This window comes from Mauremys mutica, chromosome 23 (assembly GCF_020497125.1).
Source record: "Mauremys mutica isolate MM-2020 ecotype Southern chromosome 23, ASM2049712v1, whole genome shotgun sequence".
Taxonomy (NCBI): domain Eukaryota; kingdom Metazoa; phylum Chordata; order Testudines; family Geoemydidae; genus Mauremys; species Mauremys mutica.
This window is the reverse complement of record NC_059094.1, coordinates 18,338,175-18,624,946: the sequence shown is the minus strand read 5'-3', so window position 1 is coordinate 18,624,946 and position 286,772 is coordinate 18,338,175. Positions and strand designations below refer to the sequence as shown.

Sequence of the window (286,772 nt, the reverse complement as noted above, 5' to 3'; positions counted from 1 at the left end):
GACTGCACGGTTATTTCAGCGGAACGTAGTAAGGATCATCATGAACGGGAGATGGAAAAATAAATTCCACTCAAAAGGAGACCTCCCCGCTGCACTGGAGAAGAATGCAGAAGTCGGCCAATTTAGTTAATGTCATTGGAATATGTAACGATTACTCACTGGCTTTGTTTCTGGTGCACTCTGGAGGCTGTGCTAACAGGCAGTAGCTCTTGCTCAATAATACTGCACTAGCAACACACATCACCCCATTGGCAGTGAGCTTACTGTGCCACCGGGATGCCGCATAGCTTTCGGCGCGGGTTGGACTGTCTGTTATGGCCATGGAGACTGTGAGCAAAAATTCCAACTCTGGCTGCCCAACTGAGTCTCCTAAATCTGTATTTCGGCCCCTTATGTGGAAGTGGCCTGGTCTGGGGAAGTACCAAGCATCAATGAACCCTGCGGAAAATCAGGCCACGTTTATCGAGGCAGCCAGGCTTGAAACTTTGGCGTTAGGGTTTTGCAGTTATCTGGTTAATCCCAGCCCAGGTCCCACTTAAGCCTTCGTTGTGGTGTTGAGGCCTCGTGCTGACCTGCACAGGAGTGAATGGCATCCTGTGGCCAAGGCTGTCAGAAGGTAATAGTGATTTTTGGCACCCAATTTGAGACTCCGCAAAGGGGGCTGATTTTCAGCAGATGAGTACCCAGCACTTTCTGAAAAGCCAGGCCTGCTTATGAGATCTCAAAATCTCTGGTCACTTAAAGAATCTTGGCCTGTGTGTATAGTTTGTGCCATCACAACACTCCAGCTTGCCGGTGGGGGAAGCCACTGGCACGGTGTCTCGGGCAGCTGGACTCATCAGGGTTGGGTGAAGGTGACAAAGGAATTGCAAAGTTTAATTGAAACTAGTAGTAGTTTTGCTCCAGGCATGAGGCTCATGCTCAAAATCAGCATTGTTCTTAGGTGCAAACCAAGGACACTTCCCAGGTTTGTCACTAAATTGAGCCTTTTCTTCTTCTTCTTCTTCTTCAGGTTGAGGTTACTATTAATAGCGCAGATACAAAGCACTGGACAGCACTGATCTTGGAATGCAGATTCCCCTTGGGAGGAGGGTTTTCTTGTTGAATCATTTCTGGGCAGACGTGAAACCCGCAGGAAAACAGAGGTCAGACCAGCAGCTTCAGACAGAAAGATACTGCTCTGCTCTGTAAGGCAACGGGCGATCTTCCCACCGGGTCCTTGCTGCACTCCCACATCCTCATGCAAAGGGTGTTAGACACCTGGGAGGGTGAAGTGTCTATTGTGCTCTCCTATGGCCACGGTTTGAAGTCAGTCTGTAAAGCAGTTAACAAGGCTGTGGGCTGTCTCTGTAGTGGAGGTGTAACCTACTGACCATTGGATGTTACGAGTCCCTCCAGTGGGTTAGAGAGACTCAGGGCTTTAGTGCCTCAGTGTGAGTCTTAGACCTTGTCTACACACACACTTGCTCTGGTTTAGCTAAGCCAGCATAAACCCCATGTAGATACTCTTGTTTGGGTCTGTTTTAGTTTAGCTTCAACCTGTCCCTTATGATGATAGACCGGGCCTCAAAAAGCTGAACCAAAAGAAGCCTTATTTAAACTGAATTTCCAGGGCAAAAGTTATGAATTTTGCTCAGCTCTACCTCCAAGCTTCCCACTGGAAGAATATGAGGCTTGTTGAAATTCCCAGCAGTAAGAGGAGAAGGTGCTGTGACTGACAGGCAGATGTTTGCACAGTACAGGGTAGCAAGAGCAAAACCTCCCTTCCAAGACAAGCCAGCACTAAGAGAAAACAGCACCAGAAAACTCGATACAAACCTGATCTTCCTGCATCACTGACCTGAAGCAAGGCACAGCTGTGAAGGGGCAGGGTGAGAAAGAGCCATTCAGACTACATCAGCCTGGCGGGTTCATCAGAGGGGAAGGATGGGGTTGTGGTTAAGGCACTGGATTGGGACTTAGCAGATTTGGATTCAATTCTTAGCTCAGCTGCTTGACCTTTGGTGAGTCACTGAATCTCTTTTGGGCCCCAGCTCCATGTCTGTAAAATGAGGATTGTTCTACTTCCTGCCTCCCACCTTTTGTCTGTCTCCTTTATTTAGACCTTAAGCACCCCCGGACAGAGATTGTCTGTTGCTGTATCTCTGCACGGCTCTTGGTGTGATGGGACTGTGGTCTTGGCTGAATCCTCTAGGTGCCATCGTAACATGGGCTGGGATCTTCAGCACCTAGTTCTATGAGACCCCTTTGGAAATTCCAGACAGAATTAAGAATAGTCAATCTGACCCCTAGAGACGAAGCCAAACCAGCTACGTTAACGGCTGGACAAAGCGCCGTCCTCGAGTCACGCTGCTCCCCCATGTCCTTTGTGGTTTTACTCGGACTGCAGGCTGCAAAGCCAAGTATCTGTGTTAGTTCCGAGGCACCTCTGGGGAGGAGCTGGCATGCTTGGGTGCTGTGGGATGCAAACGCCCAGCTGCAGCACTCCAAGATCTTGTTGCTGAACTTCACTCGACGCCAGCGTGGGGACCGGGCAGCCTAGACTAGTGACTCAGGATGAACCGCATAGGGGGGGACTAGGTGACCTCTCGCGCTCCCTTCCAGTCCTACGAGTCTATGATTCTTTTAAAAAATATGTCAGTGGCTGAAGAAGCCACGGCCCATTTTCAGGGCAGTCCACTGAGAGCCCTTTGAAAATGGGCCTTCGATTCTTAGGTCTTGTAGACGTTTTTGAACATTTTGCCTGAAATCTTATTATGAATGTCCCAGGCTGTGGAATACCAGGGATTCCTATATCTCACAAAGAAAGGAGGCCATCCCTCCTTCCACGTGGCCCTAAGGATGCTGTACAGTGGTCTTTCCAATGGGAGAAAAGCAGCTCATCTGTTTTGAAGGTGCATGTAGATACTGTAATCTCACAGGAACGCATCTGCGTGGACGGATTTAAAGAAGTGAACGTAGATTCCCTGCAGTTGGAAGCCTTTATTCAGTGCTATCCCTCTGAAATCCAGGCCAGATGTCTGGGATTCGCTCCTCTGAAGAGCCCGTGGCTGTCTGCAAAGCAATGAAATGATGCTACAAGACCACTGGCCCAATCCAAAATCAAAGCAAAGTTCCTAAAGATTCAAACATGGCCACTGGAGATTTGCTGCTCAGACAAGACAAGGTCAGATCGATGTTGCCCACAAATCATAGAATCACAGAATATCAGGGTTGGAAGGGACCTCAGGAGGGATCTAGTCCAACCCCCTGCCAAAGTAGGACCAATCCCCAACTAAATCATCCAGCCGGGCCTGGTGATTCTGTCCTGTGAACTGAACACAGGGCTTTTCACTGGTAGTGGGCAGAGGCAGCAGGGGTACATGACAATGTAGGCATTCATGTCCTTGACTCAGGCTGTCTGGTGCCATTGACACCCCCCTTTTCTAGGACTCAACCCCGTATAGCATTGTGGTTGCTATTATTATTATTATTCCTATTAATGCCGCTATGCTTCCAGCACGCCCACCACCACTCCAGGGACAGACTGCTCCAGCTCCATCCATTCCCAGCACTCAACCGGGTCATAGCACCAAATGGGGCCCAACAGACCTGTCCTGCCCCTGGGGTTGGTGAACCAGACAACCATTCCTCCACTCGGAGTGTACCACGGCACAGCCCACTATTTCACCTACCCCAGTCCAAACTGGGAGGAACTGCCAAGGGAACAGCAGAGCAGACCTCAGAATAGGATACCAGACTTCTATGATTTAACCACTGCGCTGGACAATTACCTGTCGCTGGCCTGAAGAACTCAGCACAGAGTTACCTGAACTAAAATCGGTGCGGATCAATGCAAGAGCCGTCACCAGCAAACAATACACGGCCTCCTCAGTGATGAATCACCTGATACAGCCTGCATCACTGAGACCCATGAATCCAATCCATGCCCTTCCGGGCTGGTGAAAGAGCAACTGGTGCCACTCATGAGTGAGATAGCCACCACATACTTCAGGGAAGACATCGTCCCTTCTTCTTTCAGGCACGCAATAGTGAGACCAACACTGAAGAAACCCATCCTGGATACACTGGTTCTAGTCAACTACTGCCCAGTATCAAGCCCCCTGCTCTTGAGAAAGTGTCAAAGGCCAACTACAAGCTCATCTAATTCTATCAGGTCTAGGACGGGAACAGCTCTTGTGACACGGAAGAATGATCTCCTGCTGTCAATGGACGAAGGGCAGACGTCTCTCTTCTGCCTTGATCTCCCTGCAGATTTCGACACTGTTGACCAAGAAAGATGTGGAAGGCGTCCAAGAGAATTCACTAAAATGCATTAAATTCCTTCCTGGAGGGGTGCACCCAAAGATTAGGCATGGGGAACTGCATCTCCATCAGTCACCCCCTCACTAGAGATGACCTGGCCTTCATTATGAATGCCTTTGTCACCTCCCATCTGGACTATAACAGGCAGCATACCTAGAAATGAAGCCACCAGCCCTCAGCAAAGTGCAGCTTGTCTCTCAGCAATACAGGCTACCATGAGCACACCAGACCTGTCCTCTACACTCTACACTGGCTTTCCATAGAATATGGGGTCAAATTCAAGGTCTTGGTCTTTCTTGTCAAGGTGCTCAGTGGTCTGGGACCAGCATTTCTGCAAGAGCTTGAAGCTCCAGGATGAGGTCTGTGGTGGACAGCTGTGCTCTTCTGGGACAATGGAGTTTTCTAGCTAAGGGTAAAGCTTGTCTGTACAGGAGACTGAGCTTCCTTGGGGTGGTCCAAGACTGTAGAACGAACTCCCACAGGAACCAAGGACCATCGCAAATCTCCCCGCCTTCCATGCCAAGTGCCCGTCACACTTCTCTGACTTCCCTTCTCTAACAGCAGCATGGACATTTAACAAAATTAAACCTACCAAAACTATCCACTCCACCGCGCACACACTTCTGGGGGGAGGGACGGGGGATGAACCACATGTGACCGATGGTCACATTGCTTAATCCATGATGGAAGGTGCTTGGATACTGCAATGACGATGAGGGAGGGGTAAGAACCTACATAGAATAGAATAGAACTGCAAAAAATCAAGTTATTTATTCTTCAGCCAGCACTAGTGCCGCCTGTTTCAGCAAACCTCAGCAGGGAAGACCGTCTTTACCTGGGCTCGGTAACCAACCATGTGGTCTTTGGTTCACTTTGGGATAGTCTATAACCTAATTTTCTACAGTGAAAAAATCCAGCTGCTGGGGAGACCCAGCTCAGGGCAGAGGAGGACTCTGAGCTCTACTCTGGATGACCTTTTAAAGCAGTAACCCACAGTCGCTGGCGTATAAACTCGCCATGGTGCATATTTTTGGTTTTGCCTCTTCCTGAGCAGACGTGAGGCTGCAGGGAGTTGTGGTTCTCGGCTGTCATCTGGGGACAAAACAAAACTCCAAGTCCTTTCAGCTTTCGTGATTATCCAGGCCAATAACTGTGGTGAGGTGGTTGCTTTATATTCTGATGTTTGCTCTGAATGAAGTGTGGGGAACTCCTCCATAGATGCCCATAAACATGCCACCTGTCCCCACACATGCAGAAAAACACAACTTGCCCATGTACACCCACCCACAGAAATACTTTCCAGCTACACCCACCATAAATACACATCCTGGCTGCCCGTGCACACACAGACCCCCCCATATACTCTAGTTCAATCACAAGTTGTTGGCAGAATCACTGGGTGAAATCCTATGGCCACTCTTATGTAGATCAGACTAAATAGTCATAACGATCCCTTCTGGACTCAACAGCCGTGAATGAGATCTTCTGGGTACACACCCAGAGTACGCAAGGGGGATGCTACCAGAGTAAGGTTCTACGTCACACAAATAAAGACAGCAGGATCTCGGTTAGAAACTCCAGTGCAAGTTTTGCAGAGTCAGACCTGAATAACATACTTTCCTCACTTTGTGAGAATCTTAAAGAGGGACTTGGAACATTACACACATGTTTTATCACCTGCTGAAGGGAAAAGAACATTAGCATTACTAGCCAGAGGCTTCTTCAGAACAGCCACTGGAGACTCAAGAGATGTTTCAGTGGGTCAGAACTTTCCAAATTTTGATGGAACTTTGATAGAAAATGAAATAAGATAAATTTTTCACAAGTTTTTTTTGGGGGGGGAACAAAAGGGAGGATGAAAATTCATCTAATTTCTTGACCAGCTGTAGCGCAGCTCAGAGGATTTTGAAATTTAAAGTTTCAATGAAAATTTTTCATTATAAAAACAGAGATTAATTTTTCACAAAACTTGTTATGAAAAATGTTTCTCTTACTCAACCAACTCATAGACTCATAGACTTTAAGGTCAGAAGGGACCATTATGATCATCTAGTCTGACCTCCTGCACAATGCAGGCCATACAATCTCACCCATCCACTTCTATAACAAACCCCTAACCTATGTCTGAGTTATTGAAGTCCTCAAATTGTGGTTTGAAGACCTCAAGCTGCAGAGAATCCTCCAGCAAGTGACCCATGCCCCATGCTGCGGAGGAAGGCGAAAAACCTCCAGGGCCTCTGCCAATCTTCCCTGTAGGAAAATTCCTTCCCGACCTCAAATGTGGCGATCAGTTAAAACCCTGAGCATGTGAGCGAGACTCACCAGCCAGCACCCAGGAAAGAATTCTCTGTAGTAGCTCAGATCCCACCCCATCTAACATCCCATCACAGACCACTGGGCATACTTACCTGCTGATAATTTGGCAATTGATCTTTGATTAATTGCCAAAATTAGGCTATCCCATCATACCATCCCCTCCATAAACTTATCAAGCTTAGTCTTAAAGCCAGATATGTCTTTTGCCCCCACTACTCCCCTTGGAAGGCTGTTCCAGAACTTCACTCCTCTAATGGTTAGAAACCTTCATCTAATTTCAAGTCTAGAAAGCCTGTTTAGAAAGCAGGAGCATGCAGTGAATCCTGGCATCTGAGCTTCTGGTATAGGCGAAGAAGCACGTGCAGTGAATTACTACAGAAAGCATATGTGGCAAAGCCTCAAAGGATATTTGCTCAAGAAAAATCTATGTCTGTCTTGGAGTTCACCTGCACCCCATTGCTCTGCATCCTGGTGGGATTCCCTTTCTGTTGATCTAGCCAGCAGATCTCTAGTTTGTCATGTAGGTGACAGTAGCTGAGGCCGGGCCTTGTTAGGAAAAAATAGCTGCAGGCAATGCAGTGACAGTGGGGAGAAACATTGACTATGGTCAGTTTGTTCTAAAGGTCTGTTTTACCACACGCTGCAGAAAGGATGTCAGCGTGTTCCCATTAAATGAGGACTGGCCCTGCCTCTTCCCTGAGTCTGAGAAGACGCCAAGTGGGCGAAAGGTGAAACAAAGTCGTTTTGTCATCATCCTTGTGGTTTCATTGCTTGCAGTTTCTCATTATACTAGACACAACTAAATGCTGATTATTAAAAACACAACCTGGCAACACGAGATTTAGCATTCCTAGAGTTCCAGGCCAGAATGGATGTTAGATCAACTAGACTGACCTCCTGTAAACCCCACCCAGATAGCCCTGTACTGAACCCAGTGACTAATTTGATCATAGCATTTCAGCCCTCCAAGGACAGCACTAGTGTGTGCCAGAGGCAGAGAACAGGAGGGACTGAGGTGCTACCAGCGCCCAAAGCCCCTGCACTGGCAGGGAAGTCATTAGGTGAGCCATGCCCAGATAATCCAAGCGGGCGACCCAGGCTCCACGCTGCAGAGGAAGGTGAAAAACCCAACGTCCCTGCCGAGCTGACCTGGGGGAAGATTCCTTCCCAACCCCAAAGCTGCAGATCAGTAAGACCCTGAACATGTGAGCAAGACCCACCAGTCAGGAACAGAAAGGGGATTCTCTGTACCGCCTCAGAGCACTGGTCCTCACCCTGTCCTGCGTCCTGTCTCCAGCTGGGGATGAGGGAGCCTAGGGAAATGGTGCTACAGGGAATAGTGGCGTCTGCTGATGGTACTGCGTCGGCTCCAAGCGAATAACAGCATGATGTGCTGCTGGAGGCTCTACATTTGGATGAGACACAAAAGCAAGGTCCCGTGCACTTGTTTGTTGACGAGCTGAGGCTCTCTGTGCTGGTTGCTGGGACAGCCGGCTACTACTGCTATTTGGCAGGGTTACTCCTTTGGCTTGCGTGGTAGAGGGATGTGCTTGGGGGCTGAAGGACCAAGGGTCAAACCTGGCTGATGGATGGAGGATACAGCACTAGCCGTGGTGTTGTGACTCAAGTCTGCTTTAGGGATTGCGTTCTGCTGAAATTAAATCCCTCCTGCTGTTTCAGCTGGATACAATATTCTTTCCCCCTTCCTGTCCAAAAACAGTTGGGTAGCCTTGCTTTGGCTGTGATGTGGTTGCCTTCAGTGGAGGGTGAAGTGACTCCTGAACACCTACGCACACGTTTATCGGTACTGCCAGGGGTAGCCCAACTGGGTGACGGGATTAATCCTGGTGGGGAAGTGGAGTATGTGTAGAAGTGTTTGGAAGATCAAAGCCATCGCTTGTAAAGACCTTCTGGATGAAAGGAATGATACAAATGTCAGATGTTACTCATTAGTCAGTAGAATTGGAAGATCCTGAAAGGATCAAGGCAGTCATTACAATCCATTATTTCCTGCATAGTCTTATGCAGAGGGGGTGCAACTTCAAAGGCCATCTTTGCAAATGCAATAAGGACCCACAGAGCCAAAAAGTGAGGGAGTTGGGCTTTGGGGAAAAAATTCTGGTGGATGAGGAGCAATTTGGGAAGAGTTTAGAAAACAGCAATTTTGGGATGAGCGTGTGATAAGGCCGTTAGCCAATGGCTCCCTGCTGATGAGGCAGAAAAGAGACATTTCCATTAAAACTCTGGTTTGGTTTATTTATTTTTTAGCTGGAGGGAAATTCTGGAGCCATCTGGGTTTGACAATGAACATCAGTTTTAACTGCAGGAGGGAGGATGGTCTTGCGGTCAATGCGCTAGAATTCAGGGAGTTTGAGCTCAATTCCTGGCTCTGCCACAAAGTCACAGTGTGATTTTGGGTGAGTCCCATGACCTCTCTGTGCTTCAATTCCCCGTTCGGGAAATGGAGATAACGGCACTTCCTTTGCCTCTCTTGCCTATTTAGATGACAAGCACTTTGGGGCAAGGACTGTCCCTTGCTATGTGTATGTACAGCGCCTGGCACAATGGTAGGCAGTACTGGCATATTAATAATGTCTAAAGTCTATTTCTTGCTGGTATGGTTGGACCAGCAAATCCACCCGTCACCCCCACTAGGTTGCCCTGTGGTGGGCAGGAGTTGGCATTGACTGTACTACGCTCAAAACCCAGTGTCTGGATTTAATCATCCCCATCTATGCATTCATCAGGCTCCTGCATGTCTCTCTGCCACCCTCTCTCGTGTTGGTGGGCTACCCTCTTCCTCTTGGCTTATGAAACGTTTCTTCTCCTGTGACTATAACCACCAGCGTGTCTGGAAGAGGAACACAAGTGGCTAAAAATAGCAGGGCGCTTCCAGAAACCCTGCCCTGTTTATCAGCCTCATGGGCAGAAGCTCCCAAGTACCAGCACTGCAGCCTGCCTTTACTCTTTGATCTAGGCTTAATTAAACCTTGGGAAGAGGTCTGAGGCCTGAGAGACAATCTGATACCCTGGCTCCCTGGCTGTCCCCTCTGCTCCCCCAGCCCTTCCATTTGTTTCCATGGTAATTTCTCCAAATCCAAGTCATGTGACCTTCTCGGCTTCTTTTGTTGATTTCTTCTTTTCCTATTGTCATTAGTCTGTCCGTTAATCCAACCACCATCTGTCCCTGGCAAACAAGAGCCGAGCCCAGGCCCCTGCCAGCATGGAGCCTGAACACTGGCCAGCCTCAAAAGTATTTCTCACTGTTTGCTCTTTACATCTGGACAACAGCTGAAATAGTCTGCGGGGATGGGGGGCGGCGGGGAGAGACCGAGTGAGGCCATTGCTTGGCTCTGTGAAAGGAGCTCGGATTTGGCCACTTGGTCCTTCCTTCGGCTGGGGCGCAAAGAGTGAGTATCGTTGGGCCTTTGCATCTGTTGGACCCTGAGCCTGGAACAGGTGTGTGTGTGTGTGTGGGGGGGGGCTATTGAAAGTGCCCAGGGGGTTGGATGGCGCAGGTCTCGGGTGACAGAAGGTGCCTCTCGAGCAGTAGTTTGCAGAGAAGGAAGCCAGGGAATCAGCAATGCCCCCATCTGAAGTGCACAGGCTCTTCCAGCACCTGCCGTTGTCCATGTGGGAAGGCAGGGAGGGCATTCAGCTCACCGGGCCCCAGACAACAAAGAGAGATGGAGCGCCACCCACCTGAATGCTCATCCTCCAGCGATGCCTTGCAGGGCTCAGAGCTTCTAGCTAATTCTGCCCAGCTCGGCTGGCAAATCCAGGTGCTCCACTGGGGAGCAACTTGATACATTTGCCTAGGATCTGTCTGTACCGCACTTGGGGTGGGGGTGTGACTGCAGCTCTTGTGGTGTGGACACACCCAAGATAACATTAATCTGTCTATCGATAGCAGCGAAGCTGCAGCAGGAGGGACGTCAGTGCAGGCTAGCCTTGCAAGGAATCACCCAGGGTCCCAAGCAGGTTCGTGAAGCCCATGCTGCCATGACTTCACTGCGATCACAGCTAGCTAGATTAAAGCTGGCTCAGGCACATTGTGCCGTCATACATCTCAACTGCAGCGCTCCCTTGCAGCACTCTCCGATGGAAACCAGCAAATGAAGCACTCCTGGATTAGGAAGCTGTGCTCGCTGAGTTCGGACTCAGGTTTATTCACAGCTCTTTATAGCAGCAGGGCAGGGAAGCGGCAGCTAGGACTCCTGGGTTCTTTTTCCAGCTCTGTCACTGCCCTACAGTGTGATGTTGGCTGAGTTGTCTCAACTTTCCCATTTGTTAAACAGGATAATGCCACAATCACCCCCCCCCCCCGAGGGGTGGTCGTGGGGCTTCATTAATGTTTGTAAAGCATGTTGAGAACCGGACCGGGGTGGGCTGGTATGAGTGGGGCTGTTGGAAAAGTAGGAATTCTTTTTTCTGAAAAAAAACCCCCAACAACAAATAGTTTTGTTCAAAATTTTCCCAAAAATTTTGGGGGAAAAAAGTGAGGAAAAACCCAGCCTCCCACGTTTGTTCCCAGCCCAGGCCATGGAGCAGGGGAATGCTGTGCAGTACCAGTGCATCTGGTCCTGGGGGGCTGCTGTCACCCACTGCTGTCCCCCTCTGTGAACAGTCCAAAGAGAGTACGGGTTTGTTACAGCCCCAGCCAAGGCGAGGTGGCTCTTCGGCTCAAGCTGGAGCAGCTTATGCTCTGATCTCTGGATGTCCCTGCTTCAGTCCCCTGGTGTATCAGCCAAGATAGCTGTGGTCTCTGGAAACACCTGGAATGTCCCACTGCACAGAAGCAGGGAGTGCTCCTGTATCTCCCCCATTTCATTAGCGAGGAGCGGAGCAGAGCATGCATGGAGGCCTATGTTTGTCACTAGCAGCCTGACTTGAACCCTTGATGTCCCCCTTTAAATGTCCCCCCTCCTTCCATCCCACTCCCCATGCTACATCCCGTTGCAAATAGCAGTGTTCCCAGGGCAGCCCTCGGTCACAGTTAAGGACAGGGAGGCGAGCGGGCCGGATGACCCGCTCTTGCAGCAGAACCCAGGCCTGGGAGTGCTCCCCCATGGCCTCTGTGTGGCTGGGTTTGGCAAGAGCTTCCTGCCTGCTTACAAAAAACAAACCAGCTCTTCCTAGTTACTTAATGGCTCCAATGTGCTTGCCACGGTCCGGTGCTTAGACAGAACAGGCAGCGGGGCGGGGCGGGGCTGTCAGGAGCTTTAACTTTGCGTCAGGATGAATCTCGTCTCGGCACTGGGAACATGCTGTACCGTTTAGCACACAAGCTGGCAGCCTGGGCTTGCACGGTAACTTAGGCTGAGCGCTGTCCTGAGGGCCGAGAGGCCACATGGGGAGGAGCAGCACGTTGCACAGAGGGTGCATGTACGCCCCTTGCAGCAGTCCCTGGGAAGCAGTCAGGGGGGCGTGGACATCCGGGACGGGGGCTCAAGGGGGTAAGGGATGTGGGCAGGGCTGCTAACTCCCACGATTTTCTTGCGAGTCTCAGATTTTCTTAAAGCTCCAGCTCCTGGAGTCAGATGATTATGGGAGAATCTCAGCTTCCATTTTTTTCTAAACAAGTCCGTGTCTAGCTCTTTTGGTTGCAGAGAAAAGCTTGGGAATGCGACCCTGAAAGGCGCAGCACCCAGAAGGCCTATAAACAGCTCCCAAACTTCTAATTTTACATCTCTTGATTTTAAAATCCATCTCTTGGGTCTTGGGAGCCTGACTCGATCTTTGAATGTGGTGGGTGATAGTTCAGTGAAGGTGAGATGCCATGTTTGGCTTTAAAAGTGTCAGTATGGCACAGTGGGTGGTACACGGGGCTGGGAGCCAGGAACTGCTGAGTATCAAGGCTGGGTTTTCAAACAGGCCCATGTGACAAAGAACATGAGTCCCAGGGACTTTCCTGGGGCCTTGTGTGACCCAGTCATGTAAGGTATGTCACCATTGCAGTTAAAGACCCATGGCTGGCCTGGGTCAGCTGGCTCAGGTTCATGGGGTTCGACCTGCCGGGCTCTAGACATTCGGGCTTAGGCTGGAGCAAGGGAGCAGGGTCCCACATCTTGGGCTCCAGCCCAAGCCCTTGCGTCTTCACTGCAGATTTACTGACCCACAGCCCGAGCCCCTGGCACCTGAGTCAGCTGACCCTGGCCATCTGGCTGTGTCACAGTGGAGACATAGCTTTAGGGGCTTCTGAAAATCCCAAGCTCAGCTCTGGCACTGACTCACTGAGTGACCTTGGCAAGCAACGTGACTCTGATATAGACCCATCCATCCATCCATCCATCCACATAGTATTTAACAACCAAATGACGAGTCACATGATATTTGCCTGTAAAGGATGCTATTTTACGTTGCTCCTTTCATTCAGGTAATTGTCTCTCTCTCTGCTTTCCCTCTCCCCATCTTTTCCTTCTTCTCTCCTTCGCTGCCCTTCCACAAAAGACCATTAGAGCATCTACCTACCCCTCAGGGAGTAGAACTCTACAAAGACTACTAACGTTTTCCCCTGGATGAGGACTCCTCCCGCAGGGAGAAGTGATGTATATAGTGTGAATGAACTATTTACGCTAAGGAAATACCCACAGATTTCGCCTCTGACCTGCAGGGTTCCAACAGCCACTACCACTCCACACAGGGACAATGTTATCATTAAATGAAAATCCCTGAACACACAGGTACCAATTAAGGCATTACACACAATAGGCCTCAGCTCCAGGAGTCACATGATCACCTCTGAATCTTTGCTCTCATTGGGAAAAAAATGTTTTGAGCCCTCAGGGATGCAAAGAAAAGTTTGAAAGCACAACCCAAGCTCTGCCTGAATCTGCAGAGAGCCTGAAACAATAGTTCTGAAAGGTGTGAACCACCCTGTTCATCTTAACTCTGAAATGTGCTGCCACCCCAAAGAGAAGCAGGGCTATGGGGCGGTGGTGAGACCGCAGAGTGCCTTAATGGTCCATGTGAGAGAGAGAGAGAGAATGTGTGTGTGTGTGTGTGTGTGCACACGCACTAGTCAGACACTCATGCCTTGATTTGCAGTGACTGTTGGCAAATAGATGTGTTTCATGCCCGCAGCTCCAGCATCGCAGTCTCGGTGAGAACCCAGGAGCTATTTTACAAATGACTATTGCAGAAACCACTTTCTCGGGGCCGTGATTAGGGATATCTGTTCTGTAATTTACTTTCTGTCTGGGTTTGATACGAGGCTGGGTCCCACCGGTACTAAAGCCTTTTAAAGTAATAAGAGCGTGCATGTGGAGAGCTTGCGCTGAAGAAAGTTGTCAACTTGTTTGCTTGCAGGGACACCTGGCTTCTAGATTTTAGTGGCTGTCACTTCTGAAGCAATCGCCCCGTTGTGCGATGAGAAGAGGGATTCCAAACTCCAGGGGTTAGGTATGATGGGCAAGATCCTCAGCTGGTATAAATGAGCCTAACTCCCTTGACTTCACTCCCTGGATCTCCATTCATATTCACTAGCTCTGCATCTAGCCTGCTGCAGATTTCACGCAGTGGGAGTCCGAGGGCCAGGCCAAGGAGTCAGAAATAGTTCGAGTCTGCAGTGTGCATTGGATATTGGGAAGGACATTAAAGGTCTTGGCGTCCCCTCCCTACCATCTGCTGGGACTGAACTTACTCCCAACAGCCGCGGGGCTGTCATGCAAGTGCAGCTCCTCAGGGTGGATGCAGGGGAAAAACGAAGGCAGAGAAAACAAAAGAGGTAGGAAGTAGAAAGGGGGAGGGAGACATGAAAGAGAGAGAGAGGCACGAGAAAGATGAGCAGAAAGAGATGGATGCCTGTCTTGTGTGCGGGAGGGGGGACAATTTATGGAGTTTTTCAAGCTTTGTCCTTTTATTATTATTATTTGATGATTATTTTGAATAAAAATGTCACTACCCCAGCACTCACTTGCAGCTCTACAATAACAATCTAGTCTGTGCCACCTAGGGTCAGGGAGCGACCCTGCAAAGCTCAACTTTCAGGAGCCCACAGCAGTAACAAGCTGATGCTCACACCTCAGTGCTTCACAGCAACCTGACTCTAACCAGCCAAGCCGCACACCCCATCCAGCCCACAGTAACACACCCCGGTGCACAACTCAGGGCCAGTGAGCACCCCGACAATACTAAACCTACGTGTGCAGCTCAGTGTTCATCAGCAGCCCGACAGCAACAGGGGGTGCACATGTGAAAGCTATGAAGGAAAATTAATCTCTGTAAGGATCCCGGCTTATGTTTCCAAGTGGTTACATTTCTAGGATTGGAGAGACGAAAATGATTATTTAAAAAAGACCTTTTATCTAAAATCTGCCTCCCCACCACAGCATTTGTGTGCGTGCGTGCGCGGGAGGGGGGTGCGTCGAGGTGGTCAAAATATGGGAACATTTACATTTCTAGGGAAACTGTTCACAGAAAAGTCTCTTTCTAATGGCAAATGTTGAAATTTGAAAACTTGTTGACTAGCTCTAGTGTTGAGTTCTGCCTCAGGTCCCGATACAGGAAGACTCTCTGTCCAGGGGAGCCCAGGTAAGTCCCACCGCAATCAGTGCCACTTAAGCACATGAATAAAGTTCGGCATGTGTTTAAGTGCTGCCCTGAATCGGGGCCCGAGATAGCAGTCTGGGCTGTTCTCGTTTGGTAATAAATGGTTAGAGCTGGTTTGAGCTACGGGTCCCCTGAGCCCCGGTATTTTTAATGTCAGTTTCATATTTTAAGCATCTTCTCACTCAGGCTTTGGGTTTTAAGCTGAGGTTGTGCCTTTATTTCCCCGACCCACTTTGCTCTTAGCAGAGTGGCTGAAAGCCATTGCTGGGAAAGCTGTTGGGGGAGAGAAATCACAGACAAGCTCCAGCGCGGCCGCTGGGAGAGACCGTGCTGCACAGTGTCACTCCGCCCACGGCGTTCTGGGAGGGAAAGATATCGCCTGAAACCTGCCGGGCCCTTCAGCAGCTGATGGATCACAGCCACAGTCCAAACCACCAGGTGCTGTTTGTATGTCAGTAGCATGTTCTCAGCAGCACTGGCTACCGCCAGCACATCAGACCTGCCCTCTGCTCTACATCGGCGTCTCTCACAGATGAGAGCGCCCAGTTCAAGGTCGTCATCCTTATCTTCAAGGCCTGGGCCCTGTATCTCTACAGGGTCCCTGAGCTCCAGGCTGAGGACTGTGGTTGGCAGCTCTGCTCCTCGGACTCTGTGGATCTTTCTACCATCAGGATGAAGCTTGTGCATGTAGGTGATAGAACATGGAACCAGCTCCCCCATCAACAAAGGACCCTCCCAACCCTCTCCACCTTCCTCTCCAAATGGCAGGTGCACTTCTCTGGCTGGCCTTCCAGAGCAGTGTGCACCTTGGAAAACAAAACGCTGCCAGAACAAATGTGCACTTCTGGGAGGAGGGGGTGAGAGATGCTGGCCACACCGCTCAGTGCGTGACTGGAAGGTGCTCGGACGCTGCAGTGATGAGGATGGGCCAAGAACCTGAATGGAATAGCTGGACTCCTGGAGGGGTAGGCTCGGCATTCTCAGTTTACAGGTGGGGAACTGAAGTGACTCCCTCAAGATCACACAATGACTCAGAGAGAGAGAGTCGGGATTAGACTCCAGGAGTCCTGACTGCAAATCCTCTGCAACAGCCCCTAGACACCCACCTGGAAATTGCCTGAAGAGGCCATGGGACTCGGAAGGAGGCCCAGAAATGCTACACGATGACTGATGAGGAAATGGAGCAGGTATGCAGGGTTCTTCACCCCTGAACCTCTCAGCTAGCTTGAGGAGCACATAGCGGAGCGGCCTGTGCCGCAGGTCAAGAGAGCCGAGGGAGTCGTGCAGCGGCAGGAGCTGCAGCAGGTGGGCCTGATTGGGGCCTGCTGTGGTTTCCAAGGCCCCCCACAACCCACCCTCACCTCTGTAACTGAATAACTGATTTCAAGCCAGTGACTAAGAAGGGACTGATGTGGGGCCTAGGCCTTGTAGGTGTGAAGTGGTTCTCGAGGGGCCACTGCAATGATCCTCTGCACCCTGAGAGCGCAAATCATTCCTCACCCCCCATCCCCTTTCTACCCCCCTCATTTCACATTAAGGGCCATCCTCCCCTTGAGCTTCAGGAATGAGGGACCGGATCGGGGGAGAGAACTAAGAGGCCTCCTCAGTGCTGAGGAAACCAGACAGCACAGAGTTAAGTCAGGAAGCTAGAAATAATAATAATAATAATAATCGGAGCCTATGGAATGAGGAAGTTAAGGGCTGGGTACCTCGTCGTTTGTGAAGCTCTTGGCAAGCACTATGGAAAATGGAGGCCTAGAGAAATGTCACAGCAGGCTCAGCTTGTTCGGAGAACCACACAAGTGTATTTAAACCATCAAGCCTGCCATTGTTCTCCCCTAATTATTCCCACTCCCTGAGTCTTACACCCCATAATTCAGGGAAGCTGAGTAATGGAAGAAACAACAACAGTTTTAATCTCTCAGTACCGGTGGTCTCCACCAACAAAAATACTTTCAAGAGCTCTGCGGTTGCGGCTTCCTCAATTTGGTGGGCAGTAAAAGGAGGGGAAGAAAAAAAGCCATTCACCTATTTGGGAAGGTCTTTTTTAAAAAAAAAAAAAAGGGAGAGGAGGAGGAGGAATCTTCTTTCAGATGGAAGGAAAGAAGAGTTAGGAAGATGTGTTTGAAAGCCGGTCCAGGAGCCGCTGGATCCATACCGAATGTGGTAATGAGATGTTATATCACAGACTTGGTTAGGCCGTCGATGGGTGATTCGTGTTGTACCAGAAGCCATGATGCCTAGTAGTGATAGAAGAGGCCTGAGACTTCTGGGTTCTGTTTGCCAACTCACTGGGTGATGTCTGCAAGCTGCTGAGCATCTCCATGTCTCAGCTCATCCATGTGCAAAGCAGGACTAATAACCCCTGTCTCACAGGCCTGCTGCCAGGATTAACTGGTGCTTGCGAAGTGCTCAGCAAGTCACTGGCACCCAGCTACGTGCAAAGTGCGGTGACTGTGATGGCAGCTCACTGTCCAGGACAGCATGGCATCGGAGAGACGTTTGCAAGAGCAATGGCTCTTTGATGGCAAAGAATGCATCACCAGTGCGACCACCATTGGCCTCTAGTGGCTCCCTCTGACAGACAGAGAACAGAGCTGGGTGGAACTTCTTGGTCAAAACGTTTTTTGGTCTTTTCAACTGAAATGAAAATGTCCATTTCTGTAGAAATAAAACAAAACAACATGATTTTTTTTAACCAAAAAAATTCAGTTTTTCATCTACCCACCCCCCTCCCAAGTGGACATTTTTCAATGTTTTGGAGTCTACTGCTGCATTTGCCCTAATAAACCCAGTCCTTTTGGCTCAAGCAGCAGATGCTTGTGCTTTTAGATCCCCAGGTTCAATCCCCGCTGGTGACCCCAAGGACACTGTTACAGATATCACTTTGGGTATGTCTACACTGCAACAGAACATCCATGACTGGCCCAGGTCAGCTGGTTCAGGCTCACGGGGCTCAGGATGCAGGGCTATAAAATTGCAGTGTAGATATTTAGGCTCAGATTGGACCCCGGGCTCTGCGACCTTCCCATCTCATGGGGTCTCAGAGCTCAGACTCCAGCCTGAGCCCAAATGTCTCCACTTGGAGCTTAAATGAAAGCAAAATCTCCTCCCTCCCCTCTGGCTTTTGGAATCTAAGTCCCACTGCAGCCTGCACCGTTTTCTGCAGCAACTTTGTGAAGGCACCTTAAATCCTTCGGGCTTGGTTCAGCTAGTGAGCCCCATGTTCTCTAATGGGAAAGCACTGCGCAGTTCTGGTGATGGCTCCACGGGTCGTTTGTTTCCGGAGCCCTGGGCTGCCGGCTGGCGCAGAGCACAAGTACAATGAGTCGGTGGTTTCAAACGAGGCTCTAGTCTAATTTAGCAGAATTTGCTGTCTGTGGCCAGGAGAGGCCCGGGAGTGGACTAGCAGGGGGCAGGACTGAGGTGTATTGGCAGTGTGTGTTTGGGGCCCAGGGACTGGGATAGCAGCAGGGGCTGCAGGGCGGGACCGAGGGGCGTTTGCAGAGCTGTGTATTTGGAATCCAGGGCTGGAGTAGCAAGGACTGCCGGCTGGCGTGGAGGGCCCTGGCAGTGCTGGGTGTCTGAGCACGGACAGTATGTGCCCACTGAGGTCTGACACTAGCCACTGATGTCAGTCCCTGACTCTCTCACGCATTAAAAATTCACCCCCCAAAAGGAGAAAATTAAAGGAAACTATTTAACTCCCCGACCCCACTAACCTTTCAAACCCCTCTTCCTCACGCCGCACTCATGCCTCTGCTCTCTCCCCAACACAAATGCCCAAACTTCAGCTGTGCAGCTCAGGGCTTTACCAGCCAGCCAGGAAATGGCACGAGCAAGAAGAGGGATGGTTGTAGCGTGGCGCTGCCTCCCAGGGCTGCCGGGCGCGAGCTGAGCCGTGCTGCCCCGAGAAGCTGCTGTGGCACTGGAGTATCCTGGAGCTGCCCTCCTGGGATGTGACTGACGCAGAGGATCTGTGTATCCAAGGCGAGGAGCAGATTGGAAGGGGGTACGAAGGGCAGGCAGCGTGGTCTAGGGTTTAACACGGGATTGAGAGCCAGGCCTTTCTGTGCTGCAGTTTCCCTTCTGCGATGTGGGGCCATAACACTGATGTGTTCCACGTGGGCACCATAAGACCAGCTAACTAATGTGTGTGACGTGCCTGGAGAACCGCAGGTGATGCTGCCAGTGGGAGCAATTATTATTGCTGTCACCCTTGTGCTAACTTGGCTGGAATCTGGGCAGAGGAAGAGGAACTCTGGGGCCAAATCCATGCCAAAATATCCCCCCGTTGCTAATGCTGGCTCAGCTCCCCTGGTGTTAGCAATGCTGGAGCCCTGGTGCAGGTGGGGCGACTGGCTGCCACTGCCAGTTAGATCTGGCCTGGCCCAGGCCAGGTGAGGGGGTGAAAATGCCAGAGCTCTGCCCCACTAGAGATGTGCTGGGGGGAAATGACCCTAAATGGGCCCGATTCACCCCGGAGCGCCTAGGCCCCATGCTGGCCTGCTGCACATTGGCCTTCGCCGCGTCATATCCTTCATCTCTGCCTCCTCCAGCCATTCCTCCCCACTCCCTCTAAGCTCCTTTCTCTCCTGCTCTGGCCCCTCCCTGCTCTGTGCCGCTAACCATTTTGCCTGATCTGCCTTAGCTTGTTTTGTGTGTTCATTCATTCCACGGGGCTCCGCACTCCTGTCCCCCTGTAACTCCTTGCAGATTCCTTTGGCTGCGCTGCAGAGCGTCACAGGCGTATTTATTTGCTGTCGAGCTCTTTATTTATGTCCTTTCCCATTTTTTCCCATTTGAGACATGTAGCTAAGCTCCCCCACCCCGCAGCTCTGGAAAGTCACTTTGTGCCACTAGACTATTAAGATGTTATTGACAAGTCTCACAGCCTCTTTCTCTCTCTCTCTCTCTCTCTCTTTTCTTCCTTGGCTCTGCCTTTGCAATACATAAAACAAAATGAGTCCCACCGTATTCCTACTTGGCTTTCTGCAGATGCGGCCACTAACCTATAATAAATTTAAAATGACTGTTTTCCCTCCTGTTTGATGTTGCTGCTTTCCCAAACCCCTTGTAAAAATAATAATAATTATTATAAAAAATAATAATGCAGCAACTTGTCATACACAAAACCACATCGCAAAGGGCGGCAGGATTCGAGTCTGACACAGTCACACTTGAGGGAAGGAGCCAGACGAGAAGAGAGTCATTTGGATGCAGTATTTAGCATCAGTTCTGAGCAGCTGATTGATAGTTTATTCTAAAAGACTCAATGAGGTTTCCTAGTGGCTGGTAAAGCCTCTAGCAGGCTCCTTGTTCCAGTGGGATCTATTTACCTGTATGCAGATGTACTCATGTGAAGAAGGGGACTGATAGTGCTGGATAACACTGGGGTTTCTATCCACCAGCCAGAGAGAGCAGCGCAGACTCCTTCTGCCCTGCCCTGCCAACAGCTTTCTGGAATGACCACCTCTATGGCGAGAACCACCTCCGCCTTTCAGCTTTTGGCTGCGCTGCTAAGTCTGACAGCCTGGCTGTCTGATCCATCTAGCTCACTGTGATTGATCCCTGGAGCTTCAGGTCAGAAGCCAACCACCAAGCAATGGGAGTTCGGAAGAGGTGGGAAGTTTATTTATAACCGCTGACAAGGGTTAACACTCCCACTCCTGTGATAAGTTCCAAGTGATCAGCACCTGACCCCTGGGACCACTTGCAGCGGCAGGGAGCCTAACACCAGTCTGGGGTGGTGGTTCAGTCCTGCCTCAGAGGGGCGAGCATCCCTGCCTGAATCAACAATGCCTCTCACTGCACCAGTGTGTTCCTTAAAGGGCTCCTCCCCGCCCTGAAGGCGCATTCAGCCCTGCCTGCCTTTGAGCTGGCACGATTTAATGGGATCACCGCAAATGCTGGCATGGCTGCCGGCAGAGCGTCAACCCATGTGTGCGTGACTGTCTCTTCGTGGTCTGCAGACATATGGCCATGTTGAGAGCCTGGTTACAGCAATTGTTAAAAGATCAAAACTATTTAGGGCCACCTGGATTCTTCTTGCCTTCTTTGCATTTTTGAGGACTTCAGTCTGCAATCGGACAGTGAGGCAGGGCCGCTGTCTGGGCTGCTGAGGGAGGGTTTGGCACGGCCTCGCGGAAGCTCTGAGGGCCTTTGGCAAACTAGGGCAGGGGAGCTCTGCAAGGACTATTCTGACATTGGTACGCTGGCAGCATTGCAAAACCGCAGTGGGCCACCTGGAGAACAGCTCGAGGAAATGTTCTGCTCTATCGTTTGTTTGTATCTTGTGCGCAATCACCAGAATTGCGCCAGGCTCCGGGCCCGGAGATTTTCATTGCAATGGGCACAGAGCTGCAAGAACTGCAACAGGCAGGAAAATGCTGCAGCCACCTTCAGTCTATACTTGACACCCCTAGTGAAATATACATGAGGTGAGACGTTCCGCCAGTGGGCGAGGAGGCGGGAGAGCTGGGGGTCTCTGAAGGGGAGCTGAGGCGCTGACTCACGGTGTGACTTCTGGCACGCCACCCGCTCTCTGCTCCTCCGTCAATCCAGCTGTAAAACTGGGCAAAATGCAGAGACTTCATGCTGAAAATCTTCCTGGGGGAAGCGTGTCGCAAGAAACCAAAGAAATCCCTTTCTGCCTGAAATGGCAGCCGAGCCTAGTGCAATGCTTTGGAACCCAGAGCGGAAATCTGCATCACTCCCAAACCAAAATCAAAACACTCCAAAGAGATATGTGTGTAAATGCAATTCAGTGCCTCCTTATTTGGGTCACTGCTTAGTCTACAGGCAGGAAGGGAGCCAATGCCATGGTCCCACTAACTGTGGGGGACAGCAGCCGCCTCACACTCAATAGCCACTCGTCTCCCCACTAAAAGCAAACAGTTCAGCTGAGGGCAGCGGTTCTCCAGCCGTGGGATGGGGGCTGCAATCAGGTGGTGCATGGTGAGGTTTAAAGTCCGGTGTCGGAATAGAAACCCTTTCTAATGACACTGCTTAATAGGAAGCAGGTGGCACACCGGGTGCTTTTGCATTTTCGATGTGGTATGCTAGGCTTTAAAGTCAAAGCGTCCTAGGGCCTGGGCAGTGAGTACGGGCTTATGGAACAAGTTTATTCCTGGAGGAACGGGCACTACGCCCATGTCTGTACCTGGCCAAGCATCCATGTTGGAAACCAGCTTCAGCCCCGTTGGAGGACAGCCTCAGCGGGGCTGTGGCCTGTGCTGCGGATGGGCATTAGGAACCATGCTGGGCAGCTAACCCGGGGCACGATTGCTTAAAACAAATCCCCATCCACACGACTGTTGTTTATTGCCTGTGTTACCATAGCCCTGAAAGGCCTGGACTGAGACTGCACCCAGAGGGGGCGTCAGTCTCCACCCCAATAAGCTGACAGTCTTACTAGGCATGCTAGCATTATGCCCATTGTACAGACGGGGAGCCGAGCCGAGGTGCAGAGGGATTAACGGACTCACCCCAGGGCTCTGTAGCACAGCCAGGAACTGAACCCAACTAGCCCAAGGCCATAGCCAGCGCCTTAATCCCATGGCTGGTTTTTGAATGTTGCTGTCAGCAGCATGGGCTCGTTCTGAAGGTGGGCAGAGGCCAAGCACTAGGCGCTGAGTATGGAACGGTCTTCAGCAGGGAGTGCGGGTTTGAGCTCTCTGTGTGTTCTTGATGAATCGAGAGTTGGACATTCAGGATAGGGGCACTAGTTGGCTCCAGTGACTTGTGACTGGATGTGGATGGACCTGATCTGGCGGGGGTCTGTGTTTGCAATGGGATATTTATGAGACTTGCATTCTAGGTTCTAAATCACTCGGTTTAACTCTGGGTAGAATAATATTGCTGACAGTCATTCCCAGTCACCGCACGTTTGAGCACTCAGAGGCTACCGTGTCAGTGGCCAAACAAGTACTTACATAGCTAGATGGGAACTTGGGTGTTACCAGACTGGATCAGACCAGGCCATTTGATCCTGTCTCTGATAGTGGCCAGCGCCAGCTGCTTCAGAGGCAGGTGCAAGAAACTGAACCTCTGTATTATTGGGGTAACCTGCCCCCTGGGGAAGTTTCCCCTGTCCCCATCAGTTCAAGGTTGGTTGTGCCTTGATGCAGGAGGGCTGAGATCCCTGCCAAATTTCTTGTCGTTTTGTTCTTTGTCATTTTGCTCTGGAGATTCTTGTTATTATAGAAACGTCTAACCCTCTCCTGACTCCTGCTACGCTCTGTCTTAACACTTATCAGCCCCTCATTGCCTTAGACCCTCACAATCTGCCACTGTCTGTCCCCTCGCTCAGCCCTGCCTGCGCGGTAGGGCTGAGCTGTTACCTCCATTTTCAGAGGGGAGCTGAACTGCAACACACAGTGATTCAGGCAGTTGCTGAAGGCTGCACAGGGAGTCTGTGTCAGAGCAGCAGATAGAACTCAGCTCTCCCGAAGGGCAGGCTGGTGTCCTCAGGGTGGGCCCACCTGGCCCAGCCTGTCTCTCAACACTGAGTTCTTGCATTCAGCACTGTTCACGGGCTGTGAAAAGATCCTGCCATGCCAGTCACCACCCATATGCATGCTGGGAACCTGTGCTAATGGAGCGATGCAGGCAAACCGGAGCCTCCGAGCGCAGCACCCAGCAAAACACATTCCTGCGGTGCACGCAGCGGCGTGAAATGAGAACAGGATGTGTGCCCGATGTCTGGGCTCTTCCCCCACCCCCGGCTGTAGTTACATGCCTGCTGTCAGAACATGCCCCAGAGTGAAGGAAACCACATCAGAGACGGGAGGGGTCTTGTCTATACAGCACCCGCTGGCTTCGCTATTTCACACTGGAGCCTGTCCTGGGCTTCTTCCTTCTCTCTGAGGCTGCCCCTTCCCCACGGCCTTGGTGAGTTGCAGGAGCTGCCCCTTTGCCCCCTTTCAGGAGAACGCCGGCCTAATCTTAACTTCCCCCATCGGGGAAAGGCATTCAAGAGGAAAAGGGGTAAAATCCCCCCAATTCCAACCCCAGCTGATTTCAGGGCGGGGGGACCCCCTATTGTCTTTACTGCCCTCTAAAGTCTCACCTGCTTCCTGCTTGAGGCAGTTGAACTTTTCTGAAAGCTGCTGTGTATTTTTAGTTCTCCTTGTGCTGCTTTCCCGTCCTGAGCACTGTCCTGGGTTTCTTATTGGCTGGATGGGAGAAACTCCACCTTGTCCGGCCTCGCCTGGCAGCATCTCTGGGTCTTTATTAGCTACCTTCATACAGACAAGCACTTTTATAGCTGTTCCATTCTCAGTGCCAGGCCCAGCCTGCTGCCATAGCAAATAGCTCCTCTGATGCAGATTTTTGCAAACCAGAGAAAGCGTCTGTTTGAATATGCTGTGGGATCTACGATAGCCCCCTTCTAATCAACAGCACATGTCTCACCCCCGTACCCCCCATCAATCCATATCACCTCTTGGCAGCGCTAGCCTACGGTGGATGGTCTGGATTACAGATGGCAGATGTGTTTTGTGCCAGCCACACCTGTAAGGTTTTTCTTTTCAATTCCCTTTGAAGCACAGCGATAGGAAATATGTCAGAAAGACTAGTGCATCTCCATGGCTGGAGCGGGCTGGAACTAGGTTCTCAGCGCTTTGAAACAGAGCCCACTTCTGCGCTGATTTACTACTAGTTGTGAATAAAGATGGCCTAAGTCCAAAGTTGTGCATTTGGATTTCAAACACTCAAAGCCTCGGGTCCATTTGGATCAGATCATTATAAAAATTGTATCAGCTACCTGGGGCTAGGAACCCACTTCCCCAGGGCTGTGCCAGTGCAGAATTGTCTACAATGGGAGCTTTTCTCCATCTTCCTTTGAGGCAGCTGGCTTGGGCCCATCTGTGTTTCTAAGTTTTAGCATTTACTCAGCCCATCACAGACTGCAAGTGGCTCTAACACAGGGGTCTCGGCAAAGGAGAACCAAGACAAAGCAATACTCACAGGGACTCCGCCCCTTAACGCCCATGTTCCCTCTCTCTGTTTATAATGGCATGTTGATACAATGCATGGCCCCGATGCTGAGAGCTGGGAAGCCGTTGTTTCTGCTTGGCTCCTGCCGGTGTTTGCACAGAGAGGAGGAAATGGCACTGGGTTTAGTGTGCCCATTTCAAAAGGCCGCCTACATCTGTATAAACACAAGCTTGTTACGAAAGCCCCATTAATTGCTGAAGCCACATGCTCAGCGTTTAACTCGGACTCAGCTGAATGGCAACGTGCATCCTAATGTTGTAGCACCAGGCGACGGCAACCAGGGCAGGCCCATCAATCAAACCCTGGTTCACATGTGTGTGCTGCTCTTTAGAGTTCAAATCCAAACAAGCCAGCAGGATCTCAACTTTATTATTGTAACAGCAGATCAAGGGAAGGACCCTTCAACAGAGTTCCCCCTCCTGGCCCAAAGTGTCTGCAGAAAAGTCGCCGTGTTGATTTTGGGATGGGATAAAAGTCGAGCTATTCTGGTGGTGTAGCTATTCCACTCGCCTCCGATAATTCAAGAAGATTTGCAGGTTTTTCCTGTGTGTGGCTGGGGTTTATTAGGGTTCTGGAGGGAGGACAAGGGCAGCAGTTTGTTTCAGTGTCTGAGAGGTCTGGGGGATCTAGTCAGGTGTTATTTTTTTAGGCCCAGATTCAATGGGACTCAAGCGTGTCTCGAGCGCTTTGCTGAATAGAGTTGGACACAAGCACATGTTTAAAGTTAAGGCTTGGCTGAGTCAAGGCCTTCGTATCTGTACAGCATTCAGACACGGGCAGGAAGCTTTACAAATCACTAATAACTGTGAAATCTTTCGGGTACATGATGTAGGAAACAGATTCACCCCTGTGCAGGGAGCCAGCCCCAGGCCTAGGAACCACCTAAGTGTTGCAGCCCTAAGAGGCCCAGGAACTACTGAAACCCTCACCCACTTAAGGAAGAATTCACACTCCTTGGAGGCTCCAACCTCCACCCATTTGTCAAATGTTTTTCAGTCCCAACAGAGCAAAGTGTGTGACAAGCCCCCTTGCAGGAAGGCTCAGGCCTGACCCCGCAAGCCCCACCTGGGCATGTGTGTTCTCAAGGCTGTCAAAGCTCCCAGGGTGTAGAAGGCAGCATGGTTAACACATGAGGCCAGAAGTCAAGAGCCCTGAGTCTGCCAGATTCCCTCTGTGATTTGGGGCAAGTCACTACACCGCTGCACATTAGTGTCCTCATCTCTGACATGGGGATATAGTAACATAAGAACAGCCGTACCGGGTCAGACCAAAGGTCCATCTAGCCCAGTATCCTGTCTTCTGACACTGGCCAATACCAGGTGCTTCAGAGAGAATGAACAGAACAGGGAATCATCAAGTGATCCATCCCCTGTCGCCCATTCCCAGCTTCTGACAAATGGAGGCTATGGACACCATCCCTGCCCAGCCTGGCTAATAGCCATTGATGGACCTGTCCTCATGAATTTATCTAGTTCTTTATTGAACCTTGTTATAATCTTGGCCTTCACAACATCCTCTGGCAAAGAGTTCTACAGACTGACTGTGCGTTGTATGACAAGAAATAGTTCCTTGCGTTTGTTTTAAACCTGCTGCTTATTAATTTCATTTGGTGATCCCGAGTTATTGTGTTATGAGAATGAGTAAATAACACTTCCTGATTTACTTTCTCCACACCAGTCATGATTTTATAGACCTCTATTATATCCCCCGTTTTTTCCAAGTGGAAAAGTCCCAGTCTTATTAATCTCGCCTCATATGGAAGTTGTTCAATACCCATAATAATTTTTGTTGCCCTTTTCTATACGTTTTCCAATTCTAATAGATCTTTTTTGAAATGGGGTGACCAGATCTGCCCGCAGTATTCCAGATGTGGGCGTCCCATGGATTTATATAGAGGTAACATGATATTTTCTGTCTTATTATCTAGCCCTTTCCTAATGATTCCCAGCATCAGCCCTCTGACAATACCCGAAGCTGGGGAGGTCTGACTCACTGGTGTGTGCAAAGGGCTTTGCAATTGCACAGAAAGAAGGATCTATAAAAATGCAGATTATTCTCTATGAAGCCATTGCAGGGGCTAGTGCTGTCCGTGACCCTCTGGGTGCCAGTAATCTCCTTTTCAGTAAGCAGTGGTGTCCGAGCGCATGGGAGGGGCTGGGAATATGTGCAGGGAGCTCCTCTGCTTTCTGAAAAGCTTCACACGTGAAGCAAAGACCCCCCAAGCCCATCCCAGACCATTTTCTCTTTCTGCCTATGATTTAGTGACCTGTTACAAAAAATCCCTCTTTGCTGGTGCAGTTTAGAACCTGAGTTTCCACCAGGAGTGAGAGATTTTGGAGGATAAAGGAATATTTTTTATCAAGGAAGCATAAGATTTCAGAAAAATGGCTAGTTCTGGTGTCAAAAGAGTAAGTGGGGAAAGCACCTAACCATCAGTGTGTCACTTGCAAGCTTTGCCCAGCAGAATCCAAGCAGTGGATCAAACTCTTGGCCTCCACCCTCTGGACTTAACCAGATGTGGTCACGCAAAAGGCTGGTGCACTACTTTTCAGAGCGGCACTCAGCTGGTATTAACCCCTCAGTTCCAAGATTTTAAGCCCAGAAGGAACCATTTTGATGATCCCCTAGTGACTAGTCCGACCCCCTGTATAATAGGCCAGAGAATCCCGCAAGGGATTTATTCCTGCTGCGGCAGGAACTCCTCTTCTCTACTGTGTGAATGACACCGTTGAGCCTAATCTGCCTGTAAGTGCTTCACATGACGGTGAGCTGTTCCCCTGGTTCATGTTCCTGGCGTCTTATCTAACCTCAGCCTTCAGCCACTGGCCCTTGATCCCCCTTTGGCTGCTGGAGAGCTCCTCCCCAGGAAGGTGTTTACAGGCTCTGATCAAGACACCTTATTAAATAAGCTAACTAGACCCAGATCTGTAATACAGGGCCAGAACCTCAGCTAGCATGAATTGGCATAGCTTCTACTGGAGTCAATGGAGCTATGGAGAGCTTGCCTACACCAGCTGGGAATCTGGCTTATAATGGTTTTCTATAGACCGAAGCAAATGATTTGGATCCTTGGCTAATGGCTGAATGAGGCTGCTGCCAAAAGATCCCTCTTTTGATGTTAAAATGAATGGTCTCACCAAAGAGAGACTATTTCCCAGTTCTACAGGGACAGAAACATTCTGAATGCCGCTTCCCTCATGGGAAAGCCCTAGGATCCCACTCCTACTTTGGCCGACAGTGGTGAGTGATGGGTCTTTCTCCAGTGCATAAACAGGACATTAATTATGCGTTGTGAGTGAAACGTTATCCCTTGTATTTCTCTGCAAACTTTTTCAACCAGATCATATCTGACTTCAGGCGCTGGCAAAGAGGAAACCAAGAGAGAGGTTTTTAAAGAAGAAAAGAAAATGCACGACAAATGTTACCCTCTGTGCTTTTCAGTACAGTTGCGTGACTTTTGGAGAAAGGAATGTTTCACTAGGAAAATGAGGTAGTGTTACAAGCCCAAATGGAGTTCCCTCAAGGGCAGATGTGCATCTGTGTTTGAAGGATCAATGCTCTTGATCCCACATCCAGCCATGAAACTCCGCTGCCTTGTATTGTCACAAATACCCCTATGGTTACAAAGCCAAGCCCATTTAAAAGCCACCACTGCTGCCTGATGTTTAAGCGGAGGGCAACAAAAATGATTAGTCGGCTGGAGCACATGACTTATGAGGAGAGGCTGAGGGAACTGGGATTGTTTAGTCTGCAGAAGAGAAGAATGAGGGGGGATTTGATAGCTGCTTTCAACTACCTGAAAGGGGTTTCCAAAGAGGATGGATCTAGACTGTTCTCAGTGGTGGCAGATGACAGAAGAAGGAGTAATGGTCTCAAGTTGCAGTGGGGGAGGTTTAGGTTGGATATTAGGAAAAACTTTTTCACTAGGAGGGTGGTGAAGCAGTGGAATGTGTTCCCTAGGGAGGTGGTGGAATCTCCTTCCTTAGAGGTTTTTAAGGCCCGGCTTGACAAAGCCCTGGCTGGGATGATTTAGTTGGGGATTGGTCCTGCATTGAGCAGGGGGTTGGACTAGATACCTCCTGAGGTCCCTTCCAACCCGGATATTCTGTGATTCTATGAAAGCACTTTGCCCATGTGCTAACTGCTGTGTGGAGAGTGGCCTGAGGGCACCTGGGGAAACACGCAGAGAAAAATGGAACCTTAAGGGATTTCTACCAGTTGGGTGCTATAGATATGAAGAGACATGGAAAAATCTAGGCCTATGCCTGGGACAAGGTGTTCTTAGGAAGTGTTGAGATGGGAAGAGCTCTTGGAGCACTCTTTATATAGGGAGGTGCCTGAGACGGAGTTAGAGGCTGGACTCCACCCACATCACATCCGAGCCCACCCACAGCGGGAGAGAGTATAAAATGTGAGCTCCCGGGATGAGATCTTTTCCTTCTGCTCTGGGGTTTGGAGGAGGAAAGGTCTGTGATAGCTGCGAGGGCAACAATCAGGTTAGCTGTAGAAATGGGGATTAGGTAGGGGATCCCAGTTCCCCATCCCAGCTGGGATTGAAAGGAGGGTGTGGTCTTTGCCCCAGGTGAATGGCTGCACAGGCTGTGGGAAATGAGGCCTTGTGCATTCCCCCCTGCTCTCTCTAGCTTCTCTTTTCCTGTAACTGACCTTCCAAAACAGGTGGCTTGTTCTGTAACAGGCTGGGTGAACTGTCTCGTTCAGTGGTGTTCAACCTATGGCTCATGGGGATCCACAGACTAAGATTTCCAAAGGGGTCTGCAGCGCCATTGGAAATTTTTTAGGGGTCCACGAATGATGAAAAGGTTGAAAACCACTGGTTTAGCTAATGGCCACATGGGGTTGCTCCTCTTTGCTCTGCATCCCTCATCCAGCGAGAGTTGTGATCCAAGATGACTGGCAGTCAGACAGGTGGGTACCTTCCCCTTGCCACGGCAGGACCCCTATCTTATCTGGAACCTTCTTTTGATGAGACTCCCAGTAGCCTTATCCCCTGCTCTGATGTCACTAGGGGGCCGCCGGCTGTTGTTCTGATTTGTATTGCAGTGGGACCCAGAAGTCCCAAGCAAGCATCATGTCCCCATTACGCTAGGTGCTGTACGCCCATGTAACAAAAATAAAGTCTGGTTGGCTTCTTCCACATCCCGGGCCTTTAAGGGGCACTTCCTCCCAAATCTCCCTCCTCAAATTTAAGTCTAGCTCTCCATGAATGGGGGCAGCACTTCCAAAGACTGCCGCTCCCCCCCGATTAACTCTCCAGCCCTAACAAACGTCTCAGCCCGCCATCCCCTTCCAGGTTAAGTTAAGCTAAGAAGGTGAAATTCTCACCCTGTGCAGAGGGGCCAGTACATGGCCTGGGCACCACTGAAGTCCTGCTTCAGCCATCTGGGTGCCCAGGCCTTGTGGGGTTTCTGCGGTGATCACGCCTCATACTAGCCCCTCTGCCTGGAGGTAAGTTTCAAGCCCCCACGGGGAGAAATTTGGCGAGTGTTGCCTAGCAACTGTCGCTGCACAAATGACCTTCTCCTCTGAGGGTACGTCTACACTACGGGACTATTCCGAATTTGCATAAACCGGTTTTGTAAAACAGATTTTATAAAATCGAGTGTGCGCGGCCACACTAAACACATTAAATCGGTGGTGTGCGTCCATGGTCCGAGGCTAGCGTCGATTTCTGGAGCGTTGCACTGTGGGTAGCTATCCCGTAGCTATCCCATAGTTCCCGCAGCCTCCCCCGCCCCTTGGCATTTCCGGGTTGAGATCCCAGTGCCTGATGGGGCAAAAATCATTTTCGCGGGTGGTTCTGGGTACAGCCTCACCCCTCCCTCCCTCCCTGACAGCGGCAGACAACCGTTTCGCGCCTTTTTTGCTTGGTGAACCGTGCAGACGCCATAGCACAGCAAGCATGGACCCTGCTCAGCTCCATACCGCAATCGTGGATGTTTTAAACACCTCGCGCACTCTCGTGCAGTATATGCTGAACCAGGACCTTCGAACCGAGGCGAGTAAGAGGCGGATACGGCAGCGCGGCGATGACAGTGATGAGGACGTGGACACAGAATTATCTCAAACCGCGGGCCCCGGCGCTTTGGAGATCCTGATGGTAATGGGGCAGATTCTATCCATTGAACGCCGATTTTGGGCCCGGGAAACAAGCACTGACTGGTGGGACCGCATTGTGTTGCAGGTGTGGGACGATTCCCAGTGGCTGCGAAACTTTCGCATGCGTAAGGGCACTTTCATGGAACTTTGTGACTTGCTTGCCCCTGCCCTGAAACGCCATAATACCAAGATGAGAGCAGCCCTCACAGTAGAGAAGCGAGTGGCGATAGCCCTGTGGAAGCTTGCAACGCCAGACAGCTACCGGTCAGTCGGGAATCAATTTGGAGTTGGAAAATCTACTGTGGGGGCTGCTGTGATGCAAGTAGCCAAAGCAATCACTAAGCTGCTGCTACGAAAGGTTGTGACTCTGGGAAACGTGCAGGCCATAGTGGATGGCTTTGCTGCAATGGGATTCCCTAACTGTGGGGGGGCGATAGATGGAACCCATATCCCTATCTTGGCACCGCAGCACCAGGGCACCCAGTACGTAAACCGGAAGGGGTACTTTTCAATGGTGCTGCAAGCACTGGTGGATCACAAGGGACGTTTCACAAACATCCACGCGGGATGGCCAGGGAGGGTTCATGACGCTCGCGTATTCAGAAGCACTACTCTGTTTAAACGGCTGCAACAAGGGACTTACTTCCCAGACCAGAAAATAACAGTTGGGGATGTTGAAATGCCTGTCGTTATCCTGGGGGACCCAGCCTACCCCTTGATGCCATGGCTCATGAAGCCATACACAGGCAGCCTGGACAGTGGTCAGGATCTGTTCAATTACAGGCTGAGCAAGTGCAGAATGGTGGTGGAATGTGCATTTGGCCGTTTAAAGGCGCGCTGGCGCACATTACTGACTCGCTCAGACCTCAGCCAAACCAATGTCCCCTATGTTATTGCTGCTTGCTGTATTCTCCACAATCTCTGTGAGAGTAAGGGGGAGACCTTTATGGCGGGGTGGGAGGCTGAGGCAAATCACCTGGCCGCTGATTACGCGCAGCCAGACACCAGGGAGATTAGAAGAGCACACCAGGAAGCGGTGCGCATCAGAGAAGCTTTGAAAACGAGCTTCATCAATGGCCAGGGTACAGTGTGACTGCTGTGTTTGTTGATGAACACCCAACCCCCTTGATTGACTCAGTCCCTGTAAGCAACTCCCCCTCCCCCTTCGAGTACAGCTTACTTATGCAAATAAAGTCACTCATTTAAAAAGCATGAATTCTTTATTGATTCATTATAAAAAGAGGGAGAGAAGTAAGGGTGTGCTTTGGGAGGAGGAAAGGAGGGATGGAGAAGGCCATTAAAAAAATAAAATTCAGAGTAACGACATCCTTCTGGTTGGGCTGTCCACGGGGGTGGAGTGGGCGGGTGCACGGAGCCTCCCCCCACGCGTTCTTACACGTCTGGGTGAGGAGGCTAAGGAACATGGTGAGGGGGGAGGGTGGTTATACAGGGGCTGCAGCGGCACTCTGTGATCCTGCTGCCGTTCCTGAAGCTCCACAAGACGCCGGAGCATGTCAGTTTGATCACGCAGCAGCCCCAGAGTTGCATCCCGCCACCGCTGATCTTCCTGCCGCCACCGCTGATTTTCCTGCCGGTCTTCCTGCCGCCACCTCTCATCTCGGTTGTCCCTCCTGTCCTCACGTTCATCCCTCCTGTCCTCACGTTCACTGGCCTCTTTCCTGTAATTTGAAACCACGTCCTTCCACTCATTCAGATGAGCTCTTTCATTGCGTGTAACTTCCATAATATCCGAGAACATCTCATCTCGCGTCTTCTTTTTCCTCCGCCTTATCTGTGCTAGCCTTTGGGATGGAGGAGGGACGCTTGAAATATTTGCAGCTGCATGAGGGAGATAAATATTTAGAAAGATACATTTTACAGAACAATGGTTATACTCTTTCACAGTGAAAAGCACTATTCACCTTACATAGCACATGTGATTTCCCTACAAGGTCGCATTTTTCATCTTAATAGTGCCTGCTTGCAACTCTTGGGTTACAGATCTCAGACACAGGTCCAGGCATCAGGATTCAGCTTGCATGCGGCCATGGTAAGCCACTGTCTCAGTGATTTACCCCTCCCCCCCCAACGCATGGCTAATACCACGCTAGCTCCCTGCTAATCAACAACCTTCCCCCTCCCCCCCACCCACTGCTTGTCCGGTAGCTTGGGGAAGATCGCCTCGCCGGTGACCAAACAGAAAAGATCATCGGCATTTCACTCCTCCCCTCCCCCCGCTTCGCTACGTGCAGGAAAGTGTTTTTTTTAAGCTGCTGCATTCCACGAACCCAGTAGAAAAATGGCCACCCCCCCTTACTTAAATTCCTGATTTCTAACCAGGTTATCCTGAACGATATCACTTTGCTGAGGATAACAGAACAAGATAAAGAGCGCATGCTTCTTGAATGCCAGCAGTCACCGGGACCATACGCCGCTATGCTTTGCCACGCAATGATACCTGATTACTTGCTACATGCATGGCATGGTAAAGTGTCCTACCATGGTGGGCGGAACAAGGATGCTTTGCCCAGAAACCTTCTGCAAAGGCTTCTGGAGTACCTACAGGAGCGCTTCATCGAGATGTCCCTGGAGGATTTCCTCTCAATCCCCGGACATGTTAACAAACTTTTCTAAGTAACTATACTGTCTGCGAATGCGTCCCAAGTCCTCAGGGCAAATCAATCATTAAAAAAGGCTTGCTTAAAAAACACTGTTTGCTATTTGCAAAGGTACACTCACCAGAGCTCCCTTCCATGGCGTCATTCTCTGGAATAGTTGCTTGTGAGGGCTGGGAGCAGGGTAATTCCGTCAGGGTGATAAAAAGCTCCTGGCTGCTGGGGGTCACGGAGTGCTGTGTGCTCTCTGCGAGGTCTTCCTCCTCTTCTTCATCTTCATCTTCCCCGTCTGACATGGCAGAGATTACAACCCCCACCTCGGAATCCACGGTCAGGGGTGGGGTACTTGTGGCGCAGCCCCCTAAAATTGCATGCAGCTCAGCATAGAAGCGGCATGTTTTTCGACCTGCCCCGGACCTTCCGTTTGCTTCTTTGGTTTTCTGGTAGGCTTGTCTGAGCTCCTTAACTTTCACTCTGCACTGCACGGAGTCCCTGCTGTGGCCTTTATCCGTCATAGACTTAGAAATTCTTTCAAATACTTTTTCATTTCGTCTTTTGGAACGCAGTTCTGTTAGCACTGAATCCTCTCCCCATATAGCGATCAGATCCATTACCTCCCGAGCGGTCCATGCTGGGGCTCTTTTTCGATTCTCAGGAGACTGCATTGTTAACTGTGCTGATGAGCTGTGCGTGGTCACCTGTGATGATGAGCTCTCCACGCTGGGGAAGCAGGAAATGAATTTCAAAAGTTCGCGGGGCTTTTCCTGTCTACCTGGCCAGTGCATCCGAGTTGAGAATGCTGTCCAGAGCGGTCAGTGGTGCACTGTGGGATAGCTCCCGGAGGCCAATACCGTCGATTGCGGCCACACTAACCCTATTCCGATATGTTAATACCGATATTAGCGCTACTCCTCTCGTCGGGCAGGAGTACAGAAACCGATTTAAAGAGCCATTAAAATCGATATAAGGTGCCTCCTAGTGTGGACGGTTGTGGCGTTAAATCGGTTTTAGGCTCCTAAAACCGATTTAAACGCCTAGTGTAGACCAGGCCTGAGAAGCAACCCGGCTTAACCCCACATACAATCTGTTGCCTCTTCAAGAGCCGGGGTGGAGAGTGGGGCCTTTTGTCTCCCAGCACAGACATGGTTAAAAATCCACGTCTGAACCCCAGTGCCTCCCAGTACAGTAATATGGGGAAGGCGAAATCTAGAGAGGCCTGGAATGTGGGAGAATCAATACAGCCTTTGTTAGGGACCTGGTGGACCTGACAAAATGGCTCAGTCCTGCATGGGGTTTCCCTTCTCGGCACATTCTTAGTGCCAGGCCTCCTAGCAACTGGCAGTCTCCACAGCGCAAGGGTGGGGAGTGGATTTGGATGGGGCTTTTGTGCCTTACTGTATGGAGCGGAGGAGAGAGGTGGAGGGGAAGTGGAATGGTCTCAGTGACACCTCACCCTGCTCCCTGAAAATGCCATTGCTCATTCGCCTGGGGAAATCCCATTGGGATCCCAATACAGAGCCGTAGGCGGAGACTCCATGTTTTTCTTATCACACAATCTCTATGCCAGGAGCATCAAGAAACTTTATCCGAGATCAGTGCCTGGGCATTGTGCAAACGCATAGTAACAGACAGTCCTTGTCCCAAAGTGCTCAGAATCTAACGAGTCATGACAGACAAGCGGTGGGAGGGGAAACTGAGGCACAGAACGATGATGTGACTTGCCAAACGTCATGCTGCAGGCTAGTGGCCGAGCTGGGAATAGAATGCAGGTTTCCTGGCTCCCACTGCCTCCTCTGCTGCTGACCTTGTGCCCCGGGGGTCACCTGCTTGCTGTGCTTGTCTCCCTTTTCCAAAGCTTGGTGGCTTCAGGCAGGCAGAGGGAGGGATGGCGGAGTGGGAGATTAAGACCGATGCTGCCCTAGTCCGGGCTCACTGAGATGAAACCTCGGGGAGCGCTGCAGTTTGTGGCCCAAGCAGCTCCACATTCAGAGTCACGCCTGGCCCGGGGGCTCACGCTAAAGCAGCCCCGTGTCTGAGATGCAGAATTTGATATGGATCAGGAGCTTAACTGGTCCCAGCTCTTGGGCACTGTACTGTGGAAATAAAGAGGCCCCTTGGAACCCGGGACCCCCCAGGACACTCAGTGTGCTTCCAGAATGGCTGGTGATTCAGTAGGAGGCGCTCTGCTCTCCATGTCAGCACTGACCCCAGTTCCTGGACTCACCTCCCGCAGGTGCTATGCTGCAGGGAGCAGTGTAGGTATCTCAGTCACAGGGGTTCTCCTCTCTGAGACAGAGCTGTCACTGATACCCCAGTGCTAGGGGGCGCTGCGCAGCAGGGTGCAGGGTGGGTGACTCAGTCTGGGGTCTTCTGCCTCTGAGTTCCTGCTGTGCCCAACATCCCAGTGAAGTGATTTTCCCTCGGCTGAGAGCCATGTGCACCTGGACGTCACAGCCGCAGTGGGGATAGAGCTTAGAGCTACCTGCTGCAAAAGCACACAGTGCTGGCACTTGGGCTAATGGGGAATCTCTGTTAGCAGTATAGAAGCTATGACACTCAGTTGAGGAGTTTAATCCCAGCCACATGCACACTAGCCAGTTCACTGCAGATCCGTAAGAAATGGGTGAATTAGGATGTAAATAGTTTTGGCTGGGGCCAGTAAATGATATTTTTATCACCCATGGAGGTTAAGGCTTCAAAGCCGAATTTTGGCAATAGGATCCAGACATCCTGCATGAGAGGCACAAGACCCCAGTATGTGCCTCCCTCTGCCTGGGAGCGAGCTATCCCTTTGCAGACTGAGCGGAGAGGGCATGTCTCTAGGGCATGAATGATGATCCACTTTGGGTGCTTTAACACAGGTCCTCAGGCCTGGCTTGCTGGAGGAACGCAGAGGGTCTCTTTCCCCGATTACTTGGAGAGATCTAATTCTAGACAAGTAAATCTTGGCTGAATTTCTCACCTCCACTAGATGGTGTGATCCGTCCTTATCTGTAGCAGTCAGAGCAACAGCAAGTCTTATCTCCCTTGGCATGTGTGCCTGGGAACTGACCGGGTCTGCCCCCTCCCGAGGCTTCACACCTGGGGGCTGCTTTCCGAGGCCTGTTGTTCACTCACCTTTCCAGCAGATGTCACTGAGTATTGCGGTAGTGCCTAAAGGTGCCCCCTGAAATCGGGCCCCAATTTGCTACGCATGCACAGTGTGGGAGGCCTGGAGAGGCTGCAATCTCAACAGACAAAGGAAGGATTATTAGCATCCCCCATTTTACAGACGGTGAGTGGAGGAACCGCATGATGAAGTGACTTGCCCACGTTCCTGCAGGGGATCTGTGGCAGAGCTGGGAATTAAACCTCGATCTCGTGCGTCCCAACCTAGCGCCTTAACTACAAAACCAATTTTCCTCTCAGGCTAAGGTTTAGTCGGGGCTAAGCAAGCCTGTAATAACCTGCGGGAGCGTTGCTGTAACCAGGGCAGGGTTACAGTTCTGCAGCAATCTGAGCTTTTCTGGAGGATCCCACGTCTTTGTGGAGAACCTTGCTTAGCCCCACTTCATAAAGCACCCGTATCCCAGCCAGAGAGGAAGGACTGTAGTTGGAGAACTAACCTAGCGGAGACCTGAGTTCAAGTCCCTGCTCTGCCACAGACTAACTGTGGGACCTTGGGCAAGTCACACAGCCTCTCAATTCCCAGTCTGTACAATGCGGGTGATAGCACTGCTCTGCCTCCCAGGTGTGTAGCAGGATATGGGACCGGGAGGTGCTCAGATACATATTGCTGCGGGGGCTTTATACCTATCTCCAGAGATAGATAGAGCCCTTACCTTCTCTTGTGCAGAAACTGCTGCTTAGAGTGAACCGATGCGTGATAGGGCTTGGACTGTGCACAAACGTGAAATAGGATGGAAGCACCTACAAGACGTTCTCCATTGTGCCCTAAACCAGCTTCTGCACTTCACCCCCCTAGATTGAGCAAATACACCCCATGTATTTGGCCCATTGGAAGAGTTTACATGGACGAGGCAGAGAAGGCCTTGTGCCAATAAGCATCAGTGCAACTGGGGACAGGGTCACTAGAACTAAGTGTGTGCCTGGAGGAAGCCCTTGTTAGCATTCCCACTTCGGTTACACAACCGGCTTCTGTCAGGAGATCAGGGGAGGAACATGCTGAGACACATGTAACTCTATAGGTGTTGATGTTAACATCTTTTCTTTTCAAACATCCCAGCAGCTCACCTGATTTACTGGCACAACTGTGTGTTCCCTGGGAGAGCAGGCGTGTTGCCCTGACAAGCACACGGATGGAAGGGCTCATGCCTGGGCCCATGATGAGAGAGCGCTTGGACATGGTCCGTACTTTGCCTGGGGGCCTGGCTCAGAGAGTTCAGAAGATAAATTGCCTTATTCTGGCTTCAGACGCCTCCTGGCAGCCAGTGCATGTGCATGATGCATGGGCTGGGAGTGACTTGGGACAGGGTGTTTGCAGTGGGTTAGCAGCTGATTTAGAGGACTGTTAACTAACATGCACAGCACAGGCACCAGGCTGCTAAAATCACAGTAAGCTACAGCTGGGTGGACAATTCATTGTGAATTGTTTTTTTCGATCACCTTAGCAATTTCCTCTCTTGGTGGATGATTTGCAAAGAGGTGGCAGCTTCTACCAATCAGCACGACTCCCCACATGTTTGTGGGGGGCATTACAGTCCTGAGTCCACTGTATGCGTCTCTGATGCTCATCATGCATTTCCTGTACCAAGTAGCACTGTAATTAGAACTCCACGAGAAACTCATCCCCGGGCAAAACTTTAACCCCATTGCAGCCCTACAAGGACTATATACCAGATAAGTCCTGCTTCAGCTTGTGGGGCTGGAGTGGGACTCGTCCACTGCATAGGTCTTGTACTTGCCCTTCTGTCCAGGTGAAGGTCACCCTTTAGTGCAGATATTTAATTATACTGCCAGCTAGTTTAGGGTCAATCTTTAAGTTTTGTGGCCAAATAAAAACATCTCACAAAAGCTGATATTGGAATTTTCATGATTTTTATTCTAACTTTAATGGAAACAAGGTTTTTTTGCTTGTTTGGTTGGGTTAAAATGCCCTCACCCCTCACCATTTGCAGCACCAACTTTGCTTCTGGTACTAGCTTGCGGGAGCCAGAGAGAGCAAATGACTAGAACCAGCGGTGAAACTCTCTTTTCTCCGTTCACCCAGACCCAGAGTGAAATGAAACCATGAAAAGTGGGGGCTTAAAATCCTGAACGGTGCTTATCTGCTGCAATTCTCCTTGTCTCCAACGAGCACAGCAGGAGTCAGTGCACCTCACGAGCCGACCGCAGGCTAGATTTGAAAAATCCTTCCCTTTCGAAAAAAGGTAGGTCCAGATCCTCAGGTGGTGTAAATCAGCATACCACCTCTCGAGTCAATGGAGCAGCACCAATGTTTACTAGCTGTGGAACTAGTAACACAGGTCAGGAAGTGTGTGTGTGTGTGTACACATCTGGCTATGAATATTTAACCCCTACTGTCTCTCAATGTACTTTTATATTTACTTTGAAAAAAGCAAATAAAAATATTACTCTCAGCTATGCATACACAGACACAGAGAGACACAGACTATGCACACACACGCACAGAGACACACACGCTCACAGATACACCCATAGGTGCACTCTCAGCTGTGCACACAGAGACCTATGCGCACCCACAGGCACACAATACCACACCCAACCCTGCAAGATTTTTCAAGTTTCTATTGGCTCCCTGCACTTGAGCCGTTCAGAAAGCAAAGCATTCTGACAGTCCTAGTAATTAATAATTACTGTGTTCCTTATTAAAATGTCAGTTTTGATACCCTCCCCTCAGTGGATGCCGGGAAGCAGGAGTCGGAGAGGAAGGGAGGAATACTTTCCTTTGCCAGGCCTTGCCAACACTGACTGAATGGTTCAGTCATTAAAAGGAATGGGGCTCCTTGTGCTTTCCCCTTGCACGGAGGGCCTGTCTGGAAAGGGGCCACTTACTGTTTTACAACTAAAATAACAAATTATTTCATAGCGAAGGGAAGCTGCTGAGAGCACTCTTCTGGCCGCAGCAGAGCCCTGAAGTCTGAGCAGGGAGTGTGGCTTTGACTGAGCTGTTTGGTGGTTCTTTTTTCGCCCTGTCCCAGACGGAGTTGCTGTGTGCTGCAGCGAACTCGGTATAGCAGAGCAAGGCAGCCTGGCAGAGAAATGGACGGTGTCCTGCTCTCCTCTCCCAGCTGCGGGAACAGCTCTCCTGGCTGGGACTCTCAGCGCCTGTTTCATGTGGGAATCTCGGTGCCTGGCTCAAGCAGTGGGGCTGGCTCAGGGGCCAGGGGGCGGGTGTATTTTGAAAGCCCTTTCCTTGGGGCTAGGCGTGTTTGATGTCAAACGTTTCCTGGGTGAACGGCACACCTGGGCGAGCGCTGCTGGGGGAAGAGGGCTGCGGAGGGGTGTAGGCGCAGGGAGGGGCGCCCAAGAAGCAGCTGGGGGAGGCTTTTTTGAGGAAAAGGTGAGGAAGGGCAAGGCAGCGAGAGGCGACAGGCCTGCTTGCCCCCACGTGCTCTCAGCCAGCCTGGCTTGGCGGTGGCCCTCTAGGTGTCTGGCTGAGGGGTTTACAAGAGCTAGGAGAAAACCCTGGGGACGCTGCCCCTTTCCAAGGACAGGCGGTGATGCTACTTGACAGGTGACCCTGCCAGGAGAGAACACAGGCTGTGCAGCGGCCTAGGCTGCCGGCAGGAGCACCTCAGACTCACCCCACAGGGGCTTGTGGGGAATTTTGTTGTAGTTTCACGTGCAAACAACCCCCCAAACCACAGCGCCCATCTCGCTGAAACCACCAAGCACCACCGCCAGCCCCAAGGCAACAGCCTTTCCCCAACAGGGTCCCATAGCCCATCTCAGTCCATTCCCAGCTGTAGCATCTCCCACTCCCACCCCGAACGAGGCACATTTCCAGTGGATGGTGTGCATGGTTCTCGCCAGCCATCCCTCCAGCAGCCGGGGGCAGACCGTCCCCGCGTCTGCCTTTCTGCTGCCTTCCCTCGGCGAGCCGAGCGGAAACACGGACGTGGTTAGTGATGGACAATAAGGAGTTCTTGGTATGAGGGTGGGTTAGGAACTCCTTTGTCCAGGAAATGAGGCCTTGCATTGTCCGCTGACGTTCACTCCCCTGCATTCAGGCACCGACAGGCTCCATGTGTGAGGGTGACGGTTGTGCCCCGTATAAGGGCCTCTCTTATGAACAGCCGTTTACACTCTGGCTCCTGATGTCCCACTGCATCCAAAGATGGGGCTGGTTTCCTTTGCTCCCCAGGAAGCATCAGTCGCCATCAGGGAGTGCAGCATGGGGCAGCACCCAGAGGGGCCTCTGGGCCGGGCGATTCAATCTTCACAGTTCCCTGGCCTCTTTGCAACAGGACCAGCCAACCACAGGCCAGAACTCAGCCGGCGTGAACCAGCATCACTTCAGTGGAGCTGCCCCGGAGTCTGGCTGTGCATTGGAGAGCGGTGCTCAGCCCCAGGCTAGTGGCCACGAGCTGTAAGAACCAGCCCAGCATCTGAAAGGGCACATAGCAGCTAGGTTCGGCCCCAAATCTGCTGATTTTGTCCACTTTCTGAGGCAAAAAGTTGTCCCAATACACTCCGAGAACTTAATGGCAATTTTGTGTTTTGCTGTATGACGTCTCCCACAGCTGTCTGGGGAGTTAAACTCCCCCCTTACTGCCAGGTCTTGTGTTTTGGAGATTTCTGTTATTTGTTCTACAAATGCCTCATCCACTTCCTCCTCCTGGTTTGGTGGCCTGTAGCAGACCCCCGACCATGATATCACTCCTATTTTTTCCCCTTTCTTATTTACCCAGAGACTTTAAACTGGCCTGCCTTCTGCCTCCTTCTGGCCCTTGGACCAAGAGTCTCTATTTCCGATGTACCATAGAACCTCAGAGAGGGAATGGAGATTGTTCGTAGCTCTGAAATGTTCTCAACTCTGAACTAAACGTTATGAGTGTTAAGTCAACTGAACAGGGACTTAGCACAGCTTTGAAACTTTACTATGCAGCATTAAAACGCGGCTTTCCCTTTATTTTGTTGGTAGGTTATGTTTACCCAGCACCGTACTGGATTTGCTTTTTTTTAAATTTTTTGGTCTCTGCTGCTGCCTGATTGCAAACTTCCGATTCTAACTGAGGTGTGCGGTGGACTGGTCAGCTTGTAACTCTGGTGTTCGTTACTCTGAGGTTCTACTCTAGAGTACAACACTTCCTCCCGTTGTTTCCTGCCTCTCCTTCCTGAACAAGCTGCACCCCTCTGTACCAATATTCCCATCCCAGGTCTTCTCTGATGCAAATTTAGTCATAGTTTAGCGTAAGTGCTAATACTCCCAGTTCCTCCTGGTTATTCCCCATACTCCTTGTATTTGTATAGAGACATCTAAGATGCTGAGTGGAGTCCCTGATTTCCCTCTTGGTGCTCCTATGACCCTGTTGTAATCGTCCATGTCCCCACCAACATCTACTCCGCTGTTGAGGGAAGCCTTTTCTTGATTTCCTGCGGACCTTTGTCACTTGCCCCCTTTGAATCTAGTTTAAAGCCCCCTCCCCAAGTTGGTGTGTGAAGATGCTCTCTCCCCCTTCATGTTCAGGTGGACCCCATCCCTTCCTGGCAGTTCTCCTCCCCAGAACAGCACCCCCCATGGTCAAGAAAGCCAAAAACTCTCCTCTTGCCACCATCTGCACCACCACGCATTCCCTTGCAGGAAGAACATGCCCTTGCCTGGACCCTTACCCTCAACGGCGAGGATGGGCGAGACACAGGGTTTGTAGAACGCCTAGCGGTGTCTCACTTCTGACTGGGCAATACTGCAGTCATAATATTAAAGAACAACAATTACCCATCAGAATTAGTCAGAAAACAGACCTGTTCCAGCCCCCCAAATGTGCTCGCTTTTGTGACATTTTTGGCCCATTCTGGAGGTCTCCCCCCAAACACCACTTCCAAGGAGTTTACGGTTTTGTTATCGGTATTTCGCATCCACCTGCCCCTCCTGCAGACAAGGCCAGAATGATCCCACTCAATACTAACCCGACAGGAAATACCTATCAGCTGGCATCAAAGGGAAAAAGGTTTTGGGGTCCCTCTGGCACACAGCCAGAATATCCCTTCCAAGACAGATTTCTGCTTCCAGCTGCCAGCCCAGTGGAGAGAAGGGGCTCCACGCTGGCCAGGCTGGTTCTGTCTGTCATCGGTGGAGCAGACACTGTGCTGGGAAGTGTCATGGACTCACAGGTCGTGCCCACTCTTGGCCCTGTGTGGTCCCTGGGGGGAACCCCCTTCAGTGTGACAGCCCTTCTCGGGGTCCACTCTCTCCTGGGGGTCAGGCCCCTCCGCCTCCTGGAGCTGCACCTCTCTGAGCCTCAGCACGTCTGTCTCTGCCGTGGGCCCCCTCAGGGAATCCACTCACTCTGGACTCCTGGGGCCTCCACTCCCAGAAGGAATAATGCAACCCTGTTCTCTAGACCAGAGCGACTCTGTCAGCGTGAAACAGGAGGGTTTATTGAGCATCTGAACACAGCATAGAAAACTCTCAGGGCCCTCGGGCCTGGCCTCCCTCAGCACAGCACATCCAAATCTCCCTTGCATCCAGGTGGGCACTGCCTGCTCCCCTTCTCCAGCCCAGAGCCCCCCTGCTTCCCAGCTGGGCATCTGATATCACCGGCCCCAAGCCCCGCCTCTGTCCATTGTCTTCTCTCCAGGTAAACAGAGTCACCTGGGCCTCCTCTCCTCTCAGCCTCTCCTCTTCTGTGCTTTGTTCTCCTCTGGCTGGAACTGGCTGGTCAGGTCACTGGGGTCCTCTCTCCGCAGCCCATTGTCCTCTCACTGGCCAGAACCGTCTGTGACTCCCGAGCTGGTCACCAGGTCACGAGTCGCTGGGGTATCCATTCTCCAGGCCATTGGCTGTGGTCCCAAGTTCCGTCGCTAGTCCTCTGTAAAAACAAACTCCCTCTCCCATCACCCCATTAAACCAGTAACACCAGAGAAACTGAGTCCCGCCCCCTCGGCATGCAACCCTTGAAAAAACCAAGAAAACACAAGAAAATCCCCCACGTCATCACAGGAAGCTGGGCCATGGCCAGCTTTGGGTGAGAGGGTGGAGAAAAGTTGACTTTCCTAATGTCATCAGTGGCCCAGGCGATAATCAGAGCTTTATTCAGGCTGCAGGAGACAGCTGCTGATAACGGACAGAACCCAAACTGACGGGGCCTGGCTGGGATACAGCCATAAAAGGGCATGTGTTTGTGATCCTGGCATTGCAGCAGAGAAAGGGACAGTTCCTGAGCCACTGCCCCTTCCATGGCAGTCACTGGCCTAATAAGGCAGTGTGGTCAGGAGGGCTGAGCACAGCGCCAGGGTCAGGAGGGCCTGGGATCTGCCAGAGATGCACAGTATGGTCACTCTCCCTATATTTAAAATGGGGACATTAATTCTTAGCCTCCTGCTTCCAGGGTGCTGTGAGTATTAATTAACATCTGTATTGAGTTTGAACCTCAAAAAGCAAGAGCATCTTATATTCCTCTAGTGCCCTGCTCTCTGAGCGATAATAGTTTCAGTAATCACTGAAATGCAGCCACTTCTGGGGTGCAGTGTGGCAGCCATTTAGCAGCATGCAGTGACTGCATGAAGACAACCAGTAATAAAGAACACTGTGTCCAACTGAAGCGGGAAATGGGCCAGGACAGCGGTACGAGGAGCCGGATGATGCTTGTGAAAAATGCTACAGGGTCCACAAGAGGAGAGGATCTCTGAACTTTGCTTCTCGTTGATGGCTGCGCAGAAAGGATGGCTGTTTTACACACTGTGTTCTCCATCGATTGCCTGTCGCCCCATGATACGCTGGGGTCAGCAGAGGCACTCAAGGAACACAAGGGACCTGCTGGCAGGGCATTCTCCAGGTGGACTCCTCAATTCTGGAGCTCACTCGCCTCTCGGTCTGCCAGAGCCTGGAGCTCTTAGCCCGCCAGGCATGCTGCAGACCAGGGCTGCCCAGAGGGGGGGAAGTGGGGAGTTTTTCGGGGCCCCTGGAGCGGGGTCCTTCACTCGCTCCGGGAGCCCTGGAAAACTCTTGCGGGGCCCGGGCCCCCGGAGCATCTTCGGTGGCAATTCGGCAGCGGGGGGTCCTTCCGCTCCAGGAATTCTCTGGGCGGCCCTGCTGCAGACCCAATCTTCCTTCCCTCTTTGGCCTGGTCCTCATGAGGAAGAAAGGAGGGTGCATTTCACATATGCGAACCCTTGTGTGGACAGGGGAACTTGTCCAGGGGTTGGGAGTGTTTAGGGATTATCTCCCCCAGCAAACGTGTTCAGAACACCCCTCTCTGCCTCCTGCAGACGGGGCCCCCGAGGAGGCCGTGGGCTGGGATAAGTATCTGTATGGGCAGTGTGTTATGTTTGACGGATGGGACACTCACCTGGAGCACTGGCTGGCGCCTGTAAAAATGAAACAAATGGAGAAAGAAATAGAGGTGCAGCCAAGACCCATGGGTAGTTCGTGCTTATCAGTTCCACAGAGCCCTTGCCACAGTGAATCAGGCTCCCAGCACCTGTCTGTCACCAGCTGCCCGCTTGTACCCCTGAAGAAGTGTCTCCAGTGCTGTGGGTTCATTTCTAGCCCACGGAGCAGGAGCAGGCTTGTGTGGACACAGTGCCTCCTTCACAGGCCACTGACGGGAGTCAGATTTACTAGCTACTAGCCAGGGGTGTTTATGGTTGGGAGGAATGTGCACGCCAAGCATGTGATGAATTTACAGCGTGCCAGCAAGTGGCTTTATTTCCAGCCCCTCTGTCAATGAATTCTTCAAGACATGCAAAGAGACGTCTGCAGCCCTTGGAAGTGGGTTTTTGAGGCGCTTGTGTGTGTGTGTGTGTGTGGGGGGGGGCGGTTGTCAGAGCCAGCTGGAGGCATGTTAGCGTAAAAAGGACATTGCAAAAATCCTGCTTAAATGCCGTCTCTGCCGTTCCCAGGAGGGCCCAAGCTGTGCGGTTTTAAGTAACGCAAGGATTTCAGTCCAGCCCCTTCCCCTCGAATGGGCTTTTGGAGCTGGCATTTCTGGGAGCTGGTTTGAATTAGGTGAAATTCGCGAAGCAGGGCAAAGAACATGTGTTTCCAGCTTACTCCATATTCACTAACGTTCCCTTTGACAAGAACCTGGGATTTCCCCCTCCCCCTGAAGACCCTCCCCACCCAGAGGGAGACCTTTGGCCGAATTAGAAATCACACAAATCATGTTTTTGTTTTTGCTTTTTTGGGGTGAATTCCTCACTGCAGAGGCCTGCCTGCTTGTGGAGAGGAGAATGGGCACCACTCAAAACAGAACTGGTCCTTTAGCTAGAAAATCCATCTGCCTATGGGCCATAACATACGTCAAGCAAAGAAAATGCAACTATAAAGCTGTATGTAAGGCCTGATCCATAGCCCATTGAAGTCAAAGGAAAGACTTGAATCAGGTCCTTAAAGGAGGGACTGTCACCAGGTGAAACTGAGGCTCTGTGCTGTGATACGCCTGTGGGGGGTGGGGGGGGGAGCTGGGTAAGTTGCCTCAGGCCTGTGTAGGAATACAGGGGATAATGTTTGCTCTGTAACACTGGCACTCTGGAGAGGGCGGCTCCTGCGATTATCCCTTTAATGCGGCTGGCAAGGTTGGATTTGCTCTCCCTCCAGACAACACCCTCGTGCAGTGGAGCCCAGCACCTCTGCTCTGAGGCTCCACGGAATGGACCCTGCCCCAAGTGTCCCTGGGATGCGGGGAGCGGGGGGCAGGCAGCCTCTCTCACGGCTCGTCCAAGCTGGGCAGAGATCACATGCCGCGTCTGGAGCATGAACAGCACAGCCAGGCCGGCGTGCATGTGCAGCTGGCTTCCCGATGCCGAGGCAGATGTGAGCTTCTCAGGACTCCTCTCTGCTGGTCTCAGCCTAAACCCGTGGTTCTCTCCGGCACATCTCCCTCTCTTCCTGGCATCCCCGGCCCCAGAGGTGGGTCCCTGCTCTGACCAGGGCATCGCCGAACGGGCAGGACCGTGGCTTAATGTCGCAGCTGAATGGCACTTCCTCCAGCAGCGCAGCGCCCCCCAGGCCTGCGCTGGGGCATGGTCGGGACAGCCTCCAAGGGGAGAGTGTCCCCCAGGGAGCTCCGCCGCCCCTTTCCCCGGAGCACAGCACCCCCTAGCATTGCGCTGTGGCATGGGGTCAGCACCCCCATCCCACTCCCTGCAGCACAGCACCCCTTAGTCCCGCACTGCGGCATTGGTGATACTATGGCCTGAGGGGACAGTTCCCTCCCCACCCCAAGCCTACCCTGCTCCCTGCAGGGCAGTGCCGCCTAGTGCTGCAGTGGGTCATTTACTTCCCTCTGGGCTTTCACGCCTTCATTTTCTCTTTCCTTCATTTTCTTGTTGTACTTACCGTTATATTTCTCTCTCTCTCTCTCTCTGCACCTCCTTCTTTGTCTCGCTCACCTTCTTCCCTTTCCAGTTTCAGCGCTTCTCCTTTTGCATCGGTCTCCTCTCGGGCTGGTTGGTGTGCTGGAGCCCAGCCGCGGAGACGCCAGCCTGCTCTGACTGCCCGGCCTGCGTGCAAGGAGCACCGCTCGGCTCTGCAGCGGGATCTCTCCTATACATCTCCCTCCAGGAAGAAGCTGAAAATTAATATCCTGTCCTGGAAAAAGAGGATTAGGGATTATTAGCCATCGTGAAATTCCACTGCGGTGTGGAGCTGGGGATCAAAGGCAGGTAAACACCCAATGGGAAGTCACCCTGGATGAGCCTGGCCCGTCCCAGGTTACCCAGTGTCCACCGCTGACAAGGAGAACAAGCAGGTGTCTCCTTCCCACCTGATGCTCATGCCAAGGGGCCGGGTGCCCTCAATGGGCAGGACTTCACAGGGACCCCTCAGGGCAGGATTGGTGCTGTCACTGCACTGGCCTTGGAGAAGCCGGGCTGCCCTCCGCCCCGTGCCTCCTGGAAGACTATGAGACCTCTGCTTCCTTCAAGGAGTCCTTGGAGTGACGCTGAGAGAGGCAGGATGGAGCAGTGCTCAGACGTGGGTTCAATTCCTAGCTCTGCCAAAGACTCCCCCTGGGACCTTGGGATCCCTGGGCCTCAGTTCCCTGCCCACAGAATGGGGCTAAAAGAGCCCTGTCCTTCCTCACGGGGGGCTGCAAGGGTAAACACGACCAAGACTGTGTGATGCACAGAGGGGCCATTTGAGTAGCAAGGGGCGCAGCTGGCAGCTGGGTGCCCTGCTGTTCCCCGGCTGAGGGAGCCCTGGTGCTGCACAGGTGGCCTAAGCAAACGGGAGAGCCCCAGGCCCCGGGGAATCCTAGACTGAGGAGCACGGGCTGGGCAGACGATTGCTTTGCCAGCCCGCCCTGTGTAGGTGTGAAATTGCTCGCACATTGAGATCACTTCACCCATCAATGATTATGCAGCCACCTCTTGGGTGAGACTAGGAAGCTGTTTATCAGCAACACTAGGCAAAAATGAAGATCCGTCAAAGGAGGAGCTGAGAAAGGTGCAACAAACCTGCTGAAATAATAAACTCACCAGGTCCAGCAATCTGAAATGAAATAGAAACACATCCGAGGCGATAACAGACTCCAGGCACCAACTGTCCCCGGTGGGACCTTAACAGAATTTCCCACGCCGGCTGCATTTGGGCATGTCCCTGCCTGCACCCCAATCTGAGCTTCCAAATGCGAACGTCCGGTTGAGCCCCTGGTGTTTGAAGACTGGGCCCTGAATGAGACTGTTTGTGTGCACCCCGTCAACCCAGGCCTCCGAAAGCAGCAACGCTCCTTGGGATCGTCAGCGCAGAAGGAGACAGGCCGGTGACGGAATAGCGTGTTGGTGCAAGGAGGTGATCTGTCTGTCTAATGGTTCGCAGTGTTTGCACGATTTGGGGGGTGCTACGTAGCAGGTGGTGGGAGCTGCAACAGGCCCGTCCTTCGTCCCCATTGTTCTATCACATGTCCCACTCCAAAGGGAGCGATGGGGAGAGATTCAGGCTGGGTTCGTTTGTTGTTATGAATTAAGATATTTACGAACAGCTGCCTCTGTGTAGGCAGCTCCCACCTGGCTCCGTGCTGGAAAGGAGGCCTTGGAAACGTTAGGTGATTGCAGATTTTCCATTCGTACGTCTAGAGAAGGTGAGACAGCTGCCAAAATAAACACGACCCTTCCCTGTCCCAAAATGTCCTCCAGGAATTGTAAAGGAAGCTGGGGAAAGAACTCCAGCCAGGATCCCGTACGCTTTCTTTGGGAGGTGGTGGGGGAGAGGCATACAACCCCCCCCCCCCCCCCCGGCCAAGTGAAGCACGCCTTCTGAACGTGGTTTTCTGACGAGTGCCGAAGGAGCTGGGAGCCTGAGCTCTCCTTGTGCGGACCCGCCACAGCAAAACAACCACAGCAAAGAGCTTTCTAGCCACTGAGTAATGTGAACTGTCCCCCTGGCAGACCGACAGCTGCTCTGCTCCCTGCTGGGATTCGCTCTTTGCGGGGTGCAAGTCACCGTGGTTAGAGGCTCTGCTGCCCTGGGGGTGTGTTAGGATGGGGGACTGGGAAATCAAGCTCCTTTCAGGAGGGCCCAGGAGGGCCCAGGCTGCAGTCCTGAGGTCTGTGACAGACACATGGCTCTCCGGAGCTGGACAGAAGGGGGCCTTTCATCTCCTTAGTAAGAGGATGTGTTGTCTAGTGACTGGGCTGGGAGTCTGGACTCCTGGGTTGTATTCGCAGCTCCAGAAGGGAGTGGGGTCTAGTGGGTCGGATTGGGTTAGGCTGGGGGGGTGGGCAGCTGGGAGTCAGGACTCCTGGGTTCTGTTCCCAGCTCCGAGATGGTCTAGTGGCCAAGGCACTGAACTGGGACGCAGGAGACTTGCTGCCTGTCCTTAAGCAAGTTGTTTATTCTGTGCCTCAGTTCCCCTCTGGAAAATGGGGGTGATCCTTCCTGGCAGCAGTGGGGTTGGCAGGATAAAACCCACTAAGGATGGTGAGACACTCGGCTGCTGCAGTGATGAAGGGCAGGTGAGTGCTTACAGAGAGAGGAGCTCCACTAGTCTGGCAGCTCTCCAAGTGTCCCCTGTATGGACAGGCCAAGCTCTCTGGCCGACAGGCAGAATCCCCTCTGGACCTCACACCTTCCCTAGCACGTGCTATTTCACCTTCTCCCCATCGTGATGTGACACTCTTGATTTATTTCCCTTAATAAATGCAGAGAAAAATAACACTCTTGCTCTCAGGAATGCCAGATTTCAAGGCGCTCTGGTGTAAATACACCCCCTATCCCCACCATTGCTACAGCTTCCTGCTAGCCACTTCATACTGCAGCCAGAGACGAACTTCAGGCCTTGGTCCAGATGCTCAGCTGGTGTAAATTGGCACAGCTCCACTGCAATCAATGGAGAGAGCCCCACCAATTCCCAACAGCTGTGGAGCCAGGGCAGAGCTTTTAAAGCCAGAAGGAACCATAACACCCAGCTAGTCTGACCTCCTGCCTAGCCCAAGCCAGGGAACTCCACACAATTCCTGCCAGGGAGGGAATTACTCTTCCCTCCTGTGTGAGGGACGTGATGAGCCAGCTAACTTGCAGCTGAACCAGAGTGAATCTTCTAAGACGGTTCTCTGGGCTCAAGTCAGCAGCTCCAAGCGAAGGAGAATCCACCACAGCCCCGGTAAGCTGTTCCAGCCCCTTGCGGCTCCAAAAGTTCCCTCTTGTTTGGTGACAATGCGAGTGACTTGTGGTCACCATTTGCACCAGGGAGCCATTTCCAGTCACGAAGTATTAAGTTGTTCGCTAGCTGAGCAATGGGATTTTGGCTCCTAAATCACTGAGGCTTTTAAAAATGTTTCTCCCTCAGAACTTTCCGAGGTGCGTGTGATGTGAAGTGATTCTCTCCACACATGCCCAGCTCCATCCCTGCCAGTCCTCTGCCTGTGGCGGGCGATCGTCTGGGCTTCCTGGGGCTGGGATCCTGTGGTCTCGTTTCGGTTGTTGGAATCAGAGGATGGGTGCTGGCCTGCGCTACCCAGCGGTCAGCCTAGATGGCCTGGTCCCTTCTGGCCTTCAGCTCCATGACCCTTGGACAAAGTGGTTGCTTGATTCTGTTTAGTCAGCCATGGAAAGATCCCCCGAAGTGGATTGTTCACACTGGGCAGTGCCTTACTCTGGGCTGGACTGGGATGTCGCGCAGCATTCTCCTCTGGGTGGGGAGCGGGGCTGCACCTGTGCCCACATGCTGTGCTGGGTGGGGTCAGCAAGGCAGGGCTACGGAAAGCAGCATGTGAAGGAAGGCCAATCTCATGGGTTAAGCATTGGGCTGGCCTGGGACTGGGGCAGCCTGGACGTAAGCCCTGGTTCGGCCACTGACCTGCCTTGTGACCAGCCCCTGCCTCAGTTCCTTGTCTGTGAAGTGGGAATAATCTTCGGCATGGGAAGGAGCTGGTCAGAGCCATAGAGAGGTAGAAAGTGGCAGCCAGTGAGTGGTCTGAGCACTGAGCTGGGAGCCAGGAACTCCTGTGTTTTCATCCGAATGTTGCTTTGTGGTGTGGCCTTGGACAGGTCATGGGAGAAGCGCTCCATGCCTGAGTTTCCCCACTGGGAACATGGTTGTGGTGATGCTTGCCTGCCTGCCCGCCAGCGAGGCTAGGGGCTAATTGCATTAGTGTCTGTAATGTGCTTTGAAGATGAAAACATTTAAGTCTTATTATAACTGGCTGCTGCAGGCTGGGTGGGCTCAGCCCTGTGCTGGGGTTTCGCCTGAGATGCCGTGTGCCTTCCAGAGCTCCCACTGCACAGGGGACGGCACTAGGCTCCCGCCCTGCAAGGGGTGCAGCAGGTAAACCCACACCTCTGCCAGGGCTGCAATCCCAGCTGGCCTTAAGTTGTGGGGGGTCCTCTGGCTCCGTTCTCCCTCCTGACTCTGCTCCCAGGAGCTCGCACTTTATTCTTGCAGGGCTCCTGGGGAGGTCCCCTAAAAGGAATGGGTGTGGGTTGTTGGGGGAGGGCGGGAGGTATCAAGGATGCAAAACAAGATGCAGTAGTGGGCTAGGGGCTTCTGTCCCAGCCATCAAAGGTCCCTGCCCTGGTGGCAGGCCCAGCTCTGGCTGCAGAGTCTGATGTTATTCCAGAGCTGCTTTTTCAAACCGCAGGATCTCGTGTGTTAACTGAGGAAAAATGCTAGTGCTCTGCTCCGGACGCATCCGGTCAGGCCAGATCTCTCCTGCATTCCTGGGGAGGGACCCAGCCCGCTCACCTGCTGCTCGGGAGGGGCTCCCCACCCCAGGTGGGTATGGGCGGGAGGGCAAGGGGGGATGCTGAATCGAGCACTTTGTGCTTGCTGACAAGGCCAAGAATTCAGAATGAGCAGAAACATTTTCAGCTCTTGGCCGCCCGGCCAAAACTCACAGTCCCCTCCTACGCGGCCTTAAGTTTTTCCTGCTGAGCACTAATGGGCTTGTTTTCAGAGCCAAATTATCCCCCTTATAGAAACATGGAGCCGATGTTCCAAGCGCATACGTTCGATTACGTCCGTGACCCACGGAAATTAAGTGAATGTTTTTTCACCGCTAGATTTATTATTCAATTTCTTTTGTGAGCGGCAGGAATGGCTGGAACATGGGTCTGAGGGGGTGGCACATCAGTCCAGGACAGGTCCCTGGAAACTTCAACACCACCTTTGCTGGGCCAGCTCTGCTCTCCATGGTTGTCCCGTATGGTTGAGTGAGGCATAGGCACATAGGAGCTGCCAGCCCAGATCAGACCTGGGTCCATCTAGCCCAGTATTGATAGTGGCCAGTCCCTGAATGCTTGAGGGAGATCCCAGAACCCTGCCGTAGAAGATGTGGGATAATCTGCCCTGCAAATTCGGTCTCCTCCTGGTCTCTAATAACTGGAGACTGGCTTAAGCCTTGCACATGGTGGGGCCCGAGGGTCACTGTTCATTGCTTCCCTGTCCACAGCCAGTGCTGCATGGTGGGATGTACCACCGCAGTAAAGGCCTGGGAGGCGTCAGGAGTGCAGTGGGGTCTCGGGTCTGACGGCGGAGCTCAGCAGCTGGGGAGAAGGCTAAAGGAAGCAGGACGATGCAGGGGCAGAGCCTGGGGATGGGGAACAGGGGGGCAGCTTTGCAGAGAAGATGATGGCTGGTGTAGAAGAGCCTAGAAAAACTAGAGCAAAATCTGATCTCTGAGCTAAGCACAATTGAGCTTGGTAGTTAGGGGTGTGGGAGCATCTCGGGAACACTGAGGTCTGGCTTATTTGGGGAACAGCACACTGGAATATCCGGGGGCTGTGCGTCGGGACTGAGGGGCACTGGCAGAGCTGTTTGTGGGGAGAGCGTGCTGTGCTGCCGTGTTTATGGGTCCAGCCCACACTCTGTCTCTCAACAAATTCACTAGGTTTGTTAAACTAATCCCAGCCCATCCACGCTGAGCAGCAGGTTCCTCTGAGGAAAGCTCAGACCAACCCCAGGAACTGCACCATCACAGCAGCCTGGTCCAGGATGAGGTTCTCCGCTTCCCTGTGCAGCCGGCTGGGAGACACAGGGACCCAAAGGAGCTGTTCACAGCAAATCCCTGGAGGGAGCAGGGGTGTGTGTGTGGAGTGGGCTGTCCTTAGCAGTGTGTGCTGGGCCATGCCCCCCGTTGCTGCCAGACATCCCTGGCCTGCCAGCTGGGCAGTGGCCTGGGGTTCTCCAGCATCCCACAGGATCTGTGATGCAGAGGGCTCCTTATCCTCATGGGCCTGGACGAGCCCTTTGGCACCAGGTAATCCAGGGCAGCGAGCAGGATATTTAGTGTCTGGTCTGTTACAGGTGATATTGGACTCTGGCCATTTACCCTCTTCCCAAGGATGGACTGTCAGCTGTGGGGAGCCCAGCGCCTCTGTCTGGCACAGCCTCAGCACCATGCGATGTGTAAATAGCTAAAGGTGAGAGGCAAGGGGCCAGTAAATCCTGGGTTAAGCTCGGCTTCCATTTTCCAGTAGGGGACGGGAGCATTTCTCACACTCTTCTGCCACCCACCAGGCTGCTGGCATGTCCCGAGCTCGGCCACCCTGGGAGAAATGTGCAGCCCTGACAGGCGGATCCTGCTCTTCAGAGCGGGTCAAAGCTGAGATGCTCTGTGCGTCTAGGGAGAGCCGGGCGCTGCAGACTGGGGCCTGTGTGGAAACTGTTGTGGGAGGTACAGATGACTGTGCCATTACACAAGGGGCCACTGTGCACTCGTGCAGACTTGCATCACTCCCCGTGCACTCACATTGCTAGGTGCACACTGAACTCCACTGTGTTTCACCCCCCACCACCTATGCTCCTGCAGCTGTGCACACACAACACATCTATGCTGCACACCTTTGTGCATGCCACACGTGCTCCCAAACACCTAGCACACTCATCCCCACAGACTCATGTTGCACAACCACACTCGCACTACTGGTTCTCGTGTACTCTCACCATGGGTGTGCGCACACACGTCTGTGCACCGAGGGAGCTTACAGTGGCTGTGCAGTGGATTTCCTGCTGCTCTGCACCCTGTGCCAAGCTCCAGCTTTCAGAGACAGGCACACAAATGGTACTGGCAGCAGGCCGTGGCTGCATGGCCCTCGTTTACCTGAGAAACAAAGGGAGCAAACAGTGCTGCTGGGCCCAGCAGGGCACAGTTTGAGATCCCCCCTCCCAGGGTTGATGGCAATGCTGGAGCGTGCAGACAGCACAGGGAGCTCTCTCTGTGCCCCTTTGGGAGGGTTTGCTTGGGAGTATTTTAATGTTGGCTCCCCCCGCCCCCCGCATCTTGGGGGCTCAGGTCTTGGAACAAAGATACGACCCTGAGTGTAAAGTGCCACCATCCTGCTCTGGCAGTGGTTCACGGCCACTTCGCCCCGGTGTCAATGGCTGCACCAGGTGCTGAGCAATGGAGTCAGGCCGCGTCTCCCCCTGGCCGCACGGGCCGATCCCTCACCTGCCCAAAAGGTGCCTGGAGAGAGAGTTCTCTCCGGGAGAGCCTGACAAGGTGCCACGGACGGGGCTGGAGCAGTCGTTTGCCTCTCCTGGCAGGCAGCTGTTTGTGCAGTTAATGTGAGGGACTTCGGAAAGCGCAGCGCCTGCGAGCACGAATCCCACTGGGCTAAGCTACGCCGTCCGTGGGGAGCCTGAGGCCTGGCATGCCGCTGCTTTTAAAACCCAGAAGGCCCAGGGTAGAGCACACCCGGCGCTAGCTGGCCCGGCATCACGCACCCCGATGCTCTTCACTTGCACGACCTTTCCTGTGAGAGGCAATCTGCATTGCTGACCCCAAGTGTGCGAAATTATCACTCACTCCCCCGTCATGGGACTGCCTCATGTTAAGGAAATCTCCTGGCTTTGAAGCCAGCCTGGTTCCTTTTGTCTGCCTCTTGCTTTCTGAGCCATTGGGCATCACCTTTACCAGCTACTCTCCATAAGCACAAGGTTTACCACTTACTGCAAATGCAAGCTCAGATTCTCCCAGGGCCTCCTGCCTCCAGGAGCTGGCTGCTAAGAAACACAGCAAATATCACGATGTTCGGCCACAGTGGAGAATGGCGCAGGCAGCTGCTACGTGGCAGGCGTAAGGAGCCACGCTGCAGACACCATTTGTAGTGCACAGCAAGTTTCTACTGCTCCTAGAAAACCGAGGATCAGTGCTGCAGATTCTTGAGTGCCACCAAGTAGTGGCTTATCTATTCACTCACTCTGCATGTGTACGGGCACCTTGTACCAGTTACGGGTAGGGACTAGCTGAGCTGGCTCAATTCACCAGCCAGGGGGATAAGGGAGAAATTGCCCTTCTCTCCAGCGATGGTGCAGCAGAAGAGAGATGGGGCCAGAACTCCATACGCCACAGGCAACTCGTTGCATGCGGCTCCAACGTGCGTGCTTGTCTCCGGGCGCCGAAGAGCCAATGGCAGAGCGAACCGGCTCTGTGCACCAGCACAGGAAGGGAAAGGGATTTGTTTGGTGTTTCGGACCTTTTTAATTTAAAGGAAAATCAGTCTCAAAGCTGCCAGGCCTTCAGGAGAAGTGTTTGGAGAATTGTGCTCCTGATTAAAGACGTGCTGCTCCGAGCAGCTGTTTGCTGGCCTCGCTCCGCTGCATGCCAAGCTGGCTTTCCACAAACCAGCTCCTGAGCCTACAGAGGAAGCACAGCTGAAGGCACCTTCATTCGGCGGGGGGGCGGAAGGCTCCGTTTAATCAAAGGCTCCGTTTAATCAGCTACGCTTGTGCAAAGTGGAAAATTGTGTTGCTGAGTGAATGGAAAGTATTTCTTTGGATTGTTGTAACAAAAGGGGATGCAGGGTGCCCCAACTGACATCCAGCAGAACTGAACCCCCATCCCACTGCCCCGCTACCACCCCCAAGTGCTGATCTAACCCCCATCACACAGCTGCAACGTTCTTACTATTGCTTATGTGCATTGTGCTAGCGCTTAGGAGCCCAGCCATGGGTCAGGACCCCCAGGTGCCAGGCACGGTACGTGCTCAGAACAGCAAACAGTCCCTGCCCAAAGAGCTTGCAAGCAAAGTGTTTGCCCGAGGTCCCAGCCTGGGGCATGTGTATTAGACACTGAGCTGTCTGGGCCCAAGCTGGAGATTAAAATAAACATCCACACCGGTTTGCAGCAAGTGCTGCCCACCCGCCCTCTGGAAATCTGGCTCCATTCAGATGGCTGGAGACTGGCGCCAACAATCACTAGCCACTTCTTCCAACCTGGGAGCTGGCCTCAGCCTAAGGGGCGCCCGGAGCCGGGGCGTGAGCTGACGGCAAATGGAAGCAGACAGCCACGTGCGATGGAAAAGACCCAGAAGCAGGTCACAGCTGGGATGCTAATGAGGGAGGGGGATGATGGGAAAGGTCTCAGGGATTTGCCAAAGGCTCCAGCCCAGGCCATGGGGTGAAAGAGGGAGACACTGGAGCAGGGGTGCTGGAGCCATTTTGATAGTGTGGCTGCTGAAAGCAGGAGCCGTGGATTTGGGTGGTGTTACTACTTCACGCCAGGGGGTGCTGCTGCCCCCCCCAGCCCCCTGCACTGGAGTGAGACGGGATGACAGGCCTCACCTGGTGGTGGCTTCCTTTGGCTTCCTTCACAGGAGAGCAGACCAGGAGCCAAAGGAAGCCACCACCAGGCTGCAGCCGATGGTCAAATCTGTGGGCCTGAGGAACGTCTGTGCTCGCTAATAGCTCTGTTTGGAGAGGAAATGCCTTGCCAGTGAGAGCTTAGTTTAAATAAGGGCTGATCCACTTCAGAAGGCGCAGCCGGATTCTCTGAAGCCCTTTGACGGATCTGACTTGTAGCCAGGATTGGCAGGCGGATGGAACTGCACAGGGCATGGTCACCGGGGAGACTTCTCCTCGGTGTGAGTTGCTGCTTGCTGCGAGAGCCCCCCCAGGAAAACGGAGACTGGCCATGCCCCCGATCTGTCCCTGTGTTAGGAAACCAGCCTGGCGGCCAAGCTCTCCCCCCGGCCCTGCACTGATCGGGGGGCTTCCAGCACGGGAAAGTCCCCGGGGGCTGTTTCTGCCCCCTTTGCACAGCCAGGGCAGCACATGATTGGGAATCAAGGCCCCAAAGTCCCAATGCCGGGAAACGCTGCAATGCCGAGGTGGGACTGGCGGAGCTGCTGTTGCTTCAGGCAGCTGGCAGGTCCGTTTTGTTGGAGGACACGGTCCCTGTCTGAGGGGAGGCAGGCAGAGCGGCTCCCCAGCCTCGAGTGGAATCCCGCGTTCCGTTTCTCGGCTAGCCCCAAGTTGGTGCTGCTGGATCCGCTTCGGCTGCCCGTTGGCAAGAGGAGGGGAAGGTCTCGGCGCATGTTGCGGCTGATCTCCTAAACCCCGGCTAATCCCACTTCCCCTGTTAAGTGCTCCCACCAGGGCTCTTGCTGAGCCCGCACATTAATCTTCCTCTTTGATTTCCTCCCCAGCCGCAATGCGTGAAGGGGAAAGGCGGCTACGTTCTTGTTCCTGGGGCTCCTGAGGCCGGGAGGAGAGTCGCAAACTCCGAGCACACAAGCTCTTGTCGCCCAGCTCGGTTCCTGCGCGGCTCGCTGGATGGCGGCTGGCGCGTGGGAATGGGGTGTTGCTCTTGTTCTTTTCTCAAGCAGGAACATCGTCCCTTGGCTGCTTCAGCTCAGACTCTGCACAATGGCAAATTTGCAACCTTCCTTCCACGCACAAGCCCACCTACATGCCTGCCCATAAACCCGACAAAGGTGCGCCTGGCTCCACATGCATATCCCCAAGTATTTATTCCAGAGCCCCCAGCCGAGTTCAGAACCAGGCTCTGGTGGCTGCTGTACATACACGTAGCAACAGAGGGGCCCTGCCCCACCGAGCTTGCAGTTTACATGGGCTGGACAAAGAGAGGAAACATTATCACGTCTGCCTTTTAGGGCGGTGAAACAAGGAAGAAAATGAGTATGGGCAGATTTTGAGATGCCAAAATCCCATTGAAATAATGAGGCAGCTAAATACCTGTCAGCCCTTTATCCCTTGTCTAAGGACCCCAGTGAGTTCTTGGCACTGCCAGTAGTTGAACGTCCATCTCCTGGGTGCGAGGCTAACACCTTAATGGCAGGACTACCCTTCCTCTCTTGGGCCAAGCTTGCAGAGTTCCCCATTCTGTTTGTTTCTCTGCTAACCGTGGCCCATGCCCTACATCGAGTTACACTGTTGTCACTGGGGTTGCTCTGGAGTTGCACTGACATCACAGGAACAAATCCGGCCCGTGGTGATCAGGATGCTAGCGGTGTCCTCGGAGGTTCTCCGGGTCTGAGCAGGAGGCAGATGCACATCAGCATTCCTGGGAGGATGGGGTCGTCTCTGGGATGGCAGCTGTCTGGAGAGAGGCATTGACTGGGGGAGTCACTGTCTGACGCACCCGCCATCAGCACGCTTAATGCTAAAACCAAATCCTGGGGTGTGCCACTGTTAAAACTTCAAGCCAGACGTTCATCCTCTCTGTACCAGTTGCCTGGGCTGCCACCTTCATCTTCCTCCTCCAGCTTCCAGTTGTAAAACTAAACAAAACCGTCTGCATGGGGCTGCAGCTAGGAGTTCGGGTGCTGGGCCGGGGTTGCCTGAGTGTTTGCTAGGCCAGATTCTTAAACCTTTGTTTGGGACTTCGTCAGCCAGGATGCTGCAATAACCACGTGGGGCAGGCTGCCCATCCTGAGAGAGCCAGTCAAGGTGAAATAGCCAAGAGCGCCGCATTTAAAGGGGTGGGGTGGGGAATTGTCTGAGCCTGTGGTAGGGACACCATTAAGCTCTTTGAGGCAGTGACAGTCTTACTAGATCTTCAAGTCTCAGGGGGTAGCCGTGTTAGTCTGTAACCACAAAAACAATGAGGCGCCTGGTGGCTCCTTGAAGACTAACCGATTTGTTCTGGCATAAGCTTGGGTAAGAAGTAGGGTTTTTTACCCACAAAACCTTATGCCCAAATAAATCTGTTAGTCTTTAAGGTGCCACCAGACTCCTCGTTTTTACTAGATCTTCGTACAGCATCTGGCATAGTGGGTCCCAGATCTTGGTTTGGGGCTCCAGGCATTATCTTAATACACGGAACAAGTCAGCATCATCTGCAATTTCTAAACAGAACTGTCCTTTTCCCTCCCCTTTCTGCTTTGGGATCAGCAGGGGCAGATGCTGCACTAGCTTTCCCTGCACAGCTCGGCTGACACCCCTCAATCCTGCCCAACAGCCCCCTGCTAGTCCAGCTCCGAGTCCCCCTGCCCCCCACAAGTCTGCCAATAAACTTCAGTCCTGTCCTACAGCACCCCCTACTGCTCCATCCCTGAACCGACATTGGGTTGCTAGTTATGCCAGAAAGAGACAAATGTGTGACCCTATCGTGGCCCTGGGCAGGATTTGAATCAATGACCTAGAGGTTGAAACGCCCCATAGTCCATTCCCCAAAATTTCCTTAACCAGATACTTTCCATGGGTTTATTGTTTTGCCCGTTGGGAGCCGGGAGCCAAGCCAGCGCCTCCAAAGGACGCTTGATCTCTCTATTACCTTGTGTCATTTCTCAGTTGATCTAAGAAAATACAGTGCTTGGCTTGGTTTTTCCGTGCTCATTCAGAGGAGATAAAAGTTTCCAGATAAAGAACCCCGGGGTTCAGAGACTGTCATGGTAAACTTGGTGGAAAAAGCTTATGGTAGGTAGATAGATGTCTGGGGCTTGGCAGACTGGTAGACTAAAGAATTCTGGCAGAGGATGGGTTGTGACTGCAAAACCTTCTCTGGCAGAGGCCCAAACTTGAGGGACTGTGTGTAGAAGTGAAATGGGAATTCATTCTCCATGGCTGTGGGTGCTGTGCAGAGATTGCCAAGACCCACGGAAGGGGCAGACAGCGAAGGTCACCTGCATGGTGGGTTTTGTGACATGAGCACCTGTCTCGGAGGAGCTGGACAGAGACTCCTCAAACTCATTTCACAAAACAAAATGCTGCAGTCAGCTACGTTCTGAAATGCCCTAGGACATCTGAAATCTTGAGTCCTTGCTGGACTCCCTGCAATTCAGATGCGTGGCTCCTGCCCGCCTGCATTCACACTTACATCCAAAAGTGTCAGGCCCATCTAAACAACACAGCCACATGTTGCCCGAGCCGGTCCCCGGCTTGCTCCGAAGACCTCTAGTCCTGCACCCATCGATGCCCGACACCTGCCATGCTAAGCCACATGCCCGACACCAGGGCTTGGCGATGCACCGTGACACTGGCCAGAGATCTCGCCCTGTTCCAAGGAAACCAGGAGCTATTGCAGAACCGGAAGCGCTGCCCAGGAAAATGTGCTTTGTGATATGCCAGGCATGAGAGTGCCACCCTAGTGCAAGGCTGTGCACAATGACTCAAGCGGCAGACAACCGCAGCCCTTTGGCAGAGGTGACGGGACCTGCCCTGACCATTTTGGCCGTCTAAGGAAAAGGCAGGAGGAATGGAACATTCTCACCTGTGAGATGGGGGCAAGGCACAGAATGATGAAGGCCCAGATCCCATGGGAGTTAGGTGCCTAAATACCTATGAGGATCTGGGCCTTAGAGGAACATGCCCAGGGTCACACAGGGAGCCTGCAAGAGCTGGGAAGTGAGCCCAGCTTTCCAGAGTTCCCTCCCAGTCCAGTGCCGAAACTGTAAAATCCTCCTTCACCCCATTCCTTGCTCCTCTCCGGGGGCTGGATCCCTCGCTCCCTACGGATCCTCCCCTCACTCGTTTGGGGGAATTTAGCCCGAGGAAAAGATTTTTAAAGCCTGAGTGAGTGGGGGCCTGTGGATGAGACCCCTGGTGTTGCTAGAATTTCACCTTTTTGCAATTTCTTGGGAAACAAGTAGCAATAAAATGCTTTAGAAAACCCGAAAGCTTGCGTCCCTTTCAGCCCACCAAGGCAGATGCCTGGGGAAAACCAAACGATCGGGCAGCTTCTCAAGCCAGTGACAGGCGCTGTTCGAAGGTGGAGAGATGTGAGAACATCCCAAAGGGCCGGACGTGCCCATTTGTTTGTGGAAGATGTTTCCTCTCTGAGCTGGGTGCCAGGCAGCCTTGGTTTGGGTCCAATGGCCACATTCTCGTTTGGTGTAAACTGGCATCACTCCACTGATGTTGCCAGGGGCTACGCAGATTTACACCAGCTGAGAGTCCAGCCCCGCAGGGCCTGTTGCTATGGGATACGGAGAGGCATGTCAGAAGGGAGGATCTGCTGATGGAAGGGAGGAAGACGTGGCTGAGAGGAGACGACGCAATGGTTTTGTGCTCCTGGCATGTTCCTGAGCACATTATGCTGCTGTACCGAGCAGGAGATTAAACGAGCATTCACCTTGTTCAGCCCTCTGCCCCACTTGGGGAAGCTCCGTGGGGAGGCACTGTCTATGTGGCTCTAGGCACGTCTGCCATATAAATGGTTAAGAATCCAAGTAGACAAGGTGAGAGCACAGAGAGCGCGAGAAATGAATGGAGGGTGCAGCCGGGGCAGATCAGTGTGCATGGGGGGGAGACACCGGCAGAGGACTATGCAAAGGGATTAGGATTTGGAAGAGGTCTATGCCTGGAGAAGCTGAGCGGGTTTGCGTGGAGATGGCTGGGTGGAGGGTTACGCACGGGGAAGGGAGGACAAGACAAGCTGAAGGGCACATGTGTGGATAGCTGGATGAGCGCGTGGTGTATCTGGCAGGAGGAGAGCTCTGCAGCAACTCACCAGTGGGATATCTGGCACTGTCTTCCATTCAAATATGTTCAGCATGTAGCTTCCCCGAGCTCGTTCATGGCACTACTGCTTTGCTTGTCCTCAGGAGATGGCGTGCAGCAGCTCCATCCAACAGCAACAGGGCCCTGGATAGAGGGCTGAGACACGCAGCCAGCAACACCTGTCAATAAGAAGTTGTAACTAATTTGCCTCAACAAAGGGATAAAAGAATGGCCAACAAAAACAAAGGGCTGGGCCACTTGGGGCACTGAGCTGCTGAAGAGCAATGAGCCAAGCCCCAAGAAGGCAGTAAATAACTCTTCTCATAACACACGAACTCGGGATCACCTAATGAAATTAATAGGCAGCAGGTTTAAAACAAACAAAGGGAAGTATTTTTTTCACACAACACGCACCCAACCTGTGGAACTCCTTGCCAGAGGATGTTGTGAAGGCCAAGGCTATAACAGGGTTCAAAAAAGAACTAGATAAATTCATGGAGGATAAGTCCATCAATGGCTATTAGCCAGCAGCGAGAAGACTGGCCTAAGAAGAGGGACTGATCTCTGGATTGGACTGTTGCTTTCTTCCTCCTTCCTGTAGTTTAGGGCCCAGGTGTCACTAAGCGGAGAGGGTCCTTGTTGTATTTAACGCTTTGCTCTGATAAATACCGAAGGCTGGGAAGGGGAGGGGATGTTATACCGCAGGCTGCCTGGGATGCCCTCCCACACCGAGCAGCCCTGGCAGAAATTGATGTTGCCTTGTTTTGGGGTGAATATTTTTGAACCTAGGCCCTGATCCCACAAGCTGGTCTCTGCTGAGAGACTTTCACACCTACAGAGTCTCGCTGGAGTCAGTGGGGTGCAGCCTGTAGAACTGCAGCCTGGATCTGTCTGTCTTTAGTTCTGTCCCTGTGTTTGTACATAACCCTACCAGCAATCAGCTACAGAGACAGCGGCTGGCTAAGCTCGTTAGCGATTTCAATATGTGGCTCAAGCAATACAAGTCAATCACATCTTACATCCCCACCGTGCCTGTCTTTCTGAACCATCCCACAGCTATAACTCGCTACAGACAGCACCACTGAAATTCAGCCACTTCTGGGGCAGAGAGCAGCAATCAAACGTTGTGCAAAGTGATGTATGCCGTGTGGGCTGTCACAGTATGTGGAATCATAGCCCTAGGAGGTGTTTAAGGAAAACCGCTATTGTCACAAACAGCCTTGCACATAGCTTAAGTTCCAGCTTTCTCTCTTGTTTACCACCAACTATACCCTAAGGTACACAGGGCTATCTAGAGGATGAACAATAAATTGTAGTTCTCTTCTATTTATACCCACACCCATCACAGTGGTGTCTGTGCATCTTCCAGTAGTGCATTAAGTGATGTAATTTGCCTCTAATCATGTACCATTACAGGTGGGAGGGAAATTTTGACCAAGGGTTCTGGGGTAAATCCCTCCACTCTTACAAAACCAAATGGTGTGATAGCTTAAATCTCCCTGCAGGGCAGTGACATTTTTAAGGTCTTAATCTAAACAACCTCCATGCAGTCAAATGTGCGGAGCTCCCTTTATCCACCTCGGAAGGACGAAGGGCCAACATGACTCTTGTGCGAGTCACTGCAGGTTAAATCCTGACATTTCTACTCCAGCCAAACTCCTGTTGAGGTCCATGGAAGCATTTCTTGACTATAGAAGTATTGCTTTGAATGTGGCTTTACGTTAGGGGACAATGGCAGTCCTCCTTGGGAGGAACTGAAATATGATCAACCCAGGAAGCTGCCATCTCCCATGGGGCTGCTCTTGGGGAAGCTGAGTGAAATGTCTGTCCCTAGAGGGACTAATGGGATGAGTTACTCTCTGATGTGTACCCTCCTGTGGTGACCACAGATGCGATTCTCTAACTGAAGCTTTTCTTCAATCTAGGAGCCAGGCAGGGGAGCTACAGTAGATGAGAAGCAGAGGTGAGCCTAACCTGTGGGTCTGAAATTCCCCATTGCCTGGGGATGTCTGGACATGTTCTTACAGTTTGGCCCATTATACGGTTAGGAGGCTGGGGAAGGTTCAGACCCAGAGCTCAGAGTTTGGGGGGGGCTCAGTGGCTTTGGTTTGATGCTGGCTTTTTGTGGCACCTTAGGGAGGTTTTGTTTCCAGGTTCCTTGTCATTTAGTATTCTTGGAATTGGGGGGTTCATTCCCTGAGGACGGAAGCCCTATATTTCCCAGCGACAACCCCCGTCCCTGGACTTCAAGTGCTAGTACCCGGAGCCATCACCTCCCCGCCAAGCCAGGCTTTGTGACTGGCCCGAGCGAGGCAAAATGTTTCCTGGAGTCCTGGGAACATCAGGCACCCCCCCCCCGCCATGGCCCTGAGTCCAGTTCTACCACCCTGGAATCCCACTCGAATTCCTACACCCCTCCCTAGCCAGTCTGGCTTCTTGGTTACACTTTTGCCACTTCAGTGCTGAAAAGGGGTGCAGTTTGCTCAGCTGAATATGGGGATAATTGGTGCTGAAATTGTTTGTAGCTTTGAGGAGAGACTCTTCCCTGCACATCTAGGGTTGGTGTAGGGGGAGTGTGGGGCTTTTTGTTTTATAAAGATATTTCTTTCTCTGTCTGTGAAACGGAGAAACAATCCAGAGCTGGAACCCACTCAAAAAAAAAAAAAAAAAAAAAAAGTAACCAGCCAACCCAGTCCTGAGCTGTGTTAGCCCATCAAAGAGTCTGTGAAAAACCTTTCCTCCCTCCCTTGTGCACTCAGTTGCAGTGCTGCCCACCACAGCTCTGTCCTCTCTCTCTCTCTCTCTCCCCCTCTGCAAAGGTACCATCAGCGACTGCGGCACTTCCCATGGACTAGACTATTCTAACAGCAATAAAAGTTAGTTTATTCAGAGAACCTCCCCCCAATAAACCCCAAAACCAAACTCCCCTCTGCAAGCCTGAGGAGACTGTTTCAGCTAACAAGGTAAGGACTTTATTTCTCTTTCTTGACATATTCTCCCATTCCCCCTTTTTCTTATCATTCACCTAGATACCTATCACATGTTGCATTAAGCTCAGCCTAGAGAAAATCTCTTTAATTTCTCAGTCATGAGACCCTCTAATTCTGATTAGTTTTTCCCCAAGCAAAGAGGAATATTCTCTCTTTCCAGGAGAACTTTAGTCTGTGCGCTTTTCTTTATTTCTTCCGTCCCTTTTATCATCCCTTTATTTTCCCCCTGACCCATTTTTAATTCTGTTCCTTTTAAATAAATTGTGTCAAAAGAGGAGTATGTGATGTTCAAACAGGGTTAATGAGAAACCGGACCCAGGTTGGGGCAGAGATGGCTCCAAGGTCCAAACCCTACTTTCCTGTCTCAAATGTTTGTAAGAAAAATGTCTGAGAAGTTCTGTGCCCCCGAGTACCCTGATCCCTAGCAAATGGACTTTTAGTTCAATTCCATGATCTGCCCGGGAGCCTGTTCTCTTCCAATTCTAGATATCTGTACTCCTACTTTTCTTCAGTGCCGGTCAGAATTGGGGTATGTCACCTCAGCTAACTTCACATAGGTCCTGAGCTGGGAAGTAGAAGGTTCTTATTTTATTGTTTTTAAGGACATTTCTGTTCATTGAGCTCTCATCCGCCAGTTCCTAAACTTTGAACATTCTTAATAAGCCAAGAGAGTCGCCCCTGTACGTTTGCCCCAGGCTGACCTACTTGGAGATATTTCCTCATCTACGGGCAGCTTTGCTATAAGGAACATTTTTAATAAATCATAAGGCCAGCAAATTCCTGGGATTTTTATTGCATCTATAAAAATCCAATTTTGATCCATCAGCAAGGGACACTGGGAAACTATTCTTTTCCGCTGCCATGTCCCATGCATACTGGGATGCTAAAATGAGAGCAATGTCTGCATTGGTACGTTTTACCTTCTCGGACTGTGGTGTAACTCTGTGTAGTATAAGAGAATTTTCTCTCTCTCTCTCTGATGCTGCATCTATCCTGCACATCAAATAATCTTGTTGTAGGGGCAATGATAGGCCAACGTCTCCTTTAACTGAGTCTAACTAGCTATTGTGGTTTTAGATCCTCAGCCCCCTAAGAAGCTGAACATTAAAGACTATTTGGGAATCTAACTGTCCAGGGTTTCTGCCATTTTGCTACATTGTAGGACAGGTAACACCCACCCACCCCCCTTCTCCCTTTTTGGCATGCCCAAAGCTAAAAGAGTAAAAACCTCCATGTAGTTAAGTCAGCGAGGACACAGCAATTTGGTTCGATTGTGGGCTAGGTTTTTCATCCCATTTCTCTCAATCTATTGCTGTCAGGCATAAGAAGAAAAAAACCTGCTAGAAAATTGGTTCAATTCTATAATAAAGAACCATCAGTTTTCATTTATTCAGCACAGCTTCCAAGATTAGTTTCACTGAAACGTTTATCGTTGTTTTATTTTTCTTTCCTTGTCCACCTGGGTCAGAAAAGCCCCGATCCCTATTTGTATAACAGAACTCCACCAGTGAGTAGCTTCTTTTGATTCACCTGTTCCAATCTGCATCAATGTTTGCCCAAGAATCGGGGTTAGTGGGCTTAGCTGTAACTTTAGAAGCCACATTCATGTTTGAGTCTGAGAGCTGTCAGGATCTCATCACGTTTTTGGAAAATGTGTGATGCTCTCACTGTGGAATTCACTTACAATCATAAGTAGGTGGAGGAAGGAACCCAGCTGTGGGTCATAATAGCCCTGACTGGAAATGAACGTCTGATCTCCTCCGTGTAAGTGTAACAGCTGAGTTACCCTTTTAAAAAAAGAGAAAAATTGACTGTCTAGATGTATTTGTTTCCTGTTGCCTTTGTTTTAGGCTACAGAAAGCCAGATTGCAGTAAGCAGGGTGGAGAATTCAGCTTTTCTTTGTACTGGGTTGCACTGAAGTTCTTTGCAGTGATTCATATATTCCATTCATATGAAATACAGTATTGCTAAGGGTGAATGGGGACTGCGTGTTTTGTTTTGTTTTGTTTAAAGCCATAAACCCTAGAAGTGTCAAGTTATTCACACCTGGGTGAAATCTAGGATTTTTCTGTCTGTGGCTTTTGGCAGCGGCTCAGCATAGCTCTCCATGGCAGGTTTTTCTGTTTGCCCTTTTGATATCCTTTCATACTGTTGCAGGCAGACGGCCACAGCAGCTGTTTCTCTCTGACTTCCAAGTGTTTCTTGGTCTTTTGTCACTCTCTTGACCTGCCACCCTGAGGAACGGCATGCACAGCATTGTGTTGGGAGACCCCAGAACCACATGCAATCTGAATTCAGGGGCTTGCAGCGAGCGCCTGTTCTCTCTTCCTATTGTGAATTTTACCTGTGGGTTTCCCCAAGTGCAGGACTGGCTGCCTTCTGTCTGCATTGTGCTCCATAAGATACTAGAGAGACGAGGTGGGGGAGGTAATATCTTTTACTGGACTAGCTCAGGGGTCGGCAACCTTTCAGAAGTGCTGTGCCGAGTCTGCATTTATTCACTCTGATTTAAGGTTTCGCGTGCCAGTCATACATTTTAACACTTTTAGAAGGTCTCTTTCTATAAATCTATAATATATAACTATATATACTATAATGTATAACTTTACATATTGTTGTATGTAAAGTAAATAAGGTTTTTAAAATGTTTAAGAAGCTTCATTTAAAATTAAATTAAAATGCAGAGCCCCCCGGACCGATGGCCAGGACCCAGGCAGTGTGAGTGCCACTGAAAATCAGCTCGCGTGCCGCCTTCAGCACATGTGCCATAGGTTGCCTACCCCTGGACTAGCTTCTGCTGGTGAGAGAGACAAGAGTCTCTGGGTAAGATGCAGCATTTGAAAAGCAGCCACTAGCAGCAGCAGTGTTTCAGTAGTTTTGTGGCTTGGTTAAATGTTACCTCCAATGTTTCACTACTCATGAAAGAGTAACCAAGGCTACCAGAACTTCAACCAAATATACAACCAGACTTTTCCCATTGAGAGCAGAGCATTGTCCTATTTGCACTTCACCATGTGGGGCATATGTATGTGAGCCTACCCAGTGAAGAATGGACAATGGCTAGATTGCAAAGAAAGTCGTTGACTTACAGGAGTCAGAGGAACAACTTGGAGATCCAATCAAAGTGAGACGGGTCTCCAAGGCATCCTCCTAGTTAGATGCAGTCAAGATAGTTAAACAGGACTCTCATCCCTCTCACTCTACATGGAAAGGTTCAGGCTTAGGACCCATGAATGAGGCTTCCTCTTGCCCCCACCCCCCATTACCTGGTGTAGGAACATACTTTGGAGTAAATTCTTTCTGCAGAAATACAGTGGCAATGAGCCAAACACGAGAACATAAACTCCAGTGACATCAACTGAGTGACTCTGAAGATGACTTTGGTCTAGTGCATCTTTTTGGAAAGACCAATAGGTTACTTTAAAAGATTTGGGGCTAAATTCTGCCCTCAATTATGCCTACTGAAGTCCTACTGAAGTCAGTGGGTCCCACGGGCATAAACATAAACAGATGGTAGCCCTTATAGGATTGAATTAGGTGTTGTTCCTTTGGTGTGACTAGGGCACAGTAACGGGGTGGAAGAACATCTCCCTAGTGGTGAGATGAAAATTGCCCATTGGTTCCATTTAATAATTAGATTTTGGAACAGAGTAATGGGTCAGAGGATCCTGGGGCTACTGGTCCTCCAGCTCATATCAGAGACACTAAAAGACCAAGAGAAGGAATCTACTGGAATTTCCACCAGACCTTTCATGGTTGGGGACAGAAGGGCAGGGCACAACTTCCAGAGCTCCGCTAAAACACTAGGAATTGCCATGCTGAAGTAGCCCAGCCATACCCTACCTCTGGCAGTGGCCAATGTCTGATGCTACAAAGGAGGCTGAAAATTATTTAACATGGGACTTCACCATTTAGACCATCTGTCTGCTCACGATCAATGCGTTGTGCTGACCCCTGGGGGAACTGGACAGTAATTGTGCTCTGAGCAGGGCGACAGCCAGTTTATAGCACTTGAAAGCCCTCACTTCTATGGTGCCCCTGTTGGGAGGCAGCAGGGGGGACTGCATGGTCACTAGAGTTGCAGCCAGGACTTCTGGGTTCTGCTAATGACTCTAGGCAAGTCGCTTCCCCTATCTGTAAAATGGGCCTAATAATACGATCCACTGTAACATGATTTGAGAAGCATAGTTATGCTCAAGAGTGTGAGGAGCTTGCATACCACACCAATGGGGGAGGGGGCACTTAAGTATCTTAGATGGAGTGCACTCTAAGTGCTAAGCATCTTTGTTGCAGCATGAGTCTAGTCCAGCCTCTCCCCACCTGGTTCTGCTGGATGGCAGATTTCTGCTCTTGGGACCCTTCTTTTGCTCCGAGTTTGCCAAGACTGTAGCAGAGAGGCTGGTTGGGGAACCAGGCATGTAGGAATGCACCGATACTCCACCATACTGCTCTGTAGAGGGTTTATGGGATTTCTGCTGTTATAAATCCATTCCAAAGGAACTTAGGAGACAGTTTTTAGAGCTCCATAAGAAGAGCTATTAGTGGGGTGGCTGGGAGTTTAAGCTGATATATAAGGAGATCATTATATGATATAACAGAATATTTGTAGGTGCTTTTCCAGCCTGGGTTTTTTTTGCGGTTTATTTTCATATAGAACGTTTTCTTTGACTCGAAGAAAAATGGTGGGAGGAAAAATGCCCGTTTCAAATGCTCTCGTTATAAAGGTCTGTGTTCAAAGGCTACTAATAGACCAGTTGCCACGAAGGTTCCAATACATTACCTCCTGCCATCCCTCGCAACTACATGAAAAGTGACTCTATCCACGGCCCTGTAGCACGGGGAACGTTGTATCAACAGTATGTCAGGAAACGTCACCTGCAAAATACATTAGCCCTGGTCGAAAGGGCGCGAAGGGCTGTTCTCTCTCCCTTTCTCACACACACGGTCTGTCTTTCTCGCTCATATTTCAGCTTGTGCACAGCTAGGAAAGCAGCAGAGTTTCCATTCTCCTGTGCTGCAGACAGTGTCTGTAACAACACAACCTCATAGTTCTGCAGGGTGGGGCCATAAAACGATACTGAATTTCACTTGTCCTGAACGCCAGCTCCCTCCCACCCCCACCTCCTTTCCTTTCTTTAGACTGCTCCAAAAATATCTACCCTGGCAGAAAGGCATAGAACGTAGAGCCTCGTCTTTCTGTCTAACCCTTCCCTGACCTTTGCCAAACTTCACTTTTGATCCTGTGCTTTACAGGTGAGGAGAGCATCCATTAATGAGCACTTGCGGGCTGAAGGGATGGCAAATTGACTGATTGGAGAGGCAGAGGGGGTTCGGTTGGTGAACCGCTTCCTAGTCCCATTTAGAGGCACAGATCTGCATGTACATCCAACACTGGCTCAAGGGCCTGGGGAACTTTGTGCCTTTTTCCCTCCTCTGCCTATGTTTTGCTTCGCTGCATTCTGCGCGGGAATGTTAGTGAGGGAAAGAAAAAGGGAGATTGCAGAAGAAACCAACTCTTCCCCGTGGAATGTCGGAGACTTTAAAGTATCCAGTCAAAAAGGGGCGGGGAGCACACGCTCACACAGGTGTGTGTGTTTTCCATGGAATTGATACATTTTAACAAACTAATTAAAAGCAAAGAATTTTCCCACGCATGTGAATTTCCTCAATTCAGTTTGTAGCCAGGGCTGGCTTGGCCTCTGCTCTCTCTGCCTCAGGAAAAGTGCCCCCCTGAAATGAGACAGCCCGTAATAGTTTCCCACGTCGTGCTGGCTTTATCTTCAAGTGATTGTCCCGCTCGGGAGCAGTAATGCAGGGTACAGAAATGCTCCTTCCTGCCAGTGGTGCAGCACTGGGGGCTGGTCTTCGGGAAGCCCCAGCTCCCGTGTAGACACAACACTTTCAGAAGAGCTTCTGTGTGTTGAGGTGCTGAAGGCTTTGGGGAATCTGTCTGTTACTTTGGTGCCTCAGTGGAAGCTGAGCTCTTGTGAAAACCCAGCCCTGGTTGTGAATGTTACGTCCTGGAAAGTCTGGATCTGAGCTCCTGGGAGAATCTAACCAGTTCAGAGCAGTGCAGGGATGTACGGTCAAGTGTCTCCCCACTGAATAATCCTTTCACATTCAGTCATGCAGAACTATTGACTTGGAGGGGACTGCATGGATTTAAACAAAGGAGAATCTGCCCCCTGAATAATGACCTTCCTTGCTTTCTTTTTTCCACTCTCAAATTGTTTTCCCAATGGTACTTGGCAGGTGCCGAGTATATTACTTTCCTTTCTCTTCTCTCCAGTTGGTTTTTCATCATTTTCCCAGGTGCATCGCTTCTACCGAAGGATGTCAGGCTTCTCCAGGTGATCCAAAGCATACTATGTGAACTTGGAAGTGAGAAGATCCAATCAGACTGAGAAAAGCCCGTTATATTTGCTGGATTTCAGTAAAAAAACAACGGGGAGTCCGGTGGCACCTTAAAGACTTAGATTGATTTGGGCATAAGCTTTCGTCGGTAAAAAACCCACTTCTTCAGATTCATGGAGTGAAAATTGCAGATGCCGGCATTGTTCTACTGACACGTGAAGAGAAGGGAGTTACCTCCCAAGTGGAGAACCAGCGTTGGCAGGGCCAGTTCAATCAGGGTGGCTGTGGTCCACTCCCAATAACTGATGAGGAGGTGTCAATTCCAGGAGAGGCAAAGTTGCTTTTGTAGTGAGCCAGCCACTCCCAGTCCCTGTTGAAACCCAAATTAATGGTGTTAAATTTGCAAATGAATTGTAGCTCTGCAGTTTCTCTTTGAAGTCTGTTTTTGGAGTTTTTCTGTTGCAGGATGGCTACTTTGAAATCTGTTATTGAATGTCCAGGGAGATTGAAGCGTTCTCCTCCTGGCTTTTGTATGTTCCCATCCCTGATGTCTGATTTGTGTCCATTTATTCTTTTACGTCGCGACTGTCCGGTTTGGCCAATGTACGTGGCAGAGGGGCACTGCTGGCACACGACGGCATATATCACATTGGTAGACGTGCAGGTGAATGAGCCCTTGATGGTGTGGCTGATGTGGTTGGGTCTCTGATGGTGTCACTAGAGTAGATATGGGGACAGAGTAGGCAACGAGGTTTGTTACAGGGATTGGTTCCTGGGTTAGTGTTTCTGTGGTGTGGTGTGTAGTTGCTGGTGAGTATTTGCTTCAGGTTGGGGAATTGTCTGTAAGCGAGAACTGGCCTGTCTCCCAAGGTCTGTCAGAGTGAGGGATTGTTTGCCAGGATAGGCTGTAGATCGTTGATGATGTGCTGGAGAGGTTTTAGATGGCCAGTGGTGTTCTGTTATTTTCCTTGTTGGGCCTGTCCTGTAGTAGGTGACTTCTGGGTCCCTGTCTTGCTCTGTCAATCTGTTTCCTCACTTCCCCAGGTGGGTATTGTAGTTTTAAAAATGCTTGATAAAGATCTTGTAGGTGCCTGTCTCTATCTGAGGGATTGGAACAAATTCGGTTGTATCTTAGGGCTTGGCTGTAAACAATGGATCGTGTTGTGTCCTGGATGGAAGCTGAAGGCATGTAGGTAAATATAGCGGTCAGTAGGTTTCTGGTATAGGATGGTGCTGATGTGACCATCACTTATTTGCACAGGATTGCACTGGATTTCAGTGTACCAGACAAACATCTGGTCTAGGCCAGAAGAAGAGAATAGATGCTAGTTCAGGTGGACCATTGGTGCATTCCAGTTTGGTAACTCTCCACATTTCCATACATTCTTGTGGATGGAAGGTCAAAAATGTCATCTGTGCATCAGTAACCTTCTCAATAAAGCAAATTCTCCAAGAACAAACCTCTGGAGAATCTGCTGGCACACTTCTGACAGGTCTTCATTCATCTTCAGCTTCCAAGTCACAGCTCAAAGTTGCCTGCTAGTGATTTCCAGCCCCTGAGGAGATCTTCAGTGAGGTTCTGAATCTTTTTCCATACTGAGACTGCTTCCGTGGTGAATCTCTTCCCATCTAGCCAGAATCTAGCTGCCTCCTAGCCCCATTTAGCAATACAGGAAAGACAGGCCTTGAACCTCAGGTTGAGAACTGAGGGACCAAAAGAAGGCTCCAAAAACTCGGTCTTGAAGGATTTCCTGGCAAGAATTACCTCGTCTCGATGGGAGGCACAGTGGTGACAGTGTAAGAACCTAGAGAGAGAGAGAGAGAGAGAGAGAGAGGGTAAAATTTTCAAAAGTGCTTAAGAGACTTAAGAACCTAATTTCCTTGAAAGTCAATGGGATGCTAGCTTCTAAGTGACTTAGGCATGTTTGAAAATTTTCCCCAGTATCTTTGCAGCTTCATTTTAAAATCCCCCTGGCAAACGTCAAAGAATGAGCTCTCCTTGCATCTGCACATCTCACTCTGCTGTGCATCTTGTTCTCTTGATAATTGTTACCATCAAGGAGGCTTCATCCTCCTTTTTAGGTTCCTCCTTTTCAAAACACAAGACGACAGGATTCAGATCTGTGCTTCCAAGCTACTCAGTGGACGTTGACTGTCCACCACAGGTTGTCCTCTGCTTCTACCTACCCAATCCCTTGTATTGTTCATTGTCCATAGCACCACAAATCCACACACAGCCTCACAAACAGCGATGCAAAGTGACCTGCTCCCTGCCCCGGAGTGTGCACGCAGCCGCTGAGCACAAGATCCAGAACAATACTTCTGCTCCCTCCTCTGGAGTTATTGATGAGAAATGTTGGGGGAGGCAGGGATCAGTGAGGCCCTTGGAGAGGAAAGGAGGAAAGTTCAGTACAGATCCAGCAGCTTGATAAAGGCACAAAGGGGAGAAAGGGAGCAGGGAGGTGAGACCAGGAGGAAGAGTGAAGAGGGGAAGAAAGAGAAGAGTGAGGGGGGATTTGATAGTAGCCTTCAATTACCTGAAGGGGGGTTCCAAAGAGGATGGATCTCGGCTATTCTCAGTAGTGGCAGATGACAGAACAAGAAGCAGTGGTCTCAAGTTGCAGGGGAGGAGGTCTAGGTTGGATATTAGGAAACACTATTTCACTAGGAGGGTGGTGAAGCACTGGGATGGGTTACCTAGGGAGGTGGTGGAATCTCCTTCCTTAGAGGTTTTTAAGGTCAGGCTTGACAAAGCCCTGGCTGGGATGATTTAGTTGGGGATTGGGCCTGCTTTGAGCAGGCGATTGGACTAGATGACCTCCTGAGGTCCCTTCCAATCCTAATCTTCTATGATTCTGAGGTCAATAAAGCAGTAAATCGCAGGGAAGAAAACTAAACCCAAAGCTTTGTCGCCAGCAAGAGTCAATGTACCAGGACTGAAACCTTAGCTCTAGGTACTTCCTTTGAATGCCTCTCACTCTTCAGCCCACCTGGAAACCATCTCCCTTAGCTTAAAAGAACTGTCTCTGGATGTCTCTCCCCCTTGTGGTAAGAATGTGGCAAGAAGCCCGTGGCTGCTTTGGCATCCATGCATCTTCCAGCTCAAGTGTTTAATAACATGTAGCACTTTACAAAGTGCTGTGTGAGTAGGGTTGACAACCCTCCAGGATTGTCCTGGAGTCCCCAGGACCTAAAGATTAACGATCTATATAAAGAATATGTCATTTGATGAACCTTCAGGAATATGTCTAACCAACACTGGCAATCCTATGTATGAGCCTTCGCTAAGTGATCTTCCTGGCATCTGTGGGAGGGGAGGAAGGTTATCTATCCCCGTTTTCCACCCTGCCATCACCATGCTCTGTACAATGGAGATGCACAGAAGCAAAGGCCAGTGTTTTCAAACGTGGGTGTGAAGCTTGTAAAAACTATTCATAGGTGCAGAGCACACCCAGCTCCTGTAGGCTTCATTGGAGTTACCCCAGTGTAAACCCTATGTAACTGACAGCAAAATTTGGCCTCGGGAATCTCTTAAAACCTACAGAGTTCTGCCCATCTACTCAAAGGCTGATTGACCTAGAAATCCCAGATCTACTTATGCTCTATCCTTTTTCCTTGCGGATCACACTGGAAACAGCTGTGAACTTTCTCTGTTGTTCTTCCAGAGGGTTTTATTTCATTGCTGCTTTCCAAGTTGAGAGGGATCTAAAGTCTAAAGAAGAGGGTCTTACACAGAACTTCATCCAGATGAATGAGGTGATGTTGCTGGCTGTTGAGCCTAGATCTAACCTCTGTCTTTATCCGCAGACAATATGCCAGTGGGAGCACACAGAAATACAGACTTTCTTCTGAGGTGCATTAGTCAAATAAAAGCTTTTTCTTTGTCTTGGACAGAAAACCAAGACTCTGTGGCCAGGCCACCTTGTGATGCTGCAAACGTCTCGTAACTCCCCCGCTACTGCTGCAGGAAGTGGTGCTGACGATCCAATAGGTGGCGCTCATCTATCTGTCAGGTCCAGTGGTGCTCAGATCCTGAAGTGTGGATTGCCAGTATAAGAAGTTGGGTGGACAATGTTGTGCTAGGAGGGTACTGGGTTATTGAGAGGTGCCATCTTTTGCATGAAACATAAACCCAAGGTCTTGACCCTTGTGGACAGGTAACAATTCATAGCACTTTGCAAAATCTCTGGGGTCCCAGCCAAATTCCAGCATGGGGGCGGGGGAGTTGTATTCTCCCTACTCTAATTCCTGCACTTTTCACTTGGAGAATGTATGCTTCTCAGCTTCCTGTTTTAAACTGCCGTGTAGTGTTCCTGTGTGCCTTTGAACAGTTTGTGTTTCACTCCAGAAGTGGCTGCACTTCAGTGGTGAGGAAGGGGGACCCCTGTGTATAGCTGAAGTCTGTAAAGTCTGCTAGGGGCATTTTAGGAGCGAGGCCGTGGTGTCGTCATCACAGATGTTTAGCTTTTTGTCCAGATTCTGTTTTAAAGGCGCACTGGAGGTGTCATGATGCGACATAGCTCAGGATCAGGAACTTCCTGGAGCACCTGTGAATCCATTCTCTGTGAAATAGCTGCAATATTTAAAGCCGAGGGCAAATGCACCTGCTTTCAGGTTTTGGTACAAGTGCGAAAGCTCAGCCCAGTTTTGTTTTTAAAAAGTTACCTGAGGTTGATCAAGACTGGGACAGATTTTATGGCTTCCTATCGAAATCCTGTGGTTTTGCTGTGAAACTTGGCAGCTCTGACTGCTTTTGATTTGAGATGTTGGCTTTGCTCCATCCCCAAACTCAGAATAAAACTCCAGAAGGGGGCAGAGTGTGTGAATCCAGTGAGCATCGGAGCTTGCAACCCTCTTTGCAAAAGGCAACTGAGGAGGTTTGCATGGCTGGAATGGGAATGTCCTAGTTCTGGGCTCAAGCGATCACCCCTTTGGGGACAAGATGTGCTAATGCGAGGGCTAACCGCTGAGCAAACAATTCGGGGGAGAAATTCTGCAAAAATTCCTTGGAATTCAAAAGCAGATTTAAATTCTGAGGGGTTTGCAACACTTTTGTGTTCGTCTCCTGCAAACATTCGAGCCATTGGGCGTTAACAGCACCGATATACCCGGAGCAAAACTCCCCCCACGCATGGTGCAGAGAGCCAGGACCAGGCACCACCCACACCCCACCTACGTCCTATTTTGAGAACTTAGGTGGGACACAGTGCAGCGGCACCATGCCAGCCAGGGACGCAGGAGTGAATTTTTCCCAGAAAAGCCCATTTTTTAGCCCAAAAAAAAAAAAGTATAATGAGAATTTTGATGGTACATTCCACTGTGAAATCCAGGCTGTCTTGGGGAGCGATGTAAATCATCCATTCAGAGGAAAGGGACCATGCGACATTTATGATTTTTTTAAATTGGTATTGCCACCCCCCAGCATTCAAAGTTCATAAGTCAGGGCCCCAAAGATCATGAGATTTTTCTTTTGAGTTCTTTGCTGCCCAGTTCCTGAGCCTCCTGGTGCAGATCTTCTCTGCAACCACGAGGGCTTAGAAACTTCTTTTGTTGTTTGTAACGAAAGCTGAGCTATTTGGGCAACTTCTTGATTCAAGGAACTGGGAGATTAAGAAAACAACCCTTGCGATATTGCGTGTTTAACACTGGTGTAGCATTTCTGGGCCCCTACTGTGATCAGCGCCCCATTGTTCTAGGCACTTTACAGGCACAGAGTAAGAGACTCCGAAGAGCTCAGTCCCAAAAGACCGGATTTATGTAACCAACCCAACCTATTGTGACTGTCCAGCTGCAAACATACAAAGCATGAAGGTTCTGAAGACCAACAGGTCTTCATGGGAAAGTTCCTGAACAGTTTTGAATAACTTTGAAAATCTTGGCCACTGATTTGTTGACAATTCCTGAACACACACACACACACACACACGAAATCCACCCCATAAACAGAGCTGTGAATTATTTCCTCAGTTCTAGCCATGAAGCGTGAGCCATTTTGTCCTAAAATACTAGAGCTTGCACCCGAGCAGAGGAAAACTGGACAGCAGGAAGTTGCTGGAGGGTTTGGGAAACTTTTTAAATTTAGTTGCTTTTTAAAGTGAAGATGAAAAGAGGGAACCAGACAGTTTTGCATCAGCTCCTCCACTCTGGTGAAAGGCAGATTTCTTTCCTTACTGTCTTTTGAACTGGAAATGAGGAGTGGGGTGGAGGGAAGGGAAAGTGGCAGCATTAGCACCACGATCTCGCTGCCTGGTTCCGTAATCTCTTCATTCTTTCCCACCCGGCTTCACAAAACCTGCCCACGTTCAGGCCAAAGTAAATCCTGAGCCAGCTGGCTGGGAAACTGCAAGCTCCCGTGGCACGGCCTTCCTCAAGGAATCAGAGCCCTCAGCCTCCGCGTGGCCAACCCGTCTCCTTTTGTTCTTACTACACATTGTTGCTTGGCCCTCCCCTGAGTGCTTTCTCCATGAGGAGTTCTCTTATTTGCTCTTTAAAGATCACCTGCCGTGTTGTTGCTGAGCAGAAACTAAGTGCAAGGATGAAACCCCTTGAGACCCTGCAAAGGGTTATAAAATGTTCATTGTCCAGCTCATCTTATGCCACGGTCTTTGTTTTCACGTCCCCTCGTGCAAGTCTGACACATTGCACAGCAGCCGCCCCGTGCCAGACCATACCACGGTAGTGCTTTTAATGAAATGTCGGGTTCATAAGAATTAATTTCATTTAAAACATTCTTTTCATTTTTCATAAAGCACAGCAAATCCGTGGTACTTACTGCAGGAATGCACCAAGAATGCTGTTGGGCAGACAGCGTATTAGCTACGATATATGAAATAGGATGGTGGGGGGAGGGGGATTGGTGGCTGGTAATCTAGTACTGCCCTGATACCAGATCTAACTACCTTAGATTCTTCCAAGAAAAGTAGAAGCCTGGTAAGGCAGGTTCCTGGAGCATCTTCTCAAGTTCCTTCATACTGATGATCACAAGGTATTTCCAAAAGAGTGAATGGCTTTAACAAAGACTGGGGAGTCTTATGGAATTGCATGTGATGACACTTAAAAGGCAGGAAATTTCTCATCTAAGATTCGGGGATTGGTATCTCTGGAGAACCCTTCAATGGCTTCACAGGTTGTTACAGTCCCATAGACCTCTAGTAATGGCCTGGTTCTGAAGCCACAAAGTCAATGGGAGTTGTACTTGCACCAGCCAGTTTGGTTCTTAGTCAAGCTGTGTTCCGCTGGGACTTCTGCCTGGAGTGAAAACTTGCATGTGCAGCTGATGGAGCTTTTTCAGTGACTGGCCAACAAACCTACAACTCCTGGGAGACACCAAGCTGGCCATAGACCTCAGGGTTCTCAGAGCAAAATGCCAGGCCCTCAGATTCTGACCTCGCTTTCCCATGAAAACAGACAAATAAAAAACTTCAAAGTATGCAAATTCCAGTCTGTGAGTGGCCTTCAGGATCTCCCTGGACTCTCACTGCATGCTGCTTTACGCACTCAGAGCTCTTGCTGTCTTGATGAGGAGCAGAAAGAGAGTGCCAGGAGATAAACACCGTCTCTGCGTGGCTAACTGACCAGCGTCGCTACGGCGGTGCCTGCATTGCCCAGTGGCGAGGGAGCTGGCCTGGGAGGCAGGTGAGCTGCATTGTATTCCTGGCTCTGTTGCTGCATTGTATTCCTGGCTCCTTCCACGGCACCAGCAGACCCTCTGCAGGTAGGGCAGCCTGCCTGCTGCCCTCGTGGCGCCGGCAGAGCGCCCCCCGCGGCTTGCTGCCCCAAGCACGCGCTTGGCGTGCTGGGGCCTGGAGCCGCCCCTGTGCTGAGCACAAGTCACTTCCCTGGCTGTTTTGTCCACATAAATCATAAGCTGCAGGGAGCTGGAAATGTCTCTTACTGTGTTTACACAGTACCAAGCAAACAGGGCCTAGATCTTGGTTTGGGCACCAGGTGATCCTATAACACTTAATGGTAACTGTACTTTTGGGGATGGCACAGGAATGTCAAGACTCCATGTGGCCCATGACGTGGGGACTGAGCCATCGTGTCCCCGTTGAGGAAAGGAACTCTAGGATTCCTTTCCAGCACCCTTGATTTCATTAGTTACATCTCAGTGCGTGGGCAGCTGCCATCCTCCCTTCCCTGCCCCCCATCCCATGTTCTGGCAGCCAGAGGACTATGCCCCCCCCAGCCCGCAGCACCCACCGAACAGCATATGGATTACAAGTTTAATGGTCTTCGCTTTTCTATTTTTATATGAACTTGACTTTTGAGGACACGGCTCCTTAGCACGTACCTTTCTGATCATGTCACACTCCCTCCCCTAGCCCCCGTGGTGGTGGGCGGGGTACTTCCTTTTTGGTGAGCAAGCTTTGGGAGCTTGGCGGAACTGGCAGGTTATGCTGAGTCTCACCAAAGTCAAGACAAATGCCTTACCGTGCCAGTGAGTCCCTGGCTGCTTCTGGTGTCAGTAGTTTTACCTCTGACTTGAGCAGGAGCAGGACACAGCCCTGTCTGCAAGGCTCTGGATGCAGCATGAAGTAACCTGTCTCGCTGTTCTGCAGCGCTCCTCTGTGCTGCTAGTGAAACAGGCTTCTCAGCTGTTGGAAGATTCTCACTGGGCCCCATCCAAATCCCAGTAAAGTCAACGCGAAAACTCCCACTGACCCCGGTGAGAGTTCGATCAGGCCCCAGCGTGGCATGGGTGGAGTAGCAGCCTTCAGCACTGAGAGTCCAAAGTCTCTTTAGGACATAGGAGGAAGTCCAGGCTGGGATGTTCCTTTAGCAGCTGTGTTAACAACCTTATGACTGCCCTGCTGGGAGCGCATCAGCTCCCATAAGTTAAGCAGGTTGTCCCTGGTCAGGACTTGGCTAGGAGATGCCAAGGGAAACCCCAGTGCTGTATTTCATTTTGATTTAGTATTGAACCAATGAGGCAAGCTGGCACTGGGGAGCGCTGCGTTCCTGCTGGCTCTGTCTGATGGAGGAAAAGTAAATCCAAGGTCCGGACCACCCGTGGCCATTAGGCGAACTCAGGGCACTGTTTACCAAGGCTCATTTCCCCAGCCAAAATCCCCACTGCAGCTGTAACGGGGATACAAGATTCCTTGTGCTTCTGTCCTAACCTGCTGTGCGCTCTGAAACAGCGACTCTGTAATACCCTGGAGGTGGCTGCATTTCAGTGACGGGCAGGATGATTTCTGTGTGGGGAGTGGGGCGGGCATGGCGACCCAGACCCAGACCTTCAGTGCTAGAGATGTCACTGAGGGCAAAATTTGGCCTATCGTTTGCAGAAGGATTATGGGATGAAGGGCATTGTAGGAACTATTACCACAGAATCTATAGAAACTATATATTACAGCTGTGTAATGGCCCCTGCTTCTCCAGGTCCCTGCCCCATGTGCTGTCACTTACATCTGTGCCAAGTCCATTTAGAGTCTTAGAACAAGGAAAGGAAAAAGATGGAGTGGGTGAAACGCATCTCTGTGCAAACAGCCAGCATAAGGCCAGGCACCAATTCCATCCCATGTAAGCCCATCATTTCTCCAGGAAATGCTGCCATGCCAACCATAAAGCAGGCCCTGGAATCATCTTTACCGTAACTTGAAATCTTGCTGTCAGATCTTAACTTGCATGACCCTGATGTGCTTGGAAACAGCAAAACAAATAGAAAATCTTCCTTTTCCCAGCCCACCAACAAATCATCAAAGCAGCTCAGATGCTAATAATTAAGCTGTGAGCAATCAAAGAAAAAAGTTGATCCCATTAAATATTGCTGGGAAGCGAAAAATAAGTGTTCCTGGAGTGCCACTTGTTTTTCGCTCGAATCTCGGTCCAGGAGGATGCTAGCTTGGGTCCCTCTAGTGGCTGAATACCAGCCAAACATCTGCATTTCTTTTTTTCCTGTCAGACTCGTTTGTATCAACTAGCACTGATTTTTGTAGTTAAGCAGCATTTTGTCACCAATTGCATTACATGGCAGGAGGCTGGAATGTTGCTGGTTTCTCCTTATGCAGAGAAAGTAACGTGGTGAATTCCAGTGGTCACTTCTCCCGCCGTCTCCCTTCCCCCTTTGCAACTTGGGTATGGAAAATGTTGACTCAACCCAGGGGCTGCTAGAAACCTGAATGCTCAATTCTGCTGACCTCTGAAATTTGGAGCGATATCTGTGCCAGTTTTTGCACATTTTATGATGATTTAATCTCTCTATTTACAGCTGCTCTGCAACTGTCCCAAACAATCAGTCCAAACTCAGCGCTTCCAAGCTTGCTTTTGTGATCCTGGGGGCCAACTTTCTGTGCCATTTAGGAATGGGATGTGTGGCCTTGTTTGTTAGCAGCTGGGTGCAGGATTCTTAAGAGCTCCTCAGTTGCAATCTTTGCAGGCTGCAGAACGACTGGAGGGAAATGTCCGTGAAATACTGGAGAGGATATTTCAAAGGCACGGCCGTGATATAGATCGCAGCTAGTTGTTTATGGCCAACTGCTCAGCAGGTTGCAGCATCCTGCAAAGCTGAGAAGAGATGTAATAAATACCAAGTTTGTTTGGTTTTGGCTGGAAATGGCCCAACTCATTGGAAAGTGAAAACTGGTTTGAAATAGGAGCTGACTTATTCAGGTGATCTGTGATATTTCCAAGGGCTCATCTGAATTAATGATTTAAAAAAAACAATTAAAATTGGTTCACACCACAGAGCCACGTGACTCACCAGCAGAGGCTGGCTGGAGTGACTCTTCTGTGCCCTGCATATAGTGGCTGGGATCGTGGGTGCTCTACATCTGCTTTTATCTGCTCTCCACTGCTGCAAAATTTAGGGAAGAAGGGGAAACTTGCCATCTGCAGCTCCCTATCACCCATCACAGACATCTAGGGCCGAAGTCAGTCCTAATGGTATTGTGGGTTCACATTGCATTCGAGTATTTGGGCCAAATGTAAGTTCCTTGTTAGGTGAACATAGTCCCTGGGGCCGGCTGTCCTGAAACTGCCGCCTCTTACACCTTCCTCTGAAGCAGCTGGTGCTGGCTGAGATCAGACGCTGGGCTGCGGCTCTGATCCAGTCTGGCAATTCCTGCCTTCCTAGGAGTGGATCAGAAAATGAGTCGGGGCGGGGTGGGGAGCAGCAGCGATGGTCGGCGATGAGGACTGCTTCATTTTGCTGTCTTCTATCCCTGCCCTGCCCTGCCCTAGCCATGTAAGATGTTCACCCACTGACTGCCAGCGGGTGCAGATTACAATACATTGGCCTTTAACCTCGCCTCCAGCCCAGTGACCGCTAACGTGCTGCTTACGTCGCTGTGCTCATTGATGCTGCATTTGGCCCATAGCGTGGGGGATGTGACAGGGAAATTAATACCCACCATCCCTTTGACTCACCCTAAAGAGCTGATTCTGTGAGATGTTCAACAAGCCAGGGCTTCCAGGAGGCTCAACACCTGGCAAAATTATTCCCAGGAAGACCCTCTGCCAGTCGAGAAATTTGGGGCCCTGTACATCGTGTTTTCTGGGACCCCGCCCTCTACCATTTCACCCCAGTTACAGGTATTTGAGGGCGGGCTCTGGAGCTTGGGGCCCTGGTACAACTGTCCATCCTTCTTCCTCCCATCAACCCTGGCTGTCAGTAACAATTTGCCTGGCTGTGTTACTCAGACACATACTAACTCCTGGCAGGGCTTCCTGTTTGACTTCTTGTGTCTGCACCCTAGACCTCAAACTCCACGTCCCCTAACCCCAGCGAATGTGCCAGGGATTTATTCTGGGTAAAAACTGCTGAGCTGCTGTGCAAGCCAGACCTCAAAAATTCAATCTTCTCCACAGTGTTTTAGTTCCGCACGTTCATTTTGTTACATGATAGTAACACGGGTGCATAATGAAATCACAGAAACCCAGAGACTTTTCATTGCTGGTTGGCAGGCAGGTTGGTGCATCTGCACCTCAGGTACAGGTTAAAAAAAATAGAATCTGCTCTTAAGCTTTAAATCAGTTGATTTACGGAGCAGAACGTGGAGGATTGCTCTTCTTGTTCTGTCCAAATGGTGGCTTCTCTACCGTTTGGAAACAAAGCAAAGTGGTTGACTCCAGATTCAAACTGAATTATAGATACAAAGCTTTATTTATATAGTGAGAGGTTTGTATGTTGTTGCTCCTCATTAAAGGGCCTGTGTTCGGGTTCCAAAAGAGATTGCATCTCTTTAGGACACACAAAGAACTTTATTTAACGTGTTGATTTTTAAAGAGCAACTAGTGCTGTTCTTGGCTGCCGCCCAGCCACTCTTTTATGAGTTTCATAAAGGTCCTCCCCCACCCCCACCCCTTTTTTTTTGCTGCCGTTCTCTTAATTCAAACCAGAAAATTGACCGCTTAGCCTGGCAGAGGCAGGAGAAGTGATGCACTCCACCCACTGCCTGGCAGCAACCTTAAGAGCAAAGCAACATCTGCACGATTCGTGTCCATGGTCGGAGTCCTCCATAGTGGAACTGGCTGCTAGGCTGTGAACTGGAGAGAGACCAGGAAATAATGTTGACTGCGAGACATGAGAGAGGTCTGCTAACCTAGGGCCGTGCTACTCTGGGGTGGTGGTTGTTTGCTATGCAGCTGCTCCCCTTGACCATGGTTTGCCCCTCCAAACACTGTATAAATGCTCCCCTTTTCGTCACTTTGCAGGATGTGGTATAATCACAGAGAATGTTCTATATGCTGATGCAACTTTGCTCCTCTGCCCCTTGAATTTGTCTGAAATAACGCCCCTGGGTGGAGCCAGTGTCCAGAGAGCCAGCCTTGCTCCTCACGCCGCCTTGTGGTGATACCGTCCTGTATAAGGATGGCACCAGGACACTGATGACCTACAAAACAAATGTGATGACATCTCTAATATGAGGTATCCGCTTGTGCACCGCAGCCTTGTGAATGCTGATGGCTACAAATGCGGGTGGTACCGTGCAGCCCTCCATGCCGTCTTGTCAGTATTGTGCTGCGTTGCACTATTTTTGCAACTGTCTTGTTGCACTGACTCACTTTTTTTTGCAAAGTTCTGTGCATGCATCTCACTGTTTTGTTGTCATGTGTTAGGGCAGGGAAGCACTGAGTGATGTCTGCTGCGTTGGGTTTCCTTCATGCACCATTTTACAAGATAACACCATTGGGGTGGTGTACCATGATACTGTGTGTATAGTACTGTTAGTATTGCTTTGTATGCTGTCGACACATAACAACGCATGTGGTGTAGTGGTCATTGTGGTGTAGCGGTCGTTGTGCTGTACTGCGTTTATTTTAGTGCAACCTGGTACACAAAGAGTTTGGTGCCACATATTGTTGCATTGCTCCTTTGGATCTGATGAAGTTAATATTGAGAGGGGTCATTATGCCATTTCAAGCACTGTTTTCTGTACTGCGTCGCGTTGTGTTGCTGCCTAGCAGCACGTGTCATTAAGTTGTGTGGTTACAGTGCAAGATTGTATGAGGCGAGGGCAATGTTGTGTTACAGCCAGTTGTAGCTACTCTAGACTCTCCTTGTACAACAACCCTTCACACCCTGTCATGGTTGTCAAGTAATGGGAACCCGCAGTACCGAAATACCTTTTGAAGATCTGGGGCTTACCTTCCCTATCCAACATCCTACTCACCTTTCCAGCCCCTTCAGATCCAATTTCACAACCCTCCTGTTTCTAGCTGAGTTGCTGAAGAAAAAGAACTGGAGGCAGATGTGAATTTGGTAATAAGGCCTGATCCTGGAGGTGCTGAGCACCCTCTGCACCAGCTGGCCTAACCTTGGGCAAAGGCTTTGTGATAAGGCCTATGACTGGTACCCAGGAGATCAGGGTTCACTCCTGTTGGCTGATTGATTGTGTATCAATTATATTATTTCTCAAGAATTCCCAATGAACACTCTGAAATTTGGTAGGTCCTTGTCCCAAGATCAGGCTCAGGATTCTCAGGATCACTGTTCACTTGGGAGCCCCAATGAGCAGAGCAGTGATGACAACGCTCATGCTCCAGGAAGACCTTTTATAATTACAAAATTTTTAGTATTACTACGGCTAGTCTCTAAACCAGTAGGGGGAAATAAGACCATCCTGTAATAACGGCCCACACCATTCCATGTGTATACTCGCTCTATCCCTGGGGAGGATTCGAGGCACAGATCCTACTCGGACTCTGGCATGCCAGTGGAGAACTCAATGGCTTGACTCAAGGCCTTGATGTCCATCACATGTATGCATGAATGACTCCTCCCTCCTTTACCGTATCTTAGCTACCTCACCCTCATAATACTGGAGTGTCCTTATCCTATAGGTTAGTTATTTGGGGTCGGGAAGGAATTTTCCTCCAGGGTAGATTGGCAGTGGCCCTGGAGGTTTTTCGCCTTCCTCTGCAGCATGGGGCAGGGGTCGCTTGCTGGAGGATTATCTGCTACTTGAAGTCTTTAAATCAGGATTTGGGGACTTCAACAGCTGAGTCAAGGGAGAGAATTATTTCAGGAGTGGGTGGGTCAGCTTTTGTGGCCTGCATCTTGCGGGAGGTCAGACTAGATGATCATAATGGTCCCTTCTGATCTTAAGTTCTATGATTCTATATTAACTAGTTTAATCTTATTAGCGTATAAGTCAATTAGTCTCCATAGCTACCTGTGGTTAGGCGTCTGCTGCTGTTTTCTTCCAGAAATACTCTAAACTGGTACAAACTGTCTTCTTGAGCAGTTACTTGTCAGCAGTTTTATTCTTAATTTCAGCATTTGTGATTATTACAAAACCAAGTCTTGTGCCTTCAGGTCACTATTCCTTTACTTACCTATGTTAACTCTGTGAAGTAACTTACTCCTACTCAGGCTGTTAGGCCTTGCATCTTAACGTAAGCTCGGTGGCTGCACTGTCACTTGAACTCCCCGGTCCCCATCTGTCAAGTGGGGTTAATAGTCCTTCCCTTCACGGGAAGAGCGTCACTAATTTAAGTGCTCTGCGGCAGTATCTGCACACCTGCCCGAGCGGTATCGAGACAGGGCAGTCTTTTGGAGGGCATTCAGCCCCGGCCGAGGATCAGGCCCAGAGAGCGAGTGCAGGCAGAAAGTGATGGGAGCGAGATCCTGAGTTACAGGACTGGGGACGATGAGCCAGTCAGGTGACTTGTCCGGTGGAATATCATTCGCTCAGCTCTTACCCTAGTGCAGCTCCTTGCTGGATGTTCGCCTGGGTTCTGCAGCCTTCATGTCCCTCTTGATCCATCCTGCTTCTGCTGCAGTTTGCTGGCTTCCCAGCGCTGTAGCAGCTGAAGCTGGGATGGCCTCTGGGAGCATGTTACCCATGTCCTATCGCATCAGCAGCGAGTCGAGGGCCCTGTCCCCACTGTTCCAAACCCCTTTGTCCTGCCTCTGATCCACCTCCGACCACGCCGAGTTGTTCTCTGCGGGCAGAAAGGAACTCCCCCTTCCCCCCAACTCTGCAGTTAGAGATGCCAGTTTCTGCTTACAAGGTCTTTCAGGAGCCATGAGGATGGGCCTTTCCTTCTCACAGCCTCTTACGCGCCCATAAATAATTTTACTAGGTGTATGCGTGTGTGGAAAATTGACTGCAGAGGCCTCACGCCCCACTGTGCACAGTGTCCCGAGTAACTGAAAGAGATCCCAGCCTTGTAAACCCATCTCGCCACCAGACTGGCGGAAAACAGGATGGAGGGAGGAGGGAGGTGCAGGCTTTGCCAGGAGGTGGTGATGGATCTATTTCCATAGAAACAGGCTGTGACCATTTTCAACAGTTGCAAAGAAACCATTCCACATTTGCATCCTGGTTGCATGTTAAGGTTCATAACGTAGCTTGTGGGGGTGACTCCACCTTTCCATTCCATTCAGCTTTTCTCCTTTCAGCTACTTCACCCCTCCCACCAGTTCACTCTGCTTGCTCAGATCCGCTGGGTGACGTGAGAAGCCAGGCCCGGTGAGAAGGTAGGCCTCTCTGAAAGTGCGAATCAAAGCTCTGCTCAACTGGGGAGCAGCCCAGCCGGGAAGCTTTTAATTCCTCTCTCTTAAGCCTTTCCTCCCTGTCCCAGCCTATGAGCAGACAGAAGTGAAGTATCTAAATTGGCAGCTTTAGGCTGTGCCTGATATTTTTGCCTCTTATAATTCAATTCCACTTGATTACGTTTGGGAGACCCTGCTTCCGCTCAGGTGGCCAAAACCCGAGGGCCAGCTTGAGCTGGAAGTCAGTAGGAGTCAAAGCGGAATGAAGAACACATGAACGAGCCTCTGGAAGTTAAAAACTGAAACGGCTCTGTAGGTTCCAGCCAATTAATTCCCCTGTCAGGCAGGATTACTCCCTACCTTACATTTACCAGGGGTTCCCAAAGAGAGACTCTCTCTGTCTCATAAATCTTTCCCTTACACCTGGCGTATCTCCTCCGGGCCTGTTTGAAAGTGGTGATGACTCAGAGGAGGATTACAGGGTTTAAGACGTATCAAGAGAACATCTTTCATTCTGAGACGGGGATGCGCGTGTGGTGCTCTCGGCTGCACTTGCATAGATCCCACTTGGAAGTCAGGCCAGCAGCTGCTCTTCCACTAGCCACACAAGATTTGTTTTTGCCGTGGAGGTCCCATTCATTGCAAAGTGAAAGGGACTGAAACTGGGTTTAAAGGAGCGTGGAGAAAATTGGCAGAAACCAGGATGCCCATGAATACTGTCACGGCTGCGCCTGCCAGGCCTGTGGTGTAGCTGACGTGCGAGGCGCTAGGGCACAAGTAGAGAGAGGCGTGAACGTTGTCAGTATGTGTGCGTGTATCCAGATCTGTTTGTTTCCCAGTGGGTTGTGCTGCTCCATTAGGGTATTTCTACACTGACTTGTAAACCCGAGTTTACAATTGCTGGACTCGGGTCTCTCAGCCATGCGGCACTGTGCAGACTTTCTGACTTGGGTCTGTAGCTTGAGTTGCATCCACACTGACGGGGTTTGGACCTGAGTTGTAGAGGGACTCAGGCTCTGGAGTGGGACCCACTCCCCAAGAAGTGTCCTGGGATCCAGGTCTTGAGCGCTTGCTGACCTGAGTCAGACTGATTTGTGCGTGGAGAGAAGGGGGACTGGGGCTCAAACTGGAGTTGGAGACCAGGCTCCAGGCGCAGTGTAGACATACCCCAAGTGTCTGTCTTGAGCCCAGAGCCTCCTTTGCTTTCCTAGTGCCCATTCAGTCCCTGCTCATCGCCCCAGGCAGGCAGCCTGGGGGGGTCTTTCATTGGCATGAACCACTCGCTGCAGAGCATCAGGTTGAACCTGCTCGATGCATCCAAGGGCGTTCATCCTCCATGTGATGCTGCCTGTCAGGGCACTGGCAGAGCCAAAATGGGGGAGGGCTGCAGGCACTTACTATGCTGGGAGAATGGGGGAGGGGGGGCAGTGCCGGGAATGGGAGGGACGAGATAGCGGGAAGTGCTGGGGTGGGGGGGATGAGGATATTATTGTAGGGGGTGAAGAAGCAGAAATAAGATGCTTCTTTCTAACGCCTCTGCCATGTGCTGTGGTCCCAGTAGCCTCCTGGGGAAGTTACCTGCCCCACTCTGTCCTGCCACCGCACGCCCCAGCCAACATCTCAGAGCTGCTCTTCTGTCTCTCCCCTCCCTTGGCCGGAAGCTAAAGAGCAGCGAGGAACTCTGCCCTGGCACAGCCGTGGCTTTCGACTCTGTGATCCCCTTGTCGATGAGCCTGTGTCGAAGGCCGGCTCGAGGGCCCTGCTGATTTCAGCCCCCAAACCCCTGGAGAAGATCTGGCTGTCAAAGTACTTACATGGCCCCTGCCACCATCATCTGAGGGTCCATCTACGCTTCGGACAGGGGTGGAATTCCCAGCTGAGGGAGACATTCCCGTGCTAGCTTGAGCTTCTCCCGTCAGTGACTATAGGTGACCGTGTATATGCAAGGTCAGACCAATGCAAGAACTGCAGACAGTTACACGCGGCTCAGACAGGATCGTCCGTGACCATTGCGGGCTGCTACATCCTTGCCTTGCGCTCTTCACGTTTTTTACATTCGGTGGCGTTAGGCCTTGTTTCAAAGCGGTTAATGGCGACGTGACAAATCTGCTGCCACCTTGCTCTAGTGTGCCGCGGCTGCTGGGGCCAGCCTGAAATGCTTTCAGGGATGACTTCAGTGCGTCTTTATATTGTGTGTACTGGCCACTGTGAAAAAGGTGCCTGGCTTTAGCTGACCATAAAATATGGCCTTAGCTTTTCTCAAGGACTCTTATGACCAAGATGCCCAGACCAACACAGCTGAGCTTTTATGAGCATGCTTTGAATGCCAGACATCAGACAGCGATTAACAGTTTTGACTTTGGGAATCTCATCCCACCACTTGACTCTGCAAAGGGAGCAATGACTGTGCCTGCGTTGTCCGTGACTCCCGACCAGACAGAAGCGCTGGGAGCACCCCAGCCGTTTAGCATAGTGCTTCCTTTGACACCCCTGTCCTTCCCAAGGCAGCGTGCCGGCTTTCCAAACGAAGAGCTGGCCTCGACTACGCTATCACTCGGGGCATCGTGTGGCAGCTGCTCCCTAGAGAGCAAAGCTTCTCCGCGGATTTGAGCGGCGTGGTGTTGATCTGAACCGGGTCGATGTGCACATTCCCTGGCACAGATGGGTACACCCCTGTCTGAGACACCGGGCCCATGCTCGGGACAGCTCGCTCCTCCCACCACTGAGAGTACAAGGAAAGCTTGCACGGGCACGTCTCCTGGAGCTGGGATTCGCACCCCCAGCTCGAGGTTGGAGACATGCCCGGAGTCTCACCATCCTCCATTTATCCTCCCAGCGCCTGTGTGAGGCAGGGGAGCATTGCAGGGAACTCAGGAACAGGTGGTGACTTGCCAAAGGTTTGTGGCACAGCTGGTCATGGAGCCGACGTCCTCGGGGTCAATCCAGCACCTTGACCACAAAGCCACCATCCTCAGCCCCAAACCCAGATACAGCACAAACAGTGTGAGGCTACAGCTCAGCTAGCGAGGGCCCCATCCGAACATCAGTTGGGAGAGGAGGGAAGCAATGATGCCTTTCCCTGCTCAGGTCCCAGAAAGTTAAAAGGACTTGATTTGTTGTAAACATTGTTCCCCACCCCTGCCCCCATCTCTTCCTTTAAGTATCCAGGCATTTTCCAGACAAATGAAATCGCCTTCTCGTCAGACTTTCTCCCGCTAATCTGAAACCAGCAGTAACTAGCACAGGGACAAAATGGATTTTAAAAAGTTGGAAGAAAATGACTATTTTAGACAGCTGCTGAAGTAGTAATAGCCGAAAACTTTCGGCTGCAATGCTAAGTTCCAGGCATTTAGTGCTCACTTAGCCCCTGTACCTTCCAGCTCTCTGGAAGCTTTGGGTAATAAATTTTACTGGGTCGATCAAGCATTTGAAAATGAAATAGCAGCAGCTTTTTGCAAAGCCCCAGTCGAAACACGGACTGCTGGTCTTGGCTGATGGTTGCAAAAGGCTTCGTTTAGGAAGGAGATAGTCGGGGTAGCCATAATCCTGTGTCATTCCCTAATTGCACTCCGGATGGAAAAGGGGCTTTCTGAAATACATTTATAACTCAGTAATTTATTCCCAATTTAAAACCAGCCAAACAGCTTGTTTTATGGAGAGAGAGATGCAGAAGCACCGCGTCCGAGTCCTGCTGCATTTTACTTGCATCCTGCTGCCATGGCCGCATGTCGGATTTTCTCAAATAGGCCAGCTCAGCGCTCTAGGAGCGTGGTGATGGCCAGGGAGTTGGGGGTTCTGGGTGTAGGTGCATTTCTTGGCCGTTCTCTCCATGCTGCTAGCGGGTGGCTGCGCTGCAGTGGGGAGGCGTGGCTGCAGCGCGGGGAGATGTACCTGAGCTAGGGAGAGCAGAGCAATAACAGTGACGCCGTGGCCACTGGACGGGCTAACCCCACCTGCCCAGGACCCTGGGTACATACTCAAGCAGCCTGGGATGTGCCCCCATTTATTCTGCTAGGAACCAGTTTCCAAATGTCTGACTTGGTGTCTAGAAGGGGGCGAATCTGAAGCCAGTGGAAGCTTCCCATTGGCCGCAGGGGGCAGCTGGGGCCAGGCCCCGTGAAACAAAGCTTCCGAACACGGGGGCCTCCAGCCCGCTAAAGAAATGGGCTAACTCCCAGAAGCGCCCGATGTCCCACTGCTCCCACTGCCAGCCCACGGGGAGCTGTCGGGTCCGCAGCAGCAGCCTGGGCAAACAGGCCAGTTCTTTGCCTGCCTCCACAGGGCTGGGCTGTGGCCAGATGAGTGCGGAAATCCCGTACGCCAAGTGTAGCTACCCCGTCTCACCGCGTTGGCCTTAGCACCCTCGTATGTAGTTAGTTGTTATCCATGAGCATCTAAGGCTCCTCCTCCCCAGCCATGTCCCCCTCCTGCCCGAACAGGCCATTGTTTGGGGGCTGGACCTGGCTCCGAGTCTCAGCAGACAGGAAGGTGTTTCTCAACCCAGGGGTATTTAGATTTCAAAAGACAAGATTTTGTTAGAGTCCATTGTGTGCCCTGGAAACAAAGAATGAGCTTTTGTCAGCATCCCGGCCCTTCCTCCCTCCTGGGCCTTTACTTGAGCTCTGAGGAGTTACTGATTTGAGCCCGATCCCGCGCCCAGTGATCTGTGGCAGCAGGATCCGTCCCATAGCAAATGTTTGTGTGAGCACTAACACGGGGGCTGTAGTCACGTGTGTGCACTGGGGGGGTTCAGCTGCGTCCGTGTGAATGCCACGTCCAGACACGATTTGCACTGTACAATCCCAGTACAGCATAGAAGCTCTCCCAGCTTTCCTGGCATCCCAGCTCTGGGCCCATGTTTTAGAAATGTGGCTCCTCACGTGAGCATGGGGGGAAGTTCTATAGCCCCCTTCCAGCTGCTGCTGGGCTGGGCACGGACCTGCTCCAAGCGGTGCCTCTGCCCTGCTGCCCAGAGGGCAGAGAGCAAATGGCCCTGGTGCTCTGCTGGGCACAGGTATGTTCTGAGCACAGGCCGCATATTCAGCCAGACTGATGCCAAAACCTTGACTAGGCTAAGCAGCAAGATAGTTGGCAGCTGCACTTGTTTGGTTTGGCTGGGTGACGGTGCTCTCGGCGGGGCAGGGGCAGGGCGAGCGCGGGAGGCTGTCTGCACAGCGCTGATCATAGCCAGGTGATTGCACTGCTGTCCTTTTCCCTTTGCTACTCCTCTCACTCCACCGCGGGGGCTTTCTCCAGGGCACGCTGGTTCTCTTTGCCTTTCTCAGGCTGGTCCGTGCACCAGGAAGTCAGCAGCAGCCCTGGCCCCCCTCCCAGGGAAGAGAGTCACTGTCTGCACTGCAAGGGGCAGATCCTAAACCATAAGCGCTGTGGGCCTAGTGCAATGGGGCCCCCTATTCCTACCTGGGCTCTCTAGTGGTTACCACGGTGTGAATAAATAACAATGCAGGGACCCCGTGACTAATGAAACAAGGGGCTTCACACACACCCATAGGGCCCTGAAGCAAGGCCAGCAGGGCCATGCTTGGCAGTGGTGCACGGCCGTGCTCGGGAATGTGTACAAAGGTCGCTCAGCATTAGCTGGCACCAGAACAGTGAGCAAGCCTGTGTCGTGAGGCCTGTTTTGCACAGCCAGTGGTAGAGCTGGGGAGGGGGGCCTGCCCACAGCCCCTGCCATGATCTTGGTTTGCTTTCAATTAGTGTGTGTGGTGAGGGGGAGGGGAACAGCAGCCTCTGTGTGTATCCCCACTTGACTAACCTCATGGGGGGGTTCTTGTGCTGGGGGTTGGGGAGAGTATTCTGCGGGGGTGGGGAGGGTGGAAGGAGCAGTGTTGCCAACCTTGGCGATTTTGGGGGCTACTTTTCGCACACAATTGGTGAAAACTGGAGGTTTGAAGTAGACAGCCCTGGGGAGCAGCCTGCTTTCTCTCTCTCTGGTTTTGGTCACCGTGTGTGATTGTTGTGGAGTCTAAGACTAGAAGTATTGTTATGCTGCACCCTTCCAGCAAGAGTATTTGCTAGTTTTGATCTAACTTCTCTGGGTGTATGCTGTGAACATAACAAGAATCTGTAATGGCAGGTAAATCAAGGGGTCTGACCCAGTGGGTCGGCACAGCCCCATTGACTCTGGTCCAGCCATTTTATTTTAAACCAACAGGCTGTAAATAACTACCACATAGATCATCCTCTCCACTCAGCAATCTGCTGCTGGACAAGTACAGCCAGCTCCTGAACTTAACACCATCCTTCAGTCTGTTCCAGACATGGTGCTGACCCAGCAGCCATGTGTGCTTTGTCTACTAGGGATGCCCTGGCTCAAGACACCGTTTACCAGCCCAAGGTATCATGTGAAGCCCTGGCCCGTCTTCGGTCTGCGGCTGGGTGAGAGAGCAGGGCTGAGTGTGCTGTTCGCTTGTTAAATTGAATTTCCTGAGGGAGATCGGGAGGTGCTGGGGGCCTCCAGACAAACAGCCTTTGTGAGCAGGCGGCACAGCAGTTCCCTTTTGTGGTTTGGGGTTTTTTTTGGATGATACAATCTGTTATTCCAAGAACTACCCAGCAAACGGGCCTGGTTAAATGAATCCCTGAAGGTTACTGGGGCTGGAGCTCACTGCGCCTTTGAGCTCTCGTTGGAGCCAATCACCTCTGTCCCCAGACAAACATTGTAATTGAACTCGGGAAGGGGGGGGGGGAGCAGCACTGGCTCCCCTCAACAACTCCCCCCCACACACTGCAGGGGCAACTGGCTGGTGTCTGCGCTGACGGGGCATCGTCTGGGTTTAGTCTGAGTAGGGAAAGGCCATGTAACGGGGAGCAAGGGCAGGGTTTGCTTAGTTCTCAGGCACACCCCTGTCCCGGGCAAGATGCTGACAACAACCCAATGGTTGCAGCACAAACTGGAACAAGGAGAATCCTCCCAGCGTATCCCACCGGGAGCAGAGAGAGGAAGAGCCCTTTCCTGCGGCTGCAGGTCCGCTCTGGAGATTGGCCTGGTCCTGGAACAACCCCCCTGAGCTTTGCAGGCTCTGAGGCTGTGGTCACCATGAGCTGGACCCAAACCCCGGTCTGAACTGCAGGGCGTTAGGAGGCCTGGATCTAAGCCCACTGCAGAGCTGAGCTCCAGTCGAGATGCTGAAGAAGGAAGTGGCAGATGATGCTGTCCCCTCACTCTGCTCCCATAGTCCAATCCCCACAGTCTTCAGTGTATTTGTCCTCCCAACCCCCAGCGAAGCAGGGAAGTGCTGTTAATAACAATACCGCGGCTGACGTCCTTTGTAAAGCGTTCTGAGATCTGATGGCAAGCGCGCTAGGCTTGCTGTCATCCCCCTGTATAGATGAGGAGGCACAGAGACCGGGTGGCCCTAGGTAGAGAAGAACTAGGTGGAGGTATCACTCGTCATCCCTCTTTGCAAAGCAGGTCAGTTTCATCATCTCTGCTTTACAGATGGGGAAACTGAGGCATGGAGAAGGGAAATGACTTGCCCGAGGTCACCCAGCAGGTCTGTGAATAGAAACCAGGTCTCCTGAATCCCTGTCCTGGACACTGGACCCTACTGCCTCGTTAGTGGGTCGGTGGCTACATCTACACAACGAGCTAGGGGCATGATTCCCCTGCTCGTGGACACCTGCTCAGTTTCCTAGAACTAGCGTGAGTATAAAATAGCCATGCAACCACGGTAGCCTGGGTAGCGGCAGCTGAGATACAGCTGAGCCAGGCCGAGTACACACCAGCTCTGTGTGTGTGTGTGTGTGTGAGACTCTGACTGACTGACCCTAAAGCAAGTAGAGCTTGTTCCATCTGTATCGTGTTTGTAACGTCCCTCTTGTCCCAGGCAGAGCGCTGCCGATATAACTTCGCTGCCTCGTGCCTGGTTGCAATAGATGAACGTGTTGGCTTTGTTGCTGGAGCGCTATTGTGCTCTGGGTGGGACACTGCCAAGATCGCACTCCTGCCCCCAAAGAGCTTCCCATCCTAACAGAGTTCAGACAAGAAAAGTCCCCCCCATCTGCTTCAAGAGCTGCTCTGCGGCGGGCTCAGGGGCTGCGCTGCTGTCCCCGGGACGGCTGAAATCAGCCAAAAGACTCCCGTCGACGACATGTGAGCTGGGGCAGGCGTCCTTGGAGCGCTGCTGCTGGTCCTGCTCTGGGTGGATGTTTTTTGGGTGCTCTGTTCTTTCCTGAGCATTATGGGATAGTGGCCCAGTTTTTCCCACAATGCACCAGTAACAACAACGCATGGGTGCACAAACAGCTGCTCTTTTTTGTGCATGGACACAGCTTGGTCATGGTGCTTGCAGCTGGCTCACAGAACCTGTTTGCAAACTCATGGCTGTCTCTGTTGCACAGATAGGCCCTAGCTGGGTTTGAACCAGGGCTCTAGGGTTTATTGGCACCCCTTAGACCTGCTCGGCATTACCACCCACCTTGCAGGGATGCTGCCTACTCTGCTTTTATTCACTCACTTGGGGATTTTCCTGCCTGTCGTCGCTGGGCAAGAGCCAGTGAGTTTAAAAATAAAAGCTAGCGGCTGTGCTGGGAGGTTGAGCGAAGCATCGGACATCTCTCTGGGTGGTGCTAAATGTTCCAGAAATAGCCTCGTCTCGCAGCCAAAGCTCATATCACCAAAATGTTCCTAGAAGCAGCCTCAGTGCTGGGTGTGGAAGGAGGGGTTGCCCTACTGTTTCAAATCCCTCCCCCATTGCTGCTACCCAGCATGTGCATCCAGTGCTGGGGAGTACGGAGCAAAGGCATTGGTGTGTGCACGTGACCAGCCATGGGGGCCTCCTCAGAGAGAGCTATGTGCATGGTGCTGCCACCAGGGAGGTGTAGGGGTAGAGACAAGGGGGCCTTGAAACTCCTTCTCCTCTTCCAAGAGCTGGAGAAGAGACTGTAAGAGTTGCTTGAGGTACTGGATGAGTTGGGGGTGTCTAAGGGCACCTGCTTCCAAGGAACAATACTGGGACTTTGGGAGCAGTTCCACTGCAGGGGAAGCCATGGAACCAGAAGACACTCATGCACCAGGAACCCATCCCAAGAGCTAGCCGGCCAGAAGACGGCTTATGCCAAGATCCCACCACATGCAGCAATAACCCATCGAGCTCGGACGATGGCTCACTCTGGGAAGCCATCCTCTGTGTTGGCTCTGAAAAGGGACTAGCTACCTCGAGGACACGTTCTCAACAGACGGGAGGAAGGAACGCTGTGGGGAATGACGCCTATAGGAGAAAGGGGAGGTAGACGTTGGGCCCGGGGCCAAGATTTTTCAAAGGCACTTGTCGAAGTAGCTGCCCAAGTTCCTCTGAGTTTCAATAAGAGCTGTGTGCTCTGCTCTTTGAAATCCTTCAGCCTCCCAGAGCAGAGTATCCCACCCCAGCTGCAATGCACGTCGAGGGGCCGAAAACAAAGCCAGCTTGGGCACTCAATTTTTTTTTCTGAACATTAGATTCCTGCCTAGAGGGGGGAGAGAGTGTCTAATCTCCTGTGTGTGTGAATGAAATCCAGTCCAACTCCTGGCACCGCTGCAGAGGCACTATCTGCTGAAAGCAAAGGCCCTATCCAGAGAGCAGCGCTTGGAGGAAAGAATCCCATTTTATATCTTTATAAACCACCTCCCCATACTCCCAGAGCTCACTGGCAGGACATCTTATTTTCACCGCAGCTCTAGCCCAGCTTATTAAAGGGGGATGGGCTAGTACCATTGCTCAATGTTCAGCTTCTTTTCAGCCAAGCAGCTGCCAGGAAGCTACGGGTTCAATCCCCGGTGGAGCCATTAGCTTTCCTCACCGGCTCACAATCTCCAGACTGAGGCCAAGAAACAGAAGTGGGGTGGAGTCAATGAGTCATCCTGGTTGCTAAAAGGAGAGTCAGTACAAAGGGGGCTCGGGGATTGGGGGCCGATGAGAAGTGAGCTCAGAGAAGAATTAGTGTGAGAATTTTAAAAATATCCCCCTCCCCCCTTTAAGAAAAAAAGATGGTTCCAAACTAGTTTGTTACTGTAAGGACCATCCAGGATCTAGGGGCTTTGCATCCAGATTGTGATGGTCAATGTTGTGCTGGGCTGACAGCACTGGAGAGCGGGTCACAAAGGTCCCATTGGGCTGGGGAACTCATTGCCACCAAATGGCACCAAGGGCAGGACTCCGAACCAAGGTTAGGACCTTTTGGTGGTGAACACGGCTCCCGTTCGTTATAGCAAAACTGTTAGTAAATAATAACTTCTAGAAGGCAGCTAAATCCTCAAGTTTCAGGGCACAAGCCACCGGCTACCGAACTGGGGTCAGGAAGAAACTTCCCCCAGAGGCAGTTTCTCCCAAAACTGCAGGGTTCTTGCACCTTGCTCTGAAGCAGCTGGCGCTGGCCTCTGTTGGAGACTGGGCTAGATGGACCCAGCTCTGATCCAATAGGGAATTCCTACGTAATTCTTTTTTTACACTGTTGGCTACAGCACAAGCAGTGGACCGAGGCCTCTGAGCTCCTTGTGTGAGATGGCAGCCGCTCTCCCACCAGACTTAGGTTCCTGGTTCAAATCCCACCTAGAGGTGAAGGAATCTCTAGCGAAAACCCTACATCTCTTCAGCGTTCAATGACCAAGCCCCTGCCTCCTTCAGCACCCTGCAACCGAGGGCTTGGAAAGAGCAAGGGGTACAGGGTTTGGAGGGGTTTGGCCTGAGCCATCTGGCCAAAGCCCAAGGATCCTGCAGTTCTGCTGCCTTGCTTTGAGCTGCAGGCCTGGGCCCCTCTGCAGCAGGCAGCCATGGGAGAGACGGCCTGAGGACAGCCAGGAAGGGCTAGAATGCATCAGGAATCGGCTCTGCGGCGAAGCCAGCTCACTGGATGGGTGAGCACAACGATGGCTTCCCAGCGTGCTCTCCTGTAGCACCCCCCACCCTGCGCTAGTCTTCTCTATGAAGCAGGCGAGAAATCACAACAGGGACCTGGCCCCATCTCCTGCCATCATCTGCAGGGCAAAGAGCCTGGGCGTGGGCTCAGATTGTCAGTGAGCAGAGCCGGGCTGGGGGCATCCCCAGGGGACACGGGCCTTGAAAAACTGGCATTGGGAATGGAAAGGCTCAGACGGGGGAGGGGCCGGTTGCATGTCATGCCAACAAGAGAAGCTCGCTAATAAGAAAGACAGTGCCGGAGCCAAGAGCAGCAAGCGCAGGGGGATAAGTCATTCCACAATCTCCCTGTATCCAGACCCTTCAGTTTAAGGGCTTGACAAATTTGCTCTAATAACCAGGCTCATAAATTGTGGGAACGCATGATGCTGCACTTCGTGCTATTTTGCAGGCAAAAGCTTCATGCTGAGAAACGGGCGCCTCTTGTGTTTCCTTAGCAGGGCAGAATGGGAGGAAAGAGATCGGTTCTAAGCATGCACAGAGCCCAGTGCTATGTGCTGAGAGGCCTGGAGGGTCGGGGTTGGGGTGGTGGGGGTAGCAGCTTGGTCACGAGCTTGCAGGCCTGAGGCCCTGGTGTCGCACAGACTAGGTCTCTCCTCTAACCTGACCCCATCCTCCAGTCCCACTCACACTGCAATGCTCGAACGGTTCATTAGGGACTTGGAAATCCCGGGAGGGCATCGTCCAAGCTGCTCAGTGAATGCCAGCGGCGATGAGTTAATGTGGCCTCGCACCTTCTAGCAGATGCCCTGGTTCTCGGGTGTTTAGACCCCACCCATGAAATTCTCCTCAGGCCTGAAATCCGACCTGCTCCGTCTCCACCTCGGAGCATTTTGTGTCGGTGTAGGGGAGGTTTGCAGGAGTCAGTTGTGCTCTTGCCATTCGTGTTGTTCTTTGGAATCAATTCAAAACCAGTCATCGAAAGAGGAAAGGGAGTGAGACAGGTCAGAAATTTAAGCCTATTGCTGGATCTAAGGAGAGGCCTGAGTCTGGTTGGGGTTGGGGGTATCACCAGAGCTGTGGCTGTGAGGAGCCCAGCATTGGATTAGCCCAGGGGTAGGCAACCTATGGCACGTGTGCCAAAGGCGACACATGAACTGATTTTCAGCGGCACTCACACTGCCCAGGTCCTGGCCACCGGTGCGGGGGACTCTGAATTTTAATTTAATTTTAAATGAAGCTTCTTAAACATTTTAAAAACCTTATTTACTTTACATACAACAACAGACTTATAGAAAGAGACCTTCTAAAAACATTAAAATGTATGACTGGCACGCGAAACCTTAAATCAGAGTGAATAAATGAAGACTCGGCACAGCACTTCTGAAAGGTTGCCGACCCCTGGATTAGCCAGTGGGCTGCAGGTCAGGATTGAGGGGCATTGACAGAACTGTATTCAGGGAGTTTAACGCCTGCACTGCATGAACTTTCACATCAGTGAACTTGTTGACTGTCTATGAATATTGTAGTGAACACCGAGGCCACAGGAGCAGTCGATGGGAATTCACTGTTTCAATGGAGCAGCTGTGGAGGGACACGGTTATGAGGTATTCACCCAAATCTAGTAACACTCCCCTCTGCTCTGCTGTCCACGTCACTACTGGCTGATGGATATTCTTTTGCTATGGGACTGTGCGGTGCCAAGCGTGATGGAGCCCTGATCTCGGCCTCAGAAGGTCCATATTGCTGCGTTCAAGCCAGGCGTCTTGCGGAGGGGATGGCGCGAGAGGCTGCAGGGTTCTTATTCCCAGGAGACTGAGGATGCCACCTCCGCTGACCAACTATAAATGTGGGGGTTGGATCCTGGACCTCTTCCCTCCCTCCCCCCAATCTGCCAGACTTTTGTGCTGTCTCTAGCTTCCCAGCTTGGATGCCACTTGAAATATGTTAATGGGACACTTTTTTTTTTTTTTTTGGATCAATAACTGCATGGGCTCATCTGACTTTGTTTTTAACCAGGCCAAAACAAACCCAGCCAAATTCCATTGAGGGTTGGCATTTTCCTGTGCCCGGCCTTCCAGATCATAGCATTTCATGTGCTTGCTGTAAAGGAGGTGGGAAAAGCTTGTGGTCTGCAAAGAGATCCCTCCACAGCAGGCTCTGGGGCTCAGCGGGTGATGTGGTTAATGTGCTTGCCACACAAGGGCTTTTAATGCAGAGCAATCTCCCTCCCTTGCTTTAATTGCTCATCCTTTCTGATCAACCAGCGGGGATGGTCCAATGGGTTAGTCTTCAGGTTTGGAAGGCCAAGCCCTGCTGGATCTATCCTTGACATGCCAGGTCCAACCCTTTTGGTGAGTTCCCTGAAATTTGCAGGACTCTATTATTCATTTGTGTTACAATACTGAGATCAGGGCCCTGCTGTGCAAAACCTTGTACACACACACGAGAGACAGTCCCTGCCCCAGAGAGCTCAGTCTAAATAGGAACTATGATCCCCATTGTACAGATGGGGAGATGGATGTTCACACAAGGAGCGAGAGCTGGGAATAGATCATTGATTTTTCTCCATTCCAGTTCAGTGCCTTAAACACAAGATCACTTGCTTCAAAGCAGGGTCCTGTCTGCCTTGTACACACACTACAGGTGACTTTGAAAATCTGGCCCTTACTTTTATGCCAGTGCCTGCAATCAAGGGTGGGAACAATTGTTGGAATGTCTGACTCTCTGACCTGCAAGCATAAGAAACCTTTGCAGCTGCAAAGCAGATAGGCAGCTTATGATTTCCGTGGTCAAAACGGCGAGGGAAGCAACTGCAAAGCAGATAGGCATTCAAATGTTTATTTGCTGACACAGAATCAAACATGGACAATGAAAGGGCATTATGGAAAGTTTGCCTAAAGAGAACCCATAAGAGGGTGGGGGATTTTCCCCACTATTAATCATAGAATATCAGGGTTGGAAGAGACCTTAGGAGGTCATCTAGTCCAACCCCCTGCTCAAAGCAGGACTAATCCCCAGACAGATTTTTGCCCCAGATCCCTAAATGGACCCCTCAAGGATTGAACTCACAATCCTGGGTTTACCAAGCCAATGCTCAAACCACTGAGTTTCATTGGTCACAGTTTTCCTTTTCCTCTGATGTCATGTGTACAAGTTGTCTGCTGTGTTCTACCTCAGAGGTGGCTGCATTTCAGTGATACTATATATATATATATATATATATATATATATATATATATGTTAGTTTATTGAGGATTAAAAGCAGAACATTAACAAACCATCCTTCCTTGTCACATTAATTACTAAAATTGCACTCGACAATACTTCTTTTGTAGTATCTTTTTAATGTATAGTCCTCTAGAAAAATAAGATGAATTGATTGAATTTTTTCCCTCATCCCTCACTGCCACATATTAAGCCTCATAAATTTCAGTCAATGACAATGCAGCATCTACAGCCATAGCAGTGTGGTTTCAACCAAGTGAAGCAAGAACCAGTGGCTCCAAATATTTGCTGTTTCCTAGAACACAGAAGAGTGAGAGTGTGTCTGTCTGTCTCCCTGGCTGATTCTGCTTTCAATTACACTGGCGTAAATCAGGAGTAACAGTGGGGTCCCCCTGGTGAAAAACTAGCATGAGTAGGATCCGGATACTTGTGTGTCTCTGCTGCTCCTTACGTAAGTCCTGAAGTGCCTGTGGAGCAGCGTTCCCAATAACAAATAAATCATTTTCATACTTCCCAGTAAATTATTGCTTCCTCCCACCTGCGTGATTTTTCTCAAGTTTTAAAGATATTTTGGTTTTGCAACTTTGCCAGTTCCCATCAGCTCTTGAAATATATTTGTTTGTTGAGTTTTCTGGGCTGCTTACAAGAGGTTATATCATTCTGCCATTCTGCTCCCTGGCCAGCATTCCAGTAGGTTGCATAATTCCATCCTCAATGATAGATGCACGAGCCCTTTGCTCCCTGGGCAGAGATTCCAAACAGCTCTGAGCCTGTCATAAGTCAATGCAGGCGCCTTGTGCCTGACGACTTCTGATCCCTAAGAAGAGACTGCTTTACAGCCAGGAGTGGAGGAAAGCACTGAACCCACTCTGGTCCTGGTCCTGGTGCCGGTCCTGGGTCAGGAGCTGAGCCGGATGGGCGCTGAGTGCCTCCACCAAGGCAATCCCTCTGAAGTCAGTGGGGATTGAGACAGCAGAACACCTGGCCACATCAGGCCCTGCAGCCCCTTGCAGTCAATGGAAAGGCTCCTCTTGCCTGCATTTTGGCTTGGGCCCCCAGGGCGTTGAGCGCTGGCTGATGCTGCAAAGGCCAGAGCAGAGGTTTGGTTCCAAGTTTGCAGTGAATTGCAGGCTCCGCTGATGTGGGGCAAGGTGCAGAGTGGGTCATCTGCCCTCCGGTCCTGACCTAGCAGCCTCTTGCCCTGTTTATCCAGCCTGTGTCCTTTGTCCCTGAGCATTTGTTTCAGACAACCCTGTTTTAGAAATGATCTTGGCCTTTTGTTTCATTAACCCTGACCCCAAGGGTTTAAGCAATGGGCTTCGTTGTTTACAAATTGAATACGTTAAATAATTGACTGCTCTTCTCTGGCTGAAGTGGGGGATCCCACCCATGCACCCTTCAAACTGAGGAAGCTATTTCCCCTTCGCAAGCCCCACCCCTGGTCTATGACTGAGGACAAGGCTTTCTATAGCTCTTCAGCTTATGGCATCAGGCTGGGAGTCAGGAGATCTCCATTCAAATTTCAGCTCTGCCACTGACTCCCTGTGTGACCTTGGACAACTCACCTCCCCTTGCTGTGCCTCCACTCCACAGCTGCAATGCAAAGAGGGATTTGTGAGGGTGTGAGAGTGCCTGCGTAGACAGGATTGTGAACCCTGCAGTGCTGAGCTTTGTATTACAGTCACGAGAGCCCCTAGCTGAGATCAGGGCCTCTCTGCTCCAAGGAGCTTACCAGCATAACTAAACACAAGGAGATGAAATGACTTAGCCGGGTCATGCAGCTTTCTGGGGCAGAGTGAAGGGACAGAACCTGGGTCTCCTGGGTCCTAGCCACCAGCCCGCCTGGCCAGAGGGGGGAAGCATGATTGATTTCTGGACTATTTGTGAGTTCTCACAGAAGGGAGCGTGTCTCCCTCCTTGCACTTGGCCCAGCCTGGAGAAGAACGCTGTCTATCTGGAAAATGGGAGTGGAATAGTTTTCCAGCTTGAAGCCAAAACTAAAATGGTTTGTAATAAATGCATTTATTTGTCTTCAGCTCGGTAGTTCCCAGACAACAGCAGCTCAGACAGTCAAGGTGGCAGAAACTTCTGGGCCTTGCTAACAGGAGATGCTTGATGACTTCCTAGTCCCTCTGCGCATATTAACCCTGTGGCCTCCCCATCTGCATGCTTCAGGTTTCAGACAGCAGGCAGGTTGTCATCACTGCAAATGGTTCTGGCTTCACTGCCCCAAGGACAGCTCACCTCTCCCCCAACCCGGTACCGGGGAACCACTCCATGTTCTTCATGCTAATTTCATTTTGAGAAATCAATTTTTTGGTGAAAATGTCTGGTTTTGTTTGTTTGTTTTTTTAAATTCTGGCTTGTGGGGTGGGTGGGTGCAGGTTTGCATCTCTGGTTTTGTGCATCTGTGTTCTTTAAACTGCACCAGGAAAAAGCAGAGTGGGGGAAAGAGCCAAAGGGAAAACAAAAAGGGTCAACACTGAAAATTTGGTAAAAGTTGTTTTTTAAATTACAAATAAACCAAAAAAAAGTTGCTTTTTGGAATGTGCAGGGAAAAAATGAAATATTTTACAAAACACATTCTCCAGGGGCTCAGCTCCTTGGAGAGCAGGAGATTGTCCCACGACCAGTATGGTGTCCAAGCGGCCTTTTGTTTCCTAGATTAACTCCCTATTACTTTATTATCAAAGAATGACTAGTGGAGATGCCCAGCTGGCCAATGCCGGATTGTTTGGCATCTTGGTTTATCTCGTTTTTAAGATTTCTCTTTTGAAATGATCTAAGCCTCTGCCATTTGTCTGATGTTCCTTCGTTCTGGTAGGATATCGGGTGCGGGCGCCACTCGGAGAAGTGAGGAAAGACCCCCCAGTTCCGCACTGGTAGATAATGTTGCAAGCTGCAGTGATGGCTACATTGTAACAAGCCGTGGGTACCTGCTGGCCCGACATCCCGCTGACCAGTTAACTTCCCATGTGGACCCGTCCCTAGAGGGAGACAAACTCCACAGTCTCTCCTAGTGGGCACAGCCTGGGATGATGCTGACCTACTTGTAACGCGCTCAGCAGCGTGTGCTCCCCGTCCCTTGTCTGGATGTAGCCTGTCTTGTAAGAAATACACCCATCTGTACGCGTGTCCGTCTGTCCTCCCCCAGAAGGTGCCCGGCAGTGTGACCGTGTCCTGCACAAAATGGCAGAGCTCGAAATCCACTCCCTTGGGTGTGATTATTGCACTCTAGTGGCTGCAGCCTAAAGAGGCCGTCAGATGCATCATACGCCTTGTGGGCCAACTTCTAATCTGATGGCATCAAATAAAACTTAGAGCAGTTGCAGAATTTCAGCCCCTTCTTTCAGGGCTTATTCAAACCACGAGTCCAACGTGAGTTAACCAGAGAAGCTAGGTCCTGCTGCCTGTCCCTTTCTCCCTGACCCACCTGCTCCCGGCAGGTCTTTCTCCCCAGTGAGCTGCATTTGGCCTATAAGGACCAGATGACCTGCAGGCTCTCACCTGAGCCCTGGCCTCAAACCCAGCACCAGGAAGCAGCTAAATTAGTCACAGGTGGGACTCAGTCCAGCTCCCTTAAAGGAGCTCTTTTAAGTTAAGCCGTAGGGCCTGTGGGTGTGGGTCAGAGAACACTGGGCTGTATTCCCGCTTCCTCCCATGCACTCCATATGGCCGCAGCATGAGACGCAGAGGAGCGGGGAACCCTGTGCAGCCGCTGTACTGTAACCTTTGGCAATGACCGTGGTGTTGCCAGCAGATGGATGATCCTGGATAGGGGATGAGCAGTGGGAGGCGGGAGCCGACTGCAAATATCTGAGAGAGGCTTTGCAAACCTTTCCCAAGGGCCAACAGTGTCCCTGCAATGTCTCCCCTCCCAACCATAGACGTTTGTTCCTCTTTGCAGATTCTCCACCCCCCCACCTCTCTGCAATGGCTGCCCCACCAGCTTGCAACGGCAGGGTCAGCGAGGGGTGAATGAGGCGCGCCGGGCTGGTGCCAAGCCAGGTGGCTTTTCAGCTCTGCCTTTAAAGCGCAGAAGCAAGTTTTGAGTTAAAGTTCATCCACATAAAACTATCCCCAAATGGGACCTCTGAAAACCCTTAATTCCTCTGGATTGTTACTAATTGTTGAGGGTGGGAGCAGGGAACGCAGTTGGCAAGGGAGCCAAGTGAGACTTTAATTGCCTCTCTAGTGCCTTGCCAGGGACTTAATAGGAAAGAATGAGTTTGGGGGCTGAGTGAAACGCAGGCTCCCCGTGTTGGGGATAGCAGGCAAAGATTGCCTCTTGTGACACGTGCTGAGGACAGAAGAGAACTCTCTTGGTGGCTGAAATGGGGCAGGCAAGGCAGGTACCTAGCTTAGACCATCTGGCTTTGAACAGGGCCCCTAGCAATCCGGTCCTTGCTGGGATTTGGAAGGAGATTCTTCAGGCTGTGTCATTCCAGCAGATGCAGCAGTGGGGATATTAGAAAAAGAGAAGACAGCGCATGGGTATCATGTCAAAAAATTGTTGCAGGTAGATGCCTGGTTCTGTTGCTAGCTTTGGTGCATCTGCACATTCAGGTGCAACTCCCAGTCCCCCCGGCTTCTCTGGAGTTCCACTGGGGTGAAACTGACCTGTAGAATGCAAACAAGAAGGTGGCGTTAACGGCTGATAGAAAGAGCTGCAGAGAGGAAGCCATTTGTAGTGCACACGAGGTTGCATTGCTCCTATAAACTTTCAGGAACTCTGCAATGTATCTTCCTCTAGGTTACGCACAAGCTGCGCTCTTCACCTATAGTCGGAGAGAGTGAGAGAGCACCCCTGTAATCGGCAGCGAGAGAATGGATCAAGGGACAAAGCACCTCGTCCACCGCTGGCATTAGCAAGTGCAGGAAAGACTGAGCCCTGGCTGGAGGCATCCCTGTGAACTTGGCAGGTCGATCAGATGGGCCAGGCTTTGGCTTCCAGCTTATGGAGTGGAGCCAGGCCTGAGCAGTGCATGGTAGTGACCTCCCTTTTCTTTCTCTCTCCTTGGACTGAAGGCAAAATGGCTGCATAAAACCAGATGCTGCCAAATCTATTCCCATTCCAGCCATTGCCATCACTGGAGGAATATCCCAGCTCTCCGTCTCTCCGTGCATGCGCAAGACGTGGTTTCTAGTCTTTCATAAGAACTACACGGGTACGTCTACACTGCATAATAAAAATCCTGTGGCACGCAAGACTCAGAGCCTGGGTCAATTGACTGGGGATTCTGGGGCTCGGGCTGCAGGGCTAAAACTAGCAGTGTAGATGCTTGGGTAGGAACCCGGGTTTGGAGACCACCCCCTTTTGTGAGGTCTCAGAGTCCAGGCTCCAGCCGGAGCCCGAATGTCTACACTAGAATTGTATAGTCCCGCAAGCCCGAGCCACATGTTTTAGTGCAGTGTAGATGTACAGCTCCTGTTTGGGGACAGAGCTGGTTTTAGTCTGGTTCTTTGAAATGGGGAAGGGAGTCGCAGAAAGAAGTCCAGGCCTGGGCCTGTGGTGGGGATGTTGTTGTGCTGCTTCCAAGCTTTACCGCTGCCGGGTTATTTAGATTTCTGGGCTCGGTGCAGCAGGCGAGGAGCTGGGAGGCTTTGGGATCTGCTCTTTGTTTGAACTGAAGTCCAGTGCGTTGGCAACTCTGATCTGCCGTCGGTTCCTGGGAAAAGCCTGGTTTGAGCCAGGCCTTATTTTCCCCTAGTGTGGCAGGCTGACTCTCTGCCTGTGGCATCATTCCCCGCAAAATCATCTGTCTCCGGCTAACTCGGTGCGATGGCTGGGAGCAGAGGCTGCACTCAGACTCTCTGAGCAGGAAGGGCGGGCTTCAGAGATGACAGAACTGCTGGCCTTGGCATAAAGACCCCGTTTCCATTTACCAAAAAACAACGTGTATCTATCCCTGGCAGGGTCTCTTGCCATGTAGGTGGTTACTCCCGAAGTCTGTGGTCACGGCTACGCTGCTTGTGTTGGCTTAGCCCCGGTAGGGAGACGATGTAATTTCAGACCCAAATAGGACAGACTTCAAAGGGTCCATGTGCCTTATACGTAAGTCAAATGAGGGTGACCTAGCGAGTGTGGGCCGAGGCATCTCGCTAGCCGAAGGCACCCCAGGCTGGACTCGTCTCTGGAGTAACTGGTGACAGCAGTGGAGTTACACCAAGGGTGAACTTGGCCTACTCAGCTTGCTTTGCGCCAGTGCAGTGTCGATCCTGTACCAAAGTGTTACTGTACTGTAGAGACTTATGGTGGGTGTCACCCAATGGGGCTGTTAATCTAACAGATCCTTCTCTTAGCGTGCTGGGGCGGCGGCGGCTTTGAAGAAATGCCGGGGGGCTGTTAGTTTGGGGATGCACGTTCTGTTGGGGCAGAGCCGCAGCAAGCGCCAGCTGGAGAGATTCTTTGCTGTGTCTTGCTAACTAGCAGAGTTGCTTGCTGGGAGCCCAGCACAGGGTTTAGGCCTGACGTTTCTGAACGCCGGGATTGTCTGAGCGCCAGTCGTGACCACCTCCATCCCAAGGCTGGTGTATGTGGCACAGACAAGCTCCGCTAAGAATATACCTGGCTCCGCCTCACTGATTCCTGCTCCAGTGGGAAGCCAACATGCGGGGTTACAAATGCTGCTTAGCAGAGGGGAGCAATAGTAAGGACAAGCCAACAAGACGAGAAGAAACCGGTCTCGGCCTTGTCAATGAAGAGCTGGCCCTGGGCTCTGACATCCCCAGAAAACCATTCAGCTCCTGAAGATCTCTGGGCCTGTAAGGATCCAGCGCACTTGAAACGCCACATTCCTTTCATCCCCCCAAGCTACACAAGTTCCAGGTTTGTTTTTCCACCTGGCATGGTTGGAGGCATATGAAACCGTTTCTATTTTGCTGCTGTGCAGATGTCTCTGGCAGAAGCCCCAACAGGCAGCACATGAGCAGCCATGTAATGTGGTCTCTCGGGGCACAGAGCGCTGATCCACTCAGTAAGGAATTCTTACCGTGCCTCTCGTGGAGGCTAGGTTTCCGTGAGATAGGATCTCGACGAGGGGAAGAAAAGCAACCAAGAGATGTTATGGTTTTGGTTCAACTCTTGCATTTCAGTGCTGTGATCCAGCCAGTCATGGGAAAAGCGAGGGCTTTGGGAATCTGGAACCCTTTAAGAAAGATTAAACTAGATATTTGATTGCAGGGGAAAATAGGAGCATGATAATAAGATTGCGGCTTTGAATAGCTGGGGATTAGCATTACTGGGAGGGGGGTTAAGCTGTTTGCTTATGACAAATGCCCAAGATACTTGTGTTGGGGGGGGCGGAGGGGGAGTGTTTGCGCTGTATGTGACATCAGCCATGCACAGAGCAACTCGTGTGATGGCAGAGCTGGGACCCACAGCTCACTGGGCAGACCAAGAGAACAGGTCTGCAGCCCTTAACCACACCCAGAAGTACTTAACTTGCACAAGCTCCGGGCAGAATCAGTCTCTACGCTAGAGCATTGGCCATGAGGAGGAGGAGGAAGAGCCTAGGGCTAAGGAGGAAGAGGGACCGTGTGCTTAAGACACTCGACTGGGACTTTGGAGACGGGTACCCAGCTCGTGGCTCGGCCAGAGACTCCTTGTGTGACCCTGAGCAACTCATGTCATCTCCTTCCCCCTCACTTCCCCACCTGTAAGGGCTCTTGTCCCCGCATTGACCCAAGCAGTCTGGCTGTGCTGGATGTCCATTGTCAGGCGGAGGCCAGCCTCAGGCCACGTTGTGTAGCTCCACGGGATGCTCTTTTGGCCGGCTCTGCTGCTGCTGTTTCTTCCACCTTTCATTGGGCCCGATTCTGCTCCCGTCGACATCTCCCATTGAGCTTGCTGGCAGCGGGACCCAGCTTGCTATAACTGCGCTTTCCATGAGGAAGGTGGATGATACCTACAGCTGCCACTTGAGCTCTCGATTCCCCCACCACCGGACAGCTCTTGTGGGCTGCGATGCTGGGGCCTAGGAAACGAGCAGGGCAGGCATCAGGGGTGAGTCAGCAGCACAGGAAATGAATGCAGATGACATCCTGGCAAAAACAAACGTGCCTCCTTTGGGTTTAGACAGAAAGTTTTGTTTTATCTGGGAAGGTGACGGCTTATAACTGAGGGTTTTTCTGTGAGCAGATTTATTAGCAGCTTTACTCCTACCAAGTGGCATTGGGCAGGGATCGTGTGTGATGTTAACCTGCATTCCCAGCTTTCATTGCTTGGCGAGGCTTTCTTTCTCTCTAGAAACAGAGAGAGAGGGTGAGCCTGATTCTCCACTCACTCACCCCAGCACAAATCAGGAGTCACTCCACTGAGGTCCATGGAACTATGCTGGTGGAAACAAGAGATTCAGACCCAAATACTTGGCAGTGTAGTAACTAATTATATACCCAGTGTTGACCTGAGCCTGCTGCCTTATGGCAAAGCCTGGTGCTAGCCTTGGCTGTATTTTGGGTAGCATTGCAGGGAAACCATGATCTGCAGCATTAGGGGAATTTACTCTGCACTGAGTCAATTGGTGCCCTGCTGGCTCCAAATGGGTTATTGCAAGCAAAATACCATGCAGGTATATGACCTCCCTTTGCCTGTCCATCAAACAGGGTAACGACCGCCACTGTAAATGGCTTTGAGCTCTATGGGATGGAAATTAGAGCTAGGTGGTGTTATTAATTACTATCCTATAAAGAATAATTGAGATTTAATTGTATCTTGATAGATCTTTCTGCTCAGCTGGTCTTAACATGGTAATTTCAATCACACTTTGAATTCAGTGTTTCGTGTGGGTTAAGCATGTTTCCCCACTGCTTCTACCTTTATTGTTGGGAAACCTGCCAGATATCAACCCAAATTCCTGCTCCCTGCATCCTGACTTGGGGGCAAAGGTCTCCTGTGCGAAGCTAACATCAAAAACTGGTAACGGGAGAGGAACATTTTTATGGAACCCAGTTGTTCCGCTTTCTGTTGAAAGCGTTTTCTTTGCTGCTGGTACCGCTGTGCTCTTGTCCTGGGCACTAGGACAGCAGCAAGCCAAGGAGCTTTGATAGGGAATACTGTTTTTATTAATGGTTTAGTTTTATGGGCTCCTCTGAGCTTAAACTCAGAAATCCCATGGAGGATCCAGTGGGAAATTGGCTGGGAGGCTGGAAATCTCTTGGAATTTAGGATCGCTGCTCTTTTAATAACTCACCTGTGAATGGGAATTGCCCCAGTGTCCTCTCCTGTCTAAATAGTTCAAAGTCTCTCAGTGTCTCTATGCAAATAATACCAAGGCGACAAACAGGCCTGGCAGCTTTCTCTTGGTTTGCTTTCTGTCTTAACATGCTTAAAGAATTCTGTTACTACCAAAGGGCAGTGTCCCACAAGGGCATGGAAATGAATGAACAATTGCAGTGGGACCTGACCTGGTCCACAAGCTCTTGCTGATACATACATGCATTGGCTTGGCATGGAATTTGTTTTCCAAGCTGCACCGTTTATCCTTGTTCTCTTGCAATGACTGTAGGTCTGGTAGGCTGAGAAGCAGATCTAGAGTGAATCCTATCTTTTGGCATGCCTCTGCAATGGCCTCACCATTGATCACCTTACCATTATGGACTGCTGCAGCTTGATTGGCTTGTAGACATTTCAGCCTGCGGAGGCCCAAATATGGGGGGCACAAGGAGAGAGAAAGACCCTAGAAAAGGGGGGACACACAGTATTCACACCAAAACTTGTAAATGCTGCGGGATTCCTTCCTTTAATGTAAATAACTCTCTCTAACCTCAGCATTGTGACTCTTTATTACTGATCTAAATAGCTTTCAGCAGTGAAACCGTGAAAGGACACCAGATTTGCATGGACCATAGCTAACCTTGAGCCTAAAATGGATAATCTCACTTGAAATGAGGGACATTGGAGCGGTGGGGCAGTTCGGATGCTGGTGCTATAGGGCCTGGTGGTCCAGTGGTGAGGGCTGCAAACTGGGAAGAAGGAGAGGTGGGTTATAGTACCAGCTCTGCCACTGGTTCTCTGGGCAAATCACCCCGCCCCTCGGTCCAGTTTTGTGGGACATGTGGGCCCGGTTTGCTAAAAAGGCTAATGAACCTTCAGTTACACCACACTGTAAATACTGTCTGATCTGGGTGACCTACAGTCTGTGCTGAAATGCTCATTGCTCAGCGCTGAGAGAGAGGTGACAACTTTGTTAAAGGGCTTTTGGAATCTGTAATATAACCGAGGAAAGACTGACACCCCTGTGTTTGCTTTATCACGGCTAAAGGTCCGTCAGAGGTTCCATTGCAAACCCGGTGTTTGCAGGGGTCTAGACTCATCTGTAAAATAAATAAACTGATGCTTGGAACTTGGCTAAATAGGCGTCCCCTCTGCCTTGCTAGGGAATGCAGATGCTTAATTAAAATCTGCACAAATTCTTCTGAGCTGCCATAAGCTAAGAGTGAAAGGGGGGGGGGGGAGCTTAAAAGTTTTTCATGTCAAGAAATGCCCTTTTTTTGGCCATCTTTAAAATTCAAAGCCAACATCACTGTTGCTCCTTTGTAAGGTGGTTGTGTAACAGCAGGAGTTTTCCAAGCTGTGCAGCCCATCCAACTGGTGGGTTATGATGGTTTCCAGTGAGTCATGCTAACCTGGCCAAGTTCCTACGTACTGCACTGTGCAAAATACATAGCATGCCCACTGTAAAACTGACACCAAGCTGCTGGGGTACATCTGACTGGGGCTGAGCCAAGCTATAGATGCAATACACAGATTCTTTCTATGCTCCTCTTGTCTGTGGCTAAGGTGTGCGTGCAATGTAAGCACTTTGATTTGGAGAGAAGTAAGAAGAAACATAATTAAAAGTGGTTAAAAAAACAACCTGAAAGCAGGCACGGGCCCAGCTTTCCAGTGGTAACCACTACACCGAATACACTGGATCTAGCCCCTTCCTCCTAGAGACAGGGGTCTGTGCAGAAGTGCCATACTGAGACGGTGCAGTGACCCCGATCAAGCGGTGACCCCGACAGGCTGTGATGGTCTAGGTAATCAGCAAGGTATCTTGGTGCTGGGCCTTTAAGAACTGACAACCAACTGTTGATCAAAACTTGGTGTTGGCTAGACCCGGTTCTAGAGGCTCTCTAGCGGCCGAGCGCAGAGCAGAGCAGTGAACCGTGCTGGTGCTCAGCATGTCTGGGAAATCTGGCGCAGTGGATCTGTAGTTGAGCATCCAGATATTGAGGCATCTGGGATCAGTGGCCACTGGTGAAAACATTGACTTGAATGTGCTGCCGTTTTGAAACAAGATTAGCACTGTAGCCTCGGGGCCAGCGATGGTGTTTGGGAGTTAATATCTAGCTCACGAGAGCCGCTTATCTGGGGGATGAAGCACACCTTCTGCACAAACAGAGGGCTCTACGCTCTCTGAATGTGTAAATCCACTGCAACTTGTCCATGAAATGAGAGCCTGTAGGAAGACAAGAGGTTCTGCCTGCATGATGCACAGAGCGGATTATTGCACACGTGATAAGTAAATGTCACATAGGGGAGGAAGGATTATTGAATGTAGGACATGGGGAGAAAGAATTGTTGAACATGTGACCTCCCCAAAAGTGACACATGCACACATTGCAATTTTATAAAGTGAGTCTTTTACTGACTCTAGAACTGGCTTTCCATGTACTGCTTTCCTTTAACAAGGCATCTGAAGGGACTACAGCTCTGTGATAGTGTGTCAGAAGGGTGCATTGGTGTTTCAAAGCCTTGGAGCTGCAAAGATTGCAGCAAACTTAACTGGAAATATTTATTCCATGTCTCCCAACCTTCACCATCTACACTGACCATTTTCAGGGAGCTGTGAATCTGATATCCATCTGAACAGGAAGCTGGGAGCTGTTGGTCTGTAGAGAATTGAGGACAGAGTTCAAACTGAGTTGGTGGTATCTATGGTTATGTACCAGCTATGGGTCTGATTCTGATCTCTCTGACAAAGGTGTAATTCAGAAGGAGCTTCACTGAAGTCACAGAGGTATGAACCTGCTAAAGGAGAGAAGCATCAAAAGTGGTGCCATAAATCCGTAGCAACTGCATTGAAGTTAATCTGCATTTACACGGGTGTCGTGGAGAGCAGAATCTGGACCAAACTTAGTGCAACTCTGTGATAAACATGAATTTACCTTGGTGGGTGAACTTGACCATGTTGTTTGAGTACAGGACAGCAGTAGAACAGAACCTGCTGGTTACATTCATTCATTCTGCACCTTTTGTCACAGAGACTTTAGCAATAAATCTGTTTTGTACTGAAGCTCTGGGGTACATTTTAATATACCTGGTAGCATGGCCGTTACCAGAGACCACGTATCCTAGATGAGCCCCTTGCTGATCTGTAGCCCTAGAAATCTCTGGGGGGTGCTCTGAGCCATGCCCAGTATGCTCAGGGTGCCAAGATTTCTGACAGTCCCCCCACCCCACCCACGATCACTGAGTATCTAGTTCCATTCTTTGTGTGTGACTAGCCACTTGGCCTGGTATGAAATCAGGAGTCACTCCATGGAACCGAATGGATTCAGACTGGGGTAAGGGAGAGAGACAGCTGAAATGCAGCTCTTAACTCGGGGCCTGACCCATGCTGAGTCATGTACTTGACGACTCCTTGGCAGTGCCCCTCCTCACAGGTGTACGTTACCTGGCCCAGGTATCTAGCAAAAGGCCATGTGCTGCCATAGCCCGGCAGCGCAGTCCATGCTCTTGAGCTTCCACTGAACTGAGTGGGAGCTGAGCGAGCTCAGCACCGGTTCCTCCTGGAACTGGGCCCTGGCTGCTTTGTATGGCGAGCCCTTCCCGCTGCTCTGTTGATGGTCAGTTCCACACCCAGCTAAACGAGTGGTCCTGGAGGCCATCAAAGCTGGATCCTATTGAACCGTGGAAGGTAGCAAGTTCCACCCATGTTGAACCTCCAGCCCTAGATGACGATGGGCCTGGAAAGGACTGTCCTGGGAAGTGATTGTCATTCATAGGAACCCCAAAGAAGATGAGGAAGGCTCAACTGCCACAGGTTCCCTGTATAACTTTTGACAGATCACTTAATCTCGCTGTGCTTCAGTTGCCCTTTGTAAAATAGTGGCTATAACACTTTGCCCCTTCCCCGGGGTGTTGCAAAGACCAATTTTTTAATGGTTGCCGGGTGCTCATTGCTAGGGCAATCAGAGAGACGTAAGTAACTAGATAGAAGCACACCAGACAGCACCATGTCCGAAGCTGCGTGCTCACCAAAAAACCTTGCTAATTTTTGTGCAAAGCCCCTTCCTCCAGGGCCTATCTCATCACACCCTGCCTGCCCAGGAACGCCGCACCTAACTGGCAGGTAACTTTATCCTTTCCTGCCTTTCCCCTTCCCTCTCCTTTCTTCCTTCTGAGCGAGAAATTCAGTCAAGTCCTCAGCGCAGAAATTTATTTTAATGTAAACCTAGCTCTAAGGCAGCTTTTTCTCATTTTTAAACTATTTCATATCAACCCTTGGCCTGACATTTGTTTTCTTTGAATTTGGTTGGGAAAAAACGGTCTACATTTCTACGGCTATCGTCTCTGGAATCTTGGCAGGCGTTGCGCCATATCTTTGAAGAAACTGCAAATGCAAAACAGAAGGCAAATCTTAGAGAAACATAACAAGATTTTTTTCTCCTTGCTAACCCCAGAAATGGGAGCAGCAGACTTTTGTCCTGGGAAGGGCAGAAAATCAAGGAACTGATTGGCGACAGTCAGTCGGGTTCAGAGGTCAGGAATGGAGTAACAGGAAGCCGCAGGAAAAGTTCTAACAGCCCGTTCCCGAAGGCTGCAGTACTTTACAACGTCTGCTCCTGAAACCTGATTACGTTGTACAGATTTAAAGTTTCCTCTGGGGGAACAGGCTGCAAGTTACTTCTCCCATTTCATGTATTCTGCTGACTTTCATCAGGTGCCTACTGATGAAGAGCCCTCTGTTGGCTAGTGTTTGTGAGGTAGCCAGCTTCTCCTGCCAACAGCTGGAATGAGGCATCTGCTGGGCGGGGGGGAATGTATGGGTTTCAGATGCCAAGCCCACTGTACCACAACAAATTTCATATGGAATTTATTTTCCTAACTATTGTATCTTTCCAGAGCATGAGACGGAGCTCATGAATATATTTATGTGCTTAGCACTGGCGAGCTTTGAAAGAGAGAGTGATTTAGACTTAAAGAATAAGAATAAAAAAAAAACCCTCCTCCAGCTTTGAAACTTTTTTTTGTCTGCATTAGGCACATTGTTACGGCACGGTGCACACAACTGTCAAATAAGATTACCTAGGCGAGCAAGGCTTGTTTCCCCTGTAACTTACAGTCTGGGTGTCTGGGAGCAATTAGAATGTCTGAGATGTAAAGAATCTAAGAGGGGGAAAATCCGCTCAGGAGGCAGTGGTGAGTTTGTGTGCATGTAAGGAAATGCAGAGAGTTGCCATCCTAGAAGAGGCGTGTTGTGTTGATTTGCAATTGAATTCTGATCAGGCCACAACTTTTTTTTTTTATGTTGCATGATTCCTTGTGACGTGTGTGGCTCGATGGAGGTCGAATGGGGATGATGCTGACCTTACCTGGGAAGATCCATTAATCAGCGTGAACTGCAGAGTGTTTTTAAAGGCAGAGCCATCCCATTAAGTGTGTCTCATGCCAAGTCCTATAACACACTTTGACGGGCTTGATCTCAGAGGATGGGAGCTCAGCACTGCCTGAAAACCAGGCCCTGTTATGTCTCAGGCTAGGCACCCAAAATCACTGGAAACTAGCTCCCAGAAGGGCTTAAATCTCCTCTCAGAACCAACTCCTTGGGACCCCACAGAAAAACTGGAAAGGCACCTTCTCTCCTCTAGCCCAGTAGCCTGTTGAATTGATGGTTAGTCGTGCATGCGTAACCGTCTTTCTGAAAGAACCAGATAAAATGTAGTGTGAATTCCACGAGGCATAACCTTAACCAGAGGAGATTCCCTGGCCTGTGTGATGCAAGGGGTCAAACGAGATGTTCACAATGGTCCCTTCTGGCTTTGACATCAGTGAAACTTCTTCCCAAGGCTGGCGGCACTCTGAACCTCCTGAGCAACGTCCTTAGGGGAGGGTCGCCACCTCTGTGGTACAAAAAACCCAGAATATCTCAGATGACCCCGAGCCATAAAACTGGCCAGCTGGCAGTGTGTGCTGAACACCTTTCCAGACTTCCTGGGACAGCTACTTCAAGAAAGGACAATCCTGGGAAAACTTGGCCAGGTGACACCCCTACCTCGGGGCAACCAATCATCAAAAGCTGGCTAATACATGGCAGGGGAAAGACATGGAGTTTTATGGTCAGGGCACTGGTGATGGATAGAATATTTTACCTCAAAAACAATCATTCCAGCTTGTGTCTTGCTCCTGGATTCAATACAATCTCTCCTAGCCTAGTGTGACGGTAGGACACGATAGATTAGTGGCTCTTAACCTTTTCTATTCTGGGACACCCCCATAGAGCTTGTCAGCTCTATGGGAAGAGCAAGGGTGGTCGTGATGACCCTCCGACACCTGTGAGTGATCCCTTGGGGATGGAATAACCAGGTTGAGAACTCCTGAGAGAGAGATTTGCCCGCAGGCTGTATGTGTGTGAATTAGGCCATTCAACAAGCTAGTGGAAACAACTGTGTTATTTACTTTGGACACTGGGAGTTCGTAACAAACTGGACCAAGTTTGATGGAGGACATTGATACCTATCCTGTAAATTCACTGTAAGTTACACACACCCTGTACAATAAAGTGTTGTTGTGGGGTGTGTGTGTGTGTGTGTGTGTGTGTGTACACGTACCGTATCTAATATATTAAACTATACAAACTGGCCCAAACCCTGCACTCACTCATGCAAGTGTCACTCCAGGTTTGCATACAAGTAAATTAGAACAGGATTTGGCTCAGTTACTGCAAAATTATTACTATCTGCAGTAAAAATATCACCGTAATCACATGGTTGTGTAGCCAGAGGAATAAGCGTGTGCAGTTCTAGGCCGCTCCTGTAAGGGAGCGACAGATAATCTCACAGGGTTCTCTGCTAATAACCTGCATGACCAATGTCATGGCTCATCTGCCCCACCCGGGGCACTGTCCTTTGTGTTTGAGACCCGTGCTAGCTGCCGGGCAGCCTTGTATGGAGCCTGGCCAACATAGAACAAATGCTGAGCCCCACAGCACCTGCCTCATCTGTTACTTCAGCTATACATCTATTTCCACCCGAGCCAGCAGAAATTCCTGGTTTCTGTATTGCTAAATTGAACGGGCCAAATTCTGCTCCATCTTATACCCTGTGTAATCCCATTGAGGCAATGCCCAATGCCAGATTGCCCACATGAGGCCTAGACACTACTTAAGTCTTCTGTACCACTGAAGTCCTGCTTCACCCTTGTGCTGGCCATTGCTTGGGTGAATTTCATACCATTGGAGTCTGCGGCAAAACTCCCATTGATTTCAGCAGGGCGTGGATTTCTCCCATAATCTCTCCTCCAAGGAATTAACAGTGTAAAGGCTTGATTCTGTTACCTTTACTCACACTGAGTAATACTTGTGCATGTGAGTAGTCCCAGTGAGATGGACAATCCTGTATAGACCCATTAGCCCAGCTGTAAGACCAAGCTCAAAAATCATGACTTTTTTTTTTTAAGTAAAGATCCGTTTCTTTAGTGGATTATTGTTGAAAGTCTTCATAGAAGAAATGTATTTTAAAGGAGAGATTTGAATCAGAAGAGGGTGGTCGTTTGCACATGAGACAGTTCCAGGCACATGCTGCTCAGCTTAAATTACTTGGGAGTTCAGTCTGAAACTCGTAACTTTATCCAAATAGCTGAAAAATGATTTATGGGCTCCCTGGGAATTTACATATCTACAAGCAGATTAACAGCCAATGTGTCTGGAAAGCCATGAGTGGAGTTATAAAATGACTTGCACAGTGGAGGAGAGATCAGTCTGGAAGACCCAGCCAGGCTTGTTACAGACGTTTGACTTGAAGGCAGCGCCTAAAGAAAGCCCAAAAGAACAGGAAACTGTCAGTTAAAAGGAAGAACATGCCAGTAAGGCTCTCTTGACAGCTGTAAAATTAACTGTCCCAATTACTTTCAATCACCTGGCAGTGATATTATTTAAACTGAGCGGGGTGGGGGGGGATGGAATCAAAAGACACACCGAAACCAGAAAGACAGGATTTTCAACCTATGACATTAAAATAAAATGACCAGCAGAATAAACATTGAAAAAAAGTTTCCCATCCCAGGCAGCCATCTTCACTGTCAAGGGATTGGGAAGCTAAGATTATGTACCTTGGCTTTTTCTACATGAGAATAAGTTCTTGCCGCAGTTCTCAAATTTGCCATCTCTTGTGTCCAGAAGAGCAACAGAGAAACCCAAATGACAAGCAAGCCGGTATGGTTGTGAGAACTGGGAATGTTCTTAATGTTTTCTCTGAATACTGTGGGGGGGCCTCAGTTTCTGGCTGACCCTCTGTCACCTAGCAACTAATAGCCAGGCCCTTCCCCTCCCTGCAAGGGGATGCTAAAGGTGTGGGAGGACAAAGAGATCAGGTGACCTCCTGGCCCAGGAAAGGAGCTGAGCAGAGGAGGAGGGGCTGGAGGGGTTTTCAGTCTGGAGCTGGCTGGGGACAAGGAGTGACGTGCAAACGTGGGGGTCTGGCTCACTGCCACCCAGAATGGACCCAGCCGAGGGGTCCGGTTCACGGTACCTACAAGCTCTGTTTTAGACCCTGTTCCTGTCATTTAATAAACCTCTGTGTTACTGGCTGGCTGAGAGTCACGTCTGACTGCCAGGGGCGGCTCTACAAATTCGGCCGCCCCAAGCAGTCATGCCCGGGAGGCGCCCCCGAGCCGCGGGAGCAGCAGACCTCCCGCGGGCATGACTGCGGAGGGTCCGCTGGTCGCGCGGCTCGGCTGGACTTCCCGCAGCTGCGGGCGGTTCGCTGGTCCGGCGGCTCCGGTTGAGCCGCCGCAGTCATGCCTGCGGGAGGTCCAGCCGAGCCACGGGACCAGCGAACCGTCCGCAGTCATGCCTGCGGGAGGTCCACTGGAGCCGCCGGCCGAGCGTCCCCTCCGCAGTCATGCCTGCGGCAGGTCCGCTGCTCCCGGGGCTCCGGTGGACCCCCCGCAGGCATGACTGCGGCAGGTCCGCCGGCCCAGCCTGCCGCCCCCCCGGGAAAGGGCCGCCCCAGGCGGGTGCTTGCCCCGCTGGGCTCTGGAGCCGGCCCTGCTGACTGCAAAGTGGGGGTGCAGGACCCTGTGGCTTCCCCAGGACCCCGCCTGGGTGGACTCGCTGTGGGAAGCACATGGAGGGGCAGAGGATGCTGAATGCTCCAAGGAGAGACCCAGGAGGTGAAGCCGTGTGAGCTTCTTGCCCTGAAGACAGTCTGCTCCAAGGGAGAGGAGGCTCCCCAAAGTCCTGACTGGCTTGGTGGGGAGCAGTTCCAGAGCATCGCCCGGGGACTCTGTGACAATGGTACACAGCCTGGAAAAATAGCTAAACATAGGATACAGCGAATTTTAAATGTGGCACTCCAAAAATAATGCAACGTCGGGGAGAAAAAGCTGCTGATAAATGTTGCTCCAAATTTCCTGGAGATACAAGAGGCAGCTTCTGGTAATGCTCTGTGCTGGAAGCATCTGAAGGAGGAGTTTCCAAAGCTAATGACACCTGTAAAGAGCTGGAAGAGCCTGGTTTTGAAACTGTGCACTAAAAGCTCCAATACTAATCAAGCAGTCGAAGGCTTTGTGGCACATAATTGACAACTCCCCACAATCACCTGAGGCTGTTGGTGTATAGAAAGTTTTCCATCCTTTGGATTAATGTGGAGAACACAGATGGGTTACACATGGCATTACTGACTTTGTATTATTAATCAGAACCACCATGAAAAATCTTGCAAACAGTGAAGGGAGAACTCTGTGGTTTGTGCCCAGATAATAAAATTACTTGATAGTGATGAATGTGTTTTAAAACTTGTGACAGGCAAGATACTGGAGTAACTCATCTGGAGAGCTCTTGCCCAGCAACCACTGGCTATTTAAAATATATGATCCATCAAGAAATGAAAGTTACCCTTTGGATTTCATGGCCTTTTCCAATTCATTCGGTTTTGGCTTCGTAGGACGCAAGCGCTCAGGAGCCATAACAAACCAGCTGATTGGTCAGTCTGAATCACTTGATAAAGGGAGTCTTGGAAATGTGATGTTCACATCTGTTTTGCACTTGTATTGTTCAGTGGATCTATTTTACCATTTCCCCACCCCAGAGGTATGATTAGCAGTCAAATTATTACATGCAGTTGAATTGTTGCATCCCGTTTAAATCACTGGAATTGCTTTACTGACTATGGATGAATCTCAAAAGAATGAAAGAAATGCCAAAGCTGCAAAAGATGGTGAATATTCTCCTTTCTATAAGTCCCATCAGGGAGCCAGTATTTATCCCTAACTTATGTCAGCCCCTTCTTCCAAATATGTTGCTCAGATACTACAGTAATGAATGCGGTAGAACTATTAGTCCTGGGATTTGTTTCTCATAACATACGGCCCTACTTGAAGACAACTAAAAGAATAACTGGTGAAGAAAATTACCAAGACAGTGACCATCCAGAGCATGCCTCAGCAAGTTGCACATTAAAACTGACAATTATGGTTTTACTGATCTCATCAATAGCATTTTTCACCATGACATCTATCCTCCCTCCAGCAACGTGTGTGTATCGTGCAGCAAAATTTTAACTGAGGATTTTTTAGTGTCTTAGACAAAAAATGGAACTGTTTGCAGAGTCGATAGTTATTGTTTTGGTTCATTTTAGTTGTGATAGGGAATGGGAGGGAGGGAATCTGTTTCTGGGGATCTGGTGTACCAAAGACCAGAACCCCATGTGATCCAATGGACCATGAGTGACAAGGCACTAAACTAGCAATTAGTAAACTGACCTGCTGTGTGACCTCAGCCTAGTCCCTCATCCTTACTCCGGCTCTATTTCCCCTCCCACCATTTGATTAGATCGTAAGCTCTCCAGGGTAGGGTCAGTCGCTCCCTGGGGGTACCTAGCACCTGGTAAAACGGGGCTTTGCTCTTGGCTGGGGCTAGCTAGGTACTGCTGTAATACAGATAATACCAATGGGGGGCGCTCAGGGATCCAAATGCATCCCTGGTGTAACTTGAGTGAAGTTATTGGAGTTTACACCAGGAGAGAATTGCACTATTGGACCTTGACGTGTTTGTTATGAAGCTTGTTGTTCTTGCCGTTCTTTCAGTTCCCACATGACACCTTCTCTACGCCCTTCTCTAAAGCCAGAGATGTCACCATTAACCTTCTTCATTATATTTAGGAAGCACTGAAAGGTCAGTCAGGGCTTCTCAAGTATTGTGCTTGGTGGCCCATGCAGATTTGGAATCTATTGCAGGAGAGGAGCTGGGGTTACTTCAATTCTGTGATGTTTGGACCCCTAAGATAAGCCCTCTGGAGAAGGCGTGAGGTGGTGGGGTCCTTAGTCTGGAACTTGGAAAGTTTTCAAGTGGCTGGGTGTTCTGCAGGGTCTTTGCACTGGATGTTGTTCCAGATCAGCCTTCTTTAGGTGTTTCTATTTGGCAGATTGTTGTAGTTGGCTCGGAGGTCTATGCTGCATTCCCGGTGTGATTTGAGAGAGTGAGCAAAGCCAATTCCAAGTGGTTTCGACTTCATGGCAGTTTTGCTCCGGCTAGCATGAGGTTGGAAATCAGCTACGCATAAGTTTGAGGCCAACTTTCTGGGTTGTTTTATTTATTTATTTTTAATGTGAGGAATCGCAGTATTCAGGGAATGGCTAAACCCCATTTCACGTAGTGCTGGGGTCACGGGCTGCTCACTGGGCTGATCCACGGAAGAGGGGGTGAGTCAGGCAGATCCTGTGGAAGGGACCCCTGCACGAGTGGGTTCTGCCTGCGTAGGAGCCCTGAGTGCAAGTTACAGATCGTTCTAATTCTCTGACACACATTTTCTCTTCCTGAGCGGTGCTGAAACCAAGCTGACCCTTCAGGATATTTCTAGCTCCAAGTTAAGCAGCTTCCTTGTGGGCCAAGGTCCTGCCAAGCCCAGTCTGGGGTTTGTTCCCTTTCTTGGAAGCCGTGAATGTCCTGACTGCACAGCCCAAGAATTATGTTTTAAAGGACGTATCCTTAACACCTGCTCCAAAAACATTGCCCCGTCCCAGAAACGCAGCCAGCGCATCCCAAGGAGCCCAGCCAATGCAATTCTGTTTGTTTATAAAATATACTGTGTCAAAGAGCAGAGAAACCTCTTCAGGGAAAAGGGAAGAATGCCAAGCCATCCTGCCCAGCCGCAGTCGCTGGGACCTGTGGCTTTGGAATAGGCACAGGAAAACACTGCAGTTTACCTGCCCTTCGCCCTGGCATTGCAGCCCTGAATCCACCCATACATTTCATATCTGACCACCACTGCTTACTGTCGAGCCCTGCCTCTCAGCTGGGCCTCCCTGCGTGTTCTGAGATGAACGGGGACCTTGAGCGGTTCCTAAACTGAGAGCAAACTACCAGACTTGTGGCTCTCTCAGCCTTTTCGTGTCAAGGGGCTAGGCACAAGACAAAGTCCTGCCTTTACCCAGAGAGCAGGACACATTTCCTTTATTCAGCCCTGCTCCATTCGGATGTTAATTCTCCATGCGCTGGTCACCCTTTCCTCGCTCTGCTCTGATAGCCTTTAAGAGTGGACCCATGTGTGGTGCTCTGGTAACATCTAGGAGCCCCTTTGTGCTAGCCACATACACTGAAAGAGACAGCGCCTGCCCTGGAGATATTGCAAAGACAAGAGGTGGGAGGAAGGAAATGTTACCACCTGCATTTTACAGACAGAACGGAGGCTGGAGCAATTCCCCACCGTCACACGGGAAGTCAGTGGCAGAAGTAGGAGTTGTACCGGTGCCTTTAGCCAAAAGTTCATCCTTCCTGTGTCGTCCTAGTGGGTGTTGTGATGGGGACACCTCTCTTCATGAGGAGCAGGTCTGTGGGTAGGTCTACCCTGCAGTCAGAGGAGTGACCTGAGCTAGCCTGGACCTCGTGCCAATCAGAATAGCCACAAAGCTGTGGCAGCAGAGTAGCCGCTCACATACGTATCCGGGTTTGTCCAGCCCATGCTGCCAGGGCTTCGCTGCTACTGTTATTCAAACTAGCTAGATCCAGGCTAGCTCAGGTCTGCCTGTGCATGCTGCACTCACACCTCTGACTGCGGTATAGACATGTCACACCTGGCCATGTCATGCTGGCATTGTTGATGTGAGCTTCATTGGAGCCAGTGACTCCAAGGTGAAATGTTTCATATCCTGATCCCTACGCTGGGAACAATTTTACCAGATGCCCCCTAGCACATTCTCGTTCCTTGTTTACCTTTGTGCTGCAGCAGGGTGGAGGGAATAACAGGAGTGCATGCCATGGGAAAGTGATCGCTGGAGCAGCTTTAATATTGTGGGGCTTTCTGAAGTGCAAAAAAATTAAATCTTTCTCAGATTTATGTGCAGGTGCAATCTCATCCGATAACACCAGGTGAAAGGGATTTCATGAAGTAACAGCCTAAGTCCCAGCTAACGCTCTGTGAAAGAGAAGGCTTTTGTCTACATTGTTTTTATTTTATTCCCACTTTGCACTTTTCAGCACTCCCAGGGAGGGCCAGAGACTGGCACTGAGAGTCTGTAGTCAATTACGAATGCTTGCTGCAATATCTCCAAAGTCATCTTTTTCTCCACTCGTCTGGTGAGTAGGATGTTGCTCTGGATGTCAGGAGATCCGTGCTTTAATCTCCACTCTGCTGTGAGAGTTTGGGCAAATCAAGACACCTGTTTCCCCTCCTTTCTGGCCTTTCTGTTTAGACGGTAAGATCTTACGCTCTCATTTCAATCTCTTACTATCTGATTGCACCCCATGGAGCACAATGGGGCTCAATTCTTGGCTGGTGCTCTCCAGGTCCTGGTCATGGAGCTGTAAGCCAGGAATTCCTGGCTCTGCCACTGACTTGCTATGTGCCCTTGGGCCAGTCACTTTGGCCTCAACCCCATCTGACTTTTTATACTGGTGGAACCTCAGTCACAGCACTGCCCGTGTGCAGCCACTGGTGCTGGGGAGATCAGAGCGAGGCACATCACCTCTTCTTGGCTCCCTTTCCTCATCCATACAGTGGGAATCACAGCACTCACCTACTGTTCTAATTTCTATGGAGCCATAGGTATGCACGGTGCATTATAGGCAAGTGAAAGAAATGCGTCCCTGTCCCAGGGAGCTTTACAATCCAAGGCCCCCATCCCTTGGCTTCCTGTTAAGTGTACGCGTGAGTGTTTGCAGGATCAGGTCCCAATTCACAGACAAAGCCTGGAGGACAATGATCCAGCTAGCCTGTGTGGAGGATGCAGCGATAAGGATAATACTTAGCTCTTACGGAAACCAGGAGGACATGGTGAAAGATCTTGTGAAATTCGCCCGTGGACAGTGGGCCAGCACAAAGCCTAGGCACCATGTAAGTCTCCAAAATAGGGCGTGGGGGGGGGTTGGAGAGGCACCTTGACCTAAGGCTGTCCTGTCTGCACACGGGTGACTCACACTCCTAATGCAGCCACTTCTTGTTCGTTCCTTTTCTCAGTCGGTTTTCTCATCACGGAGTGTTTCAGATCTGCCCGGGAAGCCTGGCCAAAAGGAGTGTCTAGACAAAGGATTTGAAGGAGAGGGAGGCTGCAGGGCAGACTGGGTCAGCGAGGCACTGGCATAGGGGAGAGCTGGAGAAAAGTCTACCTCCTATGGGCTTTGTGAGAATGAATGAAATGTTTTGTTAAAGGGGTTGAATATGTAGGTCACTGTGTGTGTGTGTGTGTGTGCGTGCGCGCATCTACACATACACATTATGTATGTAGGAATCTCAGATGTAAACGCTAAATATTATCAGAATTCCAGTCTACAATCACGTCCCTTCCAAAATATTAAAGTGGGGATGGTACATGTGCACACAGAGGCCAGAGAAAGCATAGCCAGTCCTAACCGGCCTCATGTCAGGAAGCACAGGTTGATGCAGTGACAGACACCCTTTGGAGAAGATACCTTGATGTGGGTTTGCGTCCCGCATTCTTTGTCTCAGCCCAACAGCCAGGCTGTGTGTGTGCTTGTGGCTTCCCCCTGCAGCTCCCGTGGAGCAGGTGAGGTTACTCCTCTCTGCGGCTCCCGCTAGAAGGAATGAAGCTGGTCATTTGAAATAACTCTCTTTTAAAACAATTGGTCCAAAGTGACAGGATCCAAATGGCAATGCAGTTTCCCGGCTCCAGCATGTCAGTGACTGCCAGGCCCAGCTGCTGGCAGCCTCTGTCTCAGTCAAATGGTGAGACACGGAGCCGGCCAAGGCAGATGCATTGAATTGTTGTGGTTAGCAAATAGATTGACTTTCAGCGGGCCTCCTCTACACCACTATCAATAGCTGATTCTGCAGTGCCGGCTCCAGTGCACAGGGCGGGAGGAACAGGGTGGCCATGGGGAACTTTTAAGCAGGCAGGTGGTCACAGTAGAGGGAAGAACTGATTGCAGGGAGCAGCCCGAGTCCTTGCATCTCAGCCTTGCAGTGTGGTTGGGGTTTTGAACCAATGCAGACAACTCCTCTCTGCGCGCTGTGCATCACTGCTCCACCGTGTGTTTTGAGGTCATGCCATCCAGTGGGACTGCACAGCCGTGTGTCACTCTCGCCAATGGGATGTCGCACATCCGTGTGACATTGGACCCACAACTATGTGCACCATTACAGCTCATGCTCCGCCATGAATCTCCCTGCATCCCTCACTGGGGATTGCAACACATCCCTATGGCGATGTGTGTCACATGTGTCCTGTGTACTCTGGGCATTGTCACACACCCATGAAAGACTCTGCATTAGGGCTGGCTGAAAATTTTCCATCAAACCTGTTTTTGATGGAAACTTGGGTTTTCAACTAAACAGTTTTGTAAAACGTGTCTGTTTTCTGTGGAAAATGTTGATATTTAGTCAAAAAAACCTAAACCCCAAAACTTTTGTTTTTTTTTTAACCTGAAAACAGAAATATTTCTATTCCCTACAGTACCGAGGTGCCTCATGGGAGTTGCAGGCGGAAGGACTTATGCTCCCATTTTCCTCCATAGGTCAAGTTTTCTGGCTGGACTACATCTCCCATGAGGCAACAGGCCAGGGACTCCTAATACACTTTCCCCTTTGCTCACTGAGAAGGGAGAAAGTGATGTTTCATGGGAGAAGTTGCTGGCCTGGGAGCCCAGTACTTCTGTTCTCTTTTGCTCTGTACCTCTGCTCAGGTCTAGCTCTTCCCCCCCACCCCACCCCCAAGCTACATGCTAGCGTCTCATGTCTTTAGAGCCCCTGTTTTATTGAGGCAAACTTTTTGGTGCAGACTTTCACCAAGACTGGGGCATGTGCTTTGTGGGAATTTTGTTTTCCAGCCCTGTGTGTAAAGAAATTGACAATAAAAAAGAACCAGTCTCTATTGCTTGCTCATGCCGATTCTATAGGGACAGTCCCGATTTTGGGGTCTCATATAGGCTCCTATTACCCCCCCCCACACCCCCTGTCCTGATTTTTCATATTTGCTGTCTCGTCACCCTATCTTAACTCCATGTCTGTGGTATCACCAGACGTATTCGCTCTGTCGGAATTGAATGATTAGCTTTCACAGTCACTAAGTTATAAGGATGACACAGGCATTGTGTGTAATGGATTTTGCCAGCAGCACAGATAAATTTTAGGGTGAAAATCACTACTAGAATTTAAATGTTCTCCATCAAATTATACAAACCCTCCCTGCCAAAATCCCCCAGGACATGCCTATTACAGATTTCAGAATTCCTATGCAAGAATACATAGGAGCCAGATTTTCAAAGAACTTGGCATGTTGAATGTGGAGCTTCTTGGAATATCCGCCCATCAGTTTCACAATGGGACGTGTTGGTCACTTCACTTCATTTAGGTGCCTACGGGTATGTCAACACTGCAAGTGAAGCGGTAATTGGAGCAGTGGGAGGCATACCCCTTTAATCTAGCAAGCACGGGTAACAATAGAAGTGAAGACACAGAAGCATAAGCTTTGAGCTAGCAGCCAGAATACGTACCCAGCTAGATTAAAGCTAGCACAGGGACGCTTGTCTGTGCTACAGTCGCACCTTCGCTTGCAGTGTTGAAATACTCTTAATGTTATGATGAAGTGGGTTCTATCCCACGAAAGCTTATGTCCAAATAAATTTGTTAGTCTCTAAAGTGCCACAAGGACTCCTCATTGTTTTTGCAAAAACTAATGTCTTGCAAGCTATGAAAGCAAGGTCCCTTCAGACTTTGCTGGGATACGGAGAAGATGCAGTTCTCTTCCATGCCAGAGACTTGCCAAGTGTGGTGTAACTTGCTGTCTAGCCTGGCTTGGGGTCCTACCCTGGCTCAAACAGATGGGTGCAAACTTAGGAGTGAGGCTGTGTCCTGAAGAGACAATTTGCTTGGGGAGGGAGTTGGTAGCATGCTCGAGGATACCCCCAAAATAAATAAGATGGATTAAATCCTGCCTTCTTGCCCTCCCCCAGGGAGGACTGCCTGTCTGACCTGGTTCACATTATAATTAACTAGTGATCTCAAACCCAGACTGTGCCCAAAGCTCATATCCACTTGTCTGCAGATTCTCCGACACGTGAGCACCTCTCTGTAGGTTTTAGGAGAGTTCTCTGCAAAATTTCCATTGCATTAAAAATATAAATTCTTTCCAGGCGCTGTGATGCAAAACCAGCTGTTTCAACCACAGAACCTATATAAACACCACGAGCTTCAGCACTAATGCTCATATGTTCCTTGGACCAAACAGTTTTGGCTCACTAAGCATCTCTGGGTGAGAAGCGCCTGCTGGGAATGATTTGGCTGGTGGAGTTTGCACGCTCCACCTGAGTGTTTATAGCGATTCTAAGCACCATGAATCAGAACGACTATATCATTAGAGAGCGTATGTAGTCAGCAGAGGTCTGTTGGCTATTAGATTATGGCTCAGGAGACCTGGGTTCAGTCCTTGGCTCTGCCACAGGCTTCCTGAAATACTTTGGGCAAATCCCTTAATCTTTGTCTTTCGCTTGTAAAATGTGCATAATGCTTCCTTTGTCTTTTTCTATTTCGATTGTAAATTCCTTAGGGCAGGGATGAGTTATGTGTTTATACAGCATACCTGGGCCTCTGGATCTGGGCCTCTGAATAGTGCTGTATCACAGATTAATAGTAAGCAGGGTCTTATCAATTCTGCAAACCTGTCAAGGTGTTTATAACTCCACTGGGACCGGAACTCTCAAAAGTCCAAACAGCACCCAGACAAACCATCCAGCTTGCTTTAGACAAAAGAAAAGAGAGAAATTTAAAACCAAAACCAAAAAAGTCACTCTCCAGCACTAGCCTCCTTGCGGATGGCTCGATGAGACCCAGACCCGCAACTTTAGACGCATGATGTTTCAGGATAAATGACTTTTTCCAAAAAGTGGGGGAAATTGTTCACATCCCAAACTCCCTTTTGTCTCTGCTAGCCTTTGGGATTAACCTTGAAACCCAAACCATTCTTCGGAAAGGAGGTGTGTGCGCGGGGGGGGTGGGACCACAGTGATCATCTAGTCTGACCCCCTGGATGGTACAGGCTAGAGACTTTCCCACAATAATTCCTAGCGCAGAGCTTTTAGAAAAACAGCCAATCTTCATTTAAAAATGGTCAGCGATGGAAAATCCACCGTGACCCTGGTGAGTTGTTCCAATGAATGGGTAATTACTCTCTCACTGTTAAGTTGTGCCTTATTTCCAGTCTGTTTGTCTAGCAGGAAGGAATTTTAAAAGGAGTTGAGGAGGGAGGGTCTTGCCAGGGATCTAATGGAATTACAGCCTGAAGTGATCTGTGCCTGAACAGGCTTATTCTTGTTGTTTGTTTGTACTGTGGTAGCACCGAGGAGCTCCAGTCATGGGCCAGGCCCCCATTGTGCCAGGCGCTGTACAAAGACAGAACAAAAGGACAGTCTCTGCCCCAAACGGCTTGCAATCCTAACCGTAATATGGCCCCGTGTGGGCACAAGGATCCAGCCATGCACACCTCATTGCAGCGTTGGGGCGGTCGCCCTGACATCACAGCTGTGCCTCTGTAACTATCGTTGGTTCTGCTGGAGGCTTCCCCAGGGACACTGGGCAAAGCAGAGGAGGCAGCAAGTGCCCGGCTGTGGTAGTGGAACCCACTGTAGCCAGCCACACCTCCCACTGTTCCATTCAGCTAGACAATGAGTCCAGGCTGAGACGCGGCTTCTTTCCTCCCCCTGACTGTTGGCACTCCAGCCCTCACTCTGCAGGGCACCTCCCAGGAGCTCACCTCTCAGCAGCTCCGACATCTTTGGCTCTGGCTTTCCCACTCACGCGTGGCTCGCACACCACACGAGCCAAGGTGCCCAGATGTCATGGTGATGGGCGCAGCTTAGGAGCCTGTCTAGATCAGGAGGTGAACAGGGCCCTTTGTAATGCAGGAGGCGCCGTCTGGGGATGTTCCCTCCCCCTCGCCTAGGGCAGGCATTTGAAACTAGCAAAACGGCTCGCGTGACCCCGGAGCAGAGAACGAGGGGCGGTGAGGTCTGTGTCGGGGTGGCTGACCCAGGACCAGCACTGACCAGGAAGAGGAGAAGGACGGGCTTGTGGGGACAGCACTGGAGAGAGAGGTTCTAGTCTGGATCCAGCTGTCTGAGCTGGGGCAAGTGAATTCCCCTCCTTGTGCCTCAGTGTCTCTGTAACAGTGGGGATGACGCGTTAGCGTGTGGAGACCCTTGATGGAGGGCACCATGGGATGGCGCAGGGTCACTGTGAGAACGCTGTATGCTCAGCCCCTTTTCACCCTAACGCCCTTTACAAACAATCGGGGCAGTGGCACCGATGGGCATCGTCCTCAAGCAAAGCAGCCCGTTGGGAGCCGCGCAGCCGTGAGCCAGAAGGGTGGGCCCAGGACGCTGTGGGAGAAAGGAGCCGTGGTGTGGAGTTTTAGCACCCAGGTGGGGCTGATTGGATCTTGGGGCCAGCTCCCCCACATAGCTCCATAGACATCAATGGGGAGCCGTCCCTTGGTCTTTAGGGGACTGCATTGCATGGTGCTTGGTTCGTCTGCCTTGGAAGTCGAAGGACCAGGGGGCTGAGGTGATTGCTGGGAGGATCCCATGAGCCTTAAGCATTTTAAAACGAACATTTAAGCCCCTCAGCCGTCCCTTTTGGCAAGATCCTCTTCTCCGCCCATGATGGGGGTCTTGTCAATCGGGACCACGTGGCTGTTGCTTTTTCCATCCTTTGGGTTTTTAATTAAAGGCATCGCTCTGCTCTTCTCAAAGCAAAAGGCGGAGAGGGGCCCTGCTAATCCAAACATTGCATGGAGCAAACGTAGCCGTTCCTGTTCATGCCAGAGCTCGGCAAGAGCTGGAGATGCATAATCGCTGACAAAGAAGTGTCCATCCTGGTGGGGGGGGGGGAGAGAAGGAGGGGAAAAAAGAGGACTGGGAGGGGGAGGGGGCAACAGAGTCCCCACAAAAATTTCTTCATAACAGGAAACGTCTCATAAAATACCTGTGGTTTGGCACATATAATTCGCTTGGTCAAAATATGCACCTGGCAAGCTACCCTACTATTAATGCTGCACTCAGTCTGGTATTTCAATGGAGCTCGAGGCGGGGGCGGGGGGAGGAGAAAGGGTTGTGACTCTCCAAAGCAGAAACGCTGGCAGCTCCCGGGGGGGGGGGGGGGGGGAATAGAAGTTTGACAAACCGTGTCTCAGAATGTTTGAGATGTTTTCCTCTCGTCAGTCAGCAACAGGCAGTTTCTCGCCCTGCTGGAGCGGGGCGCTGTGCTCTGGATCGGGGACGAACTGGGTTATTTCTCTTTGAACTTCTGAATGTTGTGGGGGGCGAGGAAGGATCTGCCGCTGTCCCAGAGTGCGTTAAAATTTGCAACCTCTTCCCTCATTGGCCCTGCTTTCCCCTGCATCACCCCGCTCAGACCTGGCTGCTGTTAACGGCCATGGCCGGGAAGCAGGGAAGACCACTCCCTTCCAGTTGTGGTAAGGCCCATCTGAGGTGTTTCTAGGAGAGGCAGGGCTGAAATGGCCCAAGGAAAACCCTCCTTGACACGCTCGGCTAGGAACACAGGGACTGGAATAGCCTGGGATCTTGCCTCCTGCCTCCAGCTGTGGCAAATGTTGGATGTGCCAGAGGAAAGGAAAAGCCCTAGGTACACAGCAGCCCTGTGGGGAGTGTCCTGGCTTGGCATTTACAGCGGTATTGGGGAACGCTAGTTAACAGGCCATCACTAACTCCAGTTGAAATAAGGCAACAGGCTCTGGGGGCTAGGACACGTGTGCTAAGAGTAACAACAGCAGCCTGTCTCCATGCACAATTTGATCCCTGGCAGTGCCAAAGGGTTGATGTGCAACAGTGGTGGTGGGTTTTTTGCAAAGTGGGTACCCAGTGCAAAGGACCCAGCCAGGGAATCCCAAGCTCAGTCCAGCCAAGCCAGGAGATGGGAAGGGCTTAGCCGTCCTTAGACTGACTTGCACACAGCTACGCTAACTTGGGGAAATGTAATTTATGCCTCCATCCATGCCCCCCAGTGCATATTACACCTGTTCGGCCTCGCTTCTGAATGGGGCCTTCAGTTGTTATTAGCCTGGGCAGGATCTGAACCCATGATCTGGAGGCAAGAGGCTCCATCTCCCATGCCCAACCCCCTCTGCCCCCAAGCCAGCCAGTCCCACTCCCAACCCCCCCAGGCACCTCTTCGTTTGGCCTTCCACAGACGCCTCTTGCTCAAACCCTATGGAAATGCAGATCCGATGCCCTGCGGGAGAAAGCAGGAAACCAGTACCCTGGGCACCTGCCTGGTGCTTATCGGTATCGTAGCCAGCCTCAGGAATGTGCCACTGAAAATGGGCACTGGCACTTAGGGACTTATCTGCAGAACAGTAGCTTGGTCAAGCAGGCCGGTTGCTCTAATGGCATATTCGTCAGGAGCGGACGCTGTTATCGCTTTGTCAGCGCCTGGCCTCTCTCAGCTGCTCAAATGGAGCTGGCTTGTCTGAGCCGCTGCTAATTATTGTAATTTGTCACCCACGTAAAGCAGGCCTCCCAAGGTCAGTGGGTAACGTACGGTGAGTGGTGGCCAGGAGCCAAGATCTGAGAGCGAGAGAACTCCAAGGAGTGAGAGAAAACATGGCCTCTTGCGTCAGACTTAATTGGCTGTGATGGCCTGAGCTCCAGCTCCTCTCTCAGGAAGCCCGGGATTGCCTGTTTCCTGCCACAATCCCTCTTGTGTGGGTATTTGACAAGGGGTGTGCTGTCAGAGCAGGCCAAGGCCTGCAGCTGAGGGATGAGGCCCTTCAACAGAGCAGAAGTTGGTGGGAGGGAAGTAGGGTGACCAGATGTCCCGATTTTATAGGGACACACCCAATATTCTGGACTTTGTCTTATATAGGCGCCTATTACCTCCCACCCCCATCCCGATTTTTCACACTTGCTGTCTGGTCACCCTAGAGGGGAGGGGCCCTGCAGGCCAGGAGAACAGCACATTGATGGAGCAGGAGGGGATGGGGGTGCTGCAGCTAAGATCTATGGGGCATGGAACTGTGGTAACCCAGGAGCAGAGGGCAAGGCTGGGGGCGGGGGCTGTGCTGCAGGTCAGAAGTGAGGGGCGTCTTCAAGTTCTAGAGCAGATTTCACAGCACGTAGCCCCGTGTCTGACTCCCACACGAACCCTGAATTCATTTACAGAGCGAGAAAGGAAAAGGCGTCTTAAATGGCGGCCGAGGCACCGGGAGACGCAGCATCCTTGCATGGCTGGTGCGGTTCCCTCCTCACCTGGGACTAGTTTACCCTGGTATCTGTTCTCTCATGAACCACTAAATGGAGCTTTTGAACGTCAGCTGAGTGGACTTGGCTGGGGGCTCCCCTATGCCAATGTGAAGGAAGGTGCTGGCTGCAGGGAGTTTGAGGAGCTAAAGGGTTTTTTAAAGCCCAACATGCAGACGCCCTTACAAATCCATCTCCCTCGTGCGCGGCAGTCTCCTGAGTACACGCCTACCCTCGCAGCTGCACAGGCGCCGACGCCACTTCGCACAGCCACGGAGCATTGCAGAATTCAGCGACGTGCGGCTCGGTGGCTTTTCTTCGGAGTTCAGTTCTCTGCTGCGGGTTGAGGTGAGCGGAAGCCCTCCCCCGTGTGCACCCCGGGAGGCGTGTTCAGACAGGGCTGGACAGGGGCAAAGGGGCTGAGGCTGCTGGGTGAGGGTCACACAAGCCCAGTGTGAGCTGCTGGAGTGGACAAGGTAGTTCAGCAAGTCTTAAAGCTCAAGGTGTGCGAGAAACCAGTGTGTGCATGTGGGATGGGGTGGTGGGGACGTACTCTACCTAGGTTACAACCCAAACAGGGGAAGCCTTCTCCGAGGCTTGCCTTATGTCAAGATCCTCTCTCAGGCTCCAGTCCAAGGCCCAGCCAGCTGTGTGCACCTACGTCCAGCGTTTGCCAGCAAGAAAGCCAGGCCGGGGAAACTGTCTGCAAGGTCTCGTGCCGTTAGGTTGGGGCATCGTCTGCGTGGATGCAGAAGTCTCCCAAGATGAGTCTTGTGGACTTTCTCACTGTGTCAGTCAAGGACTCGCTCACCTCCTCTGCCACGGCCTGCCCACCTCAGTTAGCTGGATGCAGGTGCTCTCACAGGATTTTGGACCATCCCAATCATCTCCCCCACCATTGAGCACTATCATTTGTGGCTAAGAAAGCCGGCCTGCGTCAGGGGAGATGGAGACCTCGGTGCGGTGCTGTAGGCCACTTGGCCATCCTGACTTATGACAGACTCTACCCTGTGCTCCCATGTCATCCCTCTCCTCCCCAGGGCAGCCTTCTCTCGCGGTGCAGCTGGGACGGGAGCAGGATGGCTGTTCTGCCTCCAGATTTGTCTTCTCTGTGGTCTGGCGTATAAAGTAGCCAGGGGGATAAGGAGATCTGGCTCTGTGCTTCCATTAGTCGTGTTTCCATGACGCACACCAGGTCAGGTGACACACCAATCATGGTGAAGGCTTTATCGACCCATGATTTACATATGGTCCTGGTTGGTTTTAGCCTTATGTAGGGTGATTGTACTGGGACCCAGGTCGTCCTCTTCTCAGGGCTGGCTTTCCTCTCTCTTCCTTCCTGCTATAGCTTGTGTGGCAGTGGGCTGCGAGTGGGCGGTGGTCCTGAATGGTGGTGAGCTGCCTATAAACGCTCAATCTGTGCCCTGCCCTGCCTCGCTACCCTAGCCTGCACCTCCCTGCAAGGTCTGAGTGAGAACTTAACTCCCAGTTGGCTGGTACCCCGAGCACGTCCTTTGTGCCCTGCCATGCTCACCACAAGCATGGGCCTGCCGCTGGTCAGTCACATCCTTAATCCGTCAGCGGGAGAGAAGGGCCAATGAGCTGCGGTATCCTGAGCCCGCGACAGGTCACTGGGAGTGCCTGCTGCTGCTAGGCCAGACAAAAGAACGTTGAAAAACACCGGCGATGGGCGATTATGCTGCATCCATGCAAATAATTCCAAGTCACAGATCATGGACACGGGACCACAGGTCTCACTGCAGCGTGTGTGGGTTGGAGAATGGCAGGGTATGCACATGGGATACTTGCCAAGTCTAACTTCGAGATTACAAATCTCATTAGTTTACATGATGGTGGCCAGAGTGTTAAAATCCCAGTGTGGGTGAGTGAGACGGAAGGAGGATTCATGGATGGAGTCTCTTCACATAGTATAGGGAGAGCCTTCAGTCAATCAAGGGTTCCTGGTTTAACATATGGTTTCAGCAAAATCTTATCATGCTGGTTTTAAGAGGTGCTCAATTAAAATGTTTCAGCAGGCTGGGATTTGCTGGAGCTAATAAAAGATCTGTACACCAAGTTACTTCTACCAAACAGTCACTGTACTCCACATACGGGCTGATTGTCATTAAGGGAGCTTGTTTCACGAACTAACAGCATAGCTGTGGTGCTTGGAAGCCAGCCCATCACGGGTAATTGCAGAGATAAGCAAAGAAAGCAAGCTGCTGAATGGAGAGGCTATTAAAGGCGAGAAACAGGGTGGTCTGGATCGGAAACCCCTCGCTCTGTGGATACTGGCTGCCCTACCGAATACGCTATCAAGCCCCATGTTGCTGCTGTTCTCAGAAAGACCATGTCCAGAAATGACACTATGCTGAGAGTGGCGCAATATTCAGCAGTTGAGTTTCATGTTCGTATTATCCCTGGAAGATGGAGGAGGATGGAGGGGACAGATCCTCAGCTGCTGTAAATCAGCATCGCTCCTTAGGATCCAGCTGGTATATCCAGCCCCCAGAGTGCCTTCCGTCGTGCTGTAAGTGAAGTTTCATTGGCAGACGAGGGGGCCGAAGGGGAGTGGTTTGATTCCATTCAGATTTCCAGTGCAGTACCACGTCGCTACCTAATGATAAGGGGTCGGGAAGCCCTAAATCAACATTAACCTTCCCTTCCTCTGTGTTTTTCTTGTGTAGTCACTGTCAGGACACTGTGGTTAACCCCCTAGCTGGGAAAAGTGCAAACACACATAGTCCCTGGAGAGTCCAGCTATACCAAAGAACCAGAGCTCTTGCGGCGTAATTCGTACGCTGCAGACATCGGCTTCAGTGCAAATGCTGGAGTACTAGTACGACAGCACCTAGAGGTGCCACAGAAGCACAAGGCCCCTTGTGCTGGGTGGTGGAGAGGCGCTCCCTGCCCTGAAGGCTTTTCAGTCTAAAGAGACAGGACAGACAACGGGGGGAGCGCCATCCCCACTTTCCAGCTGGGCATACAGTGTCCCTGTGGCAGAATAAGGAAGGGAAAACTGATCTGCTGAGTCCCAGAACTGGGCCTTCACCAAAAGCCCATCCCTTCTCTCCGCCCTTCTCTCATACTGCTTCTTGTACCTGGGTCGACATCCCTCTTCTTCGTAAGCACGTTTCACCAGAGGACCTCAGACAAAGGAGGAAGTAAAATGAGCCCTATTCAGAGGGAGGGAACTGAGGTACAGAATGGGGAGGTGACTTTGCCCAGGTGATACCTAGCAAGTCAGTCTGAGAGTTGAGACTAGAACTCAGCAGTCCTGACTCCATGTCCCCTGCGCTAATCACTCCCCGACACCCCCTGCAGCTTTCTACACAGCACAGTCTCAATGATCTGAGCCCCGGTTAACTAACAGTGTTAGTTATCCACAATCGGGATGTTTTACCCTGAGGCTTTCCCAGGCAGAGTCTGTAAGTCCTGCAGGGGGAGAGCTTGGTGAGCTGTTTCTCACATAAAGGGTGTCTCAAACCAGCTGCACCGAGGTCAGACAGAAAGTTAAGACAGAGATTTTTCAGATGATCTTTGAAAATTAGTGGAGATTAGGGCTCGCCAGTGCTGGAGAGATCCTGCAGAGGAGCAGACAGGCGGCCAGCGGCAGGTGAACAGCGAGTGGGGAAAGGGACAGGAGGTGTGAGTTCAGCAGGAGCAAAACCAGAGTTCTGTAACTATACTCAAGTTTTGAGCCACGGAGGCCCTGGGTGTCTTTATGCTTCATTCGCTTGAGCGAGCTTAGCTGGTGACCAGCTCTGACATTAGCTCCCCTGGGCCCATTTGATCAGTCGCTGTCGGTTACAGGGGCTTTCACGGTTCAGGCTACAGTTTGCATGCACACAGAGAAACGGGTGAATCAGTTTGATGCTAATGCTGCCACCGGTCAGCAGGGGTGTTCCCTGAAGAGATGATGGGCGACAGCAGCCAAAACTGGGATGTCCCACTGTGGGGTCAATGGAGGGAGTAGGGGACCAGGCCAAGCTTGGTATCCAGGTTGCTGCAGTGATCCCCAGGGTGACAAACACACTGATGCACCCTTTGGTGTCTGGTGTAGCAAAGAGATTGGCTTGCAAGGCAGCAACCAGCTATGGTAGAGCAACTAACTGTAGCAGCAGGCAGACGTTCAAACATGCAGCATATGGGGGGGTGGGAGGGGCTGTGCTCAATATTCCCCAATCCTGCCTCCTCGCGCTGGCTGACTTGAGGAATTAAGGTGGAGAAACAGAGCAGGAAGGGTGAGCAATAAAGCCCAACTCCAGTGGCAGCCGTCCTCACATGCTCAGGTGCAGGGGCTGGTTGAGGATCTGGCTGGACCTGGACAGCCATGTGTCACAGCAGTTCCAGCCTAAAGGAAAAGGCTGCTAGGCACGGGGCTCCGAAATGGTGCAGCTGAGGAGCAGGCCCCGCCCCAGTCTGTTTGGAGATGTTCTCTCTGCGTGCACACAGGCTGGCTCTGCTGCGTGGCGCATGGGGAGCTGGGTGCACCGCCAGAGTACGTGGCTGGGCAGGGGCAGGTTATAAGTAAATGAAGAACTTCCAGAAAGGAAGCAGTCCTGGGCAAACATGCCCGAGTGTCTCAGCACAGGACCCTCGGGGTGTCTGAGCTCTCTGCACCCCTGGGATTCATAGGAAGGAAGGAAAGGTGGATTCAGACCCCTAGATCTGAACACACCCTTTAAGTTAAGCAATAGAGTCTCCCACTGGTTGGGCAAGGAGGGCCTGGGGAATCTGGATGAGCTCCAGAGCAAAACGAGTTTTAGAGATACTTTGAAGTAGTCAAAAGCTGAATCTAAACCTCTGATAGCAAAATCCCAAGTGTGTGTGTGTGTGTGTGAGAGAGAGAGAGAGAGAGAGAGAGTGGTACTGCATAATAGAGATAGTCATCAGTAATTATTTTCTGTGAAAAATTTCAAATGAAAAGAAGTGTTTTAGTTTCTTTTGAATCTTTAATGGAAATATTCTGTTTTTCAACAGGAAAACCCACCTCCAAACCCAGAAAATGTTTGGTGTGAGGTAGGGGAAATCAGACCCTTCCCTCCCTCCCTTTCTGCCCTTTCCTCATTCTCACCATCCACCCCTGCCAATGGCAACATGGAAGAAGAGGGGAAGGGGACAGACAGACAAGTCTGTTTTCAAAAACAAAATAAAATGGTTTGTGGTTTCCGATGTAAAACAGAAATTTTCTTGCAAAACCTTTCAAGTGCTTCAAACACAATCTTTTTCCGCCCTGTTCCTGGTGCAGTTACGTGTCACTGCTGCGCTCTGCTGGCTGGAATGTGGAGCCCGCTGCAGTACGAGTCCTTAGCCTGGCGTTCCCCTCTTGGGACAGAAGCCCAGAGAGGTTATGAGCTCTAATACTCGCACAGAGATTTTCCTCTGGCTCAGGTGTTTGGAGGCCTGTGTGTTCGGAGCAGAACGTGCAGCGTTCTAACGCACTGTGCAGCTTAGCTGCTGACCGGTGCTGTTTGTTGTCATAGGTGAGTTGATGGCTGATCCAATGCTTCATATTTGCTGCCATCACATCTTGGGGCTCGGTCCCCACCCCAAACCCTGTGTGCCTCCGGTACCAAGGTTTGCTGTAGAAACTAAAACATCAGTCTGTTTTGCTGATGCTTTAACTGACAGCTCACAATGAGCCTGCAGAGGGAATTAATTAGACTGTTCAAGATCCCAAATCGCTCACATAAATGATGTACCGGTGAAAGTGTACAAACGGAGACTGCCAAAAATCAAGCCTGCCCAGGACCCAGGTTCTGTGTTTCGCCTGCTACAGCTGAGGCCAATCGTTAGCTATGAAAGCCAGGGATGGAATCCAGCTGCCTTTTCTTTTTCATGTCATTGATCGAACCTGGAGAATCTGAATTCCAGTCTTGGCTGGTAAGAGCCTCCAGTGATGTATTTGCAGGAATAGACTCTTAATATTACATCTGTGATCAACTGTGGGCACTAGTGACCGAATTCACAGGCTACGAATTCTCATGCGATGGTGAAAATCGAGACTAACCCACTGAAGTTGCTAGAATTACATTTACTGCAAAACTGGTATCAGTGTGGGGAGAGTAAGGGTCTCTGGGCCAGATTTCCTGAAGAGCTCAGCATGTCGGGTGTCAAGCACTCATTCAGATGTGGCCAGAAATGCTAGGTGCTGAGTGCTTTTACAAAGCCAGCCCTTATTTCTGTCCCTAAATGAGAGCTGGCCCTGACTGTGGGTCCTGCGTGCCAGAAAATCAGGCCCTGAGTCCTTTGGAAATTTGGCCCTACATGCCAAACTACTGGATTGTGGGTCAAAAAAATCTGTGGTGCAAGTGGTATAATGTGGATCTTTGCTGTCTGAATCACGGGGGCAGACAAGTATTTAATCAAAGGCCATGCTGAGGCCATTTGGATATAGACCCCTCTTTTGTTCACCTAGTTTGCACAGGAATTACTCAGGGACTACTTATTCTGTGGCTTATAACAGAACAGTAATCCCATGTTCCTACATGGTCTGATTCAGAAGCAAACTTCGTTAGACGAGGCCCCACTGCCATTAGGGTCACCCTTGTACCAGTCCCTGAGGAATTGCCGTGTCCTGGGTCTGAGTGGCCATACCTAGATGATCCAGTAGGCGGAATGTTCTTCGAAGGAATCCCAGAGGAAGTCCCAGTGGTAAGCCACACGTTGTAGTGTGCAGCTAATAATTACCATGTAACCCGTGCTCTGGTTTGGATGGCAGGAATCACTACGTTTGCTTCCTAATCATGTGGTGCTTACCACGAAATTAGATAGTCAGCAGCTACCCCTAGAGCAGAGGGTTGAGATGACGGTTCCGAGTGGTGGTGTATGTTTTCTTTCTTGACAAGTGCCTGGCGTTGGCAGACACGCCAGCGCTGCAGGGATGTGAGCAGCTTGGTCCTAGAGCAAAGAGAAACACCCAGGCTTGCAATGGCGTTTCTTCTCCAGCCGATCCCCCTGGCCCAGGGAGGCAGGCTGGGAGGTTGCTGTGCAGGAAAGCGCTGCACTTCCCAGACACCCAGAGCCCCAGGACAGGATCTTGGTTTTCAACTGGTGCAACTTCAATGGTTTCCATGGAGCCTGTCCTGATACCCTGCCTGGTGCGACACTGGAAGTTGGCCTGTCTCTTGGAAGGGATGCGTTTCCCCTGCCCCCACCCATCCCCTCACTCCATCTTTTTCTGTTTGCTGGAATCTCTCTAGGTATCTGTATGACTTACTCCCCATCCCTGTCGTGTCTGAGCCCGGGATGATCTGTGCCCTTGTGCCCCAGCTCACAACTTTTCCTCTTCGGTTAAACTTTCCTGGAGAAGGAATATTTTAGACCCGCGACCGATCCCCCCCAAAACAACCAGTCCCTGAGTTGTCACGGGGATTGAACCAGAATCTCTGGAGTTAAGAGCGTGAGCCTTGTCAGCTTGAGTAAGGGATTAAGGGATTAAGCCTGGTAGCAGGGAGCCGCAAAAGTCTCTTGTCTGTGGACTTGTAACACACCCTATACAGAAAGTCACTAATCCATCTGCGCTGCTCTCCAGCCTGTCTCTAGACTCTCCTGAGCTGGATGAAGGAGCTTCATTTTCCTTGGTAACCAGTGCTGGCAGGGCAAGAGCACTCAGTTTCCCACCGCTGCCTCTGCTGGAAGAGCAAAGGTTTCTCTGTCTAGCCGCTACGCTCTTGTTAACTAGCAGCGTGCAAGCTACAAAGACGTGCAAAGTTCCACGTGCAAAACTTCCAGCACTGGGAAGTTAAACCGGTGCCTGTGTTTGGGGTTATATAAGGACTGTTATTTAACCACAAAACTTTGGCGGGCGCATGCTTCATAGAGCAGGCAGGAGGAGTCATTGCCTTTGAATCAGAAGCAGCAGGATCTTTACCAGTTGCTCAGAATACATCTTGTATATGTGAGTCCTGCACTTTGTGTCGAATGTCCTGCATCTCTGCTGCCATCCGGTTAACTTTGAGTCTATCTCCTGTAAGCGAATGCAGTGTACACGGCTCAGATACTGCAGCAGACAGGTTAAGAGGGAAAGAAACACGGATATTAATTAATAGAAATCTTAGCAACAATCTGTATTTTTTTCCAATGTGGCTTTAGCTCTTAGATCTCCTTGATTTGCATGCTTGGTACCAGGGTCTGTAACAGGCAAATGATCTCATGCCAAGGAACAGAGCCCGTAGGTCCAGAGGCTCAGTTTCATGGGACTAACTTAACATTCAAAAGCTCCAGGGGTGGCAGGAAGCTGAGTGCATACAGGGTGGGGTGTTTTTCTTTCTTCAAGGGAAATGGTTTCTTGTTCCTTCTGATTAAGCGCAGGGAAGATTTTGGATCCCGTGCGGCGCAGACAGCAGCTTTTGTCGGCATCAGGTGTTGTGCATTTAAAACTCTGCCAGTGCCAAAAATCTCCCAGAATATCACACTGCTATGAGAGGGGAGCTAACAATCAAGATCTCTGGCTATTTCAGTCTGACTTGTAAAAACGAACCGTTCTCTTTTTCTTTTCTTTCTCATGTGTAACACACACCAAAGCCCCAGTCTTTTATCTACTCCTGGAGCGTAGCCAGCCGAGCATTAGGCTTGGGATATCTCTCTGTTTTATCTTTAAAAATGACCAGGAGGATGGAGTGGTTTGATTGGACAAGGAAGTCTCCAAAAACCATGCTGGTTTCTAGCCCACACACATTGCTCAGGACTTCTTTTTGGCCTGGTTACCTAGTCAAGTATCAATCCACCGCCTTAAACTGACTCGCTCAAGCCGTCTTTGGAATGTGTGTGGGAACGTGCTGAGCCCATCTCTTTTACCGCCAGCTGCCTCTATCATTCCAGAGGTGGGTCCAGCCAGCAGGGATGAGCCTGCAGCCAAGCTCAGGTGCAGAGTCCCGACTCCTCCTGAAAGTCCAAGGGTGTTCGGAGAATAGTGAGGGAATTGGCTTGGGGGATGCACCCTTATGTGCTTCATTACAGTCCCGTGCTTGTGTCTCACCATACTGGAGATAAATGTGATGTCACACACTCGAGCCAGCGACCTCACTAAACAGATTAGGCAAGAGGCAATTTATTTACACCCAAGTCTTGCTTTGAGTTTCAGGTCCAAATGGCCTCTTAAAAAATTCAAAGCGACATTTGGTTTGAATGGTTTGTTCCAGATTTACTCTCACACGCAGCTCTGATGTATCCACCCAGGGCCGCTCAGTGGGAGAAACAGGCCAAGTCAGAGCCCTCCAGCCCTGTGTTGGGTTCCGCTCTGCCGTTGAGCTGGGGGAAGCTAGGAAGTCCAGATCTGCAACTGAACTGCATCAAATGTCAGGGCAGGGGTTTTGGTCGCTGAACTTCCCTAATCGTAACCTGGGTCTGGATGAAGCTACGCTAAGAGTCTGAGTTTTGCAGGCTCCAGATTTGATCCAAGTGGCATTTTTGGGGAAAGTTTTCTGGAGGGCAGCAGCTGACACAGAGAGAGAGAGAAACCAGGGGAGACTTTAAACAAGGAATCCCAGAGCGCCATCCGAGCAAGGCAGTGCTCTGCTGTGAGCATGCACAGGCGCTGAGTGCTCCAAGGAGCACGTCTCCAACACCTCCAGGTCCTGACTGCAGCCTGTGGTGAGAGTGACGGGTTACCTCACTTGCTACTCAGCTTCATTTCTTCTGCCCTCAATAAGTACAACCACCGCCTCCTCCCCCCTCCCCAACTTTTTAATATCCTGTTTGTGAGCTTGATCCTGCAAAGTACTGAATGCTCTGGCCTGGACCCAGCAAAGCACGTGCTTAAACGGTAAATGCTGACACACTGACTTCAAAGGCTGGTTAGCGCGTGCCAGAGTGCTTTGCTGAATCAGGGCCAGAGGGCTTAGCACGGTGCAGGGTCGAGGCCGATGTCCCCCTCCATCTGGCTACAGGTGCCCCATATTCTCCTATCCTCGCCCCAGCACATGCTGTCCGTGGCTGCAGCATCACTCCTCTTGAGGGGGGGGTACCCGGCTTTTGTTAGGGTTGATTCTCATTCCTGGCAGTCGTTGGTCTCGAAAGACGACCATGGGAGTGCCCAGGCAGTTCAGTTACCGCGTGTCGTGCTGCAGCATCGCGGGCGGCTAAACCGTTCAATTCTCAAGCCACGATTCTTGGCCCAGATAATGCAGGAGGGAGGCCGGGGGTCAGAGGATGCAGCTGGTGCAGGACAGCGCCTGAGGTTTGCTGCCCTTCGCTCTCTTCTGATATTGTTTTTTCAATTATTGGTGTTGGTCGCTAATATTTTAACACTTCTGGATGGAATTTTCAAAAGCACCCAGGTGCAGAGTCCTGGGCCCTGACTACAAGTGTCGGAGTCTGAAAACGAACTGCCCCTCTCGGGGTCTGCTGGGCTGGGTCGGGTCTGTTGCTCTTCTCCTGCCCTTGGGGGTCAAGGTGGTGGCAGCTCCAGACTGAGTGTTCTGACGAGCCCAATCCAGGGGGGGGGGCAGCGGCTGGCAAGAGCGGGGCGTGCCCACCCCACGGGCAGGATGCAGCCGTGGTGGCGCTGATGAAGGGTCGGGGTCAGGTCAGATCAAGTCCGAAAAAGACTCAACCCTCTTGTGCTTGGGTCCAGGTTGGGCTTCAAAAATTATGCCCGAGCAGACTCCTACCTAGGGGACTTAGGAACACAAGCCCCACTGAAAGTCAATGGGGGGTTGGGTACCTAAATCGCTCAGGTGCTTTTGCAAACCCTACTGTTGGTAAGGCCGGAATGTGATCAGGGGAACTGATGCTGGAGTTAACAGCTGGATAACGCAGAGCTGATGCACAGGCAGCTCCTGTAATTCTGTTGGGGCATCGACTCTGCTCTGTTCTATAGAGATTCTCGTACCGCTCTCAGCCATAGTATTGGGCAGCCCGTTTTGCAAAAGGGCCAGATACCACCCCTTTAGTTTGCACTGGGCCTGGGGCGGGGCATCCGAGTTCTCTGCCTTTGATAGGGTAGAGAGTTGCAAAGAAAATTGGGTTGTGGGGGGAGGTTGATCCTTGGTTGGGGGGTTGGTGCTTTGCCTCCTGTCGTGGAATGAAGTTTCTTTCATGACTCTAAATAATAGTCTGAAAAGGACATGGCTTATTGCCATCCCACAAAAGGTCTGTCTGCTCCCCTGTCCAATCTGTTAGGGGAGGGTGGGGGAGCGAGCTGCAGCTGAAAGACCCACTTGGCTTCCCCACCCCCAGCCCTTTGCTGGTCTCTGTTTCCGGGTTGGGGTAGCCTGGCTTCTCCTTAACACGACTGAGCACTGTTAATCCACCCACACCCGGTCGCTGGATGTGACTCCAGAGCTGCTCCCCAGGAGACGCTGCAGCCAGCCCAAAAGCCCAGACAAGGATTCAGTTTGGTTTTCAGTTAATTTTTATGCCTGATCCTGATTTGCTCGCTGAGCATCTGTTTAATCCTAGCCCAGCGGTTGGGGAGCAGGAGCCATTACGGCTATGGGACCCCCCACCCCCACATTTTGCACACCTCTTGGCCAGGTTCTTCCTGGCACAAATCCCCAGCTCTGGATGGAATCTTACCTCCCTCCAGATTGGGCCCATCCGCAGTCTGTGTCCTGATCCAAGGGTCCTGGCTCTATTTGGATCCTTTGGACTGGGAAACCCTTAACATGCTGCCTTGAATGCTGGGGAGGCTGCAGCCAGCTTGCCGAGTCCTACCCAAGCACAGGCAGATAGCTCCACACCCCGCCTGGAATGAAGTTTCATTGATTTGTTTAAACAAGTTTTGCATTTGACTGACCTTAGAGCACAAGCACAGAGTCCCCGCAGATCGAATATATTGACTTAAAAAATAATTAGGATTGAAGTGAGTGGGAGCCCGGCCGGCCTGCCAGCCCTGCCATTAATATTTAAATAACAGGGCTCCTGAATCAACAGCAGCTTTTCGAACAAGCCCAGGGTTGTGCCGAGGGAGAGGAAGGGGATGTGATTGTGCAGCTCGGCGTGCAATTCCGAACTAGGGCCATGCCCGGGACTTTGACTTGTCTCTGAAGCAAAAGGGGAGAAGGAGCAGAGATGACAAGATTTCAGACTGAAAAAGCCCAAGCACCACATGCCGTGAGCTTTGTGGCTGAATGAGCCGAGACGCAGACTGTTACGAGAGAGAGAGACGGTAACGGAACTGACTGCAAAGCCTCCGACTCTTGGTCCTCCTTGGAGAACAAGGTGAATTTCTTGCTTCTCTCTTTACGTGTAAGATTTATTAATTTATTTATTTTCACTTTTATTTGATGCCAGAAATATCTAATGCGCCTGCTTATGGAGTGGCAGGGGAATAGACACTTGCATATTTAATAACCTGGTCTGATTAGGTGCCAAGGGTCTCCGAATGTTACTGCCGCCATGGAACGAATTAATAGGAGGTCAGATTCTGAGCTCCTTAATGGAGCAAAACACTCACTGTTCTGCTCTATGGAGGACAGAAGGATGCAGCCCCTAGGACCAGAGTCTCAGCTGGCATAAATTGGCGTAGCTCCACCGAAGCCCCATGGAATTACTCCCATTACCCCGGGGATCCTAACACTGTGGCAGGGACTGTTAGAGGAGGCATTTGCGGTGATAACTATATAGAGTAGCAGCACTGGCGGTGGAGTTTAGTATCTACTCTCCTACCCAACCAGGCCACATGTCTGATGTGATGCACAGCAGCATCCCGGGAGACGTGCTCCCATCTCTGTTCCCTCTGGCACAGCTGGAATTTGGCACCTCATCCCTCTCTTCACTGCCTGCCTGGCCCGAGCCAGCGCAGATACTTCCTTTTGGCAGAGTTTAAAGGGAAGTGGATGGAGCTGAGGGGAAAGGATAGTGGTAGTGATACCAGGGCACCTAGTGGGATGGTGGGAGAACCCTCCAAGCGTCCTCTCTCATGGACTTAAACAATGATTTCTCCAGGAATTTCTCATGGTCATGCCCCAAAATGCCTCTAAATGTACTGACCCTGCAGGAACTGGAGGGATAGATGTCATCATGCCATAACTTCTGTTAGACCCAATGGCCTATAGAGCATTGTTCACTAGTTAATGTTAGCAAAGGGCTTTCAGAAATGAAAATGGTGCATGATTGCTAATTAAGATTAACTATTTTGTCAGGCAGGAGATTTCAGGCAACTCTTTAGATGTGCTTTGCTTGTTTTCTCCACCAACAGTATGTAAAATCCAGTTCCATTCCAGCTATTTCATTATTATGTGTATTAAAATAACACCTCAGGGGATACTGGCAAAGATCAGGGCCCCGTTGTGGTGGGTGCTATACATACGCATAGTAAGAGACAGTCCCCGCCTCAAAGAATTCTTACTTCAAACAGCTGAGAGAGAGGGTGAGAGAAAGGAAGTACTGTTTTACCGAGAGTAAACTGAGGCATATGGCTTATGTGACTTAACCAAGGTCACACACAGGATCTGTGGCAGAGTGAAGAATTTAAACCCCTATCTCCTGATTCCTAGTGCCTTAGCCACAAGACCATGCTTATGGATAGGGCCCTACCAAATTCATGGCCATGAAAAACGCATCACAGACCGTGGAATCTGGTTGTCTCTCATGAAATCTGGTCTTGTGTGCTTTTACCCTATCCTGTACAGAATTCATGGGGCAGCTCTGAAGGCAGCACGCTGCCAGCAGCAGCGCAGAAGTAAGGGTAGCAATACCATACCATGAGCTGGGCGGCTGGAGAGTGGCAGCTGCTGACTGAGGGCCCAGCAATGCAGGCAGCAATGCAGAAGAGTGGCAATACCATATCATGCCGTACTTACTTCAGCGCTGCTGGTGTGGCGGCTCTGCCTTCAGAGCTGGGTTCCCGGCCAGCAGCCACCAATCTTCACCTGCCCAGCTCTGAAGGCAGCACCACCAGCTGGGCAAAGACCTGGCTAATTACTCAGGTATGTAACGAGCATTCGTGACCTTCAGCCCATTCATCCTCTGCAAGAATTCTCTCCTTGCCAGCTTTCTGGATTCGGTTTTCCATGCAATGTCAGGACTGCGCACTCTTTGTAATGTGCCGCTTTCAAAGGGACCCTGGAAAGCAGGGAGTCCCCAAGATGCCACCCGATTGTACCAGCTGTTTGCACATGTGCAGCTGAGCTCATAAACTCGTCTCTTTCAACCCACTAATGTGTTACCCCCACTTCCTCTGCCTTCGTTTTGCTTACGCAGCAGCTGGGACTGTGCTTCCCCACACAGGTAGACAGACATGTGCTCGCTCCGCTCACGCTAGCTTACTAAAAATAGCAGTGTGGCTGCAGCAGCGCGGGCAGTGGCTCGGGATAGCCACCCACGTGCAGTCCCACCTGACCCCTTGGATCCGTGTTTGGCTGATTGACCCGCATCCCCACCGTGGCCACATGGCTATTTCCAGCACGCTAGATTAAGAAGAGCTCGTGTAGCCCTGACACCTTCCCATCTGCAGTGTAGACACCCCAGGTGCCAGAACTGGTCTTTTCACCGCTACAGCCCCCTGTGTCGACCCTGTTCTTCCCACCATTTCTCCACACAAACACCAAGTCGTTGGGAGACTTCCCTCGAAAGCAGCCCCACACTGGGATAGGCGGGGCAGTGGGGGAAGGGAAGGGAGACCCGGACTGTTGGTGGGGAGCCCCCCCCAGCTGGAATAGCGAGGGTACTGCGAGTCAGGACAGAGCTTCACTGGCAGAGCTGTGTGCAGGAAGCACCCCTCTCTCCCCGTTCCACCCCGCCCCCAATAATCCAGCCTAGAGTAGGTTGTGTGATGTTTAAACAATCGTTTAGATTCTCTCTGCTAGGAGAGAGTCAAATCACTTGAGAAATGTCTAGGGTGGAAGCTGGAAACTCAGCTCTACTTACAAGACACAGTGAGGTGAGTCACGTTTAGAGATTGAAACCTCAGTGCCCTTGTCTGCTTTGAACGGGAGCCCTGGAGCCTGGGCAGGGGGATCTGTTTCTGTGGCCGTGCCCAGTGCCAGCATCTCGGCAGATATTGCCATGCAGCAAGAGGCCCATTTTCGCAGGATATTTCCCAACGTGGAGGAGCTAGGAGTGCACAGACGTTCCTGAGAGCTACGGGCCCAGTTTGCACAGCTTGGAATGTCAGCTCTGTTTGGAGGGTGGGCAAATCCAGCCATTGGTGTCACCCTCCACGTGTGAAACGCACTCGCTGTTTGATACTTTGAGGTAGGTGGGAGCTGAGATGGTAGCTCCCTGTGACATTGATCCTGAGTTCCAGAAATGTGTGAGGTCTCAGAAGTCCTGCTGGGGCGGGGGGGGGGGGGGGGGGAACAACAAGCCAGGAAAACTGAGGCAGGGTTAATTTGTGCCAGGGCTTGCCAGGGCTGAGCCCTGGCACCTCTGGGCCTGGCAGTTCGTAGCTCCGGCAGTGCTGGGCTGGGCAGTTCGTAGCCCCGGCACCTCTGGGCTTGCTGCATCAGTGTTGAAAGTGAAAGAGGTGCTGGGGCTCAAGCAATTTGTTTCTTACAAGATAAGCACTCGTCTCAGACCTTGTCTGTATACCAGGGCTTCAGCCGTCCGTGACCAGCAAATGGTGTGAACCCCAAATGCAGAAAAGGAAACTGCCGTTCACGTTGGTTTCAAGCAGGGGCAAGGTCCACTGATACAAACTGCAGCTTTCCTTGGGTTCTACACCATTGCAGTCACTCCTGCCTAAATATTGTCTGTTCATTGTTTGCATGGAGAGGCCATGACTGAGATCAGGGACTCGTTGTGCTAGGGGCTGGACCAACACACAATGAGAGACAGGCCCTGCCCTGAAAAACTTACAAACTAAAAACAAGTCCGACAAAGAGTGGAAGGGGAAACTGAGGCACAGGGAGGTAAAGTGACTTGCCCAAGTCCTCTCAGTAAGTCAGTGGCAGAATCAGGAACAAAACTCAGGTCTGAGCACTCCCAGTCCGGGGCCATGCTGTCATTAGTGATGCTCTCAAGCTCCTGTGTTGCATTTCGTTTGCCAGCTAGACGACCTGCTGCCAAGTCGATGTACATGACAACGTCGGGCAGCAAATGATACACAAGTGAACCTCCGGCGATGCCCTGGAACTCCTCGGGCAGATTAGCTGAGCCAGGGGCCTGCTGGATGGTAGTTTTAATGCTGTGCTATGGTACTACGGTCAGGTCTCCTTTATCCAGCATAAACGAGCAAAAAACCCAACAACCCCGGCAGCTCTTCCTGCTCGCCCCCTTTGCAGGTCGCTTTTAAGTCTTTCTCTTCCTTTTCCACGTCTGGCCTTGCTGCTTCTCTTACCGTACATTGCTAATATACTGAGTATCACTTGCTATTCTGTAGCCCCCCAGCACCCTCCCTTTGACGTAGGTGGGTGCCACAGATGAGATTGTCCCTACGAATTAATTAAGCTAAAATGCTTATGAGATACACCTCTATCTGGCTACCTTGAATTACAAACGGCCTAGGCCAGGGCTGGCCCTCCACATAACACAGGCTGATTTGCTCTAGCACCCAGAATACAGGGAAACCACAGCTGAGCCAAAACAGATTTTTTGACTCTTTTTTTCTCCACCCCACCTCCCCCTCGCTCTGGGTTTAATAAATGGTCGCGTGCAGTTTTGCAAACCAAAGTAGGTGAAAATTGTGCCAATGGCTAACACACGGGCTTAGCTGCATTTCTGCAAACAGAGCAGGGGTGGCAGGAAGGCTCCCTCTCTCAAAGCGTTTGTGTCTTGCTGCGTAGGAATGAAAGGGGAATAGATGCCAGGAGCTGTGAAAAGCTTGGGAACGCTGGCACCTTCCACTCGGTCCCATCTGCCAGGTGCTGAGTCTACCCTCATTTCCACTGAACTCGAGGGGAACTGGTCCCAGAGCTCTGCTGACGGCCTTTCCCTGTATCACAGCCGCTCTGCTCCGTGAAATGGTGATTTAACATCAGCCTCTGTTCTAGTTTCTGGTGTTTTGTTTCTTGGCACTGGCTAGAGTCTGGTGGAAGGAGGGAGGGTCCACATTGCAATGCCTCCCTAGGACGGAGAATAGAAATGGGTGGTGTGCGGCTGTTCCGCCCTATTACCCCAGGCGCTGGGGGTGCTGAAGTAGCAGGTTGTGCCAGTCCCGTCACTGGGAGTTCTGTGGAATTGGATGAAGCTGAACTGAAACCATCTGAACAGGGTGTTCAATATCTGAGAGACAAGCAATGTGGCCTAACCTGGAGGGTAGGGTCCTGGCATTGGACTCAGGAGACCTGGACTCTATTACCAGCTCTGGCCTCCTCTGTTTTGTCTTGTTAGATCGGAAGCTCTTTGGGGCAGGAACTCTCTCTCACTTGGTTTGTACAGCACCTAGCACCCTGGGGCTTCTGTCAGCATCCAGGCACCCTAACAAGCACAGCTGGCCTGCAGGCGGCTGCCTGATTGGTTGGAAGAGTCACAGACTGGCTCATAAGCCCAGCAGCAATCGCTGAGTCCTGGGCTTGCTTGTTCCCAGCCCTGCGCCTGCTTTGGACTCGGCCCTGCCCCTGCCATGCCTCCAGGGCCGCCCAGAGGATTATGGGGGCCTGGGGCAAAGCAATTTCGGGGGCCCCATCCATAAAAAATAGTTGCAATACTATAGTATCAGATGGGGAGCTGTGTTAGTCTGGTTCTGTAGAAGCAGCAAAGAATCCTGTGGCACCTTATAGACTAACAGACGTTTTGCAGCATGAGCTTTCGTGGGTGAATACCCACTTCTTCGGATGCAAGAAGAAGAAGTGGGTATTCACCCACGAAAGCTCATGCTGCAAAACGTCTGTTAGTCTATAAGGTGCCACAGGATTCTTTGCTGCTTTTGCAATACTATAGAATACTGTATTCTCATGGGGGCCCCTGTGGGGCCTGGGGCAAATTTTCCCACCCCCCCACCCCCACCCCGGCAGCCCTGCATGCCTCAGCCTCACTCCAGGTAGCCCGGTCCTGATCCTGTGCTCTGAGTTCGGGGCTGGTGACTGGCCTCTGACTCCGGCTGAGTCCTGACTACCAGTCAAGACCACCCACATCTTGGTCACTGACAGCTTTGACCTTGGCTGGGCATCTCGGTTGGTGCTACTGCAATCACACAGTGGGGATTCTAAAGCTGTATTTGGTGCCTGCAGTCACACGCCCTCAGCAAGATGCAAACACACATGCGCACAGAAAGACAACTCTGGAGAACTCATAGGAGCCAGCGCTGACTCGCAAAAGTGGATCCAAAACTGATGCTTCCCAATAGATATCAAATCCTCCCCAGGGTCTGCTTCTCCCTTTGCCTACATGGGTGCAAATCTGAAGCAACTCCCATGGTGGTAAATGGGTGTGAAAGAAGCAGGAGCCACACTCCAGGATCAGTAAGAGACCCCCCTCGGCGTGCCTAGTTCTGGTTTATCCATAAACTGACTCGGGTGCTGGTCAAGAAAGGGACAGGGGGGAAGTAGAAGCAGCTTCACTTGCCCATGGTCACCTCTTGCCCCATGTGAGACCAGACTGAGATCCGCGACCAGATGTGCAGTCACTGGATCAGTGGCCTTAGGGCTAACTAAGAGCCTCTAGCAGCATCAGGCCTGGGGGTAAAAGGCCCTGGGAAGAACAAAGGGGCACTTAAAATGCCTCCCTAGGATGGATAATAGCATGTGCTGGGGCAGCCTTTATGCCCTATTAGACAGGGTGGTGGGTCTTTTGAAGTAGCTGCCAGAACCTGGTGGTCACGAAGTTCCGACCTTCGTCTCTCAGCAGGGAGGATGGGATGCTGAAGGGCAGCCACCTCTGGGGAGAAACACAGCAGCAAACGGGTTCACAGCACACGCTAACACTGCCATCAGCACCCTTCTATACTACAGGGAATTGCTGGATTGCGTGAAGGCCGATGTAGCAAACCTCAGGCACAGGATAGAGAATTCGTGAACGGATCCCACGTCGTTTACAATCTCCTCCGCCATCTGCTGAGCTGCCCATCAATTTCCCATCTTTGTTACTTAACTTTCAGTCCCAACAGGTTGCGACATGACCACTTGTGCTTTCATCCTGACGCCAAAGGCAGGATTTCAAGGCCTAAGTGACTGGGAGGGAAGCCCCACATGTCTCCCAGAGTGGGTTAGCCACCTCTGGTTACAAAGGGAGAGCTTGTCTGCTCCCAGACTGACTGAGTCTGGAGCATCACTTTAGCAGGTCCCAAAGCCGCTTCCTTTGAGAGTGTAGAAAATCGCTTCAAACCGGCCATGGCCCCCAGGACTGATCAGAGCTTCCCGGGTGAAAGAGAGGAGGGAACCAGCACCGTTAAAAACTGTTTTATCATAACAGTAGCAAGGGAAAGGTAGCCATGGGGGGGGGGGGTTTCTGTCCGTGTCATTCAAAGCCCCCCTGCTTGACTGACTCTGAATCGGCCCCTCAGAAAAAGAAGGAATATGGCAGCTTAAGCGGTTATCGCTTTAAAATGCAGCACACGCTGTTTGGGATAATGGTGCATAACACGCTGATTGTTTATTCATGGAGTTGTTACCATGAAAAGCTGTTGACCCACAGTCACCATTATGCGGGCACCGCGCTGGCCACTCATTCATCTGCATGGAAACCATGTAATACAAAGATGTGTATCTGTTCCGGCAAAGCAAACCAGCACAATGGATTGGAGGAGGGAAGCTGAAAGTCCGATGGGGCGGGGCAGTGGGGGGGTGTCATTAAACGGCTTCACTTCTGGAATGCTCTGCTGAACAGGGTACTTAGCGCTGGCACCGCATTTCACAGCAACAGCTTCTTTCACTCTCCTGAAAGATTGTATTTGACTTATTACGGGCCCATTAACAAACTCACTGCTAAATAGCCTTCAGGGTCCCGATGAGGTCATCTACATTCTCTCTTTCCGTGCACACACACACTCCTTTATGCCTGCTTCTACCTGCCCATGCAAAAGGCAAACGCTCCCGTTTGTGACGAGCAAGCTGTGCACTCTGGGAGAAGAGCCCTGGGGGTTGCACCAGGTCCTATAGAAATTCGGGGGGAGGCTGTAGAAAGCCACAAACATAAACCAAAGTTTTGTGTATTGTCTGTTTTTTAAAGCATCCTGTAGGCTCTATAGCAGGGGTGGAATTCTCTGAAATTCTGTAGGAGGGTCCCCAAAACACAAAAGCTCTATAGAAAAGTGTTTGCCTATTAAATTCTATAGGGCTCTTGCATCAAGGGACATGGAGGGTTCAGACCTTGGAGCCTGCTTTGTGGAGAGGCCGTCTCCTCTTGGCACAGAACTCGGTACCCAGTGCCACCTGGCTGTTCCCTGGGCATCCTCGTACCAAAGCACTAATTAGCTTCCCAGGGCAAGTCTCAGGTTCTTTCACTCTGAGGGCCTAGAAAACTTAATGCAATTATTTATTTATCTAGTTAATAAAGGAGGAGGAGTCAGGGAAGGGATGGACTGGATTATTTGTACGGCGGACACCAGAGCATTGAAAAGACACCACTCTGGGCGAGCAGGCGCCAATTCTTTGTTGGCAGAGGGGACTTGAGTGAGGATGGGAAACCCTGCAGTGGCGGAGGGGCCTTTCTCCAGAGAGGAATGCATGCTTTGATCCTTTCTAGTGTCTCCTTTGCAGTCCGGAGGGCAGGGGGGCGAGGAGAGACCTTTTCTATTGCACCCTGGCTAGCACAGGATAAGTAATCCTGCCTGGCGCTCGCAGAGCCAGCCCTGCTCTGCCCCATGCACAGTCATTCCCATGGCACGCACACCTCCTAGGCAAAGTCACCCGGCCTCGTCCTCCGCTGTTAAACTCGGCTAGAAAAGCCACTCATGACTCCGGCAGCTGTTTCTGCTTTTGAGTCTAATGGGAACTTTATGGACTGGGATTTCTCGTGATTTATTTATTTTTTCTCCCACCAATGGTAAACAGCAGCACAGTTGAGATCCAGCACTTGCCATTCACACAGCACGACCCGAGCATTCGGCTGTGGGCGGCGTGCCAAGACCTGGAGTCTAACCAAAGAGACGCTGAGGTTTGCTGAATCATTGCACCCTGCTGGGGCCATGGCGTGGTCCTTGGGGCCCTGGAGCAGAGAATGAGCGTGATTAGGAAGGATTCCTCTTGGGTTTTCCACCTCCTAGATATGGTCACCTTGAGAGAGCACTAGAATCGAGAGCGATCACTGCAAGGAAGAGCAATGAGCTGGAAGAACCTGTAGTTTGTCTCAAGGCTTGTGAATCCCTTATTCACCCTGGGCAAGGAGCTGCTCGGGAGGGTTTGCAATCCGGCCCTTTGATGTTTTATTTCGAGTTATAACCAAAAAGGGGATCCTGGCCAGAAGGCACCTTTGGAGTCGTTTTTTTCAACTATGACCTGTATCTAAAAAAATGAACCAAACCCAGAGCGTGCATCCAAGCAGCAAATGTCCCACCAGACAGAACAATTGACTCAGCCAAGGCAGTGTGTACTCAGCGGCAGAAGTGGGGAAATAATACTGAGCTGTCATCAGAAGAGCTCAAAGCGCTTCACGGAGATCAGCATCATTATCCCCATCTTACAGATGGGGAAATTGAGGCACAGAGTGGGGCAGTGACTTGCCCAATGTTACCCAGCAGGCCAGTGGCAGAGCCAGGAACAGAATCCAGGTTTCTTGTGTCCCCATCCAATGTTCTAGCCACTGGGCTATACTGCCAGGCAAGGCTTTCCAAGGAGGAGAAAATCCCCATGCATGAGCTGTACCTGCTTCTGTTCCCACTCCAGACAGGTGTGACGCTCAAGTTGGATTCAGCAGCACAACCGTGCGTGAAGGCACCGCTTTGGGGTGAAAGGCTTTTTTAAGATGAAATCTAAGTTCAGGCAACCTCCCGCCCTTCCCCAGCCCCAACCAGAACCCTTCCAAACTGCTAAAACCGAGCACTTTGTCCCGGAGCAGAGCACGCCAGTGTTTAGAGAAAACATGCAAGTGGGTCGACGTCACTGCTTGGCAAAGGACAATAAAAGTATTCAGTGTGCGATGAAGTCCTGCTACGGCGAGTAGGGGGGAAAGGCTGGACTCAGGAGACAGCAGCTCCGGGATACCGTCGGTGAGTGAAAGACAAACCCAGCTTCTCGGTACTTCTCATTCCAGCACGGGGCCAGAGAGGAAAGGCTCGCACCTTCTTTTCCAACCAAAGCTCCATTCCAGGCAGGTTTTTTCCCTCCGTCCCCCATCTAGTGTTCTGGAAAATTGACTCAGCTACAAGCTTAGACTCTCTTAAAGCTCAGTGAGTGAGCGTGTATTTAACCCTTATTATGGGTAGCAGGCTAAGAGCAGGATTGTGCAAAAACTTTGAATGGCTTGTATTGTGTCGTGATGCACTGTCCTTCTGGCTACATTGGTGGCTGAACCGGGGGAGAGGAATGTTTGCTTTTATTGGTAGGAAACCAGTGGCAAAAAAATATTGTCAGGCAATGGCATTTCAATGGAGCGGTTAAGGTGGCTCTGAGATCTCGAGCAAGTTATGTGTGAGGCTTCCTAGAATAAATAACAGGACGTGCTGTCTAACCTTTCATTGAGTCTCCCAAATGTGCAGCAGGCTCAGAATTCAGGGGGTTGTCTGAAGTTAGCCGGAGTATGATTTCTTAATTCACAGTCGGTGGTGGTTTTAATTTTGAAAGGAGGATAAAAATCAGCACATAAGAGGCACCCGGTAGCATTGAGAGGGAAAGGAGCTAGCTGCCTTTTTCTAAATAAAAGCTTTACTTTCCTGCACTGCCGGAGCTTTCATTGTCTGTCACTCCCTGCCTTGACTGTTACCTCTTCTGGGTTTCTTCTCCCATGTAAATATGGGTTGGGTGTCCGGCTATTAATGAGAAATGTGGCTTGACCACGTATGATATTTTCCCCCTGTTGTGCCAAGGCCAGGTAGGATCGACAGTAAAACCCTGCTTCTCTCTACTGTCCTGTTCTTTATTGTGTGCGGATGAAACGCATTATCTCCATTTTAAAGAAATCCATCAGCGCAGTCAAACTTGCCCCGCCTGAATGGGTTGTGGCAGGGACTCCTGACAAGTTCAGTTCCATTCGGCATCCTGTGTTATTTATCCCTGCCTGGGGATCTGCGTTGTTTTTCTTCAAGGTCTGGGCTGTGATACTTTACAACTCTTGGACAAGGAAGCTTGTGTTACAATCTTGTAAATTCATATTGGCTTCAATCTCCTGCTCTCTTAAATCTCCACTTACAGGATCATTGTCCCTGGGACTGGGGGCTACCTAGGAAGCCAGGAACTTTGACCTTAGTTATTTTTCTAAGTCTTAGTTCTCAGCAACCTTCCTCCCTCGTCGCTGGCATTTTAGCTCATTGCTTTGTTATACAGCTGTGAAATTCTGACCAGCCAACAAGTTCCTGGTTTTATACTCTTCACAGACTATTTATTGGGACAGAGGCAATTTGGGATGGGGAGGAAAAGAGAGAGGAGCTAATTTATTTTAAGCAGAAATAATTAGCGAGTGAGAACTTGCTTGGCCTAATTCAGAACCAAACCCCCAGCAGTTTCTGGCTGGAACTCAGCACTGTTGGATTTCAGGTCTGAGGAGTGAAACGCGACTCTTTGGGGTTTCTAGTCCCCTGGCGGTTCCGGAAAGCAGGGCCAGAGCGACTTGCAAACAGGGATCTTTGTTTCCACTACCCTTGAGTTAGAAATACGCAAGGGTGCAAGTTGTGGGGAGGAGTGAATTTCCCTTGACATATGGGCGAAGGGGGCAGGATTGTTTTACAAAACACAAACTTCTTTTGCAAAACCTGCCACTTAATAAACAATTCTAGGGGTTTTGTCCCAAACATCAGGGGGCCTCTCACAGGCCCAGGTCAAATCTCTCTCCAGTGGGCAGAGGTTCAGAGGAGGCTGAGAGTTGTGCATCCAGCTAATTCCCGTTGAATTTAGGCATAGAACTGCTTCAAAAATCCCAGACTCAGACAGCAATGCAACAAGGGGCTAGTGGCTATAATGCAAATACAGACTTGGGTCTGCAGGGTCCCACAGAAGGGCCTGATGCCTATGCCCCAGCCTGGATTCTGTAGTGCTTACTCACATGAGTAAGGGTTGCAAGATAAGGCCCATAAAGATCCTATCTGGACCTAATGAAAAGTCCCTATTCCCTGTGCCTTTCCTTGGGCAAAAAGAACGGGGAGAATGGGTCCAGGCAGGTGTCCACCAGGGCTGGATTTGGCCCCATGGACCCGAAGGGGCTATAAAATGCAGCAGGGGCGTTTGTCATGTGTGAGCGATGGCTTGTTTCTCACACCCCATTTAAGCAGATTTATTTTAGACCCGGGACGTGATCTGCAGTTGCCAAGGTTCATGGTCTGAGAAGCGGTTTGTGGCGCTTTCTCCCTCCCTGAGGTTTTATAAACATCAGTGGGTCTGAATGTGGGGGTCTCAGGGGCTAAGCACTTAGCCAGCCTGACATCCGATCGCGAGCCAGCTACGTTTGTAAAAGTAGCTTTGATGCACATACTCTTCTGGCACCACTTCCCCGGAAAGACATGGCCCAGAAAGCCGGCCCTTGCCCGGCACGGCCTGGTGCCCGCAGGAATGGAAACTGGCCTGTAATGGTATTGCTCAGAGCCAGCTTACGGTATGTCTCCTGCTGCTGTGTCTGAAGGCGAAGGGGGAAAGGAAACCCACCCTTCCTCCTACTCTCAGGATTGCTGATTCCTAGCGTGTGGGGGAATGTGGCCTATAGGTAGGAGACCGGAAGGCTGGTGCAGTGGTTTGGGGGCTAGCTGAAGACCTGGGTTCATGTCCCAGCTCTGCCACAGACTTTGAGTGACCTTGGACTAGTCACTTAGACCAGGGGCGGGCAAACGTTTTGGCCTGAGGGCCACATTGGGTTTCGGAAATTGTATGGAGGGGCAGTTAGGGGAGGGGGTCGTGGCCCAGCCCCCACCCCCTATCTGCCCACCCACCCCTGGGACTCCTGACCCATCCAACCCCCCCCATTCCTTGACGGCCCCCCGGGACCCCTGCCTCATCCACCTCCCCCCCGCTCACCACCCCCCGCTGCCCCATCCAACTGCCCCCTTCATTCCTGACTGCCCCCCTGGGACTCCTGCCGGCATTCAACCCCCCTGTTTCCTGCCCTCTGACCACCCCGACCCCCAGCCACACCCCCACCCCCTGACCACCACCCCAAACTCCCCTGCCCCCTCAGCGCGCTGCCTGGAGCACTGGTGCCTGGCAGCACTACAGCCGTGCCGCCCAGAGCACTAGGACAGGCAGCCACGCCGCCTGGCTGGAGCCGGGCCACTCTGCCGCCACCGCGCAGCACAGAGACCGGGTCAGGCTGCCCCAGGAGCTCGCAGCCCCACCGCCCAGAGCATTGCGCCGGTCGGTGGCAGAGCGAGCTGAGGCTGCAGGGGAAGGGGAACATCAGGGGAGGGGCTGGGAGTAGCCTCCTAGGCCAGGAGGCAGGGGCCGGGCAGGAGGGTCCCACGGGCCGGATGTGGCCACGGGCCATAGTTTGCCCACCTCTGACTCAGACTCTTGCGCCTCAGTTCCTCATCTGCAATATGGGGCTGATAGCACTGCGCTGCCCCCGGGGGCACGTTGCGAGTGGGGTCTCTGACATGTCCTCAGAGGAACATGGCTGCTCGTGTCCCAGATCCAACTCGTACGGTGTATGATGGTGCTTCCATTCGCGAACCATTCCCAGGGGCTGTTGCCCGCTCCAAGGGGCAGAGTAAAGGTTGTGTTTGCGGATGACTCATGTACCATAATTCGTTTTCAGGGGGGTTGAGTGTAGCTGAACTCAACATCTGAGTCAGCATTAGCCAACCTTAGCTCTGCATTCACAACGTTTTGGGGCAGTTCAGAGGAGCTAGAATAGAAAGGTTGCACCATCGCAAGTTTTCATGTTACCAGAAATCCAAGGAGACGTCCCCTTCCCCAGAATAGGTGCTGAGAAATGCTCTGTTTTTATTCCAAAAGGGGCCTCTCTCTAAACGTAAGCTCCGGCTGTACATTACATCTCCTGGCCTGCTCGGCGTGTGTTTTCCATCCCTTGCACCCACTGCCGTGAATTAACGTAACTGCACATCCAAACTGAGGGCCAAACAGGACCTGCCTGTGCTGGGCTAGTGTCCGAATCGCCATGCATTGCACCCAGGCTGGGATGGACTCACCCCTGGAGCCGGCGATGCGGTTCCTGTGTCTTACAGCCCATGCTGTCTTGCGAGTGCAGATTAGGTCACATCTTACAGAGCAGTTTAAGGAGGCAGACTCTTCTTCCTGTTTGTTTAAACAAGCCTCTGTCACTGGGGCAGAGAGGGCCTTCTTGATTTGATTACTTCTCGGTCTTCGGGGTTTAGAAGAGGAACGCTTGTTTTTATGAAACATTATTTTACGGGAATTTGTTTAAAAGGGGGGGAAATCCCATTTTAAGGGATTGCAGCTGTAAAAATACAGTTTCTGCTCTATAAAAAAAAAAGAGAACAAACCCCTGAGTCAGCTAGTTATTTGTTTTCCTTACCTGGTACGACCCATGCACCTCTGCCTCTCGCCTCGTCCATGTCTCTCCTCTCTTCCCCCCCCCTCTCCATTTGTCTTTTATTTTCACAGTCCGCTTTATTCACATGCATTTCTTTGGGGTTTTGTTTGTTGGGACACTTCTGAGTTTGTGACCAGCCGCTCTAAAATCTGGGGCCAGGGATTATTTTTCAGGCCTTGTAAATTGCAGGGAGACACCAGGGCCACATTTTCACTACAGTCCAGGGCTACATTTAAGAGCTTAGCTCCCGTTTAGGCACCAAGAAAGAGCCAGATTTTCCCATCACCCCGTGTTCTCAGCTCTTCTGACGATCCAGCCACTTATTTTGATGCCTAAATAGAAGCTGGGCCCATCTGGAAATTCCAGATGTAGCTTAATTTTCTTATTCCCTTGAGCATCACTATCAATTGCAGGGCTTCCCTTTCCCTTCTCCGTCTCCAAGGCTATGTCCTCATTATAGCTTACAGCTGCGATTTTGTAACCAGCGAGAAGCACGGCCGTTTGGTTCCTTATAAGTAACACCGTCCAGTTTGCTTCCACACTGCAGCTTTCTGCAGTCACAGCTGCCTTTGTGCATCTGCAGCTACCATGCTGCATTAGTACAGGTGCATGCTGGGTAGCTAACCCACAGTGCCTCAGTAAGAAATAAATGCACCTGGAGGTGTTCCAGCAGCAGGAGCCGGATTCAATTCACTAGGCGAGTAGCAGCATTTCCTAGCATTTCCGGGGAGAACCTGGTACAGTTACAGCGTAACCCTGCCCTGTCTGCAGCCTGTACCGGGTGCGCTAAGAGCAGCAAACTAGCCCCTTCTGGCTGTTCTGTATCTTCCTAGCTCGGGAATGCCTGAGCGCTGCAGATGCTGCTCAGGTTTTGCCCTGAAGCATGAGATTGACTCTCCTTATTAGTTCATTGGCAGAGCTACAAATGGCCATAAAATCATCCAGCCGTGGTTTTATTCAGCCCAGCAGCCTAGGTTGCTGATGCTCAGCAAAAAGTTGTGGTAGATCCACAAACCAACTGAATTTGTGTGGGTCGAGATGGGCTCACGCAAAATCTCAGAGCCAGACACCTCTGAAGAGCAGGAGAGTTTGGATCCTAGGCGCTTTGTGTGGGTAAGTGCCTGGAGTGGCACTTGGGAGACAAGGTTTCTGATCTTGGTTCCGCTACTGACTTGTTGGGTGAACTTGGGCAAGTCCCATCACCCTCCCACGGTGTGCTTGGTTTGCTCATTAAGTTCTTCAGGGCAGCACTTGTGTCTCACTCAGGGTCTTGCCCAGCAATGTGGGTTTGGATGACATCTGACTTGTTCACTTTTCCAGTAGCAGGAACCAAGCCCTCTGTGTGTTTTGACGTGGGAGGAGTAGGGGTGTGTGGAGCGGGATGGAACTAAAAAATCAGGGGGTGGGGGCTAATAGGTCTTTGTATAAATCACTGCAATTAATGTAATGTTGCCCTTTGAAAAAACCGCTCTCCCCCCATTCCCTAAAACACCCCTACATTGACCCTGTCACGACGTTTAGCCATTAGGTCAGACCGGCTTTAAAATGCCTTTGTCTGACAGCAGGTGCCCTAGAAGCACTAAATACTGTGAGCAGAGCTCTCAGCCGGCGTAGACCAGGGTCGCACGGTTGAGTTCAGCAGAGCTGAGAAACTTGCCCTGTATCGTCGTCATCGTCACCTCAAGCCGTTAACTTTTATATTGCAGTCGCACCTAGAAGCCAGCCAGGACGGAGACCCCACTCCACTGGAAGCTGCACAAATCTGTCTTACGGAAGCTCCTGCCACCCAGAATCCCTCTCTGCTTCTTATTTGTCCGCTAGTGACGATAAGTTGTTAGTTTTTTGTAAGTAGTTGGCTGGAGGCTGTTCATGCCTGTTTTCTGCACAGCTGATTCAGGCCTTCAGCCAGCTGAGCCTGGGCAATTGACCAACCGACTGTATTGTGATGCACAAAGAACTGGGCAGCCAATGAGCAGCCATGTTGGCTCATGGTGCTTCATTTAGAAAACACGCCGGCTTGACGGACAGTAACGGTGTGTCTGGACAGAGCTGTCGGGTTCACCTGTCTCTGAGGGCTGTTTGTTCACACTGGAGAGCAAACGGCTGCCAGGATGCTAGCTTACCCATCCAGTGCCCTCGGTGCCTTTGGCAATGGGTTAAAATACTGTGAAAGATGAACAAATTGGACTCTACATCTCAGAGCTACACAGACAGTAACCTGCTGTGCGGTCATTCGTATGTAATGTTCACATTGCAGTTGTGGCTAAAGTCCCCCTCCAAGATCGGGCCCCGATGTGCTAGGTGCTGCTCACACACACAGGAAGGGTAGGCCTACAGGCAGAGTTGCACAGTTTGACTAATGGTGCAATTTGAATCCAATGTAGTGCAAAAGGCTGCGTGGACACTCTTATTTCGGTTTAAACCAGGCCCGTTTGGTTTCCTGTCATTCAATTGGGAATCGGTTTAACCTCACCTGAAACAACCCACTCTTAAACTGAACTGTGTGTGTCTATACGGGGGCTTGTACCTGTTTGACTAACTTGGTTTAAAACTGATTTAAGATTAAACAGGTGCAAATTTGTCATGCAGATGAAGACCAAGTCAGCAAAGTTTGTCGCAGAGCTGGGGATAGAACCCAGGAGTCCTGGTGCCCGGGGTCTTCCCCTAAATACTAGGCTCACTGCCTAATAACCTACAGCAACGTTTCAGTCAGCCGCTGCTAGAAAACATCCCCTTTCTCATCAGGATGAGCTCTGCAGCATCATACACCAAACAGGGGGGAGATTATGCCCAGTAAACGGCAGAAGCATCCCCATTTCAGCTATTGTCTTTCAGATCTCGGAACTAGCCAGTGATCTCGGCCCTGTCAATCATGCCTGGAATAGACTCAGAACCGTAGCTTCGCGGTGTGTTTCGGCCCCACTGTGGCAGCTCTTAGGGTGGAAATTTTGCCCGCCGGGAAGATGGGACAATCTGGAAGGCTGACGTCTTTCCCTTTCAAGCCCACTTACCCCTCCTACTTAAGGGAATAAAAACGTATAGCGGGAGGGTTTACAGGATCTATTTAAAATGCATCTGTTTCCAATACTCAGTGCAAAAACCAAAACAAAACAAAACGTCCCCAAGAAAGGAATCTAGGAGCTGCGAGCTTGTTTTCAGACACGGCTGTCATCGGAAACATGCAACGTCCTTCAAGCCTCTGAGCTGACAGCAATTCACCACAATCCAGCCAGAGATCTATTTTCAAGCGGCTGTTTTGTTTTGCTTTTGATGCAGGTTTGGCAAAGCCCACTGTCTGCTTTATCCTCCTGGCTTCTGCAAGGGGGTCTCCTGGAGGAGAGGAACTAAACTCCCTTCCCCCCTGAAGTGGCGCTAATGATGCTCTGTGCCGTGTGTTCGAGGGCTCTCACGCTGCAGGAACGTGAAGCACATGGTCCTGGCAAACTCACTTGTACCCATTTGCCTTTGGCACCGAACCTCCCCCCACGATGAAAGGCCAGGCAGCTGTAAAGGCCTTTTTTGGAAAACACTTTGAGTTGGCGCTTTCCCAGGGTGTGTTAATGCACAGAGGGGAACGGGGGTTAGCCCAGAGAGGAAATTGAGATTTAAAAGGTCCAGACACTGGCTTTCAGGCACCAGGCTGCCCCTTGGCATCTACCAACAGGTTAGATTCTGACCAAGCAAGACCATGAGGTGATCATAGAGGTGTGTAAATCTGAACACGGGGAAAGGTGAATCCTAGGGAATGACCAGCTGCCACAGCACGGTGCATGCTGCCAGCAGGTTATGTTTGCACATGGCGCCTGTGTTAACCCTGGAGGAGCCCTGCAGTGATCATGGGAAGTACAGGAGGTGGATCTGTGCATGTCTAAAAATGGACATCTGCCCCTTGCTCAGCAATAAAGGAATTGGTGTAGCTGTGATGTCTGCGTGGCCAAGGGAGAGAACGGACAAGCCTCATCAGAAACCAGCCCACGCTATGCAAATATCAAGCAGTTGTTATTAAGTGTGTTACGGTAGCATCGGCAACCCCCCGTCAAGATCAAGGCCCCATTGTGCTAGGTGCTGTACAGACGTATAGCAAGAGACAGTCCCTGCCCTGAAGTTCTTACAATCTTAAACTAACCAAGCAAAGGTTTATACCCATTTTACAGCTGGGGATCTGAGGCATAAAGAGCTTAAGTGACTTGTCCAGAGTCACCCAGAACATCAGTGACGCAGCTGGGAATAGACCCCACGTTTTCATAGTCCCACTCCCGTGTGCTACCCCCAGGCCGTGCTGCATCCTGTGGTCTCTTGTTGCGTTGTTGCCATGAGAGGGTGGCATCAAAGGGACAGGGCTCCCGGTTCACCCCAGTGTGGGGATAACTGCCAGGGCGTCATCGGGCTGGGAAATAGCCTATGAACATGCTGCTCCTTCCTCTGCGAAGGACCTCACGTTTAATCTCTCTGCACAGCACCTTGAAATAATCAATAAAAACCTCTTGCAAGCCAGTCGATCCAGAGGTGTAGCTGTTCTCCCCAGAAAGGGCTTTCAAAAGCAGGACTGATTTAGGGGGTGTTTTATGTAACTTTGCCTTTATGCACTGCACAAAGCCACGTGCAACGACTGACACAGCCTAGGAACATTTGCAACAATCTCTGAGCGTGTCTCCTCCTGCATGCACCACGCCACCGGTTGTATTAAACCCTGAGCCTGTGAGTATTTAGCCTCTTGTTATTACCAAAGGGATGTTCCCTGGCTTGACAGGTTACTCCAAACTGAAGGCTGCTCATGTGCAGACAGCCAGAGAATGGGTGTTTGCCAGGAGCTAGAGATTAGACTCTGGACTGACCAGAAGAGCATCTGCAGTTCAGGATATTGGTGTTAAAGCCGCAACGCCGGACTCTGCAAAGACCAGTGAGTGGTTCCCTGGCACCTGGACAGAGCTCCGTGTCCTGGCCAAGGGAGGGTCGGGATCATTAGTGCTATTTCACAGGCAGGGCAGAGTGAGGACCAGAGCGGAGAAGTGACTTCCCCGGGAGCTGAAGGTGGGTGGCAGAACTGGCTGAGACTAGAAGCTGCTGCACAGCACAAATTCCCTTCTGTGTAATGGAAAGGGGCAGGGGACAAAGTGGGGACTCAACAGGTGGGTGCGAATGGGGATTTTACATGTGGGCGTCTGGCAGGCGTGACTGGACTCGGCCTGCGGCATCCTGAATGCAGGTCGCTGCTCCCTTCTCCCCAGCACTGAAAGACCAGCCCCAAATGGGTGATGTGAACTCAGCGAGCAAGTGACTCCCCATCAGCCAGCCAGAAAGTAGGGAGCAAATCCCACGTCGGCTCTGTACAGTTTGTGTCCGGTTTGGACGCTTAGCAGCTTACGTGGGGCAGATTCCCAGCTCCGAAAGCCAGGCCCAGCCTGGGCGCTCCGGAAAGGAGCAGAGCATATGGGAGTGTTGGAGCCTGACCCAGAAAGCTCGTTCTTGCCTGTTTTGTACGTGCAATAATGAGAGCTGTCAGCTTCAGAGTGTCTCGACTGCTCGGTCTCGTAGCTTCCAGGCTGGGGGGGACGTATGCACCCCCATTCCGCTAGCTGCTCTGTGCAGACCTGCACTGGTGCCAGTCTAGGAAGCTGGCGGCAGAGATCTGTGTTTGTCTTAAGATAAAGCAGCAGGTCTGAGCCTTCTGCATTTTTAATTCCCTGCTCTATTTGGTACTGACCCACTGAAATGCAATAATCATCGTAGCAGCTTCAGGCAGAGCCTTGCGTTTGTCTCTGGCGTGGGTGTTCTTACTTTGGGTTTGTGCCCGGGGTTCAGCTCAAGGACTGCAGGGGAAGAATGCACATGACACCGGCCAAACCCCAGAACTCCTCGCAGCTGGGAGCTCATTACTGTCTCGATGTTCTGGTTTAAGCAAGAGCTTTGGGAGCTTTGGGAAGAATGTGGCGCCTGAAGCCAGGCAGGGGAGATGAGAAGCAGCCTCTGCTCCCCAAGGCGATACGCAGGGGTCCAGAAACAGGCTGTGACGCTTGCCATCCAGCTTGCTTGTGCCCTGTGGGAGTGGGCAAAGGGCTGCAGGAGGCTGGAGAGGAGGCTCCGAGGCCCTAAGACTTGACTCACACCAGCTTCATGCTGATACAACTCCACTGAGCTTGGCGGAGCGACTCTTCTGTAGGGTTTGTTACACGTGTTACGGTAACCCCCCACGGAGCATGGGGCTAGGCCCTGTACGGGCGCGCTGGGAGAGACCGGCCCTGCCCTGGAGCGTTCACGGTCTAAATAGACAGGCAGTGGGGGGGGGGGAATGGGCAGCCACTTGAACAGAGCCCAGGTTTCCTGTCTGCCTGGCCTGTGCCCCATCCACCCAATCACACGGCCTCCCCTCAGCTCAGTCCTGAAGCCGGCCCCGGTGTCATGAACAGCAAAACCAAAGGGATTTCCAACCTCTTCCCAAAGCCCATAGGGAGCAGCGAGCCCTGAGGAAACATACCTGCTCTGCTCTCTAGCACCTAAGTCATCACCCGTATGGTCACGCCCAGAGAGTCACGAAGACAGAAATGGAATTAGAGCAGCTAGTGCGAGGTCCCATCCAAGCCGCCTCCCAGAGGCCATAGCAGGAATCTTTCCTTCAACGTATTTTCTAGTGGCTGCTCCTGCCTAGTTTTAAACTTCCCAACTCCTGGACTTCAGCCCCTTCCCTTGAGAGATTCCTCTACTGTCTCGGAGATCATGCATGTAAGAAGTTCTCCAGATGTTTGACCTATTTTTGATTTCATCCCGTCACTCTTAGTGGCATCTCATTTGACTGGATTAAATATTCCCTCTCCCTCCCACCCTGGTGTGTATGCTGGCTAATTGTATGTAGATGAGTTATGATGGTTCCAGCCCACTTAGCTACACATGTGTAGCTCTTTCATTCTCTCTTCCTGGATCCTCTGGCCATTTTTGTTGCCCTTCTCTAAGCTCTCTATAGTTTGTCGACATCTTTCTAGTAACAAAGGTGTCCCAAGCTGAATGCAAGGGCCCAGGTTCCCCTGCATAGCTTCGTTGGCCTCAATGGAATTATGCTCATTTACACCATGTGAGGATCTGGCCCCATATTCCAGGTGTGGTCACTACAGTACTGTAGACAGAGAGTGGCCCCATGATGTGACACTCACACACACAACCTAAGAGCACTTCTGCTGCTAAGTTGTTTTGCAAGCTCACGTCCAATTTGCTGTCCACAATTACGCCTGGTTTTTGGTGCCTTTTCATTGGCTGCACTGGGTCTGGAGTTCATCCAAGCAAGGGGGAATATTATTGTGGTGTTAACATTGGATTTGCAGGATGATTTTCTTTTGCAGCTATATCAGCTGGTTCTGGCGATAGTTATGACATCATGAAGTAACAATTATGAGATCACATGAGAAAAAAGCAGATAATCATAATGCATCATCCTTGAATCACGTGTCATCTCTAGCTCACAAGGGGCTTTGCATAGGAAGGGAAAGGTCGTTATTGGAGTTGGTCAATAATTGTACAAATTTCAGCCAAAAATTGTGAAAAGTTCTTGCAAAAAAATTTAGCTTTTTTGTTTGTTTGTTTGTTTGTTTGTTTTTTAACCAGCTTCTAGAGTGTTTGTCCAGCTTCAATAGTTTTCCTGGTTTTACAGATGGGGAAACTGAGGCATGGAAAGAGGAAATGACTCACCTACAGTCTCTCAAAGAGATTCCCAGACCTTTCACCCTGGCCACTGTTCCTCACTTCTTCCCTTCATTGAACAACTCCGTGAGAGAGATCCTATTTTCACATCAGTAGCATGGGTAATAAAAAAGGAGGGGGTGAAAGATGCTGAAAATCTATGATCTGCAAGCAGAGGTTTTCCTCATAGAATGTTTCCCATGGGACACCAGCGGCACTTTGAGGATTGGCCATTTTCTGCGCTCTCCTTTGAAGCGTCTAACCTCAGGGTTAGAGGCCACAAAATAATTTTCTCCTTTTGAGCCCGGCTGTGGAGCTTTTCCAGGAAATCTCTCTCCAGTGTTGTTTAACAGTTTCCTAGATTACAGCCTCGTGACATAGGTCACCTTGTTCATGCTGCCTCTCGTTTGCACTTCGGCATTTCCATAAGAGCTCAAGAGACTGGAAATAACCCTGGAGATCTGCCTTTCTCCCTAGTTTTCCACTCAGAAGGGACATTTAGATCCCCGGTAGGTTTCCCTTTCATGGCTCTTTCCTTGGATGGTTGAGGGTGGAGACGCCAATCTCACGTCCTCTGGAAACCTTCTGTTAAGCACGTGGGATGTTTGTTACCGGCCTGCAAACGGAAGTCTGATTTCCCAGATCTAGTCTCTGACATCCGTGGCTTATCTTTGGCCTTGTCTACACTACAGAGTTAGGTTGATGCAGGGCAGCTTACATCCACCTAACCATGGAAGTGTCTACACTAAAATTTTGCTCCTGCCAACATAATTTGCCCGCTACGCTAACTTAATAACTCCACCTCCACGAGAGGCGTAGAGTCAATGTCGAAGTAGTTAGGTCAACGCGGTGTCGGTTGCTTACATCGACTGTTGCTACCTTTCAGACGCCATCCCCTGATGCCCCGCACCGACAGTACAGTCAGTGCAAGCGCTCCTGGTGGGGACGTGCACGAGCCGACACAAGGAGCAAAGGGTAGGCATGCACAAGCGATGTAATTACTGCGGCAGCTGGATGCCGACGTCAGTTAGGTTGTCTTCATTTTGTAGCGTAGACCTGGCCTCCGTTTTTCATTTGCTTTCCCGGGAGGAGATCTCTGAACTTGCTTTGTGGGAGTGAGCAGCCAGTCCCAGTGCTCAGCTGATGTGCGCATTCTGTCTGCCTCTCTGTTTCGCTCTCAACCAAGGACAGGGTGCTGAGCGTGCTCCACTCCCACTGATTTGCAGGAAGCGTTTGGTGTTCTCACAGGGTCAGGCCCCAAATGATTCAGGCAGCACCCTGAGCAGAGGCCCCCTAGATGGGGGAGAAGGTGCTGGGGAGCCCCTTCCTATCCAGCATCCCTGTGAAGGATGGGTGCATTCATAAGGGCTAGCAACAGAGACCAGTTAGCACTGCTGCTGTGCTTACCAACCCAGAGGAGGCCAGTCTGGGTGAGGTGGGAGCCAGAGACAATGCCTGTGTAATTCCCTTTGCTAAGCATGCTCCACCCCAGCGCTATTCAGGGGTCACAAATCCCTCCCTCCACCTCCTCCTGGAGTGCCAGAAATGCCCCACCCCCAGGACATACAGGACACTGATCGGGCCTTAAGGAAGAGACTCTGTGAAACTGCCCGGGTCTAAATACACTGATGCTAGGGAGACGCCTCAGTAGGGGTGTGCCTGCCAGGCTCTGAGCTGTTCAGATCTACCCACAGATCTACCCCAGGGGGCATAGTCCTCGGCCAGTCTTAAAAAACCTGAATTGCAAAGTTTGGGCACAGATTCCCATGGGGACTTGGGTCCAGTGATGCTTTTCAGGTCAGATTAGCAGCCTGGCCTCTGAGCTTAGCTCTTTCTGCCACCTGGGAAGAATACTGTCTGCATTGCTAGGATCTTTCATAGGAAGATCCCCAGGCATGTTAGTTAATTAAACCTCACAGCCCCCCAGCGAAGTAGGTCAGCCTCACTGGCCCAGGAGAAACAGAGGCATGGAGAAGGGAAGTGACTTACCCCAAGTCACACAGTGAGTTAGTAGCAGGATCAAAAATAAAACCCAGGTCTCCTGCCTGCAAAGTTTGTCCATTAAGCACTAGAGCCCGCTAGCTGCTAACAAAGCAGCGCATCCAACTGAGGCATTAACCCCCTGCAGAATGAGCCAGGCCTCGAATTTTCACCGTGCTCATTGTCTGTGGTGCAAGGAAGAGCAAATCATCTCCCTCATGGTCCCCAGTAAGTTGAACCACCTGCTGCACTTGCCACCTGCTCCACAGCCCCAGAAAGTCTCACTCGGATCTCGCCCTCATTTCGCGAGGAGCCATTTCCTCCCCTTGGGACAGGAGAAGGCCGTGTGGAAACACGGAAGCCTGAAGATGGCAGCCAGAGCAAACCCTTTACCTCAGCGCGTCGGCACGCCAGGCTCAGCTCACCACCTAGCTGCCAGCCATGTGGAATCGCAGGAGCACTGGTCTCCAGGTCGAGCTAATAAAACAAGACTTCACAAACATTCCTTGGGGCAGCAGGAAAGTGCTGCAAGGCTCGGGGTCTTCATTAAAGACCTTTGATGGCTTTGCCTAGAGTTTGCAGCATCAGAAACTGCCCCAACCTGGGTTTCGTCTTTTTATTTTCTCTTTTTTCTTTCTTTCACTTTTGTTGTATTTGGTTTTGTTTTTTCATGCCGCAGCTTTCTGCTGCCGTTTCAGTGGCAATGATTCAGGAAATGCCGATCAAATCCAGCTGAGGAGCTGCTCTGCTGTTTTTTTCTTAGGAACAGAAAGGCCAAGCACTTAATTCTTATTAATAGCAACCACGGTTCAGTTGTTACGAGGATCAGCTCTTTGGCGCTGTGTGTTATTTAAGCTTCTGAAAATAAATGTTCGTTCGTGCAAATCAATCTGTTTGCAGCTCTCTGTTTCGGGCTGGCCTGGCACGGGAAGTGTTGCTAGAGGAAAGATGTATTCATGGAGGGTATTTATTTTATATAAACAGGCACTCAAGTTGGAGTCTGGTGTTCCAGAGCATCGTAACCCTTGGTGCTTTTACAATCCAAGGTTCTCATAAGTACTTGACCAAACAAACTCCTGTTGTTTAAAAAGCACCGCAGCGGAAAGCTACTAGCACTAGCAGACCTCGGAGTGGGAATTTGTTTCTGACATTTAATTTTTCAGGCTGCTGGCCGCCAAAAACTACAGGCGTTTGTGAACCCACTGTCCAGTCTGAGAGCAAGCAGAGCTCTGTGCCTCTAAGGTTTCAATCACAGAGTGAGGCCCGGACTTGGAACCTGAAATCTTTTCGAGAGCCAAATCCTAAGCACACACGTTTTTTGTTAGAGGAAATCCTGTTCAGCAGAGAGAGGTGACAACAACTCTCAACTCAGAGGGATTTTTTTTTTAATTTAAAAAAACCCTCCTTCCTGGAAGCTCATAACACGGGTATAATTTACCTGAGATGAACATTCTGTTGGGTAACTTTTGAAACTATCTCTTAGGTACCTTAGTAGTACTTTTTAGTTACATTACCGTAGCAGCCAGATGTCCCAGCCAAGCTCAAGGCCCCATTGTCCAAGGCACTGAGCATTTCAGGGTTTATCTACAGTGAGGAGTTATTCTGCAACCACAATAACTATTCCTGATTAACTCCATGTGTGGATGCTCTTGTTCCACTTTGGAAGTGGGTTACGCTAATTCAGAATAAGGCACTTTTATTCTGGAAGAAGACCATCCACCCATGGAGGTAACTAGGAATAGTTAGTCCATTTTAAATCCACACTTTACCTTAATCCAGATTAATTTTCATGTATGCACATGCCCTAAACAAAAGTCACAAAGGGCTTAGAATTAGTATACCCATTTGACAGGCTGCAAAACTGAGGCCCAGTATAATTGAAGGATTTATTCAAGGTCACACACTGGCTCTGTGCCAGACCCGGGAATTTAATCTAGATCATCTGAGAGCCAGTCTGGTGTGTTCCCCACAAGAACAGGCTCCCTCTCTGTACTCACTAGCTTTCCCGGTTAAATCTGTGTTACTGCATTTTTAACAGTTGTGACTCTCTAAGAGCAGTTTGAAGACCTGTGTGTGAAACGACGTTGGTTCTCAGTCCAGTTCTGACTGGCCCAAGGGAGATGCAATGGAGGGAAGAGGGTGCTGTAATGTGCTGTCACATGACAACAGTCATTTTAAGGACCTGCTCAGCCTTGGATATGTAGATAAAGTTGTCTTAGCCTGCGTGGCGTCACTTCAGCTTCCTGACACAGCTTATCAGGAACGCCTGGGATGCTGCAAATACTAAGCTCACGTCCTCTGAGCCTTCACTGCCCTGCACCTTGGGCCCTTATCTGCACCGGTGCAGCGTGGGTGTACATTGCTAGCAGAGCAGAATCCCCCCATTCTGCACCGATGTAAGTCACTGCACACAGTGTAGGTCCAGCCCCAAGTCTGCACAGGTGAGCAGTGTCTTCTCTTCAGGCTTTTCTAGCACACCCATCCCCACGGATCGTGAGTGCTGGACGGGTTTCTATCCTGGCACACTGGGAACCTTCACACCTACCTACTCCAAACGGAGCACTTGCTACAACAGCCCGAGTCCCTTTTATTCACGGCCTTTAAGGGACTCCAGGCTTCCTTGTCTCCCTAACCATGTTCCGTTTTCTCCACAGGAAGACTAGCCGTGAAGCCAGGATGCTCTCCGAAGCTGTCTCATTGCTGCTGCTTGTGGCTGGCATCCGCTCGGTGTCCGGAGGAGGCGCTGGAGGCGGAGGATACGCTCAAGTGAAATACATGCAGCCCATGGTGAAAGGGCCCCTGGGGCCCCCATTCCGGGAAGGCAAAGGGCAGTATCTCGGTAAGGGGCACTTTTCTGCACAAGGTGCTCGGCCTTTTTTTAAAGGGAGCCTGGGGTGGAAGGTTTGATTTGGGGATGTGACAAACGGCAGAAATGGTGACACTGTCCTGGCAGCCAGTAGGATCTGGAGACCGGCAGCTGCTCGAATGGGGTGAAAATTCACCCCCTGGGTAATGCTCCCAGTTATTGCTCGTAACATAAGTTTAAAGTTTTTTGTTGGTCCGTGAAGACCTGCAGATGGAAGTGCAACATGTCAGTAATTCAGCATTTTATAGTGTCTGCTACACCCATGGATGTGCCAGTGGGACTCTCACCATGCCCCTCTCTGCATAAACACATGCAGGCCAAAGGATGGGGCCTAATTCAGCAAAGCACTTAAGCATGCACTTAAGTTGCAATTGAAGTCAATGAGACTTAAGCACATGCTTAAAGTTAAGCATGTGCTTAGATACTTTGCTGACTTGGGCCATAAAGAGCCACGGTTCTGATGGCTGGACTAAGGCAGCCGCTGTCTAGTCGAAGCCAGAAGAGAGTTTCTCGTGATTCACACCTACCAGGATCTGACGGAACATACCTGGAAACGGAAACGGGTCTGACCCAGGCTGGGGGTCTCCCTGCAAAGAGGCATTTTTGTTGGCAGGCTCACAGCTAGTTTGATTCCCCAGCTGCCTTCTGACATAAGTGGCTACTCGACACAGCATTGTTGTTGCTCCCAAGAGCGTAGCCAGGTTCCCAGGAGGCGACATGACAGCATCAGCCAGTGCCGATGACGTCACTGCTGCCATGACATCGCTCAAAGGAGGACCGGCTTTATAGGGGGCTTTCTTCACAGAATGAATCAAAACCAGGGGAGCCCCTCCGGAAGGCGGAATGGGCAGCACCTGCTGGGGGGCTGAGGGGTGGGGGCCAGGAAGGACTCACTAGCTTTGTGCATTTCAGTTCAGTCCGTCTTGTGCGCAGGGCTGGAGTCGGGCAGGAGCAGGGACCAGACAAGACTCCTCAGGGACGATGGTTTGTTACTTTGTTGCGTTATCAAAATAAGGCAAATGCCGCCCTCAGACCATCAGCCTCGTCCCTACTCATTTGTCATCTGTTCTACCTGGTCCTTGGGCTCAGGAGCCACGGCAGAGTCTTGCCCTCTGCTAATCTCTGGATCTGGGCCAAAGTCTAGCCAAGCCACTGCACTGTCAGAGCAATTGCATTTGGAGATCACGGTTATGTGATTCTGCATGATCAGAATTGTACTGACCTGGCCAGGGGCGGCTCCAGGCCCCAGCACGCCGAGCGCGTGCTTGGGGCGGCATGCTGTGGGGGGCGCTCTGCTGGTCGCCGGGAGGGCAGCAGGCGGCTCCGGTGGACCTCCCGCAGGCGTGCCTGCAGAGGGTCCGCTGGTCCCGCGGCTCCAGTGGAGCATCCACAGGCACGTCTGCGGGAGGTCCACCGGAGCCGTGGGACCGGCAACCGGCAGAGCGCCCCCCGCGGCGTGCCGCCCTGCTTGGGGCGGCGAAATGGCTAGAGCCGCCCCCGGACCTGGCAGAATGGAGCCTGGTGGTAGGAATGGGCTTAGTGGCCTTTTGGCATGAAAGGAGCATGGAGACTTCAGAGTAAAATGGGTGACATGGGCACACCCACCAGCCTGGGGAAACCAAGGTGCCTGGCAAATAACATGGACTAAAGGGGTGCAGGGGGTGGATTAAGGTAGCATGTGGGCCAAATCCATCTGTGGGGTCCCCATTAACATGGAGAACCCCTGCCTAGGTTTCAGCCTCTTCGCTCAATATAAACCAGATCTCCACCCAGCCAGACCAGTCCAGTCCACCCTGGACAAACTGGTGCTTCAGCCACAGTCTAATCCACCCCCCGCCCTGCCCATCCAGAATGTTAAGCCCGGATCCCTAGGATCTTCTGTTAATCATCTTCTGAGTGGATGCTTTGCTCCCTGAGTCATTACCCCTTACACAGCCATCACTTCCCCCTGAATAGTATTATTTATTTATTTTATGGTATTGCCTGAGACCGACCGAGATCAGGGCCTCCCTGTGCAAGGTGCTGTACGAACACAGAGTTATAGACAGTCCCTGCCCCAAAGACCCTTCAGTCGTGCTGTACTCCCCATCCCCGAGCTAGCAGAGCCACCTGAAACGCCAGCTCCCCACTCGCTGTTTGCCTGCAGGGTGCCACTGCCTAGGGGGCTGCTGCAGGCATGGGCAGTCGCAGCGTTGCCGGTGGGGCAGACGGGTACCGGGGCGGGGACGGGGTGCAAAGCTCTGCTCGGAGAGAAGCCTTTCATATATGTTATGGCCAGGAGGGACTTTGCTGCTCATCCAGTCTGAGCTCCTGTATAACACAAGGCAGATGCCCTCTGCTGGGACTCCTGCCTCCAGTCCGGCCCATCTCTCAGGGTGGAGCCTGGGCAGCCTCTTTAGAGAGACAGCTTGACTACAAATAACGTCGATGTGGAGAGCTGCAGGTTCTTTGTGTGATGGGATCCACAGCACTTGGCCTCCGCTTTGCATCTAAGTACCGTGAAGCACTTTCCTGGGGCTCGGACCATCGAAGACAACCCCAGCTAGTTCTGGGCTCCCTCGCCCCTCCCTTTCTGTCCCTATTTCCACATCTGCCCACACACTGACCTTCTGCCCCCATAACCAGTGTGCGTCCTCCAACAGCGAGTTCCGTGGCTTGCGGCCAGGCATCCCACTGGCTGCCGGAGCGTGGGGAATCTCCCCAGGAGCAGGGCTGCATGGGACCCATTTTTCACCATGATTTTCACACGTCAGAACAGAGCATTTCCACAGGAACAGAAGGGCTGCCAGAATGGACCAGGCTCCGTGGTCTATCTAGCCCACTATCATGTCTCCAAGTGTGGTCAGCACCTGCTACGTCAGAGAGACGTGCAAGAAACCGGAACCCTGCAGATATGGGTTAACTTGCCCCCAGGGGACGTTTCCTCCTGGCCTCCATTGATTAGAATTTGGCTTATGCCCAAAGAAGGCGAGTTTAGCTCCTTTTCCCAGCTTTTTCCTGGCTTCTGGGCCATTTACACAGAGCTAGCAGTGCCTGCAGTGCTAACCACGTCCCCCAGTATGGAGTAGGTCCCCCAGACTTGTCATCCACCCACTCCATGTCCTAGTCCACCTTTCCATCATCCCCCTCTTTTCGCATATGGTCGTTTACGTGAAGATGTTCCTGTTCTCGAAGCCTCTCAGTGCCCATAAAACGAGTCAAATCTCTAGCAGATGCTGCAGCCGGTTCCCTGGAGAGGGATTTGTGATGGATACGGAACATCTTCACACGCAGCTCAGACTCGCCTCTCGCTTCTCTCACCTGCTCTGCTCGTGTGAGGGTGGGGAGTTGCAGATAACTGAACTGGGGAAGGTTTCTCCAGCGAGGGAAGTTACCTGTTTCTGCGTGTGTGTCCCCCACCCGACCTTTACATGGGCCTTTCTGAATTCCCTCTCCCCACAGCTTGTGGGTGCCTGTAGCTGTCTGCAGCCCCTTTCCCAGCTGTGCTCTCTTGAGAAGGAAGAAGCCAGGAGACAGGCCAAGATAAACACAGATACACAGATGGCCGTTGGCGGGGCAGGGGCAGCTGGTATCCCAGCCTGGGTTATGCAGTACCACAGCCCAGCGCATTAACCCTCTCCTGCCCGTATTCCTGTGGGAGTCAATTCGCAAACGTGGAGGCTACATGGGGAAATAGTAAATGGGTTTACTGGGAGGGGGGGCAGCTGCTTTCTCAGCGGCAAGGGCTGCTGGAATTGTGGGAATGTTCTGGAGAAAACTGCCTGTGTTGGTAGGAATGGGGAGAGGGAGCCATACCACAGCGTCCGAGAGGCAGGGTGGGACTGCGATTCAGGAGACGTGAGAGCAAGGCCCAGCTCTGACACTGTCCTGCTGGGTGGCCTGGGAACACGTTACGTTGCCTCTGTTTCCCCCTCTCTTGCTTTCCCTAAAGGGACTTGTCCTTTAAATACCTAGAGGGTCACGTGACCACAGCTCTACTCTCGATTGGCCTGCCCGCGTTCCTTAGGACAAAGATGTGACCATCCCTAGCACACAGCAGTTTATATGTTTACTGAAGCAGAGCGCCGTGTGGATGGTGCTGGTCTTTCCTTCTCCTTTGGATCCCTTCCTACGCTGGACTCCTCAGGGGCTTTGGAGATTGAATCTGACACCTGCCTGGGCCAGTGTGGCCGTGAAGCGGCCCAGCCCACCCTGGCCAGGCTCTGATCTTGAGAGCTGGTTCAGACCCAGAGTAACCCTGAGACAATCTGGATTTATACCAGAGAAACTGAGATCAGAATCCCTTCCCCCACCCCACCCACCCAAAGCTGTGTGTCCCTGGGACGCGCTCTCATGCTGAACATTCCCAGCCAGGTTTCCAATCCTTCGCCTATTTTGGTTTCCTCAGCCAGGAGGGAAGAAGCCTGCGGGTGCTAGCCCTGACAGATCCAGCTAACCGACGGGAGAAAGCGTTCTCCTCCCCTCAAAGAGCAGGAGGCTAGAAGCCCCACACACATTAAATCCATCTCTGCGAAGCGACGTGCCGATCAGTGGAGCAGGGACGCCGACGGAGCTGCTTTGTGTGATCAGCCGTTGGGCAAACCACCCGCCAACCCGCCACGCATTCCCCTCCCTCTTGCTCACCTCCATTTCTATCTACCCTCCCTTCTGCTAGATCTGAAACGCAGGTGCATGGAATTCTTAACCCGGAAGGATGAGGGGACAGAAGCCTGACTGTCAGTGTGTTAATTATATGTCCTTAGAGGGATGGCTTTGCCCAGATGTTTGTCTCTATAAACAGTGATTGTTTTTAGTAAAAGGTGTTTTTTCTACACTCCGCCAAACAAGGGCCAATGCATTACTTGGCTTCCTGAGCCACTGATGTAATAAACTTTGCTGCAAAGCTGTCCTCTACCACTTGAACCAAAAGAGTAACTCCATTAGCTGGCAGCAGTAGTAGGGCTGTTGTCCTCTTGTGGACCAGCCAGCAAGAGGGACATGCCACACTTTGCCAGTGTTAAAAAAAAAAATGAGGAGCCCTTTTGGCACCTTAGAGACTAACAAATTTATTTGGGCTTAAGCTTTCATGGGCTAGAACCCACTTCATCAGATGTGTTTCCCTTACACTGCGCATCACGTCTCATGGGAAAAATCCCCACTTTTCACTACCTCTGCCATTTCTCAAAGCTGGACTAAGCTGTAATGTGTCAGCAGGGGGAGCATGTGTGGGAACAGTCACAAGCTTAATTACATCAAGCTGTCTGTCATCATATGATGGAAATAATGATACTGTCTCCATTGTAAAGTGCTGTGAGATTTACTGATGAAAAGTGCTAGGTATTATTATTATTACTGATTAAGAGCTCCAGGTTTGGCCCACTGTGAGATCATTCACTGAAAGGTACTAGAGAAGTGGGAATTAATTGTTATTGATTATTATTTTCCCAGCCCAGTTGCTGCAGTAGATTAAAATTACAGCCCTTGAAAAATGCAGCTGATTGTTACAAACACCCAGCCAGTGAGAGACATTTCAGATGATTTAGTGACAGTGACATGGGTGACCAAGAATTGCTTCTACCACCCTGAATTCACTGCTGATGAAATTCTGCAGCAGCACCAATCCCAGGGTAGAGCAGGGATTTCCAGGCTGCCTGTCCCAGTTAAACAGCTGACATTCTCCGGCAGCGCAGCAGCTGGAGACGAAGGGGCAAGGAAGCCTTGCTGAGCTCACATAATGACCTCCCTTGGCCAAGAGAGACTTCGCCGGTAGTGCTGTGTAACCCGACTGGCAGAGAGCACAGGGAGCCGAGGATAATGCCCGACAGGCCGGCGGTGCACTCTGGGCCGGGTCTCCTTGGAATTGGGTTGTGGGAACACGGCATATGAATATTCTCCAGCTTAATTACCTCAGTCTGTCCGTCATGTTAGGTACTTCTCTGGCCTCCCTTTCCACAGCATCTGAGCACCTCGCCAGCTTTCCTGGGTTTATCCTCGCCACCCGCCACCGGGAGGCAGGGCAGGGCTCTTATTGCCATGGTACAGATGGGGAACTGAGGCACAAAGAGACTAAGTGGCTTGCCCAAGGTCAGAGAGTCAGTCTGTGGCAGAGCTGGGCATTGGCCTCACCTCTCCCCAGTCCCAGGCTAACCATCCTCTCTCTAAAGGGAGGAAGTTTCCGGTAAATTCCTCACCTGGGCACACCAGCCGCTAGAGGAGATCACAGGTGACTAACCAGAGCACGTGGGTGGCAGGAATCCTTGGGCCAGATGCTCAAGTGGTGTAAATTGTCTCCATTGAGTTCAGTGCTAATTTACACCACCTGACGATCTACCCCGGTTTGTATTACCGCATTGTGGCAACCCCGCGCCCTCATTGCGAAGTTCCTGAGGAACGACGCTGGGCTCTCTCCTTGCACAGGTGCCGTGGCCTGCAGGCTGCCGTTGTGCGTTTTAGCAATAACCCGGTTTGGCTCGGACTCCTGGGGCATCATGGCTCCTTTGGGGGGAGCAGGGGACAGCCCGAGATGCTGCCTTATAATGCATGGATGTTGGAAACACACAGCGCTGCAGTAAGGAGCCGTGCCCTGTGGAGCATTGAAAATCCAGGCCCTGATCCTGCAGTCCACCAGCGGGAGATCTGATCCACAGTCTCTAGGTTAGGTCCAGGCAGCCTTCAAACCTTGCTCCTAACATTCCCACCCTAACCAGAGACACTTGCACCAGGAAGGTGTCAGTCGTCAGAGCACCTCCCGTGAGATGCCTTCTTGGGTGGGGAGGAACAGGCTCCGCCCTGAGGCTCCAAAAGCAGCCAAATAATTGCTCCCCTGTTCTCTTCCTAACCCCAAACGCTGTGGTTTCAATCAGCCTGGTCCCAGGCCCTGCCATGAGAGCGGAGCTGCTGGTTCTCTACACACAACGCCGCTGGGGCCATGCAGCGTGAGCTGGCGCTGCCCTGGAGCCAATCCTCGCTGTGCACATTGGGACCCCCACCCAGCTTCTTGCCCAAGCCCTCAGCGATGCATAGGACTGAGCAGCCATTGGGTGGCAAAACCGCAGCATCCAACACGCGTGGGAGAGGGGGCGGTTTCCTGCGAGCAGAGGCAAAGGCCATCGCCCTTCCCGGTCGTTATTTGGATTCCACCACCACCCCCCGCCCCTGAAACAAACAGTCCCTCCCAGCTCCACTGGCTCCTCAATTCCAGTATAACCAGGGAGCCCCCCTGGAGGAGTGTCGCGGGGGGCAGTTTATTGGGGGAACTGAGGTGCCAGTGGTGCAGGGGGGGCAGACTGTCTAACAAGCTGTCCCAAGTCCAGGCAGAGCAGGACAGTCCGGAGTCCTGTCGCGCAGCGACTGCTCAGGAAGAACCAGGACACCAGAAGCCTCTCCTTGCGGCTAATGGCAGCAGAGACCTTCCTTTCCCTTGCAGGGCTGCAGGCCAAACCAAGCTGTGGTCTGTCTGCTGGCACTGCCGCCTGGCCCTGGGATCGAAGAGTCCGGCTGAGCCCTTTGCACCTCGTCCCTCCTGGCTGGGCAGCAAGTGGGCAGAGAGCTGAGCCTTCTCCTGAGGACGGGAGAGACCGAGCCGCAACAGCTCCCCCGCCTGCCACCGCTTGGCATTCCAACGGGTTTGATTCGTGCTCGTTAATTAGTATTGTGGTAGCAGCTGCACGGTGCTGGGCACTGTACAGACACGTAACAGAGACGGTCCCCGTCCCAAGAGCCTCTCGAACGAGAGACAACAGCCGGAAGCAGCGAACAGATGGGGGAGCACAAGGAAAGAAGGAGTCTATGCTGGTCCTTGCACCCCAGCCATGTTCACTGACCCGACTGAGCCAAAGCCTCGCATGGAGCAGACACAGTGACAAAGAAGGGGCCGTTTACACATCGTCATTTTTCTAACCTGATCTGGATTTGGAGCGGCTGCTCTTCGTGGCAAGTTGTTGGGTTTGTCATGATAGTTGCCTTGACCTGGGGCTGGATTGGCTTCTCTAGAGGACCCTGGCCGGAGCAGATTCCGCTGATCAGCGCACACCGGGGGACTGCCTCTGTTCTCATTTGCAGCTGTATAAATCTGCAGTGATTCCACTGACATCAGTGAAGTGACTCCAGATCTGACACCCGTGTAACTGGTTGCGGAGTCCTGACCCATGTGCTGGAAATTAACATGCGGTGGAGAGTGCCCAGGAAACTGAAGCACGCCGCAGGCTTTGGCGGGGCCGGACTGCTGGACACTGCAGAAGTGGTTATGATCGGCTGGGCAGCCCTAAGTACAAATGATTCAATCCATCCTTGGTGCAGGGCCCTTGCCAGGAGCTCTTTATCTGCGCAGTGTCGGCAGCGGATCACAGAAGTACCTGAGCTCATAAATATGGCCGCAGACAACACAGTGCAGCGGCCCAGTGCTGAAACATTAGCTACCTGATGAAAGCTGGATTGCAGGCTCATTCCAGCTGGGGAAAACCTCTGGAGCCTGCTCCACTCAGTTAGCTCAGGGCTGGACCCTCCAGCCTGGCGGGAGTGTTGGCTCCAGGAGGAATAACTTCTCGAGGGGTTTGCAGGCGGCTGCAGAAGGCCAGCTTGCTAGTGCCTGATTTACGAGGAATCTGAATGGCTAATCAAGAGCTAAGGTCAGCACATGCGGCAGGGGAAAAAACACAGCAAAAGCTGGAGTTGAAGTGAGTTAAGCTCTCCGCCCCCTCCAGCTGCTGGGAGTCTGTTCTCTGAATCCCAGCCAGAGACAGAAACTCTACAGGCAGCCCCACCAAAAAGGAACGTTTTAGCTGCCGATGGGACTGGAGTCAAATATCTCTTTGCTGGGTTTTTTTTTCTACGTACTCTAGCCACATACAAGACAGAGTTGTCATTGGTAGTAGTACCTACAGCGCTAGGTGCTGCATGACTATGGGTGGGGAAACTGAGGCACAGAGGAATTGACTTGCCCTAGGTCACACATCAAGCCAGTGGCAGAGTAAGGGATAGAACCTACATCTCCTGCATCCCAGGCCAAGGCGCTATCCACTGGATGACACTGCTGCTCTGAGGGATCAGGTGACTGACAGTCCTCTGAGCTCACCTAACTGGCCATCCTAATGTGAGCTTCGTAAGAGTGAGAGAGCAGATTAGGGCAAGCAAGAATTGCAGTGAAGGCCCAGGAGAGGCCAGAGGCTGCGTCAGTCCTGGTGCCTGGTGAGAGGTGTGACTCTGTCAAGGCAAGTGGTATTTGGCGGCAGGGTCACTGTGATGAAGGCAGATGCCCCGGTGATGGGCACGTTCCCCTACATCTGTCTGTCTTATCCAACAGCGTAAGAAACACATACAGGATTTGCTGGTGCTTTGGTAAATCCTGCTTTACATAACACCCACAAAGAGGAAACAGACTCCTCTAGCTCCTGGCCGAGGGTTATTTATAGACCCTACAACCCCAATCCAGCCACTACTCCACTTATTGACTAAAACCAAGCTGACAATCTAGTGGTCAGAGCTGGGCACTGGGAGCCTGGGTCCTGTTCCCATCCTGCCACTGACCCTGCGTGTGCCTGAGGATGAGTCACTCGACCGCACCATGCCCCGAGTTCCCCAGTTGTTAAAAGGGGGGACAGTAACACCGTGGTACCTCACAGGGGCAGGGTTCTGGGATTTCAGTAACCCAGCGCTTGGAGCGGAGAGCCTGGCTCGGCGGGGGGGACCGTACGTGGGACGGGTGAGATCAGAGCCTGGCTCGGCCGGGGGGACCATACATGGGACGTGTGAGATCAGAGCCTGGCTCGGCCGGGGGGACCATACATGGGACGGGTGAGAACAAGACAAGGGCGCGGTGTGCAACGGACCAGAAAATGAGGCCATGAGAGACTCCGCAAACCGGCGAGCTCTTCAGGCAGGGACTGGCTTTCTGTTCTGTTTGCACAGCGGCCTGGCTCAGCGGAGTCCTGGGCCAGGGCTGGGGCTGCCGGCTGCTAGGGAAACCCAAAGACCAAGTAATAAGGCGATGAAGTACCTCCTAGCCCCGAAACATAACGGCAGGAGGAGTGAAAGAAGGGACCGGGCTGCCTTCACCATTAGTCTTTGGTGGATGCAGCGAAAGCTGCATCTGGGTTTGTCAGACTGCACACGTCTGGCCTCTGCCTCGCCTTCTCTGATGGCACCGGACTCCAGGGTCCGAGGAGGCCATTTTGCTCTGCTTGGCATTGCAGACCGCACGGCCCTGTTATCCACAGAGTGTTGTAGTGGCAGCAGCAGCCTTGAGGTGAGGATGGGCGGGGGGGTTGCTAGCCCCAGAGGGCCCAGGCAAGCCGAGGAGCAGGAGATCTCATGACCCCTGTCTCCCTGGTACATGCACGCTTCCTGCCCCGCTGCCTGTAGCTTTCCAAAACTCTCACTAAAGCTGTTTTCAAAGTGGCCCAAGCTTTGTGTGTGGCTATTTCCACCCAGGAGAGGGCAGGAAATGGGCATAATGAAGCATCATTTTTTTCAGCCAGGCCACCTTTGAGAATATTTATTAAAAACTCAGGGGTTGCTCTGATAAATCCCCAACACCGGACAGGGCAGCTGGCTGGGGTGGGTGGGTGGGAGCATTGGACAGCTGGAGGAAGAGCTCACACAGCTGAGAGGGGTCAGGAATTTGCATAGTTGGGAAGGGGCAGGGGAAAGTTACCTATCCCATCACACAACACAAGAACCAGGGGTCACCCAATGAAATTAACAGGCTGCAGGTTTAAAACAAACAAAAGGAAGTATTTCTTCACACAACGCACAGTCAACCTGTGGAACTCATTGCCTGGGGATGTTGTGGAGGCCAAAAGTCTAACTGGGTTCAAAGAAGAATTAGCCATTGATGGACCTGTCCTCTATGAATTTCTCTATTAGCCAAGGTGGTCAGGGATGTAACTGCATTCTGCGGGTGTCCCTAAATCTCTGACAGACATGCTGGGACTGGACAGCAGGGGATGGATCACTCGGTAATTGCCCTGTTCTGTTCGTTCCCTCTGAAGCATCTGGCACTGGCCACTTTCCGAGACAGGACACTGGGCTAGCTGGACCATTGGTCTGACCCAGTACGGCCGTTCTTATGAAAGGGGAGGAGTTTGCATTGCTGGGCGGTGTCAGGGTAGGACACAGCACAGCCCTGGACCAATGAAATCCCTCTTTTTATGACACCCGCGTACAAAGGGGAGGAGCCTCCATCCTTTTCTGTCCTTGGGAAAGCTGCTGGGCAGGGACCTTTCCCACTGGGATCTGATGGCAACACTAACTGCTGGTGAAAGGAGCCGGAGGGGGGCGGCTAGTCTCCATCGTCTCCTCTCGCCCCCACCTTTTAGCCCTGGTGGGGGCCGGTAGGATTTGAGGTTTACGCATGGCAGCTGCTTTCCTGCTGGAAACTGACTGTCGGAGCTGCAGCATCAAGCATGTGCCAGCGCAGCCTCCTGGTTCAGAGGCTGCCGAGTCAGCCAGGTGTGCTCCAACCCCACACACTGAACTGGCAGCTTGCCCCTGGGTCTGCGGTGCCTGCCCACAGGGCTTGTGCTCGGCTTGAGGCTTTGGGACATGGCAAAATGCACCTGTGGTTTTACCGTGTCGTGCCTGGGGGATGCTGCCACCGCTTTGCTTTGACGGAAGAGTTGTATTAGTAGGTGCATTACGGGCACGCCCACTTCAGCTGCGTGTTCACCCAGCAAGAGACAGTCCCTGCGTTGGGGAGCTTCCAGTCACAGCAGGGAAGGGACCCAGAGGGGAAGTGACTGGCCACGAGTGGGGCCAGAACCCAGATTGCCTGATTCTTACTCCAGTGCCCGCTCCACTAGAGCACACGTGCCCAGCTGGAGGCTAGCCGCTGCCGGCAGGTTCAGACAGCAGGCTCCAAACCAGGGCTCAAAAGGGAGGCTGCTGCCCCTGCCCTCCCAGCTCCAGCACGAGCCGGCGCCTGTGCCGGGAGCCACACATGCTGACTGGCCTTGGTACTTCAAGCCTCCAACCAGTGGCTCAGAGCAGGCCTGAAATGACCCCACCTGTGGGTGCCACCTGCCCGCTGGTGACGCCTGCCAGGGGCCCACCATTTCCTCTGCTTAGCCTGTGAGCTCTCCAAGGCAGGCACTGCTCTGCCCACGGCTGGGCCCGGCACCGCGCTGCTGGCCCCTTCGGACTGGTGCAGCTGCCCGGTTTGGCAGGCCGCAATGCCCCTGCTGGGTGTGTCGCAGTGGCACCCCCTCTCCCAAGGCTCAGCGGCACCTCGCCCTGCAGTGGCACTGCTGCCTGGGAGGCTGCGTGGGGGGGGGAGGATGGTTTGGGATAAAGAAGGAATCAGGATTCCTGAGTCCTGGCTCTGGCTGTGCCATGGGCGAGTCACTGCCCCACTCCGCGCCCAGTTCCCCAGGTCTGTAGCACGGCGATGCTGTGGCAGGGCCTGGAACGCCCCCCCACCGGTTAAAGCGCCTGCTGCGTAGCCGGGGGAGGATCCCGCGGCAGCTCCAGATGGTCCCTGTATGCAATTGGCCCTGAAGGGCTTTCAGGAGAGAGGGGCTAACAATGAGCCCCCCAGGATGGGTTTTGGGGCTAAGCAAAGGCCTGAGTGGCCTGGGCGACTGAGCTATGGCAGGCCAGGTTCCCAGCTTGCTGGCGCCACCTAGTGAAAATGTCAGGAGTTACCTTTCTAAAAAGCCAAGTTGCTTTTCTAAATTGCAAAGGGGGAAAAAAACAAAAAAAGACAATTTCCCTGTATTGTAGCAGGGTAGCACCTATTTAAATAGTTTGTGAGACGTCTAGCGGTGCTCCCCGGGGGCTGTGGTTTAGAAGCCAGCAGCCAGCAGCAGGCTGTATTATTCACCTGGCCCTTGCATGTGTGTGTAGAGCTCGGCAGCAGGGTTCTCTGGAACCCAGCTATCCCCGCGGGGTTTCTTCGTATCATTTTTGTTGTGCAAATGACAAAATACCAATCAGACCTATTGTTCTCATTTTGGTCTGGCTCTTCCCCCTTCATTCTCCAGTGGCTGCAGGGTCCCTGAATGCCCAGACTCTCTCTGGTGCTCTTGCACCAATGGGATTTAATAGGAACTGAGCAGTTTTAAAACCAAACTGCTTAACCCCCAAAAGCCTCCTTACCCTTTCATGTCAGTAAAATGCTGAGCCAAGCTTGGCTAGGAGAGTATCAGCTTCCTGTTTATTTTCTTTGGGGATCATGTTTACCATAGAAATCTGTGCCTTAAGCCCGCTGGTGTCTGGAAGAGCTGCTGAGCTCAGTGAGTCCTGCAGCAAGCAACATACTGCGCTTGGGAAAGAGCGATCATCCCGTGAGTGACTGCGGACAAGCTTTACACCTTAGCTGGTGCCAGTGACTTCGCCACCTCTTCTGTGTCTGGGCCTCATGTTACAACAGACAAATGTTGCTCCCTGCCCCTCAAAGAGCCAAAAATACAACCTGTTGGCAATGGGTGACAAACCATGCACAGGCGCAGTGGTTAGAGTAGGGGAGCTGGCTGCCTTGGTTTCAGTCCAGGCTCTGACTCCAACTCACTTTGTGATCCTGGGCATGTGCGTCTCTTTGGGCACTTAAATCACATAAAGGGTCACTAAGGCATCACTTAGTCCCACTTCAGCCCGGAGGTAACACAGAGCCACGTGAGAGGAGCCTGTTCGTGTCCTAGTCCTGGATTTAAAGGCAGCTTTGCGTGAAGGAGCCAAAACTCTGACTGAACTTGGTCTCTGTGCAGAGGTGGAAGCACAGGAGTGTAAGGGCTTTGGGGCAGGGCACTATTGCTTCACTAGGCGTGTGTGTGCATGTGCAGCGCCTCGCCCTGCGGAGCAGAGATCCCTGACTGTACATGGAATAAAGCATTAGTTAAGTCAGAGTCTGTTGCTGGCTCCCCATGGCAGATTACACACCGCAGCCTCCTGCCTTGCTTACGTGTGTATTTATCAGACTAAGCCAGGAGCGCCTCTTTCCCATCCTGGTGGGGAAAAGGGATGCGTCTTTGATCCCCCAATGGTAGCACTGCCTTCTCAGAGCACCTCCACATCTTCCCCAGCCCCTCACAGAGTCAGAGAGCCAATGAGCCCCTTCGTTCAGCTATTGACCAGGGTCCTGCCTTTGTCTGCTGGGAGTGGTCAGTCCTCACCCCTCCCACAGCAGCAGCCAAACAGTTGCTACCATCTGGCAATTGTTCAGTGGCCTTTCTATGAAATGAGTTTGTAGGTTCTCTGCCCAGGTCCAAGGGCAAGTGTCTAAACCACAGAAACAAGCCCTATAATTTTTTCCCCATCTGAGGCTGGGCAAGGAGCCCAAGGTGTGGGAATGGTCCACAGAGACTGAGTTTCCCCATTTCCCTTAAAGGTGGCTCCTCCAGAGTCATATTAACAGCAGGGCAGTTGGGGGGAACACGCAGACTACTGCTGCATGGAGCAGGACCTACCCTGCGGTCTTCAGAAGCTGCCAATCCCGCAACTTTCACCTATATTAAAATGTTTACAGAAAATACAGTGCACACCTTGTAGAGCGGTTGCTCATATGAAGTCAAAAGGCCTCCAGTTAACATCTCAGCAGCGCCCTCATGTCCTGATAAATGTGAAACTTCCCTTGCCAAGATGACGATTATTTTTATAATATGTTCCCTTCCAACTTTAATCCCATTAAGCTCCATCCGTTCGTTCTTCCCCTCCTAAGTCTGCAAGGACCCTCATGGCACTCTATTGCTCCCTGTGATCTGCTGAGCGCCGGCCTCTGGAAGAAAATGAAAAGCCTGGAGAGAACGTCAAGGCCAGCAGAAATGAAAGGGCCCCAGGCAGAAGTTTATCCAGCCATAGGCAAAAAAACCTGGGCAAGTAAGGAAATCGCCACAATAAGCTGCCAAGAAGAGTCTCCACAGGCCACATGAGCAAGAGAAGGTCTTAGAACCACTACATGTTCAAGAACAAAGTCCTAATGTGTGACACATGGGAGAGCTCATTAAGGATTTTGAAGACGAGGTGATCTGAATGTAAGACGCCTGTTTGATATGTCTTGGAATCATCTCTGGATTGATCTGCATTTTCCAGGTTACCCAACACACCGAACGTTTGGACAGGGGCTACTGATTTAGAATGTACTGCTGCTAACCTCTCTGGTGGTGTCCTATGCCCTGTTCATATTCCCTGGCAACCCCAGCTGAAGCTGAAAGTGTCTTTGTTGTAAACTGCCCTAAGGGGGGGCTGGTAGGCCAAGGGACAGGCACTGCTTCCTCGGGTGAACTCTTTGGGCTGCCCCCACAGCATGAGGAAGGGTTGAGTAATTCCATGGCATGAAGACAGAGAAGAGTGAGTTCAGAGAGAACATAGTGATGGTGTGTTCAAGGTGGGAAGACAGTTGCTGCCTTGTACAAGGGCTCCAGAAATTACCACCATTGTTTGGCCATAGGAGTTAACTGTATTTCCACTGGAGAGGAAAGGCAGTGAGCATTAAGGGTGTTTTTCCCCCCCACACCTTATCAGGTGCTGACCACAGCTAAAGATGGGATGGTGGACTAGATAACCATTGGCCCATGCTACCATGTACATAATTAGCCTGTGAAACTCACTGTCACGTGGCATTACTGAGGCCAACAGCTCAGCAATATTCAAAAAAAAAAAAAGAATTAGCCATTGTTATGACTACCAGAACCCGCCACAGGTATAGTAACTAGGATGACAATTCATCAGGGATGTGTCAGCCCTCATAGTTCAGGGCATAGGCCAACCCCCGTCTGCTTGAGGTCAGGAAGAAACTTCTTTTCATTGGCACATTATTCCATCTTTAAATTTCTTGCACCTTCCTCTGAAGCAGCTGATGCTGGCCACTGTCAGAGACCAAGCTAGATGGACCATTGAGCTGAAAATTCCTTTGTTCTGGAATTAGGTTGAAACCTTCCCTCTGGACCTGAGGCGAGACCTTCTGTAGAGGCTCTGTCTATTGTTTTCCCGCCCAGACTCCCAGGTGGCTGCTTCCATTAGCATTCATGGTAGTTTTGCTCATACACAGAGGGGAGCATATAACCCTTTGCTATTGCTGTGAAATGCAGCCTCTCCGAGACCTGCGTCTGTGGTAAGACACGGTCTCCTGAAATTGGATACCGTTGGGGCTGTAATGTCCCAATTTCTCTGTGCTAACGTCCCCGGTTTGGTTTTCCTGTCTGCTTTCTTGGCTGCCCACAAGCTGGCAACTCGCATCTGGCTTTTTCTTTTGGTGAGGTTTTGTTTTTTTTTTCCCTGTCCCCTCCTTCATGGGCTAAGCTGTATCTCCATGTTTTGATTCCACGCGAAATGACCTAGAAAACTAATTCTTACAAACCATAGCATCCAGCACAAGAAGAAAAGAAAAAAAACCACATATTGAAATAATTTTCCCGGGAAGATATTTTCCAGAAATCTGCTTGAGCACACAGTTTAAATCTTTCTTTTTTCTCAGCTGCAGAAATCCAGTGGCGATGTCTTGATAGACAAGTATTTCCTTAATCAAGATAACCATGTGACCTCTATTAGAGCAGAGGATGTGGGCAAGTCTTTGATATGCAGATAAGCTCAGGAAAGCCTAAGCCCTGACTATGTTTCCATTAACAAAAGAAAAATAACCACATTTCCCGACTTGGTTGAAATGACCAGTGCTAATTTTTGGGCTTAAAGGAAAAGCCCCCTTTGATACTTAGCTGGGGCCTTGTCTGCTGCCTTTATTATTTTTACCGCCTGTGCCTTAAATCTCATGTAATCTTTCCCCATTGACTGAGCAAAATCTCCTAGTGTTGGCAGATCCAGCCAGCCCCACGGTTTCCTTGCTTTTATGTCCTCACTCAGCACACTGACTCCTCAGTCTCCAGGGGATGGACCTGGCTCTGTTCCCAACACAGAGTCTGTTTCTCTCCAGCACTCACTTCTCTTTTACCCTCCCCCTCCTGGAACTTTTGAACCTCCTTTGCCCCGAGCATTGAACCAGGCAGCCCCAGACCCTCCCTTAGCTTTTACCATTCACGACTCCTCCTAAAGCCAGGAGCGACAGGTAGGCCTGTGCGTCCAGCGTCTGGCATTCAGAGCATCTGTCTGCCCATGGGTCAGTGGGCTCTAGCATGGCAGTGGGCGTAGCTTGAAGCTTTTTTCTCAGATGGTGGATGGGTGGGTGGAATGCAGCTTCCTCCTCTCCCTACGGTTACTTGTGGGGCTGCAGGCCTTAGAGAATCCATGATCAGCTCTCTTGCGGAGAATGAAAAGCACTCAGCAGACAGCATCTTTCTTTCATTTTCTGTTTGTTCCGTGTCTGTCCTCAGTGCAATGTGACTCCAGAGTGTACTGCTGCATCAACTTCCCATCCAGCAGCTTCCAACCACCAAACACAGTTTGCCTGCTCCGCCTTCCTCCCCACAGCGCCCTACTGGGCTTGTAGCCCATGCACAGTTCCATAAACTAGGAGCAAACAGTTGGGTGGTTTATATGGCTGGCCGTGGGAGAACTTTGTGCAAGGGAAATGCAAGTCACTGGTTTGAACCTGGCTGATGGCAGGAGCCATGACCCAAAGCCAACTTTGGCTGAGGGAAAGTGTGGTGCAGAGGACAATGCACTGGACAGGGCCAGAAGTTGTTGGTTCTTTTTTTTCCCCTGGCTCTGCTGTGTGACTTTGGGCAAGTTAGTTCTCCACTCCCACCCTTTGGCCATCTAGATTGCAAGCTCTTCACGCTAGCATTGTCTTCTGCTGTGTGTACGAACAATGCCCAGCACAATGCCCTGATCTCAGTTGGAGCCACTAGATCAGGGGTAGGTAACCTATGGCACGCGTGCCCTGAGCTGATTTTCAGTGGCACTCACACTGCCTGGGTCCTGGGTGTCGCCATACCAACTCTAATGAGACTAATTGATTAAGGTGGACCTCATTAGAGTTGGTACGGCAACACTCATTTTTTCATGTTCTCTGTGTATATCTATCTTCCTACTGTATTTTCCACTGCATGCATCCCATGAAGCGGGCTTTAGCCCACGAAAGCTTATGCTCAAATAAATGTGTTAGTCTCTAAGGTGCCACAAGGGCTCCTGTTCTTTTTGCTGATACAGACTAACACGGCTTCCACTCTGAAACTTGTTTTTAGAAACGTGTCTAAGTAACCATCAAGTATCTCTTCTATTAAACCTACCTGGGACAAGAGCCAGCCAAAATGTTCTCCCACGTCTCAGGTGGGAAGTGAAGCCATGCCTGGGCTACTCTGCGCCTGCACCAATAGTACCCAGCTGTGGTGAGCAGCAATTATGACACACTGTGGCTCGTCTACACTTCCATCTCCTTTTCTGATGCATTTTCCTTTTTCTTTCTTTCTTATGGCCCTTTGCAAAACCGCTATAATTCTCTAAATGGCAAGTGCTTAGGGCCTACTCCCAGCTGTGCTGAATCAGTCCAGGATGGTATTGCTGTTGCATTTCCTTCGCAGCAATTGGCTTTGTCTACATTCTCAGTGTGTTTAAAGTTTCCTCCCCAATGCTACAATCCATAGGCAAGCGGGACTGCGCCAATGAACACAGACACATCTTATGTGAATGCACAAATGACAAACCAAGAAAATATCCTAAAGCACTGTAGTCAGCCTAGTAAGAGAAAACCATTTTAGGACTAGAGAAGTCCAAGATTTTAAGGGCGGCTCAGTCACTCAGCGGATTGGTGATAGGGTACCGTTCATCTTGGCAGTGCCTTTCGTTGCCAACACACTCTTTCGAGTCCAGCCCAGAGCCGTAGTGACTGAAAGCCATTACCCGCTGATGGCTCTTTTGTAGCCAGTATGAATGATTGGAGGGGCGGGGAGTCCTCAGGTCCTAGGGAACATGTAAAAACAGCTCCCTAAATATCACCCTCACAACTGATGCTAATTGGCATGCTTGGCCATACTGGCAATGGAGAAACTAAGGGTTGGCAGGGACCCTGGAGGCTAGCCAATGCTCTTGTTTCTAGTGATAGTGCTGCAACAACAGGCCTTACGCTCATTGGTGGGGCAGTGTGTGAAGCCTCCTCTGTCACTGCTTAGCTCGATGCATGTCTAGAGGAAGGTCAGGTTTGTGAATAAGGCGCTGGGACTAAAGAGATGTGGATTCAGTCCCCACCTTTGCCAAGACCTCCTGTGTGACCAAGTCACTTTGGTCCCGCTCCTCAGAGATATTTAGGCACCTAATGCCCATTGATTTCAATGGCCGTACATGTCTGAATACCTTTAAGGCACTGGGCCTTAAGTTCTTTGTGCCGCAGGTGTTCATTTGTTGATGGGCCTAATTATACTCCTTCCTTTATGACTATTTTATATGTTTAGAGTGTAAGATGGTATTGAGCATGGACTCGCTTACTAGCTGTTTGGATGGTGTCAAGCACAGTGAAGGGGCCCAGTTTTGGTTGGGGTTCTAGGTGTTACAGTGAGGGTGGCCCAGTCTTGTTTGGGGTTCTAGGTGCTACTATAATATCAACAGTAATAATAAGTCTAAGTCATAGATTTTTTTTTCCAACCCAAACACTGATTTTGCATCATCTGTGAATTTGGTGAACATCTTAGCTTGTTACTATTTGCAAATGAAGATGCCAGAATGATAACACTAGATGCTGTTAGAAGCATCAGTGGAAGCACAGGGGGCCTCTGAAACTATCAAAAATGTCCAAGAGTTAGCCCGCACTCCAAAGAATATCATAGTATCTATTAGCCTTGCCACCCCACTGATAACTAGACAGCAGGGCATCCGTGAAGCCACCATCTTTAGTCTCAGTAAAAGCTACAGGTTCACTCTTTTCCTTTTGCCTTTACCTTGAGCACAGCGAGTCTGAATTGCTCATCTCTATTCCGTTTTTTTTTCCCATAGTTGGTTTAGCAAATTGGTCTAACTCCCCATTTAATGTTCAAGTACCCGGTGGGACGTGTTTTAGCTACTTCTAAATCAGCCATAAATGATAAAGTGTCTGAACAGGCCTCTGTTCATCTGGTGCTAACGTACATTCCTACAACCTACCATTAAAGTAAAAGGAGCCTCTGGGTGTGTATAGTTAATGATACCCCATCCCCAGGCTTTCAGAGCGCCTTTCATCTCAGACTCTCAAAGTGCTTCACAAATATTAATTTCCAACGTCAGCGGGAGGGTTTATAGCAATATCTCCATTTAACAAGGCAGTACGGCTCAGAGCCTCAAAAGGTATTTAGGAGCCTAAATCCTATTGAAATCAATTGGCATTAGCCTCCTAAATCCTTCCGAGGCTCTGGGCTGTGCCGTCACTAACACCCAGCACTAGCCACAATGGCGTCTCCTCTCATGACGCTGAGGTTCTGCTTCTCCTGGTAGTGGGTGGGCACTAGGCCTTTCCTCACGTACCCAGTAAGGGTTTGGTGTCTCTTGCTCTTAACAGACATGCCACCGCTCCTGCCGATGGATCTCAAAGGGGAGCCAGGCCCCCCAGGAAAGCCAGGCCCAAGAGGACCTCCAGGCCCCCCAGGCTATCCAGGAAAACCAGGCACTGGGAAACCCGGACTTCATGGCCAGCCAGGCCCTGCTGGCCCCCCTGGATTTTCTGGTGTTGGCAAACCAGGTATCCCAGGGCTCCCAGGAAAGGCAGGTATGAAAGGGATGCCCGGCCTCAAAGGTGAACCCGGCATGAGAGGTGAGCAAGGCCAGAGAGGATTACCTGGCCCGCCAGGACTGCCTGGGCCAGCAGGCATCTCCGTCAATGGGAAACCAGGCATGCAGGGCACTCCAGGCCTACCAGGATTTCGGGGTGAGCCTGGGCCAAAAGGGGAGCCAGGGCCTCGGGGGGAGCGTGGCTTAAAGGGTGAAAATGGCATTGGGAAGCCAGGGTTTCCCGGTCCCCAAGGAAATGGAGGACCCCCCGGCCCCGCTGGGCCTCCAGGGCCAAACGGCTTTGGGAAACCAGGGTTTGATGGCTTACCAGGTGCTCCAGGGGGGAAAGGCGAGATGGGCCCATCTGGAGCCCCTGGGATCAATGGGCAACCTGGGCCAATGGGGCCACGGGGTCCACCAGGCATTGATGGACTAGGCATCCCGGGCGTCGGGGGGGTTCCAGGTATGCAAGGCCCCGTGGGGCCAAAGGGAGAACCCGGTATCCGTGGCCTTCCCGGTTTACCTGGGCCTGCAGGCTATGGGAAACCAGGTTTGCCAGGCTTAAAAGGAGATCGTGGGCAACCTGGGATCCAAGGAGCCATTGGCGACAAAGGGGAACCCGGCCTAGATGGGGAAGCAGGCGAGCAGGGCCCACAGGGTGTCATTGGACCCCCCGGGGTGCCAGGCTCCATGGGTTTGCCAGGCAAACACGGGCTGCCAGGCCTCAAAGGTGAGGTTGGGCTGCCTGGGCCCCCAGGAATACCGGGGATGCGTGGAGACCAAGGGCCAAACGGCTTTGCAGGGAAACCAGGGGTACCTGGAGAGAGAGGTTTGCCTGGGTCACAGGGACCACCTGGCCCCACAGGGCCAAAAGGAGAACCAGGGTTCACAGGGGTTCCTGGGGTGCCAGGGATAACAGGTAGCCTGGGACCAAAGGGAGATGCAGGAATTCCAGGCCAGCCAGGCCTGAGGGGCCCATCTGGTATTCCAGGCCTCCAAGGCCCTTCTGGTCCCATGGGGCCACAGGGCTTACCAGGGCTGAAAGGGGAACCTGGCCTCCCAGGCCCTCGAGGGGAGGGGAAGGTAGGGGAGCCTGGCATTACAGGACCCATTGGCCCACCTGGAATACCAGGGACACGTGGATTAAACGGCCCCCCAGGACCCCCAGGGCCGCCTGGTCCCCCCGGGGCACCAGGGGTGTTCGACGAGACAGGCATCGCTGGGCTGCACTTGCCGGATGGAGGCGTGGAAGGAGCGGTGTTAGGGAATGGGAAGCCTGGGAAGCCCCAGTATGGCAAAGGGGAGCTCTCTGCCCGGATAGCACCTGCTTTCACCGCCATCCTGACCTCCCCGTTCCCAGCCTCTGGCATGCCAGTCAAATTCGACAGGACTTTGTACAACGGGCACAACGCCTACAATCCAGCCACTGGGATATTCACCTGCCCCATCTCCGGCATCTATTACTTTGCCTACCACGTGCACGTCAAAGGGACTAACGTCTGGGTGGCGCTTTATAAGAACAATGTGCCCGCCACATACACCTACGACGAGTACAAAAAGGGCTACCTGGATCAAGCCTCAGGCAGCGCAGTGCTCGAACTCAAAGAGAATGACCAAGTCTGGGTCCAAATGCCCTCGGACCAAGCCAATGGGCTGTACTCCACAGAATACATCCACTCCTCCTTCTCCGGCTTCCTGCTTTGCCCCACATAACAGCTGTTGGGTGGTTCCCCTTTTTACCCACTTTAGCCATAAACTGTCTTGTTTTTTAATAATTTTTTTTAAAAAATAAAAATACAAAAAAGAAAAATCACTGGGAAGAACGTGCAAGTCATTGGCGCAGGACCTCACTTCACACTGTTCACTCAAGGAGTCAAGCGGATAAGGGGAAAGGAGCCTTTGTTGTTTCCGGGGGGGGGGCGGCAAGTGGGAGAGGTGTCTTTGGAATAAATTTTACCTTTGTGACTGCACATCAAACACAGAAACTAGCTCAGGCTGGCTAGGATCTAGCTATGCAACTACATTGTTCTTTAAGTCAGAGGAGGAAAGCTGAAGAATCTAGACCCTTCTTGGTTTATAATCAAGTGCCCTCATGTTCTCGCTGTTGAGTACTAGTTAAATAAATAAAGCCATTTTGCATATTCGTTAGCCAATCCAGGGATCCTAAGCAATCTCAAATCTCTAGAGCAGTGGAGATTCCTGGTGGATTGACTATCACCTTCCCAATCAATCAGTTCCCCATATTTCAATCTCATTGACGCTTGAATCAGTCTCTCAGATTCGATCAGGGTGGGTGGATTTAGTCATCAAAAGGGGAACACTTTGCAGAAGCACCTTTTTATAAGTAAATATTTAAGAAAAAATCTTTAGGAACAAAAAAGATCATTAGTAGCACCTGGCAATAGGATGGGTGCCGAATATACTCCAAAGCCATTCAGGGAATTTGGGACCCCCTGTGATGAACAATGTTCCTTGACCTTGTATTAATTCCTGCATTAGCGAGTCAAAGGGCCAGTTCTATCACATATATTTCTGTAGCCCACAGACTTGTTGGGGCTTATGAACGTTTTATCATCTGACAATCCAAGGATGGCGCTGCAAGCATGGCTTACATTGCTACTAGCTGATTTCGTGGAAGGTTTAGCTCTGCTTTCTTTAAGGTGCCATTTATAGACAACTTACTTTTAATGTCTACCTTTCAGGATGTGTACACTATTTTTTCCTTCCCCTTGGGGAACTTATTAAAAAAAAAAAGCTTTCATTCTAACTTCCCATGCATTCATTTTACAACGGTGCTATTATCTACTCAACAATGTTATTTACAAGCATAGTGCAATACATATCTTTGAAAGCTGCACCGGTCTGCGTGCAGGTTTCTGTGACTTAGGAAAAAAATAATTTCATGTTTGTCCTGTTGTTACCACTTTGCCTCAATAATGCTTGAAATGTCATTGATCCGAATATGGGTTACAAGGTTTATTACAGCTTTTGGTGTGCCTAGCTATTGACCACCTGGCTGCTCTGGCCTTTGCAAACTGGAACAATTGAAGCCTGTTGCTTTGCAGCTTGCGGTAAGGTAAAATGGCTACAGACCATTGCATTTAAAAGTTACTAAAGAGATTCTTCTCACCCTGGGTAGATAGAACATGTTGAAGTTAAGCCACATATAATATACTGAATTCCTTTCTACAAAGACATGTGCCTAAGAAAATAGCTGAAATTCATTCAGTCAATAGCTCAGTGTTCATTATTCTCAACTGTCCATGATGCCTGTAACATGGCCAAAGGAGAGAGAAAGAGTAAGAATGTGACTTAATATTATTCTCCAGATTTATTGTAGATAAAACTATTTAAACAGATTTTTTTTTCCTTAAACTACACTGTGTTTGTGTGTCTTGCCATCCAGGGCTTCCATTTACAAAAACACGCCCATCCCTGAATTACAAAATAGGAAACAAAAAGAAGAAAGCTAAAGAAAAAAAATCCATAGACTAACGTTTCAGACGGAATCTTTCTGGAATTGGGTCTCCCCTTCCCTTTTAGTTTTTATTCGGATTTACAAGAGCAGGTTGTGAAGCGATGGAACTTTTAACAAAGACAAATACGGCCTGATATTTTGAATTCTGTCAGATGTTTTTAATTCCTGAAGGCAGAAGAATGTCAGAGCCCTTCACGGCCCAGATTCTTTTGGTAATCGGTTCTTTGATTTCCCATTCGAAATAGGAACCATAAAGTAAAGACCTAAAATTTGAAGAAGAGCAGCTCAGTTCCTCTCTTCAAATCCATACTTGAAAGGACAGTGCCGGTGTGGGGCTTCTGTCTTCTTAGTTTAAATGTATTTTCCTGCAGAGAACCACAATGAACTCAAGTTGATAATACAGCAGACCCCTTCATTTCAGAGCAAAGAGGTCTCACTCCTTGTACCACCTAACACTGCCAGAGGCAGAGATGGTAACTTACATATGCTACCTGCAGTAGGGTAAGGAACTTCTGCACAGTTGAAAATTCACTCAAGGGTGGAAGTTTAAGCCTGTTATTCGACAAAGCAACTTATTTATACTGTGTTCTAACCTACGTTCAGTCCTGGTTTGGTTTGTTATTAATTCAATCCTCTGGTTCTGCCTGGCAAAAACAGTGACAGAAATGCACATTATAACCAAATGCAAATATTAACTCATTCAGTTCTGTAGAAAATATTTTGCAATTTCACTTTCCCTTCATGTGCAGAGCAAGAACCATAATCACCCTTCTGCAGCTCTATAACCTGTTACATTTACACAGTAATTGAATGACAAGGATATTACACACACAGGGAGGCTAGGAACCGATGCACAGGGTGAAGGAGGGAAGGTGTTCGGAACACCAGATATTGTCAGGAAGATTTCTTTTGAAGTATGTAATATTTGCCAGCAGGAAGGTTTATTTTCTGTCATGGCTGTGAGCGCTTGGGATGTTGGTATCAGTCACACACATACAAAAAATGGTTGGGATGAATGAAGTTTGTCAATTTTTAACTATGAAAACTACATTACAGTGTGCATTTTTATATACAAATTCTTACTTTTTTTTAAAGTTTGCCTCTAGTATCTTCTTTTCTAACCTAGTATATAGAGGATTTTAGTTTTGTAAAAATACCTATTACATGCACTGTCATAGTAAAATTGGTTGAAAATGCCTTCTCTTTGATTGTGATCGGAAACTGGCCTCTTCAGAACTAAAACTACAGTACTTGATTGTATTGACACAACATCAATAAAACTTCTTGTATAAAAGATCATCTCAGCTGTGCCTTTGTCCTATTATGATGTATTTGTATTGCTGGAGCATGTACACATAGTAAGAGACAACCCCTGTTCCGCGAGCTTACAGTCTGAACAGGCGAAGGAAAGATTAATAGCCCCATTGTTCTGGGGACGAGGCACGGGAATAGTCCATGGCTCACCCAAGGAGTCTACATCAGAGCTCACATTTGACCCCACACCTTCTGTAGCAGCAGCCAGCACCCAAACCACAAGACGAAGCTTCTGTATTCAAAGTACCACTTCTGAAATACCCTTGTATAAGTCTGGTCATAATCATAGGTCTCAACTCATCCTGCCTGCCGTAGCTACGAGCTCTCCTTTGTAATATGCACAGCCTTAGATACGGAAGTCTCCCTTCTTTTCATGCAACAGGAACATATCCTGGTCACTGGCAGTGAAACAGGTTTCCCTGCAACACCCCACCAGTGTGCACCCAGAGGAATGGATACTTAAACCTTCATAGCCCATTCAGTCCATGGTTTATCTGCTAAGACTGCCATTGAGTGGAGGGATTGGTGGCAAAGGTGAGGGTTAATTTTGGTAATGTAAGTAACTGTCCCCTAGGAACTGGAATGAGGTCGCACAACTGGCATAGGCTGAGGGTATCAGCTTTCATTCAAAGCCTGTCACCTCCAGGCTGCCCACTCAACTCAGACTTGGCTTGAGAGAATGGTAATAGGAGATAGCATCTATCCTGCTCCCTGATCAACACAGGGAAAACTTAGCCCACATTGCCTCACTGCCACAGTTCCTTAAAGGAAGATGGTGAAATTTGGGGCCTTCCAAATATTGCAACATTTTTTCCCTCTTCTACCTGGCAATTGTTACGTTGAGGAATTTCAGGCACAGGAGTGCATGCTGGAGTTTCCTTGCCTGGAAAAATGGGGTTCTGCTAGAAATTAAAAATGAACCCAAAGCCAGGAGCTCACCCATCACTCCCAAGCTCCTTCTCAAGGAGAGAGCAGCACACGTGCCTTCTACAATGGGGAAGGAGACAGGAATTTTAAGTAACAATGCAGAGTTTCTATTCAAGCTTCCCAAAACTATGGAGAATACCAGACTGTGCTAGCTGGTTATGACCACCCTTGCCACCATAACAAATTCCAATATGTATACGGACTGTGCTACCCATTTACCTTCTTCACCGTAAAAAGAAGCCGGTGAGAATGCAGCTCAGTTCTTTGGGCTTTAAGCATCATTGATTCCATCAGTTTGTTTTCTGTGGGGGTGGGGGTGAGGGGGAAGGTTGTTTTGTTTTAAGCAATAACATTTTGAAAGCTAGTCAATTAAAAAAAAAATCACTAAAAGTAGTTTTAGATACCACCCTGCCTCTGAGTCCCTTGACTGCTATTTTCTTGTGCTTTTATAATCACATTCCCTTATTTTAGGAAACAAAGAAGGAAAAAATATTTATTAAGTGATCTCTTTCAGGTCTCCTAATTGGGAATGTTAACTATAGCCAGTGAAACATTTCCAGGCAGAAATGTGAATTTTAAGTTGACATGTCCCTTTAAACCTTGTTTCATTTAGGAGTGTAAGACAAATTGTCGTCTTGGTGCATCTTATGAATACTCCCAGAACACTTTTGGTGCACTAGACAGAATAACTAATCTGAACTGATTCTAGCAGCAAGGCTCCAGCAGTTGACTCCTTTCCACCCTTTGCTCCTTATTGCAAGTATTTTCTACAAGCAAAACTCTGGAGCAAAAACTCCTGCACTGAAATACTTTGGGGGCATGCAATTGCCACTCAGTGCACGGTACAACTGCTGCACTGAACTCCCTCTATTGTTAACAGGCGTTACCCACTTTTACCATGACACTCTCACCATTCACTGCTTGTAAACAAAAGCAGCCATTGTGAGAACAGTTTTCACAGCAGATTTCAAGAATTAAACTTACTGCAAATGAAGCAGGAGGCCCAGCTCCTCACAAGATGCCACTAATTGACCTGGAAATGTTTTCATCCTGCTTTCTGGAGAAACATTACTAAGAAACCATAGCAAAGCAGTTGCAGACTGAGTCTTGAAAGAAGACAAAAGTGTGGGCGGGGGGGGGGGGGGGGGGGTCAGGGAGAAGAATAGCCTAAACTTTTCCTATGATTCCCCTTGTAATTTAGCCTCACTAGGGGTTGGCTGCCCCCATAAATGGAAATATACAGGCAGGGGGTAAAACTCTAAATAGAATTACATACAATAAAGCCCAAAGGTGGCATTTAAAGTGCAGTAAAATTACTGTAAAATTACCACCACATTAGTGCACTTCGGACTAGTTCTGCACCCTCCCCCAGTGCTGCTCAGTAAAGGCGAAAATCAGTCGTGAAGGGAGATGGGAGCAGGGTTAATTTCAGAGCTGTTCTAACTGCCGAGGCAAGATCTGGGAAAAGGCAATCAGGATCATTCCCAAATCCCACCCTGTGATGGCGTCAGCACAAACACCTTTGCACTTAATACAGGGTAAAGGCTAAATGCCCTCGGCACTGGAATAACTAGCAGTGCTAAAATTCAAAGCTGTCTGCAATATTCTAACAAAGAAATCAAGGAGAGGGCACAGATCTTTCTGCTCCTGCCAACAGACCCAATAGTCTCATGCAGTTTCCCAGCTTCACAGGTGGAGCCGGGCTTGGCAAATCACAACTACAGGTGACATCCACTGGGCACTTTCCAGCTAAGTAGACTGCAGCTTGCAGGAGGTGACTGCAGAGGAAATTTGATACTGGGGAAGCCTCAAAAGCTCCAATAAGAATGTGGGGAGCCCAGACAGGAAGGTTCTGGGGAAGTAATGGAGCCAGATTTATAAATGGTGCCTCAACACAACAGGAAAACCACGGCCCTTACTCAGCCCATCAACCATAGCTCCAGTGATGTTCCTGACTCATCATCACAGGCATTACACAAGTCTGAGTGCAGTTTCTTTGCCGGGAGCCAGGTGTTTGGACAAACGGGAAATGCTGCCAGCGGACTAGCATCTGCTCTGGCTGAAGCGCGCTGAGCTTTTTACCAGTAGATGAATTGTGCTCTGCATGAACGTCAATGGACACAGGAAAAAGACCAGGATCTGGTTGGCAGAGCTGTGAAAGGCGACACAGAAGATGACCAAGGCCTTCTGCAGCTGAGCTGTCGTTTTCACTGCAACACTTCAAGAGCCTGCCACTGATTCACAAGGTTTCCACACAGGAAACTCCCATCCCTACACACCACCACTGGAGAACAGGCTCCAGTCCAATTAGTCTGCGCAAATATGCATAAAGATTTTCCCTACTGGGTTCCAAGTTCAGCTACAGTTGAATGGCCAGGAATTTCTACCCCGGCTAGGAAAGGCTCCATAGGAGACGCACGTATAAAGAACATCTCTTTGTCCAAGTCGTCCAAACTTTAGTTTGCTACCTAAAGAGGCTGAGGTCAAATAAGTCTCCAGGCTAACGACTGATTTATGCAACACAACTCCTTTACTTTGATAATTAGCCACCGTTCTTGTATTTTCCTTCAATGATCCCTAAGTGACTGGATTACTTTTAAGAAAAACACATTCCAATCCTATTTTAGGAAAAGCTAGACTTTATAAAAGCTACCCTGTGCAAGCTCCACAACTTCTTTCCATTCAAAAGAAAAACAAGATCAGTTTAAACAGAAAATTTGTTTTTAAATGTCTTCCTTGAAAATTCTGAAGTCTCTTGCAGAATCTCTTAAAGTATATAAGATATGATGTTTTACTTCTCAGATCTGCAGCACAGGCTGTAAATACAGTGGGCCCATAATTCCACATATTTATAGGACAAATAGTCATGTGTATACACGGAAAATCCATTAAAGCTTCATGCAATAGATTGGTACTCTAGGGAAGCAAAGTACAGGAAAGGTGAGGAATAACCCAATTACAACCAGATTGTTCACATGTACACAACAACAACTTTCTGCTGACATCAGCAGGAAATAAGCCCCCTATTAGTAATGTGTTCACTTCCCAGTTTTAGTAAAATCTTTGGAATATTTGGATTTACACTCATTTCCATACGGTAGCTGCCTGCAAACAGAATGGTTTTTATTTCTTTGTTTTCTGTAATTACTATAGACATTTCAAAACACATTATTTACACAATTCAGCTTGCATACAGACTCAGATTATTTCCTCTCTGCCTGCTTGACTGGGCACGTTTTTAAACATCCCACTGCAGAACACTGTTTTCTAATACATCTTCTACCATTTGCACGGTCTCCTAGTACATGAGCCCCTTCTTAACAGAAGTGAATTCTCAACTGAAACTGCCCTTCTGTCCACTTTTAGACAATCCCAACCAGGTGCAGAGGTTGAAAGCAATTAGAGTTGCATCCTGTTCCCACTGAAGTCAATCGGATTTTTGTCACTGACTTCAATGTGACCAAGATTTGGACCTAAGGTACCACTAGGTTTTACTACATCTCTTCTCCCTGGTTTACTAGTGACCTTGCCACATGCACTGGACACCAGGTTTGCAGAATGGGGTGCAAGGATAGCACAGCCCAGATTAGGCACTGGGAGGAGAGAGAGTAACCAGAGCAAGAGCAGCATTCTGGAAGGTCGCAGTCTGGTGCATAAGGCAATGGAAAGTTTAAGGAGTTAAGCACAGGTGTAACGCAGAGAGTAAAGATGACAAAAGAATTGCATTATGGGTACGGCACAACCCAAGGGCTTCCTGAAGGTTAGGCTGTGAACATCTGAATGGAAGTCTGTGGAATCTGGAAACAGATGACAGGAAGCTGGTTCCTGGATTTAGACCCCACTTGAAGCTTGGACAAGTCGTATGACAGAACGAGACACTGACAGGAGAGGCCTCGGTAAGAAGCAGAAATCTCATCAGAAACCAGATATTGCCTCTGTGCTTTGGTGGGACAACGAATTCCATCGTCCAAAGCTCTCTGTGCAAGCAACCTCCAGATCAATTGTAACAGAAAAACAAGGTCCAAGTCTCACTTCTACCATGCGACACATGACATCACGAGCCATTCTGGGGTTGGACAGGTTACAGATCATTAAAGACAAGGTGGACCCGTTTGCTATGGATCTGATCAGTGAGGCAGAGGTAGACACTCGCTTTAACCTTGGCACAAGACACCACTTCTGTGGCTCAAAGTCGTTGGCAGTAGAGTTTGTGCAAGCTATTTGCCAGCATCGCCGTCTCCTGAAAAGCTTCGCAGCTTTGCTCCCAGCACGGGGGTACCTGCTCTTCCCCATAATAAGCTCCTGCAATGGCTCCAGCCATGGTAGCTATGGTATCTGTGTCTCCACCCAGCGAGATACAGTAGATGATGACCCTCTGTAGGTTGTTGTAGTGATCAGGAATATCTGGGTCAGATTTCATGGAGCGCAAGAAGGAGTAAATCGCAGTGGGGACAGACTCCAGAGCAGCAATGCCATTTCCTGTTAATGAAACCAACCAAATTCAGCGACAAAGCAGGACTGCTACATCTCTAATCTTCCACAACAGAATCCCTTCCCTTTAGTTCATGAGCTCATCTTATTGCCAATTTCAAACTCTAATATGGCTGGTTCAAGCCAGGTGAAGTGTGAGTAGATGCTATGCAAGTTTCTTTCCATCCCATGCTCTCCGCTTGTCATTTTCCCGATCAGCACCCCACTACCATTCCAGTCAGGGAACATGCCCCCAACTATGCCCATGCACAGTCCTAACCTGTAACATCACTGGGTTGCCTGGTGTCCAGAAGGAAGATCTGACTGATGGACTGTCATTAAGATGAGATCTTGGAAAATTCGGCATTATTATTCTCTTGGAAAGATAGGCTGCCCTCGTGGAGGGAGTCACTGCAGAGCGGGTCACATACTTACTCTTTCCACAGGGCTGAACATGCAGTTTTTGCAACACATCCAACCCCCCGCTGGTCTGGCGAGCAAGAGGCAGAAGTCCAGGAAAGCACTAACCACAGGCTCCCTAAGCTGGCCCTGCCCCATGGCTTTTCCTGAATCCCTGTAGGAAGAAAGGTGCTTACCTAACTCAAGCAATATATCTGACTTTGGAACGGTGCTAAGCTCCAAAAATTCCTTGATCTTCTTAAGACGCCTTGAAAATGGTAATTCTTCAAAACCCATCCTGGAGACAAGAAACAGGAATGTAACAAATGCTCTGCTCTGGTGACTTCTCCCTTCCTGCCACCAGAGAGAAATCTGCATGATTTGATCTAATACAACCCAGCCTATGAAGAGGTGTCCAAACAGAGGGCTCCCAGGGACGCAGACTTTCCAAAAAAAAGAAACGTTAGTGGCTATGTATATGTGGCTGTAGGAGTGAATCTTCCCACATTTCCAGGTGTTTGAACCATGGCCATGACTATCGAGACCTCCTGTACACATGCGGAGAACGAGCAAGAACCTCAAAGCAAAGCTGTTCTGAGAGCACGTCAAACTGAAATGAATGAATGAGGGCTTCAGAGGAGGAGAGAAAAGAACCCATCTTACCAGTCTGCAGCAAGTCAACTCTCTTGGAAAAGCCAGATATGGGAAAGGACAAACTGAAGTCTCACAAATTGCTTATAGGACAAGGAAGAGAAGCTAGACATAACAGCATGCAGCCAGCAGAGCAATATCTCAACCGGTTAGATGGCTTTTATGAATCACAACCACACTCTTCCACTCCATAAAGGGACTGGTTTGGACTGAGGGAGAGAGGCAGAGGGAAATGGAACCTGGAGGAATTTCTCATTCCTCACTCCGAGGACATTCACACCAGGACAGACTGGGAAATGTGCTCATGGCAGCTGAGTGTGTGGCAAGAAGCAGGCCGCTTCTAGAGAGAGGCAAGGAGACTGTATTTTCAAACATATGAGTACCCCAGTCACAGGAAAAGCCATGCAGCTAAAATCAAAACACAGCCTAATGACATGAAGGAAAATCTCACACTTCCCATGCACAGAATAGCATCGAGAGAGAGGACAGAATGCAATCTATGAGGCATTAGGTAGACAGCCGTACAGAGTCAAGAGAAAGACACTGCTGTGAACTAGACCAAATTCCATATGGAGGACACAGTGCAACTCTCTGAGCCCTACTTACGCTCGTGCATCAGCCAAAGATTTATCATCTGCCTCCACATCCTCCATGTGACCGATCAGCTGCTCCAGGAAGCTTTCCCGACTGAGCTCTCCCTGCAAGGCAAGGTGCACTGCCAGAGCCTGCAGGATGGCTCCGTTATAGCCAAGTGAGTTGGCATGCGTCAACTCAGCACTGAGCTTCGCAAACTGTGGATTTAAAAAAAAAATTCATTAGGAAACCAGAGTGAAAGACAATCACCAAATCCTATCAGCAGAGATCTGGGAGCCCCAGTGCCTGAACAACCTCCCTGTAATGCACCTTCTTCACATCCTGAACATCGGGGTAAATCAGCGAAACGCCTGCTACCCTCATGGCACCACCATTCCCGTAGGAGCCTTTCCCATTAAACTGCACTCGGGCTGGCTCAAACACATCACTGCACTTGGGGCTCAGAAGTTTCTTGAACACTTTGACGACGGCCATCCCATAGCCCCGATCCGGCTCCTTCTTGTGCTCCTCAGCAAATCTGCCAAAGGTAAAACAGCAGCAATTACATAGGAATTAGAAAAACCACACTGGAAAGGGACAGTTTCAACTTACATTTGGCTCTGCTACTAAAATCTTTTTTTGAAAGAGGCTTTTATAAAGCCTTATTATTCTTTGAATCAGAGTAACATCCAGAGACCTCAGCAAGTATCCTGGCCCCACTGCACTAGGTGCTGTACAGATATGTGCTGTAGAAAGAGGAAAAATCCCTGCCCCAAAGACCTGGGCGGATGAGGATAACAGAGGTTGGACCATGTGGTTGTACTGACTATATCTATTTGTGGAAATCACTGGTTTCAGCTCTTGACTTTTTGATGTTTTAAGATATACTTTAAAAAATAATTGGAAACATTTTTCCTAGTCACAGGCAGGCAGAAATATTGTTTGTTCAAGTCCAATGGAGACAGTTTTTAAACAATTAAACCTTTGCCTCTCACCATTTGAAACCCAAACGCTTCAGCACCAAGTATCTGAATAGGAAACGGACTATAAAACAATCTGACTTCAAAGATTTTCATTGCCCAAAACTCAGGGAAGCGTAAAAAAGGAAACGGCATACCAAGCAATAAGTAAACTAGAAAGGGAATAGTTCTGAAAAACTGAAGTGCTTTTAATAACAAAACTATACCAACTTGTTTGCTTACAACACAAGTGTTACATTGACAGTGTCCCCCCTGTTTAGTTTCAACATCAGATTTGAGATGCCACTCAAGTCAATGAGAATCTAGGATGGCACAAACCCTGCAGGCACAGGCCAAATTGCAGCATTGGGGCCACTGCTCTTTTTAGACTCTCCACACAAATAGGCGGCCACTTCAGTCCAGGAAAGTGCAGAGGAATTCAGTCTGAACGGGAACAGCTCAAAGTGGCTGCTTAGCTTTCACTCACTATCACTTGCAAAAGCAACACAGATCTCCCTGTTGTGCTGACTGCAACTCCTTACCTCCTGGCCATATCAACTTCATCAAATTCTCCCTTGGCTAGCAGGGACCGCACCACACACCTGGCCATGGCTGTGTCATCTGTGTAGCAGAGCATTTCTGAAAGAGAAGGCAAAAATACCAGATGATCATCCAAACACCAAGAGGTCCTATTGCTCCACTAGAATCCCAATCCCATTTCTCTACTGCCAGGGGAATTCTCTGTGAATCTGGAGTGTAAAAGACTTGGCTGTATTTCCAGACACTCAGATCTCTTAGCAGGCCTTGGGAGAGATTAAAAATGGTCACTGACTGCAGAGGAGCAACTTCATGAACTACAGCAGGGGAGGAACATGCCTTCACCCATAATACATTAGGGGGCGGTAGGGTGACCAGATGGCCCGATTTTATAGGGACAGTCCCGATTTTTGGGTCTTTTTCTTACATAGGCTCCTATTCCCCCCCCGTCCCGATTTTCCACATTTGCTGTCTGGTCACCCTAGGTGGCGGTGTCAGTAAGAGAAACAAGACCAGTGACCTGGGATTAATACGAAAGAAACACAGTCAAGGTGGAATCTAATTATTTCAAAAGAATGAATTCAAAGTGGTTCCAGGTACCAGCCTTGCACCTGAGGCCCCCCGGCCGGCACCAACTGGGGGCAGTTTTCAAGTTACAGGTTCCTTTTCTTAAAAATAAAAATAAAGTTCTCTCCCCCACATGCCTCCTGCATGAAAGCCACTAACCTGGGGCAGTTTGGGCTGCGTGGTTCACACCCCCGGGGGAGAACAGAGTGTGCGGGGGGGGGATTTAGGGACCCGGGGGGGGGGGGCGGGACAGGGTGAGCAGGGGGGGGATTCAGGCTCCCGGGGGGGGGGGGAACAGGATACGCGGGGGCAGGACAGGCTACCGGGGGGGGGGAATTCAGGATCCCGGGGGGGAGGAACAGGGTGAGGGGGGGATTCAGGGACCCGGGGGCAGGACAAACTCCCGGGGGGGGATTCAGGCGCCCGGTGGAGGGACGGGACAGGGTCCGCGGGGGGGGGGGATTCAGGCTCCCGGGGGGGGAGACGGGACAGGGTCCGCGGGGAGGAATTCAGGCTCCCGGGGGGGGGGGCAGGACAGGCTCCGGGGGGGGGGGGACAAGGTCCGCGGGGGGATTCAGGGACCCGGGGGCAGGACAGGCTCCCGGGGGGGGCAATTCAGGCTCCGGGGGGGGACGGGAGAGGGTGAACGGGGGGGGCAGTGTGCGCGAGCCCCCCCCGGCCCCCACCTTTGCCATCCGCCTCCTGGCCGCTGCCCCCGGCCGGGCCCGGCGGCTCCAGGCCGCGGAGGTGGCGCAGCAGCTCGGGCAGCGGCACCACGTCCCTGCCCTCGAAGGTGGCGCCCAGGCAGTCCCCGAGCAGCGCCCCGGCCAGGCAGCCCCGGAACCGGCCCCGGGCCGGCGGGAGCCGCGCAGCGACCCGGCCTAGCGACCCGCCCGCCAGCGCCGCCGCCATCTTCTTCCGGCCGGGGGTGGGGGGCGCGGCCAGGGCCTGGGAGAAACGGGGGCGGGGCTAAACGGGGCGGGGCTATGGGGAGGGCGGGGCCATGGGGAGGGGGCTGGCACCCTGGGGGAGGGCGGGGCTAGGATCTGGAAGGAATGGGGGCGGGGCCACTGCCTGGGGGTGTGGGGGCAGGTGGGGCTATGGGGAGGGGGCTGGCACCCTGGGGGAGGGCGGGGCTAGGATCTGAGAGGAATGGGGCGGGGCCCAAGGGGGCAGGGCTCGTGGCTGGCACCCTGGGGGAGGGCGGGACTAGGATCTGGAAGGAATGGGGGCGGGGCCACTGCCTGGGGGTGTGGGGGCAGGTGGGGCTATGGGGAGGGGGCTGGCACGCTGGGGGAGGGCGGGACTAGGATCTGAGAGGAATGGGGCGGGGCCACTGCCTGGGTGTGGTGGGGCTGGCACCCTGGGGGCAGAACTGGCTGGTGGAGGCCCAGGGGAGGGGCAGAGCAGGAGGCTGGGGCCTGGGCATGCAGGGAGAGGAGGTGTCACAGCAGCAACTAACTTCCTGCCCTTCCTTTTTCCTCCATACTTGGACATTGTCACTAGCGCTATGTAAATCTCATTAGGCTGGAGAGGTGACAGCAGCTGAGAACGGGGGCAGTTCATACCCCTCAGAGCCCTCGCTTCAGGCTGGCTGCAGCCTACCACAGCCAACCTTCCATTAGTTTATAGCTGGGTCCCTGGTATAAAGGTTTCCTGTGCTGCCCCAAGGACTCGAGACTGGGGCCTTGTCGACCCTGGGTTTTTAGCCACCAATCTAGCTGCAGTAGTGCAAGCGCCTAATCTAAGCAAAGTACAAGTGGCTCTTTACAATACTATACCTGTACTGTTACACGAGGGATTTGTACAACCCCCTCCCTGTGGCTAGAAAGCTCCAAGAGTCTAGAGCGGAAGACAACAGCCACTATGAAAAACCCCAGGCTGGTAGACATGCCAGGAACCTGCCCAAGTTGAGCCCTAGTTGACAGGGGTGAAGATGTTGGTTTTCCCCTAACTTCCAGTCCTGCAAACTCACCGTGGCATTTGGAAATCAAGCTGGGTTCCTTTCTACAGGGCCCACTGCTGTAGCATCTGCACGGGCACACCCCATAAACACATTTCATACTGGTGATAAAGAGTGAGCCAGACAGCCACGCAGGCCAAATGCTGATCCCAATTTCACAAGAACTACAAGGACAGATTGCAAGCTCTCTGGTGCAGCAACTGTGTCTTCTTGGATGTGTAGACAGGACCTAGCACATGAGGAGTGAGTCCTACTGGGATACAAACAACTGAGGGCCCACAGTGACTATGCAACTAGCTCTTAGTTAACAAGTCTGTTACCACACGAGCCAGAGTGGACTCCAGCTCCCTCGTTTGTAGCAGTGTTGGCTCTGCAGGGCTAAGAGAAAGAGGGAAAAAAAACCCAAAACATTATTTTAAACATTAAAGTGGGCAGATCTGAATCTGTCAGCACAGTAAAAAGATCTGGAGAGGTACCACGGTTACACAGTTCCTTTTCAGAGCACAGTCCCGCACTTTAAAGAACTTAAAACACCAGAGAGCCCACATGGATTCAATCATTGTAAAACGCTTCCAACGCTGTCAGATGACAAGTGCTCTTGGGGACAGACTTTATTGTTTATAATGCTCCTTGGAGTGCAAGAAGCTACACAAATCATGCAAGGGGACAGACAGTTATAAAACAATTTAGGGGGCAGGAGAATAACATTGATCTAACACAACACAGATGTCAGCTTTCTCTGGTACAGAACTGAGTCTCTAGGAGTTTTATCTTCAGGGTGGCTCCATTGCCCAATGCTGTTCCCAGTGGATTAAGCCAGCTCCAGCTGCCTGCTCTTCAGGGGGGAGAGGATACGGTTAGTGGTTCGGTTGAAGGTGTCAACCTCTGGCACAAATTTCTCAGCGGGCACTGTGAGTTTTCTCCTGCTGTCCATGCACTTGTTGTCCAGCATCAGGGAGTTTGCTTTGTAGCCCATATCAGTTTGGATGCGGTACAGGTGTTTATAGAGAGCGTCTAGGGCATCCCTGGGAAAAGCAGAAGTTAGGGAGTCAGGGGTGCATCTGCGCCACTGAACTTGCCTCCTGGCATTGAGGACAAATAATCAGCTTTCTGCTCTCTCACCACAACAAAAATCAGCACAGCTTTTGCCTTTGCCTTCAAGCTAACGCACACCAGAGCTACAGGGGAAGTTCCTGGCACGTTGTACTTTATTGCTCAGGTCTCTTTAATAGCAAGCCCACATGTTGCTGCTGGAATGCAGCTCACAAGAGACACGACCATGGGAACCTAACACAAACCCAAGGCAGCATTTCTATTTCTATTTCCCCCCACCCTTCAATAATTTTGTAAGTGTAGTCACCCCACCCCACACCAGCTCTGCCAATCCTGACCTGCAGCTCCCCGTGCTGCCCGCTCCGGAGCTCCCCCTAATGAGGCACCCTGTTTCTGACCTCATAGACTGGTAGACTTTAAGGTCAGAAGGGACCATTATGATTAGGGTGACCAGATGTCCCGATTTTATAGGGACAGTCCCGATATTTGGGGTTTTTTCTTCTATAGGCTCCTATTACCCCCCACTCCCTGTCCCGATTTTTCACACTTTCTATCTGGTCAGCCTAATTATGATCATCTAAGTCTGACCTCCTGCACTGCAGTGCCCCCTGCTGTCCACTCTGGAGCTCCCCACACAGCTCCAATGAAGCACCCTGTTTCTGAGCAGGGGGTGCTGCAGGTCAGAACGTTACAAAGCCTTCTGGTGCTTGTTAACATCATTATTCTGTCTTGGATGGGTAATTCCCAAACCACGTAGGAACATACTGTGACTGTGCAAGCTTCTGCTTCAGGGCGGCGATGGTGCCTTCCAGCTGATGGACCTCATCAGTCAACCCATACTGCACCTATGAGTCAGGAACAGGTCATAAGGGTTAGCAGAGCGGGTACTGGTTTTTGCTAGTTGCTATGGTTCCCCCAAGTCCCCCTTCCCTTTGCCCACCTCCCCACTTTGTTTCTATGCTTTAACTCACACCGTGTGGTGGATTCCTTTTTATTCATCTTTTAGTCTCCATTCAGTCCACACCTAAACATGTCTGATCATTTCGGAGCCACTGAAGCTCTATCTAGGGTTCCACCCTCATAACCTCAAATCCCTCATGGTCAACAGGAATGCCAGATTAGTATCCGTCCCACCCCACCCCCAGCCTACAGGATCATCTGTACCTGATCCCGACACAGCTCCATGTTGGGGCGGTAAGTCCGGGTCTCCAGGCGAGTGTGTGCGAGTTTCAGATCCCACATTTTCTTCCTGAGATCTTCCTCGAGGCGTCGGATGTCCTCTTCCATCTCAGCAATTTCCTCCAAGGTCTGAGGATTAACACACACAGCACAAGGGATTATTCCCATCTTGCACTTACAGCTGTCCAGTTTAGTAAGGGTGCACTCAAAGTGGGTACTCCGGAAATTCCCATGAGATCTAGATAGGGAACCAGCTGTGCTCAAGAAGGCTCCAGGCTTTCTGGGGTTTTACCAGGCTGGAAATGGTTTTTAAACAAGGACTAAAGGACTTCTGCTCAAATAGGGTTAAACACAACTTGCTCAGTTTGTGTGGACCAGGCATCACTGTGCCTGGGAGTGGATGTACCAAGAGGTTTCCATCAGAAATGCCTCTTGCACTGGGGTGTGCTGAACCGCAGCAAGGAAGCATTTCATGCCATCAGTGTTACTTGCAAGAGATACGCTCTGAAGATAGAATCTCACTCAAGGGCGCTTGGCAGTGAAGAAAACAAGCCAGAAATTTACGTTCTTCTCCTGCCATTTCAGCTCGTCGTAGGCTTTTTCAAACTCCCGGATCCTCTTCCGCAAGGCGAACTCTGTGGCCACCCGCTGAGCTTCCAGCTCGTTGTTTGTCTAGAGAGACAACAGGTTGTGCATGTGCCTCTAGGAGGTGTCTCCCCGGCACTGTTAAAGCAATTACTCTGCTCCCTCCATAACACACAGCCCTCACTTTCAGGGCCTTGCATGACCTCAGCTTTCTTCTGCCCATTCCCATGCTCCTCTACAGTCTCCCTGTGCCCTTCATCACCCCAACGCTCATTATTATTTGTCTGGTCAAAACACCCAGAAGCCAACTGCGCTAGGGGCTGTACAGAGACAGAACCAAAAGACAGTCCCAGCTGCCCCCAAAGAAGAGACAGATGCAGAGATAGGCAGACAGAGGAGTTTAAGGAAACAATAACTCAGTTACTGGGGCCTTCTCAACAGCGCCCCCTATGCCTGGAACCGCCTCCTGGCACATCCCCCAACATTTCAACAGACCTCCGCCTCTTCTTCCAAAACCACTTCTACCCATATCCTTCCTACACCGCTCTCCATGCCAGACTGTTCTGAGTCTGTGTTCTGCTCGCTGGGGCAAAGCAGACGCCCTGTGAGATCAGTAAAGAGCTGCAAAACGCTCATGATGCCAAGGAATAATCTAGTGAGGCACGTTTGCCTTTTTTAAAATCACTATTCAGGAAACAGCAGTCATCTGACAGCCAAAGGAAACTTCCCTTCCCGCGAACCAGCAGCACCACATACCCCAAAAGGCACAGCGTAACCCCCACCTGTTTCTAAGCTGCGAAGCAGGCTGCATTCACCCAGCCATCCCCACTGGGGAACACATGACTTACCACCCGGCTTAACATCTATTAACTGCACCAATGGCTTCTGCATCGGTGATGGCTGATTCATTTACCTGAGCAATGGTGAGCGCTATTGCTTCCCGCAGCTCAGTGGAGGCTTTCATTTCCGCCTCTGCTCGGTCTTTGTTGTACTGGCTGTACTGGTCCCACTGCTGAGGCGTTGTTGATCTAGAATGCCAAGCGTGCCCAACAGGACAGGCTGTTTAAACTCATGCCTTGGGCAATAAGCTGAGTGACTGCAAGAGAGAGCTTGGAAGAAACCTCTCCATGCCAAGGTGGAAAAGCTTTCTACAATTGCAAAGAGACTCAGATTTCAAGGCCAGATGGGACCGCTGTGATCATCCTCTGACCTGCTGCACAACACAGACCAGGGAATCACACCTGGGGATTCCTGCATCGAGCCCAACATCTTTTGAGATATCCAAACATTGATTGAAAGGCTCCAAAAGATGGAGAATTTACCCCATCCCTTGGGTATTCTGATCATTACCTTCACTGTGAAACCAGCATGGTCTAGTGGTTACAACAGGGGACAGGAGGCAGGTCTCCTGGTTTCTCACCACAAGTCTGTCATTGACTTGCTGGGACACTTTGGATGATTCTCTTCCCCCTCTGTGCCTCAGTTTCCCCTTCTATAAAATGGGGATGCTATTAAGTCACATCACAAGGATGTTGTGAGGCTCGCGTGTGCCCACAAAGAGCTTTGAAACACTCATGCGGAGGGAGGGTGCTTGGGAAGGACCAATGGTTATTAGTAACAACAATCACTGGGAGTATGGAGAAAGGGAGGGATTGCTTCTCTAAGTACCGTATCTGATATCACTCATTGCTAGCAGCAGAGCCAGTAAGACAGCCCTGAATCCAGCTCTTGGTGTTTTAAACTCTAGGCCAGGCTGTCTGCTAATTGAGCCAGTTATTTCCACGAGGCACCAGAAACTCAAGAGTCCCAAGTCTTTCCAGCATCAGCATGAAGGTTAAAACAGCCTGGGTTTGGCCACAAGGAGGCTGGTTTTCCCCTTACCCAGTTGGGACCCGGGTTGGATTGACCTTGAACGAGATGTTGGGAGAGTTGACGTTGAGGGAGGAACAGACCCGGTCTATCTCCAGTGCTTCCATTTTTCCCCGGTGATCAAAGTTGAGCTGCTGGCGTGCTTCCTGCAAGAGGCTGCCAAAGAAGGAGTAGGATAAGCTGCATTTGTCACTGTCAGCAGGCTGAAAAAGGTGTTAGATTTTCACTGTCTATTCCACTATCTCCTTGGCAGACCGAGCAGAGACGGTAAACCTGGCTCAGACATGGGCTGCCAGACAGACACAGCTCCTCGTCCATCCGAGGTTACAGAGACAGTGAGTCAGAGACCAGCCGTCCAACTGCTCTAAAATCGGTTCACTTTTTCAAAGCTTTCTTGGGAAACGTGGGGGCTAGAGACTTGATTGGGCTTTTTTTAAAATAAATAAATGGTGAGATTCTATAGCACCAGGCTGGCCCTGTGGGACCCTCCACGGGGACCACCCTTACTCCGTGGCGCAGCTCTAGCGGCCCCTTGAACCAGCTGCCCACGTGTGCCTGAAGTTCAGTGATTTGTACGGCAGTGACCCAGCAGGGCGTAGCACCCAGCAGGCTGGGCACTGCAGGATAAGGTTTTGAAAGAGGCTTGTGCTTTGGGGCATGAGATGCCTTCGAGAGGCCTGGATTTTCGGGAAGTGCTAAGCCCCCTCCTTTGAGAATCAGGTACCTGCCAGGTGTCTCAAGTTGGGACCCCAAAACCACTAGGCAAAAGCTCAGGCCCACCCTTTAGCTGCCACACTTGTTCCCTCCCCTTCCCTTGTTTCATAAATGCCATGATTCCAGCAGCACTTCCAATATTAGCTCTTAACGGGCCCATTCTGGCACAGGACGCTATGGGGCATCGCCGCGAGACGCTGACACAAGGTGTAACACTGCCTGTGTCGCCGCAGAGCATGCTCTCTGCTCGGACGCTGGCCAGTCCAGAGGCAGGGGTGCGCCCTGATAGCCCAAAGCCCCATACAGAGAGACACGGTTTGGAGTCACCGGCGTGGGGGGGAACCACCCCGAGCTCGGCTGCTCGACTCACCAGAGCTGCTCAAAGGCCTCGCTCACTTTCTGCTGCAGATCTCTCTTGGCTCCGTCGATCACCTCCACCTCCTTGTGCAGCTCGTCCTCCATGGGGTCCTTCACCACGTCAATGACTCGGCGGCTCTCCCGAAGTGTCAAGCACTCAATTGCCACGTCCAAAGGCAAGTTCTTGGCCTGCAGTGCACGTTCCGCTGCCTCCTTCATCTGGTGGGGAGAAGGCAGCTCGGATTAGGGATGCGGTCCCTTCTTTGGGGAATGCTTGCGCCTGTTCCCGTCGTGATGGCCTCCTCCTAGCCACCTCTGGAAGCAGCTTTTAAACCTTGTAGCGAGTGGCTCACTGCTGCAGTCTATTGGGTGCAATGTGCTCCAGCTGCCTGCCTCTGTCTATAGGGCCTGCAGTTCAGAGGCTAAGCTAGCAGCTATGGTCACACTCAACTATCTCACAGGGTTTCTGCAGTGAAAGGATCAGAGAGACTTCTCCCCATTGGAGACCACAAAGTCCGATGGGACCAGAAATGCTTTCCCATTTGCAGTTCATCACAGCCCTGGCATTATGCCTTTCGTTAAGGACCTCTGAGCACTTTGCAAATAGTCTGGCCCACCACTATGGGAGCTCGATCCCCATTTCACAAATGGGAAAACACAGGCACAAGAGAATGCAGCTTGCCTGTGATCCCGCAACGGGTCACTGGCAATGCACAGGAGAAACACACAAAATAGATTTAGCCTTTATTAAAACTGTGCTCAATACAGAGACACAAACTCCTGATTCTAACGGTAAAAAAGATGCAAACTTTAAATTTAATTTAAAAGAGGTGTCAAATAAAGACAACTTTAATTATTCTTGCCTAAAATTGTTGAGCTCCTAAATAAATATTTTTAAAAACCCACTTATTATTCCCTATTTTTTTTATTTTAGTGTTTAATGTATTGGTATGTTCCCCCCCAGATCTTTAGAAAAAGAGAGGACAGACTATATGAAACACACAGCACTATGCATTGCCTCAATTCAGATGGGAACAGAAGCTAGTGGGTTTGTTTTCCTGAAAGCAATTTAAGGCCCTGATCCTGCACTGAGCTCAGAGCACTGGTGCTAAGCCCCACAAAGGAGTCGATCCATGCACAGCTCATTGCAGAATCAGGGCCTTAGTTGTTTAAAGTCACACGTATTAAGAGCATATGTTGAGTTTAAGCCATCTGTCTTCCCAACGTACTTTGGCTAAGGCATCAATTTCAGTGTCTATGTCTGTGAGGCATTTGTCCAAGGTCTCCTTCCATCTGTTCACACTGTCGATACGTTCAGCGAGTCGTGTTCTGTTGTCATGCTCATCCCATTGTGTCTGGAATTAGAAGAGACACCGTTTCCATTTTAATGTTTGTAGCTGAAATTGTGACGACTGAGGGTGCATTTCACCACGTGACAGGGGCCTGCTTATTCATTGCCCTGCATTTTTTACCAGTGCAAAGTCCTACCATTTGTTTTGGTAGCACAGTATATGACACCTAATGCACTAATGTAAATAACTACACAAGATACAGGCCACAAGAGCATCAAACCTAGAGTCCCCATTATAATATTTGCACACCTACAAATCAGTGCGTATGGATGATTTCACCTCCTGTAAGCTGTCGTTTATTAATTGTGCCAAGGACTTCTCTAAAAGCAAGACTAGGCTGGTCTTCCAGAAGCAACAATCCCAATGGGGAATACAAGATAGATTTATTCACGGAGTTCCTAGGGTGCTGCAAAAACTCACACAAAGACCTTGAAGCATTAGACGAAGGTAAATAGCACATCAGGGGACATTGCAAATCTATTTTAGAATAGAAGATCAACTGCCATTTGCAATTATAACCCACGTTTATACTGCAGCCTTAGTTTTGTTTTTTTTATACAAGTCCAAAGATAAAGAGAGGGGCAGTGGGGAGGACACAAGCATACAGAAAGCAGCGGGCAACTTCGAAGAGCCCAGGATGTGGCCGTTATTAGACATGCACAGTAGCTGCTTCTGAAGCTGTGCAGAGCAAGGGTTTCCGCTGAGGGCCAGCAATCTTCTCACAGCTCAGCTAATCGGAGCTCAGAGGGAAAAGGTTCCAAAGAGGGGAGCTGGAGATAGATGTGTGGACTCCGCAGCTGATCAGTGCAGGACGAATCATAGAATTGTAGAACTAGAAGGGACCTTGCGAGGTATCTAGTCCAGTCCCCTGCACTCAAGGAAGGACTAAGCATTATCTAGACCAGGGGTCGGCAACCGGTGGCTCGCGGCTCGCCAGGGTAAGCACCCTGGCGGGCCGGCCCGGTTTGTTTATCTGCCGCGTCGGCAAGTTCGGCCGATCGCGGCTCCCACTGGCCGTGGTTCGCGGTCCCAGGCCAATGCGGGAGGCAGGAAGCTGCGCGAGCCGAGGGATGTTCTGGCCACGGCTTCCTGCCTCCCACATTGGCCTGGGACCGCGAACCGCGACCAGTGGGAGCCGCGATCGGCCGAACTTGCCGACGCGGCAGATAAACAAATCGGGCCGGCCCGCCAGGGTGCTTACCCTGGCGAGCCGCGAGCCACCGGTTGCCGACCCCTGATCTAGACCATCCCTGACAGGTGTTTGTCCAACCTGCTCTTAAAAATCTCCAGTGACAGAGATTCCACAACCTCCCTGGGCAACTTATTCCAGTGTTTCACCATCCTGAGAGTTAGGAAGTTTTTCCTATTGTCCAACATAAACAAAGAGACGTATCCGCTGTGAGGGCTGTGTCCCAGTAACTGCACCACTTGGGATCCAGGCTGCAGATTCCCAATCCAGCTGGAAACTGAGGAGACAGCTGAGTATTGGCTTGGGAACTGTAATTGCTGCTGAGTCCACAGAGCTGTCTCCAGCTCCCCTATAAAAGGGCACAGGGTCAGTCAAACCTCACACTGAAATATATGGAACAGCAGCAAAATGGAGAAATCTGTACAAAGAACCCCTACAGGTTTACTGGCGAATAGCATTTGTCTAAAAGTTGTTCCTAACTTATTCCACACATGCTATTTACAATGAGGGGGTTTGTGTATAAATGTTTGGTTTGTTTACTAAGGAATTGTCTCTCTTTGCAGCTGACTGGGAACTGTTAACACCTTCATTCCAGGTTATGTATATTATAGCTCTGAGGTTTAACGCAGTGTTAATACCTTTGGGGGGGATGTTGGGGGGAGACTGACTTGTGCTTCAGCAGAGAGAGGAGCTGGAGAGCAGGAAAAGGAGAGTGTAGCAGTTACATTATCTCATCACCCCTCTTGCCTTTTACACATTTACTGCTCTCTATAAATAACCCCCAGTGTCAGTTACTTTGCCGTATCCGATTGTGCCTTAAATTCCGGCTGTGAGCTTCCACCTTGTAACCGGTGTGCCAATCGTTGTCAATTAGTTTGGTGGTTTTCATTATGTAGGTACCTGCCCAACTGGGAAGGGGACTAAGCCGTAACATGGCTCTCTGGCCTAGCAATAGGATTCTTACATATAGTGCCAGTGGGTCTCCAGTCCAAATGCCATGGAAGGCCCAGCAGCAAAGCGCAGATTCACAGAGTAAGGCCTGAAGGTCCCATTGTGATCATTTAGTCCGATCTCCTGCCCCATGCAAGCCAAAGAACTTCCCCCAACAACTTCAGCATCAAGCCTATAACTTCTGTTTGAGCCATAGGAGATTGTGAAAGACACCCAGACTTACAGAGTCAGATTCCAAGGCCAGAAGGGACCACTGTGGTCATGCAGTTTGACATCCTATACAACACAAGCCAGAGGAAGTCCCCAAAATAATTCCTTTTGAACTATCAGCCACATCTTTTTAAAAAATCCACTCGATATAAAAATTGCCAGTGATGGAGAATTAACCACAGCCCTTGGTTAATCCTTCTAGTGGTTAATTACTCACTGTTCAAACCGTGAGCCTTATTTCCAGTCTGGATTTGTGTAGCCTCAACTTCCCGCTGTTGGATCTTTCCAGTCTGAAGAGTCCATTGACAAATATTTGTTGCCCAGGAACAAATTTAAAGACTGAAAGTGATGGAGAATCCACCAGCTCCCTAGGTAAGTTGTTCCAGTCGTTAGTGAAGGAGCTCAGACTAAATGATTGGTATGGTCCCTTTTGGCTTTAAAAACGGAATAAATGAGTTAGGAGATATGAGTAGTTAAATCACAGCAAAGAACTTAGGCCATGTCTACACTAGCGAGCCTACAGCAGCACAGCTGCACTCGCGTAGCCGCTCTGTGTCAACAGGAGAGCACTCGTCTGTCGACATCATAAAACCACCTCCATGAGCAGCAGTAGCCGCTCTCCTGCCAACATAGCGCTGTGCACACAACCACTTATACTGGCAAAATTTAGGTCGCTCAGGGGTGTGTTTTTTTCACATTCCTGAGCGACATATTTTGCCAACCTAAGTGCTAGTGTAGATGTGGCCTTACTCAACAAAGCGAGATTGGGATTTTCTCAGATTCGTTCATTCAAAGTTTGACAATTTCACACAAGTTTTGTTCACCCTGCGCCTTGCTATTCAGATTCCAAAACCTAAGCTCTGTTGCTCAGCTGTGATTGGTCACAGGTCAGATGGTACGGTTTCTATCCCATGACTTGATGAAAGTAGCTGTTCTGATCAGATTTCTGGAATGAATGTGCACAGAAGTGAATTTAAAAACTTTCCAGGATATTCAATCCAGTTTTGCTGGTAAAACTTGATCTGACAATATGTTTGCAGAAGGTGAACACAGAATGGGTGAGAGCATGACCAAATCAAATTAGTTTATAAGTTACAACTAATTTTATTGGAAGATTATTTTCACCCCCAGCATTCAACCTGGCTTTGCTAATTTCACACTAAATAATCACTTCCAAACAACCCTCCATCACTACTGGCATAGGTCCGCCTCAGTGATCTGAAGGTTGAAAAAGGGACAAACTTCCCCATTCCAACCCCATTCAGCCAGCCAGATCTTTAACACCCCTCCATCCTCCTCCCCCACCCAAATCCCCAAACCTGTTTTTACAAACAAAAAGGGGAGTGAAACAGCTGGGAAGCCCACCTGGTTGTTAGTTTCATTACGGAGAGTCCTGGCTTCCTGCCTGATCTGATGGGAAGCAGAACGCTGACGCTCAGCGTTCGTAGAGATGAGGTTAGCGTTGGTATGCCAGTCTGGGACTGAAAATCTCTGTCCTGGCTTCACACTCAGCGTGGCCATGTCACCAAGGTCAGCGGCTCGCTACAGCAGAGATATGGAGAAACAAGAAATAGCCTGGCTGCCCTGGCCGCTGCAGCCATCCGAATGCCCCTACAGGTTGGAAAGCACAGAAAAGGACAGGACAAGCTTCCCGACCACAACCATCCCCTCTTGACACTGTGCCTTCTTGGGACTACCTGGTGATGAGCCAATAAGTCCTTGGCCGCCTTGGCTCATCAGGCAACCTCCCCCAGCTGCTGATCTGGGGACACAGTCAGCCCCAGCAGTGAACTTCCTTGTGATATTTAACATGCTGTGGCAGGTGACCAGATACGTCTCTGTGATTCTCCTTCAGAAGGTGATTTAATAAAGTCTGTTCCACTCATGCTTCACCCGCCTGGCCGGGAGACCTGATGCTGCACCTACTCTGCAGAAGCAGAGCAGGATTGTAGTCACCCTCTTCAATACAGAGGTGCAGCCCTGCAAAGGCGACAGCTCTTCACACATGATGTTCAGCCTGGATGGGAGCAGTGCCTGTCTGCAGAGACTCTAGGTCCCAAAGAACAGAGGGCACCCGCTCCAGATGTAAATGGAGCATTACATGCTGGGGACTAATCTCTGGACGCAGAAACTCAAAGATTATGGGGACATGTGCCACTGAGGGCCGGCTTTGGCTCTGCACTCCGCCATTGACCACAAACAGCTTGTTCATCTAATGCCAGTGGGGCTTCTTCCGCAAGGATGAAAAGCAAGATTCATAATAAAACCACATTGGGTGCGGGGGAATTGTGCTATTCCTTGAGCAGGGGAGGGAAGAGTCCACACAAAGGCCTCAGAGCTGCAGGACAGGTTGGAGGGGGTCAAATTATAGTGAAAACCCCAGAGAAAGGCAGGAGGCGGCTTCACACTGTCTGGGCTGAGAGGTTAGTGCTACAGTCAAGGAACACAGAAGGGAGGTTGGTCACACACACACACACACACACATTGTTAACAAAGCACAAACCTGTACAGCTGAAGTACAAGGCCTGAGAAGTCTCAGACACACTGCACAAAGCCCAGCTCCTGAATCCCCCCCACTCCCCAGCAAGGCCATGGCACCTGGCTCCTCACACTGAATCAAGTCAGAGCAACTTACCACCTTCCTTCCTTGACTCTGGAGTTTCTGCCTCCCACTGCTGAGTGGTTGGTTGTGTATGGGTTTGTTTTTTTTTTGTATTAGTGGTTGCTAAGCATGCTCTGGAGGGTTGCCAGGCAACCATCCTCACCAGGAGCCAATCAGAGGCTTTTTCCCTTTGTTTACAGGGAATGAGAGCCATAGCAACAAGGGGATGTAAGGAGAGAAGGGCCTCAGTGCTTCAGGCCCAACTGTTTGGGATCTGGGATTGCAGGAGAAAGCGGCAGGTGGGATCTGGTGCAACTCAGAGGTTCTGGGTGGGGTTGGTGAGAGGATAGCAAGGAGTCCGGGGAAGGGGACATCATCTGAGAAAGTAGAGAACTCAGATTCAGGTGCACCAGGGAAAGCTCACTTACAGAAAAGCCTTAGGAAATACCACAGTGACTATTGGTTGTGGGGAAGAACGGAGATTACTGAGTTTGGACCGCAATTCCTGGGTACTGATTTTAAATCCTACCGAGACGTGTAATAAAAAGATCCCATATTTTCAACATTTATCAGGCAAACGTTTTGTGAAATCTGGATACAAGAAACCTCTATCTAGACCTTTAACCACATTTGAGGAGTTGACCCAGGAGCAAGCTGGAACAAAATGTAATTTCTAAGATATATACAATTTTGATTGAAAAAAATGTTAAGAAAACAACCCAGATGAAAAGCTGGGAGAGAGATTTGGACAAAACCTGATCTGGATGAGTGGATCTCTGTATTGGGAAGGGGATATACATCTTCAAGTTGTGTAGCTCAAAATGAAACTATATATTACTGTATAGATTGCATTTGACTCCAGTTAATAGTCATCCTATTTTTGATACTAAAGAGGTGCTATGCTGGAGGGGTTGCAAGGAAAGGGGAACGTACTTACACACGTGGCGGTTGTGTCCAGGAATTGAATGCTTTGGAGAGGAAGCTATTAAAGAACACTCATCTGATGATAAAATGCCAGCTTCCTAGCAATCCCCTGACCTGTTTACTTAATGTTCCAGTGAAGGATTTACATTTTAAAACAGAATGACATGTTAATGTCTTTATTTTTTTTTTATTGTATTGCACATTATTGGAAAAAAGTGACTTCTATGGAACTGCGGTCTAGTAAAATAGGGACAGTCCTTCTAATGGGAAAACTTTCACACCAAGATCGTACACAAGAGAAGTGCCAAATGAGGCTCGGTATTTAGAAATGTGGTCACCCTTTTTAGCACACTCAAAAGGATGATGGCTCCCCAGCTAACAAGCCAGAATCTTTAGCCTAGTTCTTTGAACATTCACCTGATCCTGAATAAGTAATAAGTAATGTACGATATGTACTAATGTTGTACGTTAACATTTGATCGTAACTTTGCCTTAAAAAAAAAGTTTAAAAACCCCGTGGTCTTACTTTTGAAAACTGTCCCTACATCGTACTTGGGTGTGGCTGTAGCCAACACTGCGGCTGCCTATACTGAAGTCTTAGGTGCAGACTAGGCCTTCGTCTCTTCTCTCTGTAGACATAAGTCTGCTGGGTTCAGTGAATGGTGGAGCAATCAGGTTCTTTGGGGCAGGGACCATCTTTTTGTTCTCTATTTGTACAGCCCCTGGCACAAAAGGGTTCTGCTCCATTACTGGGGCTCCTAGGTGTAACAGCAATACAAATGAATAACTTCTCTCCTCAAGCCCTCCTGCAGCAGGAATGTTTTCATAGTGTCGCTGGAGAGCTATGAGGAAGGCCATTGCTGCATGATCTGCCTAAGTCACTGCACATCAGAAAGCTGTCGTGTAGGTGGGGTAAGGTGAAAAGGAAAAGCAGCATCTAGTTCATCTTTCTGTGTTCAGCCTATCCATAGTGCTGACAGCAATTTCCCCTCCCCTTGTTCCGACCACCTTCCTTCCCTGAATCGCTGCACTCAGGGTCTCCTCTTTTTCCATACAAAGTTCAGATTTCCCCTCCCCTTCAAAGCTCTTCCCAGCTCTGCTCCTGCCCACCTCTTCCCTCACAAATGTCTAAACCTCCCTCCCACTCTAGATGCTCCCATTTCTCTTCTCACTTCACTCCCTTTGCCTGCCCCCACTTCAGACACTGTGTCACCTTTCCAAACATTTCTAGAAAGACCTGGTCCTAAAAGGTACCAGTGATAACACTAACAGCCACTTCATGCCTTTAGGTTCTACACAGAAGGGATTTTGTATAGCGTGTGTGGATAGGCTAGAAATCAGGATCAGGGATCCATTGTGTTAGGTTCTGTACAAAAGACATGGTCCTTGTTGCAAGGAGCTCCTTGCAAGAAAAGACGTGTTGACCTGATTTGAAAAAAGTGACAGCACTGAAAAACTGAAGACTTCTTTCAATTCCTTATTGATTACAATTTTGAGTACTCTTAAAACGGATCACATTTATTTATTCAATACTAGGATTCCTTCCAACCATCTACCCCTACTTCTAATACCCCTTCTCCCCCCCACAAATGATACTGGTTAGGTAAAATCTGCTTTCTAATTCTGTAATTCATTGTCTACATACTTCCTAACATGTTGGAAGATTTGACAAAATAAACTGAGTTATGGACACAACAACAGTGAAGTTTGGAGCAAAGCTTTTTTTTTATTGCAGTTATTAGTGAAAGTTACACTTCAAACTGAAGCAAAGCGACACTAAAACCAATAAAAAAATTTTAAAAAGGTAAAAACAAACACAACATAGAGTCCTTCCAGTATAGAGAATGGCAGAAAGAGAGGAGTGGAATCTGTCACAGAAAACTTTGGTGACAGTTTTGGCTCAGAAAGAGTTTCATGACTGAATTTCACAATGCAAGTATTGTGAGTGACAGAAGGTTAAACAAAAATCAAAAACTTGTCCTTTTAATCTCAACCACAGACATAATACATTTCTGCAAAAGACAATGATTTAACCGAAGGTACAACATTCACCACTGAAAATCTGCACACAAGCATTTTACTTTCAGAACCTTGCTTGCTTTCTATTCACCTCTTATTCTGAGCCTTCAGCTGACACCATAATACATAACTGGGTATTCAGCACATACATAAACAGTGCCAAAAAACTCTGATATCACCATACCCCCATACCATTTTATTAGTTTGTGGAGAAATTATTTAAATTGCCAATTTATGCACATTTCAATTTTATATCAACTTAAGGATGTCTTATAATTCTAGCTATTTTTCATTGAATAGCACTGCATAAAAAGTTAGAGGAGTCTGAAAGTAAAATCACATTCTCTCTGACAAAGGTTTGGCAGTCATGTTTAGTATTCCCTCAAGATATCATCTGGTCCTATGTCCTTTCAGATTCAGACCTGCACTGTAACCTCCATTCATTTTCACAGACGTTTTGGAAAAAAACTAAAATAATGCAAGTATTAAAATAAGGTTAAATAGTACATTACATGCATTTCAAAACAAAATTTAGTCTTCAAATGATTATGGTAGGTTTACAATATACCCAACTTGATTTTATTTTTTTAAAGCCAAAAGAAAGATCTAATGACTTTATGTATATTCTATACCATTCTAGAGAGATTACAGGTGGCTAGCAGAGGGAAGTAATAGTGGGACAGAAGTTATGTCATGATATTTTACTGTGCTGGAAAAAAAGCGAAAGTTGTGATAGGTAGAAAATTTTGGCAAGAACAGTTTGTTTGGAAAAAGGAGAGGGTGAGGGGACACTGCTTCTGGTTAGCATTACATTTCAAAACCATACTAACACATATCAACTCCCTCCCACCCCAAATAGTTGCAGCCCACATCCGCAATACAAATAGGCACACACGGTCAAGATGGTTAAAAAGTAAAAATAAAAAAGCTTTTACCAATGCATTTGTCATCCGCCTACAATCTATTTTGTGCAATGTTTCAAATCGCAACTCTGTTTTTTTCTTGAGATAACCCCCTTTTTCTTTTAAAAATAGGCATTGTCTTTGTGGTTAGAACACATTCTATTTCTTGCATAAAGCAATGGTAGCACCAAAACAGAAGGGAGCAGTTAACAGCAAATCAGAAAGAGGAAGAGTGTGTGTGTGTGTGTGACACATAAATGTACAAGAGAATTCCAAACCACTGGAAAGGTCTGTTAAAAAACAACCACCCTTTATTCCAAAAAGGAATTCCAAGTAGCACAATTATTCTCTTTATTTAAGTACACAGTATTATAGACATGTAACATTTATATATACACACACACACCACTGCTTCCAGTAGCCTTATACCTAAACATGTGTTGATTAGTAATAACCTTCAAGGTGCACACTATGCCACATAATTTGCCGTTCTCTGAAGACATGTTAATAGCCATATTGGCTCATAACTGATCTCTACACATGGAGCTGGGGGGCAAAGGAGAGGAGAGACTGATTCCCGGCTCAAGTAGGCACACGCATGCTCGCGGTCATTGAGCTAGCATGTGAAAAACAGTACACAGCCCTAGGGTCAAGCAGGTTTGTACTCTGGGCTACTATCAATGCTACACTACTATTTTTAGTGCACTAGCTCAATGAGAGTTAGCACAAACATGTCACCTCAAACTGAGAATCATGCCCCCAGCTCCAAGTATAGACATAGCCAATGACTACATATTACAATGAAACCTTTGAAGTAATGCCTGACAGACAATGCTCATAGCTATGCCAACCACCCCCAGAGCCCTGTGGTACTGAGCAGCCACCATTTTCCCACACCAAATGCCAGTGCTATTTATCCATGAGCAGTCCATGCTGGAAAGCCTAACTGTTCACACCAAGGGAAATAAGAATCTCCCTGTCAAATGAATCTACACCCTGTGAGCCCAAAACTCATTTTTTCACCTGACATGTGAAACAAGAGAGCCAAATGACTAAGTCAGTACTGCTAATCATATGGGAGAACCCTGCTCAGTGAATGCCAGCAACAGAAGATTGGTTTTTATCAGTACAGTTACTGTACCCAGAGGCTATACATTTAAAATCGTTACCATCTGCAGAACTGAGCTGAAATGTAATATTTTAAGGAGCAGCACTTATCTTCAGGTAAACATTTAACAAAGCCAGAGTCAACGCTGCAAAGCTTCACTTGGACAAATGAGTACACTTTCCTCATTAACACAAACTGTGTCCAAACACAGTAAAACCTACAACCAAGGTGGAAAGGGTTATATTAGGGTCCACAAAACAGAACAGCCCAATGAAGCCAACATTCAGCCAAGTTACCTGACATCAAAAGGCTAAACTGTCTTCCTTCTAATAGCCTTCCTATCACTTAATGAAATCTTTCAATGTCACTTTACTTGCCTGGCACAGCAGCCCTAACCTTTCCATGTTTTTAATTTACCACGTGACCACAGAATTTCAAAAACCTTCTTCAAATCTGGCACTATCCACCTCTCCAATGAAAAACTGACTGGCTGATATGCCAAAATGAACAGAACCTTGTACAACCTGTATTTTCTATTGTAAAGAACTGGGTGTTTGAACACATTATTTATTTATTTATTTTTAAAAGAGACTTCCACAGTTGGGGAAATGTAGGCAAAAAACATGTTTACTGGCCAATAATTCTATATTTTAATTGCTATACTTGCAAATCTGTGTTTACATAGACTTTTCCCTCTTACTGACCACCTTGCAACAAAAAACAATCCTGTTGTCAGAAAAATGCCAGGTACAAAGTCCGTATTATAGACCAGTACTGCTGCCTTTCCCAACGGGGTAACTCCCAGAGCAGATAAGAAGTGTGCACAAAGACCACAACTTGGGTCCATGGCACGACCCCTAGAGCAGGCAGATGGGAGAAACGTTAAACAAAATACAGGACTGATAAATGGAGATGAAAATTTACAAAAGATTACTAAATTATTAATACACGTAAATTGAGGTCTTCTACAGCATTACTCATCTTCAAAACATGTATACTTAGTCCTCACAAAACAGTGTGAGGTATTATCCACATTTTACAGGTGGTGAAACTGAGGCAGAGTGACTAACCCAGAGACACAGAGGGAGTTCATGTCACAGCAAGAATTTGAATTCTGGAGTGCCATGCCGCCGTCTCAAAATTGTTTCAGTATGGTCCATCTGAAACTTTCCCTCTGCATTCTGAAAATCCACCTTCACAGCAGCTTCAGCTCTAAAAACTAGCATCCAGAACTCAATGGTGAAATAGGTACAGATAAGTGCTTTTGCACAGCATGTAGTATACACAGATCTGCTCTATATTAGTACCTTGGCATAGAAGTGAAGGTACTTTTCTTCTCATGTCACTTTGCTAAAACCTTTCACACCCAAGACATTACAAAATTCTTTATACAGACCAACTCCACTTCCGCTGCTGGCAAAATAATTTTTGCAGAGATAACAGTGCCATCAAATTTTCACCAAAAGGATTCCACTTAAATCAGGCCAGTTTGTTGCTCTCCTACATTCATTATACCACATTCTTAAATGTCCCTCACAGTTGCCAGGAAAAAAACAGCCGGACTCCAGAAAAAAATCAAGCTAATGTGTGAATGGTGCAGATGCACTGTAAATAGCGCAGACACCACTGGATGGCAATTTTTAAGTAAAGGCAGGTTAGGCTATTCTGAATAAGCACAGAAAGGGAGACTAACATCTAGGTTAAATTTTGTAGAAGAAACTGCTAATCTACTACTGAACTATGCATGTTAGATATCATTACTACTTAAAAACTAGTTCAAAAAGGTACCTGAAAGGGTAACAAACTCTATAAATTCATGCGTAATCCCATTCAGAGTGCACATTCCTTAACAAAGAAGGGACATGAACATTTTAAAATATGAGCATTGTAACAGTGGGCTAAGGAAAATGAAAGAAGGATCTCAGTTTTAAGTTAAGCGCATGAAAATCTTAACCACAGCATATCAATTATTTGGGAATGCTGCAAGTGTAAATTGTCTTCCAGCTTCTGTTCTTGATCAGAAAAAGGCAAAATGCCTGCTGGGTTCTCAATATCAGCTCAAATAATTCCTGCAAGACAAAACGTTTCAAGTGTGCTCAAATCACCTTTTGAGATTCCTACCAATTCCCTCAAGAACCAGAGCAGAATGCAGCTTACCCTACTAACTTCTGTTTAAACCCTTCCTGGGTTTCTCTATTAGCAGCTGCTTCACCACAAACCATCACTCATTGCCTTAACACTCACTAGTCCAATAACTAAACCCTTGTTTTCCAAAGGGTAACAAGATTGTTGCAGATAGAAATGGATATTCCATGTGGGCATAGTATGGTGAGTGAATTTGTTTTAGGGAAAAGGGAAGGTATGTTAAAAGCTGAACATGAGCAACACCAGTTGCAATGCCACGGAAGATGAACACTGCGACTGCTCTGTCTCTGGATGGCTGTGCACACTGCAGTAGCAGCTGCTGAAGACTGTGGCCAACAACCTACAACAGTAATTCAATTTTATGGTCTTACCCATGAAATCTTTTGGCTGTTTGGTTTCAAATAGCACCAATGTATTGGATTTTAACTAAGTATTTAAAGTAGCAGTGTTTAGGTAAAAGCAAAATAAAAATGTTCTTTATAATTTTACATTCAAATGTACAGCGCCTAAGGGCATAGCTTCTCTGCATGCTTATGTGGTAGCGGGAACACAGGCACTTATTTGAAAAAAAAAAAAAAAAAAAAAAAAGCTTTTTTCCCCTCCTGTGGTTGTTTTTAAAGTGGCCAAATGCAAGAAGCTTTTCCTTTTGGTTAACTAAATATGAAAATACAAGTTCACAAGGTTCTGAGCTGCACGTCGTTCTTGCAGTAACCTTAGCTTTTCATTGCTTACGCTGTTTTAAATATAAACACTAATTTCCCCCTTGCATTGCTTTTTACAGCTCTCTGTTGTTGGTTTGATGCAACTGTCATCACTGCCATCTGTTCTCTACTTCAGTAATACAGGAAAGAAAAGTGACAGATTCCTGACATATAATTCAGTCAGTTTGGTTTAATCATTCACCCCAGCACAACAGACTACGAACAATACAATTTATTCCAGAAAATGTTCACTCACCAAATCTCAGCAAGGAGGATGAATTAAAACTAGATATATGCACTAGATTATTTTTCCTACTGAAAATATTTCATGAGAGAGTCTGCACCATCAGCAATTTTTCAGTTTAAGCTTAAACTGGATGTTTTAAAACATCACACACTTGCCGCTGAGTAATACAGATCTACTGTAATTACATACATATGCCACACTACATCTTAATCCAAGTAAGACTGATTAATAAGGGCTTGTGCCCAACAAAAACAATATCACCAAATTTAAATTATTAAGTCTCTTTAGACTTTTGTAGCCATATTTACAAAGTATGGAAAGCAAAGAGGACAAGAACTGAAATTGGATTTCAACAACTTCTGGATTGGTTAAAAGTCATATGAAATTGGCTATGAGCAATGGAAAAAAAGATGCAGGGTCTACCTTTGCATGAACAAAAAAAAAAGATGGAACAGGAATTTTTGGTCCTTTTCAATCAGTAAAATAAAGGTATGGCTGTTACTAACGGGACAAAAGTAAGGTAGTTTTGGCCCTGAATTTAGGTTTTGTGGAATAAACTTTAATAAAACCTAAACAAGAAATGCTTTCAGGAATTTAAGATTTAAAAGAGAAAAGAGTTTAGGTTGAATCACTGCAGAGGAAAGTTTAAATGCCAATATTGCTCTGACTATAAAGTTACTATAAACTAATTAATTTCTTTGTCTAAGTTGAATCAGAAGCAACAGACAGCAAAAACAGAGAAAAATAAATTAGATCTTTAAAATTAATTTTTATAACCCACATTAAGTAATAAGTATTTTTAATTACGGATTAATCTGGCAGTGCTTTTTTTCCCCTGAAGACCTAAAAGTTCAGGCAAGGATCACTATCCTCACTTTATAATTTGAATAGCCTAATTACTTGAATTTAAGTGAGCAATTCCAAATTAATATGTGAAATAAAGGTGCTGACACTGCTTAATCATACTAGAAATATTGGTAGACTTACTGAATAAACCAATTCCAGCAAATCTGCCACTTATCAGTAGAAATGGGAGTCTTTTGTTAATGTTTCTGACTCTTGAAAACATCTTGCTTAATATCAAGAGACCATTATTCTCAGATGATCTAGAAATATGTTTTACATGTTATTAAAGACCAGTACTGGATTTACAGTAAAACTGAACACAGAAAAGGGCACGTCAGAATTCTAAATCAAATCCAGCTACCGATGTAGTCTGTTTTATGTCCTGATCACTTCATTTCATTCAGTTTCTCCTCAATCATTAGTAAAGTTATGATTTCACAAAGAAAAAGACACCTAGAAACAACTCCCTCCTTAAAAAAAAAAAGTGTTATAAAGCAACATTTAGACCAAACATGAAACTACAAGCTGCACACAAATTACCAATAAATATAAGGAAACACCACAATAAAGGACAAACCTCATCTTTAAAAAAAAATATTTTAACTGCTATTAAGGCATTACAAAAATGAAAGTTGTGTGTATATTTTTGCAGGCATGTGCAAGCACATTACAGTGAAATCAAGGCAGAACTTTGCTATTATTATTACTTTATGCAGCATTACAAGGTTACTGAGGTGCAGTGTTTATTAGTCTAGTCGACAACTCTTCCTGACTGGAGGAATGCTCACCAAAGTCATCAGGGGCTCCACAACATCTTTCAGCCCAGTGAAAACAGGGCACCAACAATCATCCAAACATGTTTGCCACTTAGATTATCAAAAGTCCCTATTAAGTCATCAGAAGTTCACTTAACATGTAAACATTACTCTCTTAAAATACAGGTTGTGTGAAGTCTGCTCACAGTAGGATATACTATCTCATAAGCCCTCAGAGAATTTTACTTCATCTCCGTGAACCTGCTTCATCTCAAAAAATGAGGACATGTCCTTTGATCATCTATGATCCCATTTAAATATTAACTACACCACTGCCTGAAGTGTCCTGTGCTATTTCTCCCCCTTTCCTCCACCCCACCCCATGCATTCTCCTAAAATAGGAAGTGGTTAGTTACATTAAATAAAATCCAAACTACTTCAAGCCTACAAGTTGAATTTGGTGATCGTTCCTCAATACCTTTCCCTCCTTCTGAATACATCCTTCCTTGGTTATTCTTGGTCCTGACTCAGAAACTGCTGCTTGAACTTACATAAAATGATACCAAACACTTGGCATTTTCAATAATTTTTCTCAAATTTTCAGCCATGTACAATTTGAACATAAAAATCTACAGCACCATCTTCTGAAAAGGCACTTTCTGAGGACTGTCTAGCTTTAAAAAAAAAAAAAATTGCTCCAAGTTTTAACAGTGGAACTTCTTTGCTTTAACAGGACACTACAATAAACTACCCATGTTAAGATGAGGGGATCTCAGACAGAATTCTAACAGTCAGGGGCACATGGCTGGAAAGGTGATTGGTATGGGTCTCTCCACCAACTCCCTAGTTTCTGTAACAGTGATGCTTTTGTTGGTTTGCTTCTTTGCAAACCTTCACCTACCCTCCACCCACACTGCTTCCCATGGGTGCCTTTGGCTGCTCAGGCCACAAACTAATTTTAAACCTCAGTGCTTTAGCGATTGTATTCTTGGGACTCTGCTAGATAGGTAAAACATAGGGTCCTGTACACATCAGATTCACACCTCACAACTATTGTAAAGTTACGAAGATTTTCTACTAGTAGAAAACACTGAGATTAGCGCTCACTTGAACCTTAATAATCTTTTTCATTTTTACAAAAATAATATATCTGAGTGAATTGGCTAAGTGAAGTTTTTATAATTAAAAGATGTGCCAAAACACAAATGGTATCCCATACACAATGTCAGATTCAAGTACTATCTTTGGGTAGAAAGTAAGCAAGGAATATTTGTCCCTTTGACATCTACATGGATTTTCTATCTGATAAAATTAACTGGCCAGTGGCAGCCACATTTACTCCACAACACTGCAGCTGCCTGAGCATTTGTCTGGCATGAAAAGAAACTTCAAGATGACCATTTGGAAATGAAAAGTTATGGTTTCAATGTATATAATCAGAGCTTCTTTGATTCCTCAGTTACAAAAAGTGCTTTGAGAAAGGTTATATCCTATCAGTTCACAAAACTGAGAACATATCAAAGGCGGACAAGTCTCAAGTTTTGAGTAAAATGTAAATCCAGAAAGGCCTCATCCTTTTGAAACTGAAGAAATTGGAACTTGGAAATTTCACACTATTGTGCACTCGAGCCCTAGTAGAAAACAAACAAGCAGCTAGGATGTGTACAGAGCATGATTATTCATCTAATGTCCTGTGCCTAAACATTGATCGGACAAGTATCTGCACAAAAAGAAGAAATGGAAACAATTTAGGACCAATGGCATCTTGAAAGAATTTGACTGACAGCCTTCAGGAATCCATTTCAACTTGAAAGCTGTTACAAGGGCTAAACTACCTTCTAAAAGCATCCCAAAATGAATCCTAGGGAGATAACCTTTGCATAATTTCATCTAAATGGTTTAACATTTGACAGCCATCTAACAATCCTGAGTAAAATGGCCACAGTGGAAGTGCCCCACAAATCAAAGCTGCTTTGTTTGAGTGGAATTGTCAGTCGTGCTGTTAGCAGATGCTGCAAGAGTTTAACGATTCAAACTACTAAAAATTCTCAACCTCTTTCCAACGTTGGATCCACTAATCACTAGATCACATATTTAAAGTAATTGCCATTATCAAAAACCCTTCTGTTAAGCTTCAGAGAAGCACTGCTATTTCTAGGACAGTGGTTCCTAAACATTGGTACATGTACCAGTATTGTTATTTCAGGTGTGTGTGGCTAGTATCCTTGGTTGCCCACCCCAAATTTTGTGCTGGGTGCCCAAGTGTATGCTCCCATTGTTTGGGAGGTTAGTGGCACTTGTTAGTACAAGGTAAGGTCTTAGTCTGGTGAACTGGTACAATGTCTGAGAAGATTGGGAACCACTGTTTTAGACAGATGTATGCACAAATGAGGCCAATGTTTCCGCAAAATGGAACTGTCAGCCTTTGCCCACATCCCTGTTTGGGCTATATACAGAGTGCTCCTGGAAAGATAAAGGGATAATGTGTGGTGCACTCGAGATTTCTCTAAAAAGCACATAAAACTTGAGAAAACTTTTCTTGAAAGGAGAGCAGGTACAAAAATAAAAAAATCCATATACTCCTGTGAAAATATACAGGAAACTGCCACACAGATGAGGTACCATTTTATCCCCCCACCCCCTAAACTGCAAACATCAAAATATATATAAGTCTTTAGACAAAGGAAGAATATCTGGCTATTTAATCTCAATTAAAATGACAGCACCCTTTGTTACACTTGATATTTCACACTGTTAATTTTCTTCTGAAATACGAGATACCGCATCTAACTCTAAGCCTTGGTTCCTGCTCATCTCCTCATTTCCTAGTGCAGTAATTGTCCGTCTCCATTTAAATAAATATAGCAGCTACAGTATCATAAACGTGTGGCCCTCACAACGCCAGTAACTTGATATTGTAATACAAATATACGTATCGGCACTTTTGTAGACATTTGCAAAACTAAGAATATAGAGATTAAAACTCCCAACTTCTCTTCACATGAAAACCAGTTACACTGGCCTGCTGAGCAAACATTTTTGAAGTCATTTCCCCAATGGATTTTTTTTTATATTTTAAGTTTTTGGTGAAAGTAGCAAGCAAAGTAAGTAAAACTTTCAAATCAGACTGGAAACTGTATAGTGTCTTTAAAAGAAGAGTTAAAGGCCATATTTCTTTTTTAAAAAAGGGCTTTTCATCAAAATGCCAGTTCACAAAAAGTCCTTGTAAAGCAGGTTTTTCTAAAAAAGCCCCTTCAATTTAAAAAAAATTAATCTAATGTAAAAAGCCTAACCTGGGCCTTTTATAAATGGTCAACTAGCTAGAGCTCTTCTAAGAGGAAACTGACAAGTTACAGAATAAAAGATGGAGAGATTTGTTTGGAAATCATCTTGCTCCAATCATTTCATTATATTGACCTCCCTGCAGCAGTTTTATTCAAAGGAGCTGAAAGATAAGTGCATGAAGCAGCCAGAGAACACTGGGACACTTCAGTTAGGAATCTGCAGTCCTAGAATCCCACTAACAATGAAAGAGACTCCTAAGAGCTGGTTGGCTACATAGAGATCTGTTATAATAGTCCCCTTTTCTCCTGAGCCGCTAGGTACACTGCCTACCAGCATGACTATTTCCAGTGCAATTTTAACTCTGCAAAAAATCAGTTTCTTTGCATTATGTTTCTTGATATTGGGAGAAAAATATATATGTATATACACCAACTATTTAGTAAAGCGCTTTGAGACAGTGTTGTGAACAGCACTACATACATTTCAATACAATGTACAAATGCACAAAATACAGTACTTAGTTTTCTGGCAGAAATGGGGGAAATGCATGCCTGTTGAAGCAAAATGGGCTCAGATTTTAGGCTCAAAATACAGTAAATTGGCAAATATAGTGGATTACATGAGAATGACAAGAGACAAATGAGATACTTAAACCAACCAATTGGTTTTCGTGTGAAGAGCAGGTGGAGTTCAGAAGGGCTGGGATAACAGCAATGCCCATATAAACAATCTGCAGTATATATATATGCATATATACTATGAACCAGTGCAAATAAAACAGTCAAAAATGCAGTTCACGAGGTTACAAAGTGCAAAACTCCCCGATGCCCAGATGTACTGAATACATGCTCATCTCTATCATCTTTAAAATACTTGTTTTAACTTTAAAGTGGAATGAACAAAAGTCCCATTAATGTTTTGTTTCACATTTCAGTGATTTAACTTGTTAAAATTATCCCAGCCCTCTTAATTTATTTGTAAAGTGAAATGAAGCCACCAACACCTTAATTTTAAAAGGAAAGCCACTTATAATGAAATAAGCAAAAATGCTTAAGAACTTCATTAACTTCTTAAGACATTTTTATGATTAATGTCAGCTACATTAAAGACAGCATCTGAAAACCTGGATCTTCAATGAAAAGTCTTCAGTCTCTTAACCCCAAAATGTACACAATTCCTTTGTTAAATCAAAATACTGCATTGATTGCCAATATTAAAGCTTGCAGAATCCTAGAAGCATAGGTTTTGCTGTTCTTAGCTGGTTTGATTTAGAAAAGGAACATGTTTGACTCCTGATGACTATAAAACTTTCCTTTTGAAATTAAGGCTTTTACTTTGTCCTTTGAAAATTGTGGAGGTGTCCATTCTCCCACAGTTAGTGGTACAAACGCCGCTTTAATACAGCTAAACGGACACATTTTTCCTTTAGAACGGCTTATTGCACTAAAAGATAGCAAAAACAAGTTGTCAGTTTGTTTGTTTTTTTAAAATAAACATGGTTACATTTCTAAAAATAAAAATTGATGTTGCCCATATGTTCTGTAATAATTAAATTAAAGCATTATTATTCTAATAAATATAAAAGAAAGAAGCTAAACTTCAAAAACACACATATATATGAAATCACATTAAGGTGTGAGAGGCAGCAAGTAACCTAGCAAATAAAGACCTCAACTCTACAGTTTCGTTTCTGGTGTTTACTATGAGTAACCCCATAAAACAAGGAACATCTGATCTTGCATGAAGCTCAAACTATATTTACGACTTGCCAGATAGAGAATTAGTTGAAACTTCTGGACAAGGTAAAACAGCAGCTTTAGTAAACTCACCAGGGAGCAAGAAGAGTTTGGATCACTACTGCTGCACAGACACCACTAGATTTTTTAAAGGGAATTATTGGAGTTGAGGACTCCAAATCGTGAAGAAAGACACAAAGGCAGCAGTTGGCTAAATTATGTTCAGATTAATGGACTAATGTGTGCAAAACCCTTCCCCTAATTTTTTCTAGTTAGTGCTGTACATTGAAATGTACTTGGATATGTTCCCATTCAAATGCTGATGGCAATATTGAGAGAAAGCCTCCTCAATGTGTTGGGGTAAAGATAAAAAGGCTATTTTTTGCACACTTCCCCCCTCAACAATCATTGTGATTGTTCCATAGGTTGTTTGTGTTTTTTTAAACTACACCATTAACTTTTTTTTGCAAAGATAGTTGTGCTGCCGAGCAACTTGAGGTAAAGGCATAAAAGGGTTAGACTACAAGAAATAAAGAAAAAGTAACTGATGACGACGGCACTTCCTACAGAAGACCGCCCCAAAAAAGCAGTTGGCTGGTTTCATATTGCATAATAGTGCTGTGTTCCTCAATGAAGTAAACAATCCTTCACGTGTCAATTTAAGGATTAGCCCCTTGCCCCTGCACAGTGTCGGCTTCAGCGTGATCGGAGGCGCACCCCATAAACTGACCCTACCGGAAACATACATTGTATGTGGCTTAATTTTTCAGTTCTTCCTTTCAGTGAGTATGCTCCGATTTTATTGATTTATTTAAGCGAAGTACATGGTGCGTAAGGTGTCTTGGTGAATCTGTACAGCCTTAGCAAGGGCCTGTGGGTCTCTCCCATTGCTTTGTCCTGAAACATGGCTTCCTTCAGCACTGCAAGACAAAGTGAGAAATATTAAAACTAGCAGAAACTCTTTCAATTTGAATTGCCATCGTTTACCAGCACTGCATTATTTCAACACTCGAGAAGGGAATGTGACAATTTCTTTGAGCAGAGTACAGTGAGAACTCCTGGGTTCTACTCAGCTTTCTCAGCAACTTCATGGCTTTTGGCAAGTCCCTTCACCTCTGTAGCTCACATAGCCCATCCATAAAATGGGTATACTACTTCTTACCCTGCCTGGTGCTTTTCAGGCTTAATATTTGTAAAACACTTTGAAACCTTAAAATGAAAGGAATTAGACAAGTGCAAAGCATTATTACCACTCGCCTCATTCACGGCAGTATTTCTGGTTTCAGGATTAGAACTTTAATGCACGTGAGTGTTTTGGCCCATCTCCATGCAACAATATTAATTAAACAAAAACCTTTTTTTTTTTTTAACTCAAACTTTAAATTCTGTATATAATAGAAAGCAAACACCACACTACATGCTTATGTATAGTGGTAGTAGTAAGGAAATGTGTTTGAAGACCAGTCCCACAGGTGATAAATTAAGCTAATGCTCAGTGTGCATCATCTACAGCAGTGGTTCCCAAACTGTGGGTTGTGACCCCAAGTGGGGTCACTCCACCATCAGCAGATGGGGTTGTGGCAATCCTGAGCGTGCGGAGGATGCCATTTTGCAAAATGGCGTCTTTTGCACACCATGACCTCACATGCATTGTACATGCGATGTCATGCTGCATGGAGGATGCTATTTTGCTCTACAAAAACAGCACCCCCATCCATGCAGCATGATCTCACGCCATGTGTGTGCAAGGTCACATTGTGCAGAGAATGCCACTTTGTAAATCAAAATGGCATCCTCCAGGCAGCATGACCTTGCACAAATGGTGCGTGTGAGGCCACGCTGCATGGAGGATGCCTTTTTTAATCAACATCCTCCAGGCTGTCTGGGATTGCAGAAAGCAGTACATATGAAAATGAGGTCATGCAGCAAAAATGTTTGTGAACGGCTGATCTAGTCAGATAGTCTAAAGCCTGACAATATGGAAAGGGTTTTGGGCTGAGGACTGAAAGGGGATACAAATATAAGCACCTGTGTTTTCATTTACCTGTCATGTTCTTTGTCCACAAGATGGTATCGTGCTCTGAATGCTACCAGGTGAGCATAATACGCTGGTGCAGGTATAGAAACAGATCGTGTGCAACGCACATATGTGTGGCAGAGCTGGTAAGTCAGCAGCTGAAGTTCATCTGCAGTAAAACAGTTATCATCCCACAAAACATGATAGTGTGAGGGACGGCTGGTACCCTATGGAGAAGGGAATATCAGTTCACTTGTCTGGCTCTCTCATATGTATCAAGTCAGACTTTAAGGCCAGGAGGAATTATTATGATTATCCAGTCTAACCTCCTGCATAATACAAGCCAGAGAATTTCACCTAGCAATTCCTACATCTAGCCTATAACTTCTGGTTGAACAACAGTATCTCTTAAATACTTCAAGTGACAGAATGCATACCACATTAGGTAAACTGTTTCAATTGTTAGTTACTACCACTTAAAAATGCGCACCTTATTTCTGCTTTCAATTTATCTAGCTTCAGCTCTGAGCCATTTGATCTTATTATGTTGCTGCTAAATTTATCAGCTCCTCCACCACTACCAGAAATCTCCTCCTCATGTAGGTACAGTACTTATAAACCATGATTAACTCACTCTCATACTTCCTTCGGGTAAACTAAATCCATCAGGCAGAGTCTGATGAAATTCATCCTAGGGTACTTAAGGTACCAGCAGAAGTAATCTTGGAAACCATTAGCAATTATTTTTGAGAACTCAGGGAGGATGGGTGAAATCCCGGAGAGTGGGAGAAGGGCAAACATAGTACCTATCTTTGTTGAGAGCGATCAGTAATTCAAACCAAAAATACCCAGAATATTCTTGCTGCAGTCCACCAAAATTTCCTGCAGTTTGGTCAAAATTTCATGAAGAACAGAACTTAAAACTTTGAAGAGTTTAACTTTTTCTATTCTTCTGAACTCAATATTTTGATGCAATTTTCCTCATTAAGTTGGATTGCCATTGCACTGCTGGCAATACCACCAAACTGATAGATTCAATTTCATTATCCTATAGTTTACCGTCAGTCTAGGCTTAAGTCAACTAATTTTCAAGGCTGCTTTCAATCCTCAAATTGAATCAAGTTCTCAAATGTAAATAATGTTCATTTCATTACAACTAAACAGATGTTTAACATAGTGTTCTAGTTTCCTAACTAATATGAGGAGGGTTCATTACTTTTCTTCAAATAAACCGACCTCATGTCAGGACAGAATATGAAAATAAAAAGGTACCCTAACAGCTCAGTTAAGTAAGTCATTGGTAGTGCTGGTCCCAGAGACAGGTTTCACAGCTCTTAAGGAAACAGAACGAGATGTTTGTCTAACACACAGTTTGCGGGGGGGGGGGGGGAAGAGAGAGAGAGTGGGGGCATATTTTCAAAAAAGGGAAAGAATACTTGCTGTAGCCATATGTATTAGTTTATAAAGGAAGGTATCTTACCTGTATTCCAGCATGGCTACAGAGGTAAAAATCAAACTCGTATGGGTGTGTAATATCTGTATCTACAGTTGTTCCAGCTGGAATGTTGCCACTTCTTCCAACCTACAGAGGGGTTTTGATGAAAGCACTATTAGCTAGTCAATTTTTTAGAAAATAAAGCAATAAAAAATTATGATGTACTTATGCCATCCAACCGTAACTTTAAAATACAACATTCTATTTAAAGTATACAGCATTCAGTGAATGGAGCCCTGACCTTAACCCCTCCCCCTTTAGAATATGCAAATATAATAATCTGTGATGTTTGCTTTGGACAAAGCACTCCCCTTTTCACTCTAAAGTTAAGCATGCTGCATCCACAGCACTTTCAGCTCCATCTGCCTTCAGAAGGGGGAAGTAGCTAAAGATTTAACTATGTATATTTTGGTTTGTGTACCCACCCAGTCTGCATTACATCACTCAGAAAACATGTAAACTTGACTGAAATAAAGTCCTTTGTGGTTTCACATTCTCTTGCATTTAACATTTTTGTAGCGCCTGTATGGGAGGAGCGATGGCTCAGTGGTTTGAGCATTGGCCTGCTAAACCCAGGCTTGTGAGTTCAATCCTTGAGGAGGCCATTTAGGGATCTGGGGCAAAAATATGTCAGGGGATTAGTCCTGCTTTGAGCAGGGGGTTGGACTAGATGACCTCCTGAGGTCCCTTCCAACCCCTGATATTCTATGATTCTATGAAATAGTATTTCTAGATATTTAATTTCTTCTAAATGTCATTAACATGTGTAATTCTACAAGAACTGCCCACGGTCAGCAGCTGAAGTTTTACAACTGAATTTAGAATAAAATAAAATAAGATCTTCAAAGACAAAATAAGTTGGGGATCAATTTTTTGCACCTGTCAATCTTGAGCATCTCCTTTGAATGTGAGGAATACATCAAGTGGATTTTGTACATTTATACAAAAATACTAGCACAATCTTTTCTTTATTAGCCTTTTCACATACATAACTACACTGGAATGGGCTAAGGATTACCCTTTCAGTTCTGTCCGCACAGAACAATCGTGTGTGGTGTCGTTTCTGTACTACGATGTAGGTTATTCCTGGCTGGTAATCTTTCTCCAGACTGATGCAGGCCTCTCTAATTGCCAGCAGCTCATAATACAACACCTACAGTACAGAAACAATAGATTAATTTACTCTTACATTGTACTCTGCACATTGTGTCTAGTAAATAGCACTCTGTTTTCAACCATTTGATATAATACATCATTACTTTCCTCAGCCCACAATCTGAAGAACTCCAAGCAGTTTCCACCTAATGAGATTCCCTAGTTGGGATTTCACACTTCCATAAGAAGTGTAGCCAATACATTGTGGTGCTACATCTTAACTCAGATGCAAATGTAAAAAATGGAACTAACATTTCTCAATTCAAATCTTGCCACAGTAAAAAATTCAAGTGTAACGAACCTGTCGAAATTGTCCTTCAGAAACCCCATCCCTGTAGAAGATGATACGTGTGGGCTTGAATCGTGTTGACTTGTAGAACTGGATGAGAAGTTCTCTTACCATGGAGGCCAAATCTTGGATAATCTCCTGCCGAGGCCTTTGAACTCTCACTGTGGCACAATACCTGCTTGGATGAGCATCCATACTACCTACAACCTATTGGGGGGGGGGGGGGGGAATGAGAATGTAAAGGATCCATGTGGAGTTGATACAAAGTATTTTACCAGGGAAAAGGGAAGAGGTTTTAAATTTAAAGGTTTGTTTTAAGAAGAGAATAGAGAACAATCAGATCATTTAAGCAAATGGCACAGAACTTATTGTAAGATGTGGGTTTAGAAATCTTAAATCTGTTACAGCAGAGTGTTTGAAACTTGCCTTTTACCAGCCCTCCACAAAAAACCCTGTTTTATATTTGCCTTGGAATTATTCTTCCTCTTTCGTTGGCAGTGCAATATTTCCTCTTCTACCCCCACTATAGTAATTCAAGCAAAAAGTCCTCCTGGTTCATTGCCTCTTCATTAGGAACTCTGAATAGTTCCCCTTCCATTCTGGGAAATATAGCAGATAATGTAGCAAAGAGCAGCATGAGTACCCAAGTGTCTAAAGATCTCATATTACAGCCCGCTTGTCCTTCCCAGGCTGAAAAGAAGAAAATTATTGAAGATCTTCCTGCCAACACCAGTCTCTTAAAGTCATTTTTGTTTAAATATAAACACAGCAGCATTTTGTTAGTTTAACGATTAGAGGTGCATGGTTTCTTTCTGAATTTAGAGCACTTACAATTCAGTTATGTTCTCTTAAAGAACTATTATTTAATAGCACCACTGATGTAACGTCATCTTCACTAAGTATATTAGAACACTAAAAAGCATTAATCAGAAATTTTAAGCAGTACTTTTGTTTTCAAGAAGCTGTCTGATTTCTGTATGCGGAGAACTGGAATATGCAGGGGAAAATGGAAGCCACATCAAAAGTCAATTAATGTATGACGTTTCAGTCCTCTCATAAATGTGGCTGCATTTTCTATTCTCTCTTTTTCATAACATATGAAAACAATTAAGCCAATTTCATAGGACTTACAGCAGCAATGGAAGGCTTCTTTCCATCCCCAGCAGGTGGATGAGTGACATCTGCTCCCAAAAAGATCACTGGTTGTTGGAACACAGAAGGTCTTTAAAAAAAAAAAAAAGTGACAAGTCAACCTAGCATCAACCATTCACTTACAATTACACTTCTCAATTTTGTTTCTTAACTTGAGTATGGGTAGGGAAGGAGAAGACATTTCTACCAGACATTCAGAAGACTATGTTTAGCCAACGCAATCAGTGTCCGGCATATTGTTGTGAACTTTTCCTAAAACACTCTTAATAGTCATTCCAAAATACATCACTGTTTACTGCTAATACAATGCTATTACTGAAATTAGTTTAAAAACCATGACCCAGCATTAAAAATAATTCCCTACAAAGACATATCATGACTGTTATCAATCATGCTGATTAGGGTAGTATCTAGAGGCCAATCAAGAATGTAGCTCCATTGTGCTAGGCACTGTACAATGTACACTGTACAATGGCAAAACATGTAGCTAGAGTACACATACTGTTCTGGGTGATGTGGCATGAGTAGCAAGGAGGTATGTTAAAGCTTGCAATCCATTCTCATGGACTAGAAAATGGACTATGTGCTTCATGTGTCACTTCAGCTACCGATACCTGGGCACAGAGCTTTCAGAAACAGTCTCCAGAGAGAACTTGCAAGAGGTTATTCTGGGCCACCACATTACCTTCCGCATACTCCACTTTTTCCAAGAATAAATCTGTTCTAGTGACATTTGGAGCTAAGGTGTCCAAATGCCCAGTCTCCAGGGTGGATACGAAGGTCTCTGCTCTCAATGGATTGTTTGTTCTAAGACAATGGAAATGCATTTAGACTAGACTAGTAGTACAATGACCCTGGCCAGTGAGCCATTATCAGGGGAAACTTCTAACCAGTGAGATCTATTAGAACAAAGGCCTCATAAGCAAGGTAGTAGAAGCCTTGTCACTTGAAACATTTAAAATAGACTGGGACAAAGCATTTGAATTCAGCACACAGAACCATCATACACTAGCAGGAGGATGATCTAGAGGACTTATGCAGCAGCAGAGGTGAAAGACCCAGAGTACATGCTCTACCACTGTTAACAGCACACAGGACAGCAGAATTTGTCAGCTGGCTGAGCACTGTGATCTTCTCTTAAGAATGCTGTGGTATCCTACACTTCTACCCAGACAGTTTCTATAGATGGAATCTTAACTTAATACTTCCATTCAAAGACAATACCTCTATTACGCCAGGATCTCCTCTCATTCATTTCTCTTCAAGTACTGGGTAGTGGCCCAACATCTCAAATGGGGATTTGATTTACAACCTTCTGATTCAGAGACTAAACAGCCATTTTGACACCTACTGGGGAGAGCTTCAATATGACCCAAGTCTCCACTTACCAGATCAGGTAGGAAGTGTTCTGGAGGTCACTGCTGAACCAGGATGTGCTGTGAGATGCAATGTTGCAATGCCAAGAGCAGCATCTTTGGTTTCACAAATAACATACCATTTTGCACTTAACCCCCTTTCCAATTTTGGATGTTAAATACCAAACTGAAAATAGACACAAGAATAAATCCCAAAGTGGCCCCCCATTAGAGATTCTTACCGTTGATGAGGTACAAGAATGTTGTTGATTCCTCCTAATTTAACATTAATCTTTAGGCACAGGTTTGAGAGAGTCTGAGGAGATGTTTTTATGACATTCTTGACTTGAACGCACTGCGTGGCCATCCCCAACAGCGTATCTCCCACACGTTTCACCTCCGCTGAGAAGCAAGCATTAAATTAATTTTTTTTTTAAATCTATTAAGATTTTTAAGCCTGTTTGAAATTCAGACAGAGAACAGAACACAGCCAAAGCCACTATTAGTCAAATTTACAGTCTAGCCTATCAACTTCCAATTCAAATGCATGCTTTGACCTGTCTCCCAATTCATTTTAGGCTATGATAAAGCATCTGGTTTTGGATGACTAAAGGACAGTCATCTAGAATTTAGCGTCTTACAAGCTGAGGAGCAAGTACACCAGCTAGCACACTTGAGCCAAAACATATACCCTCCCCTTATGTTATTCCCTTACCATACACAGGTGTTTTCCCTGGCAGGATGACAATGATGAGCTGGAGTCCTGAATAGGTGTTTTTAAGGTGTCGGAACATTGGCTCCACACTGTCCGCACCCTGTGCATATTTGCAAAAACATGGCTGGCCTTGGATTGGCATCCCTGCATCCTTAGAAATCTTGCGTAGCTGGTCTGTGAAACCCCTAGTGAAACAGAATGGAGTTTACTGAACTTCAACAACAGCATCCACTGTACTCTGATTATAAGGATGGTGACAGTCTTAAAATACCATTATGAAAGGTTAGAGAGGGCAGACTTTATAGGGCTTTAGGACAAACACACTAAGTAGCATGCCCCATTGTACCAACACCACAAAAAGAGAAACCCTTAACAAACAGTATCAATGTACACTTTCAGCTGCAAAGATGACAGATTTTCCAAGCTCCAACACAGAAGTAAAGAAGTAGTTTTGCATTCCAAATCAAATGCCTACCCCAGCCTGAACACTAGGCTAGAATGGGCACTGGATATGTAGCAAGTGCCATCTTAGAATTTTGAAGTTGATGTGTTCACTGAAAGAATGGTACAATGCCTGAACTAAGACATGCCTTACTTCAGTATTTCTTCTCTGCATTGTCTCTGCGTTGCAAAACAAGCTATGGCCCACATTTTGATCTCAACACCAGTATGAAACTGTTTCCCTCGCATATCCCATACGCCATGGCTTGGGGTTGCCACTGTTCGATTCTATGGAGATAGAAGAAATACGCTGATATTCAACGGATTGAAACAGTGAGAGGAAAAAAAGCACCATTTTCTATTTTAGGAGAACACCCCTCGCAATCACAAGGCTTGTGGCTCAAATTCTGAGCTCCTGCAATGCTACAAGGGAACTGAGCTGTCCCAATGTTTTCAGTTTTACATGGAGAATCATTTGTGGTTTATTGTAAAGCAAGATTAAAAAAAAAAAAAAATTCTCACCCGTCCTCCATACTGCAACATTGGAGCTGGAAGCACGCGCCCCGTCACATGGGCCATCTCATCCCGAACTTTAAATTGAAACTCTTGAACAAATGGATCTGCATCATAATTTGCACTTCTTACCTGGGGAAAGGAGAAGTTTCCATGTTACAAAAATTCTTCAATTTTTAATCTGCATCTACAAATAAGATAACCAATAACAGAACTGCATAAGTGTTCTGGTAAGTGTCCTCCTTTTCACTAACAGCAAAAACTAAGGATCGTACTGAACTGTCCACCCTCATTTACCCAGCCACTGATTAACCAAAACTCTGATTCAAACCACTTGCCCCAGGACACGAGATCTTACTTATTCTCTTAAGTTACCCAAACACCAATTTATTAAATTTTTGCTGCTGCAAATATTTTGCATAAAAAGTGTATTGTATTAAAGAGTATCTAACACGCATGACAATGCTGCTTCAAAACAAATTTTAGGTATATCTAGTTATCTTGCTAAAGTACAGAAGTACCAATTAATTGTAAAATTAATCTCTATTCTGTATATTGCTTGCAGGTATAACACGGAATTTTAATATAATTTGAAAAAGCTACCTAAAATTCAATTTTACTATGATATTACTAAGTCAGTGTGAAAATGGCCACTTGATGTTTAGTCACTCCACAATATGCATATTCATGGCATTCAAAGCAAATTTTTTGCTGCCCTCAGTATGAAGGACAAACTAGGTTATGAAAACCCAGCTGTTTTCAGTTCCCTTTGAATATCAGCACTCAAGAGAGGATCATGAATTAGCCTTTTCAGCATCTTTCAGAAAAGCCTTATTCCTATTGAACACAAATTCTCAATTGTCAGCTCAAAAGCACCTTTTTCAAATAAAAGTTATCCTTTAATTTTTTGTGATGTTATTCAAATAAAACAAGATATTTCCAACAGTTCCAAGTCTGGAAAATGTTAATGTGTTTTAGAAAGGCTGGTTCCGTCGGGCAGAAAGGGGGAAAAAACAGGACTGTCAAGTGGTGCTATTTTAACATATATTGAGGACAAATATTGCCCATTGGTTAGAGTGCTTGCCTGGGACATGGGAAACAGTTTCAACTTCCTGTAGAACCTTAGACAAGTTACTTAATCTCCGTACATTTGCTCCCTCCATCTGTAAAATAGGGATAGAATAGTACTTCTCTACCTCACAGCAGTGTTCAGAGTATATCAAAAGATTAAAGATTGTGAGGTGTTCAGATAATATGGGAATGGGAGGGGGCAGATAAGCACTGGAGGTAGGTAGGTAATTTACATACATTAACTGTGAGAACATCCCTGTAAGGCAGTTAAGAACTCGGTTCATCTTTCAGATTGTCGATAATGTCAAAAATGAAGGTCTCATTCCAGCAAAACACCAGCACATGCTTAACTGTAAGAACCTGAAGTTCCATTGACTCCAATGGGAGACCTCAGCTGCATAATGTTAAGCACATGCTTCAGTGCTTTGCTGAATCAGGTATAAAGCAGCCAGGGTAAGGTCCATGATTAGAACACAGGCGTCCCTAACATTTCAGTCTGGGCTCAGACAACACCTCTTATTTAATTAGAGATCTCTAATTAAAGAATTACTTTTGTTAATAAAATCAAGGAGGGTTCCAAATGCTGGAAGGGATGTACCAAACAGGTTCTGGTGGCCACATGGTATGTGGAAATTATGGACCAGGGGGGTTGGCCTGAATGCTTGACCTAGATATTCTATTTAATGGGAGGGATCAGAGGAGTCATGGGAGCAGGAGCCTTTAGGACATTTATCTGAGAATAAAGTAAAAGGCTTTAGTAGTAAAGGACAGAGATAGGGTTAGGTATAGAGAAATGGAATTGTCTTCACAAGTGCAATGCAGTTTAGTGAAGATAAACATGCTTGCTCATCCTCTGATACAGAAGTTATGAACTAACCAATCTGCTAATTTCCTCTTGTCTATCTGGGGCAGATCTTGCTGTTGCCTTTATCATAGTTGATGTCTGATTGTCTGTTAGCTTCTTGATACATCGCTGGCCTGCCACAATGTTACATACCTTTAAAAAACAAAAAACAAAACAAATTGGTAGATACAATTGCAGTCTTTACAGACGCAGCACTCCTAATATTACACAGGGAATTATGCAGTGACTACACGCAAATCTTCAATATACATGTAGCTGATACTTAAATCTATTTTTCATAGTGACTTGATTGGTATCCATACTAATAAAAGGAAAAGATTGTCTGGTTTAAAGTTTACCTCTATCTGTAGTAAAACCAAAGCAGTAACAATAAAAGAATGATAACACATATACAAACATGCTAAACTGCTTATATTGCATGAGAAATAAATTAACACTCTGCAAAAAGATGCTACTGGACTAAAACACCAATTTATCAGAATAATTACTTCTAGAGGCAGGTAGGTATGTTTCTGCTCCTGTCCCACTTGTAGACAAGGAAGATGAGGATATTTCAGCTGGAGGTTATACTTCTCTCTGAAGTACTGTGCTACTGTTCTCTCAACTGTCTGGCCATTTTCTAACTGTAAAGGGAAGCTGGAAAGACACCACAAGAATTTTAGTCAAAATAGAGTTGAAAGTTTAACTACCAGAATTCTCCAAAGTGATTTTAATAAACTCTCAGTCCATCCCTCCAAGTATTGGATGTTAGGGCAAGCTGCTACACATTCTCCACTCTGACAAATGTCTGCTTACGTTTGATGACTGGCAGGTCTCCTTGTTACATTACAAACACGGTATTTCCGTCTCATTGTTCCACAGTGAGTCACTTCAACCTTCAGACCTGTATGAAAGCAACAAGAAAAAACAATATCATGCAACATATAAGAAACTTATGCAAACACTTAACATGTATAAGAGTACACACATAACAGTCAAGAACTCTGAGTTTTAAATAGATACAATGATCTTATGGCACCGTGTTAGAAACTCATGTTCTGCATTTAATGCATTGTTTGATTTCTGACTTTCATTTAAGAGGTAGTTATTTTTAAATATTTCTAATAGTGGAGAATCATGAGTTTCTTTTAAAAATAAATCCTAGCTACAAAACATGCAATTCAAAGTAATTTATAATTCCAGTTGAAGCTGTTACACTAATTTTAAGATAAGTGAGACTAGCCTGATGGAGACTGAAGTCTGGATTCAAAATATAGTTTTCTGTTCAGGTTCTCAAAGGGCAGCAATGCCCTTTTTGCCCATGGTGACCAATTCCAATGCACCCTAGGACTGAAGAACCATATCTGTACCAAGGGGATAAGTAAGATAGTTTAAAAATTACTTTCCTAGGTGATTTCTCCCACTTATATCCATTAGCTTTAATCAGTATTTTAACTAGCTTTATTTTCATTGCAAGTCAATATTTCTAAATTCTAGAGTTTTGTCATTAGTTTTTTGTACAATCTTGAGTAGCTGAAGTTAAGATCTAGTCCATGCCTTTAAGCATGAGAAGAATCCTGACTCTATATGCTTTCCTTCTTTTGCACCATAGCTATAGGAGTTGATTGCATGTTATTCCATGGTATCCTACTGGTAAATTCACAGAAATCCCATTGGAATTCTAGTAAGTATATGGTAATCCAAGTTAACTCTACTCTATTAATTCCTCATAACAATACGAAGTTGATATTTACATAAAAATGATACCGTGATGGCAGTGTCATAGGATAGGCACTCTCTCTGCCTTCAGGGACATGAGAAATGGATGAAGCAGCAATATGGTCCAATAGACAAGATACTGGACTAGGATTCAAGAGACCCGGGTTCTATTCACAGAGGTCTACTCTGACACTGGAAAAGTGTCTTCACCTCTCAGACTGTTTCCCCTCTGACCTTCTGTTGTCTATTTAAATTGAAAGCTCTTCAGGGCAGGGACTGTTTTGCTACATATATGCACAGTGCTTAGCACAATAGTGCTCTGATCTTAGTTGGGGCCCTTAAATACTACTATAATACAAATAAATATTAACAACCAAGGTTAATTTACCTTGCAGTGTTTTCTTACAGTGGCTATTTCTATTACAATGACTGAGATGTGTTGGTGAAGTAGAGTGACAGCTGCTCACTGTACAGTTAGACATGCTGCATTCTGACTGATTTAAAAACAGAAAGATTTGTGTTTGAGCCAGTTACAAAATAATTTATCCATTAAAGGTACGGTTTTTAAAAGAATTTCTTGATTTTACAAACACAGGGGTCTGACTGGCTGTACTTTACCTTTTTTAACTGATTGGTTCTTAAATGGCATATACTCTTGCAGCAAGTGACAGAAAAAAATTTCAGGAAAGACTTTGTTCAAACCCTCCTAACAAGGTCTTACCCCTGCTGCAAATTACTCTATACATTGGAGTGCAAAGAAGCATGAAAGCAGACACCAAAGTAGTGTATGTAATGAAACTACCCAAACTTCCACAACTAAATCAATTCTTCAAGATGGAATCTGTCCCCCTGCCTAAGGTTGGCAAATACCACTAAGCTATCCCTGTTATATCACAACCAATATAAAGTCATATTAATAAAATATTGGCAGACAATCAATGACTCCAGCTTTAAAAACCAATATATTTGCTTTGCCTCAGCATTTAAATAGTAGCAGGAGTGTGTGTACTACTGACATTATCTCCTAAATAAGAGTCAGCCATCCAGCAACGCGATTGCTTTGGCACATTCATTATAATAAGCAGTCTTACTATTAAACTCTGATATTTTAAAGGTCAATCTAGTATTTCATCTTTGTTGGGCTTTGCAGACAGTTTAAAGAGCCATGCAGCTCATGTATTAATTTTAGATCTAAAGATAGTAAATACTGCAATTATTTTGGACACACTCACTTTTGATCCAGGTTATATTAATTCTGAGATTTTCAGTTAATATGTCTGTCATAACTAACCTCCTGAGCACATTAGACAAAATCTGTTCCATGCCGATTAGAGATAACTTTCTACTCACCCTTTATCTCTTTGGTGAATTTTACCCGATGAGAATCAGTCAGAGGTCTCGGTTGTTCATCAATGTTATGAATGTCGAGAACTTCACACATGAACTGAATTACAGGTTGTGCTTTGTAGAAGGCAGTGGCAGAAACTAGGGAGAGAGGAAAAAAATGAAAGAGGAAGCAAACATCCATCTTGGGAGGCCAAAGAATCAAACAAATCATCTGATTTTTAGTTCAAAGTGAGCGCCAAGTGTATGTTTTGCAGCACTCACGTTTTCTTCAAAACATATTAGAAAGTTTTGTGACAGCTCAGTATTGAGCAATCAAGATACTAGAGTCTGCAACCATACATCACCATGATGAATTCTAGCTTAGTTTTTTAGAAGACTATCTTGAGTCTCATCAGGAATTGAAAGTAAGTCCCATATACACAGGGTGCTTGAGTAAGTGGTGGTGGTTCAGATTATGACATCCTTCCTTCAGATACAGTTTGGTCCCAAAACCAAAAGATGATGTGCAATGACACCCCTCTGCTAAAGATGCTGTCTTTTTTGGATAAAATGTAAAAGCAAGGTTATGACCAATCAATGGCTCATTAAAGATCCAAAAGCACTTTGAGAGTTAGTGTTGTGACCTAGTCATGTTGCAGTTAGGAAAAACGGATTTTATGTTCTTAAAGGCTGTTTAGACTGTAAAAGTTTTTCCTACATTTCTTGACCTAACTTGTGGTATTCAGCTTGTGTATATAACAAGAGGTACTTTTCAAGTACATGAAGCAATACGAAAATGAAAATTTCTATCTGATATAAGGCTTAGAAGATGAGACCTCATGTCAATCCAGGCAATTACATCATTACTGAAGTCTCTCCCCACCAAACAGAAGACTCCTAAACTGTATTTAAACTAAGTAAATGTTTCTCTCCCTCTTTTTCACTGTGGCGGTGGTCAAGCATCCACCGAAATGCCGCCGAATTTTGGCGGCATTTCGGTGGATGCTCAACTGCTGGCCAGGATACGGGTGCATTTAGATGCCATGGCGCCCATGGGCACCACGTTGGGACCCCTGCTCTAGGTTTTTATCTAATCTAGCATCCAAGTAGCCAGAAGCAGCAGAAGAGGTAGAATACATAAGCAGATATCTTGGTTATGGGATAGTGGAATTTCAGAAATGGAGGTCCTTCCTTGCCCCACTTTTCCTCATTCTCCATCACCCTCAGAGTTAATGAACTCTGATGCCACAGGCACTTGTGTTTATCCTTAGTTTGACATCCTTAGTTTATCCTTAGTTTGGATGCAAAGGATTTCAACAGGTTGCTGGCACAAACAAGTCCATTAGAATTGCCAAAAAGGTTGGGAACTGCTGCCGTGAAGAGGCACTCTCACCAAGGAAATGCAACCCAGTGTCACAAGACATACCACGTATAGTATGAATAGAGACACTAAGACTTTGCAGAGAATCAAGGCCAGGTGTGCAGAAGCCAAAGGGTTAATGTACTCTCCACATGTATTGCTTTTCTAAAGAGAAGCAGATTAGAAATGCAAATGAATGGTTTTAATTATCAAACAAGGCAACAACAAGCCTGAAAGAGCTTTTAACAGGTGATTAAAATTCTGCATTAAGAGATTATGTGCAATCTTTCTGGAATAAGAGTATCTGTATACGCATTTCCACTTTCTCAAGTATTTTTCCAATACAAGTTTTAGTTCTGGTGAAAGGTCTTCAACTGACAATACCTGGAGGTGGAAATCCTATACTTATCCCTCAAATTGGTAAAGTGCCAATGAGTGCACTGCACGTGCAGTGGCTACGAACACTTCTCCCGTGCTGCCCAACCAGTGTGCCTGATTTCTGACCTGACAAGACCACCTCTAGATATGTGACAGTAGTTTGGTTTCTACAAGTCATTCAGTCCTTGACTACTCTGGTAAGACAGCCTATAAGATTACCAGTTATGGAGACTTGTGATGGACACCCATGCTATCCTAGCTAAGGGCTTGTCTACACTGGCACTTTACAGCGCTGCAACTTTCTGGCTCGGGATGAAGGTGGGTTTTTTAGCACTTTAGCGTTGCCAGAATAGACTAGCTCTTAGATAACCTGAAATGGCTTATAAACAAACAAAAGTCTGTCCAGAGACTTTTCATGCAAAGTTGGTTCAGTACTACAAAGGAACAGGAGACAAAGGAACAATGTCCTAATGCTACACTCTGTTCTCTACTAACCCGGAAGAGGCAAGGCAAGCTGCTTTTAAAAGTAGACATAACTAAAACTAAAAATGCTACCCACAGATCAGCAAGCCAAAGGACAGATCTTGTTCTAGCTGCCAACAGTGACATTATGCAGCAGAAATTATCAGTCATGTTCACTGTGGTAGTACCTAAGGGCCAACCAAGAATAAGGCCTCATAGTACTAGGCACTGTACAAACACTGAATAGTAGATGGTCCCTGCCCCAAACAGACTACCAGTGGTCCCCAACCTTTTTCATCTGGCAGGTGCCAGATGACGAGCCATGGAGGACCGTGGCGGCAGATGAGCATCCAACGAAATTCCGCCGATAAGCGGCAACGTCAATAGGCGTCGCCGCCAAAATGAATGCCGCCAACAAGCAGCCTCATCCACAGGCTTCGCCACCGATATATCGGCGAAAATCGTCAGCATTTCAGTGGCGATGCCTCTGGATGACACAGCTTGTCAGCAGCATTTCGGCAGAGCCATGGCACCCACCGGCACCACACTGGGGACCCCTGGACTAGACAGACACAAGGTGGGGGAAGAGGTAGAATACATAAGCAGAGTGAACTATGTGATAGTAGCAAATGTTGTTAGTTTCAAGATTTTCCTTTTCTTTCTTTTTTTTTGGGGGGGGGATGGCTTAGTTTGGAACTATTCACATGTCCATTACTTTCTTCATATGTTCATTACTGTCATCTAGCTCAAATTGCCAAATGCGAAGGAAATTCAAAATCTCCTTACTAGTCCACAGTTAAAAGGCTATTGACAAACTTGCCAATAAAATTTTGTGGTTTCTGGATGTGCTTATTTCTCCTCTGAGGCAGTCTAGAAAGTTATTTTTCACTTACATTTTAAATAATTCCTTCATGTTTCTCTGACCAAATGTGTTATATATTTTGGTGTTGTATTTTTTCCACATTACACTTGCCTTATTCAGTGCATGGAAAATTTCACCCCAAATGGTTGAAGTTTGGCAAAGTTATAAACAACTGAAAACAGGGACTTATACTGGGAAGAATCAGGCAATCTTAACTTTAGGTGGTGCTATTAGCTCAGTCCATACCTTCATTCAATTGAGGCCAAAAATAAAAAGGCAGAGCAATACACTAAAGTTTTTAAATAGCAAAAAAAATTAGACTATGAAATAATTAACAGTTTATGAAGTTCCCAGGTCCCTTATACTAAAACATCAAAATCCCCAATACAAATAATAAAAATTCTTCAGATATGCGTCACTCCAGTAAGCCACCAACTTTGCATGACGCACTCTAGCAGACACCTACAGATGTCGATTACTGAATGAACACAAATAGCTTACGCCTCCAACAACTGGGGATCTGTGGTTCATCTCCATGGTAACAAAATTTGTGAAACTGATAGGAACAGATATTTTGTAGAGTACCTTGTATGAGGTAAGTGATCAAAACAAACTCCAATAATTTGATTGTAGATTTAATCTTTAGTCTCAAACCAAATTAGCAAAGTCATTTTCCCATAATCTGCAGTTAAACATCAAAATGATTTCTATTCAGGAATTTCACTTTAATGTAATAGTCTGTTGCACATCAACTGTAAACCTTCTCTAGAATTGAATAACTTCTACCAAGAAGATAAAAACAACGAACCTTCTGGTTAACAAGACCTTATTCCGCAGTGATGGGGAAAGCTTAATTTATAAAAAGCAACAAAAGGCAAGACTCAGTGTCAGTGGGGATTAAGACTATTTTCTTTACAGCAAAAAACAAAACACAAACTAGTCTCTCCTCAATATGCAGCATACATACTGTTGAGAATTTACAGTACTTGTAATAGCATAAAACTCAAAATAATTTTAATGTAACTGCTTTTCAACTAATAGCCACATCAGAGTTAACTGCTTTAAATGGTACAGTTTTGGTTGGGTATACTGGCTTTACAAAGAACTACCCCCTCTTTTTACTTCTGTAGCTACTGCCAGACATGAAAAAAGAAAAGGATCAATTTTTCATTGCTCGTTCTCCAAGAAGTTCAGTATGTAAGAGCATAGATTTTGGTATTTCTACTATGAAACCTCAGAATTCTCCTCCCCATTGCAGACACTGCAAATAGCTTGACTTAAACAGTACTTGGCTTGGTATTAAAGAATATCAGCTGCTCCTATATATCAACAACTGTAGGAGAGGATTATGATGTGCTTTAGACGCAAAGCACTGAGTCATTGCATTTCTCTTTTGAAATACTGGCATTTTCGGTAATGTCTTAGTTACTAAATAGCTAGAAATTCAGAAAGATCTAAGCTAATGTGAACAATGTAATTACTTTGCTTGGACCAGTGGTTTTCAACCTGTGGTCTGTGGACCCCCGGGGGTTTTCAAACTATGTCTAAGATTTCCAAAGGGGTCCGCCGTTCCATTTGAAATTTTGTAGGGGTCCACAAATGAAATAAGGTTGAAAACCGCTGTCTTGGACCAATCATTACATGACCTTTACAGTCAGAAATATCCTTGTGTTACAAGTGGGTCACTTAACTGAAAAACCTGGGTATGATTTGCTGATTGGTACAATATTTTTGATCCTGCACTCCTTACAAAATGCAAAACTCTGAATTAAATGGAAATTACAGAAATGGATTGTTTGTCTTGTTTACTTTTACTGCCCATGAGAAAATACTTGTGCAGTAAGCATGGCTAGATATGAAAGTTGTCACATGTTCCCTAAACCTGCAGAAATAAGGTGTATCAATGTTATCCTCAGCTGCAACAATTATGTATTTCATTTCTGTCTCTGAAGCACATGAGCAGTACATAATGGTTACAAAAGTATGAAATAGGGGACAACTTGCTCCAATGTCATAATACGTTGAAAAAATATATAAAACTCAAAGGCGTTCCACAAGGATGTGGCTTTTGTCAACTTGTTTCTTGGTGTCTGCCCCTCTTGCTATTTTCTGCTCTAAATTGCACATCTAGTAGCTTTCAAGTTTACCTTGCCTCAGGGTCTCTCGGATTTAAACATTGCACCCTTGCTACCCTAAATATGGTAATCTGCCTGCTCATTTATTGTATCCTTTGCTAATGGGAAGGAAAAAAACACCATTTATCAAAGTGACCTGGACTCCAACCTAATGGAACACTTGTGGCATTCCTGACTGCCCAAAAAATGGTACCAGCTTCAGTCTCAGTTCATAACTCCAACAATCCACATCTGGTTGTAACAGAGTATCTTTCCTTTTCCCCGCTTCTCCGATTTTAAATTTGTGTTTGCATAGTTGGGAAAATTAATTTAACTTAGTTGCAATCTTTTGATATAGCCTATCTGACATGATCATGATCATATTAATATTGCCATGATGAAAGCAATATCATCATAATTAAAGTGTAAGAAATAAAGCTGCTGTTTTAAATTACTGCAGCATTTAGCTAATGGAGTCAAAGGTTTACATTATGTGTGGCTATTAATAAGTGAAAAACTCAAAACTATTAGAAAACTAACAGCACTAGTCTTGAAGTACAGAGTACTACCTAAGACAAACAGTTCCACAATCTCAGTCCAGCTCCTATTACAGTTTTGTCTCCCGCACTCATGAATCTTTCCCTATTGGTCAACAATTTCATAGTTCCAATGGAATGTAGCTGTCATGAGAGGCAAGAGTTCCAGAAAGCTTTAAATATCAGGAGACAGACGCTGAACTGTACTAACTAGTGGGGATCCGCAGGTCAGAGGACTAGGCAATGCATACAGAGACATCCGTTGCTTAGTAGATGGGCTGCTGAATTTTATACTATTTAGAGCATTTTCAGGCCTGTAGCTTCATCCCTATATAAAATAAGTTACAATAGTCAAACCTGGAATTCAGAATGAGTGGGGGATATTATCAAGACAAGTCTTCAGCATGGAAGAAGACGTTTGTATGAGATGCTGATCAATGGCCACAAGAGGTTGGCAGAATATTTCAAGCAGATTAAGCAGCACAAGCCATTTTCAGCCAGATCCCTTCAAAAAGAAAGAGCATGTTCCATTAAAATGCCTTAAATTCATGTGCCTGAGATGAATGCTTAAATCCTTGTAGTCTGTAGTGTAGAATATTCTGTCTGACAAGTACAACAACTGTTCTCAGAAGCCTTCTGTTATGTCTTTAGTCTGTACTGCAGAACTGCCAAACTCAACTAGTTCAATAGAAACAAACAACTGTGAACTCTTCATCTAACTAGATAGAATACATCAAACCTGACAGCAACTATTGAATCATGTATTTGTACTGAAGTTTGTAAGGTAACACACTTTGAGTGTTTTGTCTAGGTACTGACAATTCTTTCCCACAAACTCATTGCCCTTGTACTGGTGATAGTCTCCCTTACGTAGAGGAAACATGTCATATATCTTAACAAACACACTTTTTGTTTCTTGATTAGGACAACTATCTTTTGGACAAGTGTTTACACTTTGATGGCAAATCCAGATATACAAATACTAGGAATTCTAAAGCCAAAAGACTGAATTAAGCTCATTGAAAAGGAACTAAGCCTGGTAGTAATTTTTTATATTTATAATTATAAACACACAACTATAAAGGAAGTCTTATAGCCAAGTCACAATATTGAAAATATAGTCTTCAATCAGGTAAATAATTTGTGCTCTATGTAATGATTTTACAATAAAAGGCTGCAGAATCTTCAAACTGAGCCATTTACTTTTAGAAATTGCTTTTCAGGTCACAGCCAAATCTGGTTATGTATCTTGTAGTAACTCTAAATTTAAATAAAGCAACTAAATAGGCAAAAGATTAATTTTTGTAATTTTCTAGAGTATATGCAAGAATAGTTGAAATTAGCTATTTACTTTAAGCTTAATTCCTTAATTTATAGCCGAGAGAGAAAAGTTAAATTCTGGAGCTGATAGTTTCCCACAATTAAATCCTTTTGTTCCGCAAGTTTTGAAAACTATTCCCACAAACAAAATGTACTATTCTATAGTGAAACTCAGATACACACAAGTCAACTAGTTGAACAACACAGACATTTTTATTCTTAAAAGGTAACCTTCTCCATTCCATACCTCTATTATACACAAATACATTACTTACCATCAATATTAAGCATCATTTTCCACATGGCAGGCCGAACAGACTGATGGAATCCAAACCATACTTCCCTGCCCCCTCCCAAAGGGTGATCATAGCCCTCTGGAGCTGAGAAAAAGGAGCGGCCCACAGGGGTATACCTATTTTAAAAAAAAAAAAAAAGTAGCCATCTGTATATGCTACTGCCTTCCATAAGACTATTTAAAAAGCCTTATATAATAATGATTATTATTCCACTTCATACATTATTGTATGGATATTGATGTACATCAGTACTAAAAAGTCACATTTTGCAAAATATAGCTATGATTTTGAATTATTCTGTATGTTGCTGTTTCTAAGATGGTATTTTTAATTTTAGCCAAAGCAAGCACTACAATTTTTGAAAGTGACATCTATTTATGATATTTCGAGCAAATTAAAAAACAAAATGTTAAAGATCTGAAGGATGATTTAATTTCAGTAAAGCACGATCTTGACTGCAGCACAAATGCTGACTAGCAGGGTGCTTCTACAGAATAGTGTCTGGTGTATATTGGCTCCAGTCTTTTCAGATATCCTTCTGCACTAGCATGAAAGTGGGTATGTTTTACAAAACCCATGTGTTTTTAGTCCAGCTCTCTATTCACTTTCTATTGCCCAAAGCTTGGTGTAAGCAAAGAACTTGGAAAGTTATGTCAGCATTTAAGATGAATAATAGTTGTACAACAACCTCCCAGAATACAACCGTTTGGGGGGGGATGACATTATCATAAAGGCCATTAGCTTTCATGTTTCTTTAGAATTTGGGACAGTTGAAGGATATTAGTTCCATAAAGCCACAAGATCATTTTGGCAAATTACATATACATTTCACCAATGTATTTCATTTCACCTTGTATAGGAGAAAACTGCCCTTGTGCCTCAAACCAGTACTCAAACTTTAAAAGATAAAAGTAACCTCCAGTACACTGATGAATAAAGCAAAATGTATATCAAAATTACACTGGCCTCTTTTGAAATTTCAGAATTCTGAGATGAGGAAAACAGATACTGGTAAAAAAACAAACAAACAAAAAAAAACACTAAGAACTGTTTAACCAAAACATGAAGTTGCAGCTTTGTGAAATGTCAATGAATTAAAAAGGCACGTGCTTTCAGGTAAGGCACGTCACAAGTTATGTGGAGCCACTGCTAAGCTGGAGTATACAGAAGATGCAGTGCTACAGTATATTGTAACCCTTATTACTTTGTTTCAGATTTCTTAAACTTGACAAAGATCCAGAACAAGTCCTTAACAGTTTTTTGGGGGAAGATACTATCTTGAATAATCCACTGTGGAAATTCTTTGATATTACCTGTTCTGGATCTGACCTTCCTGCACAAATATTCACACTCAGATAATATTAGCTTCAATTGACTCAGACCAGGAATCTCCCCAGGCCCATCAGTAAGATGTACTGTGGGTAGGGAATGGCTTAATCGATTTCCTCCTGCTATGTTTGTGCAGAAATATGAATGGACTTCACCCCAAAGTTTAAAAAAAAACTAACGGGAGAGAGGGAACGAAGATTAGAGAACCTACTTCATGGAGGGTAGGTGTCGTAGCACCACATCGACAGCATGAACAGGGTTAGTGCTGATTGGTTTGTCTAGTTCCAGAGGCTCAGGCAAGGTTCTTCCTGTCAAAACTTCATGCAGCAAGTGCCAGCTCACCCGAGAAACAAACTTTATTGACACCTTGAAGGGACGATCTTTTCCACCTTCTCCTGGTAACGTTACATCCAAATCTACCTGTTGAAGGAAATGGGGGAGTAGAACACAAGAGTTATTTAAAAGACCAATGAGATACAAAGAGAGGTCTTGACTACAAATGGTGCTGTTTTCTCTTTCAGACTGTTAGCCTATGTTTGTACTACCTATCCACAATCTGACATCAAAACTGGGGAGAAGGAACACTTTTGCTTTTAGTTGGCAGGTATGGGAAAGTAGAAGGGGAGAGCTGAGATAAGGAGGAAGAATCATATAAAGTGGATGGAAGGAAGTTTAAAGTGATGACACTTTGCAGCAGCTCTTGGATTTAGCCTATAAAATAACTAACAGCAGAGATCAAGATCCTGTCAACACTTAATGTTTTGAGCTATGTAAGCAACTACTCAAAAAGAGCGGTTCTCTCAGTCTGCCAGCATAGCTATCACACTCTGCAGCATTATTTCCCTGCACTGCAGAAGGGAGGGGAAAGAGAAGAGAAATGTTTATATTTTAAACTTCTATGCTACTGCAGCTATAAACATACTGTACACTACCCTTGTTCCTCTTTGCCCCTGGCAGCCTATATCACTATTTCTGAACATGGTTTGTGATCATGTCTGGTGAAACACACTGATTAAACAGATTCAAAAATGATTACAAGCCAAGGTTTTGGATTGGGCTGAGAGAGGATAAACCCAGGAAACTGGATGCAACAAGCTGCATACGTCACCTTAATTATGTGATCCATATGTTCATGTATTAGCAGCCTAGCCACAAAGTGCAAACTCATTATCTTGAGAAAATTTTAACTTGAAAGCCTATTTGTGACTGTTTAATAATACTGTTACTAATAATTTTTTTAAATTTATTAAAGCTAATGTTAAAAAAATTATATAATACATAGGTTGGGAAAAGAGTGTCTGTACATCTGGGTATATTGGCGGGGAAGAGGAGGAGGAGGGGTGGAGCGGGGGCGGGAAGAGATGGCACAGGGGTGGGTCTTGGAGGAAGTGGGGGTGGGTCCTGGGGCTGAACAGGGGGCTTGAGGGCCCAAGAAATATTTTAAATCCAAATGGGTGTCCTTGGGTTGCTAAAGTTTGAGAACCACTATACTATATAGTATATGTTGTAAAACTGAGTATTTAACATGAGATCTCAGTATAGAAAAATATTGAATACTATTAAATATTTACTGAGAAGATGGTAAAGACTTATTTTCTGTATATTATGTGCTTTATGGATCATCAAGGTGTATATTAGGGAGGTTCTTATTGCATTTCAGATACACTAGGGTATTTTCAATATTTCTGAAGTTAACATTTTTAGAAAGATATTCTTGCTTTTCTGACAAGCTGTGTGTAACAACGGAAAAGTACCAATATGTCTTACCCCAGTGGTTGCTACAGGGAGTGGATTGGCAGTATAAAGGCTTCTCTTCCCATCATAAACTGGTCTACGGTCCCCAAATATTGTCACTTTAAAATGCTGCACCATGGAGTCCACCACCTCCCTAAAAAAAGGGCACAGTTGTAAGAGAACAGAAATATCTACAATTAAATAGTCATGAAAGACTGTATCACTGCGAACAACTGCCTTCATATCTTTCACACACTTTCTTCAAGCAGTTTTCAGTACGCTAATTTAGAGAAAATTAATTGATCCGCACCTGACTGATATTCCATAAAGCGGTTCAAGAAATTCAGACAAAATACTGAATAATGAAATGCTGAAGAATATGCAATACCACCAGCAATATAGTTGCTTACGAATCATTTATTTGTATTGCCATATTACCCCGAAGCCTCAAACAGGACTGATGCCTCACTGTGCTACAAACACATCGGAAGCAGCTTACCTCCAAGCACACAATCTGGAACTATGGAAAATGTATATGCTTAACCTTATAACTGGTGGTTATGCTCACTCCTAGAAACAATACAATTTTGACTGTTTTAGTTCATCCAAAAAATTTTTAAATCTATACATCAATCTGCAAAAAGGAGTTGGTTACTGTCTTGTCCAGGCTGCTTCAGTATTAAAAATACCCAAGAATGTTGGCCTTCTTAAAATTCTTAAATGTTTTTAAATCCCTACAGTTTAATCCCACCCAAAGCCAAGATTACAAGTAACAAAAATTGAGTAGGGTTATGGTTTATTCTGACTTTAATAGCAGTTAAGATTAATAAATAAAATATACAATAACCTAATACATCCACTGAATACTATAAGAAAGCCGCCACCATGGAATTTCCACATTCTTTTAATCCCTCACACAAATTGTAATAGATTCAGGTAGGTACATAAGGAGTCCAGGGACTTCTCTCTTTTGCAATCCATCTGACTAGAGCTGGCATCAAATGTTACAAAAAAACCAAAAACGGCAAAAAACTAAAACCAACTTATCTTCTCAATGGCCTTGCAGCTCCTTCTTACTCTAAGAATCAGGATTTTTGTTAGCTATAGCATACTAAGTGTTCCCATTCTTAAATTACAATAGACAGTGGGAGAAAATACTTAATTTACATTTTTGGTTCCCAAACAGAAAAGTTTACTTATATGACCCTTCCTGAATGCATAATGTTAACCCAAAGTATTTCCATAAAATGACTGCAACACTTTGCTTCCCTTTTTAAGCAAAAATTAGTAACAGCAGTTAAATTTCCCAAAACAATACTTTTTCCAAGGCCAAGAAATAAAATTAAAACGTTTATATATATATATATTTTTTTACACACACACACAGGTGGTGACATTTTTTAAAAGACAGCAAGTTTAGTGTAACCTATTATAAACAAATCTACTAAGCACATATAGGATTTCAACAAAGATACCAGATTTCATGTCGTCATTTGCAGCAGGAATCACAGTAACTGTTAGTATTTAATTTGATCATGCAATTTAAATATAAAACTTCGAGTCTTTCAAATATGATTATAGTCTAATTTGACTATAAAAGGTATCTTCATAGTCAGAGTTGCTGCTTGTATCTACTGGAGTCACATACGCTCACTTTAGTGACAAAATCAGTGCATTAGTCATACATAATTTAATAAAGAGCCAATACAGCTAAAGGAAAGTGAGATGGTTTTTCTACTAGCCCACACTCCAGCAGAATTTTTAATTAGATTCCAAATGAAGAAACTTCATGCAGGTGTACAGAGATGGACCTCTAACTGCACCTTAATTACACTTCTAATGCATTAGTTAAGCCAAGTTATGGCTAATGGATTAACTTGATTTTCAGATAACAAGGAGGGTTTGAAGGCCCAGCCAATAACATCAATTTATTTGCAGATAGATGGAAATCATATGTAAAAAAGAAACTCATTCAATACCCACTTAAAAATAATATTTCAGAGTACAACAGCATTTCAAGGAAACGTTTAAATAATGTGACCATATAAAAAAATTTTAGGGACATGAGCTTTACAGTGCTCCTGTAAAGTAAGAGCTTAATAAAAATTAAACTGGTATTTTATTATTTAAGCCATAAGAAAACATGGGCTGGATTCAAGTGTATATCAACCAATACAGGTTTGTGGAGCTGAACCCAATACACGGCATTACTATTTCTCTACTTGTGTTTGCAACTTTTACTACAGTGACTCTTACGCTTGGAAAAGTATGCTCTTCTTGTTATAGCCAAGCAGTCTCCTTGCCTTCAAATCGCTCCTCAAAACATTTTACAAACTCTAAAATTTACCACTGCTCAATCCATACATAGTGACTGAGACCTTCATAAAATGCTAGATGTACCCAGAAAATTGCCTGGAACAGGGGGAATGTATTTTAATATGTAAAGCAGCAAACACTTATATTCGTATTTAAAAGTTTATAAAATGTTGACTAACCAGTTGTAGCTTAGTTTTAGTGATAATTCAGAAATCATGGGTGGCAAACATCTGAACTATTCCAACTTCACCAAGAATAGAGTCTATAAATATCAGATACCAAAAATATAAACACACAAAAAATTAGTCCATAGTATCAACTATTCATGAGCCTCCCCCAAACTCTGATTTACTATTATACACAAAAAACAGCATTAAAAGAGCATTAAGGTTGCAAACTCAAACATTAGGAAATGCCAGAATTAAGACTGTCTTTGCAACCTTAATTCAGCCCTCTTGTGCACATGAATGACAGTCTTTAATAACATGATCCTATACTACATTTTCCACAGGGCCCCTTGCCCAACTGGATCCACTCTCCCTCCTCCAATTCTCAGTTTCTCCTCCCGCCCCCAAATTCCAGTCTCACCAGACACTGTTCCAATCTACTTCTCTCTCTCACCCCCATTCAAACTTTTGTTCCCTCTGCATTCTAATCTAATGGCTTCCTCCTCCAGACTGCCTGGATGCCAGCAGTGGGAGAGTCAGCAGAAGCAGAGGGAAGAGTGTTACAGTTCTATACTCTCAATTCTGGTGCCTGGCCCAAAGCTGCTGGGAGTAGCCATTACAGGTGAAGTTCTTCTGAGCCCCCACAGCCATGTGCTGGAGTAGCCATGTGGGGATGGTATGTGGAGTCTTGTCAACACTAGAAGCTATGAGAGGCTTGAGTATGCTCAGTGAGGATAACCTTTGAAGATTTTAGCTGTTAAGTTCTAGGATGTCTCTACTGAGAATGTGCGAACAGTGATTTTCAAAGGCCAAATTTGAGTGGATTTTTACGAAGACAGCAAAAAGGTACATTCCTGACACAAAAGCTACCCCCTGGCAAATTTCAAATCCCTGCCCCAAAGCTAGAGCATTTCAAAGAAAAGGCCCCTACATTTTTTTTTAGCATAGGGCAATTGAATAAAACATTTTGGCCAAAATTTTCCAAAAATTTCCTCAAGGGAGGCACACAGTATGAAAGATTTCAGCCTGAATTTGCCAAAGTTTAGCAAAGTTACAAGCAACTGAAAACAAGGTCTTATTATCGGAAGTGTCTATCAGTTATACCTATCGTCAAAGACATATGTTAAATAGCCAAACCAAATATTCTGACAAACTCTCTCTATCATAGCCTGAGACTACTTTAAAAACTCATAGCACCTAACTATAGTACATAACCAATAAAAGATTAATTTAAGTTCTCACAAACCCTTACCTACAGCATTGCAAACATACTTTAATAAATGAGACCACCCTAAAAAAGTAAACGGGAATATGAAAGGTGGGGGGCTCCTGGTTTTTGGAAGTGCTCTACTTTGATATTACTCCCCAATCATTTATTTCAAGTCATGTGAGATACTCAGACTTTTGTAAAATTTCCCACCTTTTAAGTGAGATCATTAACTAGACACCACACTGTTAGCTTTCGCACTCTTTGATGTGGTTCTCTCAAGAGACTTCAGCACTTATACTGTGGCAACTGAAAGAAAAGCTTCCCAACAGTTAGTGTTTTGTTGGGTACTTTCCTCCAGATCAGTGCAATAAATAATAAGGCACTCTGTTAGTTTGAACTGCTGAAGCCAGTTACTGGTGTCCAGACCTACCACCTCACAAAGCACTAACAGAATCCTATGAAGTCATCTGAAATCAACCTAAGAGAAAGTCAGCCCAGAGTAGTTAATATTTCTCCTCCATCTTGAAGATTAGCATTCTATCACACTGTTCATTTGATGAAGCTATATGCCAATAACCAGTAAATCACAAGAGTAAACTTACACATCAAACCAATTGCCAAGTACTGGTGCTTCCATTATAAACCCGGTCGGTGATATACTATCTATCTTTAAGTATCAGAGGGGTAGCCGTGTTAGTCTGGATATGTAAAAGCAGCAAAGAGTCCTGTGGCACCTTATAGACTAACAGACGTATTGACAGACATATCTATCTTTAGTATTTATAGGGTGCCATAACTGCAGCACTTAACCATCAGCTGAAAAATACTGGAAAGACAAGGTGGGTGAGATAATATAGTCTATTGGACCAACTTCTGTTGGTGAAAGAAGTTTTCGTGCTCCGCAGAGTGCTCCTAAAAGCTCTATGTAGCTCAAAAGCTTGTCTCTTTCACCAACAGAAGTTGGTCCAATAGACTATATTATCTCACCCAACTTGTCACACTCAGATCCTGGGACCAATATGGCTACAACAACACTGCAAAGCTGAAAAATATTCATCTGAAACATACTGACAATTAGGATTATCAGAACCTCAGATCAAAAGCAGGAAGAGGGGTAGAATTGCAGAATCAACAAGTTATCTACAGTAGATACATGAAACACAGCATTGAATCTCAAGGAAGTCATGAGGGAAGGGGATTTTTTCTTTTCTTTTTTTTTCAAATTATGTAGGTCAGGGCTGCAGAAATTGTTCTTTAACTTCATTATTATGGAAACCACCCTTCTTGCCAACTGGCAAAATGCACTGCATGAGACTCTTACGCAGTCTCACTCTCACTCTCTTTCCATCAAAACTATTCCATTCAGAGGAAGCAGACAGGAAATATGAAGTTATGCATCTTCCTTACAAATTATTATAAAATGATTCATCTTTTCTATTGGCACATTTTGGACCAATCTAATTCCTTCTGAACTGTAGAGATGTATTTTGCTATAGAACTCATGATATTAAGGACAAGATACAAATTAAATATTGCTTACAACAAATTACATTAAAAGTACTTCCAGGCTACAAGAGTCAAGCACTCAATTGGGATGTGTTAGGCTGTACACGGAGCCTTGGTTCTGGCACTGAACTACTGCCTGCTTTCCTCTGCAGCCTTGACAAATTTAACTTTTTTTTTTTTAAATGTTTCCTACTTTACACAAGTGAAAAAATTCCATCATGTGGACCCATATTGACCATCATATGGGTCATCAGCAGGGTTGAAACCTTTAGATACACAGCAAAGATCTCTACCACTTAAGATAATGAAATAACTAATAGCAGTAGTAGGCTTTTATTTCCTGTGTGGACCAGTCACTAGAGGGAGGGTGAGACATTTTGTTAGTGGGTTTCATAATTTGCTTGACAGAGTATGAACAGTATCAGAGGGGTAGCCGTGTTAGTCTGGATCTGTAAAAGCAGCAAAGAGTCTTGTGGCACCTTATAGACTAACAGACGTTTTGGAGCATGAGCTTTCGTGGGTGAATACCCACTTCGGATGCATGTGAGTATGAACAGATGCTCAGAAATCCTGGATTCAATTCCAGGCTCTAAAGGAGAGTGGTTAGATCCTTCTACCAATATCCCCTAGCATGTTATCCTGCAGCTTGTCCCGGCCTCTCACCGGTTTTTATCCCTCTGAATTCCAGTCAGGCCACTTCCTCTTTTTTTCACACTGCCTGAGTTCTAGCAAGGGGAACACTGAGCACAGGAGACAGTCTCCTGCTTTCAATTACAATGCCTGGCACCACAGCAGCCCCCAGCACCTAGGAGAATAATTGCAGAGAAAGTTCTGCTCAGCCTCTGCAATCCTCACCTACTCTATGTTCAATGCATATGGACTCTTCAGATAACTTAGATGCTAGATTCTAACAAACCTCAGAGCATATTCAAGTGTCAATTTCTGGGAGACCTGTAACAGCCTAATTTGGGTATATTTTTATATGCACAGCAAAAGCCAACTCCTCTGAGCCCAGAGTACCCTCCTTGTCAAATGTCAAGTACCTTCATCAAAGAGTACGTAGGTGTCAGTATCTCAAAAGGTAAGAATTTAACATAAGGATTTTTTTTTTGGCCAAATCTCATTTTAGAAAGAACTGAAAATTTAAAAAATATATTCAGCTTGGGGCAGACATTTGGCATGGAAAATTTCAGCCCTAGAGTTTGGCAAGTTATAAGCAACTGAAGATGGGTCTTATAAATGGGAAGTTAGACTCTCTTAACTATAGACATTGCTGCCAGCTTCACCTATAACACACACAACCTGCACAAAGCACACAAATGAGTTTTCGGAAGGATGCAGGGTAATATTAAACTGTATGCTTGACTTGCAGATTACATGGAATAATTTACCACATTCCTTGTTTCAAATTTGACTCTATAAAGTCTGAAATTAAGTCAGCTGTGACCAAGCAACAAGACTCATCTTTATAGACTACAACTACAGAATGGGATAGAGTTTTATATTTATAATTTAATATTTTAGGATAGTCTTCTTATAGAAGATGAACAAACTCAGTTTGTGATGTACACCAAATTTATGTGACAAGAGTCAGTACAGTTTGACCTTTCTGAATCAAGTAAAAACCTAACTATATCCAGCTTATGGGTCTTTTAGTTTCTACATAAAGAAAAAGTGAGCTATGGCTGATTCAAGATCATGTTGAACATCAGTTACAGTTTGAGAGAAAGAGGAAGGACCTGAGAGACACCAGAGAAGAATCATAGAATCGTAGGACTGGAAGACCATAACGCAAGAACATAAAAATGGCCATACTGGGTCAGACCAAAGATCCTGCCCAGTATCCTGTCTTCTGACAATGGCTAATACTAGGTGCTTCAGAGGCAGAACAGAACAGGTAATCATCAAGTGATCCATCCCATCGCACATTCCCAGCTTCTGGCAAACAGAGGCTAGCTTGTGATCCATTATGATCCCTTTCCTTCCTAGGCAGTCATTTCCCATTTTGTATGTGTGCAACTGACTGTTTCTTCCTAAGTGGAGCACTTTGCATTTATCCTTATTGAATTTCATCTTATTTACTTCAAACCATTTCTCTAGTTTGTCCAGAAGATTTTGAATTTTAATCCTATCCTCTAAAGCATCTGCAACCCTTTCAAGCTTGGTATTGTTCACCAACTTTATAAGCGTACGCTCTATGCCGTTATCTAAATCACTGAAGAAGATATTGAACAGAACCGGACCCAGAACTGATCCCTGAGGGACCCCACTTGATATGCCCTTCCAGCTTGACCGTGAACAACTGATAACTACTCTCCAGGAACGGTTTTCCAACCTATTCAGCATCCACCTAATAGTAGCTCCATCTAGGTCAGTGTTACTCAAATGCAACCACCAGGTGATTCTCGTGCAACTGTAGCCTCCTGGCCAGTGATGGGAAAGAGGGCAAAGCAGTGACCCCTCTCCCAGGACCGCGAGCAGGGGTTGGGCCCTGCCCCACTCTACAGCCACAAACGCCAGAGAAGCAGGCAGCCAGTGTGAGTTCCCACCTTCTCAGGGGCCCCAGATCCCACAGTGTCAGGGCCCAAGCCCCACACTCACCACCACCACCTCCCCATCACCCTGGTTCCCGCTGCCTCCTCTGACCCTGGGCATAGGCCACATGGTGGTGGGCTCCATCCCAGCGGCAGGGGTTTGGGCTCTGGCCAGGAGATCCAGCCCCAGACCTCAGCCATGCGGTGGTGGGTTCCAGCAGCACAGTCTGTGCCCTGACCACACGCTCTAGCTGCTGCTCTTCAGGCTCCAGCCATGTGGTGGCGGGTGCTGGCCACAGGCTCAAACTCCCACCCCCCCAGGCACTCCCTGCCTTCCCCAGGTTCCCATCCATCCATCCCCCTAGAAACCCGCTGCCTCCCCCGGCCCCCCCATGCCCTCTGGACCCCGGCTGCCTTCCTACCCTCCCTCCCCATCCAGGGCTTAACTTTGTCCCCCGCCTTGCCAGGGCTGAGTTAGTCTGATTATGTGAAAAGTAATATTTGTATGTTTGTTAATATCACTTTTCACTGCCTCCCAGCTAGCTAGTCTGCTCCTATGAAAACTGATATTAACAAACATAGAAATATCACTTGTCACAGAAACAGACTAGACAGCAAGTCTAAAAAAAATAATCAAAAAAGCAAGAGAAAACAACAAAAAAAAGACAGGAACATGCAAAGCACCTTCTTTGTTTCTATTTTGTTTAGGTCCAGTAAAGAATAGAGACAACCTTACGTTATTTTTATTATTGAGTCTGCAATATCCCACATAAAGACATTACAATGATTTGGACATGTATATGTGCATATTCGTTTTTCGTAAAAGTAATTAAGTATTTTAGGAAAAATTGTTAGAGCAGCCACCAGCAAAAGTTGGTGACTGCACTCTGAGGCCACCAAAAAAACCTGTTGTGGGAACCCCTGATCTAGGTTGTAGTTCCCTAGTTTGTTTATGACACGGTCCTGTGAGACAGTATCAAAAGCCTGGCTCCAGTCAAGAGAGACCACATCTACTGCTTCTCCCTGCCCCGCCCCATCCACAAGGTTGGTTTGGCAGGGTTTGTTCTTGACAAATCCATGCTGACTGGTACTTATCTTCTAAATGTCTGCAAATGGATTACTTAATTATTTGCTCCATTATCTTTCTGGGTATTGAAGTTGAGCTGATTGGTCTGTAGTTCAGACTGAATTCTACATAACTCAGCTACACTAAATTGGGTGAACAAGAACAGCAATTTAGACACACACAAAAAAGCTGGATTTGCACCATTGCTCATTCCATTGAAAGAGATGGCATCATAGCATTATATTTTACTGTGAATCTCTAATGCTGCATTTAAAATAAATTAGGCTTAAGATACGCATGTAGGATCGAATCTTTCATCCTTTACTCCTGGTTAATTGCACACTGAGAAATAAGTGTGAGAAATCTGGCCTATTTCATTTAAAACTCAATGATTTCTGGAAAAAAATTACTATTGCCTTTGATATTATTAGCCAGAACAATATATTCCAACTACTTTATTTACTTTGATTCTGCAAGATACCATCCCATCCCAATACCACTGGGAAACATATTATAAATAACTCAGACATTTGGGAACAAATTCCTATTCGCTAAACTTCAGGGAGTATACAGTGGAAGATATCTTGATTAGAAGTCACTGACATCTCTTAAAATAAGCTACTGCAAAATAACTTTATAGCTTTTAATTACTTCACTAGGATCTTATGTTGCTTAAAGATTTCAATATAATTTAGATTAAATTACAACTTCTGTGACCGACTTACCTGTTCACCCTGCGAGGACACTTATCTGGTTTAATATCCACCTCATAGAGGTAGACATCAATCTTTGGGATTTCAACTTGGAAGCAGTTGGCCAGCAGTTTAATAGGTTTGCCCATGGTGCCATAGCCGGGACGTCTGGGCACCATAAGAAGGGGCTGTGCCCCGATGGGTCCTGGAAAGGAAACAATACAGTTTAGAAGCTGAACACAATGGTTAAGCTATGTGGTGAAGTTACTACTTGGTGCTATTATAGCACAGTTAAAATGCATATGCTCTTTACATTTGTATATATACACTGGGCAGAACAACAAAGGAGGTGATGCAATAATATCTGAAGAGCAAACAGTCTTCTCAGGACCATAAACATATCATAGAATGTCAGGGTTGGAAGGGACCTCAGGAGGTATCTAGTCCAACTCCCTGATCCAAGCAGGACCAATCCCCAACTAAATCCATATCATCTCATACTTAGTGGGGAAGAGGTAAAGCAATTGTAAGAGAATAAAAAGATAAGAAATATAATGCAAGAAAAGGCCAAAGTTTAACAAGAGACAGCACCACAAGACCCAGACCAGTGAAAAATGGGCCATACAATTGTCCCATAAGGTTCCTGGATGAAGCCAAAGGGTTTCAAGCAGCAGCATAGGTCTACCCTCAAGTAACATGCAACATGGGATAGCACTCAAAAGCTCTTATTCTATTTAAGTCATCAGCTCTCAAACTAGCGATAGCAAGCAGACCTACGTCTCCTCTAACCTTCCCACGAAAAAAATGAAGTGGGGAACTTTAACTTCTGTGATTGCTGTGACCAAAAGTGGGAATTTCTTAGCAAACCACCAAAAGTGTGCATTTTCTTTTGACCATTCATTATTGTGGAAAGTCCATTTTAGCCACTATTAAAATGGAAAGTTTTAAAAGCTTGTTTACAGACCATCCTAATGGTAATGGACGGAGGTGCAACAGAAATCACAGAATGGTCTATGCAGGCCAAGGCTTATGTACTTTCTTTGTTTACACAGTAAAATATGCAGGCAGCAATGATATGATGGGCATGATCCTGGCAGAGATTATCCATTTTCAGCCAGCAGAACTGAATGAGTAACAGTAAAAGCACCAGCTGCAAGATAGTTGCATTTGCCAAAACTCAGTGACCTAGAAGAGAGGTGGAGCTGAAGAGTCAGTGTGCTTCGTTACTAAACAAACAAATTAAATTACTTAAGCAGCTGTAGGTATTACTTTATAAAACCAACAAAATCTGAAATAGGAGAAGAAAGGTGCTTTCTAAATCTGTATAAATGTATGCCTCTGGCTAATTTATTTAGCATTCTAAGTTACTACTTCTTCAGGTTCTCGAAGTATCTTATCTGTGTCCATCTTTCAGACTAAGATCCTCAGCACAGGAACTGGGCTACATATGCCTGGCCCAGAACCAAGCACACAGCTAATATTAAGAATGGACAGTCTCCAAATATTACAACTGGAAATCTTTGCTTGTAGATTATTCTTTCCCGTCAAGAAAGACTATAAACCCAATCTTATTTTGAGTTGCTCTGGAGTTTTTAAAATTACTCATCATACAAATGTCATGATTTGCAGCATTCAATTAAGTCAGTTAAAACCTCTCCCCTTGACTCCTACTCGGTGACGCAGATTGTACAGTTCCTGCCCACTTGCTTTTCTTACAAGAGTTTAAATGTCAAGTGCTGGGAAAAATGTCTTATTTGCCATTTGATTAATCTCATATAATCTTCCAGAAATGGTCATTTCCCTTTACTTTGAGGGGAACTGTGTGTTGGAGAACAGAGGAGAACAAGAGTTACAAAGCAAAGTTTGTATTGTAAAGGTACTTAGTTCTACACACAAAGATGGATCTAAGACCAAAGCCAACAAAATCAGAAATCCCAACACAAGACTGAAAGTAAAAGCAAGAAACATCAAGCACAATATTAAATGTTCACACACACTATGCTTTGGCAACTACTGCTCCCAAAGCAGAGGTTGGGTGGTTTACAGTATTTGACACCAATAAGTAGGCCCTACCAAATTCACGGTCATGAAAAACGCATCACAGGCCGTGAAATCTGGTCTTGTGTGCTTTTACCCTATACTATACAGATTTCACAGGGGAAACCAGGTTTCTCAAACTGGGGGCCCTGACCTAAAGAGAGAATTGCGGGGGGGGGGGGGGGGGGAGGTGTCACAAAATTATTTTAGGGGAGTTGCAGTATTGCCACCCTTGCTTCTGCACTGCCTTAAGAGCTGGGCAGCTGGAGAGCAGTGGCTGTTGGCCAGACACCCAGCTCTGAAGGCAGCAGCACAGAACTAAGGGTAGTAATACCATATCATGCGGTTCTTACTTCTGTGCTGCTGCTGGCAGCACCTCTGCCTTCAGAGCTGGGATCCTGGCCAGCAGCCACCACTTTCCAGTTGCCCAGCTCTGAAGGCAGCACTGCAGAAGTAAGGTTAGCAGTACCACAACACTCCTACAATAAGCTTGCAACCCCCTCCCTCCCACAACTCCTTTTTGGGTCAGGTTCCCTACAATTACAACACTGAAATTTCAGATTTAAAGAGCTGAAATCATGAAATTTACGATTTTTAAAATCCTATGACCATGAAATTGACCAAAATGGACCATGAATTTGGTAGGGCCCTACCACTAAGAAAGAGCAGCTCTGGAATTAACTGTTCCTGATTCATTTTAGCAACACAGACATAAATAAGAGCAAAAGATACCTATTAGAAAACATCCAGGTCACATTATTCTATAAAAAAATCTTCCAAACAAATGACCCAATATCTTATAAAAATATGGTTACAAAGAGCATGCTTTCCATAGTTTATGGAAGGTTCTGATACATATGAAGTACTACTGCAGTTGGCAGAATCAGAGCATAGTATCTTCTTAACCTTCTTAATTATTAGCTAATCTTCTGAGATTAAAATTAAATGTAAATTGTAAGAGCATTTATCAAAACTCAGTTAGTGCACCTCAAATGGCCAACTTGAAGATGCAATTCCTTAACTATAGTCAAGCACTGAGAAAGAGGGTAAGAAGGCAGAAAGAACAAGAAAATATGGTGTGGTGGGTTTTCTTGCAACCACACTCTCTGGAAAGTGTTTTGTTAAACCAAATATTTATGCCAAGTACTCCTTCTCCTGCTGCCACCAAGCAATACATTATAAGACTTATATCTTAACCTATGTGGCCAAGGCTGAAGGAAATGATGGTACCCCATCCATTTACTTCTTTTGTTCAGATTAGCAAAATCCTAATGCTCAGCTGCATGAGACAACAAAAAAACAAATTAATAAGATTCAGTTACTCTTCATTAGGCAAGCTGCTGGCCTGCATTTTAAAATTCAGAGTGCTTTAAATGGCACACCCAATCCAGAGTCGACTATAAAAATAGGTTTCCAGCCTCAGCTCCCCTACAAAAGAGTACTGAGCAGTAGAAGAAACAAATACTGCTACTTTGCCAAATTCCTTCCCTAGATCCATTCATTCAGTTGCATCCCATATTGCGCTTCAGGAAAATTGTGCATGCCTACTATGCATTCTTCCTGAACAGCAGTACAGAATATACGTGACATTCTTTCGAATTGACACAAACTGAGGAATTAAGAATCACGACAGATAACAGATTATAAACACAGGTCTGCACAATTACAAACTTAATTTAGTGTAACTTAATTTTAAACAATTGTAGCCAAATTCCAATTGTGTTTATCTTCTTTTTGTGTTTGAGATGTAGGTTGTCATCAGACAAGTCACTTTAAAAATATAACCTTCTATGTGTATGCTGTCAGTTAATTCCCACCTACCATTGTCCCAATAAATTTGCATACGCTTAGAATAGTTTGCTTTTAAAAATATTAGGACACTTGTTTGTGTATTATAAAAATCTGTGTCACTGACTTGTAACTTGTGATTCAAATCCCAGTAAAATAACAAGTGAATGAAGTGTTTGGATGACAGCTAACATTCCTATATCACATCAATGAGTCACTTACCCTCATGCCTTAGGATTTTGTAAGGCCAGTGGAAATAAATACGAGAACCAAAAATATTAGAGTACAAGGGTTACGTACTGCTACTACTATGAAGTAGGAGTATGATTTGTAGGGCTAGTTAATGTTAACTCTCCCTCACCAAAAATTGTAAACAAGGCAGGTGAGGTTTTTTTAAACCTCTTTCTAAAAATATTTCAGCACTGCCACAAGTACAAAGCAGAATTCACTCAGGGTCATCATAACGAGAAAAAAAACAAAGAAACTACACAAGGGCAAAACAGTCAGCTGTTAAAAATCTTGTAAAAGAAATGAAAGGAAAACAGACTTTGGTGTGTAAGCACTATTCCATTTTTCAGACACTGAAAAAATGCCTTATGCAATGTTTATACATTACCTAACATGTACTTGAAAATCCCATTAAAAACTTAAGCCAAATGTGGCTAGCCTGTAGGAGGGAGAGGAGGGTGCAGAGCTTGACAGGGGACAATATACAGAAAGATATCAGAGGGCCAGACATTGAGAATCAATTGGTTCAAAGGAGAGGTTCGAAGTGTGAGGAACTGACTGGGCCCTGCTGAAGGGCTGGGGTCAAGAGGGGGGTCTGTGTGGTCTCACCTGCTGGCTCCCATGGGTACCAGACACCCTCCCCCTACCCCCCACCTCATTTCTTAGAAAAAGGGGTGTACATGGGACAGGATTCTCCAAAGAGGGGCTCAGGAAAAAAAAAGTTTGGGAACCGATGGAAAGCCCTAAAGATCTTACACTTTTCGGCCTGGTGAGACTCCCCAATATCAAAACTACTATACTACACTGACTATATAACTACAAGAACTAGATCAGTTATCTAAAACTGGTAAGGAAAGCTAGGGAGTAGAGGACAGCTATGTGGCGCTCCACAGTTCCAATGACCACCACGGGTGGTAAGAAGGAAGTGAGGGGGCGCTGGGTCGGTTGGGGTATATATCCAGCACCATGAAGGCGCCATTCCAGGGGGCTCCACAGCTGACCCACCAAGTGTTGCTAGGGAAAAATTCTCCGACCATCGTGCACTTGGCGCGCGCGCACCTAATTGGAATCTATATGAGCAAGTACTCGAAGAAGAATAGAGAATAGTAAAACTTAAGGTTATGAACAAAAGTTATGACTGTGACAGACTACAGGGAGGAGTCCTGTCTGCCCACCCCCCCATACACACACACACACAGAATGACTTCCAAGGAAGAGATTGAAACTATAAACACAAAAAAAATTAAGACCAGCAATACGAGAACTTGTTGCTTCTGAGCACGTAGCCAGTAAGAGGCAATGGTTGAGGAAGTATAAATTAATTCTTTATGTTCCTGTTGATTTAAATGTTTTGTTAAACAATAAATCACTTTAAAATAAAGTTTTATTTTCCCCTACTTGATTGTCTCAAAGTATATTACAAATATTAACAAATTAAGGCTCACAACACCCTAGCACACTAAATGATTACTGAAATACTCATTAAGAATTTTGGAATAATTCATTTTTTCTTAAAAACTACTAAATAGTCATGGCAAGCAACAAAAATCTTGGCTAATAATCTTTCAAAACAAATATGAAATCAGTTCTTGGCAAGTGTGAAAAGTCCAAGACCTACTGTGAATCACTACTGCCACATTTAGAAATAAGTAGATAATACATCTTGAGTCCACACTCCACCTGATAGGGATGTACACTGGTAATTCCCAGTAGTGTTTATGGGACTTGCCTGTGTAAATCCAATACATAGTGATGGGAAAATATGCTAATTTGTACTTGTCCAAGTTTGGTAAAGTATTTAAGTGATGTCACTCATTTCCAAGAGATTCAGATAAAACTGGTCTTCAGAAGGTTGGAGTCACAAAACAAAATACGTCAAAAATGAATTACATTTGATAATTCTAAATATTAATACCTTTTAAAATTATTATTTTGTTACAGGACAATACTTATACCAAAATTAAATCCTTCTGATTTTAAAGAGTTAAAAAGCTGGGCTAATGAATTAAAGATATGGCTTTTGGTTTGGATAATAAAATCTAATTCTAACCAACTATAACTGAACTGGCATTGTGGCTATACTAACACTACTCTAACCAAACTTGGAAACTATGGAAACTTCTTGTTGAGGGTAAGAAATTTCAGTTCTTATAGAACCTGATCCAAAGCCCACTGAAGTCAACAGAATGACTCCCATTGGCTTTAAGGAGCTTGGGGATAAGGCCTGTATCCCCACAGATACTCTTCTAAAGATTCACCAAGGAAAATCACAAACATGATTGTGTAACAAATTATGTTTCCCCCATCAGGCAGCTGCTTTTCGTTGAAATATAATTAAAACTGCACCAAACTCTTCTGCTATGCTTCTGAGCAACAAACTGAAATCTATCAGGTAACCAAAAGAAGAAATAGCTGGAGTAAAATCATGGGTGAAAATGGTACAGAAACAGCAGCCTAAAGGCATTTACTGAAAATACTTCTAGGGAAGACTGAAGAGTTAGCATATAGGACTGAAATAACTACAGGCCAAATCTTATTTGATTAAATTTGTACACTTCCAAGAGGCAAGATATTGGTTCCTATTAGGAGTTTTCTTACCTGAATATGCACAGAGGGAGTGTAACAGCTGACTTTCAGCAAAAGATTATCCATTTGCCATACATTTCAAAATTATAAAATGAGAATTAAAAAAATGTACAGCAAAAAAAAATGGAGTTTTTTTTTTTTAGTCTGCCTGTAAAGCACAGCCTTAAATCCCTGACTAGATATTCAAACAGCTTTAAAGAGAAGACACAGGGTTTTTAACAGGTAAAATATTATTCAACTGCAGCTCAATAATACAAGGCAGATTTGTCTAGCAGATACTCTCCTCAGACTGGGGCTTGTTCCATGCACACTGGAGAGAACTCTCCAAAGGAAAAAGATTCCCTTTCACAGGGCCCCTGGCCTCTGCTTGGGCTCAGAGGCCCAGTCTGTAGAACTCAAAGAAAATCCCATCACTACTGAAAAACATGACTTCATTCTAGGTTACAGAAAATTTAAAATAAAATGTGAATGTGAAACAAGGAATCCAGTTTTAGAAGTTATTTTCAGCTCTCTAATTCCTTACCAACACTGGAAATCTTAAGCAATAAAACAAATTGTGGCTTGCCTCCTTCCCTTCGGGATCAAGTATCAGAGAGCCGTGTTCGTCTGGATCTGTAAAATGCCACAGAGTCCTGTTGCACCTTATAGACTAAAAGAAGTATTGGAGCATAAGCTTTCGTGGGTGAATACCCACTTCGTTAGACGCATTCACTCACGAAAGCTTATGCTCCAATACTTCTGTTAGTCTATAAGGTGCCACAGGACTCTGTCACTCTTCGGGATGACATTAGACTATTTCTGAAGTAGCACAATCCATATTTCCTGAACATTCCTCAAAGTAAAGTTTGCTTTAAAAAGTATCCAGATAAAGCAGTGTTGGTTCAAGTTCTGGTCAGATAAACATATTTATGCTATTTTCATTGGTGCTGGATAGGATTCTACAAGCTAGAGTAAACGCTGCAGTGCACAAGTTTGTGTTATCAGCTAAATTTATGGAGATCTCTTTCAAATTCTCCATAGTTTTTACAACAGAATAGTTACTTGTAAAAACTATGTTTTTAAAATAAAAAGTATGAGAAATGCTTAAAGACAAGCAGTTTACCTTTACTTGATAAAGTTTTGTATTTGTCTACACTATGAGGAAATACGAGTCGCTATGACAAGCCCATACATAACACAGCTAATTTGTTCTTGAAGTGTTTCCACCCACTAACAGCTAGACAGTAAACTGAAGTAATCTTATTCTAGTTTTGTGAACTAGATCACATTTTGCATTTAACAGAAATTTTCACTAACAACTTGCATATATTTTAACTACCCACTAATTTGAAGAAAAATATTTAGTTCTTGATTTATTCACTTGCATTTACCAAGTCTCAAATTCACTGTTTTCAAAACTGACAAGTTACTCAACAAAATCAGTTCAAGTTAACTTTGATAATCTCAGGGATTCAAACCGAATTGTACTTTTCCCATTTAATCACTATTTATGAATCAAATATAAGCAGCTTGCAATTGCCCCTTATTGCTACTAAACTTAATTTGTTCCACTTTAGTGACTAAAGGTCCTGTATCTACAAGAGTGATTTAGACACTTAGATAATTTCTTAATGTAGTAACATAGTGACAATGTAACTGACTATCAGAGAGCCTGTCACTAGCTGAGAAAAAATGCAAATGAAGAGACTTAAAAGTTAAACTGAACATTATGCCAAAAATTCCATTTGATAAACTGGGTCTGAACTCAAACCTTCGAAAATGTCATTGAAGTCTTATTTTTAAAAAGGATATTAAATCTCTTGATTTACTCACACTTCGTAACAGGCTTTGCACATGAATGAAATAAATGAAGCAGCAAATACATAACTAGTTTCTCCTGGTTTCAGAAAAATGCTTCATAGCACACAGAGTAAAAGCTGAAGCACTAACACTCAACTATTTCTCAAAAACAAAACTGAGTAAGCGAGTGAGTCAATATATAACCTTTCCTTCCCTAAAGTAAAAGGTGAATTCTTTGCATTGTTATTAAACCATATGGTCTATTCTAGCTGAGTGTCGAAATAGTCCGAGAGAAAATAGACTACTGAAACATTCCTGACGACCTAACAATTCACCACTGTGTTCTGGCATTTTGCACTCCACAGTTCAAGATAAATCTTAGATCTACTACTTGAATACTCAGACCATCCAATGACATACACAAAAACACTGAAAGCTGTCCAAATAGCATTAACACAGATTAGTTAGTTAGGTAAAATTAAAAGAATTAATTAATAAAGCTGAAGGCCTTTTTATTTTTTTACACAAGATTCAAGCACAATTTTTTCAACTAAGACTAAATCTTTCTAGACAAATTAGGTTATAGTTTTTTAATTGGCAGTCTGCTGTAGAAAATCAAGCATTTGATCTATGATCATAGCTATATGGAACCCTATTGGATATTGCCATGTTAGCAAATTGCAAAGTTTTCTCAAAGGTGATCAAATTATATTGCTATTTTAAAAATAATTGTAACTTCTAATCTATCCACCATAGAATATGCAATAAACTGTGCATTACATTTTAATTTGATTGTAACACTAGGCTATATTATATCAACATCGATTCCTTAAGCTATAACTTTCAATGTTACTGAATTAGTAGAACTTGATACTTTAAATTCAAATCAGATTTTTAAAAAATAATTGTGAGCATAGTTCAAAGAAAACTGTTGCATTCAGCACTATATGTGAAACACTTGGAACTAACCATCTATTGGTGACCATGCAGGTGATCCTTAGGTGATAAATGTTTTCCCACAGACTAAAGCTATGTCTTCACTGCAAAAAAAGGGTCTGTTGATACCGAGATAGCTAACTCATAAAATCCGGGGAGCTAGGGGGGGCCTCTGTAGTTTTTAAACTGGATGTAGCTAGTCAAGATAACCCCACATGGGGGTATAGGATTGACCTTGACTAACTACATCCAAGTAAAAACTGTTTGCGGTCTCCACTATGATTTGATATCAATATGGCTACCCTGAAGAAGACAGCCATAGTTTAGTCTAGCTCCCAGATAACATTACCCAGAGAACAGTAAATGGTAGTTCTTTAAATGGTAGTCACACAGAGTTTAAGAAGTGATTAGCAAAAGCACAACCAACCAAATGAATAGTGTTCTCTGAAGGATCTTAAGACATCATCTTAAATTCACTCAGAAGCTAATGCTGGTGGAGAATTTATCTCTCACTGCAAATATATTACATCAGTTCTTGGCTATCTGCATTGATTACCTGAAAACCTGGAGGCAAAGTTTAAGATACTAGTTTTGACCTATAAAGCACTACATGGCCATGGACTTTCCTACTGGAGATAGCACATCTCTCCCCCTGCCACACTGCTAGAACTTCATTGTGTAAGAGAAAAATATTGGCAAAAGCCCCTTAACTTTGGAACTCAATCTTTCCACTCTCCTTGGCAAGAATTAGGTAGAGTTTGCTGATCTTCCACACAGGCTGCAAAGCTGATCTTTATACTAGGGCTTTTGTGAATCAGGGTGCAGTCTAAGGAGGTGAACTGGGAAGGGGTGAAGTAATTCTTGCAGCTGTGTTATTCATTAGCATGAATATATTGTGCTAGATTTGTCTGTTTTTTGTGTTTTTAAACAAAATATTGAAGGCACCCAGAGTCTTATGTCCTTGTTCTTATAAATCCAAATAATAAATAAAAATAAGTAATTGGGATTAACTCCAGAGATAACCTACTTGCCACCCACCCCACTACTAAAGTGAAGAGGTTTTTAATCAAGATTAAATATGGGCTTTTGTTTCTGTAAAAATCATATCACTTCTGATTCAGACAGCTCCAGTTTCAACACTCCAACAGATGAAAGCTCCATTGTGACTCACATAGTAACGAAGCGCCATTGAATAAAGTTTAACTTTATAAGACAGTTTGTTCCCCTCTCCCCAAGATATAGCTTGTTTTTTTATTGTGGTCCTAACAAGCTCCTGGTCATTAATACAAGAACTGTGAGGAAGAGAAAAATCAAATTATTGTGTAATTTAAATTACATTTTAAACCTGCTATACAAAATTTTCTGAAACAGTAAGATTTTAGAAACCTATTTTTACTGTTTAATTAAAATATCAATACGTCTAATAATTAATGTTCTTCCACCACAGTAGGTCCAAACAATTTTTGACCCATTTAATCAAATTAAGTTCAAAACTTTTTTTTTAAGTCAGCAAAACACTATTTTTGAAATGAAGAAAAACATTGAGAACCTCTGATTTATTTTCTGAGCCCCCCGGCTAATAAAACTCCATGGCCCACCTGTGCCATAATAACTGGTTTTCTGCATATAAAAGCCAGGGCCAGCATTAGGGGGCAGCACAGGGGGGCCCATGAAACTACACTGCTAAGGCTTCAGCCCCACGTGGCTGGGCTCAGGGACCTGAGCTTCAGCTTTCTGCCCTGGGCCCCATCAAGTCTAATGCTGGCCCTGCTTGGAGGCCCCCCTGAAACCTGCTCAAGGCCCCCTAGGGGGCCTCGGACCCTTGGATGAGAACCACTGACATAACTGATTAGCTAATTGACTCATTTATACGCGAGTCCCTAAAATCAGCTCCATGGCAACAGCATTTTAACATATTTAACTTAGAAGTTCACAAGTCCATCACCATCTTCACCCAGAAACATGTTAAACTTAACATTCATCAATCTACTACTTACAAGCAACTGCTTGGTGCCACATGTTTCAGCTTTTCTAATCTGGATCTCATATTCCCATTCCCCAGATCACTTGGTTCTTCTAACACTTCTATGCCAATACACCTACCTCAAATTTCTCATTTATTTTAGTTATTTTAAAACTGTGATGTTCTAGTTAGATATAAGCATTTACCTTAATGTTGCACTTTGCTACAAGCAAATATACTGTAGCCTTGTTACAGATAATGTGATAGAACTGAAAAACAGAAGCTAAACAAGGTTTACATTAACATTTTATTACAAAGTTTGTATTGACCTTAAGATACATGAATAAATCAACTTCCAAGACATTTACATAGTACAACCTCTCTTGAAAACAACATGAGGTGAAACAAGACAAATTATTTTGGACATTGGTACAGTTTAAGGTGTTGATATTCAAACTCTCGTACAAAGTGGGTATTTTTTATTTTCTCTTACCAAAACCAGATTTTATTATGAAGAAATGGAAACTGTCATAAGAACATATAAGAGGCCATTCTGAATCACACCAATGGTCCATCTAGCCCAGTAATCTGTCTTCCGACAGTGGCCAGTATCAGGTTATTCAGAGGGAATGAACAGAAGATCTATCCCCTTTCGTCCATGCCCAGCTTCTGGCAAACAGAGGCTAGGGACACTCACATGGTGTTGCATCCCTTTGCCATCCTGGCTAATAGCCACTGATGGACCCATTCTCCATATCCTCATGATATAATGTACTCAACATCAGAGTAACGGTAGTCAGCAAAACTGGCTAGGAGTTTTTTAAAAATATGTTCAGATTGTTGAAATTCAGGCTTAATAATATGCCACCAGATCAATACAATCCATGGCCTCCTAAAATGGCTCGGGCTCAGTCATATCCCTTATTAAACAGGGCTACAATTAATATCATCCAGACTAATTTTTGCAGGACCAAATCCAGCATGAATTTAACTCCTTGCATCAGTCACAAATGTAAGCGTCTGTACAGCAAAAGAGATGAAGATGTTTCTTTACACAGGAGAGTTCAAACCCATTTTCATGTTTACCAGTTGTGGGTGTCTTTTAGAAGTAAAAGAATTACAATCCTAACAAATTCCTGAAGCTCTATTTGTTATCCAGTACAACCTAAGACAAAACTTTCCTCCTGGCTTTCCCTGTGAGTGTTCATGAAGGGAACCACTTGGAGGCAATATCTTTTAATACATTGAAACCTAAATTTCCATTGTCAAGAGAGTTTCAGACAGCAGTGAGTGTCACATCCTATATCTAAGATATGGAGATATACCTATCTCACAGAACTGGAAGGGACCTTGAAAGGACACCGAGTCCAGCCCCCTGCCTTCACTAGCAGGACCAAGCACTGATTTTTTGCCCCAGATCCCTAAGTGGCCCCCTCAAGGATTGAACTCACAAACCTGGGTTTAGCAGGCCAATGATCAAACCACTGAGCTATCCCTCCCCCCCTGCATACTACTAAATCACAAAAGCTAGCTTTCAGGATAAGTGGGGCAGCAAAGACTTTTGATCAGACTGCTAATTTAACCCAAATCCACCGTACAGTAATGGATAGTATTTTCACTCTGGACTCATGCCCACAAATGCTACACAACAACTAGAGAAGTGTATCGGCTGCCTCTGGAAGTGGTGTGAGGAACGCCAGGAGCTGGGAGTCCTGGTGCCACAGATGAAGAACACAGATCACACAATCATTACTCCAAGAGCCAAAACCATGTGGAGAGGACACTGAAGGATGCCATCCGCTGACAGTATTTGGAAAACCTGAAGCGGAAACCAGACCGGGGCAAGGCGTTCAAAGTGACATGCAAGTGGGATGCCAGCAACCACTTCCACCCAGTGGGAGCTTCACCAGATTTGCTGACCGTTCATCTACAGGACCCAGCTCAACTGCATTCCGCTGAATGGAGCCGTCTGCCACGGGAATAAGGACAAGTGATGCAGGAAGTGCGGCAATGCCAAGACACTACTCCAAGTCCTGTGTAACTGTAAGCCCCATTCCAGAGGCTGGCAGCTGCGACACATCATCCAAGACTGCCTGATCAGAGCCATCCCGTCACCCGCACGGAAGGTTGCCGTGAACTCCACCATCCCCAGGACTAACAGATGACTGCAACAGGACAGTGTCATCATCAACAAGGCTGGAAGAAGGTCATCATAGTGGACATCACAGTGCCCCTTGAGAACAGGACCCCGGCCTTCCGCCATGCCCGAGCTTGAAAGCTGGAGAAATATGCCCCTCTGACACCTTGAGAGCTAAGGGTTACCAGGTTCAGACACATGCTGATCACTGGAGCCCTGGCCAATGGGCCCCAGTAACGAGCAAGTGTTGAGGGAATGCAGAATTGGTAAACAGTTCGGCTGATGTGGCAACTCATGATGTAGGACGCCATGAGATGATCGAGGAACATCTACATAGAACACATCACTGGACATCGGCAATACCAGGAGGAATGAGCTGGAGTGCCGATGAGAAGCACAGTAAGAAAAGTAACTGAAATACTTCCCTGATGGATTATATTTTCTAAACGGACAACCTACCCTAATTCTCAGTTACTTAGGGACAATCTTTGCTCATTTATATATTTTGCTTTCCACGACCAACTCTCTGTACAATTTTTTATGAGTGATGTACCCGAATACTTGGATGCTAATATCTAAACTGTGGTCTTAAATTTATTCACCTAAATTTGGGTTACTGCTGATTATGTATCATATGACTTTTAAAAACAAATTTTGTATTTGCAGATAATTCAAGCACTATATCCAGATGTACAGACTCTCTTTTCTCAACCTGTGTATTATATAATTTTAACATTAGCTTTAAAAAACGTTTTAAAAAACTGTTCTTATAAAAAATACACATATAATAACATGGAGGAAGCCAAAGACTATATGAAATACATGGTGCATAAATGCTGAGTAACTATATACTACTCATAATTTGTAATAAGATCATGCAATAAAATGAAAACATTAAATACTTTTCATGGTGAGCATGGTTACACAATGAACAGAGCAGGCTACAATTAGACAAAGTTTTAAAAAAGATTCTAAAGTCCATCAGTGACACAACTGTTAATAATGTGTCTCATTTGTTTTATATAATAGATGTTAGCAAGTGCTCACTTTATCAATGACTGAGCCAAGGTAATATTTTATTGCACCCACAGAAGTTGGTAAAAGAGACAAGCTTTTAAGCTACACAGATCCCTTCCTCAATGACTATCAATTTCATAGGACAGCTTCCATTTTCATGGCAACAACATCTCAAAGACTCATCACATGCCAGTTTGCATAATATAGCAACCACTATTTGGTCTGGAATATTTCAGTTATGAAATTCACCATTCTTTTTTTACCATGTGCAGACACCACTGGAGAACAAAATATAACATTATGCTATATTTCCTATGATTAAGGTTCTATCAATAGTACCTGCAATTATTTTAGTTTAGTAACTAGCCATCACTAAACTGAAATAATGTCAGACAAGGCTTGTCCTGATCAAATTCACACATATTAAGATTAATAAGCAAATAAACAGGAAATCATACAATTTCTTAACCAACACACACAACATTGTGTAAGCAAAACTTTGCAAAATTCCTCTCACCCAGAATGCATATTAAGCTGTTTCAGTAAAATCTTTTCCTCAACCCCAAAATCATCATGATAGAGGGGAAATAAATTCTGCGCCCAGACTGGTAAATTCTACAGGACTGCTATACCACCAGCTTCTTTTTAACTGAACAAGGTTTATCCGGCAGTGCTGGTAAAAAGCAAAGGCTACAGATATCCCATCAGAGAGATGTCTTCCTCCCCCAAGAACTTCAGCAAGGGTTTGACAGGCAGGTTCATGATATTACCGTCTCACACCCCTCAGTCTCAGTGGCTGCCTGAAACAACTTCTGGAAGCTGTGCATAACAATGGTGCTGGTTACCAAGGCGAAGCCACTCCCGGGGGTCAGAGCAGAGCAATCTAGTGTTAGATTGACTCCTCAGTCCGTCCCCACTTTGGTCAGTATTTCAGGGTGGCGCCCATGGGTCCCCAGCTCGGAGAGACACATTGCAGGGTAATTTCACAAGGCATCAGCCCGGCACCCCTTTCCTCACCCCACCCCCCGCACAGAGGCTGTGTCCCCCTAGTACTCCCCCGCCCCCCCCTCAGATCCGTGTCCCTGCCTTCGACTCACGGCAGCGCCCCCGGAGCCCCCGAGAGAGACACCCCCACGGCGCTTAGCCGCTGAACCGGCCTCCTCCGCCCCAGCCGCAGCGGGGCCGCTCAGGTCCCACGGCCCTTGGAAGTGCCCGCTGCCCCCACCAGCAGGGCTCGGAGCTCGGCTCCCCCCCGGGCCGCCCTACTGCCTCAGGGGCCGCCCCCCGCGGCGCCCCCGCCCTCACCTGCGCTGCCGATTTCCATTCATGGAGCTGGGGGCGGCCGTTCTCAGGCTGCGGGGTCAGGATCCTGCCTCTCCCCGCAGGGCCGGGCGCTGCCCCCTCTCTCCCCGCGGCGCCGGGTCCGGCCGGCCGGCCCGGGGAGCGGGGCTGTGAGGCAGACGGCAGCTGGGCGGCCTCCCTCCCCTCAGCCGGTGCCGGCCGATCTCAGGCGGCGCGAGCTGGGAGCGGGAGCTCAGGAGCGGAAGTTGCGTGGCCGCCAGCAGCCCCGGCTCGCGCTCCCTCTCGCTCTGTGTCTGTCTCTGCCCTACCGCGCGCCGGAAGCTCCACCCACCCCCAACCCCACCCGCACACACGCCGGGCGCGCTCACTTCCGGCGAACCGCTTCCGGCTCCGCCCCCGGCCGTTAATCCGTGACGCGAAGAAAGGGCGTGTCCGGAAGTGGTAAAGACAGAGGGCGGGGCGGGTGAAGTGACGCAAAGCGGGGAGAGGACCGGGCGTGACGGGGCCGGCACTTTCGCTGGCAGGCGGTGCCCTGTAACAGCCTGGTGCCTCGGACGCCTGGGTTCCGCGGATAGTGTCCCCGGCTCTGGCCAGTCGGACGCCTGGGTTCCGTTCCCGGCCCGGGGCGGGGGCAGGAGTCCGGGTGCCTGGGCTCAGTTCTCGGCCCCAGCTCAGTCACTCAGCGGCGGAGCTGGCAGGGGAGGCTGCGGCGAGTCTCCCGTAGTGTCAGAGGCAGCAGCAGCCTGACGTGGGGGGGGAGAGAGTCGCTGTCCGGGGAGTGATCAGACAGCAAGTGTGAAAGATCCGGACGGGGGGTGGGGGGTAATAGGAGCCTATGTAAGAAAAAGACCCCAAAATCGTGACTGTGCCTATAAAATCGGGACATCTGGTCACCCTAGGCGGGGGGGGGGGGTTCTGAGCAGTTTGCTTTGGGGCACCCTGAGTCATTTCCGCTGAACTGCTTTTGTACCGGTTTGTTGTTCCCACTTCCACGGAGGGGTCTTCACCAGGCTTTTTACCACCGAGGCGAGAAAACCTGCTTAGCCTGATGGTCCCAACGTGCCTGTGCCTGCTCTGCACTTCGGTTGCTCTCGGTGGCTAGTGTGACAAATTGGGGGTTCGGTCCTGTCTGTACCATTTCTGAATTTGGGATAATTGTATCAAATGTATTAGGAAATGACTGGCATGGCAAGCCTGTATGTGTGTGGATGTCCCATGAGTTAGCAGAGTTGCCATGTCTCCAGAGACAATGGTGAATGATCAGCGCTCAGTAATTGCTGCAAATAAAGTGCTTGCGGACGATAGATTTGCTCAGTGTGGGAGAAGACACTTCCTCCATCTGTGTGAAGGAAAGTGGGGGTTTGGGGAGTAAAGGAAAATTACTGAAAGGTAGAACAAAAGCAGCAGCAGATGCCAGATGGAGTCTGTAAAGGGTCTGAGAGAGGGGAGGTGGGAGAGCTGCCCAGGGGAATGAGCTGTTTTGCCCAGATTAAGATGAGGGAGGCAGTTTGGGGGGTGCAGAGAATCTTGCCTACCTACAGAACACAGATGATCTCCCAAGGGACT

General features: G+C 48.2%; 4 protein-coding genes across 14 annotated transcripts; 1 reads left to right on the top strand and 3 right to left on the bottom strand.

The window, feature by feature from the left end:
* Nucleotides 1-50,451: 50,451 nt before the first annotated feature.
* On the top strand, nt 50,452-197,669 carry COL8A2 (collagen type VIII alpha 2 chain). Of its 4 annotated transcripts, XM_044997635.1 has the most exons (6): nt 50,452-50,629; nt 53,771-53,886; nt 64,072-64,109; nt 64,966-65,109; nt 172,146-172,330; nt 192,684-197,669. In XM_044997635.1, exons 5-6 carry the CDS (start codon nt 172,168-172,170, stop codon nt 194,603-194,605), a joined length of 2,085 nt encoding a protein of 694 aa, XP_044853570.1. In that variant the 5' UTR covers nt 50,452-50,629; nt 53,771-53,886; nt 64,072-64,109; nt 64,966-65,109; nt 172,146-172,167; the 3' UTR covers nt 194,606-197,669. The 4 variants fall into 4 exon arrangements, with proteins under 4 accessions (XP_044853570.1, XP_044853571.1, XP_044853574.1 ...); XM_044997636.1 differs by lacking the exons at nt 64,072-64,109; nt 64,966-65,109; XM_044997639.1 differs by lacking the exons at nt 53,771-53,886; nt 64,072-64,109; nt 64,966-65,109.
* A 4,044-nt stretch (nt 197,670-201,713) lies between these two features.
* ADPRS (ADP-ribosylserine hydrolase) lies at nt 201,714-207,708 on the bottom strand. Its single transcript, XM_044997640.1, has 6 exons — nt 207,454-207,708; nt 206,206-206,302; nt 205,035-205,242; nt 204,738-204,922; nt 203,678-203,778; nt 201,714-203,090 (listed from the first exon to the last, which is right to left on the bottom strand). The coding sequence occupies exons 1-6, from the start codon at nt 207,677-207,679 to the stop codon at nt 202,798-202,800; spliced, it is 1,110 nt and encodes a 369-aa protein (XP_044853575.1). The 5' UTR covers nt 207,680-207,708; the 3' UTR covers nt 201,714-202,797.
* A 1,615-nt stretch (nt 207,709-209,323) lies between these two features.
* On the bottom strand, nt 209,324-222,726 carry TEKT2 (tektin 2). Of its 4 annotated transcripts, none has more exons than XM_044997479.1 (10): nt 222,721-222,726; nt 219,555-219,731; nt 215,717-215,842; nt 214,501-214,706; nt 213,429-213,572; nt 212,461-212,575; nt 211,527-211,634; nt 210,948-211,091; nt 210,549-210,628; nt 209,324-209,755 (listed from the first exon to the last, which is right to left on the bottom strand). In XM_044997479.1, the coding sequence occupies exons 2-10, from the start codon at nt 219,708-219,710 to the stop codon at nt 209,542-209,544; spliced, it is 1,293 nt and encodes a 430-aa protein (XP_044853414.1). In that variant the 5' UTR covers nt 219,711-219,731; nt 222,721-222,726; the 3' UTR covers nt 209,324-209,541. The 4 variants fall into 4 exon arrangements, with proteins under 4 accessions (XP_044853414.1, XP_044853413.1, XP_044853412.1 ...); XM_044997478.1 differs by lacking the exon at nt 222,721-222,726 and adding an exon at nt 220,825-220,924; XM_044997477.1 differs by lacking the exon at nt 222,721-222,726 and adding an exon at nt 220,825-220,879 and having other exon boundaries at nt 219,555-219,800.
* A 12,481-nt stretch (nt 222,727-235,207) lies between these two features.
* LOC123355572 (protein argonaute-3) lies at nt 235,208-285,508 on the bottom strand. Of its 5 annotated transcripts, none has more exons than XM_044998188.1 (20): nt 285,210-285,508; nt 269,467-269,638; nt 259,976-260,096; nt 258,420-258,628; nt 256,859-256,995; nt 249,576-249,710; nt 248,614-248,715; nt 247,323-247,410; nt 247,016-247,163; nt 246,540-246,659; nt 244,601-244,723; nt 244,233-244,366; nt 243,638-243,822; nt 243,165-243,324; nt 241,547-241,637; nt 240,428-240,622; nt 239,990-240,124; nt 238,957-239,058; nt 237,504-237,703; nt 235,208-236,379 (listed from the first exon to the last, which is right to left on the bottom strand). In XM_044998188.1, the coding sequence occupies exons 1-20, from the start codon at nt 285,226-285,228 to the stop codon at nt 236,271-236,273; spliced, it is 2,685 nt and encodes an 894-aa protein (XP_044854123.1). In that variant the 5' UTR covers nt 285,229-285,508; the 3' UTR covers nt 235,208-236,270. The 5 variants fall into 5 exon arrangements, with proteins under 5 accessions (XP_044854123.1, XP_044854124.1, XP_044854125.1 ...); XM_044998189.1 differs by lacking the exon at nt 285,210-285,508 and adding an exon at nt 284,422-284,894; XM_044998190.1 differs by lacking the exon at nt 248,614-248,715.
* Nucleotides 285,509-286,772: the final 1,264 nt, after the last annotated feature.

What these genes read in the sequence shown, in the direction of transcription:
- COL8A2 (XM_044997639.1), top strand. Translation starts at nt 172,168, where the DNA reads ATGCTCTCCGAAGCTGTCTCATTGCTGCTGCTTGTGGCTGGCATCCGC. An exon ending in AGGCAAAGGGCAGTATCTCG is followed by an intron (nt 172,331 to 192,683) that starts GTAAGGGGCACT and finishes TGCTCTTAACAG; the next exon opens with ACATGCCACCGCTCCTGCCG.
- ADPRS (XM_044997640.1), bottom strand. Translation starts at nt 207,679, where the DNA reads ATGGCGGCGGCGCTGGCGGGCGGGTCGCTAGGCCGGGTCGCTGCGCGG. An exon ending in GAAGTTGATATGGCCAGGAG is followed by an intron (nt 205,243 to 206,205) that starts GTAAGGAGTTGC and finishes TACCTTTGGCAG; the next exon opens with ATTTGCTGAGGAGCACAAGA. An exon ending in AGATATATTGCTTGAGTTAG is followed by an intron (nt 203,091 to 203,677) that starts GTAAGCACCTTT and finishes TTTCATTAACAG; the next exon opens with GAAATGGCATTGCTGCTCTG.
- TEKT2 (XM_044997479.1), bottom strand. Translation starts at nt 219,710, where the DNA reads ATGGCCACGCTGAGTGTGAAGCCAGGACAGAGATTTTCAGTCCCAGAC. An exon ending in GTAATGAAACTAACAACCAG is followed by an intron (nt 215,843 to 219,554) that starts GTGGGCTTCCCA and finishes TTCTAATTCCAG; the next exon opens with ACACAATGGGATGAGCATGA. An exon ending in GAGGCCTTTGAGCAGCTCTG is followed by an intron (nt 213,573 to 214,500) that starts GTGAGTCGAGCA and finishes CTTCTTTGGCAG; the next exon opens with CCTCTTGCAGGAAGCACGCC.
- LOC123355572 (XM_044998188.1), bottom strand. An exon ending in ATTCACCAAAGAGATAAAGG is followed by an intron (nt 248,716 to 249,575) that starts GTGAGTAGAAAG and finishes TAAATCAGTCAG; the next exon opens with AATGCAGCATGTCTAACTGT. An exon ending in AGACCTGCCAGTCATCAAAC is followed by an intron (nt 247,164 to 247,322) that starts GTAAGCAGACAT and finishes GTGTCTTTCCAG; the next exon opens with CTTCCCTTTACAGTTAGAAA.